Genomic DNA, 288,358 nt, shown 5'->3' with positions numbered 1-288,358 from the left:
TGTGTGGTATGTATGTATGTATGTATGTATGTATGTATGTATGTATGTGCACTCATGTCACGGTGTTTGTGTTGCCGAGACAACTTGGGAGAATCTGTTCTCTGGTTCTATCATGTGGGTCCTAGGGATCGAACTCAGGTTATCAGGCTGAGCCATCTTACCAGCCCCAACTCATTCTTCTTACTGTCCTAAAACCACCTTCTTGTCTCCATGGTACCACACTGTCTCCATATTCCTGTCTAGTCTTCATGGTACCTTGCCATCTCCATCTTCCTGTCTCGTTTCCATGGTACCATGCTGTCTCCATCTTCCTGTCTAGTATCCATGGTACCACACCATATCCATCTTCCTGTCTAGTCTTCATGGTACCACGCTGTCTCCATCTTCCTGTTTAGGCATACCACATTAAACTTAGACATGCTCAAAGCCCTTCTCTTCCTTTCTTTACTCAACTCCCCTCAACCCTGCATCCATTCTCATACTCAGTTGCCCAAGCAGGAAGGTGGATGCTTGTGTCTTTATTCACACAGCCAACTGGATCTCCAAGCCTTTTTCATTTGACTTACTAAATATCCCTGGGCATAATCAACAGTCTCTCGATTTACCCAGTCATTATTTAATTCATTTTCTTATTATTTCTTGCCAGAAATAGGATGTTACCTGGCCCTTGACTAAGAGTGTTTAAGGAAATTTTTATCACTCTTTTCCCTTGTCTTAAAGCCTTGAGTTTTGGCTTTTCCTTGGCCTTTGGGACCCCATCCCTCCTCCTACCTTTGGCCCTAACTTACACTGTTACTAAGAAGTCGTGCATCGCCATGTTCTCCCTGTGATTGGACCAGTCCTATGCTCTGCTCAATCCCTTCTTTCATCTTGGTGACCACCTGCCCACTTGAAAGCCAAGCCTAGGTTTCTTTCCTCTGAATCCTTTGTCATTATGAATTTGTCTGTGGCCCCTTTATTGTAGCAAGAAATTGTGCAGCTGGGTGGTAGTGGTGCACATCTTTAATTGTGACACTCAGGAGACAGAGGCAGAGGCAGGCGGATCTCTAAATTTGAGGCCAGCCTAGCCTACAAAGGGAGCTGCCGGGACAGCCAGGGCTGCACAGAGAAACCCTGTCTCAAAACAAACAAAAACAAAACAAACAAACAAACAAGACAAAAAAGAAAAGCAGTTGTAGTTGTTTGTTTGCAAGCCTATATTTCCTGCTGAACTGGGTATTTCTCAGAAGCGTCAGGTGAGCATGAAGGCTCTGGCTGTGAGGATTTTTATGTTTGTTTGTTTTTTGTTTTCTTTTCTCCTTTTTGTGTATTATGGTAAAAATTCTGAATTTTATGTCAATAATTGCTACATTGTTACGGTTGAAATTAAAGTAGAATATAAATTTAAAAACTCAGAAATGGCATGAGCATGGGTGGGGGTTAGAATAATTGGAGTCATAGGGTTCTAAGGGAATTAAAAAATTCCAATCTCAGGAACACTAGCGATATTCACACTTTATATTGTAATAAATCTTAACTAATTTCTTTATACATTGTAGCAGTGCATCTCCATTCTTACTCCAGCCCTTATTGAAGACAAACGTTATGTCTTCTAGATTAGAAAGTCTCCTCTCTGTCTCAGGTGTGTGAAAATCATTTACTTTTCAGAATCTGAGATCTTTTCAATTACCATGTTTCAGGTATGAACAGGGTAGGCAAACTGGTTCAAGTCAGGAGAGTCTCAGGGTGATTTCGGTTTTATTGTACTGTTCATTTACTGAATAGTTCAATTAATAACATATTTCAGTAAGTCATAGTTCCAAGTGGATAACCCAATACTATCATTCTTTTAAATGTCTACTTTTCTTGTCCCCTTTAACGTGGTAGGTAACATAGCAGGGTTCGATGTCATGGAGCAGGCCTTAGGTCCAGTCCTAAATTGGTTGGTTACTCCCACGCCCTTCATGCCACTATGAATGTACCAGTTGTCAGACTAGGTGTTGAGAACTTATTGCTACACCTGTAGATCAGAGCATATCAACCCCATTCTCACATTTCCTTTCATACATCTTCATCTTCTTGCAGGAGATGGCAATTCACACAGATTCCATCAACTGCCCAATAGGTAGAGAATTAAACAAAAAAGAAACCAACAACAGTGGAATGCTCATCCCTAAATGGGGCACAGATATCACACTTCTTCTAAGGCTCGGGGGTCTTAATGATGGAAAGATTGAAAGAGCCCAGGGTGGTGGATTGCATTAAGGAAGCCGTGTTTTCTAGACTCAACAGGGCAGCTTACGTATATGAACTTCACACGAATTGTGACAGCATTCACGAAACCCAAATGCGTTCAAGCCAGTAAAGTCCTAGTTTGGAAGGGAGAAGATGGGCACAAAATTCCAACATTAGCTCAAGAGCTATTGGCATTGGTAGCTGCTGGGAAAGGGAGGGTCAGTGTTCTTTAATGACGACCACCGGCAGGTTGACCACATGCCAGGGCATACACCACCCCAAAGACTAGGTGGGCAGGGTCAAGGGCTGGAGAGATGGCTCAGAGGTGGAGAGCACTTGCTGCTCTTCTGGAAGACCCAGCACCCATGTTGCAACTCAAAACTGTCTGTAACTCCAGTTCCAAGGGACTCAATGTCCTATTCTGACCTCAGTGGGCCCTGCATGTATGTGGCACACAGGCATACATGTGGTACACAGGCATACATGCAGGCACACAGACATACATGTGGTACACAGAAATACATGCAGGCACACAGACATACATGTAGAACACAAACATACATGCAGGCACACAGACATATATGTGGTACACAGACATACATGCAGGCACAAGACATACATGTGGTATACAGACATACATGTGGTACACGACATACATGCAGGCACACAGACATACATATAGAACACAGGCATACATGCAGGCACACAGACATACATGTGGTACACAGACATACACGCAGGCACACAGACATACATGCAGACACACAGACATACATGTGGTACACAGACATACATGCAAGCAAGTTGTGGGACATAAACGGGACTTGACTGGAAAATAAGAGGAGGAAGACCACCAGTCAGAGTTGGGTTGGAAGAGAGGGCAGACTGGAGAGGGTAGTTCTGGGAAGAATTGGGGGTGGATATATTCAAAATGCATTGCTTGGCATTCTCAAAGTCTTAATAAAAATATTTTTAAAAGAAGCAGAACATTTAACGTTTAGAAAAATAGTAGATAGCAAGAAGATGAATAGATAAACTAAGGCGAAGTAATCTGATTTAAAAGTTCTCTTTTAATAACTTGTGAGACGTACATGTTGATTCATGGATTCCTTGCTTTTGGTCTCCAGTTTAATTGTGTTATCACCTGAGGACATGCATTGTGGGACAGAAAATTGTAGAGGTGGTTGTCTGCTGGTGTGTGTGTGTGTGTGTGTGTGTGTGTGTGTGTGTGTGTACGCGTGCGTTTAGGGTACAAGTTATTACCTGTTTTGTTGAATTTTTTAACTATGAAAATAGTGCTTTTCTTTCCTGGTGTTGGCTGGAAAGTCCTGTATATTCCAACTGGTTCCAGCTGGTTATTTTGACAGTTCGCTGCTCACCTCCCTGGTTTTCTGCTTTGGTTGTAGCTGCAGACTTAGTCTTTTTTTTTTTTTACATAATTTAAACTATGTTATATTTATGTATATTTATGGTCTTTATCTTCTTGGTGACTTTTTTGATTATGTGATATTTCTACTTATCCATGGTGATTTCATTTGTTCTGAACTCTACTTTGTCTAATATCAACACAGCGATTTTAGTTTTATCTTTTACTTAAAAATAATCTTTGTAGGTCAGGACGATTGCAGATTTCACATGTAAGTGCATGGGCAATACAGGGGATCATGTGGATTCTTTACCTGTTGGTATTCAATAGCAGTTATAAAACAGAGCGTAATAGCATAACCAGGAAACAGCATGAATAAATGAACAAATCACTGGTCTTATTCACAGTTTCCCTGTTTTTAGGACTCTGTCTCTGTAGCTTTCTGCATGTATGCGTATATTTGTATGTTTTCCATGGGTATGACTTTGTCATCAGATGGACTTGTCTGTCTGCTGCCACCCATTGAGGTCAAGAGCATCCCATAGTACTCACGTCTCTCACCTTGACCTTTTATAACCGTGTCTGCCTTTCTCTCTCTTTCTGCACTGCCTGGACCCTGAAGTCCCTGGTTCCTGGTGACAACTTTTCTTGCTCTGGAACATAAGTAGTGTCACACAGCACGTGACTTCTTCATACTGACTTTCCCTCCCGTGTTGTAGACTCAACCAACTTGGATGTTTTGATAACTTGTTCAGTGTCATTGTCGAGTGCTTTCCCAGTGTTTTGCTTCATGAGAAACATCTAAACTGTTTTCCAGAGGAGCGAATCACTTTATATCCCATCTGCCGTGTACATGTGATCCAGCGTGTTGCCTAGTTTCCATGACTTTTTTGCTTTGTTTGAACTGTTTTGATAGGTGTATTGCGACACCATGTTGTGGCTTTAATTTGCATTTTGCTGATGGCTAATAATGTTTACATGTGCTTTTTCACCCCCTCCCTACATGTCTTCTCCCGAAATGTCTGTTTATGTCTTTGGCTATTTTTCTATTTGAATTATTTTCCTGTTTTGTTTATATTGTATCTTTTTATTACTTTTAATTCTTTAAAAAAATCTACGCATATAAAGATATTTGGAATGAGCTTCTATATTCTATATTTGGAATAGTCAGGTCTGTCTCTGTTCCTCCCTTCGTGTCTGTCTGTGTGTGTGTGTCTGTCTGTCTGTCTGTCTCCAGGGTTATGTGCAATGAGAGACAGACAAAAGGGGGGAAAATAGCTAAGTAGAGATTTATCTTGCTGCCACTCCACACCCAGTCACCCCTGTCCAACTTTACCACTCCCCCACCCTCACCCCTGCCCAGCACTTCCGGGTTTCCAGCTAGATTACTTTGCCCAGAGGCTTCTATTGCTAGTTTGAGAGTGATGTTCGTTCCTTGGCCTTCTGTGATTGGTTGTTCACAGAGTTTTCCAATAGCATGCAATTTTCTTCTACTCAGGCTTGCTAGTTCTCCCTAATAGAGAGTTGATCAAAGTGTGTTTATTCCATCTGATTCCAGAAACCAGAGTCCGCCCTGCCCCAAGTGAACACTGGACAGCGCTCCCTCTACTTAAGTAGTCAGTCATGGGGACCAATGCCATTTTTCTGTTGGTCATGAGCTCTCCAGGTTTTAGGAATTCTGGGTAATGAAATACAGTAGATTTCTGTATATAGGTAGAGTGACAATAGAGACCTTTGTGAGAAGGCAGGAAACTAGAAAGGCACATGGCACATGTCATAGCACAGTGACAAACTAAGCACACTTATTCAGGGCCTGGGCAATCCTCCATATATTATAGAATTGTCTTCTACGCAAGGACTGTCACTCTGTCCTTCATCTGTCATTCCTACACCTGGGGTCATCAAGGATGTGTGTGTCTCATGTGCGAGACAGAAATTTTCTTTTTTTCTGTTCCTATTTTTTACATTCTAGGCAATTAAGAGAGAGGAAAGCTACCATAGATGCTCAGGAAATAGAAACCTAGAATTTTTTTTACCTGTTTTGGCAAAGAAATCAAAACAGAGAATGAATGCTTGTGTTCTTCAGTTATGGTTCATTCAAGGGATCTGAGCCTTTTATGAACCTACAACAGACAGGGATGGAATTCAGGGAACTGGGTTACAACCCTTACAAAGACAGGAGGGGCAGATGAATGGCAGAGGCAGAGGTGTTAGCCCAGATGGTGCTCTGCCTGCCAGTGGCAGAATGCATGCTCCTGTGCCCAGCACTAGCCCATCAACAGCCACGAGGGGGCTGTGGTTTTTTTCTTTTGCTGCAGATGCCCATGTGTTAAGACTGTGGTAGCTGTCGGAGTTGAAAACCCATGTCTCACACCGTCCTTTAGTTCCACAGAAGCACCTCTTTTCAAAAGGACCTTCACTTGGAATCCTGTCAGCCAACGAGTGTGATGCACCTAGCTTCCAGGTTTCAAGCCCTTGATCAGTTAAAGTCTAGAAAAAGAGGGGTCCTGGTACTTCCTATAAATGTGTGGTTTATGGTTATCTTTTCATTTGACTTTAATTGTATCATGTGCCTGGTAAACAAGATTCTCGACTGCATAGAAATGGAAATGGGTTTATAATTCTTTTATAGCCACATAAAAGACTGTGCCATAGAGTCTTATGCTTGCGTAGTGTGCTTTCCGTGTAATTCTAACCTAAATAGCAGGCTCCGCCCCCTTTGAATGGTTACATTTGCCTCTGCTTAGTTCTGTTGTCACCAGCTGAAGAATGAGAATGTGGACTCCTTTTCTTTTTAGTTCTTAAACTAGGGAAATTTAAAACTATTCCAGGACTGGGGAGATAGCGTTGATAGGTAAGACCCATGTAAAAAAAAAAAAAAAAAAAAAAAAAAAAAAAAAAAAAACAAAAAAAAACCAAAAAAAAACAAAAACAAAAAAAAAAAAACAGGTCTAGAGACTATAATTTCATCCTTGGGGAAGTAGAAACAGAAGAATACCTGGGACTTGATGGTCAGCCACATTCTAGCCTTAAAAAAAAAAGTGGGTAGTACTTGAGGTACTTGAAGTAGACAACCTAGGGTTGTCTTGTCTCTCTCTTTCTCTCTCACACACACACATACACACACATACACACACACACGCCCATATACATACGAACACATTCCACATACCCCAAATTTAGGTTTGCTGCTCTGGGTCATCAGTATTTTCCATTTTTCTGCCTTTGATGAGCAAAGTTGGATTTTGTAAAAGATGCGAACTTGGAAGGCATAATTACATGCAGGCAGGGCAGGCAGTAGGTCACTCTCTATTCAGAAGGCTGTGGCATGTGGTCAGGTGCATTTCTTGTTAACTGAATCAGATCGAAAGTTTTCATCTCCCTTTCCCAGATGCACGGATTACAGATCAATGCCTTCTATAATAATATACAAGAGGAGGAATCACCCTATTGTCTGAATAAATTGCCTCAAAGGCCCATCTGTTGAATATCTGGTTCCCAGCGCATGGCGCCATCAGGACATGGTGGAACCTTTAAGGTGAGGACTCTATTTGGAGGAGGTTAAGTCATGGAGTGGGCATAGCTTCGATGGGCATGTTGGGAACCCCAGTCCCTTCCTCTCATTTCCTGGCTGCCATGAGGTGAGCAGCTTTCTCGACCATGTGCATCCGACTGTAGTGTTGGGGTATGCTGCCTTACCCTAGGCACCCCGCAACTCCAAGCCAGTGTGCTGAACTGATGTCTAGGAAACGGAGCCAGAAAGTACTTTGTCTCTTTTCAAATTGGCTTTATCTCAAGTATTGGTTGCACGAAAGAGAACTAAGATGCTTATATTCTCTCCCCGCCCCTCCAGCTGCGTGAATACTTGGGAAGTTTTGCTGTATTTTTCTCTGGCCTGTTGTTAGTCATTCTTTTAAGGTGATGAGTAGCCTTGTCTAGGTCCTTGGCTCTTTCCTAGTGTTCTCTTCATGCTTGGTAGTATTTCGCTAGCTAGTTGTATGCCGTGGTTCACAGTCCTCTGCCCCTGGACACTCCTGCTTCACAATTACAAATAGCTCCGCCTTGGATGCCATGCTGAATGATTGCCGTCACATCTGTAATGTGGAATTCTAGAGTTGGCTAGGGTCAAGTAATGAAGCATTATTTTCCTTTAAATTTAACATTAAAAGAGTATGTTCCGATCAATACTTAATTTTCTCATTGAGTAAGGGCTTGGATTGTTCTAAGGACTTCAGAAAGCATCCTTAAGACTTCCTTTGGGAAGACAGAATTTGAATTACATATAACAGAATATCATTGTATTAAAAAATTCTTTGCACCTGTTCTTCTTCTCCCCCTTCCTGATGGCACATCATGTTGGCCAAATTCAAGATGTTACCATTCTAATTTATTGTTAAATACTGTGATTGGAGCATGATGTCCTCCACAGGCTCCTGTACTAGAAGCTTAGATTGTGAGTTATTGGGCTCACAGGGGTTCTCACTTCACGAATGAATTAAGCTATTAATGGACTTGCAATCTGACAACATGTGGAGGCGCTCAGAATATGAGAAGGTGGGACTTAGAGAGGAGCAGGCATGGGGCGTGTCTTGGGAGAAGAGTTTCCTCGCCCTGGTCTCATCCTTGCTTCTCTGTTGTCTTGTAGTTGAGATTGTTTTTCCCGCCGCTGTATTAGTTGCCTTGTCCCAGACCCAAGCCGTGTCTCCTGCCAGTGACGGCTCAAGCCATGACCGAAAGGGAATCCTCCCTCCCTTAAAATGTGTGTATAGGCCATTTGTTACAGCCTCAGAAACATTCGGATTAACACTGCCTGAAATCCAGTGATGTGAATTCGGATACCTATTGACCACGTCAGAGGCCACCGGTTGATTTCAGGTTTTGCTGTCGCTGTGAATACTTCTGTACACGTCTTGTGGGAGGAAGGTAGGGTAGAGGGTCCTGGTAGCAGGAGCTTGTGGCTGGAGCTCCTTCTATCTCAGTGGCCCCGGAAGGAGAGAACGAACAGGAAGCCCTGGACGTGCTGTAGAACCCTATGGCCGTGCAGGAGAGATGACGTCGGGGGTGAGAGTGCTTGCCCTCTTGTCCTCTTTCAGAGGGACAGGGGATCAGTTCCCAGCACTCACCCACACCCAATGGCTCAGAACTGCCTGTAACTCTAGCTCCAGGCATCTGATGCCCTCTTTGGGCCCACAGATCCGGCATACATGTGCACATACATATACAGATAGACACACACCGAGATATGCATACACATTTAAAGGGAAAAAAACTCATTTCATAAATCCTCAAGGCTCCACTACCACCCGGTAACCGCCTTCTGCCAGCTAGGCCACACAGGTCCTGGGCCAGCAGCTGCGATCTAGTGTTAAACACATGAGCCTGCGGGGGACATTCCTGGGCACCCCATGATGTATAGCCTTGTGTTTGTCATGCTTCAATCAATGTTTCCATCTCCTATTTGGGTGACCCTTTTGATGTTTGCTTCTTTCTTTTTCACTGCTAAAGTTCTATTTGCCCTAGAAATGGGGTCTTTGTGGTTGTGTGCTTCTTCTTCTGCCCATTCCCTGCTTCTTCCCTTTTGTCTTGTAGTGGTGCCTTTTGATGAACAGGTTTCAAAATTCACTAATCAGATTTATCAGCCTTTTGTGTCAAGGTCTGTCATTTGTATTCTTTGTATGATTTTTTTTTAATCTCTAAATGATAGTGTGTCTCCTATGCTATTTTTCTGGAAGCTTTATAGTTCTTTTCTTTCACAATTAGACATTGTGTGAGCCAGGAATTGGCTTTTTATATGCTGGGAAGTAAAGGTTTTCCTTATAGATGGATATAAAAGGCAAGGTTTTGTTGTAAGTAGCATCTTAGCATTCTTTCTTAAGCACCTTTGCAAGAGTTTCCAACTTGTTGGCATTGCAGCACATCGCTGTCATTGAAACGTTGGTGCTTGAGAACCATGTCCATGAACTACCAGCTTTGAGAAAGGACAAGTATAGTTTTAAGTAGGGGTTACAATTTTGTGTTGGGCTGCTTCATGGGTATCCTGAGCACATGTGACCTGTAGGTCTCAGGTTGGATATACCTGCTAGGTCAGTCCATACCCTGAGTACCTGTGTAGCTTTAATATAAGATTTTCATAGGGACACCCATTCATACCTACCCCTCAAGCCCAAACCACACAGTAGTACCACTTTTACTAGACTTCTAATGAAGCTGACATTCAGGTCATGTCTCCATATATCAACAAATGACCAGCATGGCCAGATTCTGGAGTATTGCTCCAAAGCTCATGTGATATGATTGGCGCACTCATCAAGCATTTAAAAAAAAAAACAAAAACAAAACTTGGAAGGGATTTTTCAGCCCTCACATTCTGCGCTTGCTTATCTCTTTTTCTTTCTACATCTTTATCAGTACTGTCTGGAGGTAGCTAGTCTAGCTAAGTCAGTGTGTTCTTTCTTCTTCTACCCAGGGCTTTGGTAGAGAAAGCTTCTAATTCCTTAAAGTGAAAGGGATAGGGGAAATTCGTCAGGCGCATAAAGTTTGGATTTGAGCTGGTTGTGGGAGTTGATGCCTCCAGTATCAGTACTCAGGAAGCTGAGACCAGAGGATTGTCAAGAGTTCCAGGCCAGAATGGGCTACAAAATGAGACCCTGTTTTAAGTCACAAAGGAAAAATAAGGGCGGCAGATCAGGCTAATGCACAAAGTAGCCATTTAAAATGAGCCGGTAGCCAGCTTTGAAAGTGAACTAAGAGAGCAAGGAGGTTTTATTTCAGGAAACTAACTTTAAAACCATCCATTTCCCCTTTATATATTTGTATCCTGTAATTTTGCTTTTGAAAACTTCCAGCTCACCTCCCTCACCAATAAGCATTAGACCATCATATTTTCTCATATCCCAAGATGAACTTGCGGGAAAGAATAAAGAATCGCCCCACATTTGCTACATTAGAAAAGAATAACAGTGAACGATGAGACGGCAGACACGGCGCACAACTCCCTGAAGGGCTAAGGGCTTTTCTCTCTGCACGTGTTGGCATGTGTGAGCTCATATTCTTGCTAAAGCTTAGCTAAATTGTTTGGACACCTCTAATAGTTAGGTATCCGTCTACCATACGCAGCTGAATCATGTGCTAGATTTCCAAGGAACATTCCTTTAATTACTTAGTATGAAGCGAGAGGTGGCTAATTTTTGTGCTAAAAATTGCCGTGCGAGGTTCTCAGTAGCCCAGGGAGTTAACAAATATCAATTTCCCCAAGAAAAGTGCTCACAATTCCTTGAAATACAGTGGAACTCAGTTCTATAACTGCTCCAGCTACAGCACTGGCAATTTATGAAGCCATTTTTTCCTTTATTTTCTTCCACAACGCCACCCAGCATGTTATGAAGACAGGAATATTATGTTTTTGAAAGAAGGAGGCAAGAGGCACAGGGATTTCGAAGACTTGGGCCCAGAGGCATTCAGTGAGAAAATGGTAATAATAAAAGCCCCAGTGCATTGAGTGTACTGGGCTTCTGAGCACTTGAAGAAGTGCTTTCCACATATTAAAATTTTAAATGTTCACATTAGTCCTGGGAGGGAGGTGCTCTTATCATCACATTTTACTCCTGGGGTTGCCAAGGCACAAACACGCTAAGTAACGTATTTGAGATTGTTGTAAGTGCAGAGCCCAGATGTACTTGGGACCTAGGTTTTATGGCAATGAAGTCCTCACCCATGCCTTTAGCTTCCAGTCCAGGACCCTAGATACTTGCAACAGTGCCACACAATCATGTAGCTCATGAAGACGAGTGTGAAGTTGGGTAGCCCATCATCTCGTGGTCAGGGCCTTTAGTGTACGCTTATCTCTGTGTCTAACAGAGAGAAGGACGTGAGTAGATGTCTGTTGGTTAGACCCGAATTCAGACCTAGTTCCATTTTCCTCCCTTGTCTTTGTTCCACTTCTCACTCTGCTCCTGGGTCCATCTCACTGGGACTTTGTGGTCTTTGTGTGTCGGGCTCCCCTGCTCACTATCTCTACTTGCTCCTTGGGAATTGTGTGTGTAGGCTGTACCTGTGTCCTTCTCCCTCCACTCCCCCTGCCTTTCTGAGTGCCACAAGATTCGTTGGCCCTGTTGAACATTCCCACGCTATTCTATGGTTTCCCATATTCCCCCATATCTGCCTACGCGCATTCAGGCTGTGTTCTCAAACACTCTATTTCAGGCTGTGAGGCAACATTTTCTTTTTTTAATGCTGTCTGTCTGTCTACCTATCTGTGTGTAAGTGCCACGGTGTGCTCGTGGAGGTCAGAGGACACCTTTTGAAGGGCTGGTTCTCTTCTTCCACATTGCTTTTGAGCCAGGTTCTCTATGGCTTCTGCAGCTGTGTTTGTGAATTTTCTAGTCTCTATCTCCCATTTCACTGCAAGGGTTCCGAGACCAGGACTGCAGACCAGGACTTTACCCATGGCGCCCAGTTTGTTTTATGTGTGTTCCAGGGGTTAAACTCAGATGGTCAGAGTTGTGTGGCAAGCATGATTTACCCACTGGCCTGTTTATTCAGCCCATGGCATACTTGGATACCCTTCATTTCCATACACCCATGAGTCTATTTTATAGCCGAGGCTGGCTTCAAATGCATACTCTTGCTTTTGCCTCTTCTGAGAGGACTGTTTTCATACCTAAATGCTTATGACCCTTCTTGGAGCCTGATTCTGTTTGCATTGTGTTCTTTGGTCTCAGAGACTGTGAATACACACAAGGTGTCTCCTTCCTTGTCAGCCTTCCAGAAGGGCTGCTCTTTAGAATTTTCTTAGTTGTTCTTTTTTAGTATACCCATTTTTAATATTGATTATTATGTTATCTACATACTATAATATATATTCCTCCCTCCCTCCCTCCCTCCCTCCCTTCCTTCCTTCTTTCCTTCCATCCATCTTGTGAATGTTACATTTTTCTGTGTGAGTTTACTTGACTTACCAGTATGCAGGAGCCCATAGACTGAAGAGGGGATAGAATTCCTGGGAAATTGAATTATAGGAGATTGTGAGTCACCATACAGGACTGGGAACCAAAATCTAGTCCTGTGTAAGCCACTGAGCTCTCTCCAGTCCCCAACTCTTTAATGCATACAAGAGATACTTTTTAGGGCATATTACTGTCTGTACAATTCCTCATTGGTAAATTCTGCATTTGCAAACAATGCTAAAATTTGAATTAATCTATAAAGAAGTGCAGTAGATTTTTGAACCAGAGCTCATGCACTACAGATTTATCTTATGGTTTAAGGAAACATTCTTCAAACAAGCCTCTAAAGAGAAGATAAACTTCATATGATTTGTATACTGAATTACATACTAATCTGGTGAATCTTCATGTTCTTGCCATCCAACCAATGGCACATCTAGTTACATGTAGACACATAAGCGCTCTCCTTCTGCAAATGGATATTTACAAGCAAATTCCAGATACCATGCCATTCATCCTGAAATATTTCACCACTTACCTTAAGAATATAAAGTCTACTTTTAGAAACCTAAAAAATAGCATTATATTTTAAAAACAGAGCACTCATTCCTTAATATTAGCACAGATGTGCAGTTTCCAAATCTCTGATCCTATTGAAACGTTTTCTTGCTTCTTTCTTTTAGTAGAGTCTACTCACGCCTCATTGCAACTGGATAGTATGTCCTTTAGATTTTACTCAATCTTCAAGTCCCTTCTATCTTTCTCTCCATTTCTCTCTTTCAGTTCTTCTGTTGAAGAAGGCCTGCTGCAGATTTTCCATTTTTAAAGGTTTCCTAATGACATCATTCTCTTCTTCTTTTTATGTCCTATAAACTAGCAGATGGCTGTCAAGTTGTGCTGTCCAGTAAAATGCCCACTAGCCCTGTGTGACTCCTGTAAACTAGTTAAAGACAAATCAAGGTGCAAATTGAGTTCCTTAGTGGCCCTGGGGGCTTTTGGATGGCTGAATGGCCACATGTGGCAGCAGGGACTCTTTGTTGTTGGTCACCAGTGTGGAGCCTTGACTGGCTGGGACCTCTATTTTCTTTCCCTGATTCTCTTTCCATGGCAAAAGCAACTTATTGGTGACTTTTGCAGTCTCCCATCTGTGATAGGGAAGGAGGGCTTCTTGGTATAAGCCGGTGATCACTAAAGTCCGAAGATTCTTTGCTGCCCTTTCCAGTTCCCGGTCTTTCCCTCAGCAGAATCTCCCTGCAACCTGAGCCAGAGCTTCCACAAAGGGAGTCAGAAGGGAGGGCCTGGGAGGGGGAGCAAATAGCAGTCTCCTGTAATCAGCATTTTATTACCGTCCTCAGGAAGTAGGGATAGGAAAAAAAAGTAGGTTGGAGCAAGGAAAGTTAATTATGTGAGGTTGTTTGACAGGAAATTACTAAATACAAACAGACAGAAGAAGCACATTTGAAAGCTGGGTAGGAAATCTCAAGTCACTCCACTGGGTGCATTCAGACCCCAAAGCAAGTTCTGAAAATAGTAGATTAAACAAAAGCTATCTTATCTGGTAGAAGCATTTCAAAGGCAAAGGGGAATTTATATATTGGGCAGCCTGTCTTAAAATAAACCGATTTTGTTGATAGTACTGCAAATTTAATTGTGGGAAATCCCCTTCAGAAGTCTGAATTTGTTTTGTAAATGTTTTGAATTTATTTTGAGTTGACATTTCAGCTCTGAAAGGAGATGTGTGTGTGTGTGTGTGTGCCTTTTCTCTGTGTGTGCCTCTCTGTGTGTGTTTGTATGTGCACATTTCTCTGTGTGTCTATATATCTGTGTCCATATGTAAATCTGTCTCTCTTTCTGTATATGTGTATCTGTGTATGTATGTCTATGTTTGTCTCTCTGTGTGTATATCTATATGTATATATCAGTGTCTGTACATATTTGTTTGTATGTATAGTGTGTATCTATGTATATGTCTGTATATATGTGAGTATGTGTTTGTATGTCTGTGTGTATGTGTGTGTATGTTTGTATGTCTCTATGTGTATCTGTTTGTGTGTATGTGTGTGTGTATATATATATATATATATAAATGATTTTAGCCTGTAAAATCATGTGCATCTAAAGTAAATACAAAGTACTTATACTCATTTTCCTTTGTAACATCTCAACATTGTTGTGAGCTCGCTATTAATCAGGCAACCACGAAGAATCAAGAAAGAGTTATCTCAAATATTTATTTCCAGACTTTATATATTTAAAGTACTTTGCCTTTTCTGTAGTTATTAGCTTCATTTTACTTCATAGGACTGTGTGAAGTAATGGACAGCATTTTCACCACTCTTGAACTTAACCAAACAGTGTTTTTATTTCAAGGACTGAGTGACTAAAACATGGAAACTTCTACTCTTCTTTGCATCTGGTCTCATAGGGGTCAGCTTCTGGAATCTCAGAAAGGAGGAAGAGAAAGGGCTGTTGAATAACCTGACCCTTTTAATGAAGGCTGTCATTCTTGAAAAACTAAAAATCTATATGCATAGACACACACATATGGACATAATTATCTACGACTTTTCTAAGCAAAAGATGAAGACAGCTTATTTTCTGGGTCTTTATCGCGGGATTCTTGACGGGCATTTGAAAAGAAATAGTTGAAATGAGTTATATCATAGAAACTGAACGGCTGGAAGGTTGCACAGTCTGTGGGTAAAGTTACACATTCCATGCTCGTTCAAAGAGAAAGCAGTATTTTGAAAACATCCGTGGAGCTCAAAGTCTGCATTCCTTTTGAGGGGCCAGCACCTGTGAGAGGAAGGCAGGCTGTTCCCATTTGACCTTCAGCTGGGTAGCGTGGAGAGGTACTTCAGATGTCATCATGGTTAGGTAGGGACCTCTGTACACATCCATGTCTCCTGAATGCACCTGTCCGACCCTGTGGTCTGAGGGAAAACAAGGAGATGGGCAGAAATAGCTAAGGCTCGCTCCCTTGTGTTGCTGAGATGTTGCATTGCACATTGCCAAATCACACAAGGTGATAGGTGAGTGGGTGGAGATGATGTGGAAGAAGCCCCAAGCCCTCTGAGCCATCCGACTTGCATTGCCCAGGTCCTGGGAAATTCCAGGAAGAGATATTAGTACACTTAGCCTGAGTCCTCTGTGAGCAGTCTTCGAGGATAAAGATGTTCCAGATGGGTTCTCATCATGCATGAATAATTTCTGAGCATGGAGTTAGCTGCCTGGGGTGATAATTCCCCTTCTTTAGGCCACTCACATTAGTTCAACAGTTGCTTGTAGTTTCTGAAGAACTAAATATACAATTCAGTAGTTCTACATAAAAGATTCATCCTACTTCTATGTAACATATTTGTCCTGAATAAAGAGTGGATTTGCCCACAAAGTTGCCCCATGTGCTCATGATTCATTAAGCCTGCATTCTTCTATTCCACAGACACTTCCGGATTTTCTGAGGCAAGGCAGGGCATGAGGTTAGAGCTGGAAATGAGTAGCTGGTCTATGTGCAGATATAGAAATGCTCAAACATAACCCAGAGACTCATACACAGACCTACAATCACTGGACAGGAAGTTGAGGCTGGAAATGCACCCTTGCCCCTCTCCATGGACCTAGTTATGTATAGTCTTGTTGCCATGTGATCTTTTACGCCCTAGTTCTGTGACAACTGACAAGTGTTTTTCCTTCCCTGCAAATTAAGGTTTTCTAGATGATCCACAAAATTTTGTTCAGTGCCCATTTTATTTTGGATATATCCTTTGGTGGTTACATGGTTTTATATTTTTAACATTTATTTTGATTAGTGTGTGTGTGTGTGTGTGTGTGTGTGTGTGTATCGTGTGTGTGCAGGTGCCACTGGACCCTGGAAGAGAGTGTTGGAGCTCCTCGGTCTAGAGTTACAGGGACTTATAAGCAGTCTGACATTGGTGCTGGGCACTGAACTCAGTTTCTCTGTAGTGGCAGCAAACTGTTAACCTTCTCTCTAGCCCTGGTTAAATATTTTTATCTCTGTGACACAATTTGGTGCTCCTGCAAGTACGTGAGTATGGCTGAAGCAGCCGAGCAACTTAAGTGTTTATAAGATTAGAATCACGGCTTTGATTTTCCCCAGGCCAGTTAATTTTCCTTGGTTTCCACCGCTATGTTTCTTCAAGCTCTTTGCCTGCTCACATACGCGTGCAGTTTCCTGAGACACGGGCACGGGAAAGCATGGATTTCCACAGATGTTGGAAAGTCTTCCAGCTCTGCTGAGATGGTCTTAAACACAGAAGACCATTGTTCTGTGTGTTCCTTTACCGAGTCCCAGCCCTGGGGCAGCTATGTTGATTTTTGCTCAGCTTTGGTGCTAGCACACAGAACTGTAGTTCAGATAGGATGACTGCCGGTGAGTCCTCCACATTCAGCATTCCTGGTGATGCTGATGGAGTCAACCACTATGTCTAGTGTCTGTTTTTGTAAACGAGAGTCATAGTCAAACATAGATAGGTTCCTCTATTTATGTCTTTAGCTATGTATGGGATACAGGACACAGCTGAGTCATCAGTACTCAGACTGGCTCACAGTGCCCCAAATGCTTGCTCCCTATCTCACCCTCACAGAAATGTATACAGTTAATAGCACTCTTCCCCCCCCCCCCCCCCCCCCCCCCGCCAACATTTTAGTTTTAAGTGGCACAGTCTCAGCTGGCCTAGTGATCAACTCATGGCAATCCTCCTGCCTCCTTCTCTCAGCGGGATTACAATGGGTCCTACTCTAGATTTTAAGATATGTTAGATCATAATGGAGGTTTTTTTTTTAGAAATTGATAGTTTTGTTTCCCCTTTTGTTGCATGCATGTGCATGCGCGTTTGTGTCTGTGTGTACCAAAGGTTAACACTGAATGTCTTCCTCAGTTGCTTTGGATTTTATTTTTTGAGAGAGAGTCTCTCACAGATACTGGAGCTAGTTGATTCTTCTAGGCTGTCTGGGCAGCAGACCCAATGGAGCCTGTGGTCCCCACTTCCCCAGTCCTGGGTTTCAAACATCCATAGTGCCTGGCTTTTCTGTCCCCTATGGGTGATAGAGAGATCAAACTCAGGTTTTCATGCTTGTACAACAAAGCACTTTACCAGCTGAGTTCTCTTTCCAGCCTCTGGTCTGAGAAAGGAAAGTTGTCAATGAGTAATGTTTGTGATACCTACCCTGTAGAGAACAGGGTTTTGTAGAGATACATCTACCTTTCCCGAGCTGTGTCTGTGGGCTGGATGCACATGCAAGCACCCCACATTGCTGCTGAAGCATTTCTGTGTTACTGAGTGCCTGGTCCTGCAGAAATGAGCTCTTGTGAGGATGAAGTTGAGGCTCCACCTGTGGAATGTGAGCTCAGCTGGCATTCACTCAATGGCTCTTTGATCTTGGACTTGCCTCCAGAACTGTAAGGCATCACTTTCTTTAGAAAGTACCAAATCTAAGGTGTTTTTATTTTTATTTTATTTATAATAGTAATAGTAACAGATCCAACACTAGCAGCGTCCTTTTCCTTTGGAGGGGTGTTTGAAGCCCGTGCTGATGGTCTGTAGGTTGCAGCCCAGACAGTGGTGACTGGGGAGTCTGCCATTGCAGACTGACTTCACCCACTTCCAGATTCTCCCCTTAACTCTGGCCTATTGGGGGGAGAAATGCTTCCACCCTAAAGGCAAGGTCAATGCAGGAACCTAGGCTGTGAAGCTCAAACGTAGGCACCCAGCAGTGTTTGTACCTCACAGAGCAGATGTTCATCCTACCCCCACCCGCCTTTCTCAGGCTTTCTCAGGTTTGGGCCCTGCCTTCCTTGATAGTGTCTACCCCTTCCTGTGGCATTTTATAGCACCCCGTCTTTCTTCCCAAGGGATTTTATAATTAATAGAGATAAAGACAGGAAGTCTGTAATGAAGTACCAACTCTCATGTGTGCCAGATTCTCTCTCTCATACACACACACACACACACACACACACACACACACACACACACACACACTCACGAGATCAAAGGGCGGCCTCAGGACTGGACTACGGATGGCTCTTTTCCCAGGCAGCCCACATCCTGCCCCTCTGCAGCTGAGATAGGCAAAGGAGGAAGTGGGGCTCAGCACACTTTCCAGGGACACTGCCTTTGCCTGGGATTCCAGGACTCTGCCTGCCTGTATGGGAATGTTAGCTCACATCTGTTCATAAACAGCTCCAGGAGGCCTGGGTTAAATTACTACCAACCACTGCCAGCCCTCCCTCCTCCTCTAATCCTCTAAAGATGGCAGGTAAAGATAGACCTGGGACGGGCAGGGCCCTGCCTAACAGCCCTGTATCAAGTAGCCAGAGAGCAGCTAGAGGGTTGTCCTGCTCCAGGATACCCTAATCTTGATAGCATTGTTTCTCCTGCCCCAGAAGGGAGGGTTTACTTTGGGAGTGGGAGGGGAGTCAGCACTGGGGTTGCTGGCACCCTGTAAGGAAAAAACACAGGCTGCTGCTTCCATTTGGAGGCCTCAGCAAAAATGGCCGACAGACAGGCATGTCCCTCTTCCTAATCCTTCTTGCCACTGTGGACACCCACAGGCTGGCAAGTGCCTTAAGAGCTACAGGGGAGAGGCTGCTGTCGCCAGGGAGGGGAACTGAACTTGGGCTTTGTGGGGTTCTGGTACCTGGAGTACCGACATGACAGGTAACCACGGGGGACAGGGCTGCGTGTGACCCCTCTTTTGCTGGGCCGGCTGCACTCAGAAAGTTCACAATAGCTCAGGGATTTCTACTTCCTGTCCGGCCTCGCAGGGGCTTCTGTGGATATACTTAGCAATTACAATACTGACTTGGGAATTTCCCTAGGATGGGCCAGGACTTGTTTCCAAAATAACACCTTTCAAAGCAGTCAGAGCCTTTTAAAAATTAGATAATTGTGTGATATTTATAAAATGAATTACATTGTGTTTGCAACGTCTGTGCAGCTGGTCCCAAGGTTGCAGTAAATAACACCTTATGATTCATTAAGGGCAGCCAGAGAAAGGGCTTTCTAAAAAAGTTAGTACTGTACAGCCAAGTCTCCCCACCTCCCCGAAAAGTGCAGGCCACTCTCACAGCGGATAAGTACATTTTCAAGGTGTAAATAAGCCTGGGTGAACGGGGGCGGGGGTGGGGGTGGGTGGCAAGGTTGGATTGTCCGGATTCATTCACAAGCAGGGTGTGTTTTACCCATGCTTGGTTCTGCATGCCGAGAGTTGGGGAGATAAAGCTATGTCCGTCCCGCCTTCCGTGGGTTGGCTCTCAGGCTGGTGAGAGAGACAGACGCATACACACAGATAATTGCCTTCCAGTGAGCTAAGTGCTAACAGACATGGAGAAGAAATGTCACAATGGTATGAGGGATATCAAGTGACAGTGCACTTGGGGAGGGGACAGCAGCTCCACAGAGGATGTCACATTTGAGAAATATGTGAGGAGAGAGAGGGATTCTCTAAGCTGAGGAGACGTGCGCTTCTTTTGGGCTCTCTCATTAACCTCCTAGTACCCCCAGGGCTTTTGCATATCCTTTTGAAAATTTTCTTTGTGTGTGTGGGGGGGAAGAGGCACATGTGTGCTGCAATGGGTGTGGAAGTCAGAGGACAGTCTCTGCTGCTGGTTGTCACCTTCCATCTTGTTTGAGGCAGGTTCAGTTCTGTTTCCCCCGCTGCTGCACATGCGGCAGTAGCTGGGCCCAGCACCTCTGTCCCCCTTGTCACCACAGGGGCACGCTGAGGACAGGCTCACAGTGCCACGGCCCACCTGCTGTGGGTCCTGGGAATCAGAGCTCAGGTTCTCACCCTGAGGAGTGAGCACCGCGCTCACCGAGCCAGCTCCTGGGCTGTTCATCTCTGGCCCCATTTGTTCTCCAGTGTCCTCTCGCGCCCTTCTTCTTTCCTTTACTGCTTATCATCCAGCTGCCCGGGAAACACCTCCTGTGTTTACCTGGTTCCTCCGGCAGAAACCAGATGCTGCGTTCCTCTGTCAGGAGAACCCAACTCCTCAGGCTCAAGATCGAATCCACTGTCTCACACCTGCGCACTCACCAGGTGCTTCTCCTCACAGCAGTTACCACACAGTCTCCTATTTGCATGCTTATCTGCATAATATAGCTTTTCAATAGGCAGAGCTTGCCTCTCTTTGTCCAACTTTTTCCCCCCTCTCAATAAACATTTGTTGAATACATTGGATGAGGGGCATCGAAGTTGTGAAAACAGCACCAGAGGCTGCCTAGTGGCTGGGTTTTGTACTTTGAATCTCAAGTAATCCCAAGAGGCTGATGCCTTGGATGCCATTTCCCAGCTAATTGCATTGATTTTTGGAGACTGAGGGACTCTTAAGTGGTGGGGCCTAGTTGGCGTAAGTAAATCACTGGGGGTGGACTTTTGAAGGCTGTCTCCACCCCTATTCCAATCCCATCTGCTCCTCGTTTTGGTGTGCTGTTACATGAATAGGCACTGCAACCAATCCCACTCCCACAGGATGGGCTATATGCCCTGGTGTGAACAACCACTGCAACCAATCCTACTGCGACAAGGTTGGCTGTGTACCATGTGAACAGCCACACAACCAATCCTTTCTGCCACAAAGTGGGCTGTGTACCAAGATGTGAACAGTCATGAAAACCCACCCCCACTGCCACAGGGTGGCCTATGTGCCATGGTGTGAACAGTCATGACATCCCACCCCCACTGCCACAGGGTGGCCTATGTGCCATGGTGTGAACAGTCATGACATCCCATCCCCACTGCCACAGGGTGGCCTATGTGCCATGGTGTGAACAGTCATGACATTCCATCCCCACTGCCACAGGGTGGTCGGTGTGCCATAGTGTGAACAGTCATGATATTCCATCCCCACTGCCACAGGGTGGCCTATGTGCCATGGTGTGAACAGTCATGACATCCCATCCCCACTGCCACAGGGTGGTCGGTGTGCCATAGTGTGAACAGTCATGATATTCCATCCCCATTGCCAGAAGGTGGGTTGTGTGGCATGGTGTGAATAGTCATGACATCTCATCCCCACTGCCACAGGGTGGGTAGTGTGCCGTGGTGTGAACAGCCACTGTAACCCAATCCCACTGCCACAGGGTGGGCTGTATGCCATGCCCTTTCTCTGTGATGTACTCTTTGAAACTGTGAGCCCTAAATAAATCTTTCCTCCCTAACATTGCTGTGTCACAGCATAGTAAAAATAACTCGTGTGCTAGGCATGCTGAATCTTGAGGTATCTGGTTTACGGAAAGGTGAAGATTAACTCACTGAAGATGCTTTGAAGATCTAAGTCTCTGTTTATATATTAGCTAATTTAATATTTTTATGTATTAAGAGAAAGATCAAAGGTCTACAACTTAATTACTAAATTATCATTATCAGATAATATAAGTTGATACATGATAATGAAGTATTATCAAAATCATTTGGCATAGGCTTTCTGCCTTAGATATACTCTTTTATAATTGTGGTTTTGGCCAGTGAAATGGCTGAGCAGGTACAGGCGTTGGTTGCCACTAAGACAGACGAACTGTGTTTGCTTCCCAGGATCCACATGAAAGGAGACATCTGACTCCCACAAATTGTCCTTTGACCTCCACATACACCATGGAACATGTGTGCAAAAGCACATACTTACATACACAAATAAATGAAGGCAATAAAAACTGTGGTCTGAATGTCGGGTGATGGCTTATTTAAATGTCTGCTGTGTAAGCCCAAGGACCAGGTTTAGGTTTCCACCATCCTTGTAAAAACATGTTGGGCACAGTTACTCAGACCCAATCCTAGTACCTGACAGGTAGAAACAGGAGGGTCCCTGAAGTTCCCTTGCTCCCTAGTCTTACAGAATCCATGAACTCTAAGATCAGTGAGAAACCTTGTCTCAAACACATAAATAAATAGAGTGACTGAGGAAGTCTCAACGTTGACCCCTTGCCTCCACATGTACCTACGTGTGTTCATACCCAGAAAGGAACATGTACACATGATACACACAAACTGTGGTAATAGAGAAAATACACCACACATGATTCTATAGCAGCAAAAATTCTTATAAGGTTAGCATGATATAGATCTCAGAAGTCAAGAGGTTGGTTTATACCATTTGGCCCGTGAACATTCTTATGTGCACGGCTTTGGAAACAGAAGAGATTGAGACAGCAGATTCTGTGTGGAACGGTAGACGTTTCAGGCTGTCTGGAGAGCAGAGCCAAGGGCCCTCACACATTGTATCTCCTAAATGCTTCCCCCTTGCTCTGCCTCTGGGCCAGGTGATGGGAACTGGAGCGTGCAGGTGGGGTGGGCCCAGTTTGTAGACTGCAATGGGGCAAGACCTCCTGCCTCTGTCCTCAGTAGAGGTGTTGTTTTCTTAAGAGTTCCCACTGGCCTGCAGCCAGGAGGCTGAGCTCAGTTTTTATTAGTTCAAAATTGCAGAGAAGGAGTGGAAGACTCAAACCATTCTAGAGTGTGGCCAGGGAGAACTTGGGACTGATGGCCTGCTCTGTCACTTTTGAGCTGGGAGTCCTAGTCAACCTGAGTTAAGTTCTGAGCCTAACTTTCCTAATTTACTGTGTGAAGATGTTAGTACAAGCTGGCTTAGTTGCCAAGAGGTGACAACTTGTCCTGTTGGGGATCAAGTGTTTAAAAAAGAGGAAATCTCTCTAGTTAGGGGGAAAAAAAAAACAACCTGTTCAATTTTGCTTAAGAAAGGATAATGGGCTATGAAAGTAATGAGCAAGGATGAGACCTGAGTTGGATCTTTATCACCCACACGAAGAAAGAAGAAGCCTGCTATGGCGATGTATGCCTAGAACCCCAGTGCTGGGGAGGCGGAGACAGGCTCCATGAGCCTCACTGGTCAGCCGTCTAAATCAGTGAGCCCTCGGTTTACGGGCAGATCCTGACTCCAAGCCTAAGGTGGCGAGTAATAAACAAGGGTACTTGGTGCTGACCTCTGACATCCACGGGGATGTGCACTATGGGCATGTGTGCCTTTATACTCGCACACAACCCTGAATCCAGGTACACGCAGAGAAAGTGAGGGGGGCGATGAGTAATTTGCTAAACTGGATTCTGAGATGTAACATGACTTTCAACTGATATCCTCTTGCTCTTAAGTCAAGAAACTAGAGGACATGGTTTATCGTTTAAAAAGAGAGAAAATTTAAAATTAGTTTGGAAGCAAGAGGTAGACCTGTGGATAAGAGGAACACTGTCTCCAAGCTCGGATTGCAAGGAGAGTCAGCTTTGCCTCTAGTCTGAGTTTCGGATGCTGAAGGACCAAGAGATTTTCTGTTCAGAGCCTTATAGCTTTGGCTGGAGATGAGGCTCTCGGGGATCTAACAAGAAGATATTTGGGCTATTTCTAAACAGTATAGGCAATGGTAATTTTATGGGTAGAAAGATGGCCTCTCACGTGCCCAGTCTGTTCTGACTATCAAGAGTGATATTAAATCTACATAACATATGTCAACTGTCTCAAGATCTTATTAAATACATTGTTTTATTTCACAATACACTAGACCTCTCCAACCTAATAGTCATGAATTTTGTGTCTGGAACTTAGAAGATTTTCTGTTTCTTTTTAACCAAAGTATGTCATGTGATTTGAGATCATTGTTCTCTCCTGCAAAAGTTTAATTCTGTGAATGTTTATGCAAAGCTTTTAATGTGTGGACCCTTGAGCTACGTGGCATAAGCTAATGACACGACCTAGATATCATGGCGTCCTGATGAGGTTTAAAGATGTCCAACTAAAAGAAACGACAGTCCTGGGTACTCAGTGAGCTTTTTGTGCCAAAAGAGAGCAGAGCTCAAGTGTGTGCCACACAGAAGATAACCAGATGCAAGTATGAGATAAAGATGTTGGTTAAGATCACCTTCTGATCCTAGACATAACACACTCCCTGGGATGTCATAGGAAAACATTAGCACATAATGCATAATTACGTGAATGTTTCTTAAAGGAATTGAAAATGGGTTTTGAAGAAATACAGACTTAAAATTTTAATGCTAATTATTATTGGTGAGTTGGCGTGTGTGTGTGTCTGTATGCCTATATGAATGGATGGTGTGTGTACCGTGGTGCCCGTGACATGGTGTGCATGTAGCGGTCAGAGGAAATAGGTTCTCTCCTTCTACCCCGAGGATGCTGGAACTTGGTCTCAGGTCTTCAGGCTTGGTGGCACTTGGTGGCACAGATTTTTACCCACTAAAACCTCCCTCTGGCCTAGATTTTTGAGTTCCTTTATCTGGGGATTAACCCTTTGTAATATGCATATCTACAGTGTTTTCCTGTAGACTCTCTCTTTCTGTACAACAGGCTTTCATCTTGGCTTATTACATCTTCCCATTCACAAATTCTTAGATATTTTGATAGTAAGGGCTTTCTGATTATATTTAAAGTCTTAAATTTGCCTTTTAGTTTCAAAGGATACTTTTGGACATCCTTTCTTTTAGCTCTTTTAAAAATGCCATTTCTAATAATAACTATCTTGGTTGCTATGTGTCCTTGGAGAATCTGTTGGTCTTACTATTATTTGGAAATTTTTTTTTCCACAAATACTCCTACGTGAGCACCTTGAATATCTTGTCTTTCATTTCCCACATCCCCTCCTTCCCACCCTAAGACAAGGTTTCTCTGTCCTGGAATTTGATTAGTTCACCAGGCTGGCCTCGAACTCAGAGAACTGCCTGTCTCTGCCTTCTAAATGCTGGGATTAAAGGCTTGTGCCACTATACTGGTTTTATTGTTTCAGTTTTACGATTTTACTTAATCTTAGATTTCCAACAGTTTTGTTGTGATATTCTAGGTGAGAATTTCCTGGTTTTTACCTTTCTCAAAATGTTTAACCCTTTTGAATCTCGTTTGATTTTCTCCACTGGTTTTTGGGAAACTCCATCATGATCTCCGCAGAGATTGCTTTAATTACATTCTCTGCTCTGGGATTCCTTTTCCTCGTGATTGAAACTGTGTTTCAGGCCTGATGAGATTGCTCAGCTGCTTAAGGTGCTGGCTGCTAAGCCTAACAACCTGAGTTCAATCTCTGGTGCCCAAATAATGTACGGAGAAAACTGACTCCAGCAAGTTATGCTCTAACCTCCACACATGCACTGTTGTACTGTTGGTGTTTGCATGGTCTCTCTCTCTCTCTCTCTCTCTCTCTCTCTCTCTCTCTCTCTCTCTCTCTCTCACACACACACACACACACACACACAATGTAATAATGAAAGTAAGCAATACTCCATCAGTCATTTTTTTCTTTATTTTCTTTCCATGCTTCAATCTGGGTATTTTCTTCTACAATATCGTCTGGCTCCCTTTCATCTCATCTGTTCATGATATTCAGTGATCCTCATCTATTTGAGTATGCTCATACGATTGGTTATCTTTAAAATCACAGAATGTGCCTCTGATCCTCTTATACTACATTATTTCTAGTTTATTGTTTGATTATGAAACATACGAGTCACAGCAACTCTAAAGTTCCCCTTTATTAACTACTATGTCTCAATTCCCTATGGGTCTGTTTCTAACTTTTCTCTAGATTTTTGGCTTGCTCTTATTTTTGTAAGCATAGTTAATTCTCATGACTACTGGGAATTATTTACTAAAAACACAGAGATAATATTTAGCTGTGGCTGATGTTGCTTTCCTCTGGCGAGGGTTACTTTGATCCAGGCAGGGGTTAAACTGTCCCCAAGTTGCCCTTCAATTTTCCTGAACCCTGGTGAGTTTCTAGCTTGGGCCCTTGGGATCCAGCTGAAAATCTGGGTTGTTACCAGGGCCTCTTGCCCTTAGAAGGCCATGAACTCTTAAGGTCTGCCTGTATAGACTGGAATTTTGCTTTGTGAGACTGGAATAACCCCTATTGAGTTTTGAGTTTTTCCGCTGTCTGCGGTGGAATCATCAAGTGGGTTAAAGACAGGTCGAAGGTCAGCTCTCCAAAGTACTGACCCTAAAGTCAAGGAGCCTGACAGTCCTCTGGTGCCTGCGAGCAGGGGCTATTTTAAACAATTGTTTTCTTTCTTGGTCATTTCAGTCTCTTGTGGGAAGGCTGGTCTCATTCAATCTCGTCCGTTTGATAGGAACATAAGTTGAAGGGCTTGAAAGTTCAGTTCCGTCTGACGGGCTCCAGTTCTTCAAGCCGTATTCTAATAGTCTGAAGTGTCGCACTGTCTCTTATCCTGGCGGGCACCTAGTTTATTAGAAATCCCCGACTGAGCTCTTGGAAATCTTTTCTATAGTTATAATAGAAACACCTCCACCACGCCATGTATTTGCACCTGAGACACAGCTTACCTGTTTTACGTATATAATTGTATTTAAGCTTTAGAACAGACAGCTGATGTCAAACATTTCAGTGAAATTCTGCAGGTGACTTCTCTGCAGCTTTATTTAGTAAGTACATTGTGTCTGTATTAATTTATCTCTAGAAAGGGAGCTGAATACTCGTGAAAACATTTATGAAGAAGAGGGAGAAATTGAGAACAATTTAAAAAGTCCGAATTGTGATAGGGGCTTGGGTGACTAGCCTAATTATAGAATAAGGAAGAAGATGGTCAATTTGGGTCACACTGAGGGAAGGTGACTCACTTTTTTATATTAGAAAAAGAACTAATTGTTTTTCCAGGTCAATAAGAAATACAGAGCATGCTCAGTGAGTCCTCCTTGGAGGGAGTTAAAGGCGATCTCAACATGTTTAGATGCTTTCTAGAGATGCACAAACGAACACCTCCTCACTCCAGACAGGGCACCAGGCAGAAAGCAAAGAGATTATTCCATCTGAGTCTAACTTGGAGAACCAATGAGCTCACTTGGCTTTACAGGAGCCTAGATGAGAGGTTACTTTAGGTACTATATGGGCAACTCAAGGGCAGCACACTGCAGAAGAAAAATTTCTCTTCTTCAGCTCTCATTAGCTTCTTATATATCCTTAGCAGGAGGGACGGGGCCTTAATTGCCTCTATATCCTTGAGGAGAGGTGGGGTTTTTTGGCCCTCTTCCCCAGTAACCGTTATCTGCTTGCTTTTGAGAGGGTAGAGGCCTCATGGAGGCCCTCCATACCATGATAGACCTTAGTGGGCCCAGTCTTGTTTGAAGTACCTGCCTGTAATCTCAGCTGCAGAGGAACTGAGAGGGCAAAAGCTGCATCATACCTACAGGCCAGCATCACAACGGCGCTTTAAGGCGAAGCGGAGAGAAGACCGAGCAGTCTTGAGAAACAGACTAAATGTAGAAGTAGCCAGTACACTCTCTTCCTTCTGTTCCCCTTGTCTATGTGGATGACTGACCCAGTGCCAGCACTATACTGTGCATGTGCTTACATCCTTACTGAGGTTTTTTTTCTTTTATCCTGTGAAATAGTTCCCCTCATGGTCCTGGTTTTATAGTCATGTCCGTTGGTCAGGAAATAAAGCCTCGTCCTTAATGGAGCGAAGTGGTGAGTCATCAAGCTGACCAAGAGCAATGTCAGCCATCAGGGTGCCAGCACTGAGGTCAAGCCTGGGCTTTAGGTGTGAGCTTGAAGTAACTGGACCAGAGCAGTACTGTTTCCAGAAGCGTGTACAGAAGAACAGTCTTGAACCTACAAGACAATCGCTTTGCTATTTGAGCCGTCTCCATGTGTGGGAGAGGATGGAGCTGTCTCCCCGTAGGAGAGAATGGAACCATCTCCCCATATGGGAGAGGACAGAGCCACCTCCCTGAGTAGACTTCAAGAGAAAGGGGAAGAAAATCACTTGATCACAACAACCCATGCCAGCTGTCTCCCATTCTGTCACTTTGGGCTGCAGTCATTCACATTTCTGACACAACTCCCATGAGTTACCATTTCATTCACTCATATTCAGCATGCAATGCTCTTAACAGACGTATTGGACAGGAGCAACAGAAAACTAAAGAAATCAAAGTCTGTGTCCTGAAAGATCAATGTCATATTTAGTATGTATGTTAAAAAAAAAAACCCCAAAACCCAAAAAACAACTTTTCAATGAAGAAAGTAAAGTATGGGGGGGCGGGGGTTGAAGGCTAAAGCAGAGAAAGAAGGAACCACAATGCTGTAAGCCAACATTTACCAGGAAGCTGAAATAGAATAGAATGTGGGGTGGGTACAGGGAGATCTGGCTAAGAGCAGGAGGCGCTCATCTATTGAGTCAAGAAGGAGCGGTTAGCGCATCTGTCCCTGGCTGGCTGTGTCCTCCTTCGCTTCTCATGTCTTCACAGTCAAGCCCTGACCTTTTCCGCTCTGAAATCTCAGCTCTTCCTACCGTTTCTCTTCTTGGCGGTCCTTTTCCCGTGACTGGGTTTAGGGATTGTGTCCTACTAGGGTAGCTTCCACCCATTCCCTGTTTTCCACTCTCTGTATCCTCTGCAGTGCTGCCCTTCTAGGACTGATTGCAATTCCTGGACACGAAAGAAATGGCTGTGGTGGTGCATGACAGGGACAGGAGGGTCCCCAGGGCTCATGGGCCAGCCGGTTTAGCCCATCGTGGCAAGTTCCAGGCCTGAGAGAGACCCTCTCAAAAAGAAACCAAGGTTGATAGCACCTGAGGAAGGACAGCCTAGGCTGCCTTTTAGGCTCCATAAAAAAGAATGCGCGCAAACACACACACACACACACACACACACACACACACACACACACACAAAAACACATATTCACACACTGGATTTTAGTATATTTTAGCTCCAGGATAATGGTCAACTGTGCAGCTATATATTTTGTGATGATAACAATGGAGGAAAATATCAACAAAACATGTCACAATATTGACAATTTTTCTATTTCCCATGAGAAGTTTTCATTCCTTTTGGCAATTGATTTTAGTGCTATGTGTCCAAGTATTTGATTGATAAGGCTTCTGTTTAATAAAGGTTCTGATGAACTCTAAAATACCCCCAAACACTGTACAGTGTGTGTGTGTGTGTGGGGGGGATTTCCATTAATGGTGGGATTCATCTACTTTGTTGGGTGCGGTGTTAGAGAATCCTTGGGAATGACTACTGGTTTGGTAAAGCAGACCAGAAAAGGCTAGACTGCAACTTAGAAGTGGAGCTATGGAAGAAGCATCGGGTAGCAGAATCCATTAATTCAGTTGGAGATGGAGAAGTTTTGCACTAGGAAAGAAAGGACAATAAAAACAATTTGCTGCCTCATCTAGAATCTAACATGATGCACTTAAAAGTTATGACCATGCGGTCATTAGCCAGTAGGCAGCCCTCCTCAGAGACTCATTGTGTGGTGGGGAAGTCACAGACCCCAGAGTGGCATTTTTATCTGTTTTTGGAGGGAGATTTGTACTCCGGTCATTGTGTGTCATTTGGCTATCTCTTCTAATTCGGCAGTGTTAGTCTGCGCTTAATTTTCTTTAAGCTCCAGAGACCAGGATGGAATTGATTTTATCTGCAACTTGGTGACAAGCACACTGTTGGAGAAAAATAAATATTTACTATAGTATTTATTAGTTCTTGGCCAATCATAAATTAAAGCTATGAATGAGCTTAAGTAGCTTTCCTCAATCCCTGGGATTTATAGCTCCCACAATTATCTGTTGAATGAAGGTGGACACCAGCCGTTTTCTAGGATGGCGAGGCTTAAGGGACTTTAGCTTTTCCCGTCCATCTAGCTTTGAAATGTGATGTTGATAGGGGACTAGGGTCTCAACTTTTAGTCTAAATCCCCCCTTTTCCCTGAGGTGGACTCTGAGTTTTAGATTTCATGGATGAATAACTAAACTTAGCGCGCAATTTGGGACTATACCACATAAAAATATGTCAATAGTTCAGGATGACAGATAGCTCCCTTGTAACCAAGGCCACCTGCAATTTTTTATAGTCCCACAGCGGGAGCCATTCTGAACAGATAATCGATTCTATCACACCGCAACTTCAGCTCATCAAGGAGGCAAACACTCTCCAAGCAGTGCTAGGGAAAAAAAAATCATAGCATACGGTGCATAGGACTAGAATTTTTGAAACATCAGGCCAGCTTTGACTTCTCTGCCATGGTCACAAGAGGAGCAGGAGGCCCCGCTTCTGCAGCGGTGCTGGAGGTAGGTGAGCTCTTCCTCGGCCTGTTCCCCCTGAGTTCCCGTGACTCCTCTCTTTCTCTTGTGCACACATAGATTGTTGATAGTAGTGAATATATTGAGTATTGGTCCTTGCCAATGTTGTCAGAGTTTTGATCTTTAGCGCATTTGGAGAAAACTCACTTATTTCTTCCCAAATTACATTTCAGGTTCTGTTACAATCACAGCCTGGGGAGAGCGACAACTTGTCCTCCTGTGGCTGCTTTCTGCATTTCGGTGAATTAAAAATAGACTTTGATTTTGAAACGGGAACTTCTAAAAGGCATCAGGTTTTCACGATAACTATGATTGTGACTTAAATGGCTTCAATTAAAGCTGATTTTTACATACAGTCAGTTCATCTATTTCTTTTTTTCTCCTGTTAGAATACCATCAGAGGTTTTATATTCCCCCCCCCCTTTTTTTTCTTCAGTGTGGCACACATTCATCATGGCTGCCAGTGGAGTAGTTAGTGTGATTCATATACAAGCAAAAGTCATTCAAATAGTTCTTGAGCTTCTTCGAAAGGGTCCCCGCAGTAGACATCGTGTGTTGGCACAGGGGGCCTGGTAGTGAGCATGGCAAGGTCGCTGGCTTAGGAGCTGGCATTTGAAGATGCAGATGAACAGGTAGTATCTGTCTGTCTGTCCTAGCCCATCTCCTTCTTGCTTCTAGAACCACTGTATAACTCAGTGATTTCATATTTTGTAAATGATTGTGAATGTCATGGATGTAAGCAAATGTTTTATATGTGGGTCAAAGATTGAATGGATGCACTCGGAGACGAGTGTCTGTCAGAGTGAGGAGGAGTCTCTCCTCGTTGATGGGCACTCCAATACCTTAGAAACCACCAATTCACCCATTTTTCAGTTTTAGTATGGTACCAAACAGAGAATATCCTCAGATATCTGATAGTGCTTTTTTTTTGCCTGATTTCTCATTTTGCAACTTTGTATCACATGAGAATGGATTTTTATACACTTCTGCTGAGCAATATATAGTGCCAGATTAATAATAGCCAGTAGGAAAGTCAAGCTGTTTTCTATTAAGCAAGACACATTTTTTTCCACCAATAGAAAACAACGCCCCTCTTGTTACTAAGTGTTTTGAGAAAATCTGATTATTGTTACATTTGCAAAATATTCTAAAATATAATTTTTGTTTGTAGTGGGTGATATTTTAAAGAAAAGATCTTAAATTTTTGTTCTGTATGTTGGGTGTTTTTCCTGCAGGTATGTCTATGCACCACTTGCATGCAATACCAATGGGAACCAGAAGAGGGCATTAAATCCCAGGGAACTGGAGTTGCAGATGGTTGTGCCCTGACCCAACGGTGCTAAGAATCAAACTGTAGTTCTCTGGAAGATCAGCCAGTGCTCTTAACCACTGAGCATCTCTATAGCCCCACAGTGCATTGTTTTTTTTAAAGGAATTAAAAGTATTAGATATTTCTAAGAACTAATAATGCTTGTAATAATCTTGTGACCAATGTCTCAGTGGACTCCTCAGTAATCTTTAAGATTAGTAAAGGTATCCTGAGATGAACTGCCTAAGAACCACTTGTCTAAAGGAATCTCTCAGCAAATCTGGAGAGCCAGTGTTTGCACTGGTTAGACTTACGGGGTCTAAGAACCTTTCAGTCAGTGTGTGGAAGGTTTTAGAAGATTTCCCTTTGGTTTTCATAGTGGCTCGGTGCTGTTCAGTGTGCTGGGCCAGGGGCTGAAGGCAAATACTGAAATGGACTGGGCCATTTTCATATCCTGTCTCCATCCCAAGCTTCCAGAATCCTCTAGGTTCTTTTCTGGGTTTCTACCCTCAGCTACTAAAGATAGAACATTTTATCACAGTTACATAATGTTTATCCTTTAGGGAGGTGTAGCTCTCAGCTCCCCAACATGCTCAAAGGCAATAGTAACTACTCTTTGACGTTTCCTCACCTATCTGGACATGAAGAAGACAGTTCCCACTTTCTCCCCTACCGGAAGCCACACCAAGCCAACTTCTCAGTCTGGATGTGTTCTCGAGGTCACGTATGTCATTTCCCCCCTCCAAAACCTGAATGTCCTTCGGATTCTCAGAGATAATAGTGCTAAACCCATCAGTCATCATTTTCTTGTCCTCAATTTTCTTTTTTGGCTTCTAATCCTCAGTCCCCGCAATTCCTTCCCACGGAGGCTTAAGTGGCCTCATTTAGAACCAATTTTCAGCTAATATTTGATGCATTCTTTCAAAATAACCTAACCATTTTTGCTCTACAGGCTTTGTGCCTTTGGATTACATAAATCAGAGGCCTAGAAGTGGAGTAAAATGATGGGCTGCTTTTTGTGTGTAGGGGTGTTTTTTGGGGGGGGAGAAATGGAGACATCTTTAGAAACCAATGGATGATGTGTATTTGTGAAGAGTTAATTTAAGGATATAGTTTAATCATTAATAGAGAGAAAGGCATAGCTCTTTCTGTTTCTCACAGCACACCAAGTCTTACTTTGCAGAGTAAGGGTGGTTGATGGGGGGTGGGTGAGGTGAGGGTGGGCTGCCTCAGTCAAGAGGGCCTAGGTTTCTCTGGATGTCCCTTCCTTCTCAACTCCCTTGGGTAACTTGTCTCTGGCCCCTCCTATAAGCTGATCCAGTTCATGTGGGTAGGATACATGAACCGTGCAACCCTTTTTCTTTTTCTAAGTGATTTTAGTTCCTGCTTGACAAGCTAGACCAAAGCCCATGAGTGACAATAGCTTTGTTTTTCTTCTGTAAAGGAGACAACCACAGTGCACCTGGTATTTCAGTGAATGATAGACAGACAAACACACACACACACACACACACACACACACACACACGTGCACACACACACACATAATTGAAAAAGGGAAGAAAAATACTTTAAAAATTAAGCTTTTAAGTATATAGCTTGGTTACCAGGAGCCATGATTTTATGAAGACAGATGCACCTTTTTGATCTGCCTGAAGCCTGCTTATTCACCTAACCCATTTTAAGTCTTTCAACCTGGTGTCTTCTTTTCTACACAATTGTTTTGTTTTGTTTGTTCATTTTGTTTCTTTTCTTTATCCTTTTTTTCTTTTTGAGCTTTTACTCCAATTTCATTCTTAACTAGCTTCTGTGAGGCCAAGTGTCAAAATATGCCATTTTATATGATGGAAATTACCTCTCCTAATGTGACATTTGACTAAATTGACCGTCTTCAATATTTTGGAGGTAGAATTTGTTAAGGGTTCTAGTTGGTGGTTTGCGAGTTGGTTGGTTGCTGAGTCCGTGGGAGCTAGAAACTGGGATCCTTCTCAGTGATTACGTGAAGTGCAGCCCAAACGATCAGATGTTTAAATGATGTCTAAGCATTTCTTGCAAACATGCAGTGGGCTCCATTGTTAGAGTCAGTCAGGAAGCTGTGATGAAGTACCTGCCATAGGCTTCGGACAAGACACCTGAAGATCTGAGTCGTCTGTAGCCCAGAAGACTAAGATAAAGGTTCAACATGGTCTACGTCTGGTAGAGATGCTTCCATCACCTGTAAATGGCCAGGTTTGTGTATCCAAACATAGTTGTAAGAGAGGAGGAGGGGCCCATGGCACTGGTTCTATTCATGAGGGCCATCCTCATGACCTAATCACTCCCCAACACCCCAGATCCAGGCACATCTGTGGGGTCGAATTTCAACATGCATCCCCAGTAATGATCCCAACAGACTTCATCTATCCTCATATCTGCTTGTAAGAGTGGCTTAGAGGTTTGGAGTTAATAACAATGACCCTGAGAAGCCAGGCTTCGTGGCTCATGCCTCTGATTCCATCACTTGGAAAAGCAGAGACAAGCAGATTTCTCTGAGTTCAGGCCGACCTGGGGTGAGATGGAATTGCTTGATGTAAATTTCATTGGCATTTTCTTGGTGGCTAAGAATGTTGAACCTTTTTTTAGTTCATGTATTTATTGACAATTTGTTCATTTTTTTGCTTATTTAGTAGAGTTAGTCTAGACTTGACTTCGCCTACAGATGAAGAGCTAAGCAAGTTCTCAGTCTGTACTCAGCTTCTTCACTTCACTTATTTTACTTCCTGTACTGCACCTTTCTGATTGAATGTGATGCTGTTTATCAATTATTGCAATTATGTCCTGACTCATGGAGTTCTTTTCAAAGCTTCTTGCCTTTGGCCATATCTTGAGGTGTTTTCCTCTAGGAGTTTTGGAATTTTAAGTCATATAGTAAGGTCTTTGATGTACTTTGAATTAATTTCTTGTATGGTTCAAGAGCATTGATTCTCTCATTCTTTTGCTCACATTATCTGTGATCTTCCAGAAACATTTGCTGGAGATGCTCTCTTTTCTCCAGTGTACAGTGACTCTCTCTCTCTCTCTCTCTCTCTCTCTTTCTTTTTTTCTTTTCTTGGTATTTTAAGGCAGGGTTTCCCTGTAGCTTTGGAGCCTGTCCTAGAGCTAGCTCTTGTAGACCAGGCTGCCCTTGAGCTCACAGAGATCCGCCTCTGCCTCCCGAGTGTTAGGATTAAAGGTGTGTGCCACCACTGCCTGGCCAGGTTACAGTCTTTTTCACCTTTCTCAAAAGTTAGATGCCTATAGGTACATGGTTGTATCTCTGGGTTCTCAGTTCCACCCCACTAGTTTCTGCATCTTTTTCTGTGCCAGGATTGTTGTTGTTGCTATGTTGTGTAGTAACATTTGAAATCAGGTGTTGTGGTTCCTGGAATGCTGTTCATTTTGCTCAGGATCACTTTAATGTCTCCTGTGCTTCTATGGGGAGGAAACTCAATATTGCTTCTCCAGTTTTGTGAGGAACGGCTTGGCGATTGCATCCGTTTTCAGTAGTATTGCCGTTTTCCTAACACCACCTCTGTCAAGTCAGCTGCATGGGAGGCCATTTTTCTTCTGTCGTCTTCCTCATCCTTCCCTCCAGAGTTTTAAAGCTTACATGTAGAGATCTACATCTGCAAAAAGGTTTATTCATTCATTTTGTAGTTTTTTTTGTGGGGGGACTGCCACTCCCCCATCATGTTTCTGACTTTTCAGTCGCTTCTGTCCCCAGGGTCCTCCAGTCAAGTCAGTGACACGTCACATTTCACTTTCATAGAGCGTTAAGCATTATGCGTTTTTTTATTAATTTATTCTCTGCTCCTTTCTTAGGAAAATATGCAGGGACAAATTGAATTCTCTCTCATCCTAATAAATGCTGAGTTGTCAAGGATATATAAGCATTAACAAAGTATAAAATGAAAGGAGACACCAATTGGCAGTGGGAGGTGAGATTTCAACCACAGCCTACAAGAATGAGCCATGAAAGATTAACTAGAAAGAAGAAAAATATGGATATGTGTTTCTTTTTTCAGCAATGCGGGGTTTTGGATCCTCAGCACATTTGTGCCCGTAGTTAAGGAAACTCAGGCATTAGAAGCTCTGGTATTGTAGCTTCAGAACCATCCCAATGTGGACACAGTAACTGACTCTCTGCCTCAACATCTGCGTTTTCTCTCCAGGATTCTTCCTCCATTGACTGTATGACTCTGACTAGATAGCATTCTATACCTTGGGACGCATTTGCGTACTTTGTGAAGTGCCGTAGAATGAGAATAAAGCACTTAGGATTCTTCAGAACCCGCTGGCTTCACGATTTACACACATATTCCATGTTACAAGTGATGTCAAGATACACATGCAGAGCTCAGCCAGACTCCCTGTGTACAAACAAGCATATTCCCATTGTATCTCCCTGTGTACAGTGTATTCCCACTGTATCTCCCTGTGTATAGTGTATTCCCACTGTAGCTCCCTGTGTACAAAAGTATTCCCATTGTATCACTTACCAGGTGTTTTTATCTTATTTATTTTTTTATTTTAGATGGGAGGTCTGCCAGTGTAGCCTAGGTTGGCTTTGAACTTGCAACTCTATGCCTTCTAACTGCTGGGGTTATAAGTGTAGCATTGGAATAAGAAAGAAATGAAGTTGTGAAAGGTATTTCTTTCACACAAGCCTTGTAAATATTAGCTAATGTCTAATGTGTAGAAATCACATTTTGAAGTCTTGTACTTTTGGCTCCTCACCCATGGAGGCCTCATCCAAAATCACCTTCCTGAAAGTATAGATGGTGCTTGATAAGTCCTACACACACACACACACACACACACACACACAAAACACACACACACACACATGCATGCACCCATACATGTATAGTTAGGCACACTAAAGGTCACAACTTAATAAATCAGAACAATTACATTATGAATTCCTTCTAGAATTTTGATGCATAAAACACTAACCAAAGCTTCAGAAGGTCAGTGTATGGATGTGGGACACAACTGTGACTCAGTTGTAATTTTGAGACAGTGACACACACACACCCGCCACTCCAGGCAATAATAAAATGGCAGCTTTTCTTTACAGGTGGAGCTATCCAGGGGAGCCCCTTCCACTCTTTACTGAGCTCTAGCTATGGATGTGGCTGCTCTGGCTTCTTCAGCCTCAGACTTGCTGTCAGTATTGCCCGCTGCAGGTACAGCCTTTTCTGTCTACTTAAATGTGTATTACTAGTTTCAGAAGCATAGAAACCTATGCGTGTATGGATACATACAATCCACTGAATAGATTCATTTGGGGTGTGCATATACTGTGTGGATCAGACCCAGGCCTACCTGTTTGCTAAGCAGGTGAGCTACACCCCCAGCCAGATTTCTGGTTTCTTAATGTTGATAAAAATCATTATGAAATACAAATTTAAAAGGAGAGGGAGAAATATACATCGCAATGAATGTAGGGAACGGTTTCTCTTTAATATTGTTTTAATCTTCATAATAAGTATCTTCATATCCACTTACAATGTTTACAGTGCTTGCAATATTATATTACAGAAGAAAAACAAACTTAAGAGGCCGCCCATGCAGGACTGAAGGGGCTAGCTGATAAACTATAGGAAAACATTGAAAAATGCAAACACTGCTTTAAAAAGCAACAGGAAATGAGTCTGGATTTGCTCACCTCCTAAGAATTCAAGGATCCAAGGGACTGAATCGGGGTGGGGTCTCTTCTAAGACGCCCCTTTTCAATTTGTGCTCAACTAAATTGTTCTCTAGTGTTTGACATGGAAAACGTTTTTGTAAAGGGTGGATGAAAGAAGTTTCCAAGTGTGTTTTATTTTCTATTTTTTCTCTCCCTTTTTCCTCTGGGGTTGTTCTCAACTTCCTGCATTCAGCTCAGGCTGTCCCCCCTTCCTCGTCCGGCCCCTCAGTCAGCCAGAAGAGCCGTTGTAGCTGGCCTCTCCCTCTCGCTCCCTGCCCATGCTCCAGCAGCTGGCCAGAACTCCCACACTGCCTTTGTCAGCAGTGGCACAGCCCCATCTCAGGTCCCATCTTCCCACACTTTGGCACCCCTAACCCCCTCCTCTTTCTCTCTTTGAAGCAAAGTCATCACAATTATTTATGCATGCACTTGGTATTTATTCATGCATGCTGTAGACATGTACAGATGTACAGATGTGCGGATGTGCCTGTGCCATTGTGTGCATGTGGACGTCAGAATCCTTGAGGGATTCTGTTCTTTTCTTATACTTTGTGGGTCATGGGGTGCTGTGGGATAATGCTCCTTTATACTGTAAAGATTTGTCACTCATATTAGTTTATATGCCTCATATATATAACTCATAGTAGTTATATATAGTAGATACAGGCCAAAAGGGTTGTGGCCCAGAGGTTGAACACTACTGGGTTAGGTTAAATGGCTGGCTGGCTAAGGAGCTATAACCGCTGATTCGTTCCTGCTTCCCCAGGCCTGAGACTATACACATATGCCATTGTAGCCAGCCTTTATGTGTGTTGTGTGGATAGAATTCGGGCCCTCACACTTGCAAAGCAAGTGCTTTGCAGATTGGCTTATCTCCCCAGCTATGAAAAACCAAGGTCATACCAGTTTGTTTTCCCATCAATGATGTCGGAAGACTCAGTGTTTTCTCTGTCTACCCAGCATGTGCTGCCTTCACTGTTATGGCCACCCTAACGGACACAGAGCATGTGTGTCTTGGAGGTCACTTCCCTGGTGAGCTCTCCTGAGTGCCCTGATTCACCCTCTGCTGTGCTTCCCTCATGCCCTGTGCTTATCCTTGCGAAGTCCCTCCTAGCACTGAATTTTAATTGTCTGTTAACTTTATCTCCTCCACCAGGGTGTGAACCTGTTGGAGAGGGCCCTAAAATATTTCCTGTGGCATCTCCCACTTTAACACAATGCCTCACACAGTTATTTTGGTCTCCTTTCTTTTTTCCCTTAGATGTTAGGGGAGCTTGTAGGTCCGGCCTTCACAGACTCCATTTCACTTCCGCGCTGGAGCTGTCGAAGGACAGTGTTCTTCAGACACGCGCTTCAGCTGACGCATTCTTGTCAGGGCGTGGAAGCCGAATGGCTCGCTCCTGTGTCTGACTTCTAGAAAATCATGTTCTCATTGCTGTTATGCTAAGATAGTTCTGTTTCAAACTTTACCAGATGTTGTGAAAAAAGCCTTGGTGATCTACAAAAGAAAAATCCAGTAACCATCGTTACTTTAACTCCCCAGAGCCTTCCTTTTCTTCCTCCCACATCCTACCCCTCTCCTTCTCTTCCCCAAATAAGTCCCCTTTCTAGTTCCATGTCACATGTACTGGGGTGTGTGTGTGTGTGTGTGTGTGTGTGTGCGCGCGCATGTGGAACTCAGATTCCACATAAGAGAAGCATGGTAATGTTTGTCTTTCTGTGCCTGGCTTAGTGTCTTTAATATGATGATCTATAATTCCATTCATTTTTTTTCCTTCAAATAACATATTTTTTCTGTCTGAATTAAACTCCATTGTAGATATACAGCACCTTCTCTTCCTATGCTCATCCGATAATGAATGTCCAGGCCATCCTATTTGACTGGCGAAAGCAGGGCTGATTGAGAGCCCTGGTACGTTTCAAAAATAACGCCACTATTATATATAAATAACACTAGACTAAAAAGTTTCCAGATGTGGAGGGGAGTCAAGGTCAGTGTCATGAATGAAGTCTGTGTTCTTGAGAAATAATGCTGCGTGCAGACACTGTCCTTAAAGTGTTAGGAGGTAGATTTGTTAACATCCAAGTTGAACAGATAGGAATTGGTGCTGCAGAACAAAGCTGGATGCTGAATCAAGCATAATTAAAGACCTAAAATATAAAGTTAAATTAGAAAGTGCATCCAATGTCACATTTGACTCATACTAAATTATAATGTCCTGTGTATAAATATGGATTCAATGATGTTTTAAAATTAGCTCTTTTGGTGATTCTCCCCCCCCCCCAATATTTGACCTGATAGTCAGTATTTGGATATTTTTTTCCCTGTTATTTATGATCCTGCAAAGGTTTGTTTTAGAATTTCTCTTCCCTGAAATAAAGCTACCAGAGAGCCCTTCCTTGCTCTATGATTTTTCGGTGTCTTTCCAGGAGTTTCACCAGCTACTGCTCCCTGATTTTTACATGCTTCTAGAGCAGAGAGGAAGTGGGGGAGGGAAGAGAAGGAGGGAAGCAAGTGGGAGAGAGAGATTGGACTCAGATCAGTGAGATAGTATCAGGCGGGGCTGAGATGAACTTGGCAGATGTTCCTCTCCTGTTTCGCACTTGAGCACGCCTGCATTGCTGCCTGGAATTCCGCTCACATTTCTCTCATTCCTCTAAGATTTTTCTTCAGCTTTGGTAACAAACTCTAGCTTTAAATAGGAGCCAGGAATGAATACTGAAAGAAAAAAAAGAATGTGCAGACATGCTTACAGTGGCTGTGTTATCATTATTGTCTAACTAGGAAGGAAGGCTGTGGATGCTTTTAACATAGTGGCAAAGTGTGGCAGAATTGTCATTTTGGCAAATTAGTCCGTAAGAATCTTTCTTTCTTTATATATATAAAATAAATATATTACTTTTCCTTGTATAGTGTTTTGATATAAATAAATTTAATGACATATGGCACTGAACAAATGCTAGTGGTTTTAAAATTGTCCTAGATCAATACTTGAGAAAATAGCTCAATAACTTCATGATAAATATGAGAGTTTTCTTATGAAATATTCATTCAAATCGGCTATGTATTTTAAACTCATGTTGAGTTTAGATATGACTGGCAGCTATATATTTTTGGTTTTATATATAAATATGGTAGAAAAACTAGGAAGAAAATTTGAACATGTAGCTTTATGTAGAAGATACAGTGTGATACTCTGTGATACTGTGTCTTATTAAAAGTCTGTTGACATTGAGTGAGGATGGCAAGGAACCAGTATTAATTTACTTCTTGTGGTATTTAGACCCTGCAAGTACCTGAGAATTGTTTTTTAAATAGGTACACCATGCACATTCCTATCCAAAGAAAAAAGGTACCATAAAACCTCCCTAAAACTCCATTCCTATCATTAAAAAAAAAAACCCTCCCACTTTTAAAGTAATTTATGCTTTAAGTAGGTATAAACTTTATCCAGTTTTCATGTAACGCTCTCCTCACTCACTCAGCTTTCCCCAAAGCAGTTCTGTCTTTTTCTCTTTTTTTAGTGGTGCCCAGGCTGGCCTGAGAATTAGTGTATAGAACAGAATGACCGTATAGAACAGAATGACCTTGGACTTGCAGCGGCTCCTCCTGCCTCAGACTCCCAAATACTGGGATCGTAGGCATGAGCATCCACTTGCATCAAACATTGTGCATAAAATCCTTGTGCAATAATCAAAACCAAGACGCTGATGATGTCAGTAGGTTTACTCTTCTGAGGCCTTACCAGGTCTTTGTTTTGCATTTTATATTTTGTTTGTATTGATTGTATAGCCCAGGCTGCACTCAAACTTGAGATCCTTGTGCTGATGTCTCTTAAATGGTAATTATGAGTCTGGGCCACCATGTCTGGCTACATTAAAGGGAAAAAGGACTGGGGCTGAAGTCCAGGTCTTTGTACTTGCTACGGATGGCCTCCATCACCCCCTTTTCTAGTGGTTTTTGTTTGTTCCATTTTTGAGACACATTCTCATGTGGATGGTGCTGGCCTCCAATTGGCTACTTAGCAGAGCTGACCTTGAACTGATCTGCTTCTACCTCCCAAGTGCTGGGATTATGGCCATGTAGTTTTTCTTGGCTTGTTTGCAATCAAGTCCTTTTTTTGGGGGGAAATCAGTCAACTCACTGAAAGGCATTGTGAAGTCATATAGTCTTTGGAGTGATGGTAGCTCTGTCCCCGTGTCATCCCGAGGACCTCGCTCAGCATCTGTGGAGGCCCCTTCCTTCATCTCTGAAAGGGCTGTTATAATCGTGAGAAGTCACATGGAAAGAGCCTTTCCAGGCATGCTGTCCTCTCATGGTTTTCATCAAAATCTTAAAACTCATACGGTGTACTGTGTGGTCCCTTCTCATCTAGAAACAGGCAACTGGATTAGAAAATACTGTGAACATACCTATGGTCACCTGCCTGTCTCTGAATAGCCGCCTCTTCTCCACCCTCTTCCTACCTGGTAGGCCCAGTGCTGCTACTTTCCCTTTACAAAGTTGACTTCTCTTCTAGCTACCTTGCATGATATGGATTCTGGGGGACCTAGCATGCTTTAATTATAGTTAACTCTCTCCCCACATGTGTTATTGCCTTTGTTTATGTATCTGGTGTGTGTGCGGGCACACACATTTGCTTGTAGGAGTTGGTGCTCTCTTTCCACCACATGGATCCCCAGGATCAAACCCAGGGCACCAGGCTTGGTATTCAGCTCCTTCTCTTGCTAAGCTGACTCATCATCAGTCCCTGTTTTAAATAGTTAACAATTTGGCTTTATAGGTACAGTGTTAATTATAGGCCTGGCAGATGCCCATGGCGCACCTAGGCTCATGCTGTGGGCTGTTTCGCCTCTGCGCACAAAATCCATCCTCTGGTTTACACAGCATTGCTGCTTTCTATTGCTGTGCCACTGTCTGAAGCAATCAGTGTATACTGAGGAAAGACTTGCCTAGGCTCCCAATCTCAGAGGTCTCACCCCATGTACTATGGTCTCTGCTTTGACCCATAGCAGCAGCGTGTATCACGGTGCGAGAGGCTGGTAGAAGGGGCCCTTTCTCCCTATGATGGCCAGGAAGGGAAGAAAGATAAGATGGGTAGGTGACTATGGGTCCCCGTACCCATTCAAGGGCAGGCATTCCATTGGACTTTTTCCTTTTAGGCCTTACCTTTTAAAGGTTCTACCACCTCCCTTTGGTTTCACAGGTTGATGAGCAAACCTTTAATACAAAGGCCCGTGGAGGATACTCCAGGTCCCAACTGTAGCTACCATGCTGTGGTGGTGTTGCAATACAGTTGTCTGTTCACGGCGGGGAGACAGAACCATGCAGTGGAACTAGAAGGCCATGCCTTTGCACCTTTCAATGTGGGCGTATGTGTAACGTGGAGAGAGCTCCATGTCTTGTTGAGTAGCATCTGCCCTTTAGCCCGCAAGTATTTCATTCTGAGAAAGTTTAGGTTTAGTGTATAGCTAAATACTTTCTCTGAAGGTTCAGCCATTGGCTTAAAGACACCATAAAGGTTCCCTCATGAGGAAGGCAGTATTCAGTTATTTGGGGATAGAAATTTAGTGTGCTTTGTGTTTTGTGTATTGAATAAAAGCTGGCAAGGGCCACACTGACTCTACTGTCTCCCCTCAGGGTGCTAATCTATTGAAATCAGCCTGTCTTTTCACACGTATCTCTCCTACTTTCTAGCTTCCTGGTTTGTTAAAGAGAAAAACTGGTCTTCATGGTTCTACAACTGACTTTGCTAGGTTTAGGGTGCTGTAAGTTGTTCCTCTGTTTTCAAATATTCCTGTGTGCATTCTCAAGTGGCACATTGCTTCCTGCTTTTTTTTTTTTTGGCCTCAGACAAGTCAGGACTGAAGTTGGGGTGAAAAGTTCACTGTCCAGAAGTGTGGTCAGAAGAGCCTGCCTTGCCTGTCTGCTCTCCCCCCCCCCCCTCCGCCTCCTCCCGCAAGAGGAGTCAACAGAAGAAAGGCATCTTCTCTTGCCTGCTTGCTGTTGGCTCTGGATCCCATGTTTGTGACCCTTAGTGGGTAAGGAATGCGCGACACTCCCAACTGTCACCAGGACCCACTATAAACCTCTCCTAAGTGTCTGCCTCGGGGCTCTAGGTAGAAAGTTGTTGTCTGCAGCCTTTGTAGTTGCCAGAGATCAACACTAAAAATAAAATAGGAAGTCCAGGGTGCCTTTGGTGTGACTGAAGTGTGTTGTCTGGTAAAAATTGTGTTTGGTACTCCTTGTGTGCGTACATATGGATACTTACACTTTCATGGGGCTCCACTTGCTCGTGTCTGCGTCCTTTTTGGTATGTACACGGCTCCTGCCATCCTTGTTCAGGCTCCGGCCAAAGTGTTCACACTTGTCAGTGTGCACGTTATAAAACATGTTGTTACTTTGTTGTGATTACATTTTTAATTTATATGAGTTATGGATCCCATTTATTCCTTTGTGTCTTCTCCCCTGGGCATTATATTTTCTGTTGCTCCTTATTGTGTATACATCAATTTCATTGCATTCAACTGTTCATGCTGTGGTTGATGTTCTAGGCACGTTCTCCCCCAGGTTCAAGAGTCACATTGGCTTCATGCCATCTTGTCACAAACATGACTGCTGTAGACACATACCTTATTGGAAAATACCAAGGGAAGGTTATTTTGGATCCAAACAAGTAAATTTACTGTATCATAGGGTGCACGGACACATGCTTGCATGTTTTCAGTGGGGTTTTTGTAAACCACTTTCAGTCTCCTTCTTGTCAGTGGGAGACCCCGCCAGCATGAGCGTTCTGTACCCACTTCCCCACCAGCACGTGGCATTATTAAGCTTTCTATTTTCCCCTCTTTCTAAGGTAAATATATTTGTTTTATTTTCTTTGATTATTAATGAGTATATATGTCTTTATACTTTGCCTTTGAAAATTATTCTCTTCTATAAATTTCCCTTCACATTTATTTTATTCTTTTCCACTGAAAGATTTTATATTTTTCCTATTGATACATAGGTGCATTTTGTAGACTCTGGGAGGCCTGGTTTGATTTGTCTGAATGGCAAGCAGCTCTCCTTCTGGCTCTTCTCTGTGAACGTTGAGAACACACACATATTCTAGAAAATATCTTACAGATAATACCAGATGCCTTAACATACGTAAGAACACTAATTGTCTTGAGTTAGGTAAAATGATTCATTTAAGATTCATTTAGACTGCGAGGGAGTCTCAAATTGAAATCTGTTTTTCTAGTCCCAGTCAGTGACTTTTACCAACAAGCCGTGACCCCCCGGAACTATTTCTGTCTAATAGCTTGGCCTTTAATGTGTGGCCTTAGCCCGGTAACTAATATTAAGGTTTGCTTTTGATTTCTGTTAAATTAGATGCTTTCCTCTCTAAGAATCATACAAAGAATGACCTGTTAAAGACATAGATAGAAAGGAAAAGGACTTCTATCTAAGGTTTAGTGGTGTCTGTCTCTGTGTGTGTGTGTGTGTGTGTGTGTGTGTGTGTGTGTGTGATGTTCTGTTGTGTATGCATGTGTTTGGTTGTATGTACATATGTTTGTCGAGGCCAGACTTTAACATTGGGTTTCTCCTTTGTTACACAGTACCTTATTTTTTTGAGGCAAAAATCTCTCACTGAACGGGGGAGGGGGTGAGGGTGGGGCTGCTGATTGCTGATTAAGCTAGCCTGGCTGGCCAGCATGGTCCAAGATCCTCCTGTCTCTGAATCCTGAACCCTGGTAATAATAGGCACGAGGCCCGCCTCTCCTGCTTGCTCTATGAGTGCTGGAGATCCAGCCCCGGGTGTGAGTGTTACAGTCAGCTCCCAAGGAACAGCACAGTCATACCACCCAACACAGTCACACCACACAACACAGCAACAAAGTCACACTGTACAAGAAGCTCACACAAGAGATTGACTGGGGAACCCTAGCCTAGGGAGTTGGCTGTCTCTGCTTGGGAGAGAAGAGAAAAGAACTACTCAGCAGGAAGGCTGTATATGGATTTTCTTAGGAGTAGAGCTTTCCAGGGTGACCTGGAATTGGTGGGATTGGTAGGATTTTGTGGCCGGATCTTGGGCATTTTTTTTCCTCCTGTAGGGTGGAGCTTGGTTGCCTGGATCTGGAAGGGCTGAGGGGTCCCTATACTCTGCAGCAATTACTTTGCTGACTGGGCCATCTTCCCAGTGAGCACCCCCCGTCCCCCATTAATGGCATGAGCCAGGATTTGGAGTCATCTTTCAGCATGTCTCTACAGTCTGGCTGTGCTCACTGGAAACTTTAAACCATGTACACAGTGGGGTTTACACATCACATGTGAGCTGACTGACAGGGTTTCAGAGTGCTGAGCATGGCCAGCACACCCAGGAAGGAGAGAGGGTTTGTCCATCCTCCCTCCATCCTCTTGGTGGAGTCAACCAGCCTGGAGAGCCTGACGGGCTGCAGCTCTCAGTCACTTTAGGGTGGTTCTCCCTCACTGAGGCACATTTCCTTTCCTTCCCATGGGCTTGTGGGAACATGGGTATCGCTGTCTTTAACCCACCTAATTTCCCCCTACCCCCCCGATAAGGTAATTTGGGACAGAGAATGAGTACTCTTCCTTTTTTTAGGCAGACTGTCAAACCCATAAGGGAGTAATTATAAGACTAATTCTTCTGTTTTAATGACATCAATTGAATAACATCAGACAGTCAAAGCCTACATGATTTCACAGCGTTTTAACACTGTGCATATGAATCTAAATAACATGGCATTTTGCTTGTCATTTAGAGTATGTCTGTGTAGAAGGGCTATTAAGTTAAAGCTCAATTCTTGTGTGTGTGTGTGTGTGTGAACTCACATGTGTGTCGGCAATTCTGTGCTTTTTGTAGCAGCAGTGGCAGAAGCTTGTTGTGTTTCCTGAATGTCAGAGAGATATTGATCTGCACCAATAGCCAATACAGATATCACACTTCCTTATAGGATGACACAGAGATGTCCCCCCAGCTGACATATGGCCAAGCGAGGCCTTCCCGTCACCATAAGGCTCAGTGCCTTCTTAACTGTCTGGATTTAAGTTCACATTTCTACCTACCTGTTAGAGTTTCTCTACCCAGATGTCCCATACACTATCTCATTGGCTAGCACATCTACTATCGAAGGCTCAAAACTAGACGGCCTTTAGATTTCTGATCCTTTTACTGTTAGAAGTACATTTGTAGATTTAGAGGCTTAGTTCTCCCACAGCCTAACCCCCCAGGTATTGGTTACTAGTCTCTCTGGGTTACTTATCTCACCTCCTTCTTCTAGCCTGATACTTTTTTTTTGAGAGGAAGCCTCATGTGGCCTAGAGTGGCTTTGAACTTCCTCTGTAGCTAAGGATGACCTTGAACGTTTGATTCTCTGGCCTCTACCTTCTGAGTACTGAGATGACTGGCACACAGCATCGACCACTGTCTCTCGAAGCAGGCCTCACTCCTCATTACAGTAGCCCCTGGTCTATTGTTATCCTTCCAGGCTCTTCATCGGAGCATCCCTTGACTCTGCTGTTAACTGTGATCATTTATCTGTCCACCTTGGGTGATATCTAATTTCTTTTCCTGTTACTGTGATAAAATATGCTGACAGAGCACTTCAGGGGGAGAAGATTTATTTTGGCTTTGATTTCAAAGTACCGTCCATCATGGTGGAAAAGTCAGGACGGCCTGAGCTTGAAGCAGCCGGTCACTTGATGTCCATATTTAGAAGAGAACAATGAATGCCTATTCTGCCAGTTTCCTTTCTCCATTTACAGGTTGGCATCTCCTATCCAGGGAATGCTCTCTGCACAGTGAGAGGGTCTTCCCACATCAGCAAATGGCAATCAAGATAATCCCCCATAGGCATGCCCAGAGGGCCACCTTCCAGGTCCTCTAGATTGTATCAAATTGACAATTAACATTTAATTTTTATGAACCTACCTTTGTCTTTTCATTCATCAAGTGTAGACAGGACCAAACAACTTGAAGAAGTCCTCTGAGAGTCAAGGGGAAAACGAGTGTGTGGGGTCGATGTTGTATCTGGACAACAATGGGTGCTCAACTCAAATCTCATTTCCTTTTGAGTGTGTTGGATGTTGATGTCTTTGTTTTCTAGTAACTAGGCCATCTCCTTCTTGTTATTGGTTCTTAGAACTTCTCAAAAAAAAAATTCCATCTCAGATTTTATATTCCCCAATTACAAAATCAAACATAGTCTGCCCAGCCTTGCCTACTCATTATTCAACATTCCATCTGTCTATTTTTGCCGTTTTCATTCCTCTATCTCTTTGGCTTACCTGACTTAAAATTTGTCATTTTCCTCATGGCTGCACTAGAATGTAAGCTCTCTCTAAGTCTAATAACTGTGCTTCCAATCTTTGCTGCTCCAGTCTGAGATAAACGAAGAGGCCTCAGACACCTTCCTGAGGCTTCTGAGTTGAACTCCGTTTTTATCTACACAGGCAGTCAACTCTTGGGTCATTCAGCATCTCCTGCAGTCGCAGCGAGAAACCAGGAGAGGAATCTTGTAAGGATGAAGTTTTACCTAAGGAGACAGGAAAGCCTAGTATGATTTAAGTATGAACTGTGCCCCACAGGCTCATGTGTTGGAACACTTGCTCACTGTTTGGCAGGTTGTGGAACCCTTGGGAGCAATATCCGTGTGAGAGGAAGTGGGTTACTAGGGAGAGTTTATAGAATTTCTGGTTTATGCCTTCAACCTACTTCCTATCCTCTCTCTCCTCATGATCTTCCATATTGCATGTATGTACATACAATAGAACTTTCTTTTGTTAGACCAGGAAGGACTTCTTGTCCCCCTCCCCTTATTTTACACCTGTCCCATTTTTGTCTTTTCCTCTTCTTCAGTCAGAATCTCAGTCCCTGCTTGTGCCTCAGCCTTCACTGTTCATGGTCATGACCCAGACTCCTGTTTATCGTCTTTAGGGCACTCAGGCCTGCTTTGTGTATGCACTGACTCAGCCTTGCTGAAGGGCATCCCTGGCCCTGCATCTGTCCAGTCTGCCTTTTCTGGGCATGTTGCCTCCCTCAGCTGAGCAATACTGGAAGACCTGCTTTGTCACATGGCCAGGTTCCCCACTCAGTGAACAAAATGTAACCACTTGCTTCTGTTTCTTATTTCAAATCCAGCTTCCTAAACCATAGTGCAAGCAGCACACCGAGTCAGTCCATGTTGCAGGCCAGACTGACCTCCATGCTCCTGTGAGCTCTACTTTCACCCCGCTTTTGGGCTGCCGTCTATTGAATTCGCCACTCTGTCTGTATCTGTCTCTACCATGGTGCCCCTGAGAAAGCTCCCAGTGCTGCTCCAGCCTCTTTAGGATAAGCTGGGCAGCTCTTTGTGCAATATTTTAGACTTTTCTTAGTTGAGCCGTGATTCCCAAATGAGTCCTTTGCTCTGGCCAAGGTGTGCATGGACCAAGGTCCCATGTTTCACAGCATCTGTGGTTCTTCCGTCGACATCTCCTCTACTTCTTTCTCCATGAAGATCTAGGCTGAACCCACACTGCTGCCTTTCCTAGTTTAATTTATGGTTACTCAAGGGAGTTTCTCCACTGTTGTTCTTACATGCCATCTTTACCCTTGAGTCTTTATTGTTTTTTTAATTCATCTATTTATTTTACATTCCAGCCACAGCCTACCCCCATCCACTCCTCCCAATCTCTCTCCTCATTTCTCCTCCCGCCCCCCCCCAATCCTGTGCTTTTCTAGAGACAGTCCCTGTTCCTGCTGTGAGGAGTACCATAACAGGACCAAGCTACGCAACTGTAACACATTCGCAGAGAGTGGTGGAGGAAAAAGGTGCGCAGGAGCCGAGGGGTCAAGGACGCCACCGGAAGGCTCACACAATCAATTGGCCTGGGCTCATAGGGGCTCACAGAGACTGAACTGAGTCTTTATTTTGTGCTATGTCCCCACTTTCTATTTGGCCTCCTTTCTTCCAGAGTTATTCCTCCTTAGCGGAGTATGTTTGTCCAACCCACAAAGTTTGAGACTACCATAAAGAAAGAAATTTTGTTTACTTGTTTTAAAAACAAAATATTAAATCAGGTGAAATAATAGACACCTCTCATTCTGTATTTATTTATTCTTTCTCTCTCGTGCACGCATGCGCTCTCTCTTTCTCTTTTTCTCTGTGTTTGCATTTGAGGATAACTTGTAGCAGTCAGTTTTTTTTTTTCTTCTACCACATGAGGTTTGAGGATCAAACTCAGGTCTTCAGGTTTGGCTGCCAGTCCATTTATTTGCTGAGCTATGTCGCAGACCAATGAAACAAGTAATTCTAGCTACCTAACAGGCTGAAGTATAAGGACTGCCCACTCCGTTAGAGCTGATACGATACTATTGCCCGGTTTTTGGCTTTCATACTGTTGAAGAGAGCGTTTACCTCTATTATTTCACCCTTTTTTCCCAATCAGAAATCTTGTGGCATCAAACACTTACTTTACAGAGATAAATAGACGCCTACTGCATTCAGCTACCAGTTACAGAATTCTGATTATGAGGCTTGAGTCTTTGGGTGATCCTTATAACATCTGAAGTTCAGGGAAAGATCTCAGCAAATGAGAACAAGGTTACTGATGTAGCCTGAACACTTGGGAACCTTGTACCCAACCAAGAAGGAGTGAAAAAGAGTCAAGGCTCAGAAGTGTGCTTTACCAGTGCACACCATAATTATTCATTATGTGAACCTATTTTTAATTTTTCCCTCTGAGATAAAGGGCCAGCCAATTCAGTTGGCTGAGGTAATTGGAAGCTTTGAGAAATAGAAACTAACATATTGATAATATCTGAAATGTGTTTTAGCTAGGGGTTTTCTACATTTTTCATTACTCATATTTATATGGGAGTAAGCTGTTGCGTTTGGACAGCTTGTCTTTCTTCTGTGCTTTTTTTTTAAAGAAATCAGCCTGTGGGAGGAATATTGGCTTCAGGGCAGGTCAAATATAGTTTTAGATTTCTACTGAATGCAAGAGGAGAGGCAAGTGAATATAATTTCTCAGTAATCTGCTGAGGAAAAGGAGTAATAAAACCTCAATGTTTAAATTAATTTTTAATCCTACAGTGTATATATCTTCATACATTCATATTTCTCTCCCTCTCTCCATCTCCCCCCCAGTGTGTGTGTGTGTGTGTGTGTGTGTGTGTGTGTGTGCACGCGCGCGCGCATATGTGCACTTACTTTTCTCAAAGATTTCCATTTTTTTCTTTTATGAGTCCAAATTATTGGCCTGGACCACTTACTTACATCTTAAATAAAACCCGAATCAAAATGTCGTCGTAAGAGACTGCTTGCTATGCATTTTTGTGTGTATATCATAATTTGCTAGAATTTGATTATTTCACTCAGTATCATTTTCAGCAAGCCAGAGGGTCACAGAACTACTGAGGTCTGAGTCAATATTGATTTCGACTATTGAAGCAATGTCCTAACACGGGAATAGCTTTGGAATAGAATTCTAAGAAATTTGGGGCAGATGGTGTTGTCTCCTCAGCACTGAGACTTCAGAACACAAAAGTAAGGGTTAGACTACATTGTCCCTAAGGCCTTTGTAGCTAGTTGTGTATGTGTGTTTCTTGCTGTTGTTGGTTTTTTTTAAAGAACTTATGACTTAATTGCACTTCTTGTTTCATTAGTCTCTCTTGCAAAACAAAGCTATGTCTGACAGTGTGTGAAGAAACAGAAAGAGCCTGTTTCTAGTGACTGGAAAGACTTCTGGGGTGACTGTTCAAGACAGCCATGTTCTGGTGTCCATGAACACACAAGACCAATCAAAGACTCCCTCTTGTCTGTGTGATGAAGAAGATTTTACAGACTGGATTATAGGCTAGGACCTGCCTGTGCAGAGTCTCGGTTAGTTAAGAGTGATTGCCTCAAACTACTATTACTGGTCATTACTAAAGACAATCCTACCATAACAAGGGCAGGAACGCGCCTATTTATGGGTTGCGTTCTGTATCCAGAACACTGCTACTAGGGCTGATTCAGTGGTAGGTCAGTTTGATTGGCCCTACTTTCAGAGAAGGAGATTAAGCTTTAGCGAGACTCGACCTCATGGTGACACAAAGGAGAGCCGTGGTACCCATTCCTATTGTGCCCGTTTGTCCCTCAGTCCCGGGCTGCTTCCTCTGGGTCTGCTTCTATCAGTCCCACCCTTTCTGTCTGAGCTCCCACTTCTGGCCTCCAGCCCTCTCTCATTGACGTGCAGAGCGCCTGAACTGAAGTTCACCGCCAGATGTTTCCTAGTGTTGTGACTTAATTAAACGTTGAATAATAACGAAGGCACACATTGGTGGGAAGTGTGAAAACACTGTTTACACCTGACAGAATCATCTCACTGTTATGTCTATCAAGGTACAAGAAGGCAAATTGTGAAGTGCTAGACAGAGGTGCTTTCTGCCATCTCATTCTTAAAATGAAGGCCAGACAATGCCAACTGAGTAAAATGAATTTTTTTTAAAAGCTCTATTGAATTTATTTTGTGTGCATTGGTATGAAGATGTCAGATGCCCTGGAACTGGAGTTACAGACAGTTATGAATTGCTATGTTGATGCTGGGAATTGAACCCTGCTACTCTGGAAGAGCAGCCAGTGTTCTTAACCACTGAGCAATCTCTCCAGCCCGAAGATTTTTTTAAATTGTGTTTTTCCTCCCTAAGTAGTCTCAAAGCAACCCAATTCCTTTTTTCCCAACAATTCCTTACTTTTGCTTTTTTAGGTCCTAATGTCATCTTCAGAATACCTCAATTTATGGAAAATTAAATGATGTATATGATATTTTATAGTACAGACACCTTTGAGTTGATGTCTCACGTTACGTTTTATTGTGTTAGTAGTTATTGCTTGTCACTGTTATGAACCTGAAAGAAGCAGCTTAGGGGAAGAAGGATTTATCTGAGCTCATAGTTTGATGGGATACAGTCGCCATGATGGGAAGGCATGGATGTGTTCACAGGGGCTTGTAGATGTAATTGCCAGAAGAAGGTGAGTCTTGGTTAGGAGATGGGAAGTTCCGGCTGGCACTAGACTTGGCTCTGGCTCACTTTTTCCAGGAAGGCTGTAGGCTGGAGGAAGTGTTGAAATATGAGCTAATGGGCACATTTCATAGTCGAACGCAATATCATTGTAGCTGCCTTTATGGTGTTGAGGGCCCGCTGTGTTTGGTTGTTATAACTCTAATTCACAATTTCTTTCTTTCTTTCTTTCTTTCTTTCTTTCTTTCTTTCTTTCTTTCTTTCTTTCTTCCTTCCTTCCTTCCTTCCTTCCTTCCTTCCTTCCTTCTTTCTTCTCTCCTCTCTTCCTTTTCTTCTCTCTTTTCTTTTTTTGTTTTTTTGAGACAGGGTTTCTTTGTAGCTTTGGAGCCTCTTCTGGAACTAGCTCTTGTAGACCAGGTTGGCCTCGAGCTCACAAAGGTCAGCCTGCTTCTGCCTCCCAAGTGCTGGAATTAAAGGCATGTGCCACTACCACCTGGCCCAAAATTTCATTTTTAATCTTTGAATTTTAAATAATTTTGAACCATTAGGATCCACTGGTGATCTAATGTGGTACTTTGGATCAAATCTAGAATCCTTATATATGCTAGGCAAATACTCTGGTCTGCACCCTCAGCTTTAATGATGGTTTAGAAACAATTTTGATTTAGATTTTTAGGGCCCTTGGGCCCCAATATGATAGTTGCCAATGGTATCTGACATTTTAAATTTGAAATGAAACGTATCTGCACTAGAATAAAAATTCAGGTCCTCAGTTATCAGAGTCCCATTTCCAATGTCTAGTAGCCTCATGCTTGGGACAGCCAGGTGGAGAAGTTGAGCTATGCACCCTGTTCCCCATTACAGAAAGTAGTGAGGGACAGTGATGACCAGGTTCATTCCATTTATTTGGATAGATCTCTCACATTTGGGAGTGTAAGAGGACCCGGTATGCGTATCACACTTTGGAAGCTCTAGCGGTGTGCAACAGTGGGGAACACTACCATTGTCTCCTGCTTCTGAGCCTGCATTCTAGCCAGTTCTCATTCTGTTGCACATATTCACTGAACCCCTGTTTTGCTTTGTTGTGTCTTTGGCAAGTGAATCTGGTAAGAAGCAGCCTCGGGCTCACACTAATTTAGTACAGGGGGCACACTCAGGGCGTCGAGTTACAGAATTGCTGTATAAAGTCTCTTTGTAGTCAGGGCAAGGTCCTATAGGAAAATCACCCTTGAAAGCCATGGGGAACTCAGCTGCCTGTCTGGTGGCTGTCTGTCCAAGTTCCTTAAGGCAGAGAACGGAGACAATAGCACAGTGTTTTCTGGAAGCACTATTGAGTGTATTCAGTCCCAAGTTTAGAATAATGTGTTTGACTACAGCTTTTTTTTCCCTCAGTGATGAATACAGTTTCTTTGGTATGAAATTTAATCCTTGGAGTATCTTTAGCATAAGTTTTAAGCTTGCCAGGTTCTTTTATCTGCTCCTAAGCTCTGGGTACATGTCCAAACGCCTATGATTCCTTAAAAAAAATCCTCTGATCTGCATGCTGATTTGTTATCAGTAGTAACAAGTAGGAAGTTAGGGGATGTATGTGCTGAAACACTGTAGAAGATAATTTATGCTCTTTGAGATCTGGGTGCCTCCAAGCCCAGTTCTCTGCTCTCTCTCTCTCTCTCTCTCTCTCTCTCTCTCTCTCTCTCTCTCTCTCTCTCTCTCTCTCTCTCTCTCTCTCCTTTCCACTCTTTGCTGAACAAATGGAGATATGGTTAAAATAAACTTACAAACTCTGCTGCTAGCTCCAAGGTATTAAAAGGACATGTGTGACACTGTGAATCTGGAGGACGGTTTTTTTTTTTTCCACTCTTGCTGGTTATTTTTAAAAATGTTTTATGAAAACAGCAACAAACATTAAACTGAAGCTTGGGAGACAGCTTAGTGGGTAAAGTGCTTGCCCCACAGGTCTGATGAGCTGTAACCTCGCTGGAACCAACAACAAGCTGATTACACTGGCTCTTCCCTATAGACATTACTCTTAGAGCAATATGGGAGGGAAGCAAGAAAATCTGGAAGCTTAGCGGGTGCAAAGTGGGAGGAAGAAGACAGATCTTCCTCAAAAAGGTACAAAGGACTGAACCAACCCCCAGAAGTTGTCCTCTGACTGCCACATGTGTACCCTGGCTTTCAGGGACCTGTAATCAAACACACACACACACACACACACACACACACACACACCACAATTTAAAAAAATAAAAACAAAATCTCTTTTTGGTTACAGTTATCCTGATTTAAAATTGTGTTTATGTGTGCAGGTTGTAATATGCATCTAAGTTTGTTTTGTTAGAGACTTGTCCAGGCCAGTTTGGAGCTCAGTGTATAGTACAAGCTGGTCTCAAACTCAAAATCTTCCCACCTCAGCCCCTGGAGAACTGGGATTACAGGTCCGTTCTAGGCAAGCCTTCTTGCTCCTTAGCAGACCCTGGGCATACGATAAACATGTCACCTCCCGGAGCCTCAGCAGCCTTCCTTTGAGGTCTATTTATGGAAGAGATAAAAGCAGCAGCGGGGCGGGTGCATGCCTCCAGGGATGCCATCTGAGGTTCCTGTTTAGCATCTATCCCAAGCAACCCTGGTTGGACTAGAACTAGAAAGCTTCGGTATTCAGTCAAAGTGTTCCGAGAGGGAGTCTGGCACATGGACATCAGTGATATTTCCTAGCCTAAGAGTTTTCGCAGTTTAAATTATGACCTGACCTCCTGCAGTTGCCATGCTAGTAGTTAGTTGGCTTTTCCAAATTTGGCAAATTGTTTAGATTGTGTTTGTTTAATAGTCTAGTGTGCTTTTTAAATAGTTTGGCAACTTTAGTTAGTACAGTTCGTTCGTTCGTTCGTTAGTTAGTTAGAGAAGTTAGTACCTCTGATTTTGTGTAAATGATTCCTTAAAACTTAAATAGCCACTGAGCAACTTTTCCCAAGGGAAGGGGCAGGGAATTTATTATTTTGCAAGACAGCACTTTTTAGAGTCATTTTTTCTTCTTGTGAGACAGTTTAATGTAGACAAGTAACATCCAACTCGCTAAAAACCCAAGGATGACCCCGATCTTTGCATTCTCTTGCCTCCATCTCAAGAGTGTGAGGATGTGTGTGTGCCACCATGCTAGGTTTATGCGACACTGGGAATTGAATCCAGGGCTCATGTATGTTGGCAAGCACTCTACCAACTAAACTACATCCCAGGCCAAAGTGACACTTCAATATTTTCTGTTAACTTTGAAACTCAGAACTGAAATGAAAAACGTGAACGCCTTCGTGTTTCAAAGAAGCGGTTGACCCAGTATTAGGTAGAGATAATGTCATATTACGCTTTATTTGATTAAGCAGATGGGAAAACCAGCACATGTTGATTATCTGTTGTTAAAGTAACGCTGCTAAAGTTATAGATACTTCTAACAGTGAACACACAGGAAGGAAGTAAAATCACAAAATAAGAAGACAATGGGAAGGTTAGTTTACCAAACTGTGAAGTCTTTTGTTCTCAATCCCTGCTTGGTACTGTGGATTTGGGGAGAAAACAGTATGCACTTCTATTTCTATTTCACTTGATTTTCTAATCTTTCATATTTGGCCAGCTCCTTTCTGAGAACATATTGTACACATGTTCTGATGCTGTTGGAAGGCCCTCTGGGATGCAGGAGTTGATTGAAAGCTCTCCGTTCTCCTGAAGTGGGTGGCCAGAGAGCTGGGGCTGAACAGCTGCCATCCACTCATTGAACTTTTGTCATTTATGAATTATTTTCCATGCCATCTGGAGCAAGAACCGTGCCATGGCTCAGAGAACTCTTGGTGGGGCGTGCTGATGCTGGGTGCTTACGCGCCTGCTCATTACCACATTCGGCTGAAGCTGTAAAATCTTCATTTGAGTGTGTAACTCCGCAAGCGAGCGCCATTTCTCTAAGTGTTTTGAAAGACTCCAACTCCATCTCTCCCAACATCCCCCCGCCCCACTCTCTCCCTTCCAGTGACTACAACCTGCCCATTCTTGGTTCCGGTGGAAAAAAATACATCAATTCCAGAGTTCCTAGGAGGTTTCTTGTTTGATGACATAATCAGAAATCCTTCTCACATTGCCCCTGAGTTGCTGTCTGGATATGATGTTGTCTTGGGAGGCAAAATTAAGCTTCCACTCTTGTCCCTCATTAAAATAATAATAATAATAGATACAGTCCATAAACTCAAGATCTAAAATGAATTCATACTAAAGGGAAGAACGCTGTGGCGTGTCTGCTGCTCTGGTTGCGAGTTTCATTAATCCAAAGATTTGTGCTGGCAGCAGACGCAGTTCCTGGTGCTTCCAGTGCAGATGGCAGGGGTTGTAGCAATGCCACCAGCAGGAGGTGTTTGAACTGCCCCAGTAGCTGCTGTCAGACAGCAGCTCGTGGAAAAACACCAGAAATCCTTCACTCTCCAAATGGGTAGTATTGATTTAAGGGAGCACCTCCCCGCAGCCCCCTTCCTGGCAGCCTGTTTACCTAATGAATTCTGCTTTGGTATCCCTCACAGAGGCTGGGAACCAGAAAGCGAGTGAGAAGAGGCAGAAATCAAGAGGAGGTGATGTCTTCAATGAGAAAAGCCGAAGCCGGCATCTGACACGGAGAATGGTCCTGAAGCTGAGACGCTGTTAGGGAGAACCACAGTGGCTGTGATGTAGTTGGAGCGAAGGAGTCTGAACACAAAAGTCAAACCTAGATTATCTTGTTCAAGTGCCTGAGGGCATGCACACTTCTATAAGCTTGGATATCATTGGCACAGGAAGCAGAGCATATGCTTAAATATGGACTTCCTTTGCTATTTGGAGACCCTTTCCTGGTTTGCTGTTTGGGTGGGATGCCATTACCTTCCATTTGGTTGCCTTGGATGGAGTACAGCTCCAAGCCTGGTGGCCCCTGGTCAGGACGAGAACAAGGAGAAAACCCCTCCTGAGGATTTGCAAGTCCTGACTGTCTGGGTTCTCCATAATTCTCCCTCCTTGTGGAACACCAGACCTCGGGTTTAGCTCAGGCTTCTTAGTGGAGAAACAGGACATATAATGAATGCTAGAACTTCATCGAGATGGATGTCTTAGTTACATTTCTGTTGCTGTGACGACCAAGGCAGCTTACAAAAGAAGGGTCTTAATTTGGCTTATGGTTTCAGAGGGTTAGAGTTCATGTTGGTGCAGTGAAGATATAGCTGAGTGCTTACATCTTGATCTAAAACTGAGAGTGACAGAGAAAGAGAGGGACACAGAGAGAGACAGAGAGACAGAGACAGAGAAAGACAGAGAGAAGATGTACACCAAGACTAGTAGGAGTCTTTTGAAACCTCAGAGCCTACTCCCAGCGACGTATCTCCTCCAACAAGGCAGAATCCTCCTGATCTTTTTCAAACAGTTCCACCAATTGGAGACCAAGTATTCAAATATACGAGCCTTTATAGGCCATTCTCATAGAAATCATCGCGAGAGCTAAAGAAGGGCCCCAGTGCGTGGGAAGCGTGGGGCAGTGTCGTAATCAGTCGCAGTTCTCTGGGTCAGAAGTATCTCTGGGATCTCCATGTTGAACTCCAAACAAGGCTCCACCTTTCACAGCTGCTTCCTTTGTGCCTTGGGAGCCTGCAGTGAGTCCAGGAGGGAACCACGCAGATGGTCATTCGCTGTGACTGAGAGCTTCCTCCCAGTGCGCCAGTGACTATAGTGAACGACCTCCTGAAATCCTGCATGTCAAGAGCCGCAGATCTGTTCCAGTGGCTACATGGCTGGTTGTGGAGCATGGGCTCTCAACAGGAGCCGCCCAAACCATTTAGCCTTGTAATGTGATAATGGACCGCTGGTGTGAGAAAGGATGGCCTGTGACCAACTGAGGGGAAGGAGGGTGATCCCTCTTTTTTGTTTGTTTGTTCTAAATCTATAGCACAGCTTGGTTTGACTAGACTATCTCATAAATCATAGTGAGCTGTATGTTTCAAGACATCGGTGGGTAAAATGATTCTTTATGGGCGTGCTGGGCCCCTAACTGAGGTTACTTCACAGATAATGCCTCTTACTTCATGTCGGTTTTCTTTTACCCTGTGACCGGTGTATCTGTAGTTTTTCCTGGTCCGGGTTGTGGCTGAAGAGTCAGAAGAGTCGGGGCTTGAGGTTAAATAACAGTTCTGCTGGTTTGGGACTTTGTCACATCCAAGGAGTCTTTTGTCTGTAGCAAGGTCTCAGGCTCCTTTCTGTTTGTTTGGTTTTTGTAAGATGGGAACTAAAGGGCCAGCAAGATCACTCAGAAGGACAAGACATTTTCCTGCCAAGGTCAAACCTCTCTAAGGCCCCACAAGGTGGAAGGAAAGAAGTGACTTCCTCTGGTCTTCACAAGTGCACCATGGCACGTAGGGACTCATATGTATACACACACAAAATCAATACAAAAAGTACGTTTCATGGAAATAAAATATTCTCACATTTTTGCTTTGTCGTGAAGATTCTTGTCTGAGCAGGTATATAGGGAAGTCTGGGAATGGATTGCCATATGAATACTTGTTTTTGTTTGGCAATCTGCAATATAATAGTATTCATTCATCGAGCAGAAGGATGGAGGACAAAGCCCTGCCTCTGGGGACCTTCCGTAGGCTGCCACTGACTAGATGGTGATGGCAATCTGGTTCACCTGTTTCTTAGCCTAACACACTGCCCACATGCCTTTCCATCATGAGCTTGAAGTCGTCAGGAGGGCCATTGTCTGGCTCCCCACTTACGCCCAAACAGATCCTGTCCACTGTGGTTCCTCAATCTGCCAGGCTGTTAGCCTTGTCAAAGGAGAGGATGACGTTTGCTTTGTCCCAGTGGAGCCTCGTTCTTCTGTGTTGTCATAGCCCACTCTCTCAACTCTCTTCCAGGATCGTGTCCAGGACCAACAGTCAAAGCACTCCCGTCATGTGGGATGCTCCCGCCACTTCTGTTCTTCCATCCTATTGTTTTGAAACCAGGACTTTTATTCTCCTCATCTTTAGTCTTCTGGTACCAGATCCGCTTTTCCCACCAGGATTTACAACAAAGGACGCTCAGGAGCCACCTCTTTCAGGTCCAGGTGGCATTCACAGTGTGTTTTGATTGCTCCTCTCATTTTCGCTAAGAGTACTGTGAAAGCAGCATGGGTTGTGTTTGCCCTTGTAACATCACCATGGCTAAAGGCTTCATGTTGAAAAGACCATAGAATGTGTTCTGATACGTGATCAATGCCTCTAAAAATACAGTGTTACTTTCAGTCCCCCTAGGAAAACAAAACCAACCTTATAAAAGGACAGTATGCTATTAAATATATTGTAATACTTTGTTACGGCTAGCAAAATTATATGCTTCATTGTTGAAAAGTCTAAATTTAAAGAGATATTTGGGGAGTTGGAGATGTAACTCAGTTTGTAGAATACTTGTCTGCATGCAAAATGTCTTGTTTTTTCTTTTTCCACCAGAATCTCATAAATCAGGCATGAAGGTATACACACACACACACACACACGCACATATACATATAATCTCAGCACTTCAGATATGTGGAGGCAAGATAAGAGGTTCAAGGTCATCTTTAGCTACATAATGAGTCCAAGGTTAGCAACTATGTGAGAGCTTGGAGACAGACAGACAGAAACACACACACACACACACACACACACACACACACACACACACACGGGCTGGGAAGATGGAGGTTGAAATTGATTTGGTGTTAAAAAGCTCAAAGACCATATGAGGCCAGCCTGGCCTACATAGTGAGTTCTAGGCTACCCAGAGTTACATATTGAGATTCTGTGTAAAACAAAAGCAAACCAAATGAACAAAAACAACCAAAATAAGCTCAAAAGCCATTACATGGAGTTTTTGACTTTGTGTAGTTCCAATGTTAACATGAACAAATTTGAAATTATTTCCTAATTATAAATATAATGGTACCAATACAAATGTCTATTTAGTAAATAAGTACTGTATTTTTGTCTTATGTTGGATGTTTGACATGCTTAATCTTATATAATGTAATTATTGGGTAAGGTAGGGTTTGCAATGAGGAACTGGGTCTTGGGCAGCCTCTGAACGATGGGCAGATGAGCAGGACTTGAATTTAGATCTCTTGGTGCAGACCTAAGCTCTTGTCCTGTCCCAGCATGACTTAGAGTGATGCTTGTCTTTTAAATCTTTATTTTCTGGCATCCAGATAACTGTGCAAAGTGACCTCCGACTTACACTCTGGCGGTGGGGATCACTTTAACAATGCTGTATGATTATAAGCTGATTGCTATGGAATACTATATGCACTTCAGATTCAAGGAAATTTCCCAGGGAAACAAAGAGCTGCCTCTCTTCATTGCAAGAAGACTTTGCCATGTTTCTTACAAATGGGTTGATACATTCCCCCCTAAATACTTATCCATCAAAGCCTAGTATTTTCCACTGCTAAGGCTGGTGCACCTGACGCAAAGCCATTCTCCTCTATCATTTTGTCAGGAATTGGTCATAAAGATGGGTTAATTTCTTTAGGCAAGCTCTGAAACTTAGTTTTATGAAAATAAAAATTGTGGTAATAATATTTCATGATCTGTAAGAACAGAAGGCTTTGCCCCTCTCTCCTGTAGTAAGGATTAATTTCTGGAGGTTTGAGCATATCTAGTTCAGGGGTAGGGTGTTCGCCTGGCATGCAGTAGGCCATGTCTTCCTTCCACCAGCATCACATACAAAACAGAAAGAAAAGAGAGAAAATATCTTTCCAGGACAAAGCGCTTCAAGCTACTTTCTCCTTTCATTACAACACCGATCCCAATGCCAGATGCCATAAAATGCCTCAGATAGAGTGTGCTCTGTTTCCCAAAGCTTGGTTTGGCATTGAAACCATTTTAATAGGGAACTGTATAAGAAAATCTAATATAATGCCTAAAAAAGGTACAGTTGTAGATCTGGTGGACGAGGTTGCTTTCTGGCTTCAGTTCAGGACTTAAGTAAGAAAGTCCAAAAGAAGCCTTGGCTGCTAGAGACAGGATCTCAAATGTGTAGTTCAAGCCAGCCTTGAACTCTCAATGATCCTTCTGCTTCGGTTCCTTCAGTGCTGGGATTACAGGCATGAGCCACTAGGCCTTGCTCAAAAACATCTTTGGAAAGGGACATTTTCATTAACCCAGGTTTGTCAAAGTAGTATTTGTTCCAGTAGGAATGCAATCAAGTCAGTGTATTTATTGTCTGCTCCTATCTTGCCGTGGCCTGTTGTTAGCAGGCCGTAGACCGGGGGCTGGATCCATGGAGCCTTAGATGAAGAGGTGACTATTAGTTCCTGAATACTTGTGATGATTACAGCTAAAACTGGGAAATACAGCTTCCACAACACTTACAGAACCACACTTTAAAAGTCTAAAAGTTAGGCCTTTACTGTCCTCTCTACTGAGCTGTTTGGTGCCAAGTATTTGTGAAAATTTATGTTTCTTTGGTGCGTGTTTATCTCCGAGCTGAAAAATTTTAAACCATTTTTAGCCCCTTCCTTCAAGGATATTGCTTGGCTTTTTGATTTACACAAATTATATTATGTAGGTCAAAGCCTTGACTAGAAACTCATCTAAATAAGGTTTACCTTGGAATCCCATGTTTAAACAGCACTGGAAAGAAATTTGCTTAGCTCAATGGTTTTTGCCTAAACTAAGACAGTCAGTGCTGAGTATTTATTTTGTTTGAATTTTTCAGTACTTTTAAGGTATAGCCCATTTTAGGAATAGAAAAGTGGGTTTCTAAACGCTCGTTTCTCCTGTGATGTATTAGACAATGTTTGGGCAAAAATGTTTATATTTTTATTGTATACAACTTTTTAACATAATAAATCTTGTGTCTAGACGGTCTCTTTTGCTAGTCATTTCTTTGTCCAGATGTCCTGTACAGTTTCCCCCAGCATAAGTTTTAAACTTCTTCTTCCTTCATTTCTTTCTTTCTTTTTTTTTTTTTTTTTTTTTTGCTATCTTGTATCCCTTCATTTGCAGAGGTAAAGGAAGTCATTAGCATTTGTTTAAAAGAATGGTGTGGCTCTTAACATATGAGTGTATTTAAGTCATTGTCCGTTAGTCAACACTTGGGGTGAAAAGAATATTCAAGTCCCTAAAAATAAATAGCTGATTCATTTTCCCATGAGAAGTAATGTACCCTTCGCCTAATTAAAAACATTTTTTTTAGTTTGTCTTTCCTCACTCAGGCCTACTATAAATGACTGATATTTTGAATCAACTTCGCCACCATGAAGGTAGTTGGGCTAAATTATGCCATTATCAACTTTATTATTTTAATTCCAAGTGTAAGACCATATGCTAAGCCATTAGCCAAGTCTTTATAATTTAAAAGGAATTGAAATGACGCACAGTGTTTTCTCTGACAATAGCAGAATCAAATTAGAAGTTAATAATGGAAAGCCACGAAGAAAATCCCTAACATTTGGAAGATTAAACAACATACTTTCAGATAACCCACAGGTCAAAGAAAAAACCAAAAGGGAAATTCAAATGCATTTCGAAATAATGATAATGTACACCCAATATATAAAAATCTGTAGGAGCTAAAGCGGAGGCTCTCCTTTAAAAGAACATTTACTGTTTTGAATGATTTCTGTAAGGGATAAAGGAAGACTTTCTAAACATGCAAATATATTTGGTAACGTTATCAACTGATGTAAGATAAGCCTGGGTGAGTTGTCTGATGCTCACCCGTCACCCCAGCCTTTGAGGGGCTGAGTCAAGAAGAGTTCAAGACTAACTTGGGCCACATAGGGAGTTCTAGGCCCGCATGAGGTGCAATGTGAGACGGAGTCTCAAAACAGACAAAAAGAGAAGAGTCAGATGTGTGATGGTCCCTCAGAGAGGTGGACTGATCTGAGTGGAGCCACAGAGATACTGTGGCTGTGTATTATTCTAAATTGAGGTGTTCTATTGATGACTATTCTGGATTGAACTGTGATCTTCTAACATTCCTATATGTGAGTCTCCAATCCTAGCACATCACAATGTGAATGTGATTAAGTTACCATGGACAGGTTAAGGTAAGTAAGTTGCCCTGAAGCCCTGTTCCAACATGACCTTACCAGGAGCGAGTCAGGCTGAAGGGTGGTGCGAACAGAGCAATGACCTTGGGAAGAGGCAGAGGAGATGGCTGTGGACAGAGCAGTGAGACCTCAGAGAAACCAGCCTTGCCCATACGGTGACCCCAGATGCCCAGCCTTCTGAGCTGTGAAACCACACGTTTCTATTCTTCAAAGCCCCCCCAGGGTGGGCTTTCCTTACATCAACCTGTGTTGGTTAATATTTTTATCAATTTCACAAGCTCAAACCATTTGGAAAGAATGCTCCTTTGAGAACATGATTCTCCAGACTGGCTTATGGGCAAGCAAGTTAGGCTTGGGGGCATGTTCTTGATTAATGATTGATGTGGGCCCAGCTCACTGCGGGTGGTGCCACCACTGGGCAGGTGGTCCTGAGCTGCATAAGAAGGCAGGCTACGTGAGCCATGGGGAGGAAGTTAGTAACGCTCCTCTGTAGTCTCTGCATCAGTGCCTGCCACTAGGTTCCTGCTTTGAGTTCCTGCCCTGATTTCCTGGGAGAATGGACCATGACCTGAGATTTGTAAGATAAAATAAACCCTTTCCTTCCCATGTTGCTTTGGTACAGAAACCCAACTATAACAACCCTAACAAACTAATACAAATTTAAATCAACTACCATGAATGTAGCCATGCTAAATTATGCTGCTAGACAATTCTATTATTTTAATTCTGAAGGTTTAGACTGTATGCTGAGCCACTAAATCAGTCTCTATAATTCAATAGACATTATAGTCATATAAAACTGTATTTGTGTGTGTGTGTGTGCGCGCGCGCACACACACACATGCGCACTTGCATGCCTGTCTGTTTCCAGGTGTTTATGTGTATGTATGACTGATGGACAACCTTGGGTGTTGTCCTCAAGACAGCCGATTACCTCCTATGACACATGGCATCTCATTGACCTTCATCTCACCTGTTAGGCTACTCTGCCTTTCTCTACCTCCCCAGCATTGGGATTATAAGCATTTACCACCATATTCAGTTTTCCCTTTAACTTTTATTTTGTAATGTGGATGCCGTGGATTTAACTCAGATTTGGTGTGTTCTAAACGCCTACTATATCAACTGATCCCTTTCCCCAGCCCTGAAAAAATATTTACTTTATTGTTTTCATGTGTATGGTGTTCTTGTCTGCATGTATGTTTTTGCACTGTATGTACACCTGGTGCCTACAGATGGTTGGCAGCCTCCAGATGGATCTTCAGAATCAACCCCCTGCCTCCCACCACCCCTGTCCTCTGCAAGGGCAATCAGTGCACTTAACCTCTGAGGCAGCTCTTCAGTCCCCAACAAAGCACTAAAAAAATTCTTTTTCATTCTTAGCTGCGTCATGAGTGATGACTTTTGTGTTTAATATTTTATAAGTTAGTTGCAGATGAATAAATGGGTAATGTCATAGTGAGCCTTCCTGTGTCAAAGCATGTTGATGACTTTTTCAGGATTCCAGCTTTACTGTTTAAACACATAGGAGTGGCTGTATGTAAATATTTCAAATGTGATAGGCAATGCTATCACTTCTGGTAATAGTCTGTACCTCATTGCTGTGAAGTTTAAAGAAAAACCAGGACAAAATTTGTGTTTCCTGTACCTGGCACAGGAGTGTGAGCTGCTAACTGTTGCCAGGGCTGTCATTTATTATGATTATTTTGTTGCACTGTGGTTTCCTTGAAAGGTACAGAGTTGCAGAATCAATCTTACCCTGTAGATGTCCAGAAACAGGGGTAAGTCAAATTTATTGAGAAGATGGCTGTTTTGTGTTGGCCTGAGGTTAAAACATTTTGAGAGCAATTGTGTGTATCCTCCTAGGGCCAGACTTATCTCCGCTCTCCCTCCAGCTCCAATGCCGTTTTCTGCCTTTGGGGACTGGGCAGCGTCAGTGACAGATAATGGAAGACAAATTTGTTATTTCAGAGCACCTTCTACTTTTAATACCTCATGTGGGCTTTTCCCCAGAGGCAGATAGAAAAAGAATGGGGATGAGCTACTACTTTGGAGTTAAGCTTCTGACCTGACCTGTTTGGGGGCCTTGTATGTGGACATGTGCATGGGTGTGTGTCTGTGTACATAGACTTAGAGCATATGCAAGTATTTACTTGCTTTGAGGATGGCATTCATAACGAAATCGCTACTGTGCGAGACATGAAAACCATGTCACTCACTGAGCAGTTGGAATTAAGCAATCTCTCAGAAAACTCTGCCTCTAAATATAACCCCATTTAACCCCCCTTTCATGGCCTACCCCATTCTCCTCCTCCCCCTGCCCTGCCAAATTGCCTGGCTTCTCCTGCTTCCCTTTCTCTGCCGCCATTTTCCCATAGTACCTGGGATCTTATAATTAGAAGCTTGGTCGCTGGATAAAAGATTCTGCGGGCTTGCCCAGGAATTTCCACTTAAGTGATGACGGGTGGTGGAAGGTAAGATGTGGCTCCAGGAGAGGAATGGCTGTACTGTATGGCTTCCGCTGGTGTAGCCGGTCTAGCAGAAGGGGATGGAGGCATGTGTTTGGAGCATGGCCTGGGCATTGGTAGTCTCACTGTAGAGCATATAATCGCTTGTTTACTAAACACATCCTCCATTGTTGAAATGATAATTTCACAATAATGCTCATATCATGAAATTTCAGCCCTCATTTCCACTTATCCCCATGCTATCGTCTTTTTTTCTGGCTAATGATTGGCTTGTGAATGAGTATGTTAATCAAGCCAGAAAGATTTGTGCAGGAGCCATCATTTTCTGATATGTGTACGATCAGGTCCAGTTAACAAAGAATCCTGGCCCTGAGTCCTTGCCACCATATTTACCTGTCCCATTCGGGCAGTATTATTAAGTTGTGTCAGCCTTTATAGGATTTTTCATGTAAATTCTGGTTCTATAGTTGTATAGGCATTCCAAGCTCAAGCAATTTACTTCTAGTTATGCTTGCATGAATTTTGAAAACCTAATAAAGTTAGCTCTTCATAGTCACAGGCTTAGAATCTGCATGTTCAACCAGCTGTAGGTTAAAAAAAAATATATACAGGAAAAAAAATCATGTCTATGCTGAATTTGTGAAGATTTCTTTTCTTGTCCTTCTTCCTTAAGAATGACAGTATGACAATGGCCCACATAACTCTTACATTGTATTGCATGTTATTAGTAATCTAGAGATGAGATAAGGTGTACATGAGGGTGGACATAAATTACATACAAATGCTATTCCACTTGATGTTGTTGACAGGTTTCTGTCCCACCTGGTCCCGCAGCCATTCAGTCCTAAAGAGATACACAAAAGTCTACATTAATCAGAATCTGATTGGCCTATTAGCTCAGGCTTCTTATTAACTCTTACATCCTACATTAACTCATAATTCTTGTCTATGTCAGCCACATGACTTGGTACCATTTATCAGCTAGGCATTCTCATCTTGCTTCTTCTGCATCTGGGTGATGACCGTAGACTGAGTCATTTTTTCTTCCCCAGAATTCACATGTTCTGGTTGCCCCGCCTGTACTTTCTGCCTGGCTACTGGCCAATCAGCATTTTATTAAAGCAATACAAGTGACAAATCTTTACAGGATGAAAGACCATTGTCCCACAGCATGACATAAGGGTTTTGACTTGTTCATTTTGGTATCCTTGAGGAATTTCAGAGATATAATTTATATAATGATGTGTGTTTGTAGTTTAAGTCAATATTGTATGAATGCCTACTCCCTGTTAATATAGCAAAATGATTGATGCTGAGTTCTTTGAAAAGACAAGGTTTAATTAGTTCACATTTTTTTTTCAGGTTCAAAGATATAACATTGACTTTGGTGAGGGCTGCATGGTAGATGGTGTCATGGTGACATGGTAAATAGATTTCTTGGAGAGTCAGAAGTCAGAGCATGACAGACAGCTCTGGTTTAGTGGCCTCCCACTTGACCTCACGTATAAAGGTCTTGACACCTTTTGCTATAGGACATTGAAGACCATATTCTTGGGCATCACAACCAGTCTGTAGTAAACCAGAATGAGTAAACATTAGTATATTTTTGGAATTTAGGAAACGGTGGTCTGGTCTGTGGCACAGAATGCAAAGTCATGGTGAAGGCATTAATGGGAGGTCATGGAGGAGGAATGGATGGATAGAAGGAGACCAGGGTGAAAGAGTCAGGTGCTTAAGGATGAAGATACATGTGTCTTGTGATGGCTGGGGTAAATAAAAGGGAACTGGAAAGTGATTTCAGAAATGCCACCCTTACTCTACCTCAGTCTTGATCTACTTCACAAAGTGGCCTATATAGCTTTCTTTTAGAGTAGGTTATGACTCAATGGAAGAACCATGCAAAAATATTTAATGTCTTTCTTCTGCATTATTTTAAAACACAAATGCATTTTATAAAGTGATTCATCATGAAAATTGGGGCCTGGACAAGGCAAGATGAAGTGGGATCAGTTCCATTCACTGAGTCACTGGAGAGTCCACAAGCCACCTGTGGGGATTTTGCCAGCAAGTGGAGTGATCTGGGATTAGTATGTAGGGAAGTTAGACATGTAGACAGAGACCAATCCTTCATTCCTTAAATACTGACATGAACATGTAATTGTAGACTGCCATTTGGTTTCCTGGCCACCCAGACCTGAATAGTCACACAGAAACTTTATTAGTTACAACACTATTTGGCCGACAGCTCAGGCATATTCCTAGCTAGCTCTTACATCTTAAATTTACTCATTTCTGTCAATCTGTGTATTGCCATGAGGCTGTGGCTTACCGATAAGATTCTGACATCTTTCTCCTTTGGCAACTTTGTGGCGTCTCCTGACTCTGCTTTCTCCCCCCCCCCCCCCCCGCATTCAATATAGTTTTCCTGCCTACCTATATTCTGCCTTGCCATAGGCCAAAGCAGCTCCTTTATTAACCAATGGTAATAAGACATATTCACAGCATTCAGAGGCGAATACCACATCATGAGTACCCAAGACTAGTGTCAAACTTATATGCTTAAATGTCAAGGCAATACTGTGTGTGTGTATGTGTACAGCATAGGCCTATGTGGAGATGATAGGACAACATGTGAGAGTCACTTTTCTTTCACAGTGTGGGTATTAGGGATCTGTTGAGCTGGGCAACAAGGGCTTTCCCCTTTGAACCATCTTGCCTGTCTGCACTGTTTTTCTGTATCCAAAGAGCCAGCTTTATGTCAAATTCACATTAAGGGACTAATATCCGCAAGTATCTTCTAAGTCCAATTTACATTTTCAGAAAAAGAACTTTAACTAAATGCTCCGAAGATCCTTTTTAACGAAAGATAAAAATGCTAAGGCGTTTAAAAATAAACATAGGCTGGGCGGTGGTGATGCATGCCTTTAGTCCCAGCACTAGGGAGGCAGAGACAGGCGGATCTCTGTGAGTTTGAGACTAGCCTGGTCTACAAGAGCTAGTTACAGGACAAGCTCCAAAGCTACAGAGAAACCCTGTCTTAAAAAACCAACCAAACAAACAAACATACGTTGAAGTTGGCTTGTTGGTGATTATTCTTGTCTAGAAAAAAAAACAATGATAGCATGCAAGGAAACACATTTCAATATGCTGGGCAAAACCTTCCCTGCGCAATTCAGCCAAGTAAAAGTTGAAAATCTCATTGTCTTTACAAAATAATAGGTTCCACACTAAATTTTATTGAATATATAGTTGTTTATGTTTCTCTATGTGGCTGTATGCATGCACATTCTATTACATATATGAGAATGTTTATATTACACCTTATGCATATAGCAAGAGCCCTTTCAGGATGTGATGTGCTATAAAACCATTTATACACGCCCATTCTCTTCCCCACTGCTGTGTGGCAGAAGAACACAGAAATGGAAACTTGGTCCTGTGTCTTCACTGAGGAGGGGGCCCGGGCTCTCTTGGATAGCAGTGACTTGAGTACCCTGACTGGAAGCTGGATTAAGTTTGCAGTGCACACTCTGTCGTTCAATGTGACATTGTCATCAGCCACCAACATCTCCACCCTTCCTGAAAGACCAAGGCATATGAGGATGGGGTGGCTTGTTATTTCTCACTAGGTGATCAACAGCACTGACCATTAATATGTTCAATTAATATGTGCACATTAACTCTGCTCGGTGGAAATGATTAAAGGGGAGCTAGTTCAGAAGACACAAGACATAGATGAATCATAAAGTATGCGTGAGTATGAATCATAAAGATCAAGAAAGAGACTGGAAGGAAAGAACACATAATATTACAGAAATATTACAGAAAGTAGGGAATCCTACAGAAAGTAGGATTGAGCTTCCGACCTTTCCTTAAATGACACCTTTTGTTGAATTAATTTACATTTATTTGACAACGAAATAACTTTTGAATGTATTTATTTTAAGAGAGATTTTTAAAATGTGTAATAAGATAGAAAGTGTTTTGCGTCTTGTTTTTTTTTATATTTTTTTGTACAGCATGAACTCGGGCTTATCCTGTGTAGCTTCTTTCTTTTTTAACTTGGGAAGTAGAGAAAGACATCATGTGTTTCATGCTCAAAGTGATTGTCGGTAGAGTGACCTCTGGATCCTGTGTAAAAGTGTTAAAGCACATGCAGATTAAAGGACGGAGAACCTATGCCATTAAGTGACAATGTCGCACCTGCCCACGACGCCGCAGATATGTCAATATGAAAATCAAAAATTAGATTGTTTACTGGCTTTCCCAGCAATAGTTCTTGCTTCTCTAAAGTCGTCATTTCATTTCCCTGCAGGAGACAGATGGGATTTAGTGCCTGCTAGTATTTACTTCAAATGAACTCACCCATCAAGCCTTCTCTGTTCTCTGTTCTCTGTTATCTTTGTGGCAAGGGCCACAAAGCAGCATTAAGGAGAGAAAAGTGGAGGTCACGGCGATTCTGTATTGCAGCTACAGCATTCGGGATGAGTCTTTTCCTTAGACCACAGAGATACAACAACATTCATAAGGACCCAGGGCTTCCTGCTCTCTCAACTAGGTTGAAAGGACTTCCTGCCAGCTTTCCACCATCCTGATTGAATGGCCATTACTTTATCCTCACTTGTCAAATGGGGACCCTTAGGGAGCTTTGGGAAAGGAATTGGTTAGGAGGAAGGCACACCCCCTTGTAAGAAGCACAGCCGGCATTTGAACCTGGGAAACTTGTTCAAGTGTTTTCATTAGTTCCTTAAGTGTCTTGCAAGAACAGATCTGAATGCTCCTGTGTCACTAGATGGTAATTCTAATTGTAGAATCATGTAGCAAACTGCTTCTATTATGTCTAGGCCACTGCGCAGTGAATTCATATTGGTTGTTCTTTTACTGTGGATGTATGTAGTTTCAGACACTGATTTTTCACCAGTATTGAATACTGTTTCCTCCATAGGCAGCTATTCCATATAGTGGCTGCCATGTTTTGCTGGGCAAGTATCATTGGATGCGTCTTTTTACAAAAATTAACTTATTTTTTGTTTTATGAGCATTAGTGGTTTGTACACATGTGTGTTTATCTGTGTGAAGGTGTTGGGTCCCCTGGAGCTGGAGTTATAGGCAGTTGTGGGCTGCCTGATGTGTGTGCTGGAAATTGAACTTGGGTCCTCTGGGAAAGCAGCATGCACTCAGAATATCACTCCTAGCCCACAAATATCAATCTTTAAAATCAAATGTTCTAGCATCATTAAATCCAAAGAGATATTAGTTTGGTGCTTACTTTATATGCTGAGAAATGACAATAGGAAGATATTAAAGCCTTTTTAAAAAATGAAACATTTTATTTCTATAAGAGTAGGAAGCTTTGTATGTACAGTGAAAAACACCACAATTCATATCATGCAACTCTTTGGAACCTGGGCTGAGGCGTTTCAGGTAGCTTTTGTTGTGTGTGGCATGCAGAATGCAGAGTGAACTTTTGTGTATTCAGAGCAGAGACCGCAGTGAGGTTCTGCGCCGCACCGTATTACTAGAAACACTTGGATTCGCCATGTGTTTGATTCTGCGCTCACTTTTGGCTGCTGCATATTCAGAAAACTTTTGCTGCTCCCATACTTTTCATGACCTTCATATTAATTATGTGATCCTATCTGGGATCACAGCCCATAGGTTAAGAAGATGTTACTTACCAGACAGGCTGTGGGTGAGTCCCTGCTCCAGCATGCTTTGTATCTATCTATCTATCTATCTATCTATCTATCTATCTATCTATCTATCTATCTATCTATCTATCTATCTATCTATCTGTACTTCCTCTCAAAGCATAGGGAAGAGGGTACTCCCAGGAGTGAGGATGACCCCCAAACAGATGGATCACCACAAAGTTTCATCCCATCATCAATAGTGAGAGTCTACCTTCAGGCAACCTCCCACTTCCTATATACTGCAGCACCTCCCAGAATCACTTGCAAGTGGGGATGGGCACAGGATGGATTTCTGACTGGACCTGTGGGTGGGGTCCTGTGACCCTCCCTGCACCCTTGCTACCATGGTTTTATGTGGAGTACGTATTCAAAGGAAGGAAAAGACGACTTCCGTGGAGGTTTCGCAGGAAGGCGGAATTTCATGTCAGTTGCTGAGGGATGAAACTGAATAAAATGGTTGAGAGTAGACATTCAAGAATAAGAGAAGTCCCGCCTTTAATCCCAGCACTCGGGAGGCAGCCTAGTCTACAGAGTGAGTTCCAGGACAACCAGGATTGTTTCACAGAGAAACCCTGTCTCAAAAAACCAAAAGAAAGAAAGAAAAAAAATGAGAGAAGTGCAGGAAACAGTGGAATACATGTTGTTTATACAGAGAGGAGGTGACCTTGACTAGAGGCAAGATTTTCTGGATTAGGAAGGCTATGGTATAGAAGTCTACAGTGTACAAGAGAACTGAATGTGAGTGTATGTCTTTTTAATAACATTAAGCATAATTTGGAGTAAGATTGCTATTTTTTTTCATTCTTTGAGGTAGGGTTTCTTGTAGACTAGACTGGCCTTAAAGTCACTGTTTAACTAAAGATGACCTTGAACTTTTGATCCTCCATCTCCAGAGTGCTGTGATTACAGGCACTTACCACCATGGCCAATTATATGCTGTGCTTTGGATCAGAGCTCAGGCCTTGATAAGTGCTGGTCTAGCACTCTGCCAACTGAGCCACGTTCCCAGCCAAGGCCGTTAGGTCATTGTTTTCATTGTGATTGGTTTTTAATTTAAATGATTTCAATTTCTATGATATATGCATGGGTGTTTTGCCTGCATGTATATGCTCCACATTCATGCCTGGTGCTAGTTTGTATCCTCTCTATCGCTACAACATGGAATTTTCCCATCCCAGAATACACATGAACAGCTCCCAGGGTTCTAGCTTTCTCTGCATTGGTGACTGGAGAATCCGGCCCGACACTGTGCTGTGTAAGGAAGGGGAGGCAGGAAGCGATAGAACGAGGATGAAAGTATGGCTTAAGGGATGCTTTCCATCACTGTCAACCTCCAGCTTCGGATCCCCGCGGGTCTACATCTACAGCCTTAAAATGCAGAGGAGTCTAAAATGTTTATGTCACCTCAAAGTTGTTGATAGGAACTAGCTTAAAAGAAAAACAGAGCCAACCAAACAAACAAAACTAAACAAAGCTGCTGACCTCTGTTTTTTTTATTCACTGATATTGAGGTTGAAGGTTTTTTCCTTTTTGATCATACCTATCAAATATAGTGTATTTGTATATTCCTCAACCTGCTAAAACCACACTTTATGTTTAGCAATACATTTTATGGGTTAAATAGCACTATAGTAGGATGGTTTGATATAGTTGTAACAGAAGATCAAAGGGGAAAAAAACTGAGGCTACAGTACCATCCCCTAAAACAAAAAAACCCATTTTCTTCAAAATCACTGTTTCCATGTAGGCCTCTGTGGCAAGCATATTCAGTGGCCACTAATTCGTACTGACCATGGCGATGACATTAAAAAGCAAACCTAACTTTCATGATCATGGCCTCAAAGACCAATACGTGCTGGAAAATTTCGCAATGCAATGATTCTTGTTATTTCCGTATAAAGATAGTTAAATTCACATATCTACTACAAGGAGGAGAAGCATGAGGGGGAGGAGTAGAAGGATGAGGAGGAACAGGAGAAAAAGTAGGGGGAGGAAGAGCAGGAGGAGTAAGAGGAGGAAGAGCAGGAGGAAACCACCGACTCACAGCTATGACTTGAAATTAGAAGAGGAAAGCTTTCTCTCATCCTTCATGACTCGAGTCCTTTTGGCTCCATTCCACCCTTCTTCATTATCTATCTATGATCCTGTTTTTATTTCTTTTCTCTATTTTTAGGCTTTATCCACATTTATACCTGTGTTGTCTATCTTAATAGGGATTCTTTGGAGAATGTTACTGTCAATGATATATGGCAAGGTAGAGAATATTGCATAGCCACCCACATTCCCTGCAGCATTCTTAATCATGCCATAGTACTGAAGGAAGGGTTTACTGGGACCTAGTGTAGCCCATAAGGTCATGGGGGGACAAGGCAGGGTCCTACCACACTGGTAGATGCGGACAAGACTTTGAATTTTGTTTCTACTATCCTGCCTCTGAAAGCCCATTCTGGCAGTTTGTTTGGACAGAACCATGTGGTATGCCTGCTACTTCTACTTTATGTGCTCTGCTTTTGGGTCATCAAAGGCCACGGACATTTAGACCTAAAAATTACTTCTTCCTCTTCCCACATTTGAAAGAAATTGGGTGGAAAATCGGGCTGGTTTCAGTAGATGCTCAGTTGCGTTCACTGCTTCTCCATGTCTACATTTAAGATCACTTCCTTCTCTACATCATGAGGTGAGAGTCATAGAAATATGTCCTAGTTAAAATTAGCTAAGAGAAGAACAGACCTAGAGAATTTCTAGGAGAATCAGTAAGTCAACGAACTGATTGTTAGTTATAAATTCCTTTAGGTGTGTGTTTTCTGCTATGGAATAAGTCTTTGTTGCCTTCTTGTCAGCCCAGTGGCTGCACCTGAATCTCATTCTTTCAACTGCAGACTGTGGCTTCACAGTGCCCAGCTGCTCAGGCCAAGGCCAAAGAGAACTCCTGCATCCAGCTGGAAACACCTCTGCCTCTTCAGCCAAATGTAGTTTTTAAGTAAGTCTCTATCACACTATTTACCAATAAAGACTCGGGAGTCAGATACTGGGGTGAAAACCTGCTAGCTCAGAAAGGCCTAGAAGCAACCAGCTGACCTTCCTCCTTAGCCAGGGACCCAGCAAAAGAAGTCTCTTCATTTGTTCCAAACCAAAAAAATGTCACCATACTCATGTAAAAAGTCTAATTTAAGTTACCCTGTCTAGGTGGTTATGATCATCTCAGAAGCTGTAGGTTGTTATAAAAAGCTCAGTGCCACTGTGGGATGTCTCCCCTCGAATACTTGGTCATAGGTGTCCCAGAGAAAACCCCAAACAGTACAAACTATTGCCTTTGCTCCTGATTGTCCTCCAAAACTTGAAAGGAAGACCCTAGTGCTGAAGACATCACACACATTGGTCTTGGGACATGGAATCATCACAGGAAGCTTCCCTCCTGCTGCTTAGCTCTCTTATGACTGCAAGGGACTGCGCCAGCCACTGGAGGGAAAGCTCTGAAGCAGTCCTACTCAGTGGCTAGCCCTGTAAACTGTGAAACGTCAAAGTGTTTTAAAAAATGGTATCATACTTGCCAAGTTCATGTGCCAAACTTCTGTAATTCCTTGAAACTTTGATTCAGAACAAAATTAGGGGAAATGGGAGAAAAAAAATTAGGATGGTAAACTTCAATTTATATCCCAAGTTCCCAGAAGTTATTATGCATTTAGCCCACATTTTAAGTAGACAATCATGAGTTTCAGAAGGATCATTTAAAAACTAAGTTATTTGGGAGTGGCTTTCCCCAGTTTTTCCTTCCTTCCTTCCTTCCTTCCCTCCCTCCCTCCCTCCCTCCCTCCCTCCCTCCCTCCCTCCCTCCTTCCTTCCTTCCTTCCTTTCTTGTGCTCATTCTGTTTCCTTGGTCACCCTACATGGTCATCATTTTTTATATATCTAAATGGTATCCCTTTTTAAGCTATCCCCAGAAAGTCATGTGTGTAGCTTTTCTCTTTGGGTTTGTTTGTGTCTGGTCCTCATGGAGATTTTCAAAATAATCAAAAATCACTTATGTCATAGACAGTGTTTACTGTCTTTAACAATAGTTTACTTCTTAAGAAATAAGTGGTGTGTTAGGACATGTATTTGAGAACCAGTATGGATAGCAGCAGATTGAGTGTGAGTTACTGCCGTGATACTATTTGGATCCAGATCCTGGCCCTGCCTTGTTCTGAGAGTGTAACCCTGGATGACTTAACTTAGCCTTGCTTTATCATTTTGTAAAATAAATTCAGATGATGATACTGACTGATACACTCTGTGTGTGTGTGTGTGTGTGTGTGTGTGTGTGTGTCTGTGTGTGTGTAAATATTTAATAATTTAAAACAGGACTAGGTATTTAATGTACGGTAAACTAAAAATATCAAAGTTAATTTTACCAAACAAGTTAGTGAAAAGCATCAAACCATTATTTTCAGGTTGGATTTCTTTAAACAGTAGTTTCATATTCCCTCTTTGATGCTAATTAGTTATCTGGAGAGCTGTATAGGAAACAGTCAGGAAGACATTGTAATCTTTTACTTACAATGTAGTCACTGAGACATCTTCAGTGCCAACTGAAGGACCCAATTGTAAGTTGTTTGGAGATGTTTCCAGAATCCATGTCATTTATCGTCAATTATTGCCAAGCTCCAGTCTGACTGTGTGGTCTTAGAGACCCTTCTGGCTTCATATTATCTACTAGAAGCTCAAAGACTAGCAAGGAGATTGTTTGGTTGGTTTTCCTAGTTTCAGAATCTCTATAAGGCTCTTTGGCATACAGACATGTAGTGAGTATGTTTCTGGTCTACTATGAGCATGGATGCTGTCTTTGTTATTATGGTAGTCAGTGAGAAGCTAAAACCTTCAAATTTTATAGACCCATTGAGGCTTTATTTTTTGGACATAATGTTAAGTCATTAAAACCATCTTATTAGTTAACCATAATTTATGTATGTAGTCAGATTCTACAGAACTATTTACTGCCACGAGTGACCTTGAAATCGACAGGTGGACATTTTTAGATGGCTTTTGCTAGCTGCATATTTGTTTTTGGATTATGTTAAGAACTATTGTTCCTGTGTAAGTCTAATCTCATCTCTGAAGTATGCCCAAGTTGTTAAGTTTAGAAAATTTTCCGATAGTGTACCACTACAATCAAAAGCTATGATGTATGGCTGAGAAATCCGCAAACCTTCTTAGCTCCCAGGCCCTGAATTCTTTCTCTAAATGAGTTCTCCAGGTGTACCACCTTACTCTTTCTACTTTGTCTGGATTAATGGCTTCTAACTCACTGTTAGTCTACCTGCTCACACTTGGCCTCAGTCTTTCAGGGAATGTTTTGCCATCCATGCCCCAAGGTGAAAGGTCTTCAGGAAACTCGCTTCCCAAATTAACCTTTCTTTTTTCATTCTTTTCCTTTCCCCTTTCATTTTTCCATTTCCCCGTTGCCTCCCCTTTCTTCCCTTCCTCCCTCTTGTCCTTCGCCCTTTCTTTGCTGCTTCCTCCCTCCCTTCCTCTCTCCTTCCTCCTTCCTTCCACCTCGCCCCATTCTTCTTTATTTTATTCTAATCCTTTGGCATTGCCTTCATCTTTCCACTTAGGTATCTCTAATCCTCAGCTCAATCATCTCCGTCTGCGTCTCTCCTGCATTTCTGGCGAAAGACTCCTAATACTGTACTCTCGGCCTCTCATTCTCGCCTTGGATGACCACGTAACTCTCACCTGTGTATTTTATAGCTCCCCTAGGGCATAATCCAGACAAAACATCCTCTGCAAGGCTGAGGCCAAGTTCTGTTATCCATGCGCAGTTAAAATCTCTAGAAATGCTGTCCGAGACAAGTCCAGGGTGATTTTAAATCCAGGCAAGTCGACAGGACTGACAAGATTAACTGTCATGGGTGTGAACGATGATTAGCACATGGTGATTAGAATAAAAGGGGATGATTAGCACGTCCCCTTTCTTGGATAAATGTGACTTTATTAATTTTTCTCTGACTCCTGGATTCTAGTGATCCAGGCTCATGAACATACTCCTTTCATTGTCTCCTTTAGGGACCTGTGACCACTGCCCCGGTCCTATCTAACTTGGCGTCTTTTGTGAGACCCCACCACTGTGATGCTTTTGTCACTACCACGTCATTTCCTGGGCACAGCAATAAATGCCTTGTTACTTGTCCATTGTCCCACCCATCAGATGTCCTCAAACCTAACTGAAGAAGAAGGGACATGCTCGATGGTGCAGTGCCCCCCAACCTACCCACCCAATGAAATGTTTCTCCTTTTCTTTTTCTAAAATACACTTTTATTTCATTTTGTTTCTTTGAGAGAGGTTTTCATGCCCCCAGGCTGGTCTTTTGCTTACTAGCTGAGGATGACTGTGAACTTCTGACCTCCTCCTCCCCTCGCCCCCCCCCCCCAAAGTTGTAATTGCCGGCTTGTCCATGCACCATTGATACTGTGCTGGTGTCCAAACCCAGACCTTCGCGCCTGTTAGGGCAAGCATTCCACCCACTGAGAGTCCCTCTCAGAAATTTCTAGTGTGTCTGTTTGACAATGGAGAAGACATGGAGTTTTCCTTAGGTGTGGGTGTTTACACCTAATTTAAGGCTAGCCTAAGCATTGTGTTTGAGGCTATTAAACATTCAGGCCCCTTTCATAGTGATGTGCCAGAGGGGCGATGATGAGAGAATGCATGGCAGAGGAGTGGTTCAGCATTCAAATGTTTATGGCACTCTGTAGAATTTCAGATCCCAACGTACTGCCTGTGTCACTCCTGTCTACACACGCAGATCAGCAGAGTAAGAGCCGAACTCGTTCTCTCTGTTCTCCTGCACACTTTTCATTTGAGCTCAGCATTTCAAAGACCGTTGGTAACAGGTATCTCCTGATTCAGATCCCGTTGGTTGTTCATTCCCCATTCATAATTTGCTGTGTCCTCCAAACACTTCCTTAATCCATCTCTCTGTTTCCATTTTTCTGTTTGTTCCTCATCACGTGCCCTTTGCTGGCTTGTTCATCTCAGTCGGCTCTCTCGTCTTCTGTGATTGATACCCATTACTGCTGCCGCCCTTGGGAAATGGGTCTTACCATATTTGCTCAGTTGTTATCTAAAAGCGTATGCCAACTTTCTTAGCATTTATTTGCCCCATCTGACGTGTTTCTTGTATCTTGTATCATGTGTCTTTTGGTATCTCTGATTTGAAGATCTAGCCCAAGTGTAGATCCTGAGCTGACTCTGTGGAGATAGATCCATGTAAATATTTTCCATGTCCCATGGCACCTCTGCTCCTAGCCAATGAACACTGTAAATGAAGTGACTAGTCTATACCAGTAATTTCTGACTAGTCTACACCAGTCATCTTGTGGGCCCATGTTGACCTTTCTGTTTCTGTGTGTCTCTTTTGTCCCCAATGCTACTCAGATCCAGGTCTTTTCTGTGCTGTTTTACTGTGGCCCAAGTTCAGCGTTCTCCCATGCATCTTGTGTTAGCTTTTCTGGTTTTCACTTGAATTCTTGTTCCTCAGAATTGATTGCCTACTATGTTTAGTCTCAGCCTAAGCTTCAACATACTGACAATTGATGTATTTTCCATCTGACCAAGACTGGTGATTGTTGATGGTTGTCCCCAGCATCACTTAGGAAATGCCTCTTTGATCATTTTCGTGTTTTTTTTTTTTTTTTTTTTTTTTTTTTTTTTTCGAGACAGGGTTTCTCTGCAGCTTTTTTTAGAGCCTGTCCTGGAACTAGCTCTTGTAGACCAGGCTGGCCTCGAACTCACAGAGATCCGCCTGCCTCTGCCTCCCGAGTGCTGGGATTAAAGGCGTGTGCCACCACCGCCCGGCTCGTGTTTATATTTTTTTGTAGCTATACAATAAATTAATGTGGATTTGACTCAAGACCAAGTTTACGATGCTGAGTTCCTTACCTCCAGGTGCCCTAGACAAGAGCCCATTCCTTGTCTTTTTCAGACTCTATTGGAAGCAGGTAATGCTTAGCTTGCAGCTAAATCATTTCAAATTCTCTCTCCTCTTTGGTCATATTGTGTTCAATTTGATCACCTGATACCTTCCTCTTAAAAAGCATCCTTATGGGATAATCCAGAACCATCTCCCCATCTCAAGATGGCTACTTAAATCACATCCACAAAGTCTACACCAAAAAGTCACATTTCAGGTCTGGAGAGATGGATGCTCTGATTTGCTGAGTTAGGGCCAAAATGGTGTAAGGAGAAAATGGACTTTTGTGTGTTATCTTTTGACTTCCACATGCATGGAAAAAACTGGCAGAGGTGGCAGGATGAGGGGAGGAAGCAGTGGCCTCTGGCCTGAGACCAACATCAGTTTGGTAGGGACCACATTGCGAAGGCATTCTGTAGTCAGAGATGAGGTGGGAAGGGAGCCAGAGAAGCCAAAGGGCGTGGTCTGCTTAATTAGGATTCAGCAAACAGCCAGGAGCAAAGCATTCAAGAGGAGCAGGAAGCTCTCGTGAGAGGGCAAAACATGGTTTTATAAACGAAATAATTGTCCCAGTGTTACCAGCGACTTCTCTTTAGATTGCATTTGGTGTGTTTACACTTGTGCACGTGTGCGTGCGCATGTTCATGCCTGCATTTTTGTGTGTGCGCGAGTTTCAATTCTCCTTTTGCAAATCTCATCATGTGGTATTCCGTTTCCTACAATGACATGGCAGTGAAGGCCTCCCCAACTGACTCCATTGTTTCCTCCGACTGGGTCTGTATGTAAACGACACAGGTGATGACATGTGGAATTGCCTTTTCTTTGTGTGTTAGTGAAATACTGTTCCTTTGCGAGCTTCAGATGCTCTGATGTTTTTCTCCGCCCCACTCCCTTTCTGAGCAACGTCAAGACTAACTCCCTCTATTCACCCCCAGCTTTGTATTCATACTTGCCTCAAAAACCCTACCAGATTGTATTAATATTTTAGTTTGTCAGAGCATTTGCTAGGCTTCAAGTTTAATGAGAACAAGGACTTGGGTATTATTTAATGTTTTTATCTTAGCCCGACACATAGCTCCTAATAAATTTTTTCTGTAGTGTTAATCCATAATGTTTTTATTAATTGATAAAAATATAAGGTTTCAATAGCTCTCAATATCTTAAGAGAGATGTATATTTAACATTTTCCTTCTGATCTCTTTCTAGACCCACAGGTAAGCCGAGTACAGCAACCACAGAGTTTGTTTCCAATATAGATTGACTAAAATTAAATGTCTTCTATACTTTATGTCTTTTCACCGTGTGTGGGGGCGACTATTACCCTTCCCGTTTGTTGTGGTTTGGCTATCATATGCTTCTCCGCCCCAGGCTCATGTGTTTAAAGACTTGGCCCAAACTGATGGAGGATGTGGGACCTTTAGGAGGGGAAGCCTTTGTTGAGGGAGTGGGTGGTGGTGGAATATCTCAGGAGTGACAGGCAGGCCCTCCCTCTCCCCAGTTTTTGACTGTTTGTCTGCCTTTCTCTCCTCCCTCTTGCCCTACCAGTTCCTCAGACTGCTGGGGGAATGTGCCCACTGCCTCAGTCTTTCTCCCTCCTCCAGGGCACAGTGATGGATTGGATCCCCTGAACCTGCTCTGCTAGTCATAAACCTGCCTTTCCTAAGGTTGCTTCTCCTTAGGATTTGCCTGTAGCAAGGAGACAAAAGTAACTGGTACCACTAACCCTACAGCACCAACTTCCTTTTCTAAAAGACTTTTCTAAGCCCAAAGAGCTACCAGGGTGATGTCACTTATCTTCTGGACCATCTAGAGTTAAGCAAGAATGAGGAATTTCATCTCTGAGGATTGTTGTAGTGTGTTGAAACAGGACTGTTTTTCTTTTCTTTTCCCGTGTGTTTTGTTTTGTCTGAGTGGATGTGGATTTCTGAGTTTTCTTCCCCATATAGTCCCTAGGAGCTGGGGACAGAGTCGCCTGCCTCTCCCTGATGGCTAGTGCTGTGCCTCCAGGGGTGTACCCTGTTGCATAGCTGGCTGGCATATGTTTCCTGTTTCTGCAGCTGCAAGTCTTTCAGACTCTGGTAGAGAGAGCTGGTATTTTATTACATCGCATGTCTCCTATTTATGAGAAACTCGAAGGGCTTTGAGGATTTTCTGTCGGTATCTAATCTTCTCACGGCTCTCTGAGGTAGGTAGCAGGAAGTGTTATCTCCATTTTGCAGATGTTACAGGGGAGGCAAAGCCCAACCTGATGAAGGCTCCCCAGCAAATCAAGGCAAGAAGAGTCTTTCAGCCTCCATTCCAGAGATCTTGATGACAGATGACTTACATTTAATTTTAACACCTCCGTCCATTTTAGGGTTGCATGAATTTTTACTGCTGTGCCCAGCACTGCAGGTAGAATGCTTATTTTTCTTGAAAATGTCTTATTACATTTGATGTATTTTGTGCATGCGCACTGGCATGCATGTATGTGCCTGCCCTGGCTCCCATTTGGAACTCACAGGACATTTTGTAGGAGTCAATTCTCTCCTTACAGTTTGTAGGTCCAAGGGATTGAACTAAGGTTACCAGGGTTGGTGGTAAGCACTTAAATCTGCTGAACCATCTCTGTGGCCATACGATACTAATTTTTCTATCTCCGTGTTTCCCCTGAGATTCCTTTTCATTTGTTGCACACATGCTAATAAGTATGCCTTTTTGTGTGTGCATATATAAAAACGTATATTCTTAAAAATAGCTAATATGCCAAGTTTAATCAGTAAAAAGGTTCTGAGAACTGTATGCAAATATATGAGATTTAGCCTGATAATCCAGAGCTTGCTTATCTGTCCAGCATGCCATGTGTGTATTAACTATAGACAAGACACCCACTAAATGATGTCACCTGAAAGAACGTGAAATGAAAGAGATATTCTAAAATGCACCAGGCATGGTTATGTGCACCAGTGGTCTTCAGCGGTGGAGGGCTGGAGATCCTTGAGTTCGAAAGCAGCCTGAGCTACTCATAAAAACCCTGTCTCAGAAAAACGGAACCCCCATCCAACACCCCACCCCACCTCAATCACACAACTAAGCAAATGGAAGAAACCCAACCCCTGTTGAGTCAGTGAAGTGAGCATTTTACTTGGCCACTTCTTTGCAAAAGATGACGGCCAGAAGGAGAGTAGATACAGTCACTCACCTAGGCGGCTCCCAGCCCCTGCCATCCCATCGCTTTGATTCTTTTAAAAATACACTTACAGAGCAGTTAACAAAGTTTTACAAACTTGGGTTGCGAGTATAATTTTAATTCAGGTCTGACTGGTCTTAAACAGGGAATACTTGCAGGGCTTTTGTGTAGTGTGGGCAAGGATGCTTCCTTCTGAGTTTTGATTGCCTCCTTACCCAGTGGCAGTAATTATGCTGTTGCCCTCAGGAACCTCACCAGCCCAGGCTCTCACTACTGTGGGATGGTCAGTAGCAGGCTTGGCTCCTTTAGTGGAGTCATCCCTGAGATCTCTGGGATTTCCTAAAGCCCTGGCACGGTCACACCTAGATGGGGCTTGGGGAGGGCTGGCATGGTGCTTCCCCCCAAGTCTGTGAGCCCTTCCCTCCATTCTTTGCATTTAAGAGTACCACCCAGCAGCAGTGGCTTTAGCCCTGAAACCATTTGGAGCTGCTGGAAAAGAGGCCACCCAGGGCTTCTGTGAGCAGCTGGAGCTGCAGGTCTTCCATTGGCCACACAGAGAATGTTCCCACTTATCTGCACTGAGCATGGGTGGCCTCCCTCCGTCCCTAGGCTAATGTGATTTCTCACTGTCTGGAGGTGGAAGCTATTGTCTTTTCCAGCTTGTTGTTTGAAGTTCTTTTCTAAGGCCTGCATCTTCTGAAGACTGGGAGTGTGTGTGTGGGGGGGTGCTTTACCAGCCTGCCCCCTCTCCTTCTAATGGCTTGTGGGCCAGGGACCATGGCTTATATAGTAAGTAGAGACAACTACTTTCTCCTGATCCACCCAGCCCGTGAATGTTCCTTGTCCTTCTTCCATGTAAGCTGCATTTCCTTCCACATACTGCCTGCCTTCCCTCGGTCTGTCCTCTGGGCCGAGCCACATGCCCGAATGTGGCTCCTATCTGATGGCGACAGGCAGAGTTCGCACTTGGAGACCGCGTGGTTGAGTAAATTAGAGGATGCCGTTTTTTGTTTCTCAGCTAGAACGCTGCCTTTTCTAATGAACATTTTATGAAGAGGGCTCCTTCACTTACCTCCCTCGGCTGTGCTAAAAAGCCATTAAAACATGTGAAGAACTCGACTCATGGTGTGTGCACCTGGCCTCTTCGTGCACCTTCTGCAGCATGTCACGTGAGTGATACATTTATAAAGCGGAAAAAAATCAGGCTTATGAACATCAGCAGCTTACAGCGCTTGCTTTCCTCCCCCGACATGGATAGAAATCCTGGAGTTTTGCAGGATTTGGCAGACTGAGATTGCTTTCCTTTTTAATGGTGGTTAAACCGCGTTGGTCAGTTCTTGGTGTCAGAATGACAATAGAAGACTCAATTGTGGCAATGTATTTTCAGGTAATACAATAATGCTCTTGATTTAGCAAAAAAAAAAAAGGAGGGTTTTTATTAGTTAAGGAATAAATGAGAGTGTGTTAGGCAGCATTCCCACCTTGAATCATGTGTGAAAAATTCTTATACGTAACAGGCACTAATTTGTGCACTGGGAAAGCCCACTGATATTGAGTCCCCTATTTCGTGCAAGTCAGCACTTGCATGACTAGTGAAATTGCTTAATTGATAGCATTTGCACTTTCCTCGATGATATTCTCGACTTCGACCAAGATACACAAATAGTCCCTGTCCTCGCTCTTCATGTCGTTAGTTCATGGAAATGCAACCAAAGAGATGGAAAACAAAATTTTCTCATGTTTCACAACACGGCTCCCCTGGGCCCCTGAGCCTAATTTGTTCTTAATAATTTTCAAAAGAGACTCTGCCTTGTTGCTCCCAGCAGTCTCTGGACTCTCTGAAAGCAAACTGCAGTCTGGCACAGGAGCTCTGCCAATTTCTAGGCTGTGGAAGGTTCTGGAAAAAGAAGATTAGTTTCCTCTGCAGTTGGAATGATTTAAGTTTTCAGTATGTTGTGTGCATGTGTGTAGATGGTGTTCGTTTGACACAGACATATGTAGTTTCAAACTCCCTCGGTTTTGTCTGAGTTGGTTGCGTCTTGAATGCAGAGTCTAACCAACGAGAGGCCGTGTCTGTGGAGACGCTCAACATCCAGCTGGAGTTCCAACCCTTGTTCCAGGCCTCAGGGGATGCAGACAGACTCGTTTTCCTGCCTGCCCTGCAGCTTCACAGCCCTCGCAGACTGACACAGCTGTCTTTCTGTGTGTGTGAAGTCTTGCCTCTAGCCTCTCGCAGTGTGGGGAGAGAGCAGGAAGAAGTAGGAGTGGGGAGATGAATTATTCAGCCCCTGCTAAATGCCAGGCTCCGCACTGGGTGCCTCATGTCCGTCTCGCTGAGAAGCAAGCCATTGATCATGAGGCATGAGGCGTCCTAGACCTTCAGACCTAGACCTTGGAGCCAGACCACTGAAATTTCAATTATAAATTGTGCCACAGTTTCCCCCACTTATTAAAGTGTGCCTATTAGCAGAACCAGCCGCTATTGTTTATTGTTGGGTTAAATAAATTGCATTCAGAATTGTAGGGAGGCTAGGAGAGAGCCTGTAGTGGAGGGTTGGTTAATAAAAAAGCACTGGAAACAGAAGGGAATTCGCTTCGTCAGTTCAAGTGGCATGGAGAACAGCTGGGACAGAATTTGAACTTTGAACTTAAAAGAGAAACCCCCCACGGCTATACTTCTTTTCTTTCTTTCTGACTGTTTTCCGTTTAGTGTCTTCTATGTGTGGTGTTACCAAAGAGTAGACCAGTGTGTCCAAAGTGAGGATGATAGCCATTTCAGATGTCACACTATGCTCTCCTTGCTCAGCAAATGGTTCAAGCTGGGACTGTGGGTGAGTGGGGAGGTGACTGGATGAAACTGGGTCTCTTTCCTCTTGTGAGAACATCATAGAGTTCATGATTCAGGGCTTACAACGATAAGACTGTGTGCAGGCTAGGGGTTGGCCTGGCCATCTTCATTGTGAATTTTCTCAAGGGTTGAATAAATGATCTTTTGTTCCTCTACACAGTAGTTGTTTAACTTTTTTATGTTGCTCTGTAGCTCATTAAGGATAGAAACCCTTGGGGTTCAGAATCTATACTGTCTCTAAGTCTGTTATGCTGACCCCAGGCGTCAGACTCCTCACTGCCCAGTACGGGGTTCAGTGTGTAGGTGTTGGAACTGAGGGAAGAGAGAGACAGATTTAATTTTTTTCCCTTGTCTCTAGACAAGAAATGTTCTGGGTTGTCTCTTCTGGTGGTAGGGGCAGGAGTGTGTGGTAGGGTGTGGGGATCTTTTTTCTGCCTTTCTTATCTGACACTTTCTACTGACTTTTCTCCCCTAAGTCGCACACTGCCTCCTAGTTCCTCCCAATGTTGCGGCGTTGGCTTGTACCTAAGTGTCTGCTGCCAAACTCCGTCTCTTAAGAAGTGCTTCTGCCGCTATGGAACATGTTTGCAAAGTCCTTAGGTGTGAGAGGCATTGCATTTAGTCTCCAGTAAGGAAAATACAGAGAGGGTCCTATTACTTCAGCCTCAGCCCCACCCAATGTACCTACACGTGTCCAGTTGATTTTGGATGGGGCTTTTCAATAATATTAAGATTTGTATAAACTACAGCAGGCTCTTTGACTAAGGATGCAGGGTCTTTAGGGCAAGACAACACTATTAATAGAATGTGGATGTGTGTGGTTTATTTGTTTTCAGAATGGAAATATTTCCTTGGGGTTTTGGCTTGTTCTTTGATATGTTGAAAGATGAGAAAACATCACTTTGGAAACTCAGCACTTATACCATATTAGGAAATTTACAGTGCCTCAGATTTCACATTTAATGTTTTAATTGCCTGGTTTGGGTAATAGAAAAAAATGTCAAGCTTTTCTCTTTCATTTGAAGTTTACCACCACTTATTTTCCCCCTTTGCAGTCGTGGGCTGTTGCCAGCTTCAACTTCCTGCCCAGGTCCCAGCTTGGACTGTTTGCTGAGCGAGGAGAGTGTCACGTGACATCTGCAAGGAGTCTCATCCTGACTTCCGACACACTGGTTTACTCTTTGGTGATACCACACATGCAGTTGTTTCCTGTGGTGCTCATAAATATCCTGGACGCGCATCTGACACTGAGCCGTGCGTCTGAAATCTTGAAGTTGCCTTTGAACTGAGGATGCAGTGCTGCAAGCTGAATAAAGCAGCAGAGAAATCAAAGACGATGACGCCATGTTGGTCTGAAGGCGGTGTTTCAGAGGCAAGTCTGTGCACTGTCAAAGAAGGCAGCCAGATGCAGCTAGCTGGAGGCACAAACCACATGGAGCCTGGGGTCGGGCATGGGGAGGAAGAAGGGTACTGTATGGTCTATGGTTGTCCAGGGCCTATGGTTTAGACTCCTTCCAAAGACTGAGACTCAAAATAGGGTTGAAACTTGCTCTTTTCATCACTGCTTCCTCTGCAGAAAACAACGAAGAAAGACTTCCGGAAAGGAATTTGTGTGGAAGGAGAATTCTTTCATATTTGAATTAGCCATGCACACATATATGGGATGGTGAGAAAAAACTCAGGGCATACTGTAGGCATACTCTGCCCCTGAGCTACATCTTCTATCCCCTCTACATGGATTTTAGTATCACACCAAGTTTCGGGATATACAGGGGAGATGTGCTCTTATGGGAAATTAAAGGTTCTATCCCGGGACAGCTGAGAACATGGAGTGCTTTCATATTCCACGAATGGCTATCTTTGAATATTATTTTTGCTTGTCAACTAAAGTCATTATTCTCTGTCTTTCTGTGTCTGTCTGTCTGCCTTTCTCTGTGTATGTGTGTGTGTTACTTTTCATCTTGCTCTATAAATACCTTGCACGAGGCAGCTAAGGGAGGGAGAGGTTTCTTTTGGCTCATAGTTGGAAGGTTTTATGAATGAGGCAAGTGCTCTCATTGCATCTGCAGTTAGAGTCAGCGAGTGATGGGTGTTTGTTCTTAGCTCACTTTCTCCTTTTTATTCAGTTTGGTACCCAGCCCATGGAATGGTGCCACCCACATTTAGCATGGGTGCTCCCTCCTCAGTTAAACTCTTCTGAAGATGCTCCTAGTTGGTCCAGATATCATCCAGTTGGCAATGATAAGAAATTATTATTATTTTTTTTAGAGGAGACAAGATCTTGATATATTCCTAGTCTGCCCATGAGTACCTGTGCTCAGCTGATCTCCAGCCTCAGCCTCTAGATAGATGAGGCAGCAGGTATAAGTCACACCTGCCAATCATATGTAAGTTTTTGCTACATGACAGTTTATGCTAACTATAGGAAACTTGAAATGAGTAAAGAAACAAAAGAAAGAAAGTGTAGTCCTAAAATCTAGAGAGAATTTTGGTGTCTTTTCTCTTAGTACTTATTTCTAAGAGAGAGAGAGAATGAAAGAGAGAGAGAGATAGAGATGAGTGTGCACTGTATGTGTATACACACACACACACACACACACACACACGCACACACACACTTACTTCTGGTCTCTCCTAAACAATATAACAAATATTAAATTTAGTGTAGGCTAGTGTAGAGAGAGAGTGTATATGTGTGTGTATGTGTGTGTGTGTGTGTGTGTGTGTGTGTGAGCATGCATACACACACGCTTAGCATATGTGAGACTTTGGGTTTCATTCCCACCTCCAGAAAATGAAGGAGAAAATCAGCATTAAATCTAGTGGTTGGATTGTGATTCTTGATATGTCTGTGTCACAATTCATATTACCATTTCCAGATGGGCTTGAGGCTTTGTTTATGGTGGTGTGGCGATGTTAGTATTGGTTTAATATGTTACAGTTAAGTCATGCCGTTTGGGCAGGAATACTTTTTCTGACTTCCTAATTATTTTACCAAGTTATATTTCTATTTTGAAAACGATTCTGTCTTTTTAAAGGTCCCTGGATACCTCACAATGTTGCTTCCCAGGGAAGCTGTACTCTCTCCACACTAGTATTTTAGACAGCCACCTTGCAATCCTGACCCTCCTTTGGGGGCTTCCCTGGGGCTGTGGAGATGTCTCAATGGGTAAAAGCAATTGCTGTGGAAACGTGAGGGTCTGTCTTCAAATGCTCAGAACCCAGATAAATGCAAACCCCACCCATTCTGCAAGTGTCTGTATTCTCAACATTTCTACCAGGAGCTCTCAGGCCAGTTAGCCTGGTGGATACAGTGGGTGGAGGGAGGGAGAGAGAAATAGAGAAAGAAAGAGAGCTTCAGAGACAGAGAGAGTCTCTCTTAAGGTGGAAGGCAAGGATTGCCATTCAAGGTTGTCCTCTGACTTCCACTGGTAAGTACACATTTATACTCTACACATTGCATACATTATACACATTTATAAGTGAAACATGCAGAGGTGCACACATCTGCCTCTAATTTAACATGAAAAATACTTTCCTATTACTTTAAATTTTGTTTGTTTGTAATTCTTTTCATTTGTTTGGAACTTATACTCTTATGTCTTATTGGTCACTTGGCTATTATATTGGATACTGTAGCTTTTTTATTTATTATGTATACAATACTCTGTCTGTGTATACTCCTGCAGGCCAGAAGAGGGTACCAGAACTCATTACAGATAGTTGTGAGCCACCATGTGGTTGCTGGGAATTGAACTCAGGACCTTTGGAATAGTAGGCAATGCTCTTAATCGCTGAGCCATCTCTCCAGCCCTACTGTAGCTTTTTAAAAGTGCTTTTTAAATGTTTTTTTTTGTTGGGGCTTAAGGATGAGTTCATTGACTTGATTTGTGTGACTTTTTATTTGTTTTAACTCCTTGTTTTGTGGGCATTTAAGTGTTAAGTGTCTACTATTAAATCACTTGTAACCTCAGTTTTCTTACCTTCTCTATTTTCCCTCTGCTAACACAGCCTTCAAAGTTTCCTTTCCTTCCCTGTGCGTTCATATCTTTCGCCAGATCCACAGTTTTTCCCAGCCTACCTTTCCAAATTCATGGCTGGTACCATCAGACCTGGTCGCCCTCACTGGCTCTTCTCTGTTCTTGTAATGGACCTGGCAAACTGCTTCCAGATCTGTGTGTATTCCTCTTTCTCATGAGAGCCCTCTGAGCCCGTCTTTCATTGTATGCACAGAACTGGTTGAGATACAGTGTCCCAATGTTCCTCATTGTTACAGCCTGTAGCACTCCAATTGCAGGGAGAACTGGGCCCTCTGTAGCATGCTATCTCCTCACCTCTCTGGTGTTAATTTTTTATGTTGTATTCTTTTTCTGTTTCTTTCACCATTCTCTAAGCTGGCATGAGAATCATTTGGAGTGCTCCTACTGGGAGCCATCTTCCATACCACCCCATGTCAATACATATGATATGAGTCCTCTTTACAGGATCATATGTTCATCTGTCACAGAATATTGAAGCCGAAGCCATTTCTGTTGGTGTTTTAATGAGAGTATCAACCTCAAAGGAGGAACATTTACTTTGGTTCACAGTTGGAGAGATTTCGAACTGTCGTCATTTGGCCTCGTTACCTTGTGGCTGCGAGTCTGGGGCAGAGGAAAGCTCTGTGCATTATGGTAGCCAAGAAGCAGAGAGAGGGAGGATGGGACCTGGGTACCACTAACCCTTCCTTTTAAGATCTTACCCCAGTGATGTACTTTTTCTTTTGGCCTCACCTTCTCAAGTTCCTATCCCCTTAATAGGAGATCATCTGATAGCTGGAGACCATCAGCACCTGAGCCTTTGTGGGGTCACTTAAGATCCCAAAGAATACAACGCCACCAGAAACTGAAGAGGGAGCCAATTTTCTCACACAGTTTGGTTTTCTTGGCGGGTGTCTTGGTGTTATGTTTTGATTCTTAATATTCTTCTTGGCTTTGACCTTCTGTACCAAATCCCGTGTTTAATAACTCAGATTTGCCCCTGTTCTTGCTCTCCAGATTTGGCTCCAATGACTGTGGGGGTCCTCCCTGAGTTTAGGAATGGGGCCTCCCAGAGAAGGTAAAATATGGAGAGGGGACATTGTGGGATGATGACAGGAACATACTAGGTCAGAAGAAAAACAGTGAAGTAAATCGGAAAAGAGGCTGCTTTGCTTTAGAATGCCTTCATAGGTACAGGCATGGTCCATTAGGGATCCCAGACCATGGCAACATGTGTGGTGTGCTCGAAGCAAGAACACTGAGCTATCGGAGAGAGAAGAATCAAAATCCCAACACCGTTCTCAGTCTTCCAGATTGAGCATACTTTACCCAAACTTCTTGAAATCTCAAATACCCTGAAATCTAACTTTTCCGGTGATGCCATGCTGCCCTAGTTTTTTTTCCCCCTTTGGTAATTTCATATAGTGGAAAATCTGAAATGTTGAAATATGGCAGTCAGAACCATTCCCAGTCCTAAACACTTTTCAACTGAAGTATTCAATTTGTAGTCACATTTACTAGAGGTTATAAATGAGAAGCTGTGACCTATGATTTCTAGGTTCACAATGGACCAGAGCAAACATACGTTTTCTCTGAACAGACTCAGTCTGTGCTGGGGTATGTGAAAACCTACCCTTCTTTTACAGAACTTTTCGTGGATCCCATAACTCAGTTATTCTTTGACTCCTGCTGTCCCTGTAGCCGTGTGTGAAACCTTTTCTTTTCCCTCTTCACCTTGTAAGTACCTAATATTGGGAAGTACCTAATATGGAGATTTATTCAAATTCCCATAGATTATTTCCTTACTAGACTTCCTTTGATGGCTTTTGTGCTCCACTAATCCCAAACCAGGAATCTCAAGTTCTTGGAGTTGAAATAACTCTTGGGAAAGTATGAGACTTAGAGGCTGCCCAAGGCTCTGTTCATTCCTATGTGTTCATTCCTTCATCTCTTACTTTGTGGTTCATGTTCATGGGCTGCTATTGCATGCTAGACCCGAAGTTGAGGAATGTTGTGGGATATTTGTTTACACTGTGATGTGTCTTTGCAAAGGCTCCTTCTGATTGGTTTAATAAAGAGCTAACTGGCCAATAACTCAGCAGGAAGAGGTTAGGTAGGACTTTTGGGGACAGAGAACTCTGGGAAGAAGAAAAGTGGAGTCATCAGCCAGATGCAAAGGAAGCAGGATGGGCAGTACAGGGTAAAGGTGTCGGAGCCACATAAAAGAATGTAGATTAAAAGATGGGTTAATTTAAGTTAAAAGAACAACTTAGGAACAAGCCTAAGCTAAGGCTGAGCCTTCATAATTAATAAAAGTCTCTCTATGTTATCTGTGAACTGACAGCCTATAGAAAAATAGGCCTACAGAGGTAAATGTAGACAAGGTGCCATCTTGCTCTGGTTAGATGGGAGTCAGAAGGTAATGCAGGAAGTTTTGTCTTGGGTGATGTATTAGTTACTTTTTCATTGTTAACAAAAAGATAAAGGAAGAGGATTCATTCTCACGTTTCGAGGAATGCATCCAGTATGGTGGGTACGAAAGGCAAGACAGTAGGAGCAGCCTGGTCTGTGGTACTGACATCAATTGACTCCTTCCTTTCCCTGTTTTATCTGATCTGGGGCCCCATCTTATGGCACCGTGCTGACCACACTCAGGATGGGTCCTCTTTTGTCAGTTAACCCTCTGGAAACATCTCCCAGACACACCCAGAGAGTGCTGGATACTTCGGAAGGAAAAGCAATCTGTAAAATTTTTGCAGAGACTGAGGTTTTCTGAAAGGAGTAATGTCTGAGGTAAAATGTTAAGAAATGGTTACATTCTGTAAGCAGGAATCAGTAACTGAAAAGAGGTAGGTGAGAGAGAGTCAACTCACCTGCAGCTTAGAGCTCCGAGTTTTCCATCAGCTGTAATCAAGCACGATAAGAAAATATTATTGTGTAGCAAGGAACTAAGAGGGAGGAGGAGGGAATTAAAGCAAGGAAAAGAGAGAGAAACATTCCCATAAGTAATATTCTGAAATAAAATATAGTATTTGTTGTAGTTTCTCTATTATTGTTAATATCTTACTATGCTTACTTGCAAGTTTAGTGTTATCATAGGAATATATTTATAGGAAGAGTAGAGTGTGTGTGCAGAGTACATGTGTACTTATAGGAATAGCATGGTGTGTACAAGGTGGGTGTGTATGTATAGGAGCAGCATGGTGTGTACACAGAGTGAGTGTGTACGTATGTGAACAGCACAGTGTGTGCACAGAGTGGGTGTGTATGTATAAGAGCAGCGTGGTGTGTACACAGAGTGTTATGTATAGGAGCAGCGTGTGTGTACACAGAGTGGGTGTGTATATATAGGAGCAGCCTGGTGTGTACAGAGTTCAGTTGTTTGCATAGTTCAGTATCACCTGAAATTCTTGAATTTATTTCAACTATTCAAAAGCTGATAAGGGGTTCTCCTGCATTAAGGCAAATAAAATTCATTGAATTTGCCCGCCACGTGCAGTGCCACTGTGAACTGCCGTGGATGGCACTACACAGGGGTAGTTGGTGCAATAAACTACGGTTGGGAGTGGGTGCTTCCCAGAGTACCACAGTGTGCTGTCTGAAAGGCAGGGAGCGGCCTCTGGGTGCTGGGTCAGGACTGTGGTGAGACACATTCCGCCAGTGCATTGGGAAGGATAGGCTGCCAGCTGCGGGGCTTGTCACAGTCTGCTGAAGCAGAGTGTTAGCCGAGGCAGCAGGGGGATCTTTCATTCGGCCTGTGCAGTAATGCTATGCAGTAATGCTGTGAAGGAATTGAAACCCTTTCTAGAGGAGAGCTAAAAACAGTGCGGATAGGGGAAGTGGAATTTGCTGTCCTCCAGTTTCTAGATACAGTCAGCTGACCTCTTTAACATCTCAGAAACTTGATCAGGTCAACACAAGACTGGGTATCCATATGAGCCCAGGCAAGCCTTGATTTCATTAAAGTTGTATGCTTTTTCCCCCCCTTTCTGCCAACTCATGGTACTTAAAATCTCCTTTTTTTTTTAGACCTTTTCTCCCTAAGTTTTGAATAATTCTAAGTGTCTCTATACTAAAATTTAGTGTAAATTCTTAAATCCCTGAAAATACAAAATGTAGCTCACCTTTCCTAGTGGTCTGAGTTTACAAATCAGAAGACACTAGAAGGGAAGGGAAGGAAGCTTCCAGAAAATGGTATCACTTCTGTCAAGCAGGCACTTGTTGTGTCCGAAGGGGTCAAAGTAGCCCAGTATGCTAATGGACACGGCTGCATCTTTACTTTAAACATGGTTTTCTAGCCCCTTCCACATGTTTACTTTCAAGCAACTCCCTTGCAATTCCAAGATTTCTGCCGGCACAAAGTGGTGATGGACATAGTTGGGAGCTGATGGTCACGTATCCAGAGCTCGGGGCGTGGGAGCACGTTGTCCAGACCCAGGCCCTCCCAGTCACTGGATAACCCTGAACTTGGCTGCCTCCCTCTTTGCTGCGGTCCCTCAGGTGGCCTCATTGTTTCTATTACCTTGGTAGAAAGAGTACGTGAGGGCCCGGCCTGGCTGGCGGCCTCGTTGCCATGGAAACTTACATTCCACACACCTGATTCACACATCATGCTTGGCTAAATCCAGACAGAGGTCACAGACTGGCATTTGCCCTTTGGTTCCCCTGTCTTGTGTTTTCCAGTCACTCAGTGGAGAGAGAGAGATGGGCAGTGGGCAGCTTTGGGATAAAGCTTTGCTGTGAGGGAAGGACGTTTGTGAATTTCCAGAAAAAAAAAAAAAAACCCAAAAAACAAACAAACAAACCAAAAAACACTGGCAGCTGCGAAGGGCAGAGCAGAGGTGCTGGGGAAGGCTGGGTAGATCCGAGCTTCTCCCGGCAGGCAGCGTCAGTCCTGGGTTGCATCTGAAAGTGATTTTCTGGGTTCCCGGGTGAGCGTGGAAATGAGTCTAGCAGATTCCGGAGCTCTGGCTCCTTGGGGGGTTTTCTGTCCCATTTCACTGAGTTGCCTAATAACCTCAGCGCCAGGGCTGCTCTTCAGGATTGCAGTGTGGGCTGAGGCACACATTAGCCGCAGCTGTCTATTAAGAAGCAATGATTTGATGATCTGTCTCAGACCCTGGCTTTATTTTGCTCATGGATAATATTTCCGAAGGCAGACACAATCTGTAGGACGTTCTTTCTCAGCAAAGTTAATGTGTATGAAGAAGGCCTCTGGTTTTCCTTGAATTTTTTTTTCCTTTTGCTTATATCACAGATTTAGAGAAAAGGAGATGATAAGAAACTGATTATTAACTCTTTCGCAGGGAGAATTTCTTCTTGTTTGTTTAGGTGGCACTGGGAGTTAAAGCTTGGGCCTTTCACACACTAGGCGAATACTCAACAACTGAACCGTATCCCTGCCCTTGGTTTTTGTTTCTAGGGTTAAATTTTAAAGGTGCTTTTAAAAAGAGAATAAAAGGGTATTCATGGGACATGACATCCGCCCTCATGCACTGAGATTTCGATATCATAAATGATTTGTGGATGTGCCTGGAATGTCTTTCGGCACAATGTAGCAGGAGTTTCTGCACACCTTCATCTCCCACCTTGCATCCCCCTCTTGCTTGTTCTTTCTCCTCCATTTTCATCAGCCTCAGTCAACAAAGCACACTCCCGCCTTCAGCAGTAGTGCACCAAACCTGAGTCTAAAATATCTCCTCCTGGTATCCTGGAACAAATTATTTTAGCTTATTAAATTTAGTTTACTCATCAGTGTTTGTAGGAGAATATTGCTATAAAAATAATCATAAATTTTAGTGTCATTAAGACAATGTTGCCGCATATTCGGTGTGGTTCCTGTCCTGCTAGATCACTTCAGAAACAGCAGTGATCCGAAAAAGTATTCTTGCTATCTGAATAGTTGTGCTTCCCCCAGCTTTGCTCATGTGGGATGTGTGGAGCTTAGTAGGTAGAGCGTGGGCTGAGAGAATGAGTATTTAAAACGTAGACTGGAAACACTCTTTCTCTTGCCACTATATATTCACTTGGTCCTTTTGGGACTCTCACTTTGGGTTCATGTTGTAGAATAAGAAGGTTATTCTCTTCTCAGAAGATAAATTGTCACCCTGATACTGGTTCAGAGTGGTAGCAGCGGCCTTCCACCACATTTTCCGAAGTTGTGAAGGTATGTGTGTGAATTCTGAGAACAAGCATCCAAGGCCCATTTTGCCTTCTGGCATCTCTCTCCTTCCTCTTTTCTTTCTTGGTGCCTTTCTTCTGCCCTTCCTTCCCTTGCTTCTCCCTCTCCCCCAGGTCTTCCTTCTCTTCCTCTCACAGTTATATGGACCTTAACGCTGATCACCATTAAGATGTTTGGGGACATTATGTAGTCACACACTTTAATGTAGCCATCACTCCTATCCTCCCCAATAATTGCTTCATCTTTCCTATTGGACACCGTTATACACTCACTCCCCATTCCCACTTCCCACCGGTCCCCGAGACCAACCATTCTTTTTGTCTCTGTGAAACTGGCTACCGTAAATATAGAAGTTGTATGATGATCATGTGTATGTATATACACATATATCTTTAAATTATGTACATGTGTGTGAGTTTGTTTATGTGTAACACATGTGTGAATGAGCCCACAGAAGCCAGAAGTTGGTGTTTTATCCTGTAAGAATTACAGATCATTGTGAGCTGTCCAGTGTGGGAGCTGAGAACTGAACCCCAGTTCTAGGCAATAACAGTAAGTGCTCTAGCTGCTGACCCATCTCTTCAGCTCCTCACTTGTGTGTGTATGTGCATGCGCACATGTGTGTGGTCTTTAAAAGAAGTAACATTCCAAAGCCTTTGCCTATTTTTATTCAAATTGTTTTGTTATGTTGAATTTTAGCTGTTTTAAAACTCATACTCTGAATATTAATACTTTATCAGATACACAGTTTGTAAATGTTTCTGCTTTTTTCTGGGTTACCATTTCACGTTGTTACTATTATCGTTGGATGAAGAAAGTTTTACATTTCTCTGCACGAAGTACAATTTGTCTATATTTGTTGTCGCCTACCTATGTTTTTGGTGTCCAAAAAAACTTTGCTAAACATAGCATCATAAAGGTCATAAAGATTTGGTTAGATTTTCTCCTAAGAGTTTAAATCTGTTTTAATTTAAGTTAACTTCTGTACTTGGCATTAGATAATGGTAGACAAGATTCTTTTGCATGTTCATACCCAGTTTGTACTATTTGTTGAAAACTACACTTTCTCCATTGAAGAATTCTATGTGTCACTTCTACAAAAAACAAAAAGCAGCAGCAATAAGGAACAAAGCAAAACAGAACAACAAACATTTGGTCATACCCATAAGGGGCGCTTTGAGTGTGAAATGTGTCTCGTGGGCTCAGATGATTGCCACTTGGTCCTCACCTCGCGGCCCTGGTGGGGAGATTGTGAAACCCTGACGAGGCAGAGTGGAACTGGAGGAAGTGGCTGTCTGGGAGCAGGCCTTGAGAGCTTCATAGTCAGCCGTACTTCCTGTTCAGGCCCTGCTTCCTGATGGGGAATGCAAGGTGGTCATTCCAGCTCCTTCCTACTTCCGTGTCTTCTCCACTATAATGAAATAATCTTCTAGAAGCCTGAGGCAGCCCTTCTCTCCTTAAATTCTTTCTTGTCAGGCATTTGGTCACACAAGGAAAAATAACTAATGCAGGGACTTTTTTTCCTGCATCCTCACCTGGTTTTATCCTTCTATGTTGTGCTTTGGTTGATAGAGCTTGTTCACATTTTTTTGCATATGTATGCATGCATGATGAGTGTGTTTTTGAACATACATGTTCACATATGTTTGTGGGTGTACTTGGCTGTAAGGCCCAAGGTTGACATTGGTTGGCTTCTTTTGTCACTCTCTACTTTATTCTTTGAGGCAAGGTATCTCAGTTAGACCCAGAGCTCAGTGATCAACTGCTCTAGCTTGCCAACTCATCTCAGATACTCCTTGTTTCTGCCTTCAGAGGGCTGGGATTATAGGCACTCTGCTATGCCCTTCCAGTTTATTACATGGCATTTTAGTCAGTGCTCTATTGCTGAGAAGAGACTCCCTGATCATGGTAACTCTGATAAAAGAAAGCATTTAATTGGGACTGGTTTACAGTTTCAGAGGCTTAGTCATGACAGGGAACCTGGCAGCACGCAGGAAGATATAGTGTTGGAGAAGGCGCTGCGACTTTTTCATCTGGGTAAAAAAGCAGTAGGAAGGAGACTACCATGGGCTTTTGAAACCTCAAAGCCCACCCCCAGTGACACACTTCCTCCAACAAGAATATTCCTTCGAATCCTTCAAACAGTGCCACTTCCTAAGCATCCCGATAGATGAATTTATGAGGCTCATCCTCATTCAAACCACTCCACATGGGCTCTAAGGATCCAGGTTCTTCATGTCTTTGTGGTGAGATAGCCCGCACTCTACCCCCTGAATCACTCACTAGCTCAAGTTACAGGGATCTGACTTCATCTGGCTCTGTTCCTTTAGTCTTGACTCCTTTCTTGTTCTTCATAATTCCATGTGAATATTAAGCTGCATTTTATTTTTTTTCTATTTCTTAAAAAAATCATTTGGATTTTGACATAGATTTCATCAAATCCATATAATGTCATGTGTATAATTGACATCTCTGCATAATTAATTGTTCCAATCCATGAACATAGAATATAATTTCATTAACGTTTTACATTTCTTTGACCAATGTTGATACAAATCTTCACCTTAATAATTAGTAAGTGTTTCATTATTTTTATACTACTGTAAATAGAGCCACTTTTGTAATTTATTTTAGGAAGTGTTCGTTGCTTCTGTAGAGAAATGCAGAAATGATTTTTGCGTAGAGTGAGGATCTGAAGCCCACCTACCTGTTTTGCTGGCCTCCTTGCTTCCCTGGCAGGCTTGGCTGGCAGACTCCCAGGGAATGCCTGCTGGATTTGGGGCTGGGATAAAGAGATGAGTAGTGGAAAGGATGTTTGGAGATCTGTGTGGTCTGTTAGAGGGGAAGACGGGGAGGAAGTGGAGGCTGCAGCAGGTGGTCTGCTAAGGATCTGGGGGTGAGACTGGGGGATTGGATTTAGAAAGAAGGGCAAGATGAAGAGCTGCAGTTACGCTCCCTGCTTCTCTGGCTAGAGTGCCTGCTTTATTTCTCTGTGCATCCCCAGCACAGAAAGTGCATCAAGCAGTCGTACTTTCCTTCTTGACTTCTTGCTGATCTGAGAGTTTTTGTTTTTGTTTTTGTTTTTGTTTTTGTTTTTGTTTTTTTTTGTTGTTGTTGTTTGGTTTTGAAACAGGCTGTCAGTATGTTTCTCAGTCTAGACTCATACTTGGTGTGTATGGCAGGCTGGCTATGAACTCAGAATCTTCCTGCATGTCCTCCAGAGTGGTAGGCTTATAGGCCTGCAGCACCACCATGCTTAGCTTCTTACTGATCTGAAAAGAAGAATTTTCAATCCTTTGCCATTGACTGCAATGTTCCCCATAGGGTTTTCGTTTTCATATATAGTTTTAATTATGTTGAGGTGATTCCCTTTGCTTCCTAGTTTACTGAGTGTTTTCATCAAGAAAGGCATTGGAATTTTTGGGGGGTGGGTCTTCTTTCTTTTGTAGTACTTATGGGAATCATGTACTTTTTCTCCTGTTAATATCATCTATTATCCTGATTATCTTGAACCATCCGACTTTCCCTTTACTATGCTTCTGAACTGGCTTTGCTAACATTTCATTGGAAATTTTTGCTTTGCACCAATGTTCCTGGGAGACATTGAGTGTAGTTTTCTATTCTCCTTCTATCTATATTTCTGTCCTATTTCTATATACAGCCAGTCTGTCTGGCTCTGATACCAGGGTACTACTTAGACACCGAGTTAAGAAAGTGCTTCATCCCTCTTCTTTAAGTTTCTGGAAAAGTCTATAAAAGGTTGGTTGATTGATTTTTGAGATGCCAGTGGAAGGTTATGTATTAAAAATAATTCTAATGAACCTATTGAAAGCAATCAGAAAATGGGAATTTTATATTCAGAATGAGGAGAAGCTTGACAGAGTGTGGGATTCCTAGATTAGTTTTTTGTAACTTCTTTCTTTCCTTCCTTCTTTCTTTCTTTCTTTCTTTCTTCCTTCCTTCCTTCCTTCCTTCCTTCCTTCCTTCCTTCCTTCCTTCCTTCCTTCTTTCCTCTTCCTTCTTTCCTTCTTTCCTTACTTCCCTCCTCCCTCCCTCCCTCCCTCCCTCCTTCCTTCCTTTCTCCTTCCCCTCCTCCCTCCCTTCCTTCCTGGTAGTTTCTTTTTTTTTCTCATTTTTTTATTAAAAATTTCCATCTCCTCCCCTCCTCCTCCTCCTCCCCTCCCCTCCCTTCCACCCATACCCCCACTCCCTCCCTCTCCAAGCCAAAGAGCCATCAGGGTTCCCTTCACTATGTTAAGTCCAAGGTCCTCCCAACTCCCCCTAAGTCCAGGAAGGTGAGCAACCAAACTGACAAGGCTCACAGTGAGCCCATCCCTGGTAGTTTCTTGTAGCGCTGATTTGGTCTTCTGCTCTCCTAAATTCTTGCTGCAGGGTTGAAGGCTGAGTCTGGCCTGCATCCCGTGGCCTGGCCAGCGACTCCCACTCTCTCATCCTTTAGTTCTGGATAAGAATAGCAAGCATTTTCTCACAGCAGTGCTTCAGAGTGAAATGTAGTTCCAGATACAAAAGCTGCTTCCCAAATGCTATGCTTCATTTATTTTCACCCATTTGATCCACTTGTTCCATGTTGATGTAAAAACATTAATGCTGATCTTAGGTCAACTCTTTAAGTCTTTTTTATTTTTTTCCCTTTTATTTTCATTCATCCATCTATCTGCACTTGCAGCTCGCTTGGAACAATGCAGTCCAATGTAAACATAACACAAGCCACACAGGTGGTTTTAAAAAGAAAAGAAGCAGAGACATCCATCATAATGGTCTATTTTATGTAACCTAACTTGTAAAATGTGATTTCAATATTTAAATAAGAAAATTGTTAAAGATATGTCTTACTTTATTTTTAAGACATACTTTTTGAAATCCACTGAGTATTTTAAACTTATGATGTATCTCTGTTTGCCCTGGCCACATGTCAAGTGCTCGAAGGCCATGTATCTAGAAGCTATTATATTGGTAAACCTAGAGCTAGCTTATTTGGTCCTGAGGATGTAATGCCCAAAGGAGGGCAGTTCCTATCTGTGCCTAGTGGACAGAGTAGATCAATAAAACATTTAATAATGGTGTTGAGTACCTGGGGAGGAGCTGAGCATGAAGTGTTGGGAGCCCGGAAGACAGGCTCGAAGTCTGACCTGTGAGCCCAGGCCTCTGGCAACAGACACAGATTGTTTCACTAAAATCTCATTTCTTTGAAGTCGTCCCCTGTGGGAGGCCACTGAGCTGGAGTTTGGCACAGATCCCAGCCTGTCAAACACTGACTTTTGGCTCATGCAAGGAGAGCCATTGGCAAGTTCACATTTCCTTACAGGCTCTGCTCTGGCCACAACTCTATGGGTTGGGATTTCACCAACCCCAATGTGTCTGCTTTTCATTCTGGCCTGCCTTTTCGTCTCCAGGCAGAGCTGCTCTCCTGCTCTGATTGCTCTCCCACCAGGCATACCACCTTGTTCCTCGTTACAGCACCAAGGGAGAGACTTGGACGTGAGATGCTGAGGGAGGGAAAGAACATTTTGATTCTCTTCTTTCCAGTTTTATCTGGGAAGCTGTCCCAAGAGCTCTCTGACTGTTACTAGAAAGGTCATTGTTTGGGCTACATGCCATCTACCCTGTCCCTACCTGCTCACCATCCTTGCCCATCTTCTCTCTTGGAGTTACAAAGGCCTCTACTATAGATGGCATGGCTCAAACAGTTCAGCAAGTCTGTGCATCTCCCTGCGTGGGGTAGTACTAGGGAGATGTTTACAGACACCCAGCCAGGAAGTGCCAGGGAAGAGGAGGAGCTGTTTCCACTTATCCTCCCACCTCCTCTTGGCTTTCTTTTCTGGCATCTCCTAAAGCCCAAAGAGGGATGGGAATTTGGCAGGGTGAAAGGATCTCATTGTACTTCTTCACCCCTCTGTTTCACCTCCCTCCCAAGACTTTTGCACCGTCCAGGTCACTTACCACACAGCGTCTGCAATTTCCTTTCTTGGTGCTGATGTGCAAGAGGCTGGGAACCATGGTTCTTTCCAGGCGATGGGTGATGCCCAGGAAGATAGGGTCACATGAGGTCAGGAATCCTGAGCCAGAATCTTACCAAACCGTGTAGGCAGCAACCAGACATGCTGGTCTGATAAGGGGAAATGGCCAGGGAACTGCACAGTGCACACCTTTTTCTGTTGGTGGGTCAAGGTAGAGAGGGATACTATGTGAGTCTAGTCCCTCAGGAGTCTCTATTAGCATATGTTGACGTGGTAAGTGATCAGTTGGTGGCTGTTACCTGCCTGGGCTAAGGCTCTGATATGATGTCATCTAGTCCTTTCCAGTCATTTTTAGAGATAATATTGATATAGATTTGGGGGGTAATTCAATATACTTTCTTTTTTAAAAATATTTAATTATTATTGTATATGCAATAGTCTGTCTGTGTGTATGCCTGCAGGCCAGAAAAGGACACCAGACCACATTATAGGTGGTTGTGAGCCACCATGTGGTTGCTGGGAATTGAACTCAGGGCCTTTGGAAGAGCAGACAATGCTCTTAACCTCTGAGCCATCTCTCCAGCCCCCTCGATATACTTTCTAATTCCCAGAGGAACAAACAGGGATATAAAAATCTCACCAATCTCAATTATAACCTAAAGAAGAGAGACAAAGGTAAAACGAGTATAGAAAAATACCTAGCTATAACAACACATACTTGAAAACCTATCACTCAGAAGGAAGAGTTTGGAGGATCAGAAGTTCAAGGACATCCTCTGCTGTATATGGAGTTGGAAGACCAGTCTGGGCTATATGAGACCTTGTTTGAAAAACAAAACAAACAATGATGAAAACAGAGGGAAAGAGAACAGTTGTTCTCATTACCGCACAACTCAAAAATCTCCTAAAACTCAAAATAATGCTAGCACCATCAAGATGGCTAAGTAGGTAAAGGTATTGCAACCAAGCCCAATGATGAGTCTAACCCCCCGGGACCCACATATCACAGAGTGAATAGACTCTTTCCGGTTGTCCTCTGACCTCCACATGTACACTGTGGGAGCATGGATACACACACACACACACACACACACACACACACACACACACACGTAATAAAAGTCTGTGTTAACAAGTATTGATTACATTGAAAAGAAAGTGATAAATTTAGAGTTAAATTAAAAAAATCAGAACTAAGAACTCTGGAAAAGTTCATATACAATTTGAATATAATACACACATACTTTCTTTTTCTACTTTTTGTCACCTCCATGTGCTTATATAGTCAATTTTTACCTATTTTCATGTCCAATTCCCCTCCTTTAGCCTCATCTGCCTCCCAAGTTTCCTGCCTACTTTCATGTCTTTGTTTGTGACCCATTGTATTTCGTTAGAGTTTCTTGCCTGAGTTTGTGTGGCTGAGAGGTAACTTCCAGGAACAGGAGCAATTTATTAATGTCTAAACAATAGAATAAAATGACACCCCTTACCCAGCAACCATTAATTTGCAACTGTCCCTTGTAAAAGGGTGTGGAGTCATGGACCCCTTTCTTGTCCACTGTCTATCTTGTGTGTGTTTTATGCAGTGAGTTCATGAGCTATGGCATATCTGGAAGATGTCTTTTTGCAATCCGTCTCCCCATTCTCTGACCCTTACATTGTTTTTACTATTCTCTCCTGTGATGCTTCTTGAACCTTGGAGGAGGTGACAGCTATTCCATTTGGTGATTTCACTACGTATTCTTGTCATTCAGGCCAGTTATAGGTCTCTACATTAACCTTTGCCTGCTGTGGAAAGAAATTCCCATGACTGATGTTAAAATTAGTACTAGTCTGTGGCTAATAAAAATGATATTTAAAGGGAGCTTTGACAACAAGACCATTGACCCAAACAATGGTAATAGGTCCTATGGCCTGTGACTTCTTTAGCTGCTGGCTCCTAATCAGATTTACAGAAGCAGGTATGTAGTCCCTCCTATAAAACAGACCTCCAATCTAACGTGAAACTGGTTGGTCATCCCCCTTCCAATCATGCCACCATTGCATCAGAAAGTACATCTTACCCGACAGGTTATTTCTGTGACTATTAAGATTGAAAGCTGGGTAAAGCTGATGATGATTTCCTTCTCCCCAGCAGCCTGCATGACTTCTGTCACCAAGAAGGCTTGCTACTTGGGAAGAAGCTTCTGGTTCAGCTCCATCTTGTTTTCCCTGAGCATGGGCTGTTTTCATCAACAGAGCCTTACTATCAAGTCCTAGTTAACAACAGAGAGCAATGGATTATATTGTTTGGGGGATCTTGTTGGCCAACAGCCTGTAGGGAGGTGACCCATACCTGGCACTGGAAACTGTTTTAATAACTCACAGCTTCCAGGGAGGGCCTTATTCTTCACTCAATTTTTTTTCATTTTTGTATTATTTTCACATGCATGTGTGTATAACTGAGTATACCTGAGTGTGTATGTGTGAACCACATGTCTGAAGGAGCCTGCAGAAGTGAAAGAGAGCATGGGCGTTCCTGGACTTGGAGTTACAGACAGGTGTGAGCTACTTGATGTGAGAGCTAAGCTGGGACCTAAGTTCCTTGAAAGAGCAGTAAGTGCGCCACAACACTGAGCCATCTCTTCAGGCTTTTCTTAAGATTATATGTTTAATAGCCTTATACAATAGGTTTTTCTATATGGCATTTGTTACTCTTTCCTTTTCCCTATCCCCCTCCTGCCTCCCTGCTTGGCCCTTTCTATCCCTGTTATCCCCCCTCCCTTTCATATCTGATGGGTTTTATTACCACTCTTTTCTATAGTAGCTCCTTCCTGTCTTTCTGGCCTTCACCAGCACTCAATGCTGGGCATCTGACTCCAGAAATCTATGGCTAGGATTTGTACACAAGGGGGACCGTGGGTCATTGTCTCTGTGGACCTAGTTACCACACTGAATGTAACTGTACATATCTATCCATTTTTCCTGCAAATTTCTAACTTTCTTCTTCTTTACCACTGCATAAATTTCCATTATGTATAACACATAATTTTTCCTGGAGATGTAAAGGAAGAACGTTATGATGGACAGAGCCTCTGGCTGAATGCATTCTGACACCCAAATATTTTGTGTTTTGCTCAATTTTTCAAAATGAGTTGAGTGATACTTTTGAGTTCCTTAAACAGATCAATAACCAAAGCAGTGAGAACTGGGCTTGCCATCAGTGTGGTTAGACCGGCTGTGCAGCAAAATTTTTGCCCTGGGTTTCAGTCTTGGCTCCGTTGTTAATCAACACCATGCAAGGGACTCAACTTCCTTACCCTCCCTATATTCTGTAAAATTGCAATGACACATTTATATTCATGGATAAAATTGTTCATGGAAGACATTTAGTCCATAGAGCCTGACAAATATTAAATTCTGAGGAAACATTAATTGCTATTATTATCATTTCAGCTGAAAATGCTCTTCTGTTGGCAATAAACAGCTGTTTTATTTAGTTCTACCAGCTACAAAGCAATACATCAATACATTGATTGCTTAATGCTTGCTTAACCTCTTTGGAAAGCTCTTTATGTGTGTTTTGTCTGTGTAGCACTGTAAAGCTGCCAGCTTATGTGTTTTATCTATGTCTGTCTGTCGTCTGTCTGTCTGTCTGTCTGTCTGTCTGTCTCTCTCTCTCTCTCTCTCTCCCTCTCTCTCTCTCTCTCTCTCTCTCTCTCTCTCTCTCTCTGTGTGTGTGTGTGTGTGTGTGTGTGTAGGTCAATAATAGCCAAGAGATGGAACTGTCAGAATGTCAGAACACAGTCTCTCCCCATGGCAACCAAAGCCCCCACAAAATTAAAGCCCAAAACATGGATTATATAACTGGCTTAAGATGGATAAAAGAGTGTGAAGATATTAAGGTTCCTGTAGGTTCTGGTCTTATTTAGTTCCAGGTGTTGGGTAAAGATTCAGAGGTACTACTGAGAAGCTGAGCTGGCTGCTGCTGCTGGCTTTGAAGTAAGAAAATTGGTCAGAAGTACAAGTGGGAGAGGAGTTGAGGTTTCATGAGGGAAGGTCATTATTAATGTTTCCATGGCCTTAGCAGTTTAAAAGTTGGGAGTTTAAGTATGGTTGTTGGCTGTGGGGCCAAAAAGCCCACAAACATTCAGACGTGGTCACAGTTTCGTCTCTTGGTCTTTTTTTTTTTTTTTTTTGAATCTGAAAATAGGCAAGGCTTCTGAATTGCACAGCCAAAGGGTCACTTCCTACCAATTTCAATGGTAATTAGTACTTGTTCATAAAGACAGAAGATTTAGAAAAGTCCTTGGTCCTTCCCATATCCTGTTGATCTACAAAATTTTTTGGTATTGGTGTATGTGTGGAGGGATTGGGACAGAGTTTCTCTGTGTAGACTTGCTGTCCTAGATCTCACTCTGTAGACCAGGGTGGACTGGAACTCACAGAGATCAGCCTGCCTCTGCCTCCTGAGTGCTGGGATTAAAGGTGTGCACCACCACCGCCCAGTTACAGACTGTTTTTTTCCTTGGGAGAAGAGTGTTAGAACTTTGTATTTAAAAGCCCATCTTTCAAAAATGTTCCTTGAACTTCCAAACTAAAGCATTAGTATCAAATGCAAGCTATGCTATCCTTCCTTACGCCCATAGGATGACCCATATGTATATTCTATTTTTCTTGTATAGGGAGTGACACGGAAGGCTTTGCTAATTTCGTTGGGAGTTGGGACTGACTTTATACTGATGGGTTGTTCCTTTTGATTCTAAAACAAAGAGAGAGAAAACATTAACATCTCCACCATGGTCCCTGAAAAAGTATACCAAACCCTTAATGCTGCAGATTGAGCCTGAAGCCTAGTTCATTGTAGTTAAGCACTGAGATACATTCTTAGCCTGTCCTGTTCTTCTTCCTAACAGTTTCTTCTTCTACAGATCCAAAAGATACTATAAAGCCAGTTCTACTACAGAGGTTTAGTTTATAAAGAATCGAGATGCTAAATTATTCTAATACCAACACTCAGGCACCTTTCTGTTCTTTATAGAAATGGAAGAACTGAGGGATGATAAGAATCATAAGACTGTTTCTGAACTGAGTGCATGGGGTGTAGGACTTTTTGGCATCAGGGATGTTGGATTTGAATCTAGTTTCTTTTGTTATGTAGTACACACTGGGGAATGTTTGAAACTGGGTTTGTTTTCTTTCTTTGCCCTAGGGTGAAGGTCTGCCTGCCTTTTGAAGTGGTTGTATCAGATGTGTGACAGTTGTCATCCATGGGACACTTGCTATCACATGTCACTAAACAGACAGGAGGAGGAGGTACATTGGATTAGTGGCCCAAGTAAATATTTGACATCATTCACTCCTAAATTATTGAGAGCAGGCTGGAAACCCACAATCTTTGTTGTCTGACCTCCATCAACTATAATTGCCTCAAGGCCCCAAAATTGCTATTGGTAAAGCAAAAATCAATAAAAGCAAAATCCATAACCATATCCTTCTTGCTCAGCTTTTTTCATTCATGGTGATCAGTTGGGGAATATTAACCTCACTTTGACCTGGAAATCTCATCCGGTGAGGGATTTGGTTTATCTTTATCCTTTCTGGGAATTTTACATTCCCAGCTTCCGTCCTGAGAAACTGTGGGAGCTACAGACTTCTTCCTGCTATTAGCCTTCCTAACAGTCACACGATAGAAAACAAATGAAGAAATCTGGGGGAAGAATTGGAAGAGGGACAATCTTCTTTAACACAGAGAGCTAAGCGCCTTTGCAAGGCTCTGTTTACAGCTTCTGCCTTTCCCCCCTTGTGTCTGAAATTTAGGGAAGGACAGTCCTTCAGTTATTTCTCCTTAGTCCACCATTCTAAGTTATACTGCCTATCATTTGGGGTTTTTACAAGTTGCTTTTTGTTTCTGTGGTTGTTTTTTTCCCCAATCTCTTCATTTAAGAGTGAGCTGAGCATCCCATGTTCTATTGGTTGTTGTGTGCTCAAACCAACACTGGACAGTCACTTCCAGCCACTCCAGTAGTGTCATAGTCTTGGCTCCTCCCAACAGTGGACTCTAATAAATAGCTAATGCCTCCTTTCTCATAAACTGATTTTATGTTCTTGCCCTGAACACCACATCTGCCATATGAAGAAGATTCTTGATAAATTCTGAAGACACGTTATTAACATCTGGCCAGGAAGGATGGAATTCAAGATTTGTGTCAAAGTATAATGTATAAAAGTCCATTTGAAAACCAGGAGTAGTGATAGCACACCTGTAATACCAGCTCTGGGAGATTGAGACAGGAGGATTTGGAGTTCAAGGACAACCTGGATTACTTGGCAAGACAATGCCGGGAAACAAGAACAATCATTGTTCCTATGGCATAATGGAAATTTTAGTTATTATACTCACAGATTTAGTCTTTACTTTCTACGTGGAATTATAAATGTGGTAGAATAGCCTGAGGTTGGTGAACCTCACATCCTTATTCACAAATCAGTTTGGACTAACTCATGAAGCCCATCTCTCTATGTTACGATTCTGTGCCTAACTGTACAATACAGCAATCTATAGCTGTTTCATTAGAGGTAACAATATTTGAATCTTGGGTTGTCCAGAGAATACCATGTGTTGTTCAAGACTGGCCATGTCTCTTAGTACTGAAACACTGCTAATTTCTCACAGCTGAGTAGTCTGCCCCACCCAGTGGAGGAGAGAGGTCAAGGCCAGCTGGCTCATATAATCAGCTACAGATCTTCAGTGAGAGAGATTTGCTAGAAGATCTTTTCCTGGATCTTTAGGCTTATGTAACTGCAAGATCAACTTTGTTCACAATCAGGTATTGCTTTAAAATGATGTTTTGGAAGTTTTGGGAATGGAATCATCTGGTCAGAATGTTCTAGGTCTTCTGTAATGGAGAGTTTTAATTATTACCCTTCCTAAGTCTGTCTTACAAGTGTTAACAGGAGCTTTTGGGGAAGCTTATGAATATTTTGGGTAGAATGTAGGAAGAATACCCAGGTGCTTTGAAAGACAACCACAACTATAGTGGGAAGGTAGAAGTGTCCCTTAGACAGACTTAAGTGAAGGTCTATTCCTCAGACAAATGAACAGTGATCCAGACTCTTTGTTCTTGTTTTATGATAAACGTTTGCAGGCCAACAGTTGGTTCTAATGAACCATCAGGGGAGCCATTAAATGCACAAGCTTTTCCTAGGTAGGGAACCAGGTGAATCAAACTGTTTATCACCATGTGTACCTTTCCAATACAAACAGAAATTCTGGAATCAAGTCTTTTTTATCCTAGCTTACATATAGCATCACATGAAAGGCTTCTCTCTTTGTTTCATGTCATCCGGATCCTTAGGCATTCGTATTTCCTGGTGACAGTGAATGATCTCAGCTGTTCTTTTTCTCTGCAAATTGACATAAGCCACAGTTACTATATTTTATACCGGTCAAAGGATAGCACCAATACTAATGGCAGGGCTAGAGCTCACATACAGGGAGTGGTATTTTCAAGTTATTTCAACTTTCAGCCATAAGCCCTGCCCTGCCCCACCCCGCCCCGGGTGTTGTTGACTACAGGGTAAACTTGGGTGTCGTTCTCTGCATGCTCTCCGCCTTTTGTACTTGTTTATATTTTTTTGAGAGATACACTTTCACTGGTCTGTATTTCACCAAGTAGGCTAGGCTGGCAGGCTGGTGCTGGCATCTCTCTTCTCTGATCTTCCTATCTATGAAGAAGTGAGGAACAACCCAAACCCTTTATGCCACTATGATGGGACCCAGAAACCATGAACTCAAACTTTGGAAACTGTGAGACAAAATAAAGCCTTTGTACTTTAAATCTCTATCAGGTATTTTGATCATAGTCATTCAGAACAATACGCTCTATTATATTCCTGGGCTTACTTAGTTCTCTGGACATATCTAAGAGAGTCGTTCTCAAATTCTATATACTGTTTCCATAGTGAAAAAACAAGCACCATGCTGTGCCTTTATTTCTCTTTATGTGCTAATTCAAACATATGGGAAGAGAGGAGTGTTGCCCTTCTTGCAGCTAACTTAACACTGAGTGTCTCAGGGTGTTTTGTCTGTATAGTTTTGCAGTTAGTTAGCCTGATCTCTCTTGGCCTCATGCACTTATTGCAACAGATACTCTTGGTTTCTGGAAACAGGGAACTTGTCCACTGGGAATGTTTGATACATACTTTTTCCCCCCAGAAATAAAACATTGTTTTGGTTTCTTTCATATCTTTTTCTCTCAGCAGGGAGTAAAATAACAGAAGACTCCTGGAAACCTGAAATACATTACAACTAACTCAGGTTTTGGTAGGAGTTGAGAAGAATTCACATTTAAAGATAGCATGGTTTGTCTGTGTATTAGATATTCTCATATGAAGAAGGTTTATCAGAAGTATAGGCTGCAATGGTGATCGTGGTGTGAACACTTCTATTGGACAAATATGGAAGTAGCCAGAATGGCAGGTTGGTTGGCTCAAAGCATATGCTAATAAGTAGCATGTTATATGTTCCTGGTGCATGTACTCCAGGGCATTGCCTGGATCTATAATTGCAAGGCATAGTAAAGCTAGTAGAAACTTAGAGAATGTCACTCCCATTGTGAAGCCCATCTGTGATTTCCTGTCTTACAGGTATATAGATAGAAAAGCCACTTCAGTGATGGCTCCCCAGCGACTCTGCACATTGTGATAGTGTAAATGTGATGCACATTTTCTAGAAGCTGTGCTTTAGATTTTGCTTTTTGTTCTAAGTTAGCAATATATGTTGTAATACTCTGGTGATGTGCTGCCCAGCCAGTTGTGTCAGAACTGACAGTCAGCCATGCAGTTATGAGGGGAAACAATTAATATTCTATATGTTGGGTATATTAGGTACATTATCATCTCAGGGTCCTTCCTTTTTGTTTCAGTGAGTTTGTGTGAAAATGACCCCAAGGAACATCTATATTCTAGGGTCATGTTTTAATTTCACATCTATCTATCTATCTGTCTGTCTGTCTGTCTGTCTGTCTGTCTGTCTGTCTGTCTATGTGTCTGTTCAATGATGTGAGTACAGGTGCCCTGTAGGTTAAGTTTTCCTGTCCTGACTGCCTGCTCCCAAATAACTTGTAGCTGCTTCCCAAATTGCCACACAAAGATTGAATATTAATTGCAAATGCTCATCCCATAGCTTAGGCTTATTACTAGCTAGCTCTTACAACTTAACCCATTTGTATTAATCTACATCCTACCACATGGCTCATGGTTTTACCTATTTTCTAGCATGTCCTGTTCCCTCTGCAACTCTAGGCATCTCTCCTGACTCTGCCCTTCTTCCTTCCAGAGTCCTCTATGTCTGTCTGTCCTGCCTATACTTCCTGTCTAGTACTTGGCCTGTCAGCTTTTTATCAACCAATGAGAGTAATACATATTTACAGTGTACACAAGGATTATTCCATAGTAGTGCACATATGCCACAAAACGTATGTGAAGATCAGAGAACATTCTAGAAGTAGATCCACTTTGAATCATGGTTTTTTTACTTGTTCTTGATTCTCTAGTACATTGGGCCAACAGATGATGGACAGAGGTTTTCCTGTTTTTTGATCTCATCCCAAGAGTTCTGGGATTGCAGGCTGGCACTACCATATCTAGCTTTACATGGATTCTGGGGATTCAAACTCAGGTGGCCAGGCTTGAGTGGTAATGTTTTACCCACTAAGCCATCTGCCAACTTGGGTCATATTTTTTATTGTAAACAGAGACTGTGCTTTCTTTTCTCGACTGCCTAGACCCAAATAATCACAGAGAAACTATATTAATTACAACACTACTTGGCCAACAGCTCAGGCATACTCCTAGATAGCTCGTACATCTTAAATTAACCTATTTCTATTATTTTATATTTTACTTTACAAGGCTTGTGGTTTACCAGTAAGTTTCTGGTGTCTTTCTACTTCAGCAGCTAAATGGAATCTGCCTGACTCTGCCTTCTTTCCTCCTTTATCTCTGCTTAGATTTCATGCCATGCTATATTCTGCCTGCAGTGACTTCTGGCATAAACAAGCTGAGAGGGAAGCATTTCTCATCTGCAAGATTGCTTTACCTGGCAGCTGAAGGCTAGGCCATGTAGAGATTATTGATGTGATGGTATTTCCTGTCACCTGCAGGTACACTGTATGTACTTCCACCTGGACACTTAATATACACCGCTTAATAAAGCAGGTATCCTGGTGGCTTCATTCATGAGGAGAACCAGGTATAACTGAATACATTACTTACCAATGTTATAAACCTAGTGTGGTCTGAAGTCCAGAACCCTTGACTTCATTGCCACTTTGAAAGTTAATAGCCTATGGCTCCTTGAGAACTTTGATTTTAGTTTTGATTTTAGTAAATATTTTCATGAGTGCTTATCTATTTAACAGCTTACAGTTTTCATCAATTATAAATAGTACACATTGTTTTGAGGACTGCAGTTGTAAAATATAACTGGGGGCGTAGTGAGAGGATGGGAAAGAATTTCAGTGGTTCGGTCATTGGACATGGTCTGTTAAAGTCCTCTCAGTGTCCCTTAAGGCATCCCACATTTCATCTGGGTGTTGTAAGCTTGAATGTGCAGAGAAAGAGGGAGAATTTTGTGTCTGGGTACAGAGGTATCACAGTGTCCTTTCAGCTAAATCCACCCATGCTGTAAAGCAAATCTTGGGAAAGATGGGAGAGCTGAGTTAAAGGAAATATCAAGTCATTAGTTTACAAAGGCAAAGTTTCATACGTATAATTTATTATGGTCTTGGTCCCTGTGTTAATTTACATGACAATGTTTGTCTTTTACTGATTAGAAATAGAAACTTTATAATGTAATACTTAAAATTATTCTGTCTTTAGGGTTACTTTAAGTGTAATGGTTGGAGGGATGAATATATAAATGAGATTCTTTTCATTTGAGCCATTTTTTTTGGAACAATTTTTTTTCTGGTTTGTTTACTTGCACGTGTTTAGCAGACACTTACAGAGGAACTATCAGCCAGACCTCAAGACATTTGGGTTCTGGTTAAAGAAAGAATCTTCCTCTGCTGGTCACTGTACAGTCTAAACAGCACCATTTAATAATGGTGGTTATGATCAGTATTTGACCTTAATGTTCATGTAAAGCAATAGGAAGGTTGGATAGATGTGGGTGAATAAGAGATCCCCAAGACACAGCTAGTCTGGAGTATTTAAAAGACAGGAAGGTGATCATATCTCATAGCTAGCAAAACAGCATGATTGACAGCTCTGTTTGGCTTGCAGGAGATGCTTGTGACACTCAGAGTCCCTGCATGCCTTGTCCAAGTGTCACCTGGGATACTGGGAGGTGGTAGGTGTTGTTCTTCTTTACCTCTTTGTTGCTGTGTTTCCTCCTTCTTTGTTCTTCTTGCTCCTCATCTTCCTCCATTCCTTTTTCTCCTTCTTCTTCCATGTTTTCTGTTTGGCTTGATATAGTTGAATTTGTTCTAGCTATATTCCTACTGAAGGAACAGGCATAAACAAAACCACCTTCAGCGACCCAGTATATTATGCTTTTCCACACGGTTTTCTGATGTCATTTCTTGTTCTTTCCCAAGGAGTTCTATGCCCATGCTGTTGCATTCAAACATTTCTTATTGTTGCCTAAGGGCCCATCAATCACTGTGTCTCTCAGATTTTTTTGGTGAGCTATCCTCTGAAAACATGGCAGCCCATTGGGAAGATTTTTTTTTTTTTTTTTGGCTTAGTACCTGAAAGGTACTAATTTGGGAATTTTACTGGGACAGTAAAACACTTATATTTAAGTAACTTGTAACTCTCAGAGTTTTCGAACTTCCTGTGACATGATGTTAAATAGCTGGTATCTGTAAGAAACCCGGCAGATGGCTCTGTATGAAGGACATGGTATATGTTTTGATTTACTGCTTCTTCAATTATGTTACATAATTGAATTCTATTGAATTTTCCATGATCTTGAGGGAAATGATTTTCCCTTTGTTCATCATAGATATCATCAACTGCAGGGAGGCCCGTAACTGACAAGGCTTAATTGGATAGAGTTTACTTACCTGTTCATGTATTTTTGGTGTGTATCTATATATGAGTGTATGTGTACAGTGCATCAGAATGTGTCAGCATATCTACCTCTGCATTCACAGAGGCCAGAGGAGGATGGCAGATGTCCTGTTCCATTATTTTCTGCCTTTTTTCCCCTGAGACAGAGTCTTTCACTGAACATGGAAGTAGCGGTCAGCAAGCCATAGCGATCCTCCTGTTTCTACTCTACATAGTTCAGGATTACAGGTGTGTGTGTGTCCATGTTCCTTGTCCAATTTTTTATAAAGATGATAGGGGGATTTGAACTCAGTTCTTTGCTTGTATAGCAAATATTCTTAATTCTTCAACACTAAACCACCTTCCCTACATTAGACTTACTTATATCTTTAAGATATTCACAAATTTAGTGCACAAATATTTTCTGAGAAAAAATTAATTAGATAAAATGTTCTGGCATTGGCTATTATAATCAAGGTATTTGTTTGTTTTTTAATTTTTAATTTGTGTGTGTTGTATATATGTGTGTTTCTCCCTGTGTCTGTGTTTGTTCATGTAGGTCCAGATGCCCACTGAATCAAGTGGTGTCAGTTTCCCAAGGAGCTGGTGTTCCTGTCTTCTGTGCATTCTGGGAAACCAACTTGGGTTTTCTTGAAGCACACTTAACCACTGAGCAACCTCTTTCAACCCTAGTTAAGCAATTTAATGCTTTTTTTTTTTTTTTTTTGGTTTTTCAAGACAGGGTTTCTCTGTAGCTTTTGGAGCCTGTCCTGAACTAGCTCTTGTAGAGCAGGCTGGCTTCAAACTCACAGAGATCCACCTGCCTCTGCCTCCCAAGTGCTGGGATCAAAGGTGTTCGCCACCACTGCCCAGTTAAGCAATTTAAGTCTAATTCCTAATTTTGCTTACCAAATTAGATAGTCATACAAACATGATTATGTAAGATAAAAGACTGGTGTGAACATTATGAAAGTATGATACCATAAATAAATACTCACAGGTATGGCTGAATAAACTCTTCACAGGGTTCCAATTCTAGATGATGATTTAGTGATATTATGATTAACTCCATATTTATCCCAAGGTTATTCACCTGAGGAGAAAACACATTATTCTTGGCATGCAGGAAGAACCCACATTTGGTTCTATAATTCATTTGGTGATTTAAACTTTTATAATTTATTCACTAAACCTAAGAAGCAATGTAGTCTTATATTATGAGTGAATTTGGTGCCATGAGCAGAATTGGTGCTCAAAGGATCTGTCATACAAAATGAGCAGTAGGGGTGTGACTGTGGGTTTGGTGAGCCTCTTTTCCTTCTGCCTGCCTATTGTTTTTTAATCTCATTCATGCTTCCTTCTTCCTCTAACCCTCTTTGATCTAAGGAGAGCACTTTCAGGGAAGGAGTCTCCGGGGCTTTCAATAAATTACATTTGGGATAAGAATTCTCCTCTGTATAGCATTGCTGACGACTTTAGTAGTTTCTAGATTTCTGCCCAGACCTGCAGAGAGCCTCAGTGCCCTTCCCCAGACATTGTTGATCTCTGTGTGTTTCCTTTTGGGGATTGCACCAGGCAGGATTTGAGTATTTTAATGCATTCCTGTGGGCACAAGTGTATTGGCTTGAAGAAGTTCCCTTGATTTACCCAGTTTTAATAAAAATGATACTGTTCTCTTGCTCCTAGTTTGGCACCATTTAGAGAGCAGAAATCACCAGCCCCTTGTGGTATTCTCCTCATCAGACAGCTAAGCCACTCTCTCGATTCTGGCTTATGGAAGCAGCTTTGGGAACTCTGGAGAGTAGGGAGGTAGTTATACCCACCCCTCTTTAAACTGCATTTCAACAATTTTGTAAACTAAGTCGCCAAGTTCACAGTTTATGTTCCCGTCACCTCAGGAGGAGTATTTGGAATAAAAGTGCATGTTCAAAGTCTTGTGAGATTCCTTCTACTCTAAGGACACATCCCTGCCTATCCCGCTCTCAGAATCCGAATACTGTTAGCGTTCCACACACAGTGAATGGAGCCCTTTGTGCTCCGTGGATGATGTGGAGTAGAAATCTTCCACAGAGCAGCAGCTTCATGGAACCTGAGCTGGACTTCACAACTGTTTCTTTTGTCAGGGCAGGACATGTTCTATGCATGCTGAGGAGTGACATCTCTATCCTGGTCTAGACAGCACCTCTTTCTTCTCTCTTTGTCTCAGAAGCTCTTGAGCCCAACTGTGACTTCCGATAAAAGTCTGGAGAAACCCTAAGAGCTTGCACATGGAGCCAATCCTTTAAGCTGCCATGTGTGCACATGCACACGCACGCGCGCGCACACACACACATGCAGAGCAGAGGAACTGAGTGAAGTTCCAGGGCAGCAGGAGGCGAGCATGTGAGCAGGCACATCACTGTGCATGCGTCAGCTGCAGGAAGGGCTCTTTGGCAGCTCCATTTGTTTGGCAAGACTGGGACATGACCTGAGCCTACACTAAATTGCCTCATGGCAAATTATTTTTCACCAAGCACTGTAAATGTGATGATGACTCCGCCCCCTCTGCCCCCCCCCCCCCCCCCCCCCCGTGCAGAGGACAGATGATACATCAAAGAGCTGCTAATTAATCTCCAGGTGTGGTTTGGGCTTGGCTGGCTGTTTTTAGGAAGGAGTTAAACCTCCATCCTTCCTCTGCATCTCCCAGGTGAGTTTCTTTTATTTCAAGCCAGTGTAAGACTTACAGAGAGTCTTTTTAACTGGCGTCAATCGATTCTGACACAGCTTCCCTGGTGTTTGTATGTGGGTGTGTGCTTGTGTGGTGTGTTTCTATGACAGGCGGCCAGGATAAAGGTCTATCTTTCTTTAAAATATAAACTCCAGAGATAGAGGACGGCAGATCCCTGGAGCTCACCGGCCTGCCAACTGGTGAGCGAGCCAACTGGTAAGCTCCAGGCTCACTGAGAGACCCTGTCCCCAAATAAGACGAAACAGAAATGTGGGGACTGATTGAGCCTGACACCTAACATTGATCTATAGCCCTCACCTGTATACGTGCACATGCGTACACGCATATACACATACACACACACTCTCCCCCATGCATGCATATCAAACATTTTTTCACACACAGTCACACATATGTACACATATGCACACTTTCTAATACACTCACGCATACACGCATACCTCATACTTGACACACACTTTCTCTCACACTCACACACATACATACCACATACATACACACCAAAAATTCTCACACACACATATCACACAGAGTATGTGTGTGTATACAGAGGCACACCACATACTCTCTCACATATACACACATGCACACACATACACTCACACACAGGCATATACCACACACTCTGTTACACACACATACACTCTCTCACATACACACCACACACTCACACAGAGTATGTGTGTATACATACACACACCACATACTCTCTCACATTTATACACATATACTCACACACAAACACATACCACACACTTTCTTACACACACACCACACACTTTCACACACACTTGCACACACGAGTGTACATGTACACTCACTAATAAACTTCCATGTTCAAGTCTTTGGGTCCATATACTTCAAAGCTCCCTTTTGGTGATTAGTTAAGATTTTGTTATTTCCTTTGTGGATAGTTTTGGCAATTACATCACCCACTGAAGCCTCATTTGGAGTTTGGAGCTCAATGGGATGCTGGGTTCCAGGGTGATACCATTTTATACTTCTGTCTCTTGCTGTCCTGGACATTTATGTTAGATGTGAAGAGACAAGAGTTAATTGCAACAAGATGTTATAGTTTCAATACAAAACATGTCTCCCTTCCTCCAGCACATATGTTAAATGTTAGATCCTTAGATGACAACACTATTTGGAAAGGATCTAGAGACCTTAGGGGTGGGGGTCCTGCCAGAGGAAGGAGGTCACCTGGGCAGAGTTTTTGAGGGTATCTTGTCCTTTGCTGTCTCCATCTCTACTTCCTGTAAGCAATGCTGGTGAATAAGGTTCTTCATTATATGTTCCCACTGATGCAGTGTTCTTGTCCAGTGTGGGACTAAGCGGTTATAGGCTAAGCCCTCCGGCTCCCTGCGTCAAAATAAGATTTTTTTTCTTAATTGTGTCTGATGTTTGTTTAGTCAGGGACAAGAGAAGTACTAAGATATTTATTGGAATCCACTTCAACTGTAAAACAGTAGGGTGGGCTGAGGAGATGGCTCAGAGGACAAAGCGCTCATAACAGAAGCATTAGGACCTGAGTTCATAGCCCCCATAAACCATCTTTAACAGGGCCAGACATAGCAATGAATGCTTCTAATGTTGCTTCTGGGGAGGCAGAGACCATTGGAGCCCAGAGACTCACTGGCTAGTCAGTGAAGCTGAATATGTGGGTTCCAGGCTCAGTGAGAGATTCTGTCTCAAAAAAATAAGTGGAGGGCAGTAGGGAAAGACACATGGAGCCCACCATCTCCCCTCTGTGCAAATTTGTACACATACACGCACACTCACATGCATATGCGCAAACACACGTGTACACACATGAACCATCAGGGACGTTTTAAAAAGAGGGACTTCTACTCCTGCAGTGGTTAAATCTCTGAAGAGTTTCTCAGCCTCAGCACTGTGGATATTTGGGGTTGTATTGTGTATATTCGGTGTTGTAGGTAGACTTTTCTGTCCCATTAGTCAGTTCCCAAATAACCATACAGAGACTTACTATTATTATAAATGCTTGGTCAATAGCTCAGACTTATTACTAACTCTCACATTTTAAATTAAACCATATTTTTTTATCTATGCTCTGCCCACATGGCTTGGCACCTTCTCCTTCTTCAGTACAGTATCTGTATCTCCTCTTGTGATTCTGAGACTCCTCCCTTCTTCTCTTATGTGCTCTCTCTTGGTCTGCAAGTCCCAACTAACCTCTACCTATCTAGCTATTGTCCAGCCAACTTCTTATTAAACCAATTATGGTGACATACATTCACCCAAGGAATATTTCCCATGGGGTGGTTTCCTGTGCTTTGTAAAATGTTTCAGAGTACCTTGGCCTCTGAGATACCTGCCTTCAGGAGTACCATCTGGAATGGTCCATGAACTGATTATGCTAAGAATGAGAAGAGAGAGGGACAGTAAAAAAAAAAATGAGGGAAGAAATTTGTTTTTGTTAGTTTAAAACCTGCATGGTTTCCAGGGCAATAAAGCCTGAGGAGTTAGAATCTGCCAGGCAAATTTCCACCTATCCACCAACTCTCTGTTTATTACTGACTGGAATTTAAATTTCCTGTAGAGTTGTACATCAATCAGAGTCATATAGAACAAGTTTTGACTTTGATGTCACTGTGACTAAAGATTCCCCAGCTGTTTATATAACTGACAGGACTTTCTGTGAGGGGTGCGCTAATGGAGGGTTATTTTCACAGTTCTGGTGTTTTAGTGGAGAAAGGTTGTTTGAAAGACAAGATTTAAATGGGACTCATTTGAAGATTTAAATAGCAGAGTGCATGGCTGGAGTGAGGAACACATCACACCATAATTTAGCCCTTTTTGTGAATGAAAGGTCAGTTCCATGATTTAAACATAGGTTGCATTGAGTTCACTGTCTCTCACGGTGCTCAGAACTGTCTAGAATGTTCTGCGCCTCTCACATAGATTTGGTGTCTGTCTGCCCTGTTCCTTTTCTCCTTCCAAGTTTCCTTGTGCCTCTGCTGTGGGGTGTCTGAGCTGGCAGACAAGTAGAATCCTGTCATAACTGAGACTTCACGTGAAAGGCGGTCTTGTCTCTATTTCAAAATTTCTTTTTTGCGCTCGATTCTCTCCTCACGTGAGTGTGCACACTTGCCAGATGTGTTCTGGCTGTTGCTTTCCATCTCTTTCTCATTTTCCATTCCTCTTACCCTTGTTTCTTCTTGGCTCTCTGGCTGTAGAAACTGTCAGGTGGCCTGGCTTACAGCATCTTTCCATTTTTGAGCTGTTACCCTGGGACTCTGGAGCCTTGGGTATTCTCCCTTTAACTATGTACCCCCTCTGCCCATCTATCTCTTGCTATCTCTTTATCTACTTATCTATCTCTGATGGTAATGATCTTTGCAACAAATGAAGGTAAACAGTAGTCATATTGTTTCCATACCATCAACTCTATGGAACAGATTGGCCTGAGTTTTGAACAGCTGGGATTGGCAGAGTGAGTTCTCGGCTCATCTAGAAAGAATCCCAGCCTGCCAGGCCATCCAATTAGAAGGGGAAAGAGGGACATGAAGGGTCCCAGGGTTCGCGGTTCCGCCTCCAGCTGCTTTGTCTTTTGTGGTCTACAGTTTTGAAACAGTCGCTGGTTTGGGAGGAGACAGGATCAATTGATCTCAGGATCTGTGTGTCTATCACAGACCAGACCCTTCAGGGGCTGTACTGTTGTACTGCAGTGTCCCATTGTCCTTGTAGGCAGAGGATGAGGAACAACTATTCCATAGCTGCCCTGGGTGGATGGGGCAAAGGCTTTTCATGTTGTTTTCCCAGACAGATTCCCATAGGAGACAAATGAAGTGTTTGCCATTGGTCAGAGCCAGATCTGAGGTTAGCTTTGCTGTCAGATTTCAGATTGTTCCTTCATGTGCAGTGGGAATGTACTTGTTTACTTTATGGGATACCTGGGAGGAGTAATAGCAACTGAGATAAAACATTGAGCATTTCCAAAGCAGCAATATACTCAAGACATTTCTATGCACATTTACTCTTAGTTTTAATTGCTGTGTTTCATAGATGAATGGATGCCAATCTTTTCCTTTTTGTAAAGAAAAAGATTAAACTTGGGACTTGATACAGCCAGGCAGGCACTCTGCTGAGCGGTACCTCACCTCCACAGGTGGATTCTAGTAGTGGGCTCTACCTCTGAGCTATATCCTCAGCACCTCACTGGTGGGTAATAGGCAGGCACTCCACAGTTGAGACTCTTCCCCTAAACCCCCAACTAATGGATTCAGATAGGCAGATCTCTACTGCTGAGCAGATTATAGGCATAAACTATACTACTGAGCAATGGCCATAGTTCCTCACTACTATATTCTGAGCAAGCGCTATACCATTGATCCACATTCCTAATTTGATGCCAATCCTTTATTGTTCCACTGACTATGCAGCATTTGTGAGCACATACATTTGCCTAAGACAATGGCTTGACTTTTGTGCATTTTGGAACATTTTTGTTTTGGTCTATCCAGTAGAAACAAATGTTTTAAGTTGAGGAGAAAGAAATATTGTGGTTTCGTTCATATGAAGTATGCTCATTATTATTATTATTATTATTATTATTATTATTATTATTATTATTATTATTTAACAAAGTCAGAGCTTTGTAATTTGGGATCTAAACTTCTAAAAATCCAATTCCCTCCTGCCTAACCTCTAACATCCTGGTTACTCTTAAAATTGGTTGATGGTAATTACAGGCTTAAAGGTACTCATAACCTTATAGAAATGAGAACCCCAAATTATTGTTTCCTTAGCGGTAGAAGTTACATTCAGTTTTTGCTCATCTTATATAACTGAATGGAAGATGTATTCTATGCTCAAAAGCCTTCTAAATTTCACAGGACATTGTCTACATTGAATTCAACTGGCACATTTTCCGTAATATCTGATTTTTGTCATCTGTCAGAATCTTCTAAGAGCCACGTGGACACTGCATGAGGTGGTGACATAGAATTCCCAGGGACTATATACATGATTAAGAAATGCTTGGGCTAGGATTGTAACTCACTAGGTAGAGTGCTGGCCTACTATGCCCAAGGTCCTTGGTTCAATCCCAGCATGTTGTAAAGCAGGCATGGTGGTGTATGCTTGAACATCCAGCACATCAGTGTCAGGGCCAACAGGATCAGAAGCTCAAGGGAATTCTTGGCTATGTAGGAAGTTCAAATCCAGCCTGGCTACAGGATGCCCTGGAGAGAGGTAGGGAAAGAAGGAGGGATGTGTTTCCTGCTATTTTATAATTTTTTGAGATTTTATTTATTTTATGTTTGTGCATGTTTGCCTGAATATTTATGTGTATGCATCGTGTGTATAATGCCTGCAGAGGCTAGAAGATGCCATTGGAACCCCTGGGACTGGAGTTACAGACAGTTGTCATCTGCCATGTAGGTACTGAGGACTGAACCCTGGTCTGTTGGAGGGGCAACCAGTTCTTCCACCCAGCCTTTTCTGATGCTGTGTTTTTAGTTCGTGAAAGGATGAACTTCCTTTAGATGGACATGTTTATGTTGAATGTATTCTGTTGTTGCAAAATGGTAAAAGATGCCGGTGCTGTGTTTTATTCCCATCCTTTTGATGGTGTTTAGAAAATATGTGTGTGGTTCAGGGAAATACTCTTGAGTACAAAACAAAGTGGCCAAGACTGCAAGACCAGTGGGAGAAACCGCACATGAAGGGTAAAAGTGATTCGTGACTAACCCTGCTGCAGATCTCAAAAAAAAAAAAAAACCCTCTAAAAAAAAAAAAAAAAAGCAGGTCACTGCTGCCTGGCTTTAGTGTTTGTAAAAGCCATATTGTGTGCTCCCATAGACACTTCCTCTCTCTCTCTCTCTCTCTCTCTCTCTCTCTCTCTCTCTCTCTCTCTCTCTCTCTCTCTCTCTCTCCCTCTCTCTGGGTAAGAATAATTCCATAAATATTTCTATAGTTTGATAAAAATAGTTTAGTCAAGGAAAGATAAAAACAGCCCCCAGGCAAGACTGGAAATGGTGAAATCAGGGGCCTGTGCCCTGGTGGTAGTGGTGTGTACACATGTGTGTTTGCGTGTTTGCATGTGTCTCATGGGGTTGTTTCAGAGTGAAAGCCACAGATGCTTCCTTCGCTGGCTTCTTGTTTCCTGGTTTTCAAACCCTGTGTGTTGGGTTTTATTTTAAGGTCCAGCGTTCCTCGGTCCTTCAGCAAGAGCGGGGAGGGCTGGCAGGCACCCTGAGCTTCTCTCTCTGACTCTTCTCCACGTGATACCGAGTGGAAGTGTGAGGCACCACCAACTGCTTTGAGCAGAGCCCACTTCCCTTCACCCGCAGAGCGCAAAGCAGTTATACCAACATCAATCAAGGGAAACCCACAGGCTGAGCTCACACCGTTGAAGCAGGTGTGGGACTGAGGGAGGCAGGCACACAGGATCGAGGCATGCCCCGGCACCGTGCCCACAAATGGCAGTTACGATGACGATGGTGTGTGGGCTGTGGCTGATGCACCCCGGAGTGCCCCACTGAGTCTGCTGTTCTTCTGGGACGCAAAGAGTGGGTCCTATACTCTTGAAATAGCCTCCTCTGCCCTTTCAGCTTCCATTTAGGTTTATGAAGCAGAATTTTGAAGGAAATATTGTTTTAGTTTCCTTCTGTGGTACCTGCTGCGAGAGTGCTTTTCGGAACGATCCCTTTAAATCTGTAAATAAGAAAATACATTAGCTGATTAACTGAGACAGATGGGGGAAATAGGAGGTTTAAAAGTCTTTGTGTTTATACTTGGGAGCCTGAGGCAGTAGGACCGCACTTTTGAGGTCATCTCAAATGTCTAAGTAGCTGTCGGAGACCCTGGTTCAAAATGAAAGAAAAAAGGGGCTAGGAGTACTGTTTGGTGGTAGTGCACTTGCCAAATTTTCCTGAGACTTTGAGTTCATTCCTCACTATGACAAAACAAAAAGAAACAAACCCAAAAACTATGCCTTTCATACCTAAGCATTAATATATACCAAGTGTTTTAATACATATGTATACACATATATACACCTGTGTATGCATATTCATATATATATGCCTATGTGTAGATTATATATGACAAATGCACAGGTGTGTGTGTGCATACATACATGTAACCACAAACCTGTCTTAAAGACAAACTTCTACAGGCTATACAATAAGGGAGAATAGGCATATCTAAAACAATAACACGATGAATGTGCTTTCAAAAAAGATGGCGCAAACACATGTGTAATCCAGGTGACAGTGGCCTGTCTGATCCAGGTGACAGCTGACAGTGGCCTCGTCCAATCCAGGTGATAGCTGAGAGTGGCCTGGTTTGATCCAGCTGACAGTGGCCTGGTCTGATCCAGGTGACAGTGGCCTGGTCTCATTTAGGTGACAGTGGCCTGGTCTGATCCAGGTGATGGTGGTCTGGTCTGATCCAGCTGACAGTGGCCTGGTGTGATCCAGCTGATGGTGGCCTGGTCTGATTCAGGTGACAGTGACCTGTTTGTTCCAGCTGACAGTGTGGCCTGTCTGATCCAGGTGTCATCCTAGTGAAAAATAACAGCTGGAAATGTCAACCTCAATGCATGCTGTGCCTTTTGCAAGATTCTTAGTTCCCACAGCAGCTGCTCATGCTACCGGTCATGGTACCTGCTTTAAGCTGCTGCTTTGTGATATTCTGCATGTGATTTATATTAAAATATGTCTACAGTCAGCCTTTGAATTATCAAACTGGCTAAGTTGTGGAATAAAGAACAAACTCAGGGTCGCTATTTGTGTAGGAAGAAACACTGTTGGGGAAATATACATTATCTGGAGATAATTTTCTAATACATAAAATCAGAAGCTACTGTATATGCTTCCGCATAATCCCTGCCACTCATCTGTTTTTCTATTTTTTTATTAAAAATTTCCATCTCCTCCCCCTTCCCTCGCCTCCCTTCCACCCATACCCCCACTCCCTCCCTCTCCAGGCCAAAGAGCCATCAGGGTTCCCTTCACTACGTTAAGTCCAGTGTCCTCCCAACTCCCCTTAAGTCCAGGAAGGTGAGCAACCAAACTGACAAGGCTCACAGTGAGCCCGTCCATGCTGTAGAGTCCAAGCCCATCGCCATTGTCCTTGGTTTCTCAGTCCTCCTCCACCGTCAGCCACATTCAGAGAGTCCGGTTTGGTCCCCTGTTCCATCAGTCCCATTCCAACTGGACTTGGTGGTCTCCCGTTAGCTCTGTCCCACTGTCTCAATGGGTAAATGCACTCCTCAGGGTCATGACTTCCTTGCTCATGATCTCCCTCCTTTTGCTCCTCATCAGGACCTTGGGAGCTCAGTCCGGTGCTCCTATGTGGGGCTCTGTCATTTTCTACATCCAACGCCAGGTGAAGGTTCTATGGTGATATGCAAGATATTCATGAGTATGGCAATAGGATCTGGACATTTCTGGCTCCCTCTCCTCAGCTGCCCAAGGAACTAGCTGGGGGCATCTTCCTGGACACCTGGGAACCCCTCTAGAGTCAAGTCTCTGCCAATCCTAGAATGGCTCCCTTAATTAAGATATATAATTCCTTGTTCCCATATCCATCCTTCCTATGCTGCCACTCATCTTGAGGGCATTTTCATCCCAAGAATGTGGTACCACATGCAAGAGATTGCTACAAAATTGCTTTATCCAAAAGTTATTTATTTCTGATTTTTTGTTAGAAATGTCTGAGAAGTACCAGAACGATCACACATGTTTTAGTAATAATGTATAATGAAAGACCAAATGCAACATTGACCTGGTATAGATTTTAAATGATTCGTTTTGTTTTTTTTTTACATTTGTTCATTTGTGCATTTATTTTGTGTGTATGAATATACAAACTATACATACTTGGACTCCTTAATTGGAGACCAGAGGACCACTTATGGGAATTGGTTTTCTCTCTTCGTGTGAGGGTCCCAGGTATTGAACTTAGATTGTCAGATTTGACCACAAGGGCCTTCACCCACTGATCCATCTTGTCAGCTGCGTTGTGTTTTCCTGAGCGCAGAACATCCGGTGTGTCGTGATGTTGTGTATGTGCAGGTATTAGGGACCATGTGCGGGACTGTATATAAGCCTTTAAGTTGCTATTCCAAGGTGATCTGACTTTCTTTTCCCTACACGTTCTTAATGATGGCAGAGTAATCATTCAGTACCTGTGTACTAAATACAGAACAGGGAATTAGTCCATTATTAGTATAGTCCTTAAGTGTTACCTGGGAATTTTCACCAATACTTGAGAAAGAACCAACCACCCTTTCTCTCTTCTTCTTCTTCTTCTTCTTCTTCTTCTTCTTCTTCTTCTTCTTCTTCTTCTTCTTCTTCTTCTTCTTCTCCTTCTCCTTCTCCTCCTCCTCCTCCTCCTCCTCCTCCTCCTCCTCCTCCTCCTTCTAATAATAATAATAATAATAATAATAATAATAATAATAATAATTGCTTAAGGGAAGATTCCTTTGGCTGTTGATGGATCAATCCAGCAGATATCTACATGCCTGCTGATGCTGGGTACTGCTGAGGGTCCCATCAAATGTGCCCTTTCCGTGTGAATTAATGACTTCTTTACACATCAGTGCAGCTTTATCACAAGGGCAAACAATGCTGAGGGGAAAATAATACAGGCCTTCAGAAATGAAGGTTTGACACTACCATTTTGTTTTATCTTCTTGTGGGAACATTTTATCCTCTCTATCCTGTTTCTTGTGGTTCAACTTTATCTGTGATGTTGGTAGTTGACAACTCCAGTTGTCTGGAAAGCTAAAAGCAAATATGGAAACCATTGGGTAGACCCGACACTGTTAATGAAAACTTTGAAGAATACTTAAAAGTTGATCTGCAAGAGCTTTGAATAGCTGACCTTGCCTTATGTTGTGGGCTTTGGGCTTTGAAACTCAATCTCAATTTAATGTTCAACAGGTGTCCTTCGGGAAGTCCCTGCATGCACCGGAGGCTGGAGATTCGTGTGGTGAATACGGTGTCCGCCCATCTGGACGGGTGAGGCTGGACATAAATAGGACCCTGGGGTTCTGATTGTTTCACTGTAGGACAGGGAGGGATAAGGCTGACTTGGGGATGGTTGTGCAGCAATGTAAGTGCTTCTCTGACTTCTCACGCCTCTACCCACAGGATGCGCTTCTGATGTCCAAACCCTGTGTTCCCTAAATGGTCTTGGAAATGAACCTTCTTAATGACTTCTTAACATAACAGCCTCCTGGGCTGCATGAGATTGAAAGTCTAAAATTCCAGCCTGGATCACCCAGGGCTCTAAAATGAAGATTTTTTTCCCCCTTGAGTTCAGTTATAAAAATAGCAAAATTCTTGAAAAGAAGCATTTGCTCTGGGTCAGTTCAAGTTTGCCAAGTTCTCCCTCCCTTCCCTTTCCCTCCTCTCCCCCTCCTCTGTTTCTCTCTCTCTCTGTGTGTGATGAGTGCAGCTGCTAGAACTTGGCTTCTCTCTTTCTCATTGGTGAAGGGCGGAGACTAGATGCTGGATTGGGTTCTGTTTCCGTCGTCCAGGGAACCAGGAGAGTGAGCCCATCTCCCCCTCCTGCAGCTCTGCTATGACTTCATGGGAAAATTGGTTGTCACTTTGGCCTTTTCCTATCCCCTCTCCTGTGAACACAGATATGGTGCCATTAAGTAATTGCCTTGGGACAATCTGAGATATAAACAGGGAGGAAAGACTGCTGTTCTTGAGATGTGGCAGGAGTGGTAAAATCACTAATTCAAGCAACCGCTCGCCCTTCAAATCCAAAAAAGAAAGCTTGTGAGCCGAACAGGCTGGAGAACAATGTGTCTTCGGGCGGGCTAATCTAATCACACACAGAAGCAGCCCGCTTTCTAACTGGCTGGGCCACTTCCACCCTTATAGTCTCACGGGGAACAATGTATTAAGTACAGTATTTACAGCGATTTGTTGAATCCTACTGTCTGATTTTGGCAAGTGCCAAGGAAACACAGAATATATCTTGGACGACTTGAGCCTTCCGGGGAGGAGGCTGGAGTTTCCCCAGAGAGGCTGCTTCCCACGGTGGGAAACTGGCTCAGTAGATAGCTCTGTAAGAATGTATACTGTAGCGGGCACTTGGCATGTTAGGGTTCTGTAGTAGCCACAGCTGGTCTTCGATATCTCGGGACCTCCAGAGGACTGGCTCCTAATATCCCTTACGTTGGTGTGGTCATTGCCTCCTGAAGGGCTGCTAACTTCAAACCCATTCCTCTGTTACACAGTGGGCCAGGTTTGTGTATCAGAAGAGAACATGTGAGTCACGTGAGTGTGTGTGCCTGTGTGTCTGCACATGCATGTGTGTGCTGTCTATAAATACATGTATAAGGAGGGTTAGAGGGCTGGCCTTAAACTCACTATATAATTGAGCATGACCTTGAGCTGCTGATCTTCCTACTTCCTCCACCTGGCAGATGAGGTTACACATGTGTCGACCATGTCCAGTTCATGTGTGCTTGGCATCTAACCGGGGCATCAGCCTGTACACAGGGCCGTCACTCTATCAACTGAACTGCATCTCCAGACAGACCTCTATTAAAGCTGTGATGTGGGAGGGTCTTCTGTTTGAGTTGATTTCATTGGTTAATAAAGAAACTGCCTGGCCCATTTGATTGGCCAGCCCTTAGGTGGGCAGAGTAGACAGAACAGAATGCTGGGAAGGGAAGTTAATAAATCGCCATGCCTCTGCTCTCTGGATGAGACGCGATGAAGCTCCTGCCCAAGATGGACATATGCTAGAATCTTCCCAGTAAGGCACCACTTCGTGGGGCTACACAGATTATTAGATATGGGTTAATCAAGATGTGAGTAAGAGGCTGAAACTAATGGGCTAAGCAGTGTTTAAATGAATACAATTTGTGTGTTGTTATTTCTGGGCATAAGCTAGCAGGTGGCCGGGAACCAGGCGGGATGAAAAGCAGGCCTGCCTGCAGCACATCACTACAAAAGCTGTAATCACCACCTAAAGATATTAGCAAACCACAACCCCCTGAAATTCTCTCATGCTCCTTTGCCCTCCCTTACTAAGGGGCTTCAAAATTGCCTTCTGAAGTATTTCGTTTTTCCATATTTCAGATTTTCTTTAGTTTTCTTCATATTTATGTGTATAGTAATTGTAAAGGAGATCTCATTTTGAAATTTTCATGCATGTATATCGTATATTTTCATCCTTCTCATACCTATTTCCCTTTTTCCATCCCTCTCCCTCCCAGTGACCCTTTCCTTTTCCTAAGTAGCACCCCTTCAACTTTCAAGTCTTTTTTTTTAAGTTTGGATACCATATATGAAGAGAAAAAAAATGTAGTATTTGCTCTTCTGAATATGGCTTATTTTACCTAATGTAAAACTCTCCAGTCCCATTAATATTTTTCTACAAATGAAAAAATTCCATTACTTTTTTGTATAAATAAAACTCAACTGTGTATAGAAACATTTTCATTATTTATTCATCTGTTGATAGAATCTAGGCTGCTTCAGTAACTCAGTCCTTCGGACTACAGTTGTGATAGATGTTCATGTGCCCTGTATGTGTCTCTGTGGTGTTCACATAGGGCCCTTTGGGCACATGCCAGGAAGGTGTAGCGCTGTATCGTTGAGTGGTTCTCTTTTTAGGGTAGTGTCTTTAAGCTTGAAGGACCTGCAGACTGATTTCTATTGTAGCCCGACTGATTTCCATTCTCATCAGCAGTGGGTGAGGGCTCCCTCCCCTGACTGCCACATCCTTTCAAGTTTGTGCTATGCTACTTTTTTTAAGATTGTAGCTGTTATTAGGTATTGAAATTTGTAATGGAAGTAAAGATAAAATATTTAGAGAGTAATGTTATAGCTCTCCCTTAAAAGCATCCGTAAAGTAGCTATCATTACGAGGTGTAAAATAGGCCACTTCCTTCAACTTCATGCATCTCACATAAATAGTTTTTATTAAAACAAAACCAAAAATCTTAACAAGGAATTATCTCACAGCTTGTTCTGTGGTTCCTTAATTTGGACCAAGTTCTGCATCTGGTTTATTGCTTTAAGAAGTTAGTTATTTTTTTTATTTGTCTGTAGAATATTGATAGAGGAATCAACCTCAGAAGGATTTCTAGATTAATTTGTAGAGTAGGAGGAGGTACCCATACACCATTCATCAGGTTTCCCTTCCTAGATATGCCTGTCATACTCAGGAACCGATAGTGGTGTGTTCCCGTTAGCTAATGCTATACTTTATTTTGATTTCCCTACTTTATACATGGTGTATTTTTTTAAGCTTTCAGGATCGCCTCCCTAGTAGTTCATGGTAGTTGCTCTTGATTCAGGCTTATCCTTGAAGATTTCTCCCCTCCCTGTTTGGAATGAACTTGGTGGTTCTGAGGAGACCCCAGAGGCTATTTCACAGTGTTCCTATTGTAAATTTGTCTGATATTCTCCTCATGATTAGACTGGGTTGTAAAATTCCCAAGGATGAGTACAGAGGCCAGCGCCATTTTCTTTCTTTGTTTAAAATAATGTTTCTACTTATTCTTTAAGAATTTCATACAATATACTTTGATCTTATTCTTTCTCCTCCCCCAATTTCTCCCAAATCTTCCCCACAGTCCAACCCACCCAACTTCATGTACTCTTTCTCTTCATCTCTCTTAAAAACAAAGAAAACAAACCAACAAAACCACGAAGGCTGTTTTGTACTGGCCATTAGCCCTGAGCATGGGTCCTGCCCTAAAGTGTAGTTTAAATACCCATTGTTATTCCACTGAAAAAAATGGCATTTTGGTTAGAAGTGGGACTTTTTGCCCCCTTCCTTTCCTCTGTGCTAGGAATTTTTTTTTTGCCTGACTTGAGCTCATGTAGGTCTTGTGTGTGTGTGTGATGTCAGTCTCTAAGTTCCTATTAGAAGCAGCATTTTATAGACCTCATGCTCATCCTTATACTGTAACCTTGACATAAGCGTCTTGATGTTGGCCATCATCACCTGGTTGAAGTCCTATGGTCAGGTTTTCCGATTGTGAAGTCCCTGTTTCTGTTTTCCATACTGTAAATCTTTGGGAAGGAAATCTCTGCACTCACTCATTATGATGGTTTGTAGGTTTAAACGAGATGTTTAATCCATTGGCTTAGAACCCAATGCTTAGAAAACACGCATTAACATTAGTTATCTCTGGAGCTGCTCCTCATGCACTAATCCCTTTCAATAAGTAGATGCCGGTTTTCCTGAGCTCTGCTTCCTTACAGTTCAATGTCTCTCATCAATATTAATTAGAAAATAGAAATGAACACAGTTACCAAAACCTTCCACATGAGATGACTGTAGACAAAGGCTTTCTCGGAGGCTCTGTTCTCATCTGAGTATCAGGACCTGTGAACTGCCAGGCTGATATCATCCTCCTCTATTCTGTTCCTCGGGATGGAGTCAGTCATTGAGGACAGAGATACAGTCAGCCACTGAAGACAGAGAGATGCAGGCAGCCACTGAGGGCAAAGATTCAGGCAGCCATTGGAGGCAGAGATGCAGGCAGCCATTTGCGGGCAGAACTTCAGGCAGATGTGGAGGACAGAGCTTCAGGCACCAAGAGAAGGGGAAAGCAATTTAGGAACTGGATCTGCATTATGGTGATATATATGTATTTTGGTCAAGCTTGACAGCTTTTGGATAGAACTTAGGTTTCTTAGGCTAAACTCTCTTTAACACTCTTCTCTGCGATCTAAAAGGATTCCAACCAGTGCAGTTGTTGCCAGAGTAGCTCAGTGAGCTTGGATAATAGCACTCAGTCCTGTCCGGTGGAATAAATAAGAACAGCTGCTCTCTTCTACAAATACAGTTGGCATGAATTTTTTATTTAAGTCTCTCTGAGTATCTAGTAAACACTAAGCCATATCTAACATTACTAAAAGCCTCCCAAGTCTCCTTCCAATGAATTCCCTTCACTCCTCTCCATTTATAAGTTCAGGGTGTAGGGCAGGGTTAATGACCAGTGAAGGAATGCTAGAAAAAGTAGCTCTGAGCTAGAGAAAACAGGCTCCCTTTCTGCCTCCTCTCCCATTTGACCCTCGACTTCTCTCTAAGATAACGTGTTTTTCCAACTGTTTCTTGCAGAATGGAGATTTACAAGGACAGCCTTTCGCTATCCCGTATGTACTAAGTGGAGAGATTTATTCATGTTAAAATAATACTCTGTACCCTGAGTGCCTACTGGGAGAAAATTGCCATTCACTCTAAGGGATAGGTGACTGCTGAAAATTGTCTTGGTTCCCTTTAAATGGCAAGTAATACATTTGTTTCTATGTCCCAACAAGCTTAGTGAGAATGAGCACCCTTCGTTATGCCGTAGCAAACAAGAGACATGTCCAGAAAGCTTAGGTGATATTGTTCATTCATTATTATTTCTCTCCCTTCTTTTTCTTCTTTTTGAGGTAGGGTCATGCTATATACTCAGGTCAACTGCCAACTCTTAATCCTCCTGCCTCAACTTCAGCCCACCACAGCTTGCAACTGTGGCACTACCCTTGGTTGTTATTTTAGATAATATTACTATTTTAGATAGTAGAATGAGATTTCCTGTACCTCTGAGTGTTAGGTAGTGAGGATAACCATTGGGCAGATTGTAAGCCTCTACAGCAGAGGTGTGTGTGTGTGTGTGTGTGTGTGTGTGTGTGTGTGTGTTTGTGTGTGTAATGCAGGATCTGTAATGGCTACTCTCAGCTGTCAACTTGGAATTTTGAATCACATGGGAAACAATTTAAGAATATGAGTATGAGGCGCCATCCAAAAATGTTTAATAGAGAATGGAAGATTCACCTGAAACTGGCTATACCATTTTATAGGCTGAATAAACTAGAGAAAGTGAGCTGAGTGCTAATGTTCCTTTCTGATTCCTGTCTACGGGTGCCATGTGACCAGCTGCCTCAAGCTCCTGCCACTATTCCTGCCACCATGGACTGTGTCATCAGACTATGAATTTAAATAAACCCCTTTTCTCTATTAGGTGGCTGTTTTTCTATGTTTTGTCACAGCAATGAGTAAATTGATTAGTACAGGGCTGATGGTTAGGTTTGGTGGCTCACGCCCATAATCCTAACCTTTAGGGAGCTTGAGAAGGGTCACAAGTGACAAGCTGTATATAAGCCTGGGCTATATAGAGAGTTCTAGGCCAGCCTGGTGACAGAGTGAGACCCTTAGGAAAAAGTCCAAGACATCTTCACGCACCCTTGCAGATTTGCTCTTTCTTCAAGTCATTGTACATTCCTGGGACTGGTGAGGATGCTCACAGATGTACTGGTAGCCCTTGTTAAGGTTGCTCAATGGAGTTGCACTTTTTCCATTCAGGTGGAGCATGGCTGTGAGTGGCCGCAGCTGGTGAGATATACATGGAGGTCATGAACAGTACTTCCCAGTTGACAGTGTTGGAATATCCCTCCATTCCCAACCTTCTTTGCCTACGTTGGTGGGAACACATATGGTGGGTGGCCCGGTTGGTGAACAGTCTACTGTGGACGGATGGTCATGGAAAAACCCACTAGCACAGATTCATTGAGTCAGATAAGCAGGATATGAGCTAAGTTATTCTGTCCTAAGGTTCATGTGCCAGTTTCCAGCCTGTCCTGAGACATCTGTGATCATTTCTATTTCTGTAGAGATTCAGGATGGAAGGCCTGGAGCCCTGGGCCACAAAACAGGGATGTGTACATTTATGATGGTGGACATGGTGGAGCGTCTGTACATAGATTAAGAAGGAAATGGATACGGGCAGAGTGTATACACATACTGCACACACATGTGAACTTAGTCCCTAGGAACCATCTGACAGACTTTAATACCAAACTACTGGTTGAGTGCCAACAAGAATATCTTGAGAGCACACAATGCTTAATTTATAGTTAGGGAATTTCCGTTGCTTGTCACAGGGCTTGTAAAATTTAAACAGAAAAGAAGAGCAGGATTGGAGAAGGTGGGTGGGAAGCAGAGAGCCCAGGGATGTGGCTGACAATATTCCTTTAATGTAAAGCCACACGAAGCTTTCAGTTGAATAGTAAAGTATTTCGCACATAGTTTCCGTTCTTTCAAAGTCAGAAGCTCAGAAGCACTGTCTGCTTTAGCCTTGGCCTCTGCTTGTCTCTTTGTCAGCCCATGCTTCCTGTCTGCTTGCTGGTAGGAAGTGTAACCAAAGCACACCGCTCCTGGGGAGTTCCCAGGCTTGGCTTTCTCCTCCTAACCTGGCAGGAAGAGCCACCCCCTCCAGAGGCACTTGTTTCTCTGGGAGAGACAGTACCAGTGCTGAGATCATTCTGACAGGGGCCCCTTGCTTTCTTTCGTGTGAGCATGTCCTAGGCCCTTCTCAGTTCATCTAGTTCTTCCTTCCTCTACAGCCCTGTTTACAATAAACGTTATACCTCAGAGGAAAAATCCAGCATTTATTTGGTTTTGCTGTTTTCCCTTGAAACTTTTCAAAATGCTCAGAATCCTTAGAAGGGCAAATGCTCAGCAAACACGAAAACACCTGTGGCGTTTTCTGATGATTTGTGCTTTCCTTACTCAAATTCCACCTGGAACCCTTCCCCTTGCTTTTCATCTCTTGTAAGTAGATTCTTCTCTGTGTTGATGGAGCTCATGAAATAGGTAGAAATCAGTTCACATGTAAAATCTGTCTGTGTGCTGCTTGTTTGTATCTTCTGTCTGTACCGCGTCTTACTGTTAATGCCTTTAAAATGCTCTGAGATGACAAAACCAGCTAGATGACAAGATTCCTGGTCCTCTCCCATTGACATAGCCTGGTTGTTTAACTCTTAGAGCTGTCTGTCCGTTTTCAAAATGTGATCAACAGTGTTTACCTTTCTACTTTAGTTTTAGTTGAAAAAAAAATGATCCTCCCCCCACCACACACAAGTCACTTAGATCTTTGGAAGAAAAGTCTTACAGACGTACAAGAAGATAGACACAGAGAAAACCATTCTAACTGATCAACAAAGACTTTTAAAAGACACTGCTCTTCAGCTCTTAGAGTTGACCAGGCGAGTTGGAGAGCCCGCGCACTGTGTATGGAGGCCAGCATTCCCAGGAGGCCCTCTGGCACTATCGTCACATTGTTGAGTTTTCTTGTAACGTGAAATGAGAAGGAGCATGTGGAGAACAAAGCCGCTCTCGAAAAGAACTTGTGGCCAAAGGGCTTTCATGAACCTCAAAAATCACTTGTGGGAAACCCTATCAGGAGGAAAATTATCTTATCTGCTGGTAAACTCAAGGACTAATTTTGTCTCTCATACAATTTGTTCAAAAGTGGTGTTTTCTGTGTATTTCTAGAAGCACCCTGTCTAAGCTGCTCATTCATAGCAAGTGATTTTCCTTGATTCTTAACCACCAATTACTTATATCATGGCTTTGAGTCAAATACGAAGAAACAAATCAATTGTGATCCCAGCACCAATCCATAGAAAACTCCCTGGGTTTCAAGTCAACACCACCAATTTTTAATGATTGTATTACCTATTGAAGTTGTTGTTGTTGTTGTAGGTATGAGTGCATGGTATGTGTGTACGTAGGTGGGTGGACTATTTGTGTATGCTGTAATGTGCATGTAGATTCAGATCACAGCTTTGTGGAATTGGTTCTTTCTTTAGTCCCTATTTCTTTTGCTCCTTATTGCTCACTGGCCATTGGGTTTGGTTTGCCTAACTGGGTACCAAGCAGGAACTGTACTTTGGAAAGGTAAGAAGCATATAGTCACCTTCCTCTAGGAGTTTCTGTTCAAGTTCAATGAGCAGACAAAATAAATAACACTGTTAGACATAAATCACACCAAAATGACATGTGGTATCTCAAACTGAAGACAGCTATATCTCCCAAGTAACCGTTAAATGCCTGTTGATGGTCTGAATCCAAAGTGAAGGTATTATCTTTAGTGTAATGGTACTGTCATTTATAGCACTAGGTAGTATGAGCCACATGACATGGTCAATGGGAAGACTGGAGAAAAACTTAATTTAATTTGAATTAATAAAAGTACAATTCTTTGTTCATATATAATTGTGCAAAATAAAATATCCACCTGTCTACTTATCATCTGTCTATCTATCTATCTATCTATCTATCTATCTATCATCTATCTCTATATAATCAGATTTCCTTGATTAGATCAATAATATACTCCCAAACTTTGCATGAATATGTCCTTGAGCTCAAGATTCATAAGTCAGTGTTGCTAAGTTGCCTGATAATTCTTTTTCCTTATTGTTGACAGTACATGATGGTGAATTCTCCCCTAGCTTTCAGGCTAGCTTGAATGAAGAAGAGCATCTGAATATTTCTACAGCAAAACAAACCTTTCTTTGCCCAGAAAGCAAGTATCCACATAGAGCAGTAGGAATCGAGGAAAGACACTTGTCCTGGGAAGGTTTCTCCCAGTCAGAACTCTCAGGAGCGTTCAGTCTCATTCCCAATAGCGTCTTCTTTGTCAGTAACCCTGCTATCTCATTCTTGATCAGGCTACTGCCTCCCATGTCTACATTGCGTTTACCTTGGCTGACTTGAATATAATAATCACAAATAAAAAAGACACCAGCCAAGAGTGTAGCCAAGAATGCCTGCTTTGTCATTACAAGAGCCTACCACATCTCTGGTGTATCATGAGGCAAGTCTTGATTTTTATCAAGCCTCCTTCTCTAATTCTTTATTTTTGTCTCAATGTATGTTTAGGAACCACATGCATGACAGGTGCCCATGGAGACCAAAAGGTATTATAGCCTCTGGAACTGGAGTTACAAATGGTTGTGAGCCTCCATGTGGGTACTGGAAATTGACTGTGGTCCTCTGCAAGAACAGCCAGCGCTCTTAACCTCCGAGCCATCTCTCCAGCCCAGGTCCTCTAATTTTTATTTTCCTAAATTCTTCCATTTAAAAATAATATTTTGAAATGTAAAATGTTAAAGAAAGTGTGGTGATTTTTATTAAAAATTTGTTTTCCAAATGATGTGGGAGAGTCTTCTGTTTGAGTTGATTTCATTGGCTAATAAAGAAACTGCCTGGCCCATTTGATAGACCGCCCCTTAGGTGGGTGGAGTAGACAGAACAGGAAGAGGAAGTGAGGTAGAAGGATCAGTTAGATGCCACGCCTCTCCTAAGTTAGTCAGACTGCCGTGTCTCTCCTCAGAGAGAGGCGAGACGCAATGAAGCTCCAGCCCAAGATGGACGTAAGCTAGAAACTTCCCGGTAAGGCACCACTTCGTGGTGTTACACAGATTATTAGATATGGGTTAGTCAAGACGTGAGTAAGAGGCTGGAATTAATGGGCCCGGCAGTGTTTAAAAGAATACAATTTGTGTGTTGTTATTTTGGAGCATAAGCTAGCTGGTGGCCTGGAGCCGGGCGGTGGGAAGCCGGCCCGCAGCTCCTCACTACAGAATGGCACCCAACGTGGATAACTGAATCCATAGAAAACCTGAGAAAGCTTGGGAAAGAATAGAGTAAAGCATGTTTTCTTGGTAGCAGCAATTTCTCGGATCCGAGCAAGCGCTCTCATCTAAGAGAGGCTTCCTGACTCAGCTTTAGCTGCAAAACCCTGCAGCTCTTTTAAGAGGTCCTGCTACGAAACACTTAAATGGCGTTGATAAAAGCTGACTGCATGCTTGTTTATTTTCAGTCATAGCAGGAAAAAAGTTGTGCTGTTTTAAAATGCTGGCGTTCTGGTCTGTACTGCCAGGACAAACTCTGACTCTTTCAAGCAGGCGGTCCTGATTGTTGTTTGACACTGTTGCAGCTTGCTTGCTGGCAGGGACCTTGAAATGCCATAGAGTTGTGGCGATAAACATGGCTCTTGCGCGTACCTCCGCCATGAGGCTAGAAAGCTAAGGCATGGGCTGGATCCAGCCGCCAAAGTTACGGCTTTAGTTCTACCGATTTTGGTGGGTAAATTAAAGACTTATGTGGTCACAAAAAGAGAGATATACAGTAAAAGAAAGATTCAAAGTTGAAGAAAATGTCTAAATGGTTTACAATGTATTAAAAGTATATGCAGGCTAGTTAAAGTTCTTAAAAGTAAAAAAGAAAAAGAAAAAAGGAAGTAGTTTGTTGTGGTGGTACACACCTTTAATCCCAACACTTGGGAGGCAAGGTAGATTGACCTCTGTTACTTCAAGGTGTGGTAGCACACACCTTTAATCCGAATGCCTGGGAGGCAGAGACAGACAGATCTCTGTGAGTTCAAGGTATGGTAGTACACACCTTTAATCCCAGAACTTGGAAGGCAGAGGCTGACGGATCTCTGAGAGTTCAAGGACAGCCTGGTCTGCAGAGTTATTCCAGGACAAAGATATACAAAGAACTTGTCAAAAAATAAAAAAATAAAAGTAAAAATAAACGAAATAGAGGTTAAAATAAAGCCATACAAAGATGGAAAATATACGGAGAATCTTGATACTGTATACTATTATACTCTCTTTGAATTGTTTGAATGCTGAGGAAGAAGCAATAGCTGCTAAAAGATATTTGTTTACAAGTGCTGCTGAACTAATCCAAGATAGATATTTTGAAAATACCTTGACTTCAGAATTTAGATCTAAGGATATGATGCTTTGGAAAGGAGTTTCTTTTGTTTTTACAGAAAATGAGACCGTGTGGATTGCTTCTATCCCAATATGGTATGATAGACCACGCCCTCCTGAAAGGTTGCTGTGAACACCTTCAGAAAATTACTTCACCCAACTGATGACTGAGATGAACCTGGCACACAGGTTACACCATGAAAGACCTAATTAACAGCGTCCCCATTCAGCAGGAAGCAGTTTGGAGAGAAATAACTGTGCCCATTTTCCCAAATATTGTTTATAAATGTTCTTTTACATTTAAAGGGGGATATAATATGGAGATGAGTAATTTGCATTGATATGGATTTAGCTTTAGTGATTTAAATTTAAGGTCAATTTTGTTATATGTATATGTATTTCTGATACTGATTAATGTATTGTGATTGTGTAGTTCATTTAAAAATGTAATGTATATAGGTTGTTAATGGATAGTTATCAATATTAGTAAAACTTGTAGTTATGTTAGTTAGATTTTCTAGCTATATAGAGATTTATTTAAGTTACATAGGCATTCTTCATATCTTTCAAAGACTACAGAATATCGCATTTTAGATGTTTTAATAACTTAAGGCTTTTCATGACAATGAGACACATCAGCTCCTGGCAGCACCAATCTACTTCAAGAGGAAGATGGGCATCAAAGAGGATCCTTATGGAGTTTGATAGCCACTTGGGCAAGAAACTGCTCTTGCCTGGACTGTTGGCATAAACTGGACATGAAGAACCCACAGAGAGAGGACTAAATATGAGATGATCTTTTGGGGTTCCTGATTCAAGAAAGAGTCTGCGATACATTCTGAAGGACACAGCAGATAGTGAATGAACTGCCTTCGAAATTTCCTGCTGCATAGAAATGTCTGATGGATATTTATGGGCCTGTAGGCCGAAGATGGATGCCCCAACAGTACAAAAGAACTTTGGGTGACTGTCCAGGCAGCGAGATGTCTCTGTCATTTCTAGAGTTTGGAAGTTGCTTATTTCTTGTTTACTTAGGTAATATTATAACCTTTTGGAGTCTTTGATGGAGTTGAAGAATAGATAGATAGTTATAGTTTTCCTTAGTTATGATAAAATATAAAGTAGGTATAAATATTATAACTAATTCTTACTTGATAACTGTTTTGTTATATGTAATTTTACTATGTTAAAGTTAAAGCCTTTCTTTTATTGTTTAAACAGAAAAAGGGGAAATGATGTGGGAGAGTCTTCTGTTTGAGTTGATTTCATTGGCTAATAAAGAAACTGCCTGGCCCATTTGATAGACCGCCCCTTAGGTGGGTGGAGTAGACAGAACAGGAAGAGGAAGTGAGGTAGAAGGATCAGTTAGATGCCACGCCTCTCCTAAGTTAGTCAGACTGCCGTGTCTCTCCTCAGAGAGAGGCGAGACGCAATGAAGCTCCAGCCCAAGATGGACGTAAGCTAGAAACTTCCCGGTAAGGCACCACTTCGTGGTGTTACACAGATTATTAGATATGGATTAGTCAAGACGTGAGTAAGAGGCTGGAATTAATGGGCCCGGCAGTGTTTAAAAGAATACAATTTGTGTGTTGTTATTTTGGAGCATAAGCTAGCTGGTGGCCTGGAGCCGGGCGGCGGGAAGCCGGCCCGCAGCTCCTCACTACATCCAAATTCTGTTCTAAGGAGTCTTAGGTACAAAGATGCTTCTGGTGCACCAGAAGACAAAGGAGAGAGAAGAGAAGGGCAGATCTCTGGACTTCCAGAAAGGAAAAACTGCAGCAACAGCCCATGTCTATGCAATAAATATCTGCATGGTTTTTTTTATAAGAAACACAATCTTCTGTTTAAATCCTGTAAACCTGCACTCTATGCCATCTTGAATTCTGGATTATTTTCCTTCCTCCTGAATCCCAGTTAGATGATTGGTATTTCTCATCTTCTGTGACCCATTTTCCCAAACCACTTAAAATTGAATTATGGCCTGAGCTAATTACTTCCATTAGTCCGTCATGCCCTCCCACTATTATATATTCTTGTTACTGGGAAGCTATAAGGTTAGATTGATGGACAGGTACATAAATACAGGTAAGAAAGACGTGAGAGAGAATGAGTTGGCATATATTTGTCTTCATTTGTCTCATACTGGCATCTATTTTTAAATTATTTGAATATATACATATATATTTACCATTTACATTAGGAATCACATCTCGCTCATGATTTTCTATTTCATAAACAGTTAACAAAAGCAACGTATTTTGTAGTAACCCTTTTATAACTTTTGGAAGTCAAACTGTATTTTAGATGCTCAGAATGCACCAAGAAGCAAAAATTCAGGCTCCTCATGGGTTTTGTTTTATGCTGAAGGAAAAAAGAATAAAGAGTTAAGTGAAATATGTAGGGTGTCATTAATTATAAATATTATAATGAGTAAAGGGCCAGAAAGCAGAGGAGGTGGCCATCTTATAGATACCGTGCAAGGACAGAAGAAGATGAAGCAAGGACCTTGAGAGCCTTCTATCTAGAGGAAGCAGTAAGGTAAAGTCTTAGAAGAAACACTAACTTGCTACATTCTGAGAACAACAAGGAGTGTGGGCCACACAGTAGGAAGGTAAGCAGCGGATTGCTATGATGGTGGGATCATGGGGGGAAATCCTGGCCTTCACTTTCTTTGCTTTGAAAAGATTTTATCTTTATTTGTATTTTCTGTGGGGTGTGTGCATGCGTGCACACACATGCTCGTGAGTGCTGATGGAGGTGCAAAGATGTCAGGTCCCCTGGAGCTGGAGTTGGAGGCAGGTGTGATGGGGGTGTTGGGAACTAAACTTGCAAGAGCAGCGAGCTCGATTAACTGCTGAGCCGTCTTTCCTGCTCCTCACTTCATTTTCTTTAACTGCAAAAATCTGGGGAGCTACTGGTTAATTTTAAGTAGACAGATGTCACCGACTGACCACTCTTGATGTTGGCTACAGCGTGAGGGTAGGAAAACTTTTCCTGTACAAATCCAGATAGTGAGCATTTCATGTCTGACCATTCCTGTCAGGGCAGTGACTGTCACTCAGAACTGCTCTCTGCAACTCTGCTATTTCAGTATAAAAACAACTATAGAAAAAAAGTGTGTTAATGGCAGTAGCTGTTACAATAAATTATTACAAAAGAAGATAAGCTGGAGGCAGGGCAGGTTTGGTTCATATGCCATGATTGGTCAATCATGACCTAGGTCATTCGGTTTTCAGTTGTGGCTAGGAAGGGTATTGTTCACTTCTGATCCACTATCTATACCATACTCAATAGAGGCTGCTATCTATTCATAATTTTTATGCTTATCTTTTATCTGCATAAGTCATTTGTTATTGCCTTGAAGCAACACATAATATAATAAGTGTTTATTGGCTGCTATTCAAAGGACTTGGTATTAAAAAAAATACAGTTTTCTGCATCACTTTAGGTAATGGGTACCAGCACGAGGATACTGTTCCCTGTGATAACCACTCCAAGCCTAGGATAATCCATCCCCTTCCTTACTCTCTTCTCTGAAAGATTTCCTTTATTACTTAATTGAAATATAACATGGATCTCAACTGCCAGTCATAGCAAGAACTTTGATTTTCTGTCAGACACATGAAATCCTTTAAAAAAAAAAAGAAAAGAAGAAAGGAAGAAAGAAAGATGAAGGCGTAAGTCACAAAACAATCCCACACCAGTTTGGAATTATGATTACTAAAAGGGTTATTTATTTAAAGGGAAAAACTTACAGATCACCGTCCTAGACTACAGCCCTCTGCACGACCAGGAAAGGCGTCTAGTTGCCGGAAGCACAAATTCTGAGAATCGGGTGACGAAGATGATTGGTAAAAACTAGTAAAATCCATGTAATTATGGACTTTATAGATACACTCTATCCCATAAGGAAGGCAAGCATGGGCATATCTTTGAGGGATATTCACAAACAGATCTTGCTCAATCATTTTGAGGCACAATGAAGCATTTTAAATAGTGCCCATTGCGAAGGGGCTGCTGCTGTTCCCCTGCTCAGTCTTTGAAGATTTACAGACGACTGCCTTAGTTTCTGCATTTGTCTAGAAAGCCAACGACATCAACTTGAAGGAGGCAGCTTAGCTGATAGGCGGCACAGCTTGCTCTTATGGTGTTTCTAGAGACAGAACATTTGAATTGGGCCAAGTGGGGAAACAAATTGGTCTTCTTTCCAGTCACATACTGGAACAGCAGCAAGAAGTAATCCTTATCTATCGCCTCCTCTGGGTAGCTGCTGGTTGAAGTGCCTTATGGGAAACTCATTTCATTCTCACGATGTGTGAGGGGGATTGCTCTTTTCCTCATTAATGGCTGAGTCATTTGCCCAGGGCCATAGAGCTAATAAGGAGTGAAGCTGGGATTTCAGCTGAAGCTGCCTCACTCCATGATTTTGTCCCTTAATCTCTGCACTAAGTAACTATCCATGTGCATAAGGAATAGATGCCGGGAAAGTGTCTTAGCAACTCAATTACTACTAAACATGTTGTACATGTAAAGAATCATGAAGTCCTTTAGTGAATCCTTGTGGGAAAGTGACATATATCAAATCATTATGCACTTAAAACTTAGTTTTTAAAACCTCGATTCTTTTCTAATATTAGATTTATCTTTCATAGAGGTCATTTGTAGGGAAAACAAAACCCGAAACAAATTTTAAGTTGCTTAAGAAAGATATATGGAATAAATCAGTAAAGTAATGGAATATTATATAGCAGAAGATATCCTCTAATACACAGTCTATAATTCAGAATTAAGCCTTGGCCCCAGACAAACTGGTGTTAGAAATGAGAAATTCAAGCATATGGAGACTCTCAGAAATCCTTAAATATTCTCTTTTTGGACTGTTCTTGGCTCTCCCACCAAATTAGCTCCAAACTTTTTATTTTTGGCATTGATCCTGTCTCTGCCCCTCTGGGCTCTGATTTCCCTTTTAGGCTAAGAGTTTCCTGTATTTGTGCAGACAATGACTAGCGGATCTCTGAATCCATGCTGTCCATGTGTGAAATATTAATGTGAGTTCTGCCCAGTAAGACCCCATGCCCATCTGACTTCTTGGACATTTACAGCAAACATGCTAGGGTAGTGTCCCACTCAGAGTGCTTCTTTTTTTCTTAGTGATCTCTCTGGAGCCTTCTGTGAGCTAATGGTTCCCCACCCTCTTGAGATTTTGCCCGTCATATTATATCTTTCTTCCAAGGAACAAAAATAGAACTCGCTTTTGACAGCATGGGAGACATTCCCTTGCTGTGGCTCTCCAGGAAAAATCTTCTAATCTAAGTAGACAAACTCTTGCTGAAGAAACGAGACCAAATGGCATGTATAAACTCCAAGGAAAGCATTCTTGTTTTGTGAAGTCTTTCCATGCTGCAACTGTTGGGAACTCTGCATACACTGATAGCAGTTTATGGAAAGAATCAACAGCTATAAACAGCTGGACACACTGTCAAAACTGAGTGCTGTTGGCCTAATGTTTTCTCCAAGCCTTCTGTCCTGAGAAACTTGGAGTTTCTTAATTGACATTTTTAAGATGAGTGAGAAGCATGGGTGAAAGGAGTTGATTTCCTAAAAGACAAGCTGGATAGGGAATTTGAACTAGCAAGTTCAAAAGCAAGAAACAAATTAGCCATCGTGTGTTGGGATCACGGCCCTGTGCTTGCCATTTTCATAAAGGGCTCACATGCAACCAGATCAATACACAATCGGTTTGCCTGTAAGCCTGATAACTTCAGCGTTTGTTTTTGTTTTATTTTATCTTTGACTCATGGTCTAAACCCATTCCACAATGAAATCTCTCATCTTGAGAAATAATTATGAGCTGCCTCTTTGGGGTTACCAGGGCCCCATAAAGAAACCAAAGGTCTTTGGTGTTTGTTTTCAGCCTCAGATCAAATCAAACTAAGATATGATTTTGGCAGTTGACGAAGACAAATGTGATTTCCTTTACAGTGTTCTTTTATTTCTTAATTGACAGCACTGTCTCAATTATTATAAACAAACCCCTCAAGTCCATATATGCTAACGCATCACTAGTGAGGGAATGAGAACAGCCAATGACTTATACTTGTAAGCTCTAGGCAAATACGTTGCAAAAATACAATGTTGAAACAAAGATGAGTCAGTGTTCTTATCTGTGGTTCCTTTTAAATGCACTGTGCTGCGTTGTCTGATAGGGGCCTTTTTAAAAGAATTAAATTGATGGCATGTCTAAAACTGAGCTTACCTGGTTATGGTAGTGTACACCTTTAATCTCAATGCGTGGGAGGCAAGGCATTCATATCCCTGTGAGTTGGAAACCTTCCTTGTCTACTTAGTGAATTTTAGGCCAGCCAGGGCTACATAGTGAGAGACGCTGCCTCAAATTAATTAATCAACTTACTAACTAGAAAATTGACTTGACCCTAGTCATTTTGGAGAAATTTTAGGAAGCAATCATCTCTCCTGAATTCTTAAGGGACTCTTGTTTGTCTACCATACATGCTAGCATGGCTTTCATCGGAAATAAAAACTTGAAAGCTAAACTTGGTATTTATGCTTGATATTAGTCCTGGGTACATAGGTGATTTCTGTCAGTCTTAAATTTTGACATGTGGTGTTGTCATAACTAGGAGACATGATATAAATATTTTCAGAGTGTCTGGGACACAGTGACTAATAAAAGACAGAGATGGGTATGCACACACACACACACACACACACACACACACACACACATCCCATTTTGTTTATCCATTCATCCTTCTGTGAAAAGTTGGGTTGCTTTTCCTTTTGTCTGTTGTGAATAGCATTCTTGTTACTGTGTGGTACAAGTTTCTGCCTCCACTTGTGTAGGACATATTTCCCCCAGTCGAATCCTTGGATTCTATGATAATTCTGGGTTTTCCTTTTCCAATCTTTTTATCTGTCTTAAGATCACTTCTATTGTTTTAACATTCCTACCAGCCTGGATTGGGATTCCCATTTCTCTGTGTCCTTCCCAGTAGTTGTTACAATAGCCACTGACGTTAGTTAGATATAAGATGGTATTGCATTGAGGACTTGATTTCCATTTCATTGGTGGCCAAGACACTGAGAATATTTTATATTTTGTGCGTGATCAGCATTTATGTATTTCACAGAAACTCTGTGTTTGCTCATTCAAAGTCATTTTTGATTTGAAATTGTAGAGAATTTGTGTGTGCACATGTGTATATTCTGTGTACGCCCTTTCTAGGATATTTGATTTGCAAGAGTTTTCTCCCATTCTGCCTTTTTATTCTATTGGTGCACAAAACAGTTTAATTTTCAGATTAATTTCTTTATTTCTTAATTATTTTTAATATTGTGTCAAAATATTATAAACCCAGTTTCTTTTAAAAAAATAGTCATGTCCCTACTGGTTAGCCTGATGACTTCTATCAAAAATAGAAAAGGAGATGACATTGATCTTAGGTAAAATCTCTCAGAAAATAAAGTGAGAAGTTGTAATTTTTATATGCAATCATAACTTAGACACACAAAAAGAATGAAAACATTTCAAAAACTAGATATTCTGTGCTGGACTTATCCTTAGAACATGAAGTAAAGCACTTGAAAGTTCATCAATGTAATTATCAAGCATATATTACATTAGGAAGACTATGATTTAAACAACACATTAAAAACTATCAGCAAAACAGAAAAAACAAAAATAGTTTTTGAGGCATCTTAAGTATCAAAAAAGCTCAAGTATCTCAGCAAGCTTAAAATTCCCTATATAGGAAGGACAGCCTTGAACTAATGGCCATTTTGCAATCCCCTCATAAATGCTGTACCATATCTGTTTTTTTCTGGGCTAAGGATTGAGCCAGGGCTTTGTGCACAGTAAACAGACTCTTTACCCATTGAACTGCATAGTCATGCAGTACATGATTTTATAATAAAATATGAAACAAGTAGAAATAGCGAGACTTTTAATTTGATAAGGTGAAACTGAAAAGTCTACAGCTAGCATCATAATAAGGAAACACCCACTCTCTGTCTGAGACTGATACTGGTAAGGAAGTGGTGTAGGAGGGTCTTCTTTCATTGGTTGAATAAAGAAAACTGCCTTGGCCTTTTGATAGGGCAGCCCTTAGATGGGCATGGTAGACAGAACAGGATTCTGGGAGGAAGATGGCAGTGTGGCAGATGCCATGGCTCTCCTCTCTGAGAAGGACGTTGGTTAGACTCATGCTGGTAAGCCACAGTCAAGTGGCAATATACATTAACGGAGATGGGTTAAACTATTATGTGAGAGTTAGCCAATAAGGGGCTGGATATAATGGGCCAGGCAGTGTTTAATTAATACAATTTCTGTTTGATTATTTGATGTGGGAGAGTCTTCTGTGTGTGATAATTTCATTCGTTAATAAAGAAACTGCCTTGGCCCATTTAATAGGCCAGCCCTTAGGTGGGTGGAGTAGACAGAACAGGAAGAAGGAAGTGAGGTAGATGGCTCAGACAGATGCCTCAGGCAATAAGACAACACTCGTGGTGTTACACAGATTATTAGATATGGGTTAGTCAAGATGTGAGTAAGAGGCTGAAACTAATGGGCCAGGCAGTGTTTAAATGAATACAGTTTGTGTGTTGTTATTTCGGGGCATAAGGTAGCCAGGTGGCCAGGATCCAGGCGGCAGGAACGCAGCCCGCAGCTCATCACTACAATTATTTCTGGGGGTTAAGCTAGCCGGATTGCGGGAACCAGCCCGCCGCTCCTTTTACTACAAGGATGTCTACTCTCTGTTCCTCTAAGTACCATTTCTTTTTCTTTTTCTTTTTCTCTTCCTTTTTCTTTTTCTGGAACTAGCTCTTGTAGACCAGGCTGGTCGCAAATTCACAGAGCTCTTGTAGACCAGGCTGGCCTCAAATTCACAGAGCTCTTATAGACCAGGCTGGCCTCTAATTCATTTGTCTCATCCTCACAAGTGCTGGGATTAAAGGCGTGCACCACCTCTGCCTGGCTTTAAGTAGCATTTCTTAGAGATCATAGCTAATGCAATAAGAGAAGCACAGTAAATAAAAGTGCTGATTGAAAGGAAAAAAGTAAAACTCTTTGCAGATGATATGTTTAAAGGTATCGAGTCTCCTAAAGAGTTTATAAAACATAGGGTTTACTGTTGGTGTGTAAATAAAATGTATTTTGCATTCTGGGCCAAAGAAGTAGAAAAATGATAAATATCTATTTATAATAGCATGGTAAAACAAAAATATCTAGAGATAGTTTTAACACAATGCTTGAAAAAACTAGCACATGAAATACTACAAAACATTGCCTATAGTAATTAAAATGATCTTATTATATAGAAAGAGATGCTGTGTTTAGATTGAGTTATCAGTTATTTCTAGACTCATCTATTGAGTCAATGTAATCCAACTTGAAGCTCTACCAGGTTTTTGTTTGTTTGTTCATTCTATGGATAACTTAGGTTTCAAATTCACAAGGCACTGTAGAAAGTGCTAGAATATCACAGTAGCCTTGAATAGGAACAAAGTAGAGGGATCCTACTGTGACTTCCTAACTTCTGATGAAACTGTGCCAACCAAAACTGTGATTCTTGACCAGAGGTGAGAACCCAAAATAGAACCTTAACTGTCAAGGGAGAAGAGATAATGCTTTAAGAAGAGTTCTGGAATAATTGGAATGCCAATCCCCATCTTACACCACTCACAAAAGATAATTTGGAATATGTTACAAACCTTAAGGTGGAAAAAAAAAAAAGCTAACTTAAAGTTTTTAGAAAGGAACATGGCAGAAGACCTTGGCAGTTTTGGAGATTGTTAGGCATACTGAGCAAAATTCACAAATATCAATAAATTAGAAATAATCACATTTGAAAACTTGAACCAATCAAGACATTGTTAAGAAATCAATTGACTATCCATTTGGTAAGGATTAATGTCTGCAATATGTAAATTATTTCTACTGCCCAATAGTAGAACAACCCATTAAAAATGGGTAAAAAGCTTCGTCAAACACTCCCCAGTGGAAGATACAGAAATGGCTTGTAAGCACATGAGCAAAGTGCCCAAAGCTGTCCATCATCAAGGACGCAAATTAAACTACAGTGAGAGCCCCCACCAATCAGGCTATATTTAGAAACACAAACCCAGGAAAGTGTGGCAAAGCTGCAGGGTCTCTTACCATTTTTTGTGGGAGTGGATGTTTCCTAGCCTACTGTGGATGAAACCCCAGAAGTTTCTTCTAAAACTGATGTGTATCTCTCCCCAGCTGGCCATTTTACTTCACATTACTTTCCAAAGAGATATAAATGCCTATGGTCTGCATAAAATCTTGTTTGAATAACCCAAAGCAGAAATGGCCTTTAGTGTCCAAACTTGAGTAAACAAACTCTAGGATCATAAGAAGGAATGCGAGTTACATTATAAAATCAAAACTGTGATAGCATAGACCAATCCCAGAACACACACACACACACACACACACACACACACGAAATGGGGTCTGTTACAGAACCTGGAACTCATCAAGCAGGATAGGCTGGCTGGACCATAAGCTCCAAGCATCCCTTCTTTGTCTGCCTCCCCAGTGCTGGGATTACAGATGTGTGTTCCTGCATCCACTTTTTGTAGAGTGCTAATAACCCAAACTCAAGTCCTTAGACTTGCATAGCAGGTACTTTTACTTTTATGGACTAGTACATTTCATTTAATGTGGTTTGCATCTTCCCACCCTATACATCAGGAATTTTACCTGCAAAAATATCCACACATTTTAAAAATGTAAGCCTGAGCCTGTGTATATCATTTTCATCTTGCACATTCAAGAAGAAATGGCTGAGTTTGGTGGAGGGTGTGTATAAATCTTGTCATAAACCATCACAAGCCTGTCTTAGTGAGCTGAATCATTTGGTGAGAATGTGGGGTTTGGATATTCATGGACTGGCGCCCCATTCCATCAAAGTCAGGCCTTCACTGGTCATGTGGCTTTATACAGCTCCCTTAACTTCCAGTTGCAATATTCTGATCTTGCCTTCCTTTTTAGCAGGAGAATTAATATGAGGCAAATATCAAAACTGGAGAACAGAAGATGATCAAGTGGCCTCCTCCTTAAATTCTTGGGGGAAGCTTTGCTTAAGGTGGTAGAGCTTTATGGAGATGAAGCCAAGCCTTGCCACAAAGTTCTCTTCAATCTGCATACAAGATCAAACCTGCAGGACTCGTCTTTCTGAGCCTGGGTTTTCATCTAATGTGCTTTGCATATTCAATCCACTTTCTTTACATTTTCTTAGTCAGTTTTTCTTGATTTCTACTTTGGGATACTCAAAGTGCTATGAGCATTCTCAAAACAGTAGAACCAAATTCCATTGTGTAAATGTAAATTACTCATTTTGTCATTTGCTTGACATATAGGATTAGTTTGTTTCTTTGCTGTTGTGGGACGAAGCATGGGTAGAGGTCTAGAAACTAGCCCATGGCTCATGAGAGAATGTGATAGCTGATCTTGGTTGCTAGTTTCACTGGATTAAGAATCAATCAAGACACTATGATGCATCTGTAAGAGATTTTCTTGGAGAGATTAGCTAAGGGGGAGAGCCCTTTCCTATGGTAGGAGGCCACTTTCCCAGATACCCGGAGATCCAAGAGGAGAGCTATTATTGTTTTAAGCCTGCTCACCTTCACACCTTGCTGGTGCGTGCATCTGTCTTTTTGCCGTTGTGACTGCTGCTGCCACCATTGCTACAACTACCACTACTGCCACTGCTGACACCATCCTCCGCCTACTCTTATGAGAACCCAGACCTTGGCCCTTCCAACATGAAGACTGGTAGCTCTGTCAGAATCCTCCAGGCTTTCAATGCCAGATTTAGACTGGAATGTGGATGGAAGAATATATTCATGTTCATGTACATTAAAAATAAAATAAATATTTTTTATTAAAAAGTCTGTTGTATTGGAGAGATGAATGGCTTTTCATTCTTTCAACCCATGTTGATGGCTTACATCATCTTTCCTTGAATATTCCATCTTACTTTTATAACGTGGTTGCTCTTTGTAGATAACTACCTTCAAGTTTTTCCTGTTAACTTTATCTGCAATTGATTACTATGACTTAGTACTTTCTTCCTTCTTAATTGAGTTTAATTTGTTCATTCTTTTCACTTCTTTGATAGAATCTTAGGTCATTGATTATTATGGTATGAATGTGAAACAGCCCCCACGGGCTTATATATGCTTGAACACTTGGTCCCCAGTGGGTGATGCTATATGAGGGAGGTTGAGAACCTTCAGAGGATGTTACAAAGAAATTATGGGAAAAGAATAGAAAACAATTTTCTATTCCTGTTACTTGTCTTTCATTTCTGAAGATATGAGGTTGTCTCTGATCTCATGGTCTTGGCAAGGAAGGAACTTCCACTCAGTGTCTTCCAGACTGGGTCCCCGAATAGAATTCTGTTCAGATATTTTTCTGCTTTCTGCTTCCAAACCCTTAGGTTTCCATTCAAGCCCTTGATTATTTTGACCTACTGCTTTGTATATAATGGGCCACACACCTTTTCCACTAGTTACATCTGGTTTGTTGTTTTGTTTTGTTTTTAAACCAGTTTAACCGATAAAATTTGAGGCAAGTTCTCCAAAACTGTAGACTGCTGAGCTTTTTAGACCTGTAAAATTTATCTTTGACCAAATTTCAGAAACATGTTAGGCATTATTGGAAAATTTAATTCTCTCTCAAGTTCACTTCTCTCTCTCTCTCCCCCCCCCCACCCTCTCTCTCTCTTTCGTAATCCAGTTCCATGCCTCAGACCTTTGGGAAGTGCTCTGAAGTTTGTGAGGCTCACTCAAGTCTTTCTTTGGCTTTCGTGTTGGCCATTTTTCTTCAGCTCAGGTGATGTCCATATCTAAAATTTCTCCACTATTTTCTTATTGCTTTAGATTTAGCGACCGAGGTTTGCATTTCAACTATTATATTCTTGGTTCCCTGAAATTTCACATAGCTTGATACCTGATGAAAGCTCGTATATATTCATTTAACAGTGTTTTTCTTTATTCATGGAGCATAGCTGGTTAGAAGCCTTTGATACCTCAACCACTAGATCGTATTGTGGCTTTTTCTTAAAAATTGATATTTTCCTATATCTTTGTGTACTAAGTGACTTTAGATGTTTTTATTGATCCCATGAATATTCTGTTGTATAGTATTTTTAGGGAGATCCCTATTAGACTGTTCTGGAGAATGGCCCTGTTTTACCTGTCAAGCTACTTGACTTTAGGCTGCCAGGTTTCACCGTGGCAGGTTTAACTCTCAGTTCATGTCTCTCTAACCTTGCTATCCTGGATGGGCTCTCCTGCATATGTACAAATTCAGGACTTAGGATGAGATGTATGTAGAAGGACAGAATCTCTGCCCCACTCCGCAACTCTTTGGGTCTGATTGATGCTCAGGAATCAAACTGATATGTATGAGCCTCATTCACAGAATTAAGGCTCCCTCCGGTAATTTCTCGAAATTCTGCCCAAATCTCTGGTCATCCAGAGTTCTGCTTGGCGGCTCTGCTGTTTTTGTTGTTGTTATTGATTTGTAGTTTATTGGCATCCTCAGTTGCCTAACCACTTTGCATAAGAAAATGCAAATGAAGAAAGTGAAAGGGGATGGGGACTGGAGAGATGTCTCCATGGTTAAGAGTGCTGTTTGCTCTTTGAGAGGACCTGGATTCAGTTCCCAGCTCCCACATGGCAGTTCACAGCTGTCTGTAACTCCAGCTCCAGAGGATCTGATACCCTCACACAGATATACATGCAAGCAAAAAACCAATGCATGTTAAATAAAAACAAGTAAACAATTTAAAAGAAAGAAAGAAAGAAAGAAAGAAAGAAAGAAAGAAAGAAAGAAAGAAAGAAAGAAAAGGTGATGTGGGAAACTCATTACTATGCAGGTCTCTTTCCTAAGGTTTTATTCTTCTAGGATCTGTGTTTTTCTGTGGCATTTCGGGTGCTTTATTCACAGACAACAGGAATACACAGACTCTCCTTTTAATCCACTTATTTTTAACATCTTTTATTTATAATTTGATAATTTCATACATGAATGCAATCTATCTTGACCACGGCTCCCTTCTCCCACTCCTCTGATACCCACTAACACATTCTCCCTCAACCTTTATGTCCTCGTTTTTTAAAATTGATTTAACACAAATTAATTAATTAATAATTAAGCAGTTGTTGCTGTTTGCAGAACTGTGGAGCTATATTGTTGGTTTCATCTTGTGTAAATAACTATAACTGAGGTTTATGAGTATAACAGCCATGCCATATCTGGAAGCCAGCATTTCATAGTTCTTTCTATTTCTCTCTCTTTTCCATGACCTGTCTCTTGGTGGTCCTAGAGCCTCAGGGAGGAGGTTGAGAACAGCACTGATCTCTAGGTATAAGCATGTTTAGAGGCCAGTTTATCAACATATCTATTTAACAAAACCACTCTACTATGTTTGCTGGTAAGGCCTAGAGACATAGCCTTCTGACCAGGTTTGCAGTACCAGTCATGAATTCCCTCCTCTGGAGAAGGCTACAAATCCAATAAATTGTAGTTGCCCGCATAATGTTTGGGCCACTATTGAACCAAAGATGCTTCTTGCTGGCAGGGTGATGTTGTAGCATTTGAGGATCACTGCTAGGTAACACCATAAATGACTTTCTCCTTCTGTGACTATGAAAACACACAGAAACCTTTTCCTTAGTGCCTTCAGTGGTAATCATTGTGAGGCATGAACTTTAGGAGGCTTACTTTGCCATGATTGAGCTGTAATCATTCTGACCTACCAGCGTTTTGCCTACAGAGCAAGGTCTACAGCCTGGTTTCCAAAATGAACCAGGGCATTGCGACAGAAGGGGTTTTTCCTTCATGACCGGATTATACAGAGAAGGGCAAAAGGTATTGTAAATCATGTCCGTGTTGCACACCCACCAGACAATGTTGCTAAGGACAATATCTGCAGTGCCGTTTTACTTAGGGACTCACGTTCTAGCCCCACTCCTGACTCTTTCAAAAGCTTGACTTATGCTGGTGCCATCCTTCCCCCTCCAGATGCTGTTTGTTTTTGCAGTTCTAAGGACTGGATCTAGCGCTTTCCTAATGCTAGGCAAGCTCTCTTGCTCGCTTGCTCATCTTGGTCTACTACCCTGGTTCTCCAGTGAATAAGACAAATGAAAACTCATTCTGTAATACCAGAAGCCATCAGAATCAAGCTGTGCACGGATGAAACTGATATGGGGCTACAATGTTCAACGGGTCCTCAGATGTTGTTTGTGGTGATTTAAATATAAGTGTTAGTTGAAAACAAAACTAACTTAAAAGCTGGCATCAGTGACAATGTTGCTTTTACGAAGTATGCATTTGGTCCCTGACAACTTCCTTGTGCATTTGGGTTTGTATAATGAGAAGATAGAAAACTAAACGACAAATTACTATGTCTGAATGGCGTGAGGATTGACAGTGGTGTAGGACTTCTTTTCTTTCGGAATAACCAGGCGCTGGTGTTAAACATGCCCTGTGCATTTCTGCATTTGGGGAGAGGTAGCCAACAGTGATTCTCAAGGAAATGAAGAGCGGGGGCAGCACGGTCATTTGATGGAACAATAACGTTAAATTGTTCTTTAAGAAATGAAGGATGTATGCTGCGAGATACAGCCTCAGATTGAGAGTTCCCAGAGCCTTAAGATACCCTCTGACCCCGAGCTAGATTAAGTTGCTTAAATATGGCTTAGATAAGGAGCACATTACAGCTCTGATGAAAGAATTGCCTCATGGGTACTTTCCAAACACTGATTATTCTTCTTTGACCCTTGAAATTATGGGTACAAAAATAGCAATTTTCTGAAATCATTTGTAAAATGTCAGATATTTTGTTACGCAGTTATCGAGTTTAAAAAAAATAAGCATGATCAGTTCGGTGTGTTACCTTTTTGAAATCAGCATATAATTTATATTCAGCAAAAAGAACAATTTTGGCATACACACACACACACACACACACACACACACACACATTTTTTCACATGTCTAACCCGGTTCAAGATGTAAAAGAGTTTCCATTGTCCTTGAAAGGCTTGCTTCCTTCTTTTCTTTCACTGACCTTCGTCTTCCAGAGCTGGCTGTGCTCTGATCGGCAAGTCAAGTAGCCTGCTCTCAAAGTCCTTATGTCTGGAATCACTCTGTGTGTTCTTGCCATTGCATCTTCGGGACTCTTTATTTGCCACAGATCTTTTTTGCCCACCCCTGAGAGTGCTCAGTTGAGTCCATAGGCCTTGGTGTCTTTGTGTGCTCTTTTTTTTGGGGGGGGGGGGATTTCGTTTACCTTCATTTTGAAATCATTATGAAAAAAGGAAAACCACCCAGAACTGTTTGTACATCAGTCTTTTGGTGGAGGCATCTCTTATTTTTCATGTTGGGTAAATTAATTATAAGTTATGTCACTAACTTATCAATTCGATTTCTGTTTCATGACACCTTTGAAGATATTTTGCCACTCAAACAGTGCCCTGGGGCTGGGGAGGTGACTGAGTGGATCTTTGAAGTGTACTGGCGGTTCAGCTTAGTTGAGTTGATGTGTGGCAGGCTCTGTATGAGACCCTGTATCAGAAAAAAGGGTGGGGAGGGATTGATGAAGTCAGCCCACACTGACCTCCTGCTTGGACATGCACTTGTACACATGTTCACGTACACCAATGTGAACACAAGTATACTACATACCAAGGGCCCCGACCTGCATATTTCCACAACTGGTTCTAATGTATTTTTAAATATTAGTTTTACTTATCCATTTATATATTTGTTTATTTATTTATTCATTGGTTTATTCATTCTTTTGTTTTATGTGTGTATGTGTGCGTTTGTGTATGCCACGTGTATGTAGGTGCCTATGAAGAGGGGGGAAAGGTTTGGAGTCCCTGGAATTACAGGCGATTGTAAGCCATGCAGTGTAGGTTCTGGGAACCTAACCCAGGCTCCTGCATGAGCAGCAATCACTCTTTACAGCCAAGACAGCTCTCCAGTCACCAGTTCTAATATTTTTGAGAGATTATTCATCCTTCTTCTAAATGTAGAAAAATCTATACTTGATTGTCTCACATAAACTATAAAAAAGTTAAAACTTTATTATGTATTAAATACGTGAAAATGAAAACATAGCTCAGGGAAATGTTTGAGGGGATGATTTCAGCCCTCCAGGCTCAGGCCCAGGCTTCCAGATCTTTTCTTCTGACTATTCACATAAGTGTTCGACATGCCTGTTCTCTCGTGAAGGGAATCATTTAAAAGAGGAAGCCCATCTCTGCCTTTCTCTTCTTCCTAGCATCAGTACCACGCTTGGACCTCTGCATATAGACTCTATGTTGGATTCACCCAGTAGCTGCCTTTTTTCTTAGATATGTAACTGCCTCGTGAAAGGCTTATTTGTTGTTGTTGTTTCTTTGCTATGGCAACAAAACACATGCTTTACTTTAGCTAAAAAAAAAAAGTTTGCAGTTCCCTTTATGTTGGAAAGCTTTTGTTTAATACATGAGCTGACTTATCCCAGTTTCCTGTTTATATAGAATATGATCGTGATGAGAACGTATACTACCAGAAACTTACAAAGGATTTCGGTTTTATTAGTTTAATAACATTGTTAAAATTCACTGACGTGTCATTGAGAAAAACAACTTCAAGTGAAGATAATATCCACATGCTCATGGACTCATCTGTGTATAGATAGTGCAGGGGAGGCAAATAGCATTTATTTTTATGGGTGGCTAAAGAGCCGATATCTGTTTTATACAATTAAAAAGCTTTAGAATTGTAGATAATTTTCATTACTCTCGAGGTTTCTGCGTTGAACCAAAGGTCATTATTCTAATCATCTCAGACTGTCTTTTTTCCCCTAATAGATCTTTACAAAGCCCATCTGTCTGCAGTTCATGGTATAACCTTTCTTGGTAGGGGCAGCGCGGCAGATGGACAGCAGATGGGAGTTTTGCCCTGTTTTGTGGTTCAGAGCTTGGCCGAGGCACGAGCTGTCAGGGACTGTCAGTTTGTCCTCTCAGCTTGTGGGCTTCATCACTGTATTTGGTATCTAAATCGCCAGTCTGGATTAATGCAGAGCCAGGCCAGCTATTGGTCATCCTCGTTAATGGTGATGACTATCCATTATGTGCAGGCACCTAGGGAGTCTATAAAATAACCTGGTGGGAAATGTTCTTGCCACCTCATTGTATGCTCGATCTTCAGGACTCAAGGGTTAGTTCTTTGCCAACATCATTGCTGCATAATCAGGGAAATGTGGGTACTTTCCTCTTCCTCAAGTGTATTCTCTTTCTCCTGAGTCTTTGCACATGAAAGCACATGGGAAAGCAAAATAGCTATGCGGACAGGCAGTGGTATGGTGTGTGTTGTTGTTTAAGTTTTTGGACATTTTTATGTTCCGGAATTCTTAAATACATTGCACAATTAAATGGCCTATTGGTACCATCCTGGCTATAGCAAATGTGGTTGCTATGTGGCCATGGAGCTAAAGGGCAGTGCACGGGATTATTAGCATCTCTTGAAGGGGAAAGAATATCCTTCAAAAAATGTTATTTTGCTTCTGCTGCATGGCTTTTAAAATTTATTTATTTTATATGTGAGCTTCAATTTTCTGCTTGGCAGGTGCCACTTCATTTTCAATAGATCCAGATTGGAGCAAGCAGATGCGTCGGGGTGAATCCCTGTAATGGAGGGTAAGAGTTGGCAGTGACCGTGAACAAAAGACGATCAGGGGTCAGATCTGAAGTGAGGTTTTGTTGTTTTTGTTTGTTCATTTTCTTGCACTTTGAGTTTTGGTGGTGCTCAGTCTCAATTTTGACTAAGAACTAAGAAGAGTCTACATAAGCAATATGTAAGTACAGGTGTCTAAATGAATATCTTATAAAGATCAAATCGCTGTTACACCAGTGCCACCACGGATTTTCCGTGACATTGAAGTAAACTGAAATACTGTGTTCTGGTATTTAATAGTATTTACACTGCTTCAAAGTGTGGATTTTCTTAAGTTCCAGGGGTCAGGTTGCTTTTTAAAAAAATGTGATTAATTACAGTGCTTCCTATGATATAAATAGCACTAGGTTTTTATACTCAAAGTCATATTCACATTTCATTGCAGAGATTCCTTTAACATATATTTTTAAAGACCTTTAAAATCTAGGCTATAACAGAGTCCTTGAAGATAGTTTACTTAAATTCCGAGTAATTCCTAAACCATCAAATGAATTTCGTCCCATCCCCCACGCTTCAGCAGATCACTGTTTATGTGTGTTTCCATTTTCTTTCATAAGTTAAAAGATTCCAAATTTTAGTTTTGCTTGGATCCACAGGTGAGATACTGTGTGTACATATGTGTCTTCCTCTCTTGTTATTGTTCACTTGTTGACTGGCTTAGAAATTTGACAGGGGGCCAAAGCACCACCTGCCACCTTCTTTTCCATCTTGGTATTATACCTGTGACTTTCTTGAAGCCAACTCATCTGTTCTTTCTTTTAAAGGAATCTCAGAAACAGGAAGACTCTTGTTAATGGTGTGTGTAAAATGGCTTGAAGGACTGTGCCCCAGCCCTAGTAGCTGTAAATGTACTTTAACATGGGTCCTCCTAACATAATTACAGCCTGAGGTGTGGCCAGAATCTGGTCAGGTATAAACCTGTGATGATGGCTTGACCCGCAGAGGCTTGATGCTGTCTCCTGGTGACGGCTGGAGCACTCTGGTCCCAGGAAGCTAACTCCTATTAGCCCTGTAGAGAAGCGAGGCAATGAACTTGAGGTGTGTAGTAGTGCCTGGGATATAGCAGTGAGGCAAAAGCTCTGCTTTGCCCTGTGCTAGTTTCCTTGCTCAGTCTTGTTCTTCCTTTTGGAGACCACTCTTTAAAGAAAGATGAGAAGCAATGGGCTCTTGTATAGAAAATATAGATGATCTTGCATTGAACATTTTCCATAAACAGCTAATGTTTCGGGTTTAATCATCCTCGGGATTATAGCCTGCTTATGGATCACAAAGCACTTTATCCATGTTTTAGCTCTTAGGGTTTTTAAAATTCCGCATTAGGGAAGTGGTGAAGATGTCCAAGTCATGAGGAGATAAATCAGAGCTCAGCACATGGGGGTCTCAACCACTGCCTTTTGTTCATGGCGGTTACCACTGGACACACCAGGCAAGCTGGGAGCAGCATGGCTTGAAGAAGCTGACATTCTTTAAAAAATTGTTATTTATTCATTTTTTGTAGTTGTTGTTGTTGGTGGTGGCAGTAGTAATGGTGACTGTGAGTATGTGTGTGTGTGTGTGTGTGTGTGTGTGTGTGTGTTTGAGCTCTCACATGCTTGGAGGCCAGATGGTAATTTTCTGGAATTACTAGCTACCTTGTGGGATCTGATAATGGAACTGAAATCTTTAGGCCCACATGGCCTCTGCTGTGGCATCTCGTCAGCTGAAAAAGCTTACGTGCTAACAGACAATGCAGGTAATGTAGACAAGACAGGTAATAGGAAGCCATCAAACCTGAATGAATCCTATCAAGACTGGAGCAGAATCTTGTCAGGGGTGAAGCAGGATTCTCTTTTTATGTAGGATGATCAGAAAAAGTCTCATATGTATGCATGTGAATTCATTTTCGTGTTTAGCTTTATTCATGTGTGTATACATGTATAAATGGGTGCACATGTGTGTGTACGTAAACAGAAAAGAGGTCAACGTTGACTGTCTTCCTTAATTGATCTCATGTTGTGGAATAATCGGTTTGTACACTGTGAAGAACTGTCACTCTTATTGGTTTAATAAAAAGCTGGATAGCCAAGAGCAAGGCAGGATTTCTAGCTACAGAAGATGCTCTGAAGAAGGACAGAGTCATGAGAAGACACAGAGGAAGCATAATATGTAAGAGATGAGGTAACAAGCCATGAGTCATATGACAGCATGTAAATTAATAGAAATTAATTAAGTTATAAGAGTTAATAGAAACAAGCTTATATAAGAGTTAATAGAAACAAGCTTATACTATAGACTGAGCTTTTATAATTAATATGAAGTCTCTATGTCAGTTTTTGTGAGCTGGCATTCAAAAAAGGAAAGTCCGACTATGCTCTTCACTGTATTTTTTGAGGCAAGGTCTCTCATTGAACCTGAAATTCACTTCTTAGGCTAGACTTGTGGCCAGGAAACTTAAAGGATCCTGTCTCTGCCTCACTAGTCCTGGGATTGTAGGGGTGCAGCCCTACAGCCAGTTTTCATGTGGGTGTTAGAGATGCAAACTCAGGGCCTCATTCTTGAGTAGTAAGCACTTTTCTGACTGAACCTCCTTCCCGACTTCATATTTAGATTCTTATTAAATGTAATTTACGGATTTACAGGTGGGAAATCGTGAACATGTTATCACTTGCAGCTCCCTCGATAGATAGAACATTCTCTTACTAAAGAAGGACCCTTCAGTCCTGTTATTTTCACATGACCCCTCTCCCCCCGGGGACAACAGTGTCCCCATTCCTTCAGGAAGATTAAAACAAAGGATCTCCCCCACCACACACACTTTTTTTTTCTTTCTAATTCTTCCATGGATGGACTCAAGTACTTTTGTTCTCACTACTCTCGAGTTCCTTTATTCTCATTGTGAGTAAAGCCATTAGGAACAGATTTACACCACATTTTTTTTTTAATCCCAAATAAGTTCTTGAACCAGTGTCTCACTGTTTGTCACTTCGGTTGGCCTAGAACTCACTGCGTAGACTGGCCCGTTTCTGAACTGATAGCAATCCACCTGCCTGCATCCCCTCAGTGTCCGAATTATAGACCTGTGTTGTCTGTGTGTGAGAATATAAATATAAGAAGATAGGGTATCAATCCCAAAGAGTAAGTGCTCAACTTTAAAAGGCACTTGCGCTCGAGTTTGCAGAGAGATTGTGCTATTCCTCCCACCCACCACCAGTGTAACATCCTGTATTGTTTTGTTTTTTATTCTCAACTTCTGGTGTCAGCGCTTTATTAAGTTTAGGCCATTTGCATGGGCGCCTAACAGAGCATCCCGTGGTCCTGTACTGACTCATGATGACAAACTCTGTGTCATGTGCTATTGACCATTCATCTTGACTCCTTTGAGAGGTGCCCACTCAATTTTTAAATTAAATCATTTGTCCCTTTATTGTTGCATTGTAGGAGCTAACTAGAAGCCCCATGTTAGATTCATGGATCCTAAATATATTCTTCTAGACTGTAGCTTCATTGTTGAATTGTAGGAGCTAACTAGAAGCCCCTTGTTAGATGCTAGACTGTAGCTTCATTTACTTGTTTTTCTAATCCTATCTCAAAAATCAAAAATTTTAATTTTAATGAAGTTCATTTTTTACGCCTTTACTTTTGTTGTCTATATTGTATGTTCGTTTTTCTGATAGTATGAAGATTTTTTTAGTGTTTTCCTCTAGAAAACTTGTAATCTTATTTTTATGTTTAGATCAATAATCTTGGATATATTTATACACATGCAGAGTGGCTCATTATTCCCCTGTTTAATTAGATAATCATTCCAGCATCTCCAATTGAGGAAACATCCTTCATCCATTGAAATTCTCTGGAAACTTTGGTTGAAAAGTCAGATTTTGTGGTTGTTGAATTTTTGTTTTGCTTGTTTGTTTATTTTTGTTGTTCTTGGTTTGGTTTGTGTTTGGTTTCTATGTTGGACATAGAAAGCTAGAAAAATCTATTTTTATCCTTAAAACAATGAAATGGGCTGCAGGGGAGCTGGAGAGATCGTCCAGTGGTTAAGAACACTGTGGCTCTGGTTTTATCCCATGCTTTTTCAGTCCCAGTCCAGCTGGGCTTGGTAAGCTCCGAATAGATCAGCCCCACCATCTCAGTGGATGGGAGCACTCCTCACAGTCCAGACTTCCTTGCTCATGTTTTCCCTCCTTCTGCTCCTCATTTGGACCTTGGGCGCTCAGTCCAGTGCACCAATGTGTGGCTCTGTCTCTATCTCCATCCATCGCCAGATGAAGGTTCTATGGTGATATGCAAGGTAATCATCAGTATGGCTATAGGATCTGGCCTTTTCCGACTCCCTCTCCTCAGCTGCCCATGGAACTAGCTGGGGGCATCTCCCTGGATACCTGGGAACCCCTCTAGAGTCAAGTCTCTTAATAATCCTAAGATGGCTCTCTTAATTAGGGTATATGCTTCCCTGCTCCCATATCCACCCTTCCTATATCCCAAGCATCCCATTCCCCCAAGCTCTCCCTATCCTCCCCTACACGCTTTTCTCTCTGAACATGGCAGACAATGAGGGCTGCTGAGAAGCCAAAGACAATGACACTGGATTTGGATCCTACTACGCATACTGGCTTTGAGGGGGGGGTGGCTGGCCTGTTTGGATGCTCACCTTCCTGGACCTGGATGGAGGGGGGAGGAACTTGGACTTCCCACAGGGCAGGGAATCCTTACTGCTCTCTGGACAGTAGAGGGAGGGGGAGTGGAGGGGGGAGGGGGTAAATGGGAGGCAGGGAGGAGGCGGAAATATTTAATAAAAATGAAAAAAAATCAAAAAAGAACACTGCGGCTCTTGCAGACAACCTGGATTGTATTCCCAGAACCCACAGGGTAGCATCCAACTCCAGTTTCCCGGGATCCAACGCTTTCTCTGGCCTCCAGGGTCACTGCTCGCACGTGAAGCACACAAATACAAACAGACAAAACACTCATACCTATACAAGTTTTATTTTCTTAATCTTTTAAAAAGTGAAATGGTAGATGATTTGGGAGTAAATGACTTCTTGAGCCTGAGAGAGAGCAGAGGCTTCAAAGAGGGATCCAGAAGGCTCCATCACAGGTGCACAAGGTAAGCAAGGGCTGGCTGCTGCCTCTAGGGAGTTATGATAGACCTGCCCTGTCCTAACAAGACCACATGTAAGGAGGCTTCCACCAGATGTTTACCGAACTGGTAAAGGCCAAGTGTGGATGAACAAGAGGAAGCAGCAGGAAAACCTTATGATGCAGACAGAAGTGAGTTGGCTTCACTCAGCCTAGGCAGAATGTGCATTCAAAAGGGACACCTGTACATCACTGTTTATTGCTGCGCTGCTTGCAATAACTGTGAAGTCAAACTGGACTGGGTGTTCATCAATAGAACAGTGGGTGAAAAAAGCATGGTATGCATACACAATGGGATTATTTTACACATAAGGCAAAACAAATCCATGACTTTTGCAGAGATGAATGCAATGGGAGATCATTAGGTCACGTGAAATCAATCAGACACCGACACACCAACATTTTCACTAGTATGTGGTGGGGTGTGTGTGTGAGGTGTGTGTGCATGTGTGTGAGGTGTGTGCATGCACGTGTGTGCGTTTGTGTGTGGTGTGTGCATGTGTGAGGTGAGTGTGTGTATGTGTTTGTGTGTATGTGTGTGAGGTGTGTGTGCATGCATGTGTGCTTTTGTGTGTGGTGTTTGTGTATGTGGTGTGTGCATGTGTGTGTGTATGTGGTGTGTGCATGTGTGTATGTGTGTGTTGAGAAATAGCAATCGTAAGCATGGCGCATGGAATAGAAAGGGTAATGGAATATGTCCATCATAAAAGCAGGGAGAACTAAGGAGAACGTGAAGACCGTGGAGGAATGAGATGAAGGAACCGAGTTGTGATGGCAGAAATGGAAGCACATAACAAAAATCTAGTGCTCTGTCTGCTGGCTTAAAAATCAGTTTTTCAAAAGAGGAAGGGGAAACTAGACATGGTAATTCTATCACTGGGGAGGCTCAGGCAGGAAAATTGTGAGTTCACGGTCAGCCTGGGCTACGTGGCAAGGTCTGTGTCAAAAAAGAGTCCCCTTCCTGTGAGTGTATAGAGAAAGGAACAGCTCTGGAGGATGGGGCATGTAGTCCACTACATGAAAGAGAATAAGAAACTTTGTTTTTTCCCTCAGGGTACTGGTGCAAATTTATTACAGCTGGAGCAAGATACAAAAAAAATTCCTCTTCCATAGAAACAGGGTGGGAAGAAATCTGTGGCCAAGATGTATAAATGGAGATAAAACAGGATCCACAGCAAAGTCCAGTTTTCAAGACCTCAAACTCAGCATGTGCCAAATTAATCAGCATAGCAGAGAGTTCTGTCCTCAATTCCATTACCAAGGAAATAAGTGACCAACACTAGTGTGATTCCCAATTTTCAGACTGGAGAGACTAAGTACAGAGACATGAAATGAGTGACCCAAAGTCTCAGCCAGGAAATGGAAAACTGAGTTTTGAGCCCAGGTGGTCTATTGCCAGAATCCTCCTAACTTTGTGCAGCACTATAGGGACCAGGGAAAGGGGGGAAGGGGGGATATTAAAAGGATTGAGGCAATCAGAAGCACCCACTGCTCTTCTGATATTGGTGGAAATGCCTATGGGAGTATGTGGATTTAGGAAAAAGATCAAGCAATTGAGATCACATTTAGTAGAGTTGTTGAACCACGTCAGTTCAATGAAAGACGTCCACTGGATTCAGAAAATTCTCTGAGACTAGCAGTATGCAGTTTCACTAAAATTGTGAAGATTGAAGCCTCTGTCCATTGGATGCAGGGATTCAGAAATGTGTGTAGAGCGAAGAGGATGCTTCAGTTAAAAAAAAATCATCACCTTCCCTCAAATGTTGGAATACAAAGAGAATTGCTGCATTCTGTAGGAATGTCATGAAGCTGAGAATGTATAGGTGTATTCCTGTGTATCTGTACATGTATATGTGTGTGTCTTGAGCCAAAGGTTGATGCCAAGTGTCTTCCTTGATCACTCTCCACCCTTTCTGAAACAGAGTCTCTCACTGTATCTGAAGCTCACTCCTTCAGTCTTTCTGGCTGCAAGGTGAGCCTCAGACAGATACGTCACTGTCCTTCCCTAGTGCTGAGATGTCAGATGGGTGTGACACTGATTTTAAAATGATATGATTTTTGTATTTTTAATTATGTGTGTGTATGTCTGGTGGGATATGTACATGGCCCGTGGGAGCCAGAGATGCTGGATCCCCTAGAGCTAGAATTACAGGCACTGTGACCTGCCTGACTGGGGCTCCACATGAGAGTCCATGCTTTTAACCATTGGCTTTTAACATGGATGCTGGCAATCTGAACATAGGTTCTCATGCTTGTGCAGCAAGTGGTTTACAAGCATATGTGCTCCAGAGGTGTGTTTGAAGGCTAGAAGTAGATTGAGTTTATTTACAAGACATGATAAAGAATCCAGTAGGATGAGAAAAAGTTGTCATTATTAGAAAAACAAATAAAGAAGCTTGTCAGTGTATCTCCTATGGTCTTAATGGAAGTTTCCTGAAAATACAATACTTGCATCTTATTAGTTGCTTATGGTACTTTTAGAGATCCACAACTTAGCATATTCCTTATGTGGGTTAAAGCATACTGTACTTACAGATGCTTCTATTAATCTCACATTCTGAGTGTAGATTTTTGTGGCTGTGCCAGCTCAGAAAAAGTTGCTTCCTGTTTGCTGATGTGTGTTGATACACAAGTGTCAGAATATAGCTGCTTGGTAGCGCTGCAAGAAACAACTGTCACTCCAATGTGGAACCTGTAACAGACACAACTCCATCAGCTCATCTGAACACGACAGAACAGAAAATGGCTCAGAAAACAGTGAAGAGAAATAGGGTTGAAACTCTAGCCAGCAAGAGAATCTCTGGCTTCCTTCTGACATCTTTAGATCCAAGACATGGTCTGATGGGAAGTTAGGAGCATGGGAATGTCAGTGTCTGTGTCAACATTGTCTCAGGTAGTAGAGGCTTCCAGAAGCCAAATGTGTGGTAAGGATATACTTAATCATGTATGTAGTTTTATAAGTTTATTACTAACATCTTAGATTAGTGTGTATGTGTGTGTGTGGTGTGTGTGTGTGTGTGTGTGTGTTCGCGTGCACGCATGCCCATTGAGTCCAGAAGATGTCAGATCTTCCAGAGCTGAGGTTCCAGGTTGTTATCATCTACCCGATATCTGTCCTGGGAACTCAAGTCCTTTGGAAGAGCAGTAAGCGCTGCTAACCTCTAAGCCATCTCTCTAGCCTTTCCATAGTGAAAGCCATTGAAGCATCCTGTGCATCTTTACACTTCAGCATCCCAGAGTGTGCGAGTGAAGTTGTCTGCACAATCCCACTTCCATCCTCTCCAGCTTATGTCAGATGTCACTATCGACTGACGGACCTGTAATAGACACCCTTTGCATCTTTGTTTTACATTTATGTGTTTGTGTGTGAGCACACCATGGTTTTATGTGGTGAGGCCAAAAGATACCTCCTTGTAGGAGCTGGTTTTCTCCTTCCACCACGTTGGTCCTGGGGATCAAACCCAGATCGTTAGACTTGGTGACAAGCACCTCTGCTTGTTGAGCCACTTTGGCAGCTCTCGTGTGTTATTTTTTTTGACATGTGTTGGTTTTAATTCCAAACACATGCGTTGAATGTGTTTATACCTGTGTGTCAAATATGAATACATACTGGAAAAGTGAAGGTTTCATTTGGAAATTGAATTGTCATTTGGGACTGTGGGTTGGCTGTCACATTGGGTCACAGGAGAGAACTTGGCCATGTTCGTTGGCCATACTCGACCTTATTTTTGCCATGTGTTTGCCAGATGTAGAAGCTAGTTCATTGCCAGAGGGCACAAAAACATGGAGGAAAGACTTGGAGCCTGTGCCATTGAAGGCACTGCATGTCTTTCTTTTCCCTGATATTTTATGTAGAGATGTTTGCCTGCAAGTGTCAGGATGTTAGTGGGAGAATAGAAGCTCCTTTTGCCCTCTTTCAGGGACATAGAAGGTATGAGTGTGGGTGCACAAATGTGTTTGTATTCGAGTATAAGCACACGTACTTGTATATGCACTTGTGAAGGCCAGGGTTCACTATGAGCTCTCCTTTGGTGAGAGCTCCTTATGTTTTTGAGGTGAGGTTTTTCTGAACCTAGAGTTCATCAACTCAGCTAAGCTGGCTGGCCAGGAAGCTCCAGACCTACCTGTCTCCATCCCTCAAATTTCTCAGTTCTGGTGTTTGCGCTGTTATATCTGGGCTTTTATGTAGGTTTTGGGGCTCTGAACTCAGGTTCTCTCTTCTGTGAAAAACAGTTTTGAGTGTGAACGACTGAACCAATGAGTCGGATAACACATACCTTTGTTGAGGGCTTCTTAATTTCCTGGGGAAGTTATCACTTAAGATGGGGAGCCATGGAAGTGTCTGTATTTGTATCAAGATGGACTAATATGCGAAAGGTTCCAGAATTTTTGACAAATCAATCACATAGTTAAAGGTCACATATTTATAGCTGATCCAAACCCCAAGATGAATTGAGATGTCAAAATCTCGAGCATATTGGGTGTTTACACATGAATAAGCAAGATGGCAGACATTGTTTTCAAGCAGACTTTTTTTTTTGCATTTGCATGTTTTTGGTTCAGCTTGCAATTTCCATATAACATTTTTTTCATGTTTACATTAGCATGTAATTAGCATATATATAATTCCACGGTGGGTTATATAAATGCCTATGCTCCCCAAGAGGAAAAATATCTGTGGGTTTTTATTTCCTTTACTAAAATATTTCTAAACTATGTTGGTATTGGGGGAATAATTGTATTTTTCTTTTTAATTAGAATTAATAGTTTAAGTGATGCAGCAGCCTATGAAGTTCGACTTTTAAATTAAAGAACTTCATGTTTCAGGAAAAGTATTTAGTTTCTGGATTTGTAGGGACAGAGTTGAAATATTAATCTTAATTTCTCCCTTACTGAATTTGGTACTTGAAGTACTATAGTTACTCTTTAGCTAGAGAGTATTTGGGGAACATACTTTAATGAAGTTTACCAATTTTATTTTTTAATGCTACATATATATGAGAGAGAAAGTGTGTGTTAAAAAAAAGAAGTGTCAGTTCATGGGACACTGTCTTTCATCTAATAGGATGAAAATAGTGAATGAAGTTGTGTTTGTGTGTGTGTGTGTGTGTGTGTGTGCATGTATTTGTTTGTTCAAAGGCTATAAATCACATATACCACATGGCATTTATAGCTCATTTTGGTAATCTCATGTCAGCGGATCATTAATGCTATGAATTCATATTGGTGGGATTAACACATAATTTCTTTAAAAACTGCTGTGGGATGCGGAGTAGGACCAGCCCTGACCGCTTCGTAGGGGAGCTGTTTGTAGTGCATGGGATGGTTAGCAAATGAAATGGTGGTGGTTCTTGAACTGATAGGGGAAGAGGTAGCCCTCATGACTTTTGTATCACTGTGTACTTTCTTTCTCGAGTTGCAATTTTATTGTAATGGGGTTTTGTGTTGGTACTGTGTTCTTCATATCTCTACATATGTAATCACACTTCTCCCTAGAGAATCCTAGAAACAGTTGAATCATTAAAAAATGTGACTTGGGCACCTTGCACACCCATGACATTTAGAATCTTACACCGGGCCCGCCTAGGTATAATTGTATTTGTCTGTCATACTACTGTACTATGATTTAATTAAAATATAGACAATTATCAGTTCAAGTTCCAGTCTCTGACACGGGATTTGTTGTAACAAAATATGGAAAGTTTTCAATAAATGTTAGTGGAACAAAGGAAACATTGGATGAGAAATGTTATGCTGGGGATTCCTCTTGCTCACCTGTGTGTGTGTGTTTGTATGTGTGCATGTGCGTCATGCAAGTTAGCTCAGGTAAGGACAGGGATCGACAGACTTTGTCAGGGAGCTTGTGAGTTAACAGTGAGCAGAACTCTAAAGTAACAGTACAGATTGTTGAGTTTTAATTTTGTTGTTACCTCCAAGGTGTTGTGCCTCGCTGTGAAAAAATAATTTATCAACCTTGAGCCTGTGAGTTTTTCAGGTTCAAAATTAATCTGTCCCATATAATTGTTATGATCCAGAGCAGTGGCTCTCAGCCTGTGAGCCGTCAGCCCTTTGGCAAACTTCTATCTCCAAAAATATTTACATTATGATTCATAACAGTAGTAATATTACAGTTATAAAGTAGCAATGAAAATAATTGTATGGTTGAGGGGTCACCACAGCATGAGAAACTGTATCAAAGGGTTGCAGCCTTAGAAAGGTTGTGAGCTACTGTTCCCGAGTGATATTTCCTCCTTTATCCTAGGAGCTCTTGAAACCTTCTGTAGCCCTGTAATGTTTACCTACACAAAAAGGATAGATTTAAAATATTTCATAGTGCTTTTAAACTTCTTTCCCACAAATTTTTCTGTGTACAGCTGTACTCTTGGCGCTGGGTAAACCAGTCTCTATTGCTTAAAGAGTAAGGTGAGTGCCATCTAGATTCTACAACAAATGTGTTCTTCAATTTGGCTGAGAAGTTTTTATTAAAAAGGTCAGGAGTGGTGGCTCAGATGTAATGGTCTCTTGCTGTTCTTTCAAAGGACTAGGTTCCCAGCACCCATGTCAAGCGGCTCACAACCACCTATATAACTCGAGCTCCAGGGTGTCTTCCTGCCTCCATGGGCACTATACATTAAAAGATCCTATCGGAGAGAGAAGAGAGTAGAGAGAGAGAGTACGAGGAGAGAGAAGAAGAAAGAAATCTCTCACTCCTCCCGCCTCCCCCCCCCCCCCCCCCTCTCTCTCTCTCTCTCTCTCTCTCTCTCTCTCTCTCTCTCTCGCGCGCACACACACACACACACACACACACTTACTTAAATAAACAAACTCTAAAAATACGATTTTTGGAGCCTGGAGAGGTTCTTAGCAGTAAAAGCAGTTGCTGCTCTTCCAAAGGACCCAGGTCAAATCTCCAGCCCTCTCATGGCAGCTCACAGCCATCTGTAACTATGGCTCTATGGGATATGATACCTTCTTCTGGCCTTCAAGGGCAGTAGGCATGCATATGTTACACAGATATACATGCAAGCAAAAATATGTATACACATAAAGCAGACAAAATAGAGAAGAAAGTCTGAGGAGCTTCTAACATATAGACGTTTGGGGTGCTCTCCGGATCTAAACTAGGGTGGATTCTTTTGCTTCTGTTGGGTTGCCTTGTCCAGCACAGATATGAAAGCTTTGGCCTTGTGTTATCGAATTTTTTTCGTCATGTTTGCCTACTCCTTTCTGAAGGGAAACAGAGGGGGAGAGGGTCTGGGGGAGAGGGGAGTATAGGGGGAGGCAGGGAGGAGTGGAGGGAAGGGAAACTGAGCTCTGGATGTATTGTAGGAGAGAAGAATCTCTTTGTTTGTTTGTTTTTTTGAGACATGATTTCTTTGTGTAACCGTTGTTGTCCTAGTTCTGCCAACCAGGCTGGCCTGGAACTCACAGAGATCCGCTTGCTTCTGCCTCCCAAGTGCTGGGATTAAAGGTGTGCGCCACCACCACAGGCTGAGGAATTTATTTTCAATAAGAAAAAAAGCCCACTCTCCTCACCTTTCCCCCAGTAGCTTCACTTCTCCAAATCAACCCAGATGTAGTGTTGGAGCGAGAGAGCATCAGACGAGTGTGTAAGGAAGATCTGCACATACTGTATGTAGGGTCTCAGTAGCAAAGGCCAAAGCAAGGGGATCTGAAGCAGAGAGTACAGCGTGCCACTCTCAAACGGAGGCCTTCTTAGTATTGGTAAGAGCTGAGGGGAGGAGCGTGCTTAGCTCAGGGGACGGGCAGACGGAAGCAGTGTTCCTGTTCCCTGCTGAGTGAACTGTTGCAGACACAGATTCAGTGAAGGCACAGGCCGCAGTCAAAGGCACGATGAGCTGTGTCTTACACCAAGTGCGGCCGCCTACCCAGGATGGGGAGCGATGGCCCCAGATGCCTCTCTCTTCATCACAGTACACTGTGCACTTCCTCTTGAGATGGTGCCAGGAGGAACATCAAGGCGCAAGAGCAGGCAGAGCATGACCTCCACACAAACCTGTGCCTACAGCTGACTTGAGCTCTGCTACTATCTGTCGCACCTGAGTTGGAAGAAGCAAGCATACACTTTTTCTTTCCTTTTATATCTTTACCACCATGTGAGAACGAAGAGTTTTAAACAACATGAAGTCAATTATGTAATGGGAAAAACAATAACAAGAAAATACTTCTTGCACATCTGTGTTATAATGAGGACATTTCAAATCGACCACACTAGTCTGGCTTCCTGTTTGTTTATAACTTACATATGTATAGTGTTCTCATTTATAATTTATGTTATTTGCAATGTTACATGGTGCGCACGCGGTGCTCACTGCGCCTTCTCCACTCTCCTACTGCATCACAGCAAAGTAACACCAACACCTTCATGCTTACGTTTCAGTTTAAAAAACGGCAGCCCCGACCAAGAGCAGGTGGGGGTGGGGGGAGAAAACAGACCAGCACAAAGTTCAGATCTTCCTCCCATGCTCAGGAATGGCCACCAAGGCCACCGCATCGGGCCTCCTCTTGTTCGCTTCTGGAAACCACATGTGTAGTCTATAAGGGTTTGGCTGTGGTAGTTAGCTCCTCTTGCACATTGTTTTTTAGAACTTAAAGAAATGTTGCTTTAAAGGTTTATCAAGATGTGTTTCAAATAAAAATGTCCTCCTCACATTTAGCATGCAACGGAGTCTTGCAGTTTCGTTAGTCAAAACTCTTTTTATTGATGAATTTTACCCTGATTACTTCATATAGAGTATTTTGGTCATCCTCCCTTTCCCTCACACCCTCTTATCTCCTTCCCAGCCCTGACATCCTTCCACCTCCCTAGTTCACATAGTCATTGCTTTTTGTTTTCGGAATCATTGATTTTTAACCAGGACCATCTGTGTTACCAGGGCTTTGGAATTATCCATTGGAGCTTGGTTGGCTCAAAATAAAGATAGTGATTTTCCCTTACCCCAAATCCACCATATCCTCCTCAGTCCCCTCCCCAATCCATGATTGACTGTTGGGAAGCCCAGTCCTGTGCAAGTCAGTGCAGGTACCCGCTGTTGCTGGTAGATCATATCTAGGAGGTGGCAGCATTTTGTAACCCTTTGCTCTGTCTTCCATGTCCGCTTCTCTTACATCCTCCAAGTCCTATATGGGGTACAAATGTTCTGTCAACCTATCCGGGCAGTAGTAGATGAGTTCACTTAGATGAAACAAAGACAAAATCAATGAGGAACTTGTCCTTAGCACTGCACATGCTACAGAAAATACAGAGAATAACAATGACTTGTATAAACTCAAGGACATTTTTCTGTGGTAATGACAGTAGTGTATCTCTTCCAAAGGATTTGTGTCACTGGTAAGATCCAGTCTTATTTGCATATGGTGGATTTGGCCAAATAACTGACAAATTAATTCTTTAAAAAATCAGGATATAAAGAACATAAAAGTACTCTGTAAGACAGTTGCAAAGCACTTATGGGTATCAGTGCATAGCAAAGCAAAAGAGATCATCTAATTTCTTTGGCTACTCATTCATATGTCACATTGCAGGGGTTATGGCTTGTAGTTTCGACCCAGAATCCTTGAGGAGCTAGGATGTGTGTCTTTGCTGCTATAGCATATCCAGTTAAGTACAATTAGCAGTCAATACATGTCTGTAATTGAGGTCTTAGATAGATGGATGCTGTTATAATTGGGAAATAGATGGAATATTATGTTTCGAGGTTTCCCTTTTTATATGTTTGCATAACGATATGTTACCTTCAATGTAAGCTTTTTATCCACAATATTAAGTCTAATTGAGTTAAGCGACAAGGTATGTAGTGGGAAGAAACCTGTTAGATTGTCTTAAGTAGCATTTTCCGTTGCTGCTGTGTGCTTTAACTAGCCAGTTGTGAATAATCCAATGAGTGGTGCATAGCAGAGGAAGTTACTCTGCTTTGTTTAGGAATCCCCCCCCCCATCATGCTTCAGTGGACCATACAGAATCTCCGCCACTCACACAACTTTCTAAGAGATCTCCTTCAGGGTGTTGAGAGTAGATTGGTCTTTTATATGAAATTGATTTTCAAAGTCAGACTAAACCACTAGTAGAGTACTGTACTTTTGATTCCTAAATTGTTCTGCAGTTCTTTTTATGTTTGTATGATTGGGGTCTTGGCACTCAGCTCTTCTAGCCCATATCCACTAATTTACAATAACAAAAGGGTGAACAATGAATAAGCCCATATTTTTGTGTTCCTGCCATGGCCAGCCTTTTTATTGTGGGCTGTATATTGGTCATCATTGGACACTGACATTACATTTTTTTTGTCAAATGTTCAAATAAATTATATCCGCTGACCTGTCATGTTAGAAAAATGACTACAGCATATGTACTGAAAAAAACTGGTTAAAATGATTTCTTGAAGTACTTGGAAGATGGCTCTATTTGCTGAGGTGCTGCCTCACAATCATGAGTACCTGCGTGCAGATCATGGACTTCTACCTAAAAGTGAGGGTCCTTTGTGTGAGTCTTTAATCCAGTGCTGAATGGGTGTGTGCAGATCCTCGGAACAATTGGTGGGCCAGAGCTGAGGAATCAATCAACTCCAGGTTCAATAATACCCTGTCTAAAAAAATAGGGTGGAAAACAATCTTAGAAGACACTTGACATTGACCTCTGGCCTCTATACACATGTGCACATATCTACATATACATACATACATACGTACACACAAAACATGCAACACACACATAGGGTGGGGGGATTATTTCTTGATTATTTCTTAGAGGTGTTTGTTGTTATGTTGGGAGAACATTTCTCCTGATAAGAAGCCCATTTGATTGACGAGTTTTCCAAATTGTTTGTTCATTAACTGCATATCCTTAGCATTGACAGCTCTTTTTATTCCTACCAATAATGATGGCATGATACAACCTATATTGAAAAATATCTTTACCAGTGTTTAATAATTCATAAAGTTCCTGTAGTTCAAAAGGATTAATGTTTCTAGTTAACTTAAGATGGAAGCTCTGTACAACAACTCGTTCCTGGGACAATGAGCTAGGAGACTTGAAGACCTTGTGAAAAAGAACACAGGACAGACAGGAAGCCATGTACCTGGAGTGAATGCTTTCTGAAGGCATTGTTAGGACAATTTTCTTATTCTTTGTATTTATTGTATGTCTCACATTTGATTAATTTTTCTCTGAATCCTTTATTTCCACTTTGTTTTTGCATTGTTGACATTTTCCCTTTCTTTTTTTGATGTCAAATGGATGGTGTTAACTAGCCCTTAACTAGACATATCATTATGCTCTGAACTATTTGATTGGAGTATCCTTTAAATCGTTCTTCATTTGGATCTAAAAAAGTAATATTTACTGATAAAACTTCTCTGGTTTATACCATTTTTAAAAAGAATTGTAGACACATCAAATTTTGGCAAACTGTGTTCTCTAATGAGGAAGTGACTGTCCTTTTCTGTGTCATTTCCTAGCACTGAAACCTTGTTTACACCGAGCTCCTTTGTTAAGGATTCAAAATAAAGACCTTTGATATTGGGGAGTCTGTTCCTGACTCATTATTAGTGGACACTGTATGTCTGGCTGGCAGCTTTTCCGTAAGTGGTAAGATCAGCCTTGTACTATTTCACAACCTTCGCCAACCCTTGTACGTCAGCGAGACTCAAAGAACTCCTCAGAGTGAAAAACAAAGCTGGCCTTGGAGGAGTCAGATGAGCAATCCTGAAGCAAGTCAGGGTGACATTGGACTCGGAGTCTACCATGGTCAGTGCTCATTTGTGGCTGTTTGTGAGAAATTATCTTTTGGCAAAAATATTCTTCCAGTTTTATCTTTACTGTAGGGAATCGCTGTCTAAGATTTGATTTCTCTCCGTGCTGGAACATTTGGAAACAAGTTGGGATCAGTCTAATTTAGTAGAAATGGCACCTGGTGGCTAGGTAAAGGCCTCTGCAGCCCCCCCCCCCCCCAAAGAAGGACCGATTATCTCATCTCTGAGGTGGAAATAACTGTGTTTCGCATGGTTGATGTAAATGGTAACGCTTGGAAAACACTGTGGCAGAGAATAAACGCCAATGCCAATGAAAGGGTCTCCTGTTCTTTGGTGTTTAAAAACTATTTATTTCATTTACCGGTACGTGTTTCTATATGCCACTCTGTGTAGGTGCCTATACAGACCAGAAGAGGACAGGGCATGAAATTCCGCGGAGTTTCAGTCAGTAGTTAGCTGCTCAGAAATGGATGCTGGGAACCACAGCCAGGTTCTCCTTCCATCTCTCCTTCCTATTGGCTTCTGTTCTTAGGGGCCAGAGGAGTTTGCTTCTATTGTTTGTGAGGCTATCAAAGCGGTGATAGTATTATTTTCAACATTTACGCTATTATGATTTTAAAGGAATGATTGTGAGACTTGACCAACAAGATATTTTTCAGCATTGCTTTGTCTTTGTAAGGATGTCATGCTATATAGAAAATCTTTCTTCCTGACTGTGGAAAGAAAATGGACAGAATTTGAGTGCTCTACCCCTCCTCCAGTGTGTCCTGCTCGTTGAGCTCCGAGTGAGTTGTGTTTTCCTGCCACTCATCCTGTGTTCATTCTTCCCTTCTCTGAGTGGGAGCAGCAGTGAGTGGGCATTTCCTTAGGTTCCGCTCTGGTTTTGATGGACACACACCTTTTTCCACAAAGAAGCAAGTGTCTGTATGAGAGAAAAAGAAAAGAGGCAATCTCTATTTTAAAACCTGGAGATGGATACACCCCTGTAGAACACTATAAATAAAATGTAACATTGGAAAGAAAATGATTGTAGGACTCACGAGCACCTTCATAACAGGTGTGTTTGCCACCAGAGTTTCATTTGGTGAAAGTGAAGCAGCACCCTTGGGATGCCTTGCCAGGGCTCCATCCATCATTCTGAGTTACTTCCAAGCCAGTTTTGCTACGAGAGCATGACTTTCCAGTCCTTCTTTATGGCCTAGTGCCCTCTCAAAAATTCTGCTGGTGAACATTAAACAGCCGGAAACTCTTATGAGAAGAGATCCTTTTTTGAAAATCGCTGTCATTATGCCGGGCGGCGGAGGCGCACGGCTTTAATCCCAGCACTCGGGAGGCAGAGGCAGGCGGATCTCTGAGTTCGAGGCCAGCCTGGTCTACAAGAGCTAGTTCCAGGACAGGCTGTAGAAACTACAGGGAAACCCTGTCTCGAAAAACCAAAAAAAAAAAAAAAAAAAAAAAAAAAAAAGAAAAGAAAGAAAATCATGGTCATTAAGGTATACGCCATATGGACTCAAGGTGAGGGGGGGCAAAGATCCAAGCAATGATTTTGTTCATTAGTACAGAGATATTTATATGAGCAGCGATGGTGACCGCGTATCACGGTCTATATGGTATGAATTAGAATATAGATGTAATTCGATGGCATTGACAGCCCAATTGCAATTACGTAAATAACACCCACTTTCACTCTTCCTTCATCTCTCGTCTCCATGTGTATGAGAGGGTTCTGGAAAATAAATGACTGCTTGGCCGGAGTGTTTGGCTATTTATTTGTGGCTGGGACAGTCTCCTGAAGCTTACATTTCTCTGAGTTACGGTTTCATCCTTCATCCCATGGGTGTCACAGAGGGAACATGCAAATCTGTGCTCGTTGTCCAACCTGCGGCTCGTAGCACGAATCCCAAGGTAGCTATGAATGCGTCCCAGTGCATTAGTCGATGACAAGGACATATCTCAATGGCTCCTGGGAGAACCTTGGTGATACGGCCTGTCTAGGAGGACTGCAGCCCCCCGCCCCGGTAGTTCCTGCTTGAGCTCTTCTTCAGACCTTCGTGTTTCGGCTGTTCTTTATTAGCACCAATACTTTCTTCTTCCCTGCCAAATGACACATCATCTTACACTGTTCCAGAAGGAAGATTTCAATGTCTGTCAAGCCTCCCATCCTAACGCCAAGGCATTTGATTGGTGTGTTTAAAGTAGTAAAGATGTCAACAGAGTGTCACCTTGATTGATGCTAATTATGAGACAGTAATGGTTCCTCTGCTTTGGCCACTGCCTCGGCAGATTGTGATTTTTATGGTTAAAATAGTACCGTGCTGCTCAACAGCTTAATCATAAATTCTGGCCTATCTTTCTTTAGAGATTCTGTGTTCAGCTGTGTAATTCCAGGAACATACATTATCTTCATTAAAAGCAAGCTGTGACGTTCATAGAGGTGATTAGTGCATGTATAAGGAGCTTGGAGAGTCCTTGTGATCGCAGCACAGGCTAGGATCACTGTGCTTTCCAGGTATCGAAGCTACCTGCACTGTGAACAAGTTGTCTGGTGCTAATTGAAGATTTCCACGGAGCCCCTACTTAGCACGTTAACATTGTAAAATGAGCCTAAAGCTGCTATCTTAGAGACACAGGATTTGTAACCTGAAGATGTCATCAGTACGTGGCAGTCACACCAAGCAAATGAAAAGCTAGTTAAGTTATTTGAGGGGCTTCTTTCTTGGGAAAAGCTCGTTGGATAGATTTGAGGTCACTCGCTTTGAAATATCTGCTGATTAAAATGGAGTTTCCTGGCTGCATTTTTCACAAGGCTAATATATGCAGAGTCTTTAAGCTTTTTACTCAGGCTTGGAGACGAAAGCTTTAAATAACAGGAAATAGATCCAGCAACATACATATTTATGTGACAGTCAAGGTATGGATAATTTGCTTATGTAAATACAGTCCCATATATATGACACACAATAATACTTCTTGGAAATGGCCCATTTTACTTCAGTGTACCTAGCTACAAACTAAAAGCCTGCTCTGCGATTTTCCAAGTTTGCCTCCACACCCTCCCAGTGCATGGCATCTCATACATTGGTGTTTAAAATAAAGCTCTGAGGTTTTATAAAAACAGCACTGGATGAAGGTTCTATGGTGACATTTAAGATAGTCATCAATCTGTCTACAGGGTAAGGACAGTTCGGGCATCCTCTCCACTATTGGTTAGGATCTTAGCTGGGGTCATCCTTGTGGGTTCCTGGGAATTTCTGTAGTTCTAGATTTCGTGCTAGCCCCATAATTGCTCCCTCAATCAAGGTATCTCTTTCCTTACTCTCTGTCTCTTTCCTTCCCCATCTCAACTATTCTGTTCCCTCAAGTGCTCCTTCTTCCTCCCCTTCTCCCCTCCTCCACCCCTTTCATCCTCCCTTCTGCCCTCACCTCCATGTTCCCAATTTTGTCAGGAGATCTTGTCTATTTCCCCTTCCCAGGGGGAATCTATGTTTGTTTCTCTTAGGATTCTCCTTGTTACTTAGCTTCTCTGGGGTCGTAGACTATAGGCTCATTATCCTTTGCTTTACAGCTAGTATCCACTTACATGAGAACATACCATGCTCATCTTTCTGGGTCTGGGTCTTCATTCAACAACTGATTGAAGCAGAGGCAGAGATTCACAGTGGAGCACTGAGCTGAGCTCCCAAAGTCCAGTTGAAAAGTGGGAGGAATGAGAATAGAGCAAAGAAGTCAAGACCATGATGGAGATACCCACTGAAACAGCTTACCTGAACTAATGGAAGCTCACCAACTCTGGTTCTCAGTAGAAGACCAAACTAGGCCCTCTGAATGTAGGTGATAGTTGTGTGGCTGGGGCAGACTGCAGGGCCACTAACAGTGCAACCAAGATTTATCCCTACTGCTTTTACTGACTTTTTAGAACCCATTCTCTTTGGAGGGATACCTTGCTTAGCCTAGATATAGTAGGGAGGGCCTTGGTCCTTCTTCAAAACAATGTGTTTTGCCCTCTGAGGAGTGGATGGTGGGGTAGGGTGGGGAAGAAGGTGGAGGGAATGGGAGGGGGAGGGACAGGAAGTTGGGATTGGTATGTAAAATGAAAAAAAGAAAGATTCTTAATAAAATAAACCAGCACTGATCACTTAAAAATTTGTTTTTGAACTAACATGAATGTGCTCCTGCATATCCTGTTCACTTTACCTTATGTGGAATAAGCTAGACAGAACATCAGACATCCACAATAAAGAACCGAAGAATGTTCCTACCTTCTTGTTGGTCTGCTGTTCAGCAACACTGATAAACACACTATATTAGTTCTAACTCCTACGTAAAATTACTCTCTAATTTTATTTTTGAACCATGCTCATTTTCAAATAAGAAATGCCAGATTGCATTATCTAGAGGTGATTACTCTCCAATTCGTCCTGACTTATAAGAAGAAACCACAGGCTTCCTCCAAAGCTAAGTTCAGGAGTCTGGGTCTCTAGAAATAGCATCTACTTAACATTTCTGGGAGTACAGTTATGGCATTTTAGATTAGAAAATGCCCATGTAGTAATTTTCTTTTTGGACACTTAGAGGCCAGTGCTAAGCAGTATAATGTATTTGAGAGGACTTCTCGGTCTGCAACAGGGTAGTAGAAAACCCTTAATATGTTTTTAGGGTATTTGCAGTAACATCTCGTGCATAGTCTTTTGCTACTGTCGTAACACAGATCGAAGGGAATTGTTGGAAATGTTAATTTCCTCTGTCCTCATGTGCTAGATAGCGGTCATCACAGACGAGCCACCATATATCATAGAACCGGAATGATAATGTGGAAGCTATATATAGGGCTTACGCTGTCTCACAGGAAATGTCTTTTTTGGGGGGTTTTGTTTAAGCATCTAAGGTGTTAAGAACCTTGAGATGAGAGAGGGGGACAGGATTAACTGAACTTTTTTTGGCCTAGGATGAACACTACTTTGAGAACCTGTGGGAGTATGAGTCGTTAGGGTGACTAATAAATACCTCACGAAGACTATATGTGCCTTCACATCTCTGTGCATGCATTCCCACCATGGCAGTCTGTGGTTAGTGAACGTCAGACAAGGGGCCAGAGAGATAGCTCACTCTTTAGAGTGATTGCTTCCCAAGGTATGAGCATCTAAATTCCGCCCCCACAACCATGGAAAAATTCCAGGCTTGGTAGTTCTGGCTTGCAATCTCAGTCTGGAAAGGTGGAGATAAACAGATTGCCAAGGGCTCACTGGGTATCCAGTCTAGCCTGCTTGGTTAACTTCAGGCTAATGAGAGACACTGTCTCCAAGGACAGTGCCTGAGGAATGATACCTGAGGTTGTACTCTGACTTGTGTGTGTGTGTGTGTGTGTATGTATGTGTACAAAAGAAATGTCAGAGAGGGACTGTTCTGTGGGCACTAGAATGTCATCATGTGTGATCCCATGAAGAGGACTGTAAATTGCTTGATCAGAGGATGTGTTAGGTATGTTGTTTAGTCTCTCTTGCTATGTGATTATTTTCCTTTGTAGTTCTGATAAATTAACATTGGCTCATGTATTCAACAGGACTCTCTACCCCCGCCCCCGAGGACTCTGTTTAGAAATGCAGGTTAATTCTCCCAGGCTTTCCTAGAGCATTTCTGCCTCATGCTACTAATTAAGATAAGCTTATCACTTTACGTTATACCAGGAATGCAATTAGAGCTTCTAGTGAGAACTGTAGCAATCAATTTTATACAAATTATTCAAACCTGGTAAGGTAGAATACAGTTTTAATAGGACAAGTGAGCATACTGTGATTTATCAGATATGATGTGAATTCAAAAGCCACCTGAACACGGCATCCGTAACCCATGGTGCGGCCCAAGTCACTGGGAAGCCAGTTCTCGGCCTTTCATTGGGGGAGAGTTAATAAAACACCTTCCATTTTCCACTGTGCAGTGACCGTTATTTGTGATTTGAGAGGGATTTTTGTTTTTGGATTTGAATGGTGTCAGACCTGAGAAAGCCATCCCTAGAATACAAAGCGCAGATTAGCAAACCCCTGCATTTCTCTATTGGGGGGCATGCTGTGGTGCAGCGCAAAGGCCCTTGCCATCTTTCTGTCTTTTGTGTGGCCCTTGGAGGCCAGGTGACCAGCTGACAGCATAATTAACTAATTTTCTGCGTGGTCCATCGCTACTGAATGTATGGAGTGTTCTGTCTTATCTGCCAACCATCAGTAATTACTTATTCATTGAATGCAAACCTGCTTCCTAAGGAGGCATGAGGCCTGGGAGGCTGAATGGCTCCAGAGGAGGTTGTATATTTTCCTCCTGAGATCACCTGCAGGTCATCCTTAACTCCCCACTAGGACGTAGAAATAAACCACAACACTCCTGGGCTTTCTTTTCTTAGACATCTTTAGACCATTTTACATTTTCTGTGACAGCGGTTCCTTATTTTTATTTTTTTTTAAATGTGTGTGTGTGTATGTGTGTGTGTGTGTGCACATGCACGCCCATGTGTGTGGACATATGTGTGGTGTGCGTGTGAAGGCCAGAAATGCCATCAGCTTCTGTTGTGACAGGGACTTTCACCGGCCTGGAACTCACTAACTTCAAATGGGTGGGTACCACCAGGCCTGACATTTTTTCTGGGTTCTAGGGATTAAATTCAGGTCCTCTTCCTTGTGAGGCAAGCATGTTTCTAATGAGCCATCTCCCAGCTTCCTGATTCTTATTGTCCCTTGTGTCTCTATTCCTGCACAGATTATTATTGTTGTTGTTATTATTTTACTGGGTTAGTTTTCGTTCTCCTCCCCTTTCTTTTAATCTGATTAGTCTGTGGCTGTTCTTCCTCGAGCATTCCATGCTTCACCTCCAGCCCATCCTTTACTAATACATGTGATACCTTGGCCATCTTCTGTTGCTCACTCAAATGTCCCAGATTGTTGTTTCTTGAGGATGTGTCTTTTAGGATTCTTCCTTGTCTTATTATAATGATCTGTTTCTGATCTATCACACCTGTGAACATAAATGATCAATGTTTAGTTGAACATTTAGTTTAAATGACCATAAATAACCAATGTTTAGCTCTCGGTCCCTCTAGCATGCTCTATTTTTGGTGAGAGAGGAGGGCTTGAGACAGGATTGCGTGGCCTCAAACTTGTTATGCAGCTTAAGCTAACGTCTGCTCCTCTAGCCTCCATTTCCTCAGGGTACCACCACACTGGCCTCCTCCTAACCTCCTAATAGCATGTCACATTGCTTGAAACTTTTGAATTGATTAACTCCATGATATCACTCACTCTTGTTACTTATCCTCAGCATCCTTTGTATTCACAGCCTAATTACAGCCCCTCCGGGTTCCTCTAATACTTCTCTTCTTTATGGCAGAAGTTTCTCCTCCTCCTTCTCTTCCTCCTTCTTCTTTTTAGTTTTGAACAAATGCTATTTATTTTTATATGTATTTTTTCCTGTGTATGGAGGGCAGAAGAAAGCCCCGCATCTCCTGGAACTGGAGATCCCTCTGGCTGTGGGCCACCACATGGGTACTGGGAATAGAACCTAAGTCCCCTGTCAGAACAACAAGTATTCTTAACCTCTGGGCTGTCTTTCCAATTCCTGTTAGTCACATCATAGGAGAACAGACTTCAAAGCTGAACTAGAGATGCCTGACAATCTGTACCACATCTATGATATAGGTATGTTTGCAGTGTGTGTGTGTGTGTGTGTGTGTGTGTGTGTGTGACCCTCAAAGTTTGTCAAAGACCAAAACATAATCAAAACTTTAGAGCATGATGCCAGCTCCTTCTAGGGTCTCCCACTCTAAACACACCCTCCTTTCTGGTCTGTGTTCCCTTGTGCCAACATATTAATCCTGACTCCGCTTCTTACTGTCATCTTCTTCTGTAGCTCATTAGAGTCTACATTTTCAGTTACAATTCATGTAAGTAGCCCATCATAATTCTGCCTTCTTTACGTTTCTTTTTCACAATCCTTCTTCAATAACCTCAATATTCCAAATGTATCTTTTGATATATGCTACAATGTTAAAATCTGCTCCTATCCTGGCCTACAGTTAATATTCTTCAGCATATTCTTTTTATTTTCCTTTGCAGGTTCAATTCAACGTGAACAAACAGTTGATTTCTGTTTTCTTGTAAGGGAAAACATTTAATGGGGTGGTTTGCTGTCTCAGAGGTTTAGTCCATTATCATCATGGTGGGGTATGGTGATGGACAGGCAGACGTGGTGCCAAGAGAAGGAACTGAGAGTCCTATACTTTGCTCTGAAGGTAACAGGAAGTTGACTGAGACACTGGATTTATTTTGAGCATAGCAGACCTCAAAACCTGTCCCCAAAATGATACACTCCTCCAACAAGAACACACCTACTCCAAGAAAGCCATACCTCCTAATAATGCTACTCCCAGTGAGTTTATGGGGACAAATTACATTCACACTACCACATTCCCCTTCCTGGCCTCCATAAACTTGTAACAATATCATAATGCAAAATTCCATTAGTCCAACTGCAAAAGTCTGCATAGTTTATCACAGTCTCAACAATGTTTAAAAATCCGAATTTCAAAGTCTCTTCTGAGATTCACATAATCTCTCAACTGTAATCCCCTGTAAAAATCAAAATCAAAAAACAAATCACATACTTCCAACATATAATGGCACAAGAAATGCATTACCATTCCAAACCACAAGGAAAGAAACATAGTGAGGAAACATTGGACCAATGAAAGACCAAAAACCAGTTGGTCAAACTCCAAACTCAGTATCTCCATGTCTGATGCCAAGACACCTTTCAGATCTCTAACTCCTTTCAGCTTTATTGATGGCTAGCAGCTTTCCTAGGCAGGAGTCCCATGACTCCAACATGTTGGGGTCATCAAGGGAATCCAAATTCACCTTCACAGTTTCATGCAGTGGCTCTCTAGGCCTCTATTCAGGGACATATCCCTGCCACATGCGTGGCTTCAGTGGCTTTCCTTAGTCATGGAGGAAGGTTCTATCATGCCTTTCTTTTGTCCCTGACTCTAAAGCCAGAACCATGTGGCTGAAGCTGCCATGGTTTTCTGCTTGCTGGGGCTGAAACATGGCCCCCTCACCCAGTTACATCTTCCCCAGCTTTCTGTTTCCATGGTTTCCTTCACCGCCTAAGTCTGACTGTCCTGAAACTGGATCTGTAGTCCCTGCTGGCCTCAAACTCACAGGTCCACCAGCTTCTGCCACTGGGGTGCTGGAATTAAAGGCATGCACCATCATACCTAACTCTAACCTTTTATTTAATTCCTTTACCCAAGTTGGAAATTTAACTGGGTGAGATCTTGGCCTTAAGTGGCCAGCATTCCCTTTATTCCATTTCTTTATCTGTTTATCTCCTTGAACACAGGACTTAGCTCCATTTTACTTCCTGGTGCTAGTTATCTCCTAAAATTATACATTTTTACTTTTTCCTTCCAAGGCTTTCTCCTTCTCATTTTATAATGAGATTTATATCTTTGTTAGAGTTAACACTAATAACCACACAACAGAGTCTATACTAGGCTGTTTTGAGATTTTCTCTACCAATGGAATTAATCCAAAACTCTTCACTTTATCTCAGGTAGATTTTTCAGACAAGTACAAAAACCAGCCACATTCTTCACTAAAATATCACAGCAATTATTTGTAGGCAACATACTAAAATTCTTCTCCTCTGAAACATCTTGAGCCCCTCCCCCCACAGTTCATCAGATCACAGTCAGCACCATTGTCTTTCAGGCTCCACTAAACAACACTCAAAACATTCAACTGCTTTTCTAATCCGCAGTCAGTCCCAAGGTCCATATTGCTTCAAACAAAAGCACGGCCATGCCTACCACAGCAATATTTCCATCCCTGGTACCAACTTTCTATCGCTGTGAAGGGACACCATGACCATAGCAACTGTTATAAAGGAAAACATTTAATTGGGGCTAGCTTACAGTTTCAGAGGTTTAGTCCATTATCACCATGGTGAGACACGGTGGCCTGCAGGCAGACAAGGTACTGGGGAAGTAGCTGAGAGTTCTAGAACTTTATCTGAAGACAAGAGGAAGTGAACTTGATCAGTTGTTTGTTTTTTTTTTTTAAAAAAAAAACCAATAACAAAATTCCCCTTTGAACATTCCTCTGTAATCTATAGACAGTTTGGACCTGTTTATCTTATATCTTCAGATATAAGACTTTGCTACTTTCTCTCCATGAAATGAACCCTCCTTGTTCTCCATTAGTGATCCCTCTTTATCTTCCAGATCCATCTCACTACCACCACTGCACCCATTGTCTTTCTTGACTCTAGGAAGTGTTCCTCTCAGATTCTGTTTTGTTCTTAAACTTTGTTGATATATTGATGATGATTCTGTCTCTTAAATTTCATTCTTTTGACTCTCTCCCTATCCTCTTTTGCTTACATCTCCTATGAGGCGGGGGTGGAAGCAATTTTTTTCTTCCTTGACTTTTGATAGTCAGAATAACGCTTGAAGAGCTTTTATTGAAAAGCCATATGCTCCCAACTTCAACTGTAGAGCCTTCTGAGAGGAGCAAAAAAATGAAGTCAACCATTTCGATCTTTGAGACTGTTTGAGACCTTTTTTTGAAACTCCTGTTGGTCACAATCACAGTATTAATTATGAATTTCCCAATATGAACTATTTATTCTGCACAAATAACCATTGTGTAGCATGTGTTAGAATATATGTTATATATCAGATGAAAAATCTGACCCTAACATACGTGAGAACAAATTTTGTTGCAATTTTATGTTGTTTAAGGACTGCTCTTCTCTCCCTCACTTCCTCTCTATGGTTGTCGTTCTCTTTCTTGCCCTGGCTAAGACAACATTGGACCAGAGCAGTTGTTTTCACTGCCCTAAATTCCACATTGTCACACTTGAATAAAAATGACTGATCTCTACCTCTTTTCTGAGACCTTATTAAATTTACTATGGAATTTATTATGATGAGTAATACTCATCATACTAAATTATATTTTTGTTATTCTAATGAGAAAACTGGGTTATAGTGAAATTAAATACATTTCATGGAGATTTTATCAGAGAACCTTAAGTGAAATTATAAAAAAACTTATAGAAAATGTCTAGAAAAAAACCAAAACTATGGTGATTGATAAGGCATATAAATGCCTCATCTTCAGCCACCGTGGAAACTGTCAAGGTACTGCCAAGCCACCACAGTGTACTTAAGGTCTTCCTGTCCTTCACTGGTCTATCCTTTATATATACATATATGAAAGAAACCATGGATATTCTTATTCAGATGTTCATGGAAAATTTAGAAGGGAACAAGAAACTCTTAAGGAATTAAGAGGAATTGTGCTTTGTGTAGAGCTCTGTTACTGAGCTACAATCTTGGAATTTTCTCTCCGATAGTTGTTTCTTTATTGACAAAGTTTCTTAAAACACAAAGAGCGGGCTGTGGGGTGGCTCAGTAGGTAAGGGGGTGCTTATCACCAAATCTCATTCCCCTAACCAACATGGTAGAAGGAGAAAGCCGACTCTCGCAAGTGTTCCTATGACTTTCTCATGCACATTGTGACACATAGACACTTGTCTCTGAACAGATAAATACCTAATAAGGAAATGTAATTTTAAAACTGAACTGATTCTTGCATTCTTAGGTAGCTAATGGGGTGATAGACATTCTGGGAAATATTGAATCTGAACACTTAAGGATTTGTTTTCCTTTTCATATGTGCTATCATCTGGGTTTTCCTAGAGAACATTTAAATCCAAGTCAGGATTTAAGACTAGGCCTTTCACTGTAACCTAAGTCTGCTTCCATCTTAAGGAGACTCCTGTTAAAAATATGCAAATTAAAATTTGTCTTGGGAGTCATGCTTCATAATACCTACCTCTAATCCCAGTTTTTGATGAACTGAGACAGGAGGATCACAAGTCTGAGGGCAGCTCTAGCTTGAACTATAGAGTGAGGCCCTGCCTGGAGAAACTAAAAACTAAAGAAAAAATTATTCCTGTATCTTGTTATCACAGCTCATGACTCATGTCAAGAGTCTGTACTTTGCTTTTAGGTTCATTCAACACAGTTTAGCTTTAGCCACATCTAATGTATTTTTCTTGTAAAAGTGTAAAGCCAGGCTTTCTAAAGGCTGTTAGGCTATACGCTGCGTATTCCAGCTTCCCGGAAGGGATTTTAAGAGTTTGGATAACTATTTCCTGGAACAGTCTATGAATCTAGAGGGAGATGTCAACATCTATGAACACGTCCATGAAATACTTACATGTCCTTAATTGCCGAGTATCACGTGTTGTAGCAAGTACATCCCATTCCTAATCCTATCATTGCAAGAATTGATTTGCACTTTTAAGAGTTGTGGAGCACAAAGCACTTGGAATGTTCCTGAAACCCAGGAGGCTGGCCCTGAACTCCCAAGCACTGATCCTGCCCCAGCCTCCCAGAACTGCTGGGATTATAGGCGTAAACCACCACGCCCAGTTGGAATGTTCCTTTTAACAATATTTTATTACAAGGCAGGTGGGTCAAGGCCTCTTCTTCTCTATTAAAGGTTGGGTTTCTTCAGAATTCCAAGTACTACCCTCTCGGTTCGCTGTGATTCTTTGTGCTGTGGTGTCCCCTGGGTTTCCGCTCACCGCTGTCCTGTAGGTACTCCATATCTTATCTTCCGTCTTTACGATGCTACTGAATGAGACTGCAGGCAGAGCCCTGCACCTGCTTGCTGAGTTCCAGCAGCAGTCCCGTGTACATCAGCTATCTGTTTTCCTGTGGGAATCCAGTCTTCATCCTGCAAGGACAGTGCTGGCAGTTGGACACTTGCTTCTCTAAGCTTTATCTTTGCAAGAGTATTTTCTTTTGTATCTCATTATTAAAAATTTTCTATTTTCCAGCTTTTGTACATATATGTATTTATGTTAAACATATTCATCCCATGCCATCCTGCCCTACCTTTTGCCACCCATACTCCTTATAATATCTGCTATCTTTTCTGTTTGCATCAAACACACACACACACACACACACACACACACACACAATACCTCTTTACATTCTAGGAACCATTTATTCTAAGGAAAAAACCTGATATTTCTCATACAGATTATTTCCCACTTGCTATTTGGTTGGAGTCTCATTTGTCATAGATCAGTTCAATGTTCTGAATATCCTGGTCCAATATTAAATCGTTTAAAAATTTTAATTGTTATTTGGTAATTTCATACATATATACAGTGCATTCTCATTGACCTTACTGCCACCCTTTCCTCTTTCTTCCCACCCTCACCTACCCTCCTTTTCCTCCCCTCTAAAGTCCCTTTCCCACATTTGTGCCTTTTGATTTTGTGTTATCATTTTTAACTAAATCATTTGTGCAATCAGGGGTTTGGAACCATCCACTGAAGATCGGTAGGCTCACTGTTAGTCATGTATCTGAAACAGAACCCATCACTAATTAATATTTAAGCAAAGACAGTTTTAAAGACCTCTGCATGATGTTCTTTTCTTAGTCTGTGGGTCTGGTGAGAATGTCTACCTTGATAATCTGGGTGACATAAAGCCTCTGCAACTCACTGCATTCCCCTGCGAACTGAAGATGCTTCTCTGTGAGTAGACTCAAACATAATTTTTCTATAAATATCTGGTTGTAAGGCTAGCAGAGCTCCTAAATGCTAATCAAGATGGTCCCAGGGAAAAACGTGAGCGACAGAACTGGAAAGTAGCTATAATTTGCTAATCAGAAGCATAATCAGAGTTTACCCCATTTTTGAAAGAGACTATAAATATAAGCAGTGACTAAGAAATGAGAATCAGAGGCAAATGTTGACGCCCATGTGAAGACAGGCTGGTGGAAAGGTGTTAGCTTCCTTGCATAAAAAACTTGAACTTTACCAGCCAAAAATATTAAAATCATTGTCTGTAGCAATCTCATAGATCTTCAGAAGGATTTTTGAATGTTATTGCATACTACTTCATTAAAAATATTTTTTTATTTAGTTCATGTGTGTGAATGGCTTGCCTGCATGTATGTCTGTGTACCATATGAATAACCAATGCCTGAGGAGACCCTAGTACTGGAGTCACAGATAGTTGTAAGCCATCATATGTGAGTTCTAGGAGTCAATCCTAGGTCCTCTGCAGGAGCAGCAAGTGATCTTAACCACTGAACCTTCTCCCCAACTCCTCTTACTGCATTTTGAAGTGTCTACATTTTACAAACTGGGGAAATAAATCAGTAGATTGTTTATTACTAAGCAATTCTCCTATAGATCTGGACTTTAAAACTATGTTCTAGGGTTTTCAAGGGCATAGTCTCAGGGCCAGAGAGATGGCTTAGCAGTTAAGGGCACTGACTGCTTTTCCAGAAGACACAGGTTCGATTCCCAGCACCCACATCATGGCTTCAAACCATCTGCAACTCCAGTTCCGGGGACCCGATGTCCCCTTATGCTCTCCATGGGAAATGTGTATATATGGTTCACAAACACAGTCAGGAAAACACTCATACACATAAAACAAACAGTTTCCCTAACTATGTAGTCCGATTTTTTTTTACCGAGATCTTTTGAGTGCTCACATGACATGTAAGATCCAATTCCTTCCTTCCACTTTGCGAATAATCCTTGTATAGATTCTCACAGCCCCTGGAAGACATTGGCCTGTTTTTGTTTCCATCTACATGTTTAAGTACGACTCACCAATCTGAACTATAGTATGTAGGAAGTGAAAACATCCACTGATCAAGTAGATGAGAGTGTCTGGTTGAATTTACTGCTGCTCATCTTGCTCTAAATGAACAGATTGGCATTTCTATTACAGTTTTCTGGCTTTCTGTGCTTGCTGAGTAGGAGATTTTTAATTGGTTTGCTAAGTACGGGTTTCTGTCTGCTTCTAGATGTTCTTCTCTCTATAAAATACAGTGTATTTTCTCTCTATAAAATACAGTGTATTTTCTCTATATAAAATATATATTTTCTCTATCTAAAATACAGTATATATTCTACATAAAATACACTGTATAAAATACAGTGACATCTGTCTGTGTTTCTGCATTTGGGGGCGTGATTAATGTATACCTGGGTATGAGAATAATAAACATTACACTCAAATCTCTTTAAATATGATTCAAATGCATATTGATGCAAAGAATACATCAGTGACCAGAAGCACAAGAACACTGAAACAAATGGACGAAGTCAGATTGACTTTTAGAAGGCAATTTGGTTTTGTAAGTGTTTTGAACATAATTTGTTCGACCAGCTTGTTTGTTGGGATCTTTACCAGCTAGAGACCAGATGACGTGAGCAAGGAATTTAATGTGTAGCAGTTCCATTTTGTTTTACATTAAAATACTTGTCTCATCTAGTTCTTATAGATAAGGTACTTGAAGCCACGATGCACAGGTGTCACACCTCTTTAGTGCACGCCTGCGGTTATTTGCTTGCAGAAGAAGCCTCGATTTGTGTCTGCCATGTGTTTTGCAGTCTAAGCGCACCTCCATTATCAGCTCTAAAAGAGTCTCACCCAAAAGTTTGCAGCATCAAATGGTGTTTTGTGTCCAGAAAGAAATGAATTGGGCCTCTCTGTGGGGAGCAGATGAAGGTCGCTATGAATGTGTGTTGACATGAGCACAGCCATGTCCAGGAACCCCCAGAACCTTCCCAGGTTAGGCTCAGCCAAATGGCAAAGCTTTTCCTTGATGAGTGACAGATGTCCTCAGTGTGTGTAGAAGTATCAACGGCAGCTTTCGCCTTCTGCGTGTTTACAGCCTGAGACCGCTCCTCCGTTGAGACGACCTACTGAGATTAGCTGAAGCCACCAGCTCCTTCGGCTTGATACCCACCTCCTCAACTCACGTGTTTAAAAATCAGTCTCCCAAGTTTCCAGACAGCTGCTGGTACGCTTCCATTAGAGCACGAGGCCCACCCAATCCTTCCTGGCTATCCAGTACTATCTTACCTCAAAGCAAAAGCAACAAGTTATTTCTAAAATTTTGAAGTATTGACCCAGTCAATACCTATCACAAGGATTTTAGTAATCAGATTATGCCCTAATTTGAGTCCACAGTATATTAGGAATATAGAAAGTTTTCTGGTTACAGCCCTAAAATATCCTCTGGCAGATCCTCAGCTCTTTACCTTCAAGGTCCTGATGATATCCAAATACTTAGTCTTGCTGTCAGTCTCTCTCTTTGGCCATGAGTCAAAAAGTATCAACAGTGAAATTGAATACAGTATAAACAAAGTTCTCCTTGATGTGGCAATATTAAAACACAACCCTGAGTATGGAAGTCTGCAGTGAAATAAAAGTGACCATGTAAGTGGGTGGGAAGAGACAGTTTTTCTGTTTAGATGTGGTATTTTGCTCAAAGGAAATAAGATGGTGATTTCCTTCTTTCCTTCCCTCCTTCTCTCTTTCCCTCCCTCCCTCCCTCCCTCCCTCCCTCCCTCCCTCCCTCCCTCCGTCCCTCCCTCCGTCCCTCCCTCCGTCCCTCCCTCCCTCCTTTCGTTCCTCCCTCCCTCCCAACAACAACAAACCCAAAAACCAAATAAATGAAGAAACACGATGTTGAAAGGGCTGAGGGGAATAACAACTTGACCACAAGTGTAGTGGATACTACCAAAGCAGAAACCATTTGAAATTTTCAATTAGAGGTTTTTCTTGCATCTTGTCACTAGAGAAATTCTCAGGAATCCACAAGGATGACCCCCGTTAAGACCCTAAGCAATAGAGGACAGGGTGCCCAAACTGGCCTTGCCCATGTAGTCAGACTGATAAATATCTTAAACATCACCATAGAACCTTCATCCAGCAACTGATGGTAACAGAGGCAGAGACCCACATTGGAGCACTAGGCTGAGCTCCCAAAGTTCAGCTGAAGAGTGGAAGAGGTGAGAATATGAGCAAAGAGGTCAAGACCATGATGGGGACACCTACTGAAACAGTTTACCTGAGCTTATGGGAACTCACCAACTCTGGCTGAACAGGGAAGGAACAAGCTTAGGACCAAAGTAGACCCTCTGAATGTGGGTGATATTGTATGGCTGGGGCAGAATGTAAGCACTGGGGCAGACTAAATGGCACCAGGATTTATCCCTACTACTTGTACTGGCTTTTGAGGAACCCATTCTCTTTGGAAGAATATCTTGCTCAACTTAGGTATAATAGGGAGGGCCTTGGACCTTTCCCAAAGCAATGTGCCTTATCCTCTCTGAGAAGTGGATGGGGGGGCGGGGGGAGGGAAAAGGTGGAGGGAATGGGAGGAGGTGAGGGAGTGGGAACTAGGATTGGTATGTAAAATGAAAAAAAGATAGCTTGTTTTTTTTAAAAAAATAAAATAAAGGTTTTTATTGCATAGTAAAAAGTTTCGATTTAATCCCTGAATAATCAGAGAAATTTGATCATCAATTTCACTAATTTATGTCTGATTAAGTGTGACCCCGACTGATGGGAACAACTTAGATTTGCTAGAGCATCCGCCATAGGCTGGTTTTTCTATGACCACATAAGCCATTACATCATATTCTAATTTAAAAAAACAATAATAATTGGAAGGGTATGGAGTCTTGTGTAATTCTATCCTCTATGATCATGAGTTTCTTCAAATTCTTGAGAAAGTCAGATGCTGTAAGTCACAGTATATCTAGTTTTGAAGTAACAGGAAAAAAAAATCATTCAATTAGCTGAACAAATTGTCATAGACTAGAAACAGGGGTTTCTGAGAGCGGGAGTCCAGACTCTGTGTCTGTGAGATACACTTTACAAACTTAGTTTGATTAAGTTTTGTTTTTCTGAGGATATGATTCTTTTCTGTAATTACCATTCTGTTTTCCCTGACAGGCTATCAACCATTGGCTGCCTTAAGCTCCCTGCGAATTGAGTTATTCCCAATAATGCTCTACATTATGAAGACATTATTCGAGTGGCTGTCCACTGTGATCTGGTTATTGGGAGCTTTACATAAAGCAGGTGGTTCTTCCATCTCATCGACATCCTTATCATCCCGGGTTCACCATCTTGTTTCCTGTGGCTCAGTTCACTTAGTCCATTACTGATGGGGTGCTTTCCCATTGTTCGCTCCAGTTTACTAGGTTCCCCATTTCCTCTCTGGTCTTTCCTTAAGTCCTTCACATTCTCTTGTTTTCTGTTTTGCCCAGGCTCCTGTTTTGTGATTCTGCATGCATCCGTACCCCCAAAGGTTTTTGCCACAGATGAGTTTGTTGGTTTTGTGAGACCATCCAGGCAACTCCGAGGTTACATTCCTTCCACGCCCCACAGGTCTGATGCTCAGACCTACAAAGCAAGCAGAGCATCTCTGACCTGTGACCCCGACTCCCAGTGGTGCTCCGTGGTGATGTTTCTCATGACCCTGATGCCTACAGTTTGACCCGCTTGTCTGCTCAGACTTCACTCTTGACTGGGATGATGCTTTAGACTCAATCTTTGTGCTTTGACTGGAATCTCCAGGGCACAAACTTTAGATTGCAGGGCCGAGAAGCAGCAATCTTGCCTTCTCAGGTGTTAACCTTTGGATTTTGCTGGTCTCACCTTCCTTATCAGTAAAATAGAAAAGCATTTGCAAAGCTCCCCTAGAAAGCACAATCCCTTGTCATGGACACTCAGTGTGTACCCCCTGACATCTTGCCAAGGCAGCAGCTTATTCAAGCCATGTAGACCTGCTGGCGGGCTCCCAGACACCCCCACAATCCCAGCTCAGGCTCACAACCTGACAGGCTTGTCTAGTCACTGTCTCAGGGATACAAGTGAACAACAACAACAACAACAACTTTTGTGTTGTTTCATGGTTGCTTTTCTTTAAGACTCTAAAAGATGTCATTTAAACAGTGATTTTAGGGTAAACATGCAATTAGAAATATATGCTTTCTTTGCATTTTGTGGTTTATTTGCTTGCGTGTGTATGTGTGTGTGTGTTCAGGTGAATGTATGCAGGTGGAGGACAGAGGTCATTCATTCTCCAGTGTCATCTAGCTTGTTCTGTGTGACAGAGCCTCCACTAGTGTGGGTTTAGCCAATTAGGCTAGGCTGGCTGGCCGGCAAGCCCCAGGAGTGGTCTTGCCTCTACCTTCCTAATGCTGAGATTACAAGAATGCATCACTACATCAGGCTTACTTTCCTCTGAAGAATTTTATTTTAGGCTGGGCATAGTGCTTCACACCTATAATCACAGTCCTTGGGAGGCAGAGGCAGGTGGATCTCTGATTTCAAGATCATCTTGGTCTATGAAACAAGGTCTTGGTTCTAGGATTTCCAGGGCCACATAGAAAAATCCTGTTTAAGAAAACAAAAAAAAAATTGTTTTATCTTATGTGTGCATGTCAGTGCTCACAAAGGCCAGAAGAGAGTGTTAGATTTCCTGGGGCAGTAGTTAAAGACTGTCGGTGAGCTACCTGACGTGGGTGCTACTAACAAAACTTGGTCCTCTGCAAGCGAAGTCCTTAACCATCAAGCCATTTCTCCAGCCCCTTGCTTTTTTATGTGGGTTCTGGGGCTCATGCTTGCACAATAAGCATTTTGCTGACTGAGCTGTCTATCTCTCCAGCCCTTGTTATTCTCTCTACAATATCCTGGAGAGTGGGCAGATCCAAGAGAGGGATTTGCTTTGGTTTTGGTTAAGCAGTGTTATGGTGGGGGTAAAGGAAAAAAAGAAAGAAATGATAGAAAAACAGAGCGCTGGACTTACTAGAAGACAAGAATTCCAGAGCCCCACTGATGGAATTCACAGCCTGACTCTGCCACCTATTGGCTGTGTGACTTTTGTCAGTTACTCAACATCTCTGTTGTAGTTTCCTCAGCTGTAAAGTGGGAGAAAAAAATAGAGGCTAATGCAGGAAATTGGTCAGAACCAATGAAAATGAAGCACATGGTGCCATTCAATATTACCGGGATGATTCTTTCCCTGAATTCTTTTGGCACTGACTCTTACAGGCTATCCGCTCGCTGGTCGGCATGTCTTGTTACAACCTCAGTTACATCAGATCATGCGGGAATTTTAGTCTATTCCTAGAAATAAACACTCCTTCTCCCAAAGCAGTCATGCTAAGAGGGGCTGTGAATGTGCTGGTAAATCAAGATATTTAAGTACTTACAAGAGTTCTCTGGATCCTGCGACAAGATATTCTTTCAAGTATCTTCAGGGGCAACAAAGCTTTGCTTCTGAATACGGGGTATCTGAAATTGGAGCAAGCTAGGCCTGGGGGAATAGGCCTGTCACACGGTTGTCTGGTAGCTAAGGCAAGAGAGTCTGAAGATGGGTGCCTTGAGCTTCAGAGGAATCTCAAGGCCAGCCTGAAGAGTGAGACGCTGTCTCAAAATAGAAAGTCAAACGAGTGCTGGGTTTTTCTCAGTGGTAGAGTGTTTTACTAGGCTGTGGGAGGCTCCAGTTTCATTTCCTAGTACTACAAAAATAAAATAAAATAAATTCATGTTACAGAAAGTGATGTTGATAATCTCTTCCGTATATAATTTTATGTATATATATCACTTTATAACATTAGTCAAAATATACTTATATAGTTATCTACATGGAAATTTTGTTTGCGTGCGTATATGGGAGAGGGTGCAGCAAGAGCCACTGTTTGGGGCTGGTAAGATGGCTCAGTAATTTAGAGTGCATACATTCTGAGTTTGTAGAAGACCAGAGCCTGAATCCTAGAACCCAGGTTGGCAATTCACAAACTCCAATTCCAGGGATATCAGACACTTCTGGCCCTACCTACCTGTGGCCTGAGGAAGCTTAGCAGCTTTAGCAGTCAACTGTATAGCCATGCACATGTGACAGTCCCTGCAGGGATTTAATAGCTTCCTCTGAAGGTCTGCATCAGTACTCAAATGGACAATGCCATCACTGGTGATCACTGCCTTTTAAAGACTTTATTGCATTGATCTCAATAAACAATTGTATATAATTTTTGTTCATATCAAATACCAGTAGGCAATTACATCTGTAATAACTTGTTACCTAAGTGGATTTTGAAAATATCAAAGTTGTCAATCCACCTGTACATCTCTGCCCACATCTTGATCACGTGTTCAATGTGTAGCTGTGGCTGCTTGCTTAGATTCACTCACTGAAGCCCTTTCCTTATGACTCCCAGAGGGAGACTTGAGACTGAGTCAGTATTGTTAGCCTGTCTGTACTGCAGGGACACATCTAAAAAACGAGAGGTTTGAGAGACTGTATTACTGTGAATCTTCAGGGTCATGCATATCTTGGGTCATACATGAGTTGGGCAGGACTTCATTGTTGGAAGCTTGGTCCTCTGGCATAATGTAGAACGATAGTGGAACCATTAAAAGTTACAGCCTGGCACAAAGTAATGAGGACATTGAGGACATTGGCTTCAGTAGGGACTAAAGCTGACCTCAAGGAATGAGTTAGTTCTCATGAGAGTGGAGTATTATGAGTGATAACCTTCCACCTGTACGGAACATTCCCTTTCTACTTTCCCACCGGTATGTGATACTGCCAGTGGGCCCTTGCTGCGAGTCGGGCACAAGACTGTTCTGAACCTCTATCCATAACAATTTACGGCCCAAATAAACCTCTTTATGAAGCAACTAGCATCAGCTATTACAACAACAGAACACTGGTTAATCCAAGTAGTTTACTTTTTGAATGATCTTGAAAAGACAGTAAATTATGCCTCTTCTTGAGACTTCAGCGGAGCCTATTAGAGCCTGGACACCCAGAGACCTTATTTTTCAGAGGAGAATTAGTGCGAGGCCAGAACACTGGCGAGCTGTACACAAAAGAAAGCCTGGACCAAAACTAAGCCCTGATTTTGAGCATGAAACCTACCTTTACAGTTTTTATTTTTAGCTCTTTTGATCTAAGAAAAATGACATCATCTAATAACACACTTAGTGAAAAGATCAACCATTATACTGTCAGGTTAATGTTAGGGGGCTGGATGTGTCTTGGAAAGTCATCATGCAATTCATTTTCCTACAAGGAGGACTCTTCCAAATGAGATGGCATTCTGTTATTATGATCACAACGCCATCCCAATTCCCTTATCCCCAGCTCAGAAAATGAGGACTGTTGCTGTCCAGAGATACTGATGGACACGCGGCAGTTCTCTTGTTGTAGCTGTAGGGAAAAAGGAAAGAAAGCAAGAAAAGAAACTAGATCTTTTCAACCTAAAGGTTCTCTCTGTAGAATTAATTAAAGACATTTTTAGAAGACATTTGGATTGCAGGAACATGGCGATGATATCACATTATGACATTTATTCCTTAGCAAGAAGCTTCGTAATTGGTTCACCTATTCAAAATTGTTATTTTACCAGACAATAGGGGTTTTAGGAGCCCTAGTCAGACTTACTTAATTTACCTAATTGGCATATAAGAAAGTGAAACGATTCACTTTTGATTCGTAAGTGCAACACTTACTTGTTTGGAGACACGAGTTAATGCGGAATTTACCCAATGTTGATGAAAGTCTGTGGGAAAGTGAGCCAATGGGTTACTAGTTTATTATGTTAGAATTGAGAACATTTAAAATTTCATTAGCACCCTCCAGAAACGGCTCAAATGCTGTGTGCCTGTTGTTAAGACTCTCACTTTGAAGCCCAGGAAGAAAGGACTTTGGGAGAGATAATCGACCTTCCTAGGGCTTTGTAGTAGAGCGACACCAGTTTGTGGCGAGCAGACGCTGGAACCTTTGCCCACCAGGTGGGGCTGTTCTATGTTTTCTAGGCAGTGTGACTGTGACCGGGGAGTCAACAGAAGGTGTAGTCACTGCCCTGCCAAACACCATGCCCTCGAGGACATTGTATCTTTCTGTGGAAGATATGTGCGTTTTCAAGTTCATTTGTGGTCCCTTCAAGATAGCTCATTATATTTTCCTTTTGAACATTTTTTCATACCATAGATAATATTACTACACTATAGGTAGTAATTTTAAAAAAGTAAACACATAAAGACATTTCTTAAAGATGATAGCTGTATGACTTTGGTGGAAGGGCGGGTACAATAAGGGCCACCAATCTGATGTGTCTACTAAGAAGAAAGAGGGGGTCAGGCTTCAATAGTTTAAATAGGTTCTGTTGGAATGAGAAAAGTGATGGGACCATTGCATTGTGAGTGACAGTGCCAATGGACCACATAGCCTCTTCTATGAAATGCATCACTTAAATAGTGATGGTGCTAATTAGACTTTGGTGGCTAAAACTAGACACCCAAGAAAGCAACTTGAGGGAGGGATAATTTAGCTTATGGTTGCAGAAGCTTTAGTCCATCATGACCGAGAGGGTATGGTAGAAAAGATGTTTCCCCGGACAATCATGGCAGCCACAGGGTGGAGAGAGAACACCTCCCAGCGCTCTCCCAGCTTGTCTCCGGTCTAAGAGATGGTGCTACTGGCACTAGAGCTGATCTTTCCCCTTTAGCTAATCCTCTCTTGAAAAGTCCCCGTGGGCACACCCAGAGCTGACCTTTGCTAATCGTACAGGAGCTTCTCAGTGTAATCGGTGATGGGCAAGATTAATCATTAGAATGTATTCTTCAGCTGGAAATGGAAGGTGAAGTGGACGTGAAGTCATAGGGGAAAGATTAAAGAAACTGCCGGTAGGGAAGGGCTCCCTGGGTGGGCGAAATGTCCTATAGTAACTGGTGCCTACAATGTAGACAAGCCTTTCAGAATCTGAATTTGGAGTCCATAGACAGAAGGTGCATAGCTCCCTTTTCCATGGAACTGGGCCTTCTGGCTCAGGGCTTTTAACTGCCCTATTACTGCACTCAAAAGACAGAAGAGCTCATCTCTCTGCCAGGGCATCGTGTTTTTCAATCACTGGAGGGGTTCTTTCCAAGCCTGGGTGATTACAGGGCGGAGATATTTAAAGGGCAGTATTCACAATTTAGATTTGCGGGTGCACCAGGTGACCTTTAAGGCACTTTCCAGCACCTGGGGTTTTATGATTCTCTGTCTATTATGCATCTATGCTGGATACGTGTGACATTGTTCGAGGCAAACCCTGAGAATGAACAGGAGCGCCGTTTGGAATGTTGACGATGCTTCCATCTATTCTGTGTTTCAATTTCTGGAAGCAGTCTTTGTCTGGGAGGCAGTTTGGTCGGTGACCTTCTGTAACATTTGGAGCCCAGCCATACTGTCTTTGTTTACTGTAAAGTGCATGGAAAAACCAACTTCCTGACAGTGCTCCGTGGAGTCTAAGGTCAAACCACTCACAGGTGAACAAACACAGCCCGTGCACCTTCAACTTGGCATTTGGCCTCCGTAAAATGGAACTAGGTAGCAAGGTTGGGGACCTGAATGAGGGGAAGTCTGTCCTCTGCCAGCAGCCGGCAATTAGTCACTTTGTCAGGCAGCTCTGTGAAGCACTAATCTTAATTCAGCACCCATGCTAGGGAGGCTGGAAGACAAAGCGTAAAATTTTCAGGCCTCTAGCCATCTACTAGAGAAACCCCGGCCTTGACCGACGTTCGTATTTCTCAGGATTGTAATGACACAGCACAACGTGCCACTGAATATTCAGATCGGCCAGGCTCTGTCTTCTATGGTAGGACTTCACAGTGACTGAGGCGGGGTAGCCTCTTTTCTGGAGTGTCTATCCTTTTGTCTTTTATCAAGCGCTGCTAATTTTGATTACCATTAAATGCAAGCACTCCTCGTTGTCATAGAGAAAGAACTGTTTTTCTAGCTCAGAAGAGCTTTTAGGGCCTAGACAGCCCCACTTCATTTCCCCTCGTCTAAGTAAAATACACTGACCTAGGTCAGCAGTGTGTGTGTGTGTGTGTGTGTGTGTGTGTGTGTGTGTGTGTGTGTGTAAATTAAACAGTTACCTTCATCATAGCCTGAGCTGGTTACTCAGTTCCTTTTTTTTCCAGATCAGGTGTTCTTGTTTGTATATTTATATTATTAGAACTTACCTGAACTGGTGGAAACAAATGTAGACAAGCTTAAATTTTGCTTTCGCTGTATTTTAAAACAGTATTTCACGCTGCAATGTATTCTGAGTCTCCAATATCCTAGCTATTCCACATGGCTCTTGAAGCCTGTTTAGAGGTGATCTGCTCTGCTTTTGCTAAAATATTATCTGGGTATTAGAAGTGCAATTCTTTACTGCTGATGAAAAAGATTATTAACACTTTTTCCCCAGCAATAATATGAGGCAATAACATCCCTTTTCACTTGCAGGGCCAGAGGCAGTATGTCATACTAACCTTCATTAGCTGTCCAAGAAACAAGGTGCCTTCGTTAATTTAGTATTCAAGTGAGCGAAAACTGTGCGAGGAGGCTGATCCACTCCTGCAGCTTTTCCCTTCACTCTCTACATGCGTGTGTGAATGCTGCCTGTCCACCTATCCCCTTGAGAAACATGGCCTTCCAGTTAGGGAGGGGACAAGGACAGGGTAGGCCTGTAGCCAAAGCAGGCCACAGCAAGATCAGTAGACAGAAAGAAGTGGCTGAGGGGTACAGTTGTGGGTGAAGCAGGAAGCCCCGAGAAACTGGGCAGAACACGGAGTCTGTTCGTACTGCTTTAAGGTCATGATGGCAGCCAACCCACCGAAGCCACTCAGATATCCATGAAACTCATATCATTCTGGCTAGTGACATTACTTCTTTTTATTACTTTCCTATTACTTAGGGTTTCTATCGCTGTGATTAAGGGAGGTGGGTTTACTTTGGCTCACAGATCTACACCACCATCCATTACTGAGGGACGTCAGATCAGGAATTCAAGGTGGGAACCTAGAGGCAGGAACTGAAGCAGAAGCCCTGGAGAAGAAACATTTGCTTATTAGATTGCTCCTTGTGGGTTACTCAGCCTACTTTCTTAACACAGCTCAGGACCAGGTGGCATCTCCCAGGATAAGCTGAGCCCTTGCATATCAATTAGTAATTAGGTAAATGCACCACAGGTTTGTCTACAGGCCAATCTGATGGGGATATTTTCTCAAGGAAGGCTCTGTCTTCCCACAGTTCTGTAGCTTGTGTTAAGTCGACATAAAACTACCCAGCCCATTCATTGTCTTGAACGATGTCTCTAGAGCTGGACTTGTGGTACACATCCGCTGTTTCAGCTCAGGATACTCAGGCAGCAGAACTGTGAGCGTGAGTCCAACCTGGATTACATAGTGAGGACCAAATTAGCCAAGGCAACACAGCAAAATCTCTTCTCAAGATATTAAAGAATAACTGTACCAAGCACTCTTCTAGCAGGAAGTCGGTTTCTCTGTCTTTAGTAATCCCAGGTTTCTTCATAAAGCCTCCAGAATCCATCTCCTCTCCTTCCCCAGCCCCAGCAGAGTTCAGGGCCATTTCTTTGCCTCATGGACAGAGACAGCTTTCATAAATAGAAGCACAAAGCAGCTATAAGTGCTATCAGCCTTCCAAACTGTGCTGTTCTCAGTGCTTGCTTTCTGCACGTCACCCACATTCAGCATAGAGGCATCTTAGAAAAGGATGCACTATGAATCGTGTACTGTGTACCATGATCCTTTCTGCCAACATTGGCCTTGACTCCTGGATTCATTGACTTTTTTTGTTTTTGTTTTCTGAGACAGGCTTTCTCTGTTTTAATAGTCCTGACTGACCTGGAACTCGTTTTGTAGACCAGGCTAGCCTCAGCCTCACTGAGATCCACTTGCCTCTGCCTCCCAAATGCTGGGATTAAAGGCACATGCCATCACTGCCTGGCCAGATTCATTATCTTATAGGTGGCCCTTTATTCTTCCAGGTTAAAGGGGGGAGGGGGAGGTAAAAGCTTTAGAATGTGCCTCTCCTTGGTCTAGTACCATTTCTGTAAACTAGTTTGCTAAAACCAAGTTTGTCCTTCCAGTCACCTTTGGGCGGATTTATGCTTTGCACCTGCTTCTCTTTTGATTTCATTAAAATAACTTATTTTAAAAGTGCTTTGCTTGTAGGATTGCTACGAGTAAGTAGTAAGGTAATGGCTCTCCAGGGCTTCCTATAGACCTTGGTGAGTAACAAGTGATCACATGCAGTTACCAGTGTTGCCGTTGATAACCTAGCCACCCACCACAGCCTCTCACCTGGCCTGAAAGTTTTCACTGTGAATTGGGACCATGAGGCCCCTTTCCAGGTGTTTCTGTAGAAGCCATTTCTTGCTTTCAGCTTTTTCTATAGAACTTCTTCTCTGACCCACAGCTTTCAGGCACATGTAGACCCATTTATTATTTTCATGAGGAATAAAACTCAGGAATAGTTGCTACTGAAGGCAAGCCAAGCTTAGTGCCAATAGAAAAGGTGGTGCCGGCCCTGTGCATATATTTCCTGAGGGTGGGGCGAGGCTCATAGACCTTTGTTCTACAGTCCTTAATGAAACCAGAGAATTTTTTTTTGTTACTCACTGAAGGATGTACACAAAGTAGACCGGCTTGCTTAAATACTTATACAAGCAGAAAATACCATTTATTGGTAGCATGTGCATATGAGGAAATCATGGGCCAGCCTTGGTGATGGGCAAAGAGGTATCCTGAGCATGCAGATGGTGGTTTTGGATGACGCAAACACAGCAGTTTAGTGGGAGTGCTTGGGAGTAGACTGAGATAAGAAGCAGTGCCCTGTGATGGAAGGAAGGGAGAAGAATCTAAAATTCAAGGGCCACTTGGAAAGACGAATTCTATCAGACTTTGTAGGGGATGGAGGGTGGTGGAGAGGAACACATGGCTGCTGAATCTTCCTGGATTGACTCTGTCTTAACAAGATTGGGAGAAGGTTGTCTTTAGAGGGAAAGAAGACAGGGGCAATTGCTATACTTTGAGAATATAACCTGTCTTGCTCCACAGAATTCCCGGGTCTGGAATAACCTTTACCCAAGGACACAGAGGAAGGTTGATGTGTGCACCACTAAGGAACTGATGGCCTTTTGTCTGGGTGACTGTGGTCAAGTGATACAGGAGGTGACTTACTCACAGTTCCCCCATTCTGATCAGCCAGTGGGGTCATATTTTTTTTCTAAAATGGCATATTTCTTGCATCTTGAGAGTGTCCAAATAGGCCACCTGCTTAGTTTTGGGTTGAGTGATACAGACCCCGAGGTCATCTGTCTCCTATGTGTGTCCTTTCCAGTGAAACAGTGGTAGTCACTCAGCACCTCTGCAGAGGGGTATTCTGGGAAGCAATTGTTGCTTGTCATTTTGCTGCAAAGTAAAAATATCTAAGTGGCTCAAGGGCTTTGTCCAGGGTAAGAAAAACACCATCCCCATTTGCCAGCATGAGATGCCAGCATGTGATGCCAGCGTGCAAACCAGCGACCTGTCAATTTAAAGAAACAGAAATGCCTCCTTTGTTTTGAATGATGACTTTTGAGGGAAACTTACTATTGTATGTATGCCTTTAAATAAGAAGTCACAATTCTTTTATTATTTTGTTAACCAACAAACACCGTCTCCTCTCTTCTCCCTACAAAGGGACAAGGTTTTCTCAGTTGGGTGGATACTGCATGAGCCGCTTGCCATAGAAAGGGTGCAGTCTTGGCAAGCCTCTTATTAGTCTAAAAATAAATTATTCACAATGCAGGTTCAGATACAGATTGCAAGGAGAGATAATAGAATTGGTTTTCCAAGCCCGATCATGCTCAGAAGACATGGTATGTGCTTTTTAGGAATCCACTTCAACGGCATCAGCTTTGACGAGCACACACAAGAAATAATATTGCTGCCATCCAGCTTGTGTCTGCGGTACAGCATCCTCCGCTTGTCTTCCAAGTACTCACGGTCCCTCTCCATCAGTGTGTATATGGAAAAGTCCACGTTGCTCAAGCATTTCTTCTGAGATGCCGCCCTCCCATTGTTCTTTTAAGGAAATTTCTTCCTGGCAGCGTGAGAGGGGCACTGCCTCCTACCCCCCTTCTGCCTCGGCGGAACAGTTGACCACAGCAGCAGCCGACTCCGGCTCGTCATGTGCTTCCTCATGTGATGTAGGTCTGCGGCACTGTGGAGCAACCGCATTTGAGACTCGGCACTCGTGGACAGACGGGCGTTCAGGGACTGGGGAGTTTTTGGAGGGGGTGGGGAGGCCAATAAACCAAGAAAGCGTTAGAAATAAAAGTCGCATCAAGTATGCTGATCTCTATATTCCTATTTTTGTTTTGAAATTTGATTTTAGCTATTGCTTTTTTTTCTGGTTCTGTCTGTATTTTTTTCCCACCCCCACAGGCGCCGAGCTGCGCTGTTTTCTTTCTTTTTCTTTTTCTTTTTTTTCTTTTTTTTTATTTTTTAAAATTCTGAAGCCAGACCGTCTTCTTCACAGCTCCAGGGCTGCGTCATTGTGGACACACCAAGCTTCGCCTGCCTCACCTGCATGGTTCCTGCTGACTCCCGCCTGAGACGGTCCACCGTACACCCAGAACCCTGGAATTGCCTGCCTGCACCCTGAAGAAGAAGAAGGACCTGCTCCAAGTTCTGGCTATGGTCTCCTCACAGCTGGATGGGGGGTTTTGGAAGACAGGGTGAAGTTGCAGAAGACTGGGACGGGATGCTAGGGGCATGCACAGGATTGGGTAGGGGGACTTAGGAATACTATACATCAGTGCCCACCGATGCTATGCATATAGGGCGAGGGCAGCCGCAGCCCACGGCTCATGGGTCTGGCTGGCTCTGGCTGCTCTCTGGGATTAGTCTGAGCAGACAACTCAGGCCTGGACGTGGTGGCATTTTCCCAGAGAGTGGAACTGAAGGTGGATGGTGACCCAGGTATCTGCTGTGTCTGCCTGACAGGGCAGAGCTGGAGAAAGGCAGAGAGAAAAGAAGAGGAGATGCTGACACTAACTGTCGGGAGATTGCTGCCGGCTCTGCGGTCTTAGTCTAAGGGAGGATGGCATAATGTATATGCCAGCACAGGCATGGAGGAACTGTAAACTGCATCATGGATGTCCCCGGTACTGTCAAGGAAGACACTGATGGGCTGGGTGACTATACAGTGTCCCCAGAGAAAATAGCAGCTTTGCGGCATGGATTTAAGTGCATGTGCATGCATGTAGAGACATGAAAGGGAGTGTGTAACACACACACACACACACACACACACACACACGAGAGAGAGAGAGAGAGAGAGAGAGAGAGAGAGAGAGAGAGAGAGAGAGTCACTTTGCTGGGTTGGGCTTGATTACAGTCAGTGTTTTTAGCTCCTGCTCAACACCCATTTCCTGGCTAGCCAGAAAGCTTGGTCAGAGCAGCTGTGTGTAGACTTCTTTTTAATGGCAGCGCAAGCCCCTTTAGTTTTAACTCCTTGAAGTTCTGAGTGCTCAGCATTGAGCTAAGACTCACTGTGCGGGTTTTGTTTTCTTCTTCTCCTACAGAACCCTGTAAACACAGCTGTATTCAGGATGGCGGAAAAAATTCTGTCCCTTAAATAGAAATGTGATCGATTTAATCAAAATAAATGTATCCCAGATGACTTTGAGGCCAGCTGGATACCACAGGCTTCAGGGGGGGCTAAGCGTTCAGTGGAGATGAAGACGGTGTTAGATTTACGTGCTTTCGATGCTAGGATCAGTGAGGCTTTAGAAAGGAAATTCTTTAAGGAAGAGGGAGCATCCTCCTGGCTCTCAGCGAGATGGTGAAGTACAGGGTGCTGCTGCTGATCACGGGACTGGGGTTTGTAGCTGTCGAGTTTCCAGGGGTGTGTGACCTGAGGCGGAGCATGGCTGATGTTGGCTTGAAGAAAGCTTGCAGCCTGCTTGCTGCTGTAGGAGGCGGGTGGCCTCTCTATAGCCTCTGTCATGGCTGGGCGGGGACAAGGAGTTTGGGGACTGATAAGAGTGAGCTGGGTGGACTGAGCTCTGAGCTGGGAGCAGGCAGCTTTCCCAGTTGTCATGGGGTCTCCTCTGGGACGTCTGTCTGGCCTTGTCCACCCGCTGTTTGTTAGGAATTCCACAAAGCGGCTCTGTGTGCTGGATTATGTTTGGCCAGCTGTTGGTGCATTCCTGAGGGTGGGGCAGAGGCAAGATCTTATTACTGTACTTCCAAACTGTAGATCTATGTGGAGGGAGGGAGGGAGGGAGGGAGAGAGAAGGGGGGGGGAGGCGAGGGGAGAGAAAAGAAACCAAGCCACCAAGCCAGTCTGATAATTCCTTCTCCTTTCTCCAGGTTGTGCTAGAGGAAATTCAGAAAGGCTGTGAAGTGAGAGAGAAAAGCAAGGGTAAGGGATGGGAGCGTGCTGAAAGAGCCCATAAGACAAAGCAGAACTTCAAAGCTGCGGAGCCGAGCAGAATGTCAGCAGCTTGTAATTAGCGGTTCATGGTTGCGTCAGAGACTGTATCTCTCCAAGAATAACTGTGTGATGTGTGCCACAGCGTGCGGAAGACAGTCATAACTAAGTTATCAAGCATGGTTCACACAAGGGCAGATGCATGAAGGCATTTTCGGTTTGAAAATCCAGTGTGGATATGGGGCGCACATCTCACTGGGTGGATTCTGCCTGATTTCTGGCCGAATGATCAGCGTGTAGGAGGGAATGTGTTTGTTACATGGAACGGGGAACCTGGAAGCATGCAGATTGAGCATGCAAGCTCCATCGCTGTAAGATACTGTCCCAAACAGCCCCACACTGCACTGCTGGGCTCCTTTCTCCATAGATGCCCATTACTTTTGTTTGTGTTCGTGCATGGTAGAAAGTCAAAAGTACACGCAAGGACCAATGCCCCATTAGATTCTAAAATCTCTACCAAAGAATTAAAACCTGATGCTGGGTTCAGAGTCTTTTGGTGTCCTTATTTTATACCTTGAAGAAGCTTTTGTTGTCTTGAAGCCAAACATCTTGCTAGGGATCCTGTAGGGACAAGTCATACCACTGTCACTGAGAGTTTCTGGAGGGTACCTTCACTTCTCCACCCTGTCTCTGGCGTCTGGAGGTGCTGGCACGCTCTCCAGCCTCTGTGAAGATGGTGGGAGGAGCTGATTGGCCGGCAGGCTCAGGGTGTTTACTCTTATTTGTTTTCGGTGCTCCTCCACCGCATGCACTTAGTATGTGTATGTGTATTCATCCTGCACAATTACTCCTGTCCGGCTTTGTTTCTCTGCCCAAAGTGAAGTCAGTTTTAGTTCAGCTCTGCCGTTGGTTCTCTGGGCAATATGCACATATGTGTTACCCATGTATGCACTTCGCTGTTTAAAATGTGGATTAGGGAAAATTGTAGGCAAGGAGGGCCGTGCATATTAAATCAATAGCTTTTTGAATCACATGTAATATAATTTAAATATACTCACTTTAAGGTTGCCAGAGCCGATGTTGTCGGAGCCCCAGTCAATTCACATCTTTGCTTTAGTCAAGGAGTGGAACCTGCCAGATCAGAATGCTGTATTCTGTGCACCCAACAGGGTGGAAGACATTATTTTGTTTGTGTTAGTTCAAACAGCTGGTCATTAATGCAGTCCCCATTTCTAGAGTGAAACGCTGGTGGACATGAATGGCTGTCTGATTAATGCTGCCCCTCGGAGGGTCCTTCACCCAGCCATGCTCGTGCAGAATAATGTAGCGTGATGTGATTGCACTCTAACAGGATAGTATGTCATTGTGTCACCAAGCAATTGAGGTTATTATGGGGCAGGGCAGACAGACGGGACAGTGGGGTTACTAGACCGTAGCATTTTTAGAAATACAGGCCTGACCTACTTAGAGTTCTTCTGGCAGACAGCTGCACGGTACATAAAGTCTCCTGATAGGCTGAGGCTGTTGCTAGGGGGAATTAGCATGAATTTTTCCACACAGAGACTCAGCGACTGAATGATAAAAGCTGACTGGAATTAAAGAGATTTGGTTTAGCATTGTACAGATTGATCTGCCTGGCTTTTTTTTTTTTTTTTCCTTTTTCTCAAGTGAAGAGAGAGTGCAAAAATAGAGATTTTTGTTTCTATTTGTTCTTTGACCTTCTCCCTCTCTCACGCCTATCCTTCATCCCCAAGAGCCAGGAAGGGAGGAAAGCAGAACAACTATGAAATTTTGGTGACTCTCTTACTGTTGGGGTCATTGAAACCATGTTGCAAATGGCAAGATATTCGAGCCCGAGGGCTGCTGGGTGTGCCTTGCAGAGGGCAGATGATTTTTTTTTTTTTTTTGTCCCCTGTGTAACAAGCTGCTTTGGAGTTGGGCATGCATCTTTCATACACTGTATATTTTATCCTCCCTTTCCCTTTTGGGCTTGAACAAAACATTTACATAAATTCTTTTCTATCCAAACAGATTGAAGCTGGCAATTGCTGGCTTGTTTAAAATAAGATAGACAAGATTCCAGATTTAGACAAGGAAAAAAAAATATATATATATACCATCTTTTTATTACAAAAATATTTTTTTTCTGGGCTATTTTTGTCTTTTGAAAAGTCCAGTCTGATGTTTATGCTCAGGGGCAGAATTGAACTACTCCCGCCCTACCCCTTTGTTTCCCAGTATACAAAAAGCACTGTTTTTTTCTTTCTTTCTTCCTTTCTTCCTTTCTGCAGAAGAAAGTGTAGCTGCAGAAAACAGTCTCAAGACTGTTTTTCCATCTTGCTGACATAGGCACTGCGTGTCGAGAGAGCTCACATAATCAATTTTACAACTTGACCCATTTCCCCCTCCCCAACATCCCCAAGTGCCCGCAGTTTTAATAGATCCTTACAAGGGGAAGATTTTTTAATAGAGCACTTTAAGATAATCTGAAAGTCCATCAGGACAAAAATTAAAGCAATGTGTATTCAAGAAGACTTTGGGTTCTTCTCTTTTAGTAATGTGTTATGATGTTTGTGCTGAAAATAGTTGTTATCCTGACATTTTTATTTGAAATTAACTTTTGTAAGAAAGCACTATGAGCTCCCAAGCAAACAAGGAGCTGGGGTTCATAAGCCCTGGAGAGGAGAGAAGAGACTGTGGTCAGAGTGTTCCACTGCATTGCTTGGCAATGATATTTAGCTGTGGATTTTATTTTCCTTTAGATTTTTTTTAGGTATTCAGAACTATGTAGATACAGACACTATAATGAAAACAAGGCCCAAATAATTGAGTGGTATCTAATCAAGAAAGCCATTGATTGTCCTCTTAAAGAGAAAATCCATTGAATGTTGTTACCATTTTAGCATGTAAATACTGTTTAGCAGGCTGAGGTGGAGAATGTTGCCTGATGTAGGGAGGAATTGTGCCCTTGCTAGCTAGGCGAGTCCCCACAATGGCATTAATCATGAGGGCTTCAACCATACAACAGTCTTTCATAATTGAATAAAAGGTCAATTTATTCTTGCTGAATATAAACTATCCTTGTGTGCTCTTCCTTCTAAAATGATGCCATTTTTTCTTACAAAATTATTTTAATGATTGAACATTTTGACCTTTCTCCTACCATATTCACATTGCTTAAGTCTAAGTAAAAGTATTTAAATATTTAACCAAAGGATATAGAAATAAGAAATCAATTTCAAAACCACTAACGTAAGTACATATTTTGCATTAACATTCTTTAATTCACAGATGTGTAATTTATAGAGCTGATAGCCCATGTCCAGGTACAGAGTCACAGTGAATGTTTGTTGTTTAATGAAAACATGAATTGGCCACCTTGAATTGTTCAGTATAATCTTTCTTGGATGTTTAGGTTGTTAAAAAAATTTTTCTTACTTTGGTTTTCAACCATTACTAAAGAGGTAAGCATTCTGTGCCAGCAAAAATAAGAGAGCATATTTTAAAATGTAATTTATGCTTACTTAACTTCAGTTAAACTTAACTTCTAGACACTCGCTTAGTGTGTGTCGATAGTATTTGCTTCATCCACTGCCATTGATCAGACAGCCAAAGGAACAAGCACACTCACTCACTGCATGGATTATTTATTAGGTGAGCATTTCTTTTCTGCTCTCCTGTGAAACTGGCTTTTCAAGTTATATGGCCCAACCTAGAGCAGTGAACTTAGGGGAAATCAGACAGGTGGTGGTTGGGGTCACTGAGTCCAGTTAGATGCCAAGTAAAATACCTCCCTCAAATATTCTGTCCAAACTCTGATGTCACCTAATCCCTGGAGCTTGGGAAAAAGACTAATGGCTTTACTCCCTAGTGCTTGGAGGTGATCAACCCTTCTGATCTCACCAATAAGCTGCAGCTCTTTCAGACTATCTCAACACTTGATGTTGAAGATCTAACAGTAAGTCAGGCTGGGTCTTTGTGAAGTCATGTTAGTATACTCTAGCCCCGAGATTTTCTACATCACTATTTAAATAGCAAGTAGTGCTTCAAAAATCTTAAGTGTCCAGACTGCGTGTTAGCTGTCTTCCCCCCTCATCTGTCCTGTCTTCCTTTTTCCTGCTTTCTTTTCTTAGAAGGTCATTGCATGCCTTTCTGTTAACCTATTTCTCCCAAATCCCAAATCCCTCATCCCTATTTTTGTCCATGTGCTAGGTGCAGAGAATTTGGTTGGTTGATGGATGAATGAATGAGCAGATTAATGGTTAGCCAGTTGCTTAAAAATGAGAAAATTAATGGTTGTTCGGAAGGAAAAATTCATAGATGTGTAGTGTTGTTGGCTATTTGTGAACATACTTAGTGATAAAGGTCCAAGTAGTCAGGTTTTCTCAACCTGCCTGATGTAGCTAAAAGGCAGCAATTGACAGTGTGTAAATGAATGATCCAGACCACCTTTCAATAAAACTTTATTTTCAGAAATAGGCTATGGGCCGGATTTGGCCTATGAACTATAGACACAGGTATATTGTTACCTATAGTATCTTGAATATATGACTTAGACATGACAAAAATACTCAATATATTTTAAAGAGTGTGAAAATTTGAAAAGTTCACAAAAATTAATGAAAGAAGAAAGATCAGTATGATTTATGATCTGAACTTATTGCAACAGGAATGAGGTAGAACAGTTTATTTTGAAACTCAAGGATTAAAGTAAACCTGATTAGTCTTTCTTTAGATGATATTGTTCAAGATGCAAAAAGAAATAGATTTTTTTTAACCTTGCAAAATTACCCTTCTGGTGTTGGCTGCCAGAGGGCAAGAGGGAGCACATACTCTGTATTTGGAGAACTGACGGGAAATCTAAAACCTAACAAGGAATGACTCTGCAGGGGTCTGGAGAGGCGGCTCAGGGGTTTAGAGAGTGTACTATTTTTGTACAGGACTCGAGTTCAGTGCCCAGCACCCCTGCAGGATAGCGCATAACCACCTGCAGTTCCCTCTCCAGAGATCTGACAGCCTCTTTCTGGACACAATGGGCAACTGCTTAACATGTACACGTATCCACACACAGACACACATATACATAATTAAAAATAAAAGGAACAACAGGAAGTGCCTGCACACAGCCACAACATGGCGCTGCTCTCTGTGTACTGTTGTTTAAGAAGTGTACATACTGTATTGGACTGGTTGACCCTTATCCCTGGAGGGGACTTGATGCCTGAAATCACAGGCTACGCAGACGTTGATCTGCAGTGTACTTTCCCCTCCAGTTTCGTATCTGTATATACATGCGCTAAAGCTTCATTTATCAACCCGGCATAGAAAGAAATCAGCGGCAAAGACACCTGATGAGAGACGGTAATTTGAGTAATGAACTATAATAGAAATTGCTTCGAATGTGATGTCTGTGAGTGTGTCTGGTGTATGTGGCTGACGTGCGCGCATGTGTATGTGGCTGACGTGCGCGCATGTGTATGTGGCTGACATGCGCGCATGTGTATGTGAAGGCCAGAGGTTGAGGTTAGGGGTTTTCCTCTATGGCTCTTCACTTGATTTCACGAAGACAGTCTCTCTCCCTGAACGTGGAGCGCACCAGCTGGGCCAGGCGAGAGCTAATACAGAGGGGCTCACTATACTTGAAGGGATAGCAAGCTTATTCCCTCTGAACCTTTTTTTTTTTTTGGTTTTTCGAGACAGGGTTTCTCTGCAGCTTTTTTAGAGCCTGTCCTGGAACTAGCTCTTGTAGACCAGGCTGGCCTCGAACTCACAGAGATCCGCCTGCCTCTGCGGTGGCGCACGCCTTTAATCCCTCTGAACTTTTAAAAGTTGGCTTGTATTTTAGGTAATTCTCTTCAGAGAATGCCCCCCTCCCATGTGTTTGTAAGGCCAAAGACAGAAACAAAAAAGGGGCGGAGTGGGGGCGGGGGTGGGGGTGGGGACAGTGCTCTTCTATTACCCTAAGGCTATACTTGCATTTTTTAAATTATGCATTAGGCTTATCTCCTCCAAAACAAAACAACAACAACAACCCCCCCCCCAAAAACAAACAAACAAAAAACTTATCCTGGTCCAGTGGCTTTGGAGGAACGCGCGGGTCTGATAGCATTCTTCAGTCTTGAACTGATTTTGTGTCTTGTGACTTATTTTTTTTGGGGGGGGTCACAGTGTGTTTTATTTTTTTTCATGGTTTATTTTTTTATATTTAAAAATTTCCATCTCCTCCCCTCCTCCTCCCCCTCCCCTCCCCTCCACCCATACCCCCACTCCCTCCCTCTCCAGGCTAAGGAGCCATCAGGGTTCCCTACTCTATGTTAAGACCAAGGTCCTCCCAACTCCCCCCAGGTCTAGGAAGGTGATCGACCAAACTGAGAAGGCTCCCACAGAGCCCGTCCATGCAGAAGAATCAGAGCCCAGCGCCATTGTCCTTGGCTTCTCAGTCAGCCCCCACTGTCGGCCACATTCAGAGAGTCCGGTTTGGTCGCATGTTCCATCAGTCCCATTCCAACTGGAGTTGATGATCTCCCGTTAGTTCTGTCCCACCGTCTCCATGGGTGAACGCACCCCTCACGGTCCTGACTTTCTTTCTCATGTTCTCCCTCCTTCTGCTCCTCATCAGGACCTTGGGAACTCAGTCCAGTGCTCCAATGTGGGGCTCAGTCATTTTCTTCATCTATCGCCAGGTGGAGGTTCTATGGTGATATGCAAGAAATTCATTAGTATGGCTATAGGAACTGGCCTTTTCGGGCTCCCTCTCCTCATCTGCCCAAGGAACTAGCTGGGGGCATCTCCCTGGAAACCCGGGAACCCCTCTAGAGTCAAGTCTCTTGACAACCCTCAGATGGCTCCCTTAATTAAGATATATGCTTCCCTGCTCCCATATCCACCCTTCCTGTATCCCAAGCATCCCATTCCTCCGAGCTCCCCGCATTCTCCCCTTCACACTTTTCTCTCTCCATCTTCCCTTGGCCCCGTCTCGCCCCACCCTCAAGTTCCCAATTTTTGCCCTGCGATCGTGTCTACTTCCAATATCCAGGAGGATTACTATATGTTTTTCTTTGGGTTCACCTTCTTATTATCTGTGACTTCTTTTTAAAAAAATGCATTTGCTGGTCATCAACCAGCTGATTTCTCTGTTCCTCTCAAGCCTGCTTTCTTTACATCCTTTCCAGCACCCAAATTTGGCTTAGACTATTCTAGACTAAAGAATTCCTGATAAAGCTTTAGTCACCTCTGTGGGATTGCACAGACCCCAGGCTGGAAAACTGTGCCTTTCTCTAATACCCACTGGAACCATCTGTGTGTTCTTAATGCTCAAATAGTTGTGGAATTAATGGCTGCCATAAATTTGCCCATTCTGCATGTATATCCTAAGCATTCATGTTACACATGTCACTTGGACTTTTGCTAAACTATTAATAGTGAATATAAATTAATGATGAGGTTGAATCTATCCCAGCAGTCATGGAAAATGACTTAAAGAGACAGGGGCTTATCCTTCGTCACAGGACCAGGTAAGTGAAAAAGACACGTTTCTTTGCCTTTTTCCAGAGATCAAAAACCACTCATTCCACACTTTAGATAAGAGAGCTGCATGGAGATGAAGGGAGAAAACCAATTTTTAAAAAGCAACAAAAACAGGTATTGTTCTAAAAGCAAGATTAATCATTATTGTTTCGTGGGAATTTCATATAATGTATGTCTTATTCTGAGGGAGGTGTTCTCCACTGAGAAGCTTATTAAATGAGAAATGTTCTGAAAACATCAGTTGAATTTGATACTTGGTATTTTAGCTTGTCTTTATATTTTTTTCTTAATAAAAAGAAATCCATTGGTTGTCTAACAGAAATGTTAGAAAAACGTTGCTTTGATGCTTTTGAGGACTCTTTCTTCCCAGCAAGACTAAGGGCATTCATAGCAGAGGTGTGGCAGCAGGAGGGGTGGGGTGCGGCTGAATGTCTCTGCTCTCCCTGGGGCTTTTCTTCTTGCTATTGCCAGTGGCTACAAATGGCCACCAACCCCAGGGAAGTGAATGGAACAGCATGGGAGCCAACGCCTCTTTGTCCTCATTGCCAATTGCTAGGTGTGATGGAATATTTTGAAAGAAGCTGATACGTAAAAAAAAAAAAAAAAAAAAAAAAAAAAAAAAATGGGCATTTAGCTAGAGCCTTTTAGAAATGATCCATTTTCTTCGTTTTCTTTTCAAATATATTTGATGCCATGGCTTTGGACTCTGCCTACCCCTCTTATTATCTGAGCTATTCATCCATCTTACAAAAGACACATGGTAAGGACCAGATAGATGACATAGAGCTTAGCATGTTTTTCCTCCTCTGACTGCTATAGATGCCTGTGTTTTGTCCTTGTTCTGTTACCAGGAGTCCCTGCTTCATCTGATTTTTCCAGGCCATCGTCATTAAAGTTCACAGCACAGAGGCTCCTTGGTTTCAGGGTCCAGTTACAAGCATAAAGAATGCCCGCATTGTTTTTTAAGAAAGACGGCTAGCACCTTGAATGTTACTATGTGCTCAGAGCAAAAGATATGAGGTATTTGGAATGTTTTAATTTTAAAGACTCTTTTTTTTTTTTTTTACACTGGGTTATTAGAAGAACACTCCACAGAGCTCTGTATGTCAATTCAGCAGAAAACACAAAAATATCAGGAGTGGTGTTGGGTGATCATCAATCTTTACTAGAGTCAATAGACCCTTGCAGAGGCATAGAAACTGTTTTGGTTGGTCTGTTTTGTCTTTTTTAAATAACAGACACAAATCTTAAAACAGCGGAGGCTCATAGTAAAAGATGATAATTTAAAACCAAGTCTAATGAGGGGGAGTAAGCAGTTTCGAGAGAGCATGCCTTCTCTTCTTCTATTCTCCACCGTGGCAGGATTTCGGACTGGAAGTTGGTGGTCCTAGATAGTTGTGAGTACGCATTGAGGCGAACAGGGCCCACTGTGTTTCCAGGCATCCCTTTAGGATTGCTCTCAAGCGCCCATACAGACAGGATGGTAGGTGCAGTAGAGGGCTGTGTTTTCATAGCAATGCTTATTTTAAATCAGTGTTTCAACTGGAAACTTGACATGCTGTAGCGTATACCCAAGCCATAAAGGTGAACTAATCCTATCTTCTTTAAATATGTCCGTAATACTGTAAGAACCTTTAAAAATTAGTATTTTATAGGCACCGTAGCCAGGTATGACTGTTAGTTGCCCCTCTTCTTTGGAAGCTTGCATGATAACTTCTGATACCATAAAAGCTAGTTTATAGAGAGACATTTAGGTCAATTCCAGCTCAGACATTATAGGCTCTGTTTTCTGAAGTGCATAGTGTCGTCAGCCACAAGGTTTTACTTTCCACCTCTTGGAGGTAACCAAGGGCAGGAGCAATAGGTTGTACATTTTGGGAGTCTCTTCCACTGCCCTGGCTAACAACTCAAGTGAGGGTTTCCCATGTTTGATATTGGGGATTTTTTTAGTTGGTCTTTGGTGCTTGGAGACAGGGCTATCAGCGAGATGAGAAAAGTTTATTCAAACTATATAGGTATATTTATGGACATGCCAAAATAGACAGAGAAAAGTCCATGAGGCCTCAACCCTACATAAAGAACTATAGACAGTTCAGAAAGCTGGAACAGAAGTGTGGCCTTTTTCAAGGAGAAGGTGTCAGTTGGTTGTTCAGTGCCCGGAAAACATACACACAAGAAAACTTATGTGGACCAAAGAGTTTATATTTAGGAATACATATAAACAAGGGGTAACAATTAGTGTGTAACGAGGCCACAAATTTGAAGGAGAGTGTAAAGGAGTATTTGGGAGGCTTTGGAGGAAGGAGACGGAAGGAATAAATGTAATTATAATTTCAAAAGTAGAAAAAACTTGAAAAAAATGATGAGTATTTTCTCAGTAGAGCTTAGCTGTGCAAGGAAAGGTCCAGAGTAGATGGAATCTGTGTCCACATTTGTCTCTTTCCCCCTTCCTTCCTTCCTTCCTTCCTTCCTTCCTTCCTTCCTTCCTTCCTTCCTTCCTTCCTTCCTTCCTTCCTTCCTTCCCTTCCTCCCTCCCTCCCTCCCTTTCTCCCTCCCTCCCTCCCTCCCTTTCTCCCTCCCTCCTTCCTTCCTTCTTTCCTTCCTTTCTGTATTTTAAGTCTGGTACTGAGCTCTAATGACTTATAGAGAGAAAATGTCTTAAAATGTCCGCGTTACATCTGCTTTCTAGCCATTCCACACCTGTGTAGACAGCATGGACAGCCAACTGAAATCTTCCCTGTGGAAGATCACCTCTCCCATCCCCAGCTCTCCTCCGCTGGCTATACTTCTTTTGGGTTTCTTGGATTTCCCTCATGAACTACTTGAAAGGAGGTTTCTCATACATGGAACTGTGGGTTTGGCTATTAATGGATATATATATATATATATATATATATATATATATATATATATATCTCATATGTGATGTTAGGTAAATATAAAGTAATATTCTTTATGGCCTTTTCAAACTTATTTAATGTTATTTACCCCTCCTCCATCCTTTTTCTTCTGTATTGTCTCTCTTTCTCCCATTAAAGACCCACCTTGCTTTTTCCATTCCCCTCCTCCCCTGGATCCTGCATTCCCCCTCTCTAGAGCTCCTTCAAACATCCATGGTCCCTGTTTACTTTCTTAGTTTCTGCAGTTACTCACATCTGAGAATCTGGAACTAGGAATGATAGACGTGAGATTACGGGCAACATTTATCTTTCTGGGTCTGTTATCTCACTCAGTACACTTTTGTCCACATCTATCCATTCACCTGCAAATGTAGTGATTTCATTTTTTTTTTTTTACAGTTGAATGGTACTCCATTTTGTACCTGGACCATATTTTGGCTATTTGTCTATTAGCTCAAAGACATTTAGGTTGTTTCCTTTTCCTTGCTATTGTAAATAGAGTGGTGACGAACATGACATCCTATAGTTTTGGAGATTATGTATTTTTGAAGCTGTGACCCAAAGACTCTCTTTGCTCAGTCATGGTGTATGGAGTGTCATGAACTTAGAAAGGGTTTCCAAATGGACGAATGACATCACAGTTGAAGTGGCCTTGAACTCACGATGTAGTCAATGGTAACCTTGAACTTCCAATCCTTTCCTTCCTTTTGCCATCTGAGTGCTGGGATTATGTGTGCATGCAGATACAGACACACCTAGTTTCATGTTGAGGCTGGAACCCAGGGCTTCATGGGTGCCGGACAAACACTGTATCAATGAGCTGTATCCATGACTCCTTTTTTTTTGCTTTTGCTATAAAATGTGACTTGTAGATAGTTTGATATGATACATGTGGCTTATATTGCACTTCTATTGGACATTGCTCCTTGATAATAAGATGTTATCATTCTTTTTGTGGAAGTTGTGTCTCAGGAGCCTCATGGGTACCAATGTGGATGAGAACACTGAGGGAATATGATGAGCAGGGGAAGGACAGGGTTCTCTGAAACCACTGTTAGGATTGACTGTGCACAAGTCTCTTCTGGATGCTGTTAGGTTTGTGCATGCACGCACGTGCACACATACACACACACACAGAGCGAGAAAGAGAGAGAAAGACAGAGAGAGAGAGAGAGAGAGAGAGAGAGAGAGAGAGAGAGAGAGAGAGAGAGAGAGAGAGAAACCATTCAAGGAACTGACCCAGAATGCTTGCAAGTAATCAAGAGGGGATGCAGTAGGCTACCATTTACAGTGAAGAAAAGAATTGAAATCCATTTCTAAGAACCTACTCATCTCATTCTTGGTGCTGCTGACATGTGGGGTCAGAAAATTCTCTGTTGAAGCAGATGTCCAATGTGTCATGGGCTTTTCAGCATTGTCCCCAATGGCTATACTTCGGTGAGAAACACCACTACCTAGTATATAAATGGCCAAGGATAAGAGGATATGGGAATTGTATGCCAATACAGTTGATGAACAAGTTGAAATGAAAAAACCGATGAAAAGACCAGATGTCAAAATTATTCAAAGGGAAAATAGAAACTTCGAATCCACTGGTGTCAATAAAAGACGTTGTATATAATTACTTTCAGGTCATGTGTATATGAAATATGAGTTGTGTACACAGATTTGATTCTTATTCCCAAGATACTTCATGCTAGACCTGCACGCATTACAGTCTAAAAACAAATCCCAAAGATGAAAGCCTTCTTGTCCGTCCCAAGTCTTTCACGCTGCCTGCACACAGATGCAACTGCTGTAATTCATGCACGGGTAACTCATCCATGTCATATGTTTAAATTATATTAGAAATACATCCTATAAAGCCCTTATATACATACTACAAAAACATATTTGTAATATATTCACAGTGCCATAACAGGTTATATCATTTTTAAATGCTACGTTTATAATGTGCTATATAATAAGTGTAGGTTGCCTGGGTTTTAAAACACTAAGGTGTAGTAATAGATAATAAAATTTGCTGTCAAAATGTAAACCTTTGTTTCAGAATACACAATATAATCTTACAACCAGCCATAAATCATAAATATCAATTTTGACCACATTAGGAAATCTCAGAATTGTTGGGAAAAAAAATATTTCTGGTTGATGGAAGACCACACATCCCGGCTTTTATTATAATTTGTTCTGCAGGCCGAAGTCAGCATTGTCAAAACACTGCAGGCAACATTACAGCTTCTGAAGCTCTGGAGTCGTTCTCTCCCCCCCCCCCCCCCCGGTATTAAAGGGAAGGCACACACAGAAAACTCTCTCTCAGTCATTTTGTCTCGTCTTTTGGATGATAAAGGAACAGATCTACTTGAGAAATGATTATCCTGACTGTGTAGTTCAGATTTTCTTCTGCGCTGTAAACTGGAGCGAGGTGGTCACCCGTGAGTCCAGACAGAGAACTGACGTGTGCCATCTACCACATATGTACTGCACAGGAGTAGAAAGTGGTGTGGTGCTAGGGAGCTACTGCCTCAGTGAGGCATGTATCCCATATTCACTGTAACTATTAATCCGAAATAACAATTGCTGGTGAGTCGCAGGAAATACACACACACACACACACACACACACCACACACACACACATACACACCACACACACACATACACACACACACACCACACACACACACACATACACACCACACACACACACACACCACACACACACCACATACACACCACACACACACACATACACACCACACACACACACCACATACACACCACACACACACACACACACACACACACACACACCACACACACACACACACATACACACACACACACACGCATATTGCACATTTTTGCCTTACAAAGACTTGGTGTTTTCTTTGTCCTGGTTGTGGCTTAGTCTGATTGCTTCTCTCCAAATGCATGCCAAATTGTCAAAGGCTGTCAGACTGGAAGAGAGGGCCCCGATCTGGAGTTGAAGGCTGTGGCCTCCGGTTTCTCACCTGTCTTTTACGTCTCAGAAGCACAAGTTGATAAACAGGGTGGAAATTGAACGCAGCAAATGTGCAATCAAATATCCTGTGTAGTTCAAGGCTACCTAACAAAAGAGGCCCAGAAGCTGGGCTCTACTCTGGCATTCCAGGGTGGTTTACCTGAAGAAACTCCTGACACCAGAGATGTGAAGAAAAACAGACAACATTTCACAGATAAACTTTAGGAAGTTCATTTAACATAGTTTTCTCTGTATTTCAGCCAATGCTCAATGCTTTCCGAAAATATTCTGTTGTAAAAAATAAATGAGACAAGAGTGATCCTTGTGTTTCTTCTTCTCCCCTCCTTCCAGGCCTTTCAGCATGGCCTTTTAATAACCTCCGACTTGTAGAGCACTTTAATTAAGGACTCACTGTGAGGGGTCATAAGGTAAACCTAAGATCTCCCTGTGATAAGCATGCTTTGTTTATGACGCTCTAACAGCCCTGTGCCTATTCTGTTGGAACAGTCATTGTTTCTCAATTTCTTCTGAATATGCCAGAAAACTCCCAGGAGCTCAAGATGTCTACACTGTTGAGGCCCTGTCTTTGCGGTTCTGGGACTGGCTCCCAGGGCCTCAGGCATTCTGGGGAACCACTGCAATCTAACTCTCTCTTTTGCCTGATAATGTTTTTTTTTCCTCCCTCAAGAACTCCCTTCTGGTCAGTACATGGGACCCAGTAAATTTACTGTTTTTAAATGTCATATTTACTTAGATCAAATGAAAAGTCACTATACTGAAAATAAGACAGATAACAGTTTCTAAAGAGAATTTCTATCTTTTCCTGCCAAGAAAAAAGCACTATATGTATTTTTTTCACATCAGAAAATAGGGATGAATTTTTTTTAAAATCTAACAAAGCATTAATGCTTTTGCCTTGTAAGAAAGGTAAAAAGAATAAAGCTGCATTAACTTTTCATGGCCAGAATTAATTTACATTAATATCATGTTGTACAGCTGATCTCCTACCTCTCAAATCAAGTCCTTAACCATAAAAATACAATGCAGGTGTCTTCAGCAGGGTGAAGGGGCGGAGCCATGGTGCCACAAAGCTCTAAATTAGAAGGTACCTATTGCAAGGAAGCCAGCTTAGAGAAGGCTGGGCCTGGATACTGAAAGGCATGCTCACATGGGGAGACAGTCCAGCATGGGGCTTTTGCAGTTCAAGCTGGGTGAAAAGGGAGTTGAATTATAAACTGTCAAAAGAGAAACCTAATGAAGTGGGACCAGGCTCTATTCCTGGTGCATGAGCTGGCTTTTTGGAGCCCATTCCCTATGAAGGTTACCTTGCTCAGTCTTGATGCTGGGGGAGGGTCTTGGTCCTGCCTCAACTTAATGTGCCAGACTTTGCTGACTCCACATGGTGAGGAGTGGGTGGGAGGTGAATTTGGGGAAGCAGGAGGAGGGGAGGGAAGGGAAACTCTGGTTGGTATGTAAAATGAATAAAAAACTGAAAATAAAGAAAAGATAAGCCTAATGAAAGAGATATCTCGATAAAGGAGACAATTATGGGGTTAGGGAGTAAACCTGGTTGCCAGGGAAACTCCCAGGAATCCACAAGGATGACCCCAGCTAAGACTCCTAGTAACAGTAGAGAAAATACCTGAACTTGTCTTCTCCTGAAATCAGATTGTAACTACCCTAATTGTCATCGTAGAACCTTCACCCAGTAACGGTTAAGCAGATGCAGAGATCCACATCTAAACACTGCACTGAGCTCCGGGAGTCTAGATGAAGAGAGTAGGGGATGGATTATGTGAACAAGGGGAGGGAGATCAAGGTCATGATGGGGAAACCCACAGAGACAGCTGATCTGAGCTCATGGAAGGGCATGGACTCCAGGCAGACAGCTAGGGAACTTGCATGGAACCGAACTAGGCCTTCTGCATGTGAGTGACAGTTCCGTAGCTTGGCCTGTTTGTAGGGCCCCTAGCAGTGTGACCAGGATCTGTCCCTGACATATGAGCTGGCTTTTTGAAACCTATTCCCTATGGTGGGATGTCTTGCTCAGCGTTGATGCCATGGGGAATAGCTTGGTCCTGCCTCAACTTGATATGGCGTCTTTGTTTACTCCCCATGGGCCTTATCTTTTCTGAGGAGTGGATGTGGGTGGGAGTAAAAAAGAGGAGAGGGAAACACGGGGGAAGAGGAGAGAGGGGAAACTGTGGTCGGTATGTAAAATAAATTTAAAATATTAAAAAAAATTGTATGTCTAAGATGGAGCATTGGCACCAAACTTTTTTCTCAGGCTCCTATACTGTGTTTCACCAAATTAAGCCACTTAGCTGAACAGAAATATATTTTTGACAATTCTGGAAGCCAGAATCAACATACGGACAAGGTTGGTTGCTTTGGGAGCCGGTGAAGAAGAAATTTATCACACCTTTCCTCTGGTACCTAGTGTGTGCCAGCAGTTGTCTATGTCTTTACATGGTGCTTGCTTTGTGTTGTTTCCTTTTCTGATTCTTACAAAGAAATGTGTCATTGCACTTAGGGACCTCCCTGATCTAATGCCATGAATACTTACCTTAGTAAAGACCCTGTTTCAAACAGTATCACACCCTACGGTTTTGTGAGGACACGTGTTTCAGTGGACTAGTGCCATTCATTGCTGGTGCGATACAAGACTGGAATTCTTGGTAGAGGAGTATTTCTATGTGTGTGGTGGGGAGGAGGGTGTCCAGGTCCACGGAAGGTGAGGAGGGAACGCACATAGGAAGTGGCCTAGCACAGGGTGTCAGGCTCCAGCTCGGGTGAGAAGGGCTGATGGAAGGCTGGTCATACAGGGGAGAATGCTCACACAGTTCAGGGGCTTGAGGGTGGAGAAGCTCAGCTCTTGCTGCCAGGGTAGGAAGTTAGTATTTGATACCTGGGTGGAAAAGTGGTGGAGGGTTCCAGAGTACCACCCTAGAGATACTGATAGGTGACTTTATAGCAGGAAACAAAATGTAAATGTGAGTGTGTATTGCATAGTCCTGACCTAGAGTAGCCCGGGTGGGCACAAGGCCACTGCAACAGTCACGAGAGGACTGCGCTTCTCTAACTTTCTTGGGAAAATTACTGATAACACCACTCAAAGTATAATGGGGATTTTGTTCAGACCTCCAAGCTATGAAGTAGTTTCACTCGTATTTAGGAAACTGTAAACCCAAATTAATCCTCCCTGGAAATGCCCCCATAGATAGAAATAGAAGTGTACTTTACTAACCTCTTAGATGTAGCACAATTAATAAAAACCCAGAGACAGAAATTGGCATTCAACCCAAAGACCAGAAAAGCAAAGCAGTCGGCCATTGGCTCTTACCTCTACCTCAGTCCGAAATGGCGATTCTGCCTCCAGGAATCCTCAGAATGAGACTGTGCCTGAGAACTGTCTCCTCTAATTTTATATTCCTCTCTAGTGCTGAGATTAAAGGCATGCACCACTACCGCTCAGTTTCTATGGCAAACTAGTGTGGCTACTGGGATTAAAGGCATATGTCACCACTGCCTGGTCTGTAAGGCTGATCAGTGTGGCTGTTTTACTCTCTGATCTTCAGGCAAGCTTTATTTATTAAAATACCAATGAAATATCACTGCACTTAGGTGTCTCTAAAGCCAAAAAAGCTGACAAGGTCAGTCATGGACTAGTAAATAATATCAGAGAAGCAAGTCAGGGCTGAATAAACCTAACGAACAGAAAGGAATGGATTAAAAAGGCATCTATAAAGGCAAAGAAGCTAGCTTCAGTGTGTGACTCTAAACTGCACCCAGAATTTAAACAATTGAATATGGTTTGAAAATAGGAGTTACATTGCTTAGGAAATGCCTGGAGCAGAGATGCTTGTTGCTTTTAGTTGGTAAAAATGGAGGAAGAGGAGGAAGAAGAGGAGGAGGAGGAGGAAGAGGAGGAGGAGGAAGAGGAGGAGGAGGAGGAAGAGGAGGAGGAGGAAGAGGAGGAGGAAGAGGAGGAGGAGGAGGAAGAGGAGGAGGAGGAGGAGGAAGAGAAATCTATGACAAGAATGAAAATGGAAGGAAGACTGGAGGGACCTTGAAATATCTACATAGCTTCTGTACATCCAGTATTTTAGACTTCTGGAATAAACATTGCCTGAATTAATATGCAAAAGCCACCTGTTCAATCAAGTTAACTTAAAATGTAAGTTACATTCTTTTCAGTCATTAGAAAAGCTGAAATGTACTTTGTTAGCAAGCCCAAAACTGAGAACCCACAAATTATGAAATTAAAGTCTTTTCAAGAAATTGAATAATCCAAGCCCTTCCAACAGCCAAGGAAAATGGATGAGTGTGAGGTCACAGGGTTGGATTACCCCAGCAGGGAGAACTGGGAGCTATTCACTGAGCTGCAGAGCTGGAGATCATGGAAAGCATGCCAAAACCCTTTTAAAAAAAAGATTACTTATTTATGTATATGAGTTGTCTATCTGCCTGTATGTCTTTATGCCAGAAGAGGGCATCAGATCCCACTATAGGTGGCTGTGAGCCACCATGTGGATGCTGAGAATTGAATCGAGGATCTCTGGAAGAGCAGCCATCTCTCTCCAGTTCCCCCAAAATTTTAACTGGAGGTTTCTCATCCCACCTGGTCCTGTAGCCACCTTTATAATAACCACTCAAAGGCTTAATATTAATTACATACTGCTTGGCCTCTCAGCTCAGGCTTATTTAGTTTTATAGCTTATAGTACATCATCAAGGGAAACCTGGAGACAGAAACTGAAGCAGAGGCCATGGAGGAGTGCTGTTCCATGGACTGTTCCTTATGGCTTGCTCCACCTGCTTTCTAATAGTACCCAGGACCAAAGGCTGGGGATGGCACAGGGAACTGGGCCCACCTACATCAGTTTTCAATCAAGAAAATACACCACAGGCTTGACTATAGGCCAGTGGAGTGGAGGCATTTTCTCAATTGAGGTTTTCTTTTTAAAAATGACTCTCGCTTATGTCTAATTGACCTAAAGCATAAATAAAATTTCATTTAGCTGATTGTTTAGGATTTTGCTTGTGAAAGAGACTTGACTAAAGGTTAGGTAAATATACACCTAAAAAACTAACTTTATGGTGGGGCTCAGAGTTCAGAAATAAGAAAATGTTGTAAGATGAAATAAGCCTTTTCTTTCCACGTTGGTTTTTGTCCTGGTGTTTTATCACAGAACTAGAAATCCTAAGTAAGGCATCCACTTTTTAAAAATTTACCTTAGGATGTTTGGGGGGAAAAACCCGTAAGCAATCACTTTGGGTATACCGGAAGAATTGCATCTTCTCTGTATAGTTTGGGATGACTACGATGCTCATCTGGGATGTGGAATAGCACTCTACGGTGCAGGGGTTCATACAGTGTGGCTGGAAGGCTGCATCTGCCTTTCAGTGTGGCTCTTGCAAGTGATGGTTTCTAGGAACCCAGCTCCAGCTGTTCATTACACAGGCTGTGCTGTGTTGTGGCTAACGTGGGGGAGCTGGGTGCTGCAAAAGAGATAACAGGACCACAGCATCTAGAAGACCCATGAGCTTGGCCTTTACAGAAAGAGCTTTACAGAAAGAGGAGTGTTTCCAGGCTCAACCACAAACTCCTTGGAAAGGTTTTCTCATGCTCACAATAGTGTTCACAGGCTATGGGATCCTCAGGTCTTACATATCACATGTGTTAGGATCTTTTGTTTTTTCCCATAAAGCTACTGGATATTCACTTTAATGTGCTGAAAATTTCTTCCATTTTCTGTTAAACCCATGTCTCCTCAGATATTTAAAATCCTGTTGTCTTGGTATCTGAAAGCACATTCTCCAGTTGAGAAGGGCTAGATTCAAAGTTACACGTTATATCATTCACAATATAGTTAGAATAAGATTTTTTTAATGTATCGTATTGAAATTTGGACATTCAGTCACCTTCACTTTTCGGGTGGCAAAAGAAGTGTCTTTCATAATATATGCAGTTGTCCTTTGATATCTGAGGGGTTATTTCCAGGACCCATGTGGATAACAATGTCTATGCTTAACCCTTTTTATATAAAATAACCCAATAATTTCATATAACCTGTACACACCTTTTTGAGTGTTTTAACTGTTCCCTAGATGACTTCAAGTACCTAGTTCAATAAAAATGCTATGTGAATATTTGTTACCCTGAATCGTGTAGGGAATTGCAAGAAAAAAATCTGCATATGTTCAGTATTGACACATTTTTCTTCCTCACTAGGAATCTGGTTGGTTCAGTCATCAATTACTGAACCTGACTGTGTTATGCATTTGTGAATCAGAGCCCTCCTTTACCATGGAGGAGGAGGAAATGAAGACATGGGATTAACTAGGGGTGGAAGACATAGTACAGCATCATGGGAGGAGAACATTGGAAGAGGACTCTGAGATGCTGTTGTGTCTTTGGCTCTGAAAACAGTATGCCCCGGTTCGGTTTTTACCTCCTTGCGACATACTGGGCACGCTCTGATGTTTGGAATTCAAAGTCCCAAACAACAGCCTTTTTAAAATTTCAGGTAATGAAGTTTATGAAGTTTACTTTTCTAAGATCTTAAAATAAATTAAATCAAGACAAAATTCCAGAGTCAAGTTCCCGTTGGTCCTTCCCTGTTCTATTTGATGCTGGTTCTGATGTCTTTCTCTTATTAAGTGGTCCCCTGCTTCTGTTCCTTGCTTCCTGGTAGATTTTGTGTTCATTGCCAAAGTCAGGGAACTGTGTACATGTTTATGGCTGTATTGGATATCTAATTATTTTGTAGAAGGATAATGGTGTCTTCTAAGAGGATAATCCTGACTGTGAATATTTTACCTTGCAGGATTGGTAAGTGGCTTAGGTTGCTTAGCAAACAATCTTAACTGCTACTTTTGGGAGAAGGCTATGTATTATATGTTATGATGTCAAAATTTCTTGCTGGGGATATACCTGTATATCCAGTCCTGGGGAAACTGAGGCAAGAGGATCACAAATTTCAGACTAGCTTGGACTACATAACAAAACTTGACCCAAATAAGTACAAAATAAGGTTTGGGGAGATGGCTCAGTGTGTCAAGCACTTGCCACACAAACAAGAGAAACAGTGTTAGGATCTTCAGAACCTCTGTAAAAAGCTGGGCAGGGCTAGTGGCCTACCGGTGACCCCAGCTCACAAGAGTCACACACAGCGGGAGCTAAGACAAGCTCTTTCTATAGCTAGATTAGTCAATGGATTGACTTCAGTTTACACAAGAGATCCTACTTCAACATATTAATTAGCAAATGATTGAGGAAGACACTCTAGGGCCTCAACAAGAATGTGTACACACATGCAAACATATATTCACACATGCATGCATGATACACACACCTGTGGAAAACATAAATGAAAGAAGAAGGAAAAGAAAGACAGTAGTTACATTTCAGTGACGTGCTGGTCAAATGTGCACATAATTTTTTTCATTTTGCGTGATGCAGACAGAATTAATTGTTAAATCTGAGAGCTTGAAAGTCGGCACTTTAGGTCAGCTCAGGTATTCCTAGCCTTTAATGCATTTGTACCTAGCTATCCTCAATAACCTGAGAACAAAAAGAAACATTTTAACAAGCAAAACGTGTTCCATGAAAACCCGTGATTTAATAAAGAAGGACAGGAAATGGTCTCTAAAGACCAAGAGAAAATTCAGCCTCAGTTGTATTTGAGCTGAAGGAACACCATGAATGTCAAAAACAGCCTGACCAGAAAACCCCTTAAAGTCCATGTTATTGCAAGGCCAGTGTTTCTCAGTGAAAGGAAGCATAAATTGATTTTACTTATTTCCATTTAACATGTATTAACTTTGTTTTTATAATTCCAACTCCTGAAGGATTTAACTTCAGGAATGATATGGCGGCTGTGATAGATTTAAAGAGGGGGCAAATGAGAAAACCAGAAGTAAGTTTTCAAAGAAAGAGAGAGAGAGAAATGCCTAAAAGTCAAAAATCCAAGTATATTACCTTAACTGCGGGAGAAATGTAGGTTTCATAAATTGCTAATGTACCGAGAAATAGTTTCAGATAAGTTTCTTGAGGCTTTGGTAACTGTAAGATAATTGCAGTTAAGGTTCTAATTACCATGTACAATTGTATGTGCAGGAGGTATGAAGGGATTTAAGCTGTCAGTGAGAACAGCTATGAGAAAGGCACATTTTGCTTTATTAAAAATAATTTTAATTAGATTCAAATTTTTGTGAAAGGTGTTTCCAAATGTAAATTATCTAAAGTATTTTCTAAGTTCAAATTTTAGTACATGGCTATAAATCTAGAACTTGATTCTCTGTCTCCAAGGCAACAGGCTTTCTTTTTACAATGTTATTTGACTATTAGGAAGCTTACAGGACAATATTTTTTGGTTTTATAAATATATAATTCCTTGGTTTTTGCTGGTTCTTTCCAGACTCTTTGACTACTTAGAAAACTGAGTCTATTCAAGAATATGTTTATATGAAAATCATTTAAATAAAATCATTTAAATAACAGGTAACTCTAATATTTAATGTTCAAGTGTCCTTGGCTAGAAGCACTTAAAGCTGCATATGTAACTTCATTCACATGCAATGTAAAAGTTTTCAGAGCTAAAGGCATGCAAGGTTGCTACGTGCAAAGGAATGGAAAATGTTCTCGCTTATACCTCAGGCTTTGCATTCAGACATATACTAAAACAGCCAAATTAGGTTCGGTTATTTTTGCTATTTGTTATCAGTGCTGTTCAGATGAAACGAAAATCCCACCTTCTGGGAACCTGTGCTCTTAACAATGTGGCCTATCTCTGCTTGCCTTGCATCAACAAGCGTTTTGCTATGGTGCATGTAAGACGCACTTACACATCAGACAATGCATCAGCTTGTGATGGTCACTTGGCACGGTTACCCAAAGTTGGGAGAGGCCTGCAGTTTTGGTTTCTGTTAGGTTTATAGCCCTCCCTTAAAACCAAACCAGAGACTAACTTTTGCATCAAAAGTAGAAGCTGAACTGCTACGGACAGCCCTTCCATGCGGTCATGATGCAAATGTCTGTGGGCCCCTTCCTATGTAGAATGTATTTATGTTCTTTATGTATATAAGCCTTCTAAAATCCAAAGCTTAGGATAACGCTATTCCAAATTATCGTATTCCACGCTTAAAGTGTGAAGTAGGCTAGACTTTTCTAGATTTGTGTTCATGTGTTTCCAGTTATATAAATTAGTTTTAAACAAAGATGATTATACAAATCCAAACACTGAGCATTCCAAGTAGTATCTCTCTAGTTATTAGAAACACTGGACATCGGTCACCTAAGAAGGCTACTTACAAAGGCTACACCTTTATTTTGAAAGGTTTTTGTTGGCTTATATAGTAAGATAGCCTGCTTTTTTTTTGTTGTTGTTGTTGTTTTTTCAAGGCAAGGTTTCTCTATGTAGCCCTTACTGTCATGGAACTCATTCTGTAGACCAGGCTGGCCTTAAACGCAGAGATCCTCCTGCCTCTGCCTCCCGAGAGCATCAGCCATCATCATTGCCCAGCTAAGAGAGCCTGTTTTTGACAGAATACTTCATTTGTTAAACCGAAACAAAAACTGTAATGAACTCCTTGAAAAAAAAAATTAAATCAGACAACTTGATGATTCTGGCCTAATGCTGTCACTCATAATTATCATCCTAAAGTGCTTTATGTAAAAGAAATAATGTAACTGTTTTTGCCTCTTGCTAAATTTTCTTCAAAATGGCTCTTCTAAGTCTTTTGTCAACTACAATTCTGACCCTTCTCTAAGCCACTTACAACCACACCTACTGAAAATAACTGCACAAATGTTTAGTTTCAAACTAATCTCTTCTTTCGCTATTGCTCTTGTTGGTTGCATCTTGTTTTTCCCTTGTAAAATGGCGAGTGTGGTCTGTTGCTATTTTGCTGAAGCACAGCCTGTAGCAAATAGCCTGAATGGTGTCTTGAAAATACTGGGGTATCCCCCCCAGGGCAGACACACTAACGTAAAATTGACAGTGGACTCTACTTACTCTTTTGATACCTCTTAGTTGCTTGGATTTGACAAAAGGGAAAGGAATATTTGTCACTGACTTTTTGCTATCTTTTCCACCCCTTCCCACAATGTGAGATCAGATCGTATCAACTGGGACATATCTCATGCCGGAGACTGAAACCAAAGGATGGGATGGTTGACCAATGATATCTTTACAGGAAATTGTTCAGAGTCAAGGGGAGATACTGCTAGAATCAAAATTAAGTCATTTTGGAAATGATAGATCATGCGTGTAATCCCAGTACTTGGGAGACTGAAACGGGGGGGGGGGGGGGGGACTGTGATTCTGAATACAACCTGGGCTACAGAGCAAGATACTATCCCAAAGATAATAGCAAAAACAGAGACAACTGTGCCAGTCCTTCAGTTATGAAAAAGAGTTTTTATACATGGCTATCTGGCACTAAATACCTTCCACTGGTGCTAATTATTATTAGTCCACATGCACAGCTATTAGCAGGAAGGATAACTTCCTATACTGTTTATATTCACTGTCTTCTGACTTTGAACCTTCTGTACTCTGCTTCCAGAGTTAAGCTTATGCATCTGTGCTTCATCCACCCCAACAACCCATGCCCATCTCAGTTACCAGTTGTCACTGGGCCAGAAACTTACAAGCTAGATTCTGTAAGGGTCTGAGAATCACTGAAGAAAGACCCCAGACTCACACAGTATGCAAACACAAAGAACGTTTATTCTGAAGAAATGGCACACAGGGGTCGATCTTCCACACAAAAATGACAACGACTACCCAGGACAAAGGCACGCAGGCCCTTTTAACAAGGAATTGGGGGATTCTAAGCAAGGTGAGCTAATCTTTGTTCTAATTGGTCAGTCAAGGAGCAGTTACATGGGGTGCAAGTTGATTGGATGGAGCTGGTGACAGTACCACTCCTTGCAGGCTTTTTAGTCACATATGGTTAGTAACTGTTATATCCTGTAACCTCGGGCCCCCAAGCCTTATAAGACCAGGTTTGAAACTGTTTAGCTGATTGGCTAAACTTGACTGGGGTACTTCCTGAACAATGAAGTCGCTGTGTGTCTAAGACGGAGTCACATTCCGGCCCTCCTCAGTTCCTTCAAGATTGAGGAATGTTCAAATGTACACATCAGGTCTGGAAGGAGACATTCAGAAGCTGCTTTTGCGATAAAGGCACCGATTCTTCACGTGGTTCCACAGCCACGAAAAGCAGAGGGCATTTGGCATCTCCACCCTCACCTTCCGTCTGTGACCTGCTTGTCTCTGCAGCTCGCCGTGTGACTCTCTCCAGGAGTGTCTGCCTTCCTGTCTCATCCCCTTCAAGGGTGAAGGGACAGAGATGAGTTTTGTCCTAAAAATCATCCTGGAGCCCAGTACGAGCAGAAACTTCTAAGGACAGCTTATTCCCCTCCAGATACCCACGGGTGGTGAGGCCTCATCCTGAACAGAAGTAATTATCTGAGAGCCACCTTGTCTCTTCAGCCACAAGGATAAGACAATGCTCAACCAGGCCATGTGCCCAGGACCGCTTTGTTCCAATTCTCTCTCTAAACCTAAAGTTCGCATCGGTGTCCCAGAGATGGACAGGGTCACTGGACCCCTTTATCTTCTCTTCTTTCCAGTGTGGCCAGGTTGGATAAATCTACACCTTTCTCATCTTTCTCAGTTTTTGTATTTTTTTTTCCATTACTCATTTAATAGGTATCCTGGGAAAAGGTGGCCAAGTCTACCATATTGGGGCTGCCAGAGCTAAGGCTAACCTAAACACTCCTGTGACAAACTCATTAGTTCATCAAGCTGGACTTGGAATCATTTCTGGGGGTGACTGTACATTTCCATGTCTCCTCAGGATGGCTCAGCATGGCTATGCAACAGTTCTGAAAATGCATAGGCCTTAAGAGGATTCACCTTCCCCAGCTCATCAAATGTCCCCAAGGACATTAGAGCATGGTCCTCCCATTTCTGATACTTAATGTCTATCTACTTAAACATCAAACCTAGCATCAAACAAACATTCAAATTTTTATACCACAGGGACTTTATTTCCATATGAAGGCCCCATGTGTTAAAAAACTCATAAATAAATGTGTCTACTTTTTTTTTCAATCTGCTTTTGTTTATAGAATCCTCCTCCAGGAACCAAGTAAAGAGAAAATAAAATTCACTCTTAGGGATGGGGAGGAATTCTGGAACTGAATATAATCGTTGGAGTTTAAGAACAATTTAAAGTGTCACACTCTTAGGCATACTTATTAGTTTGAATGAACGACATTAGGATGCCATAGAAGCTAATTAGAGTCCAGTTATCTGCAGCCTTGCCTTCCCTCCACCCCACCAAACCCCACCGCTAGCTGCACACACAGAGAAAAACTTGCTCTGAAGTTCCTGGATAGGACTGAAAGATGTGCTTCCAAAAGCAGAACAAGTACATGAGAATCGACCCCTAAAACTCATTAGCCAGGAGAGCTGAACTCACAGAAAAGACTGAAGCATCTCCACGTGTGTATGCTAAGCAAACCATCTGTTCTTGTGGGACTTGCACATTGGAGACTGCATGTGCACAGTGAGAGAATTTCCCTTCCCAGGGTAATTCTTCCCCTCTCCTTCCTGTGTTTGCTACCTCTGTCTACCGGAGTCCAGAGAGACTTTCCCTGGCCTGGCATCTGAACAATTTGTTCCTCCTAGAAGTCAATCACTCCCTGAAAAATCCACTTAGGGAAGAAAAGGGTTAATTTGGTTTAGAGATTGAGGGTGCTGCTCACTGTGGTGGTCAATCGTGGCATCAAGAGCACAAGTCTACCAGAGGAACTGCATCCAGTCATGAACAGGGAGTGGTGATTGCCAGAGCTGAGCTGGCTTTTCCTGTGTCCTTGTTTTCCAGGCTAAGGTCCCAGCTCATGGGTCAATGCTCCCCTTGTCCAGGCGAGTCTCTCCTCCTCAGATACTCTCTAGGCACAACCTCACAGATATATATGCCTGGAGGTGTGTCTCCTGGATGTCACAGCTATGGGTCAGTGCTGTCTTTGTCCGGGGCAGGTCTCTTCTCCTCAGTTACTCTTTGAGCACAATCTCACAGGCTTGCCTACAGGTGTGTCTCCTGGGTGATTTTATATCCAGTTCAGTTGACAACCATAACTGGCTATCACATTATCCTTTTAAAATAATCTACAGCTGACTCCCTCACCCCACCCCATCTTTCCCCAACCTTGAAAAGATGAATATTTAAGCTCCAGCTATCTGGTCCTCCTGTGAATTTCCTGTTTTGCACAGTTCCTGTCCGCAGGTAATACTTTTTGTGTCTATTCTTCTGTTTTCTGTCTCTTGTGAGTTGACTTCAGTAGGAAAGTTCAGATGGAAAGTTTGGGTTTTATTACAAAATTAAGATCCAAAGATCAGGAGCTCAAAAGAAAAATTAGGTTTTAATGAAACAAATGTGTACTTCTCTTTTATCTTAAGTTAGCCAAATAGCCAAATCTAGCCAACTCACAGAATCTAAGAACTCCTGCTTCTTTTGCAGTGTTCCTCCTGTGTGTGTGTGGAGACTTAGTTTAGTTTGGAATAAACTAGATGTCCTGGCTTTCATTATTAAGTGTACACTTGGGACTATTGTTTATTATTTTTTTGCTCATTCCTCCTGGAAAACCAGGCATTTTCAACAAGAATTGATTCCATTTATCTTTTTCATTTAGCCTGGTGCCAGGTTATATCTTTCCTAGAGCAACGAATAAAAACGTGTAAGATGAATAAATGGGGCCAGGACCAAGGAATACAAGCTAATATTTCAAAATATTATCCTGCCAGAATTGAAGTGTGGTTTGGATGTCAATGAAGAGTTATAGGAATTGAAATCCCATCTTAGTCTCTACTGTCAACTGTCTTACTTTCTAGATGTCAGAACATAAGTAGGCACAGCGGTGGGAAAATGAGCCAAGATTATGATCTGGCTGGAGAGATGGCTCAGAGCTTGAGAGCACTGACTGTTCCTCCAGAGGACCTGGGTTCAATTCCCGGCAGCAACATGGCCTCTTAACCACTGTCTGTAACTCCAAGATCTGACACCCTCACACGAACATACATGCAGGCAAAACATCAATGCACATGAAATAAAAATAAATATAATATTTTTAAAAAGATTATAATCAAAGTGGGTTTAAACAGCCCGGGTGTTGTGTGCCCCAGCTATTGTGATCTCGAAGTCCTAAATTAGGATCAATTCTTTGGTATACTAATTGTTTCATTTTAAAGATCAGTATAAAATGCAGATTATATTGTCTTAGTTTATTGTCAGTCCAGATGGAGTGATGGAATACTAACCAGGAACTCAAAGTCCCGTGGTCCTGTGTCACTAATTATGTCTATATTTAGCAATTGTCATCTTCACTTCTCACTTAAAATTTGAAAGAGTAGGCATAGTGACCCACGCCTTTAGTCTCAGCACTTGGGAAGCAGAGGCAGGTAGAGCTCTATGAGTTCAAGGCCAGCCTGGTCTACACAGTAAGTTCCAGGACAACCAGAGCTACATAGTGAGATCCCATCTAAGAAAAATTAAATAATAAAGTGGGTTGATATTTAAAGACATACATTGCAATACACATATTGGGCCATTTGGGAATATAAGAAAACAGTAAGAGTTGGATTATGGGAATGTAGGTAGTTCATATTGCAGTGATCAATGGAATCCACTTCAAGGAATGGGATATCAGATGAGATGCACTTCTGTAAAGAAAGATTCCTTCCTTAGTATTTTCTTCGAAGAGTCATCCTAGAGGCTGATGAGCACCCTTAACTATACCCTAGACCTCTCTTCACATTTTAATTTTTGAGGCAGTATCTCACTAAGTTATCCAGGCTTCCCTTGAACTTGTGATCGTTTTGCTTCAGCCTCCCAAATAACTGGATGACAGGCATGTGCTGCCAAGCCCTTCTTCCCTTAAGTTGCTTTTGGTCAGGTATTTGTGGTCACAATAAGGAGAAAAGTAATTAATTCTCTCAGCCAGCATTCTTCTTCAAGCAGATCATGATCACATAACCCCCTGGGTCCTCAGCCAAATTATTTTTTTACTCATTATGTACTTAAGTGGTGCCTGCCACCCAAAGCCCCGTGCAATTGGGAGTTATCCTAACCTAAAAGAGTGCATTTTTTTTTCTAATTCATCAATTTATTTTACATTTGGGTTGCAGTGCAGCCTGCTCCAACCCACTCCTCCCCTCCCAGTCCCTCTCCCCAAAAGAGTTCATTCTCAAACTTTAGGAACCAATTCAAATGAAATAAAACTAAATTCCTCTACAACTTTGATTTCTTCTGGACCCCTGAGAGAATCAGCCAGAATAGTTGGATTCAGTTCAATTTTCTGATATATTACTTTCACCTCCAGGAGTCGCAGATTTGCTGTTTATGCCAGTTTGATAAAACCCTCCACATTGATTTATAGAAAATTCATAACGGAGTCTACTTCCAAAGGTGGTGTATTGGTATTATAGAAAAACTTTTAACGGGTTTGTTTAATAAGAATTGTTTAGGGCTCACATTATTACTTAACTTCTCTAGGATCATAAACTTTAGGCTCAATATTCTTAGTTTATAGCTACTATTGACTTGGGAGTGAGTACATACCATGTTCATCTTTTTGTGTCTGTGTTACCTCATTCAGAATGGTGTTTTCTAGTTCCATCTATTTGCATGTGAAAAATATATAAATTAACCTGGAAAGTTGACATAGGCATGATCGCCTGACAAAATTGGGAACATAGAGGTGTTGGGGGGAAGAGGAGGGTGGAAGGGGAAGAGGAGGGTGGAAGGGGAAGAAGAGGGGATAAGGGGAGGAATGGGATATTTGAGATGAAGGAAGGAGAGAGATGAGAGATGAGAGAAGAGGAAGGAAAGAAATATCTCGATTGAGGGAGCCATTATAGGGCTAGCAAGAAACTCGTGTCTAGAGAAATTGCCAGGAAACCACAAGGATGATCCCAGCTAAGACCCTAAGCAATAGTGTAGAGGGTGCCTGTACTGGCCTTGCCCTGTAGTCAGACTGATGAATTTCTTAAATATCATCATAGAACCTTCATCCAGAAATGGATGGAAACAGAGGCAGAGACCAGCAGTGGAGCACTGGACTGAGCTCCCGAAGTCCAGTTGAAGAGTGGGAGGAATGAGAATATGAGTAAAGAGGTCAAGACCATGTTGGTTACACCCACTGAAACAGTCTATCTGAGCTAATGGGAGCTCACCAACTTCAGCTGGACTGGGAAGGAACAAGCATAGGACCAAACTAGTTCCTCTGAATGTGGTTGACAGTTGCATGGCTGGGGCAAACTGCGGGGCCACTGGCAGTGGCACCAGAATTTATCCCTACTGCATGTACTGGCTTTTTGGGAACCTATTCTCTTTAGAGGGATACCTTGCTCAGCCTAGATATAGTAGGGAGGGCCTTGGACCTTTCCCAAAGCAATGTGCCTTACCCTCTCTGAGGAGTGGATGGGGAAGTGGGGGTGGATAACTGGAGGGAATTGGAGGAAGAGAGGAAATGGGAACTTGGATTGCTATGTATAATGAAAAAAGTTTGTTTCTTTTTAAAAAAAGAAAAAGAAAAAATGGTTTAAATATTTTAATGATAGCTTTCAAGTGTGGGGATAGAGATGGGCAGGATGCTTGACTACTTTCCATAAAATTGAGTAACCTTTTAGGCTTAATATTTGGATAGGAAAGTGGACAAGGGAGAATGAGTAAAAGACTGAAGGAGGAGAAAGAAGAGGAAGAGGAAGAGAAGAGGGAAGAGGAGAAGGTGAAAGAAGAGGAGGAGAAAGAAAAAAGAAGAAGAGGCGAATGAAGTGGATGAGGAGGATGATGAGGAAGAGGAGGAGAAGGAAGAAGAGGAGGAGGAAGAGAGGAGAGAAAGATCCTCGTTTGGTAACTAGTAGTCCTTAAAATGATAGTGTTTTATTTCCTAGTGCTTGTTCACATTCCTCTTGCTTTAATAATTTGTGAGGTATCCAGAGCTCTCTGGATAAAAACAGATAGTTTTGATAGTGTTTTAAGAGACATTAACAATGTCCATTGTCTTAAGTGGTGAGACCTTAGTAGCTTCAGTTCAATACTGCAGCATTCGGAGTAGCAGCAACTGTCTGGTTCTGTTCATCATGCCAGTATGGCTAGAAGGGGCAAGAGCTGGGGAAGCTTAGAGATGAAAAGATACTAGAGCAGGTGTGTCCTGTCTGCCAAGGACTTTCACCACCAAAATTCCCTTTTGTTATTCTTTCTCCTAGGCATTCCATTAAAGTAGATGGGTTATTAAATCAAATTCCTTAGTGGGATATTGCTTTATATCAAGGAGTGGTTCTGCCCATGGGCCCTCTGGTCAGAAACATACAGAAAACAAGTTTCCATTCAATGAGCTGATTTCTATCAAAAGCAAAGGCATCTTGCCATGCCTCTGCTGTGGGGTCTTCCTTGGAAGTCAAGGTAACTCCTTCCCCCTCTGTGAATAAAACCCGGGGGATGAGGAAACACAGGGACGAGATGGGATCTGCAAGTCTGAAACAAGATGAAGCTCTGAAGGAACCAACTTGATACCCTGACTTGAATTCCCAGCCCCCAGAACTACGAGAAGTGAACTTCTATCCTACAAACCACGGTTTCATGGCAGTTTGTTATACTGAATTAGCATAGCCTAACTTTGTTTCATTTGGTTGGTTTGCATTTTTGCACACCACTCTTTCCATGGGCAGTGTTTGAAGGCCAAAGAGCCCATGTGAATCTGCCTTAGGGGGGTTCTAAACTCAGAGCATAAGTTGAATCACACCTATGGGAAATAAAGTACAACAATGCCAAGAGTCTCTAGGAACTTTTGATTTCAGGTTTCCCCCTTAGCGGCTTCTGCTCATCTTAGTTTCTTCACTTGATATAGTAAACAGATAGCCTCCAGCTTCATCCTCTGGGACAAAAGAGCAGGACAGATGCAGTTAAACAATCAGGTAAGAGCCAGAGGTGGTGGATGCCAAGGAAACAGCCTTTCTCAGACGTGACAAGACTGATACACATATCAACTCCCAAAATCTGTGACAGCACACATGAGACCTGGATAGGTCCTAACCAGACAACATTCCAGCAGTGAGATGGGAAGTGAACATGAAGTCAGACTTCTCGGAAAGAAACGATTGATACCTGCAGGAAAAGGGAAAATCAGTCTGTTTGTTTGTTTGTTTGTTTTTTAAAGAGAGAGAAAGAATGTGAAGTTGGATGGGTAGGAGGGGAAGGATCTATGAGAAACAGGAGAAAGGAAAGATTAGATCAAAATATTTCATATGAAAAAATTGAATAAGAAAATTTAAAATAATATACTTTAAAATATACATTTTAATAATATATTTTTAAAAAGAACCAGTCAAGGTATTAGAGATATATTTGTTGGAAGTTTGGTCACATATTACTTATTACTATTTCTTTTTCTCAGGCTAGAAAACTTAGGTCAGCTCAGGTGCTGGACTTGTCTGAAGCTAAGTCCTGAATCCTTTCTGTTGGAGAAGAGGCTTTTGTTTGAACTCTCATTTTGTGTGCAGGATATCTAGCATCCAAGAGCCATACAAGGACGCCCAGTGCATCTGAGGATCCATACAATGGAAGGAAAGAGAATTTAAAGTGACCTTGACAATCTGTGTGTCTGAACTAGTTCACTCTATATGAGTAGTCCCGGTGACCTATAGCCTGACCTTGCTGGAAAAACATGATCTCAAGGGTGTGAAGGTCGGAGACTCTCCTGTCCCAGTGTCGGTTCCGAGCCATTTCTTGATGCGCAGAAGGAAAAGAGGGGCCCATAGTTTCAAGTACTTTGTGTGACAATAAAATGCCAGTCCTTAGTTTTTCAATCTTTTATAAACTGACCCTTTACTCTCTCTCTCCCCTCCCTCCTTCCTTCCCTCCCTCCCTTCCTCCTTCTCTCTTTCTTCCTCCTTCCCTCCCTCCCTCCCTCCCCCCTCCCTCCCTCCTTCCCTCCCTCTCTCTTCCTTCCTCCTTCCCTCTCTTCTTTTCTCCCTCCCTCCCTCCTTCCCTCCCTCTCTCTCTTCCTTCCTCCTTCCCTCTCTTCTTTTCTCCCTCCCTCCCCCTCCCTCCCTTTTTCCTTCCTTCCTTCCTTCCTTCCTTCCTTCCTTCCTTCCTTCCTTCTTTTTTCCCTTCCTTCCTCCCTTCTCTCACCCCTTCCTTTCTTATTCTTTTGCAAGGCAGCACTTCTGTGGAAAGTGTAGATTCTGGGTACCATTGTTACCTCTTCTTTTCTCCTTTTCTCTTTTATATTCTCATTTTGGTCTTCAAACTCATCAAGTGCTAACTGCATTTTCTCTTTCCGTGGTGCCTTTCTACCAAGTTGAGACAAGCTCTGCCAGCATCCTAACTTACAGTCTGCCTCCATTCATCAGAATCCCTGGCAAAGACTTAAGCAACTTGTCCCTATGAATGGTCTGCCTTAACCTGTTCCTCTGTTTACTGTCTGACACTGGACAGCCCTTGGGTTTCTGAATCCACAATTTGTACGTGCCTGTCTAATACCACACAGACTTTTTCTCTGTCTCAGAAGCCATCCCATTCTGAAATTTCTTGGTCTTTCAAGAAACCTCTCGGTTGGGCTTTCATGGGGATAATGTTTGTAACTGTTCGAAAACAGTGTCTTTTATTTAGCACAATGAGTAAAATTCTATGATGTATTTTTAAGCTCTGTGTATGTGTGGTAAATACAAAAAATCTCACGTTTTTCTTCAGTTTCCCTTAGAACTTCAAGATGCAGGAAGTATTGAGATTGATAACCAATCATGAAGGGGAGGGCAGGTGGCTCAGGGGTAGAGCACTTGCTCTGCAAACCTGAGGCTATGAGAAGCTAAAGACATGAGCTTTCTCCCCGGAACTTGCATAAAAAGCCAGTCATGGCTGCATCTGTCTATAGCTCTAGCTTTGGATGGCAGAGACAGGCAGACACACCCAGGCCAGGCAGTGGAGGCAAAACATGTTTCCAGTTCCAGGAAAGATCCTGTCTTAAGGGAGTCAGAAGGAAGTGACAGAAGAAAGCACAGGAGTCTGGCTCTGGCTTCCTGATGAATTCTTTCACACCCTCACACATAACTCTGTGTGTGTGTCTGTCTGTCTGTCTCTTTCTCTCTCTCCCTCTCTAATAGGTATCCCATTCTCAAGATTTCTCTATCCTTTCTGCCTACTCCATTTCCTGCCCCATGCTCCTCAGGGAAGTTACCAGATCAGTTTTCCTATCTTGAACTTTGGGTGGTGGAGGCTCCTTCCATTTTCCTCCTAGTATGCCCACATCCACCCCCCCCCCCCATTGGCTTAGTGCTACACCTGAGTCTACTTACATTTTAACCACCATCTGTGGCTTTGTGGTTCTATTGTCAGTACCGTGCAGCTCAGTCCACAGCCTGGTGAGATTTCTGGTTCTTCTAGGCACAGGCTCTGCTGTTGCCTGCAAATGTAGTTTTTAACTAAGTCTTTATCATTCTGTTTACCAATAAAGACTTGGGAGTCAGATGTTGGGGTGTAAACCTGATAGCTCAGAGAGGCTGAGATGCAACTAACTGACCTTCCTTTTTGGCCAGTCTTTCCAGCTGTCTTAAATCAAAAAGTCCGTGAAACTCCAAGTCTCTCCAGAGTCCTTCCTGTGTGTCTTCATGACTCCCTCATGCTCTCTATGGCTAATTCCGGTCAGCTAGTTGCTGGCTCCTCCACTGACCCAACGTTGATTTTATTAACACAGTCTCAAGTTTCACAGTGCAATCAAATATCCTGTAACACTATTATAATGCAGAACTAATTTCAATATATACTTATTTCTGGATAACAACAGAATAAAGCAAATAAAGGTTAGAGCGATGTGTCACTTCTACAAATGTCACAGCTCACCAGGCCCTGAAATATGGTCAGTCAAATGAGGAGGAATGTTAAGAGCTTATTCACGGGCATGCATGAGTTGGCAGTTGTGAAATTAGAAGACAAAGCTACATTTCACATCCATAAAAAGAACAAAGGTTATGAATATTCAGAGGAGGAGTTTCTAAGCTGCTTTCCCTCTTTTCCTTGGGGTAGACTGACTTTTATATTGCCAAACTGAAAGAGGGGTCTCACCAATTGAGATCTCATTCGTCTCTATAAACAGAATTGTTGGGTTGGCTTTATAATTGAGGGGTCTGCAGAGTGCTCACTTCCTTTTCATATTTGAGGCTTGGCAGAAGGCAAATACAGGACACTGGTTCAACCCATCGGCTTCTTTCTATCTATGTTCACATTAAAGATTCCTATTGATGTTTTAAAATCATTATATATTTCCAGTGTTATTTTGAAACAATTAGGTGTAGAAACAGTAGATTTTTTTTTGTTGAAATGGTCAAACTTCCTACTTTATTAATACACACATTTTTGTGTGTGTCCATGAGATGTTTTCTGAACAGGTTCAGCCCCATCAAAGAAGACCAATTCTGAATGCGGGTAACACCAATTGATGGCCTGTAGAAAGTTAGCTTGCTGCTTTCTGGTCTACCCAGATGTGAGCCAGCAGTCTCATGTTTCTGCCATGGTATCCTCCCCACAATGATGGCCTGGACTCTCAAACTGGGAATCTCCATAAACTCCTCCTTGCTGTAGTTGTTCAGCTCAGATGTCTGGTCTCAATAATGAGAAAAGTAGAGACTATATGGAATGGTTGGGCCTGGGAAGGTCCTCGGAGAGCAATTTCAAGCAGCGTCTTTAAGAGGCTGACTACAGTGTTCAAAAATTTGGCTGATGACGGTAGCAAAGTTCTGTAAACATACCAAAATTCATCGACTTATTTAGCTAAATATGTGTGAAATGTGTCAGAGTCATAATATACCTCGGGAACACTGTTTAAGAAATGAGCATTGCTTTGCATGGGATAAAACGACTAAGTGAAACAGCTTGGCATCCAGGGTTCGGAGTCTATTCCGGTCGGCAGGTCTGTGGTGAGGCAGCTATGTGCCAGGGCTCATGCTAGCTCTGATGTCCATGTTAGAGGACACCCAGAACAGGTACCTATTTATCAGCTAGCTGTCAAGCGTTCAGGTGGGGCAGCATGTGGCAGATGACGTGATTCCCTGATGCTGTTAAGATTATATTGACTGGAGGTTTTAATTTTCTTTCTGGCTGTGTTCTCCCCCTTCACTTTTTTAGTCACTAAAGCGTCGAACATCTGTGTTTTTCTGTTGCCTTTGCAGAAGGCAATGAGGAAGGTTTTGTTCAATTCCCGACTCGTGGATCTTTGGATTATCCGCACTTTCCAACATCTGAACTAAATGGAACCCTAAAACAACAGAGGGATCTAAAGCAGTGTGGTGACATGGGCTAAGCTGTGTCCCTAAGCACAAAGATTGAAGCGTGTGACTACAATTGCAGCCGGGTGGGATTGTCAGGAGGCAATGAGGATGACATGGCTTTATAAAGGTGGGACTTTGAAGATGAAGGAGGGGGAGGAAGAAGAAGAGGAGGTGGGAGAGAGCGTTGGTTGGGGAGAGGGAGAGGAGAAAATCTGCATTCCCAATACTGGTGTCTACACCAGAAGACAGACGGTGCACACCAGGAGACTTGTGGGATAACTCTACCCTTTGCTTAGACCTCCAGCTCTCAAGGGCAGGAGAAATAAATGGCCAGTATTTAGTCCATCCAGTCTCTGTTTTGTTAGAGATGTGGAAGTGTCTGTTCTCACAAAAAGAACTATGCCTTTGTGTTGAAGGTGTCCATTTCTCTCATACTAGGTGTTCTGAATATATATGCCGAAATTGTCACTCTGCATTTTCTCCCCAACCACCTTTGTCTTTTCTTTTACCTTTTTTTTTGTTTCTTTGTTTTCTTCAAGACAGGGATTCTCTGTTTCCTAGCTATTGTTCTGAAGCTCTCTCTATGGACTAGGGTGGCCTCAAACTTGGAGATCCACCTCCCTCTACCTCCCAAGTGTTGGGATTAAAGGTGTGCACCACCACTGCCTGATATCCTTTCTTATTCATATAACAACAGCAGAAAGCATGTATAAATTTTCTTTTTCTGAGGTCTGGGGAGATGGCTTAGTTGGAAAGGCGCTAGCGGTGCAAGCACACTCTTGAATCCAGATCTCCAGCATCTACTTCTAAGCCTGGGCACAGCAGAAGACATCAGTGATGCCGGTTCAGGGAAGGCAAAGACAGAAGGATCCTCATGCTCTGTGATCAGCAAGTCTGGCCTAGTCAGTGAGCTCCCAGAAAACACTTGACATCCAACTCTGGCTTACACACACACACAGACACAGATACACACACATGCCTGCAAGCATGCACAATTGTTTTATTGTTGTTGTTTGAGACAGGGTTTTTCTGTGTAGCCCTGGCTATCCTGGAACTCACTATGTAGATCAGGCTGCACAACTTTTTTTTTTTCCAGTAAAATGTCTTAGAAACATTTGTTCAAAATTTGAGCTAGATTGTGTGGTATCATCCTTGGCTCCCTCGAAGTCACCAGGCACTAAACATGGTTAGAATGTACGTCAACTTTACTCTCCCGAACCTATTTCTTTTCTCTTCCCGGCATCTTTAGGTATACCATTGTTATCTTACCTTTGGATTATTATATCTTCCCAAACCTTCTCCAGCTCAGTCAAATAATTTTTGCTCACCTACATTTATAAAACTCTCTGTCTTCAGAACCCTTTCTCTATATTGCTCTACAAAATCTCTCATTGCCACCCTAGGTGTAGGAATGAGCACAGCAGGCTGCTTCATCCCTTCCTGTGTCTTTGTTTTACAGTAGGGCGTTCTCTCTCTCTCTCTCTCTCTCTCTCTCTCTCTCTCTCTCTCTCTTTCTTTCTTTCTTGTCTTTGACATGCCTCCCCTCTGGTAAGACATCATCCATTTCCCTGTCTTGCTTACCTAGTATTTATTATCAGGATGAACTTACAATTTGTATTTTAAATTGAGAAGCTTTTGAGAGTGAATATAGGTACTTATTAATTATTCCTCAAGAGCCACAGGCACGGACTAAAATTATCTTAGGTAAATCATGATGAATGGCTGTGGTTTTCCAAACATGACTTTGTACTCTCTCTCCTTTAGCAATTCGTCAACAACAAGACTTAATTACCCTCCAGTTTCCACCCCACACTGTTCATATCTTAGCTATAATGTACAAAATGATTATTATATAGTCTGCCTCTTTGGCTTGATTTGTAAGTGGAGAAAAATGGAAAAAGTAGATCTTTCTTTTTCTTCTTTCTTTCTTTTTGTTTGTTTGCTTGTTTTCGAGACAACACAGGCTTCTCTGTGTAGCTTTTTAGCCTATCCTGGAACTCGCTCTGTAGAACAGGCTGGCCTTGAATTTAAAGAGATCTACCTGTCTCTATCTCCCAAGTGCTGGGATTAAAGGTAGTGCCACCACTTCCTGGCAAATTAGCTGTTTTTTGTCTTTTTGGGATTAGTCTGAGAGCCAGAGTAGCTGTATTTGGAGATGCTTTTTCTATTGACTAAAAATTTTAAAGCTCACGGGACTGCACCTGCGCAAGAGGAAGAGGGTGTGCCAGATCCGTGGGCATGAGACCCAAAGTAATGAGGTGCTGGGGTCTCCAGTGTGCAGGATCATCTTGCACAGGGAGGAAAAAGGAGAGAATCCTTAACAACCTAGACCTGGATTGAAATCAGCAAAGTTCTCTGCCAAGCACAGGTGACCTGACCAGACTACTAGAAGGAAAATCAAACACAGACATAGGAAAAGAGAATACAGGGCCTCAGAGGATCTGCCCAAGGTTTTTTTTATTGACAATGTTTGATATATAGAAAAAAAAGTCATACATGCTAAAGAAACACATAATATGTCAAAAATGAAGAGAAACAACATGAGAATCTTATGTTAGTCAAACATGGGTGCTTTGGCTCTCAAGCTAAGTGATGATTCTAAAAACAATAGGAAAGATCCAATTTGTCCATTTTTCTCTACTTTCCAGTCAGGCTAAGGAACCATAATGATCATTTATATATATTAGAGCTAAAAATCTCTAAGAATCCCTGATTAATATATTCAAATACCAATGTAAGTAAGGATACCAAAAGCATGAAAAAAACGAAAAATAAAATTACTGGCATTAAGGCATGCCTATGTGGATTTGATATCATATTTAGAGAGAGTCTTATTTCTTTTCATATTTATCAAAGAAAAAAATTATTAAGATAAAAAACATTAACATACAGAAACAGAGAAATATGCACACAGCAGTGAATTAGCCTAGTACACATGGACAACCAAAATCATGGATGGAAGAAAAAAAGTCGTGCTAGAAACAGGGGGAGTGAGGAGGTGAGTCTGGCTGAAGTAATAGCTGCATGAGCATGTCATATGACACCCGTCACGAAGAGCAATGATCACGTGCCAGCAAGTCTGAGAATTAGTGATAAAACCAGGAAACCCACCAAGCAACAAATTAAAAAGCCCCTTGTGAGCCCAATGTAAAGCAATGGAAAAGGCAGCCAAGCCGACATGCATTGTGACAATGACAGACAGAAAAAGAAGTCTTCAAAAGACTCAGAGACGGTTTGTTTCTAGCCACGAAGAGTCCCCTGGATAACATGAAGACATTCTCCAGATACAACTGCAAGCTGGGCAAATGCATTTCAAAGAACAGTTCATAGTCGTTGGAGTACAGCCCACACATGCAGGAAGTGGGCACTATGATATTAAGAAGAAAGAAGTTGAGGATTCCAACAGAGATCTGAAATGCCCAAGAGACTAGCTGAATTTTGGCATTGATAGCTTCACTATCTGAGACTGAGAATTCAGTAGAGGGGCCAGGACAGATGGCTCACTGGGTAAAACTACTCCCTGCACCGCATGAAGACCTGAGTTCAAATCCCAAGCATCCACTTAAGAAGCTGGGTGTGGCTCCGTTGGGCAAAGTATTTACTTTAATGGTGTTGGTCTGGAGCTATTCCGGCTGAGGTAAGCTTGTAATACAACATGTACTTAATGTATATAAACAAGTGGTTAGATTTAACTAAATGCCTAGCAATTTAAATGTAAATGGATTAAATTCCCCAGGTGAGGCAAAGCGAGGCTAAAATAAGAAAACCCGATTAATATAGTCTTCGAAAGTAATGGTGTTTGTGGTCTTCTGTTTACTTAGGCCAATTAAGTCTTCCTTTAGTGAGATATTTTATTTGAAAGTTTTCGCAGCATTAAATTTGCTTGATTTTCTGCAATAAATTTTCTATAAACACATCAGCAAATTTAATAGTTGTATGTTGAATAAATACCATTCTTATACTAAAAGACTTCTATTTCTAGTGAAGTTTATATATAATTAAGATCTGTTTAAGTTAATGCCTTTTGGTAGATCTTGAGAGATAATTATTAGACACGAATACATGTTTCATAGCTCTATACATATTTCCTACTAAATAGAGCAAGTGGGGTTTCCTACAGTAACAGAAGTCCAAATTACCTGACCACTCAGTTCTGGCCTCTGAGTGCTCTGAGCTCAGCTTCGGTGGCTCCCAATTTCTACCCTTCTTTTCACCACTCCTGGGATAGCCGAAGAGAAGCTAAGGGTGTGCGTTCTCTGGAGGTGCCAAGTAGACTCATCATCAAAGCACCATCCTGGCAAAATCCTGGCACTCAAAAACACTTTTAATAGTTTTGGGCTGCCCAGATCTTTCTTTCTCTTGGCTGACAACTCTTTGCTAGTACAATCTATGAAACTTGTTGGTGGCCAAATAATGTCATGTGCCGGTAGATGTTTGTAAAATTCTTTCTAAGCCATGCTTTTCCCCCTAAGAGAACTTTTGAACCCACTGGCTCCATGAATGGGCTGTACACATATGATCTTCGTCTTGAACAAAGAGAACTGGTAGCCTTACAACTACACCATGTCATGTAGGTACTTTTAAAGCACCAGACAGTAAGTGGGGAGTTCTGAATCATGCTTAAGATTTCGTCCTGACATTGAGATCAAGTCTAACTTTTATTCCTCGAGAATTGCTCAATACTTCCCACTTGGTTTGAAGTGCTAAGGCCTGAACCCTGGGCTTTGTGTGTGCCAGGAAAGGACTGTACCAATGAGCTTCATGCACAGCCCCTGACACGATGACACAGAGTCGCTATGTAGACCAAGCTTGCTTCACTTGGGGTCCTCTTGCCTCGGCCTCCCAAATTCTGTGATTATAGGAGGGCACCACCATATTCATCTTGTAATTATGTCTTTCAGCCCTGCCCTGCCAGGAGGGCTAGAAATAGATGTTTATATCTGCTACTTTTTTAAAACCACAATTTTATTTCAGTTTACTCTTACAGTACATTATGAAAGAGAGATTTAAAAACAAATCCAGCCAGATATCCTAGCAATGTCCTTGCTTTGAAATCTCTTTCCTAAATCCTAGATTAATTAGATTAAAGAGTTGACTTCTGTGCCATCATATATGATATTCTGATGAAATATCACATAAATACATAACACAGGCCATAATTTTTCTCAGCCTCCAATAACTTTTTCTTATCACCTATTATGTGCCTTTTCAACCAATGACTCAATGTAGCCAAGTCATAATCCTCACACTTCAATGCTCTGATATGATGCAGACCAAGACCCTTGCTAACCCAGTAACCTAATCTTGAAATTCCACATCCACAACACAGGCTATAAATATCTAACCAGGATAAATTACCTAGTCTTGGGCCTTCTGTCATCACAATAGAGAATAGACTCTGTGACAGTTACCTATATAATATACCCCAAACAATAATAAAAGCCAACTATTTCTAGGAAGCCTGATTAATTTCACAGTACCCATACTCCCTTGTCTTCCAAAAGGACTGTGTGTGTTAGTTTGCGACTTAACAAGATATAGAACTACCTGAGGCAAGCCTCTGGGAGCACCTGTGAGGAATTATCGTGGTTAGGTTGACTGCTGTGGGAAGACTCCCCTTGACTGAGGGTGAGATTATTCCTAAGCAGGAATCCTGGACTGTATTAGGTGGAGAAAGTGAACCGGACGCTAGTATTTATCTTCCTCTGCTTGCTGACGGGATGCAATGAGGCCAGCCGCCTGAAGTGCCTGATGCCATCATCTCCCCTTCATGCCTACATACTGAGATGGTGAGCAAAGAGAAGCCCTTTCTCCCTTAAGTTGTTTTTGTCAGAAAGTTTTAATACCATCACAGAAAGGTAACTGAATGGAAAATCACCATAATCGTAGTTAAGATTAAGACTGTCACAGAGATCCCTCCGCTAACAAAGCAGCTGGTTATAGAGCGGGTGTTGCAATGTTCATTCCCATGTGTGTGGCTATCTTTCTGGGAGTTGGATTTCTTTTTAATTCATTGGGCTCTTGCATGCAGGAAAGATGGCTCAGACTGTGTCATAACTAATATCTTGAGATGTAACTATCTCTTCCTGATTTATGCATTAGAATATTAAAAAGGACAACAATACGTTTCCTCAGAGTCATTTATCTCTTTTCTTCTACACCTGATTTTCTTTCTCCATGTTTCTTTTGCACATAATGAAGAAACTCTATGAATTTCGTCACCCACCCTCTGTTTGAATGTTGCGTCAATGGTGACTTCCTCCTCCATGAGCTAGTTTACCTTAACTTAAGAGAGTTCAAATTATTAGAGAAAATATTTATTAGCTCATTAAACTGTTTCCCCTATATTTCTCTACTTAGCTGCAGCTTATGAAACTACAAGCATGAAAAGGAGTTCAGTGATTTTTTTTCTCAAATAGTAGGAAGAGATTTATCTTTTCTAACTCAAAATTAAAGCACTGATCCAATGATTCCGAGACTATCATGAATTACAGATTTTCATCAACTTGGTGACCTGTCCCTTAGATTGCCAGAATCTTTGATGTGTGAAAGAAGAACTGACTGGAATATAACCTAGAATAATTTTTATACTACATATGCAAGCATTGGAAGCTTCTTTTCAACTGATGTATGTCAAACTGTAAAAGAGAACTTACTATTTCAGAAAAATCTTACTCCTGCCTCTTTCTTGGGACCGAATTTTTGCATTAATGAATCCACTATATTCTGCTGAAAAACTGATTTTCTAATTTTTACTGAGACACCAGGGTCCATTCTGAATACTTTTGTGAACTGTGTCCTGGAGTCTCCCCTTTCATCTTAGAGATGAAAAAGAGATTAAAGGTGAACTGTGGGCATCTGTGGCTCATTGTGATAAATTTATTCATTCAGAGAGCACAATGATTGCTTCAGATTAAGTCAAGACGAATATCTGTCGGTTTATGTTTCCGAGTGTGTTTGTGAAATCTCCAAACTGATCTGAACCCCAGATAAACTAAGTTCTTGGCATCTCTTGTAGATATATGGACAGCAAACAAGCTAACTTCAACTGTTCTTTGGAACATCAGCTCAGATGTTCTTTTACTCACAGAGATAAAAATAACAACAAATAAAGTCTTTTTACTTGAAAACCCTAAAATTGGAAATGAATCCTAAACTCCCCACTCTCCCTTCAGTAGACATATTTCTAGTGATCAATGTTAGATGATTTTGCTATTTAAAAGCCTATTTGTTTTCCTTGTTCCCTATGGCAAGTAGGTCAGAGTGGAGACGTTCTAACATGATTATACTGATAAAGAAAGCTCTGTGTAAATGCATAACCATGTTAGGCAAATGAAAGTCATTATCATATTTCCCAGCATTTTTGGAAGACTCTACAACAATGTTTATCTCAGACTTGAAGGTTTTAGCATAAGGGGAAGAAGTAATATTTTATGCTATTTGATCCTAGGTTTCTGGGGATTCTGTCATTGGACTTGGAAGACCACTCTAAAACATGTTAGAAGAATCGGAGTCCTTAAGGAATCAGGTACATTGGCCACTGAGCCTGCTCAGAGGGTAAAAGAACTTGCTGTGTGAGTCTGACAGCCTATTTGACGCCCCTTCTCCCACAACCCAGGTAAGAGTAGAGAAAGAACAGAGTGTGTGAACGTTGTCCTCTCAACTCCATACATGGTCCATGTGCACATGCACATATATCAAACTTAAGACAATAGTATAACAGTTTTTCAAAAGATTCCTTTGGGAATTACATTAAAGCATAGCTCTCTGGACCCTCAGCATGCCCGAGAAAGCAGATCTGGAAAGGGCTGAATAAAGAGAATTTCCAATAAGTTCTCATGTGATGTAGATGCTTCTAGAAAGGTGACTCTGGCTGACTAGTCATCTACAAAGCTCAGACTTGAGAGCACACCATCACTCAAAAATGTCCCATACATTTAAATATTTTGAACAGTCCCATAATATTACAATGTTGTGCTGTCAAATTTCTCTGATTCGGGGATAGAGGGAGTCTTTCCCAAACCTCAACCTTGGGTAATTAAGACTAATTAACTGTGATGAGAAAATACAATGGCACTGTTAATTGGCAGCAGGCTATAGAGGTAACCCAGATGGTTCCAATTATTAGAGATTTCCCCTTTTAGCCAGTATTTGCCTCTTTTGGACATTTTTGAACCCCCAAAAGCATTTTACATCAAGGAAAAATTGTGCTTGAAATTTATGTTATTTTTATTTCAATTTGTAATATATTTCCCTCTTTAGCTGTTTATCATAGGATCCATTTTCAAGTTTCTGTTCTCGATGGAGGCACAGTGGGAAGGGTTGTTTTTTAAAGGTATTATTCAGGTAGTAGACTGGTGCTGAGCCCCATACTCCTGTGTTTGGGTCCACAGGATCTTGTTCCCTTCTGATGTTCACTACACTCTGACCAGCTAGATGCAGTTAAGACAGGCCTTACTTATGGCCACCAAGTACTATTTATGTGATGGTCATACCTGCTTTATTTTTTTAAAAAGAGTTTAATCATTTCATTATTATTGTGTGAATTATGTATGTGTACATGCACACATATGCACTGTGGCAAACGTTTAGAAGTCAAAAGACAACTTTGCGTAATTGGTTCTTCCCTTTAACCTTTGTTTGGGTTCTGAGAATCAAACTTAGTTGTGAGGCAGGCTCAGAAGCACCTTTACCCACTGAGCTATCTCATTGGTCCCTTTTCTTTTTAACCTTATAGCCTTTACCACTTCATTTCCAGTTCCAGATGGAAAGCTATACAGACTCACAGTGACCATGGCACTTTCTGGAAGAGTGTGATTGTAGTCTTAGAGTGGAATTTTTGTCACAAATCCAGGTAGTAACTTCTAGCCAATGAGAAATACATTTTTCTCTCCCTAACCTGCTCACCTATCACCCACACCACCCACCATACCGTATATCTGGAATTGTTTAGAAACTGAATCTGGAGTCCTAATCAGAACTTCAGCTTAGAATCCAAAGCCAAGTTCCAACCAGAAATTCAGAAAAGAAATCTTAAGAGTGAGTCCATTAGGTGACCTGCCTTTGAACCATCCACACCCATTGCTGGTCCTTGGGATGTTACAGAACACAACCTGGATCCCCAGTTAGAGATGCCCAAAGCCAGTATCCTCCCTATCTGTTTCAATGCCTATCAATCACCCTATCTTCCAGGCTGGTCCCCAGTTGGAGTCTGAATCCTACAATTCAGAGTGGCCCCAATACTGATAATCCATCATCATTCACCTTGTCTACAGCCTGACATACTGGGGTAATCATAAACAAAGACCTGAATATCCACCAAATAAAAGTGAGACCAGATATAAACACCAAGAAACACGACAAACCTTGAGAGATACATGTTTTTCTAATTTTTTTTTTCTATTAGGCCAGATAGGATCTTTGGGGTAGGCCAGACATTTCTTTCCCTAGCATCCCTAGATTAATTTTACTTTACTGTGCTTCGGTAGTTCTTTCTGGTTGGAAAACTTCCATATGAGACTGGAAAATGTGTGTGACTGGAAAGAAAGGAAGGGGAAGATGGATTGAGAAACTGACGGACTAGGTGACCTTGCCTCCTATACTAGCTTAGAAGCCCAAGGAAGCAGTCCTTCCTCCTTCCTGTTCTCTTTGATATCACATCTTTAGATTGTGGTACTTTGTTTCTGGTGTGGCAAGAGATAAGTCACTAAATTCCCAATGGATTCTCTTGTTGCCTAAGCTCTGACTCAATGTTTTTTGTTTGTTTGTGTTTTGGTTTTTTTGAGACAGGGTTTCTCTGCAGTTTTTTAGAGCCTGTTCTGGAACTAGCTCTTGTAGACCAGGCTGGTCTCGAACTCACAGAGATCCGCCTGCCTCTGCCTCCCGAGTGCTGGGATTAAAGGCGTGCGCCACCACCGCCCGGCTGCTCTGACTCAATGTTGAATAAGAAGGATCTAAGTAGAATCTGAGAAATCTGTCCTTTGATTCTGATTTCATATATTCAGTTGATTTAGAGACGTGTGTGTGTGTGTGTGTGTGTGTGTGTTCTTGTTCTTGTTGAAATGCATACCAATAAATTTGCAATCAGTGTCGGAATGCTTAGGAGAATTTTCAATTTGTTACATTTGTAAGTTTAATTTATTTAAACTTCAAAGATTTGTTCATAATTTGGAAACATTTCAGTTGTTAAGATGAAAAATGCATCCAATCAAGCATATGAAGTGGCGTACTTCAATTTGTAAATGAAGTTTCAAATTTTTAAAGGGATTTAATTAAGTTTTTTAATCAGTCTGGTTGTTTTAAGGGGAGTTTGCTTTGTGTTACTTGAGTTGATCAAACACTAATCCAAGCTCCCTGCAAAACCTTCTTTATTTTATATAATGTTTGATAGATGTACCAACAGGAGAGAAAATTTGCGAATTGAACTTAATGATTTAAGGCAAATTATGTGTCTATTTTGTCTTACTTTAGTAAACAAAAATTTAAAACACAAACAACCCTAGCTCTTTCCATGTATAAAACAGCCCGTGGGTAAAATATACCTTGACACTACTAAAGATTCATCTGTCTCCAACAGGTGTGTTTGATAATGTCCTATTTTCTCTGCATAGCCAGACCATTGACATGTCTTGGGAAGACTGCTCAGAGTACATACTGGAATCTGGGCACCCATCTATTCCACAGTGGAGGGGCTTTACAAATGATTCCTAGGGCCTTCCACACAGATGCCTACCGATCTGGACTCTTCCCCAGGTGGGGTCTTCTATAACCTCTTCACTCTCTACCTCCTCTCTTCTCTGCCTCGTTCTCATGGTTGCCTCAAAGTCTTCTCAGTTCAGTACATGTGGTACATTTCCTCCTTGCTCCGGCCGTATTTCCTGAGTAGACTGTTTTCTCTTATCTCCAGCTATCTCGTCCAAGTGCATTCTCCCCTGGTTCTGCACTGTGGTGCTAACAGAAGATTCATGTCCACGGGCATAGGGATGCAATGAAGGAAGGTAAGACAGTGAATAATTGAAGTTAACTCTGTTAGACTAAAACTGGTCTTTGACGTATTTCTTTGAGTTGAGTTTCATTACAAACAACCTGTTCCTTTTGTCCTTGTTTGAATAGTGGTTCAGTTATTAAAAAGGGGATCATACCAGCTTCAGAATGTCTTCCGCCATGTGGTGAAGCATATATCTCATGAAGCGCTGCTAGCTAGGGTTCCCACAGAGTAAATTGTAACTTCTGTTGCTTTTCATTTCATCATGTCAGATTCTTTCTTCTCTAATCTGATCCTCTCTCCCAGGTAGATGATCTCTTGCCTAACTCACATCCACAGCCAACAGGACCATGTTCCCTTTCTCCTCTTTTTGTATTGGTAGGTACCCCAGTGCATTCCTGGTGGCCACACTCTGAACTCAAATACACCGGATAGCTCAGAAGCTTGTTAAGTTGGAGCTGTAGACGGAGGTTTCTCTGTCCCATCCTGTCCCGTAGCCACTTCTAACTCAGAGGCTTAATATTAATTACAGAATGTTTGGCTTATAGTTCAGGCTTGTTGCTAACTAGCTCCTACTTTTAAATTAAGCCATTTTTATTAATCTATGTCTTGCTACACGGCTGTGGCTTTTACTGGTGTGCTGGCATCTTGTTCTTGGGAAGCTTGTTTGCTTCTCCCTGGACTCTGCCCTGTATTTTGTTTATATTTTATATTTTATATTTATATTTATATAAAATTTGTTATATTTCTCCCTGTATTCTGTTTGGCTTTCCCACCTAACTATATTCTGCCTTGCTATAGGCCAAAGCAGGTTTTATTATCAACCAATCAGAGCAACATATATTCACAGTGTACAGAATGGTTATCCCTCAGCATGGAGCTTTTTCTTATTCCTGTCTATGTTTAACGGTAGTTTCCTGATTTGCCTTTCCTGCTGGAGCCACACCTTTACCCCGAGCCTTACAGTGATCAGCAGTTTATTTGGTCCTATAAAATCCCTATCAATAAAACTACACTATAAAATATCTACATCAATAAACCATGACTTCCAAAGAAATCTTACCAGTTGGACACACTAAACCTGCTGCTAACCAATTAACCTACCAGAGTAGAGACATATGATCTGTCTGCATGATAAGTGTAGTAATATTTCTGGCTTTGTGTTTGTAGCACCTGGATGGTACCTCCTGGGTATGTCAACCCTGATTGAAACACAAGGTCCCTTAACTACTTGAATGTCATTATTCAAATGCTGGGTTTACCCTTGAGAACTGGTCCTGCCACCTGGTTACTTTCCCCATCTCAAGATCCTTTCACTTCCTGCTGTCATTTCTCTTCCTGCTGCCCTGCTTGAGCTCTCAGCATGCAAAAAAACCAGATGAGTTATTGCCTTGCACATCCGTAGTTCAGTTTTAATTGATGTTCACAGACATGTTTCTAACTCACTATGGGAGGTGAAGGTGTCTTCTAAATCATCAAGGAAAGGATAAATTATGTTCAGTAAAATTTTATTATTCCCATATTTTCATTCTTTAGGACCTAGTTATCCACATAGGAACATAGTTAACCCTGTATCAATCAAATCCATCAGCAGTCCAATTCCAAAAAAGCTTAAAATTTTCTACCTTAGAAAAGACCTAGATGACTGACTATTTAATTCTATATTCAGATATTTGCCATCAAGTGCATAGATTTCTGTTAGAGTCTAGTGTAACAGGAAGGAAATTTCTAGCACATGAGCCATTCATATCTTGACTGATCGTACCAACTCTCAACTATCTGCTGATTCTTTGATTGTAGGCATGTCTACAGTCTCCCTGGGGCATGCTAATCACTCAGATGTACAGTGTTAATAATTATCAGTGAGGGAATGTCCACATGGTGGTAGCCAGCAAGACTCACTGGGAGTTCTATAAATTGTCATATACTTGGTGCAGGGAGTGGGGCTGTCTGCATGGTTCTTGGACGATGGAATAAAGAGTTGAAGCCATTATGAGATGATATACCATTTCCACGCTTTTGGTTTCCATTTAACAGTGACTACAGATGATGCACATTGAGATGCAGAACCCTAAAATAGTTCCTTGCCATGAAACACAACTGTGCACGGGTTAGATGTGGAAAAGTTTCTTTGCTACCCCTGGAACACTGAGATTGTGGCTCAAAGATTGTAGCATTAATTGTAACTTACACATTTGTATTATTGATCTGTTCAGTACCACCTCTCAGTCCCTTTGCCTCTTTCCGACAATCTTTTTATTGTTTTAGCTCAGTTAACCCTCTCCTTTAGTTGCACGTTGATTGCTCTCATGGTGTTTCCTCAGTTAACTGTCTCTCTTTAGTTGCACGTTGATTGCTGTCAATCACAGAATCCTTTGGATCCCCTCTCAATTAAGTCCTCCATGGCTTCACACCATCCTCCATATTTCAAAATTACTTCTGTCCCTTTAATTTAAATCCAGCAAATCTGTAAACCCGAACTTTAGTTCTTCCTTGATACAAACATTCTAATTTCTCTTTGAATCCTGGTGCGATCTCATAGTTTTTATTACAATAGCCACTTCTGGGCATAGAACCACAATTGCTTTGTCCTTTCTTCTTGGCAAAACTCCCAACACATGAAATCCAACTATTTTAAAATTTACTCACATTTTGTCCACAGGAAAGTGGATACACCTGGAGGAAAAGATAAGGACTTATGAGTGGACCACAGTCCATGCCTCCAAGTTCTTTCACTCCTGGTGTCTTTGATGAATATTAAAGCACAAACTTTATATTTATGTATATGAATCAAAGTTGGACATGACCACCCTACAGGAGAAAGTGTCCCAAGAGCAGGAACAAGGTTCAGAGACCCATCTGTTCTCACAGTCAAGAGTCCCACAAGAATGCTAAGCTAATAGATATAATATATGCAGAATACCTCGTTTAGACCCATGTAGGCCCTGTGCTTGCTGCTTCAATCTCTGTGTACTCATATGAACTTTTCTTAGTTGATTCAGAGGATCTTGTTCTCCTGGTGTCTTCCATCACCCCTGACTATTATATTCTTTGTGCTTCCTCTTTTAACACAATGTCTAGCTGTGTCCCTATCTGCTGCTAGAGAAATCGTCTCTGATGATGACTGGATGAAGCACTGATCTATGAGTATAGCAGACTATCACTAGTCTCTGGTTCTTGGTTACCCAAGCAGTGTTGGGTATGGGTTCCTTCCTGTGGAGTGGACCTTACATTAAATCAGACATTGGTTGGCTACTTCCACAAGTTCTGTGCCACTATTGCCCTAGCATATTGTGCAGGCAGGATAGATTGTAGGGCAAAGGTTTTGGGACTGACTTGGTGTCGAAATTTCACTTTCAGTTACCTGCAGACCACCTTCGAGTATCAAAGAGAATGGAACATACAGGTGAGGGCTCCATGTAGGCACCTGCTTATCTTTCCTATGCTCAAGCTCAGTGAGTTGTCTGGGTGTTGTCATCAACAACGGGGCTCTGGTGTCAGTTTTAGGAGAACAACTTATTTTCTTAGCAACAGCCTGGATTATTTGGGGCTTTTCATGGGAATCTCTTGGCCTCTAGAAAACAGAGCCTGCTGGAGAAAAGACAGTTAGCAAGAAGCTGTGCTTGACTCTGTTTTTGTCCATCTAGAATCCTTTTTTCTTTAAGCTTTCTCAGGCTTTATATAGAAAATTTTGCCAAACGTTTGGGTTTGGGTGGCATTTGTGGATAGAAGTGTCCTACCCAGCCCTGCAGTCATTCAGTCCCAAAGAAACACACAGAGGTTTATATTATTTATAAACTGTTTGGCCTGTTATCTCAGGCTTATTATTATCTAGCTCTTATAACTTAAATTAACCCATAATTCCTGTTTATGTTTAGCCATGTGGCTTGGTACCTTTCTTCAGTGAGGCATTCTTATCTTGCTTCCTCTCCATCTGGCTGGTGACTATGTCTCTGATTTCCTCCTCCCAGAATTCTCTTAGTCTCATTGCCCTACCTATACTTTCTGCCTGGCTACTTGCCAATCAGTGTTTTATTAAACCAATAAGAATAACAAATCTTTACAATGTACAAAAGCATCATCTCACAGCACTGCATTGTCCTGGTGAGTTCACCCCTTCCAAAGATGAGCAAGGGGTATGGCCAGTTTTCTGCTTTCATGTCTTCAGGGTCGGATCTTCCACACCTACACCTTTAGGGTACTTCCACTTGAAATCTTGTGCAAGATAAAGCATTAATTCAAAGGTGCAGCAGTACTGAAAGACAGAGTATGGCCAATAGTTTTGTGTAGACCTTTTCAGGGAGTTAATGTGGTTTGGACAGGGCTTTACAATGAACTGAAAGAAGAGAGTTACCAGCACCTGCCAGGAACAGTAGTTTTGAATAAGTCACTTTTCTGTAGGTATTAGCTGCCTGATTTAAATAATAATGAGATCAAACCTAAAGTTCCTAAGGGCCCTCTAAGGTATGAACACCACATCGTCTGTTTTTTCCTCTCATCTTTACAGTGAACGACAGTGAATAAACCATTAGGTCTCCTTTGCTTCGCTTTATCTTATGGGCTTGGCAGGTCTATGCTTGTGCCTTCTCTGCTCCATAAAGAAAACAAACCCTGCCTTCCACTTTGTTCTCCGAAAAGGAGCCCATGCTGTCTCCTAATCTGGATTTACTGGCACATGCCACACCCTCTTTTGGAGACTCTTCTTTCTGGCTCGCATTCTTGTGAAGCCCCTGGTTCTCTGATGCTCTTAAATAATCCCTCCCCTTTTGTTCATGAGGATGAAGATGCAGAGCTCTGGTCCAGAGCCCAGGCACTTCTCTCTAGAGCATGTGTGAATGGTGCCAGAGTCAGACATGTGAACCAACTCAGCCATCAAAATTATTCCTGCAGTTAGGCAGGCATGGTGGGGCATTCCTTTAATCCCAGCACTCTGGAGGCTGAGTTTGATGTTGAGTTTCTGACTATTGCAAACAGGATTAATTACAAACTTTGCTTTGCATACCCATCACATATGGACATTGGTAGTAGAAATTATGGCTGTTTTGTTTCCTTTTGTTTTCCTCTTCCTCTTTTTCTCAAATGTGTGTGCTTTCATCTATATATGGAGGTTGGAGGACAGCCTTGGGTGTCATCCCTCCCCAAGCACAATTCACTTTTTAATGTTTGTTTGCTTGTTTATTTTGTTAGGCTAAACTGGTGGGTCAGAGAGCCCCCAGGTGTTCACCTGTCTCCTTCTCCCCAACTCTGGGCTTATAAGCATGTGTCACCTTGCCTGGCTTGTTCCATTGCTTCAACTTAGGTTCTGGAAATCAAACTGCGACTTCACACTTGAGTGGCAGGCACTTTACCCACTGAACTGTCTCCCCAGCCCACCCCTCATTTTAAAGCTAACATAAAAATCTGGCGAGATATGGAAGGACTCTGTCACATATTCTGGCATTTCAATCATACTCAAAACTGCTGCCCTACCTGTCCATACACACCTTATCCTGACCCACTCTTTTTTTTACAATAGTCTTTGGCTCATTGGCTGCAGAAATGAGAACTTACCTAGGGTGCTGTTTATGGATCTGGATGTAGTTTCTCATGCAAGATATGAATATACATTCCAAGACAGATCCATGAAGAATTTTCCTGGATTCCTTCAAGTTGAATTATAGCTGCTTTTATATTCTCATGCCACAGACTCATTAATGTACAAACGTGCTGTGTCTGCACGTTCATGCATCTATGCATCACTGGTAGAAGAGTACAAGGCTAACACATGGGAGGCCCAGAGTTTCAGAAAGACAGTGTGTGTGCTATGCAGCAACGGTCCTGGATGTCTCACATGGGGTCTCTCTAGAGAAGGCTGAGTCCTTAGAAGCAGCTGCTGAAATGAGATTTGGCACTTTTGGGGAACAGTGTCAATGATCCTTCAGTGGTGTGAGCACAGATATCTTAAAGTGGAAGGCCTCTTCATTGGCTTTAATCAACTAAGGCATCCCAACTCTTAATAGAGAAGTTAGGTCTTCTATATAGACTTCAAAGGTGGGGGCATTCTGTGGTTCATGATTTTGATGGACCTTTGTCCTACTTGCCCCTTCCCAAAGGAAAGACACAACTGTCCCAACCAGGTCCTGGTCTTTCGCAGCCTACCTAGGTTGGGTAGTTTGGCATCTTTGTGATTTGGTCACTCTGGACCAGTTTCCCCCTGCTGTTAGCAGAAGGTGGAGTCTCTGTTAGAGATCACAGAGGCTTTTATATTTCTTTGTTTTCATTGGCTCTCAGTCAGATGCATATCTCTTCATTAGTTTTACTAGGAAAGGATGTTTCCACAGGGACACCCCATCAGCATTGCCTTATAATTACCCAAAAGTCAGAATTATTGGACTCCACCTTTGAACTTCTTAATCAGAAAAACTAGACTGGAGCCCAGAAACCTATGCTATTCATCAGTTGTCCAAGTGGTTTTTATGTGTGTGTTTTAAATTTGAAAGCCTTGCTTCTAGAATATCAGTATCCCGTAGCAATTGCCACCAGACAGCATTGTCCTGTTGGTTACAACATCCCAGCATTTCTGAAATGCCTGAGACCTCATTATAGCTACTGCATGCCCTTATACTGATGTGCTATTCCATCTTGATCCCCGCTGTGCCTTTCAGACATTGGCCTTGCACTGAATGCTACGCTGGTTTGTTAGGGTGCTACTGCTTGCTGCTAACTGATTTCTGATGAATATATCTAAAAGATTTGGTGTGTATCTGTGAGCAGTATATTCTTATTAATATTATTAGAAGTAATCTTTTCGCACCATCTAATAATATCCTGCTTTGCTGCTTTCGATGAGTGTAATGAGAAGGCCGTGAGAGGAAAGGCGAGGCAGATCCTTCTGAGGTGCCTATGGCTTTCTGTCCTTGAACAGCTTCCCTTTTTCTTTTGTGATGATATGAAGCATGATACTGTGAAATAAGACAGAAAGTCCTTGCTTCCAGCGCCGTGAGATGCTCTCATTCTTCCATTGTCTTTAATTGAAACTTGCTGCTGTGGTCTCAGGAGAGCTACAGAGATAAAGACCTGTCCTCTGCCTTCCTCAGAGACCTCTTCCGTGGGATATGCTGTCACTGGGATGACACAATCTATCCACAAAGCATATGACAGTGTTCAATGACAATATGCTTCGCATTCTCTCTGGGTGTACACGCAGTTTCCCGGTGACACACTCGATCCTATCATTTTGGCAGTCCTCGGGTTCAGTACCGATCGCTGCTCTCAACTAACTGTGACTTCTATCAGCTGTTGAGACAGATGAATGCATTCCTGCATTGCGGCTTCTGGGCTTTTTATTTTTCAACTACGCTCATAGTCTCCTTGTCTTTTAAACTGAAATTACTAGTCTTTGTTCCTGTAGCCAGTTTGACTTTAGCTATTCCAACTGCTCAACCAGGAAATAAATGACAGTTGACCCCTAAATGCTACTACCTGCTGAGGGAAATCCTTAGACTGGAGTTCCTAGATTAGGGTTACTGAGGAATTGCTTCATTAACGGTGTTTATTGAAGAATCCTGAGATGTGAGGGAAACTTGGAAGGAAAATAAAACAGTGAAGTTGTGGCTTCAGAAATTATCGAGCTTCTGATTGTTGTTATCACACAATCTTACAGAGTGAATCATACACGAATTTGCTCAACATAGAGAGGAGGGCTGGGCTCTTTCCGCCATTTCCGTGAGTCAGCTCTTGGCTATAATTGGCCTTAAAGAGGGGAGGGCACAGCACTCCAAATATCTAAGTGGAACTCATTCCTGTCTGCTGAAGTGGCAATCCTCTGGCTGAGGCTGTAGACATAAGCCTGTGCCAGCTGGCATCTGCTCTAGCTGGGTGATGGGATATGAGCCTGGCAAGGGGGAATTGGGGCAACACCAGCGATGTGTACATGAAAAGTAATTATTTGAATTTCTAACAATAATAATAATGATAATAATAGGACTTCTGTGGGCTGAGCCAGGCAAATACACCTACATTCTCCCCTCCCTTGATAGAGCTGTGCTCACAAACTACAAAGAGACAGAAGGAAGAAACTGAAGGAAGAGCAGAGGCAGTGCTGCGCAGAGACCTGGAAGTGATGGTGTGATAGAGATGGAAGAACAGTCGCTTCTGTGCTGGGATTTGCTCTTGGTCCTCAGCTCCACCCCCTATACTTCCCCTGTACTGATATCTGTCGCTAACCTTTAGTTCCATTAAGCTGAAGCCATTAGGAAATCTGACCTCAGAAAAAGGAACACACTTGGGAATATCTCCTTTTCTTCCCCTCTCAGTGGGTATTCCTAACAGGGGTTGCATTACTGACTTGATTCAAGGTCCTGCTGTAAGTGCTTCTGTTGATGGGTTCACCTCTCACCAGGCAGGCTTGCCATGGTCCCTGCTGCTTCCCAGAGGTCATGCTTGCTAGATTGTGGTGGCCAGTACGTTATTGCTATTTTTAATGGAACTTGTCATTCTTCTTTGGGCTTTCCAAAATCTCTATCAAAAGAAAATCAATCCCTTCACTAAGTTGTTTTAGGTGATATATCTAGAATAAATTTATTATCTCACTATGCCATAATGCCATCCTTTGATAAGGGAGAGAGTTCTAGGAATTTTCATTATGTAGCACCTGGTACCTGTGGTACCCTGGAAAGATGCATAGATTCCTTTCAATCTCTGAATTAATGGTAATTTTTAGAATTTCTTTTCTTTTCTTTTCTTCTTCTTCTTCTTCTTCTTCTTCTTCTTCTTCTTCTTCTTTTTTTTCTTTTTTTTTGCATGAGCTTAAGACCTGTGCCTTATTTGAGATGGCTTGAACGTTATGTCTGATTCTGGAAGCTGAGTGAGCTCAGTTTAATTCAAGAAATGATTTATAAAGCAACAGCACTCATACAAAAATCTATCACAGGAATCTTTAGGACCACCAGATCCTAATCACAATCTCTATTCATATCTGTTTCATTTTTTTTCTATTTATCAACTGGAATTTGTGGTTTCTTTGTTTGTTTTGAAATAAGACCTCAATCAGTAGCCCCAGGTAGGCCAGGGATTCATTGTGTAGCCTCCTGCCTCTGCCTCCCCTGTACTGGGTTTTACAGTCTGATCCGCCAGGCTTACGCAGCAGTGGGGATTCTTAGCCTAGCAACAAGTGGGAGGGGCATTCTCTGCTTGCAGTATGGAGCTGACCAAGATTACTCTTTGCCGATTTCTTTGTAAGAGACTCAGAATTAACCTCACTGACACTCTATATCAAAACAAAGGGACCTATTGAATGGTAGTCTTATCTTTTGAAGGGGGATCACAAGTCATCCAGAGACAAGGCACCTGTAGCAAGATCCTCTGGGTGACTGTGTCACCCAGCCTGAGCTGCAGTGTTGAGGAAGGCTTGTATAGATTAATGGAGTTGTAGATTGTTATGAGCCAGCTGACATGATGCTAGGAACTGAACCAGGGTCCTCTACAAGACCAACGAGAGCTACTAACTGCCAATCCATTTGTCTAGGTCCTTGTACTTTTTTTTTTCTTATTCTAACTTGATACATGATATTAAAAGAATATTTGGATGGCTGGGCAGTGGTGTCACGTGCCTTTAATCCCAGCATCTGAGATTCAGAAGTGGGTAAGTTTTTGTTAGTTAAATGCTAGCCTGGTCTACAGGACAGCCAGGGCTAAATGGAGAAACTCTGGCTCGAAAACAAAACAAAAACAAACAAACAAACAACAACCAACAACCAAAAAGAAAAAACCCACCATCACTAACAACAAAAAGATTATTTGGAAGAATGAAAAAAATTATTAAAAAAGCTACGGCACATTCTATGAGATGCTGGTGGCTCTACCATGTAAGTCAAAGCCCTGACCAGAGTCAAATTCAGAGAATGCTGCTGGAATGACCGTCTCTGTGTCTATGGCAGTGATATCATTCTTAAGCCTTCCAGGAAATTATTGCAGGACCACTTAGGAAACATCCTCATTAAATCACATGGTAGGAGCTCCCAAGTGATCGCCAGGAGGACTGCTAGCTGACAGGCATTAAAGCCAAGTTTATTGCAGTATAATTCTTCTGGACAGGTGTAGGGACAACCCAAGCCATCTGTGGTACATCACGGTGAGTGGGTGACCAAATGCCATTTCAACAAGAAATAACTGACAGGCAGCCGAGGCTGGGTGGCAGTTTGAGACGAGTGAGTAAGAGCAGCAATCATCTCTCTAGGCTCAGGGTGGATGGGCAGAGCGATGTCTCACTGCAGTTTGGTTGTGCACGCTCGGGTAAGGCAGGTTTGTGCTAATTTATTCTTAGACACAGAAAGGTAGTGAGCCTGGGTAGGAGCCAGAGTGAAGGTCCTCGTTAGGAGTTTGCTTGCACGGGGGACTCCATAATGGTCTCAGGAAGGTTTTGACATTACCAGGCCAGTGGTGTCTATTAAAAAGAAGCAGCAGAGTGATGGGATGACTGAAGTTTCCAAGGGGGGAAGGATGGCAACTGAGCTCTCGTGAAGGCTCGGAGGTTGCCTGTATTCCTTGTGTTGTCAGTGTTTCCAACTGGTGCTTCTTCCTCGGACAAAGAAAAATGCAAATTTTGTACGTCAGCATATTTAACTTCAAAGATAATAGATTCAAATGACCCAGGTGACGCTGCTCACTCCGACATTAATGGCATCCTAGCAATTCGATAAACAACACTAACTTACTTGGAATAGTTATTTGGAATTGTTTGTACAGTTACTTGATTAACATTTTTTATTTATGATTTAAAGCACAGTGTGAGGAAGATAAATCATCGCATGTTGTTGAAGAAAAATAAGGGAAGGCTGTGTAGTGGCCCCTCCCCTCCAGCCCTTTGGGCTTTAATGCTTTCAAGGAAAAGACCTAAAGGCATATGCTTCTTTGAGATAAAATGCTTTTTGCATCCTGGTCTTTCTACTCACATCCTGAGCCTGTGCCTTCATCCCCTCCCCAGCATTGGCTCTGAGGCAAGTCTTATCTCTTCCCAACATGCATCCTGGAATTTTATATTTCTTAAATGAATGGAAACCTTGTTTAGGAAGGGAAGACATAATGATCACCTCACCTGTTTAAATGGCCATGCGAGTATGCTTTGGTCATCATCATTAAAAATATGTTTACTGGGCAAGTTCTACTGCTGTACGAATTTCTCTACAAGAATTCCTTCATGATAGCTATTAGGGCATGGAAACACAGTGGAGTGACTATTTTCATGTGCATCTTAAAATTCAAGGCCACTGTTTAATGAGATGAAAGGGGGCCAGAGTCAGAGCCGTGTGCTCTTTCTGGCTTTTCCATTTACTATTCACGTGACCTTGTCACAAAGGTCATACTCTTTTTCACCAATATGCTTCAGATATGTAATTGCAGTGGTTGAAATGAAGCAAAACTTAAGAAACCGAGGAGGTTTGGAAAAGCCTGGAAGAAATGCTTTTGAGCGGCTGTGAAATACTGGACACCTGGCAGAGCCTAGAGGCTTCAAAGTATTTTCGGCTGCTTCTAACCTTTAAGCTTTCGTGTTTCTAGTGCTTGCCCTTGAGAACGGCTGGTGATATTCTATTGGACATGATAGGAGTTTTGCTAGCATATTCCCAGAGTGAGTCAGATATCTGTTTTCTTCAGATAACAGATAACATAGAACTTCATGCGCACGAAGTCGGGAGCAGAAGACTTGCAGCAAGTCAGCATGGCCCTGGCAATCTCTCCTGCCTTCTTGACCAGGTGGCATCATCCCTCTACTTCAGATAAAAATCAAAGCAACAAAAGACAAAACCAAAGCTCCAGTGTTTGCAAAATGAGCATATGTCTGCTATTGGGAAACAGTTTAGACTTTAGATTCTAGACACATTGGAAATTTAATGCAAAGAAGAAAGGAGCCAAGGTAATGTTTTGTTATTGTTGTTTCTTGTTTTGTTTGTTTGTTTGCTAGTTTTTAGATTATGGCTAGGACATGGCTCAGGCTACAGTAGTATTTGCTGTTCAACTACAGGGATCCACATTCAAATTCCCAGCACTTACATTGCAAAAAGATGGACGTGGGGGCTGGAGAGATGGCTCAGCGGTTAAGAGCACTGACTGCTCTTCCAGAGGACCCAGGTTCAATTCCCAGAACCCACATGGCAGCTCACAACTGTCTGAAAATGCAGTTCCATGATATATGACACCTTCACACCAATGCACATAAAATAAAGTTAAACAATATTAAAAAAAAAAAAAAGATGGACATGGCCGTATGTTCTTCTAATCCCAGTGCTGGGAGTCAGAAACCGGAAGATCCCAGAGTCTCACTAGCCAGTAATTCTCACAGGGAAATGACAAGTCAAGCTTCAGGTTCTGCGAGTGACACTTTGTCCAGCAAGCAAGGCAAAGAACAATATATTGAGCAGGACTCTTTTTTATGTTTTTATTATTTTTTTAATTAAAAATTTCTGCCTCCTCCCCTCCTCCCACTTACCTCCACTCCCCCTCCCACTCCTGTCCGAAGAGCAGTAAGGGTTCCCTGCCATGTAGGAAGTCCAAGTTCCTCCCCTCTCCATCCGGGTCTAGGAAGGTGAGCATCCAAACAGGCTAGCCCCCCCCCCCCCAAAGCCAGTATGTGTAGTAGGATCCAAATTCAGTGCCATTGTCCTTGGCTTCTCAGCAGCCCTCATTGTCTGCCATGTACAGGGAGTCCGGTTTTATCCTGTGCTTTTTCAGTTCCAGTCCAGCTGGCCTTGGTGAGCTCCCATTAGATCAGCCCCATCATCTTGGTGGGTGGGAGCACCCCTCGCAGTCCTGACTTCCTTGCTCATGTTCTCCCTTCTTCTGCTCCTCATTTGAATCTTGGGAGCTCAGTCCAGTGCACCAATGTGTGGCTCTGTCTCTATCTCCATCCATCGCCAGATGAAGGTTCTATGGTGATATGCAAGATATTCATCAGTATGACTATAGGATCTGGCCTTTTCCGGCTCCCTCTCCTCAGCTTCCCAAGGAAGTAGCTGGGGGCATCTCCCTGGATACCTGGGAACCCCTCTAGTGTCAAGTCTCTTGCCAACCCTAAAATGACTCCCTTAATTAATATATATACTTCCCTGCTCCCATATCCACCCTTTCTATATCCCAACCATCCCGTTCACCCAATGAGCAGGACTCTTGATGTTCTCTGCCAGATGTTTGTGCAGGTATGTACCACTGTCCTGACACATGCACATATACCCACACGCAGGAAAGAAGCTACAAGTTCAAATTCAATCTGCTTGCTTTTTCTCCCCCTGCCCCAGAGTAATTTAACTTATAGTTGTAAAACTCCACATGAAGGGATTTTGTGGCACAGGGTAATATAATATAGGGTAATAACAGTATGATGTCACCATCTCTGGAAGATCAGCTGGGAAATGTGTTGGGTTTTGGTTCCTTTCAAACCTGGGTACAATCCATATTTTAGACAGAATACTTACCATTTCCCACATAAAAAAAAACCATCTGGGTTTAGAAGGAGTGTATTGTGGAAAAACAACAACAACAACAAAACTACATGAGTTTGGGAGTTGGGTATTCTCCTCTTGGTCCTCAGCTGTGGCCACAGAGGGCTGGGCAGATTTGAAGACCTTTACCCAGCTAGTCCTCTGTGTCTGCAGAGGACACCATGCGACTGGGCTCACTGTCTGGTTGTGAGACATCATGGAGAACGATGATGTAAAAGTTCTTGGGAAAGACTTGATTGTCACAAAGGTCACTGGTTTTCAATTAATAATCGTCACATATGGAATTGTCATGGTTCAAACGCACCAAACCAAAGAAGCCGAGGAGGCTTGGAAAACTCCGGAAGACACATTTTAGGACTTCTGTGAACTAATATCATGACCATATGGAGTAGATTTCCCAATGTGAGCACACTGCAGCCTTGGGATTAAGATGAAAATCATTGACTTTTCCCCACCCTGGAAAGTCTGACAGGAGTTCAATACATTTGACCCTTCACAAACCCCACTGAGTTTGCCAGCACCGAGGAGCCAGGAAACATTAGATACAGAAATATATCTGCCTCCGAGCCCTCAGACCCAGCTGACCGAAAGCTCAGGGTTACCCGTACAGCCGGGCTCTTTTGAGATTGACCAGGAACATTCCTTAACACTGCAGCCTTTCTTCCACTCTCTCCATCCAACCTCCAGTGGCGCTTTTTGGAGATCAAATCACCAGCTCATGCTTGGCATTTTTTTCAGCACTGCTTTTTAGCTCCTTCCCCAAATTATGCTGCAGCTGGACGAGGTTCAGGTGCTTCAGAGAGACTGTTGTTTGATGGCCGGATTCCATTCACCTGACTTTCGCCTTCATTACTCATAGGTCATTCATAATAAATGCTGTCAAGAGTATGCTGTATGAAAACTAATATTAAGGGGCAGGACTTCTAAATCCATCCCTATTAGGCTCTAGCATGGCATCCAGGTTCTATGGAAACTCACTGCCTCTCTACGTTATGCTCCCCTGTCTTGTTCTCAATATTTCACGTGAGGCTTCTAGTCTCCCAGCTTTTGTATGATAAAATCACAGATCAGAAGATGTCCGAAGTGAGAGTTCATTAGTCCTACCTTCTAGCTCTTGCTGGGAAGATCACTGATGAAAATACTTTCTTCGAAAGGGGATTTTTCAAAACTCGTATGTTGCATGGAAGATAACTAGACATTGCTAGGATATAAAAGGGTATTTGAGTTTCTCAGTTCTGAGTTTGCTCTTGACTCAAATACAGTGAGTGCTGTGACTGACTTCATGAACTACATCTCGGCCTTGAACAAGTTAAGAAAGAGTTTTCACGTTTACTAGCTGTCTGACTTGACTACTTCACTTTACATGATAGTCAGGATGTTACACTGTGGGGATGCTATAGTAATTATGCCAAGAATCTTAGGCAAGTCTCACATTAGTATAAATACCTTCAATAAGTGATAACACTGTGATAAAAAACATTGTAAAAATAAGTCACTGTGGTACATAAAACAAGGGCTTTGAGAGATAGAAAATGACCATTCTAATGCCACTCCCAGCACCGAAGAGTAACAGACCAACCATGGAAGATTTAAATGAATGAAGGGCTTAGTTTGTTGGTGTAGCCAGATGCCATTGGGTAAGACTGAACAGTACAGATTATGGAGTGTCAGAATATAGTCTGGAACAGCATGAGATCTCCCGCTAGACAGTCCGAATACACAGCCAGGGACAGCCACGAGCAAATAATTTACTCACTCCGCATTAGCTTCCATTTACACACCTCTAAAATGGCAACAGCAGCAGCTGTGGTAGGAATCTCCTTCCACATTGTTCTGAAGTAAAATTCTTGGCCCCGTGAGTACTTCCTAAGAACCACTATCCTTCTCCCTTCCCCTCCCTTCTTCTGTCCTCCTTTCCTTCCCGTTTTGTCCGAGCTCAGCTCAGTGAGGTTAAGCTGGTGCTGTCTCACCATCACCCATTGTTTGCAAAGCTGACACTCTGCAGTTAACAGCTCTTCCTATTTCTCCTCCCTCCAGCGCCTGTAGCCATCATTCCATTTTCTATCCTTTGGAAGGATACCATGAGAGCTGCCTTACGTAAGTGGAGTTATGCAGTATTTGTCCTCTGGTGCTTGGCTTAGTTCTTATTTTTCATTAATGATTTATCTCCTGATTTTATGTATATAAGTGCTCTATCTGCACATATACCTTTATGCCAGAAGAGGGCATCAAATTCCACTGTAGATGATTGTGAGCCACCATGTGGTTGCCAGGACTTGAACTGAGGGCCTCTGAAAGAGGAGCCGGTACTCTTAACTGCTGAGCCATCTCTCCAGCCTGGAGGCTTGGCTTTATTTTACATAGTGTAGTGTCTTTAAAATTCACCCACACGAGCAGGATTTAGGATTTCCTTCCTTTTTTTTTTTAAGGCCAAGTCATATATCACCTTGTTTCTGCTTCTTATTTGCTTTTCCATTCATTTGTCTGTGGCAACTTAGTCTGAATCCGCCTCTTGATTGTTGGGACTGATGCGCTGACCATAGGAGTGCAGATCATTCTTTGAGTCCTGCTTGAGCTTTTAATTCTTTTTGGTAGCTTGATGACTACTCTCATGGGAGCTCCACCACACTGTTTCCACACTTGCACCATTTCATGTTCCTTCCAGCAATGAGCAAGTCTTGCAGCTTCTTGACCTCTTCACAAAGGACTGCTGTTTTTTAGTTTGTTTTGCTTTATTTTTATGAACTATCCTCATGAGTAACTATACTCATGGATACGAGGTGGGCAAATACATTGTGAACGCCACTTGACCTTGTTTTATTATGTGTATGATTGTCTTTGTCCACCATTACTTCTATTTTCAAATGTCTCCATGCTGGGAAAGAAAAATCTCTTGATATCATACAAAATAGTCTTAAGAACACAGGATGTAGGGCTTCTTCCATAGGTGTCTCTATAGAGGGAATAACGTTCGAAAACTCAAGAATGCGGACACTGGGACGGGCTCTGTGGGAACCTTCTCAGCTTGGTTGATCACCTTCCTGGACCTGGGGGGAGTTGGGAGGACCTTGGTCTTAACATAGAGTAGGGAACCCTGATGGCTCCTTGGCCTGGAGAGGGAGGGAGGGGGGTATGGGTGGAGGGGAGGGGAGGGAAGGGGAAGGAGGAGGGGAGGAGATGGAAATTTTTAAATATAAAAAAAATAAACCATGAAAAAAAAAGAATGGGGACACTGGCTATAGTGACAGGTGGACCGTCCCTAGCAGATAAATGTAATTAGATAACAAACACGCAGTGCAGTAGTGCATGGAGAGGAAGGTGAATTTTATTGGCGCATGTTGTATGACTGTGTTAAATACTGCACCCGTGGTATGTTCAGCCAATACATGTAAATCAAAACTAAATTCCCGGTCCCATTTTTAAAAACTGTAGATAGGAAAGCATTTCCTTTCTAGAAAATACAACAAGTCTGGGTCCACAGTGAGCGCCTGAGAGGTCCATGCTGGTCATGCAGGTTTTTGTAGTTTGCTATAACATCCAGCCGGAGACAGTCAAGGCCACAAGCTACTTTTTAGAGATCCACAGGCTCTGGCCTTGTTGTTCTTGAGAGGCACCTCTCAACCTGCATCAATTGGCAGGGACAAGAAACATGTCTTCCAAGAGGATCACTGTTGGTGAACCTGGGACTCCTTAAATTCTGGGAGGAAACCAAACCAAGGAAAAGCAACCTTCAGGCTTCCTTGGACAAGATTGACCTCAGAAACTAAGAATTGGTTGTGTGTGTGTGTGTGTGTGTGTGTGTGTGTGTGTGTGTGTGTGTGTGTGTGTGTCTCAGAAACTAAGAATTGGTTGTTTGTGTGTGTGTATGTGTGATGTGTTTGTATGCAGGCACGTGGTACATGTGACACCAGACGTCAGAGTCTGGTATCTTCCTCAGTCCTACTCTACCTTAGTTTTGAAACAAGGTTTTTCACAGAATCCAAAGCTTGCTAATTCTCTCTTACTGGCTCAAGGGAACTCCTGTCTCTGCCACCTCCTCTTGCCACATCAAGGATTACAATGGGATATAACCCATTCAATCTCATCTCTTTCTAAGTGGGTACTAGGGATTGAAGTCGGGTCCTCATGCTCTCCCAGCAACTGCTAGAGCCAGCTCCCAAGCCCTCTCAGACTCACCAGGGCTTTGACTGCTGAGTAGTGCTGGCCTTCCTTACCGTGCCCCCTCCCCCATGGATGCAGACCCAAGCAGGAGTAGAGGGAGGCCCTTGGAATGCCACGGAACTGGAAGTACCAGAGCCTGATCTCTCCTTGATTTACTTTGACCTCTGCCACAACCCGGTGGAAGCTGGGGTACTAATCTCAAAAGGTACAGGCCAGAATTTATGGGAACAAAGTGGAAACAGAAATCATCTGGCCAGAGTGTATCATTACGCAGAGAAGTCTGCAAGTGCTTGTGGCTTTAGCTGTAGCCTAGTTGATTTGTATTTGCTTGCAACTTTCGTTGTAATTTAGTTGATTTGTATTTTGTGTGTTGTTTCATTTTCTTCAAGCTTCACTCCCTAAATTTAATGTCAGATTCAATTAAAGATGGGTAGAAGATAGGCATTACGTTTCAGATGTTGAAAAGTGGGTTTAGACTTTCAGACAATGTCACATAGTTGGTTTGTACATACTGCAGAAACTTGAGTTCCAGCCTGGCCTCCAGAATTTACTATCTGCCAAGCTTTCCACAAAGCGTATTTCTCCGTTTTCATTACAGCATAATGATACTCATTGAAAAGCATGGTGGGGACTGAATGGACAGGGTTTATAAAATATATATATCCTTCTCTTTTTAGTATCCCTGCTTCTTTTTTGTAGGTGGATACACACATACATATTAGCATCCAATGGAATATATTATGAATTGTACCTATGTGTATACAGCATACACAATATAGATCTGCAAATATATAACTACTGAATACAGAGTGATGGTTGATATTGATTGTATTGAAAAGTGCCCAGAAGATTAGTAAAGCATATCTCTGGGTTTGTCTCTGAAGATGTTTCCAGAGAGGACTAATAGAGAAGCCCCCCCTTTGAATGATGGTTATACCGTCCTGTACGGAATGAAAAGGGGGAAAAAGAAGAAAGTCAGAAAACAGGGTATCATCCTGGCTACTCTGCTCTGCAATCCCCTCCCTTCCAGATGGACTGAAATCCCTGAAACTGTGAGCCAAAACAAATAACTTACCTCCTTAAATTATTCTCACTTGTATTTTTGCCACTGCTATGCAAATCTAACTAAGTATAGTGTGGAGATAAAAACTGCTATGGTCTCTGAGTTCCTCAACTTGTAAGTTAATACTATGTGTTCTCTGCGTTTGCTACTGTTCGTGGAAAATGCCACTGAGGAACCGAGTTTTGTTTTTGTTTCTAAAGATTTCTTTTTAATTTTTGTTTTATGTATGTGAGGATTTTACCCTTATGTATGTACCTGCATCCTATGGATGTGTGGTACCTATGGAGGCCGGAATAGCAGGTGAGATACACTGGACTGGAAGTCATAGATGGTTGTGAGCTGCTATGCAGGTCCTGGAAACTGAACCCACATCCTCTACAAGAGTGGAAGTGCTATTCACTACTGGAACCATTTCTCTAGTCGCAGGAACGAGTTTTAAATCCCAGTGAACATCAATGAATTTCAGCTCAATACCCTATGACTAGCAAGCAGCACCAAACTCAGAGAAGGCGGCACAGGGCATCGAGGAGACATGCGTTTGACATGCTTGTTTTTGCTTTTTGTAAGACAGTAGAGATTTCTTCAACTAGACCCGCTTGTGAGCTTAAGGTAGAGAGCACAGCATTTGCCCTTGCAGGGTAATGGCTGGCAGATAGTGGAGTGGGTTCCAGAGAGACAGGACCAGGAAAGGCAGTCTGGTTCTAAAGCCTTGTGCTTTTAGAGCATAGGGAAACACAGTTCTGTGGGTGGGAAGGAGTGCTATGGGTTTAGATTCTGGGACCACTGGAGGCTAGTGGCAGGAAGTAAGTGGGTTTTCAGCTGATGGAGTCCATTTTCTCTGCTGGGTGGGAATTGAGGTCATCGCTTAAGGGGGGGGGGGAACATTAGGAAGCTGGGGAATTGAGAAAATTGAAAGCAGCTTTAGGGAGAAGATAAGATGCTGACCGCAGACATATATTAAGTCTTTTAAGTAGATCTTATTTTTCTTAGATGAGGCAACTAATAAATGGGAGGTTAGACAGGAGGCACAATATCTCAAATCTAAGGAACGACCCATCAGCACCGAGTTCTCACAGTTCCCCGTGCTGAACATCAATTGCTCCATGCACAGCTGCTTTCTATGTCTGACTCTCATGCAAACGCTATGTATGTAGTGCTCAGTAAATTCTTGGTGTGCAGGATCTGCTGTTCGCTTCATCCTTGTGTTCCCCAGGGTGCCTGGCACAGCTTCGTGCAGGAAGAGGAGGCGCAACAAATATTTGCTGAGAGAGTGAGGGGGATGAGTAGAGGAAGGGAAAATGCACAAAGTATGCATGATGAGCTCAGACAGAGCTGAAGCCTTTCTCCAAGATAAGGGTGGATGGGGAGCAATGACCTAAAACCACGTGTAATGATGCACCATGGAAAAGGACTGCCTTGTGTGAGCTTTCAAAATTATTATTATTATTATTATTATTATTATTATTATTATTATTATTAGGAGGCCTGGTATAGCCTATGAGCTGACACATGGGAGGGTCCCTTTCACTAGTATGACTGACATCACAGAGTTCATGTCCTTATCTTTCGCTCTCAATGAAATAAACAAATATTGAGATTGGCTGATGCTCTGACCTTGGGGATGAGTAAGACTTCCCAAAGTTAAACTTTGACGAAGATTTTCCCCCTGGGTCTCAAATTCTATCATTTTCTGCTATATTTACTGATGATGTTACACTTTATCTGCTCAGCAAATACGTAATTTAAACTGAGAGAAAACATGTCAGGAATGCATTGCATATAACTCTCTATGTTCCCAAAGATTCCTGCAAGTGACAGAAACAGAATTTCTTAGGTCATCTGAAGTCAGCCAAGGCAAAGCCAAGTGCAAACTTTAGTTCTGACTTCGGAGGCAAAGAGATATCTGTATGGTAGGTGACAAACAACAATAAAGGGTCTGACACAGGGACTTAGCTCCTCCAGAGGTTGGTTCTGCCCAGCTTTGAAGTTAAGATATGTATCATTTAAGAATCAAAAACATGGGCCCACAAGGTAAAGTCATAGGATCTGAGTTTGATCCCTGGAATTCACTATGTAGAGAACAGACTGTTGAAACTTGTCCTTAGACACTCTCCCCCCACTCCCCCTCCCCCGTGCGCACAGCGCCACACGTACGCCTGCCACACGTGTGTGCGTGTGTGCGTGCATGCGCACACACACCCCACACTTATAAAAAATGGAGAGCATGTGTTGAAATAGATCACCTGTTTTGGTTTCTGAATTCTCTCTCCACTCTGTTCAGTTAAATTTATAGCTGATGATGGAAGAAGCCATGGACAGAGGTTTTGTAGCACATACCGTCACATGCTTTGGTGCCGATATCAGAGCTCCTGAGCTGAAACTCCCTAGAGAAAACAAAACGCTTCTTGACATTGATGGTTTTGAGTCAACTGTGACATCCAGTATTCTAGAAAGCCAAAATGGGCTATTTACAGAAGAGGTTGCATGGCTAAGCACCCGTAAGAACTCATTATGTGCACTGGAAGCTGAAATCTGACCAGAGAAGCAATGCTTTTGATTTCCCAAATGGTTTCATAAAGGGTTTGAGCGAACTATAATTCCAAAATCCAAGGAAAATAAATTTTATCCAGATGTTGAGCCTGAAGACTCACGGTGCATGGCAAACAGAACTGGTATTTGTTTGGGGAAATATTCCTACTGACTGCATCTACCTTTGCAATAACGGTTACGGCTTTTTCATTCTTGCTGTGGCCCCATGTTCAGCCTCGGAATACCACTTCCCCGCTTCTGAGTCTCCAGCATTTCTGTGTTTGTCGACAATGCGCATGATTAAAATGATATTTTCATATTTCAGTGTAGTTGGAGCTCCTTAAAGCAGAGAGTGGTAAGTGCAGAAAAGGAGACGTGCAGTTCCCTAATGGCTCATTAGCATCACATTTGCAATTCAGATCGGCTCTAAATTGACTGAAATTTTTAAACACATAGCAGGCAGTTTAAACTAATGATTGTCTGGAGGTTCACCACTGACATGAACTAAGCTTCTGTTCAAAACAAATTGCAAATAATTCCTCCCTTAGAGTCAAAATGTCACTTTTAAAACTCCATGTTATTGCTAGATTTTTGTCAGCTATGTACAGAAAAAAAAATTCATGTATAGTGTGTGCTGTATCTTTGAAAGGACACAGAGTGACACCCTATTAAAAAGAAATAACATAACAACATGCATAAATATATATGAACCTACATTAGTTTCACTAGGAACCCCCACCCCCCTCCTCCCTCTTCCCCTTCAAAAATCCTAATTGTAAAGTAAAACACCCTTGGGGCAGTGGTAGGCCCAAGTTGCTTAGCAACCCTCAGCAGGTAGCCAGGCTTCAGCTGCAGCTGTCCTGATTCTTTCCTAAGAACCTTCTTATTACTGTTTGTGTTAATCTTTAACCAGGCTTTTAAACCATAGCCTTTTTCCCGGGTCTCTTGTCGTTAGATTGCAGGGACCCGCTCAAATGTTGTCCCAGAGGTAATGGTATTAAGGATGGCTATTGAATGTTGGAAGTGTGATAAGCCTTGAAAGGGGTTAGAATTGCCATGTACTAGCTAACCTGATTTTGCATTCTTAAAAAAAAAAATCATGAAAATTGTATCCCAGTAGGAACAATGTTGGGTGTTGGCACACAGCTTTAAATCTACCTTTTCCTCCCAGGCCATAAACTGCTTCAGGCCTCTTCCTCTGCAGCAGCTGCTTCTCTTAAGAGACCTTCAACCTTGCATTCTTCCACAAAAGCCCACTTCAGGAATGCATTGAGAATCGCAGCCTTCAGCTGATTACAGTCTCTTTATGTAATTATGGGAGAGCCAGGTAGGGAGGTACAGAAGGGCAGAGAGATGTGAACACAGATGTAACGAGGGGGTGAGACAAAAAAAAAAAAATCTCATTTTTGGAAGAAGTGTTTCTGCTCGAGGGGAGGTTTCTGTCAATCTAAAAGGTCTGTGATTGGATAAGAAATCGACCAATTCTTTAAGGATGAAAAGTGTTATGTGGCCAAAAATAAAAGTGCTTCTGCTTTTAATAGCGTCCAGATCTCTTTTCTGCCATGAGGTTTGCATAAATTTCAGAGACCGCCCAAACTGTTAGGAACCGATGGTGATGAGCTCATAAAACATTTAAAAATGAGGGTATTTCTACATGCCTATCACACAGCAAGGGCATAAGGAGGAAGACAGCTGCCTGGAGGTTTATCACTCAATCCCCTTCAGTAGATTAAGAAAAAAAATATTTATACATAGACATGTATATATGTATGTATATACACATACATATATGTATTCAGATATGATTGACATTTTGAACCCTCAGTCTCTGACATTTAAAAAAGAATTTAGGCTTTTCCCCATCATAACATTTGGTTACAGACCTGTTCTTATCAAGCAACATAATATGTGCCTAATAACACCGACTAACAAGGTAGAAATCCGGAGAAAGATCAGAGAATATGAGAGGGACAACTTTATGCTTTCTGAGCCTCACTGAAGTTCCTCTATATAGATAAAATCTTCAGACTTACGTTTAAACATAGTCAAAAAAGGCCCACTTTAAAATCTTGATTTTGGAATGTCATTAATTTCCTTTCTGCTTGAAGACATACAGTTAAAAGACCTCTTGATTGTCACTATGTATGCCTAGTTAGCTGGGCCATTAACTTCTGTAGATTCTCCAGTCTTTTTCTGTCTCACTGAAGGAGCTCTGGAATTATAGATGCATGCTACCACATCCTGTATTACATGACTCCATGGGACTCCAATTTAGGTGCTCATGTGCAAAAGTGCTTTACCCATGGAGGTATCCACTCAATCCCAACCATCATATTTCTTTTCCTTCCTCCATATTTCTTTTCCTTCCTTTTTTCCTTCCTTCTTTCCTTCCTTCTTTCCTTCCTTCTTTCCTTCCTTCCTTCCTTCCTTCCTTCCTTCCTTCCTTCCTTCCTTCCTTCCTTCCTTTCTCCCTTCCTTCCTTTTCTTTTTTCCTTTCTCCCCCCTCTTTCTCTCTCTCTTTTTCTTTCTTTCTGAAAGAATAACTTTACCAATAAGTAGGCAGTCAAGTAACCATTGTCCAGGAGAGTGCAGCTAATATCATTATTTTTTTATTCTGTTCTGATCACATATGAGGACATTTGCGTTATATTTCAGTTAAGGGAGCTGAGGTGGGGAGCTTGTTAGAGGGTTTAAGATAGCCATATTTAGATGCTCCAAAGTCCCTGATATCACCCAAAGAAGGTTCCCGATGTGAGGTGGCACTTGCAAGTGGTTTTTCATTTAGATGATGGATTTTTTACTCCTAAGAAATTTTATACATATCATTTAGAACAAAACTCATGTTGTGGAATATTTAACTGTGTAAATATGTGTTACATTTGTTTATGCTTTGGAATATTATCTTAACTGTGTAAGGAATTGTTACATAGTTTATGCTGCATTTGTTTAACCATGTAAAAATGTATTGCTATTTCACCTTGCCTGCCTAAGGCACCTGATTGCTCTAATTAAGAGCTGAATGGCCAGTAGCTAGACAGAGACAGGAGAGGCAAGACTGCTGGGCAGAGAGAGTAAGTAGGAAGAGAAATCTAGGCAAGAGAGATAAGAATGAGAGAAGAGAATAAGGGAGAAAGAAAGAGACATTTCCCGGGCAAAGAGCCAGGTAACTTCCAGCCAGTCAAACAAGAGAAGCAGTGAAAGTAAGATATACAGAATGAAAGAAAGGTAAAACAACAACAACAACAACAAATGTAAAATTTTTTAAAAGGTAAAAATGCAGATAAAGAAACTAAGCTAAGGCAGGGTATTCATAACTAACAATAAGTCTCCATGTCATGATTTGGGAGCAGCTTGGTGGCCCGAAAGAAAGCCGGATACAAACTGTAATGTTAATATACTTCTTGTTTAAAGGCTAACCCCTGTCTTCCGGGCAAGGATGATTTGTCTCTTGTTCTCTTGATTTTCCCCAGCTGATTACACATAGTGCTTGTAGTGTGCACGGTGAACTCTGATTAGGTAGTACAAGGGTCTGCTGCAGAGACACAAAGGGCAGGGAAACTACATGTGACATTTACATACTTTAATCAGAAGCTAGTACTTCTCGGATGATTTCTTTCACTGGAGAGCCCTCTGCCTTTGTTCCTATCCCTTTCTTGGCTGCATCTCTTCTATAGCGGATACAACCTATGTGCCATCAGACGGTAGTTTCAGCTTGTTTTTTATCACACTGACTCCAAGTGTATATACCTTTATTAAAAACGTATCTTCATTAGACTTTCTAAGAACTAGTCTTTTAGACCATGACATTTTTTTTTTTTTCAGTTTCAAATCCACTGTAACATCCAAGTACTGGGAATTTGAATGCAAGCATTCTTTCTGTGATTACTATACGGGGAAATGGAGCCAAAGGTTTAAAATTAGATTGCTGCTCTTTTTGCTAGATGCCCAGGCATGGAAAGAGATAGTTAATATGCATTCCAGTCTTGCTTCCCAAGAGTAATTGTCACAGGATTTTTCTTAAAAAGGAATTTTGTTTAAATTTTGATTCACTTCACTATTCTTGGTAAACATTAAGTTCTTAAACTTAATTTTGCCATACTTGGTACATATTATGTATTATAAATGCTAACAAACATTGAAATGCATGTAATTGTCTTCAATCTGTTTATAATAAATATGTCAAAGGAATGCATATGCTCAACCGTGGTAGAAGGATAATTGTTGAGGAACGCTTACCTTTAGGCATGACACAATCTTTGTCTTCTTCAATTCTCAGCAGCAACAATGAGATCCACTCAAGACTGGGGCCATTAACTTTTTCTCAGAAAGGTGGGAAGGTCTTATGGTTTCTAACCCTTTTTGAGGATATATAATCAATTAATAATTACTGGGAAAAGGACGTATTTTCTTCAGTGGTATAGGTGCTCATAAGTTTCTTTTTTGCCTGTAAATACCCCTCCTCACCCATGGTCCTGTAAGTACCCTAGGGTAAAATCATTGGATCAACAAGCTATATTTTAGTGGAATTGTTTCTTTGGTCTATTGTTGATGTATCATATCTAGGGTGCATAGTTTGGTTCTGTGTGAGATATTCACACAGTGCTGGGTACCTGAATGTGGGGAAAGACAGAACCAAAGTTGAATTTGGGAGGAGCACTGCTACTGATGATAAGATTTGTAGCAGAAGCTTAGCTGCCTGTGGGTTGGACATTCAAGGAGGAAATCCCAATATAGTCACCCTTTCCCCTGTGGTCTGGAATGACATGTGTTGTGGAAATTCACTCAGCCAATAGCCTTTGAGACACCAGCCCATTAGGGTGTGGTCTGAGGTACTATGAGTACAGACAGGCAGCATGCTCACTCTCTTTTTTCCTTTCGCTTGGTTGGTGGTCTGAGTTATTTAGGATCGCAGCCTCAACATCCAGTGAGCGGAGGAACCCGGTGGCTTTCTATTGTGAGTGATTCCCAATAAACTTTTGTTAGCTTTTATTATGGGCACTTGTGGACCTCTTTTAATTGCACAACAGATAATTTCTTACTGGTGTTTCTATTAGGTCAGCCCTCCTCTAAGAAAAAAAGATGTGCCTATAAAGTTGTTACATATAAATGGGGATTGACTATGGGTAGAATCCTAAGGTGGTTATCAGCTTTGGAGTGGCAAGTATCCGTGATGAATGGGCGTGCCCTGTGAGAAAGAGGAGCCATCAAAAACAGTTGAAGGAGAATATATGAAAGTCCTTGAAAGTAGCATTCAGGGGATAGCACTACAAGGCCGACATCAATTTTGTGGCCCTTACTCCGGGCAGTAAGACATGCAACTAAAGTTCAGCTTGTGCAAGGGAAGAAGTACAATTAAAAAAAAAAAAGACGTGTCAATGTTATTCTCTGCATTAGTCTCTGACTTGGCAGGAAGAGAAAGAGTAAGAGAGTGAGAGAGAGAGAGAGAGAGAGAGAGAGAGAGAGAGAGAGAGAGAGAGAGAGAGAGAGAGAGGATTGTCATTGTTGACTTGCCATTTCTTATATTTGGGGATGCACAAGGGAAAAGAGTTCATCTTAGAGCTGTGCTAAATAGTGCATCCTGTGATCCCAAACCTGGAAACCTGGGAAACCATGGAAAGACTTAGGCCATGAGGAAAGAGAGAGAGAGGTAGAAATGATAGAAAATATTTTTCAGATTCAATCTTTAATACAGAGAAAGAGAAAGTCCGTAGTAGAACAAACAGATCAAGACCTTAATAATGACCCAGGACAGGAAACTAATAGTTTACCTTTGAACATTTTGAATTGGAAAGGACTTTTAAACAAGAAGTAAGAAAGCTTCACATAGTTTTGCTCATGAGGCTGTGGGGCCGGAGGACAGATGAGATCAATATGAATGTCGTAAAGGAAGATAAACTGGGTGGCATAAATGCCCGTCTCTCCTCCTTAAGTCAAAAGTTCCATGTTCTGACGTAATATGAAGGAAGTCAGTCCCTGTTGGACTGCCTATGTGAGCCATTAGGAGATTTGGTTTTCACTAGCTGGAGTCCTTGTGGCTATCAGGAACTAACAGGGTGGTGGGGAGTATAGAAGAAGGACAGTCATTACAGTCATTGTTGACAGAACTAGGCAGGAGGAAAGTGTGTTTAGTTTCCAGGGTAGGAGGCCAGATGGAACTTTGTTAACAAGAGAGTTAACGAAAAGATTAGGGCTGGCAAGATGTCATAGTGAGCAAGGATGCTTAGTGCCAAGTCTTAGGACCTGAGTTCAATCCCTAGAGCCCCCTGGTTGAAGGAGAGCTGTAGCACAAATAATAAAAATCCAGAGACAGATATCGGGGTTTAAACTGAAGATCAGAAAAGCAAAGCAAGCCACTTTAAAAGTCTCACCTCTACCAAGGCTAGGCAACTGCAGACTGAGCCCTGAGCCTCGAGCCTTGGTCTCATCCTGTTTTATATTCCACTCTAGTGCTGGGATTAAATATGTGTGACTCCCTAGTACTGGGATTAAAGGTGTGAGCTGCCACCACCTGGATCTATTTCTGCATTGATCTTGTGTACCCCAGGGTAGCCTTGAACTCACGGAGATCCACCTGCCTCTGTCTTCCAGATTCTCAGACCAAAGGTATGTGACACCACTGCCTGGCCTCTAGCGGCTTAGCTTTACCCTCTGATCTTCAGGCAAGCTTTATTTATTAAAACATAAATGACATATCACTATAGAGAACACTGAGTACGCAAGTTGTTTTCCGACTTCCACACATATCCCATAGCATATATACACCCACACAAAACCTACATACACAAAATAAGTAAACATAGCTATAATTTTAGAACAAAAGAAAGAGGTTGATTCAAGAACCTGAGATAGCTAAAGAAATTCAGAGGGGATAAGCAGAAGAAAAAACAAGGGGCCAAAGAAAAAAAGAAAAAGGCCTGTCTGAGTCACTTGAAAAGAAATGGAGATTTGCCTTGAGTTTGTGATATCTGTGCTCTGATGCTAGGCAAGCATGGAGGTCATGAGAGCCTGAGAGGTGGAAGAGATTTTGAGGAACACAGTAGATAAGAGAGATATTTTATTTACTCGAGATGGAGGCTGTAGGCAGGCAGCCACCAATGGACACCAGGGCTAACACCAGCAAACATGACCCACCGACAGGTAGATAGTACATTGGTTGCATGGTGTTAGGTACACAGGCCTCCAGACAAATATTGAGATGCATACTGGTGAAAGTCAAGGCTCCAGCCTCTGACCTCAGGGCCATGTTTATACAGGAGTAGCATTCTGTCAACAAAAGTTATGTAACCAATTGCATCAGTGTTTATTTTGGGGTGTCTATGAATATCCAGTGTCAGTCATTTTGTGCTGACTCATAGACCTCCCATGTCCAATGTCAGCCATATTTTAACTGACTCATACTGGATTTCTCTCTCTGCATAGATAAACTAGCCCTGGTGGCCTTCTGTTCCCTACACTGGATCATTTGCAAACGAATGGGAAAGATTTATCTTCAACCAGATATTTTAATAAAAAGCTTGACCAAAAGCCAGATTCAGTTCTGTGAGCCTCAGTACTGCTTCAAAGTTAGAACAAAAGGTTAGTGACGATATTAAATGATAGAGAAGTGCAGGTAAGGAAGACTAAACTTGGCCCAGGCATGGCCACTTATCCTTCCAGAGAAAGCTGTGTGCATTTTGCTCCTGCAAGAAAGTTTACTGAAGGTGGAAATTGCTCATCCAGCCCCAGGCTGCTCAGCTGTCAGGTGTGGCCAATGGAGATCAACAGCAAGCTGAGGCTCAGAGATACAGCTGGCCAGATGCCAGCCTCCTGTGTGGGCACAGCAGATGAGAGTATGGTTGTTCTCCCTCATGGCCCAAGGCTAGTCAAAGGAGGAGAGCTAACCTTGGCCTTACTGACCCTGTGGGGGGAGATGATGCCTGCAGCCTTGTGGCAGCTCTCCAGGAGAAAGAAGAGGCATGGATCATAGACAATGACTGGATTGTGGATGGCTAAGGTAGGCTATACTCAATATTAACGAAATTTTTTCCTGCTGTATTTGGATCCTGCGATCATTTTCCTTTAATATCTCTGAGGTCAATAGAATTTTCTCAGAATGGAGAGGCTTGGATGTTCAGTAACCCTGTTGAGCTTTTCCAACAAAGATTTCATGTCATAAATAATATAATGGTAACTTTGGGGGTATTTTACAGGTGTAGAAAAGCATCTGAAAACCATACAAACTCAAATAAGGGAGCAGGCATGGGAAAGCAGTTCCTATAGGGTACAAGGGCTAGACACAGTTCTGCAATTATTGGGAGCCTTTTGGTATGGTGCGGCACACCAGCCACATAACAAGGCAAATAAGAAAGTCCCTTCAACATCTTATATCTATAAACATTAAACAGAGTTTGAAAGAAAGTAGTATGTGTATGTGTGTGTGTGTGTTTGTGTAAAAAGATACGCTCAAAAGCTATAATTCATTAAATGAAGATCCCATTGCAATTGGTAGTCTATCTTCTGACAAATTGTTGACCATGGAGACTCATGACATCTCAAACAGTATAGGCTATTGCCATTGCTGTTGGGTACCCAAGAAAACAAGATAAGACCCAAAGTGCTTTGGTTGTAGGATGTGAGAAATCAAGCCAGAAGCTTCTCTGCTGGTTACTATTCACGGTGCCAGAGTTGTTGAGAACTGTCAACACTCCTACTTGACTGTGGACTGTACATGCTATGCTCACGACATGTCAGGCTAATGTGCCTGCTGGACCAGCCAAAGAACATAAACAGTCTACAAATACCTGCTTTCTGAAGAGATGTAAGACTTGCTCCATAGGAGGAATTCCATTAGATACCAAAAACGCTGTCAAAAGACCGTGGGTGGGCAGACCATAGGTCCTAGTAGGTTGGCCATTACCATTGTTTTCTAAGAGGATATGGCATACCTGTCAAATTGCCTTCTGAACATTAGTGTTTACTTTTGGATTACTACTGTTGTCACACTTGGTCAGGAAAACTTTGTGCAGTGGGAAGTGAAACTATTAAGAAGAGCATCATCTTGTTGAGAGCTAAGTGTCTGTTGAATGCTCATTCCTAAATGGGACAATGGTACCACCTCTGCAAGACTCGGAGACTATAACAGAAAAGCTGGGGATAAGATGGGATGTTTTGGAACACTGTTGGGGGAGGACATAGCATGAATATTGTCCTCTTGAGCTCTCTGAAACTATGGTTAATAACCAGTCTTTCATATTAACTCTTTATCATGGAGTTGGTAAAGGGCTCATTGGACCCCGTCCCTCCTGAGGTTATGAAGGTGGCAGAGGGGTGCCAGGAGAGAGAGAAGGACATTGTCTTCAATGATGTGGTTGCTCCTGCTAGGAATCCTAACTAAATTTTTTGGTTCAATAAGCTGGACTTGGGTATAAGGAGTTCTTTGTTTTTGTCTTAGGTACCATATCCGGGATTAAAGAAACAAATGTTTATTTGTGTTCCCAGGAAAAGGTCACAAAAGAGAAATATGGTTGAATAACTTGGATCTTTTTAGGAATCATACTGCAAAGAATTTTAATAATTGAAAAAAATATATACATTCTTTAGTTGAAAAGAGATTCAAAATGAATTTTAGTAAATTGTTATAAAACAGTAGACTTTTTAGTTTTCTCTATAGTTCATTGGTTAGTATATTTAGCTATAGGTATATCAACTTATTTAATTGAAAACTATTAATATTCATTGTGGCTCCATTTGTTTTTGTGGCTTGATGAGTGATTTAAATGCTTTTAAAGCTTGCTTCTATTTTCTATAGTATCTTGAGAGAGCATAAAAACGCTTTGCAATCAGAAAGAAAATAAATGGATATTTAAATATGAAATTAAACTAATTTAATTCTTTTTGGATTATAGCAATATAATTAAGAGGTTCCTGAGAGATTTTGCATAATTTTTCCTTGTCTTTAAAAAGGCTATTGTTATAGAAACTACTCTTAGCCTGGTGCTGTTGTTTCAAAAGAGGGTTTTAAACAATTATTCTAGATGAAGGACAGAGGCTATTGTCTTTACCCCAGATAATGAAAAATGAGTTATAAGAAGATAGGCACAAAATCAAGGGACATTGTCCCAAGTGTGTATAAATTAAATAGCTAATTTTCAAAAAGGTCAAATCTAGGGTCTGCAGATGGGTTTGACAAAAGGAAAAATTGCAGGGATATTTTTCATTATGGTTAAACAAAGATGCACTTAAATGATGCAGAACGCAAGAAGGAACTGCCTGACTGCCTGAATGCTTTCATCTAAGGGAATGATTAATGGGTGCTTTGGAGAGAAATACACAAGGAGTGATTCTGGGATCAGAAAGTTCCAAAAGAAGCGGGGAAGGAATTTGATCCCCAGACCCATGGGGTCTAGATCTATTACCAAGGCTTGAACAAGTTATGTGATCTCTCTTGGTTTTGATTTCTTTGCATATAATCTCTAAAACTTTACATTCAAGGCTACTTATTTTTTATATAAATTTTTTTTTTGTATTTTCCCCATTTCCCATTATACCGTAGCATAGATCAAGCAATCAAGGTTATAATTCTGTGTCTTGTTACAAGATGTTGGTTCATTTTGTGGCTATCTGAGCATCTGCGGCAATCATTAGAATTCTTTGGTGGCTGAGAAGACATTCTCTCCAACTAGGGAAGCCAAGTACCATGGAAAATAGGCCAAATGCTTATACAATCCCTCTTGATTTCTAACCAGCAGCGTTTAATCCTTAAGACCACTGTCTCTGCATGTGGAAATGGTTCATCTTTCATAAAGAGCCAGAGTGCATGTGTGATGGGAAGGAGCATGTGCTGCTGCTGATAGTTACTCTGTTTTGCGAATCAAGCATCTGTCAAATATATCTGATGTGTATTTGTTTATGGGCATGTATACGTGGAAAGGTCCTTAGATGATAGATTTAGAAGCATGGATACCTTAGCTTCTAAAATAACTTCCTCAGAGCATCATTGGCCTGAAACAAGTTGTACATATTTTAATTGCATAATTTATTTTAAAACAGGTATATATATATATATATGCATAAACCTCACCTAAGCCAAGTTAATAAATACAGTTCCAAATGTTTTCTGCTTTCTCTTTGTAATTCCTCTGCAAACTCATGTGGTTCAAGAGTGACCAAAGCTCCTTCTCCTTTTTGCTTCATGGCTAACCAATTATTTTAATCACCGTCATTTGAAAATCTGTTCCTTTTCTTGAAGCTGTCAAAATTCAGTTGCCCGGACTGTTTAGAGTTATTTCTGGAATGACTTTCCTGTTTCAAGGATGTGATTATCTCTATTTAGGTGGGCACCCTATCTTGATTGCTGCAGCTTTAGAACAAGCCTTGGAGTTAGAAGAGTGCTCTGAATTTATTCCCCTCCCACCAAGTAGTTTGGTCTTGTTTATTTTCCCATGAATTTTAGAATCTGTCAATTTTATGAGAAAACCTGCTGAGATTTATATTGGAGTTGCATTCAATATCTTGATCAGTTTGGGGAGAATTGCCATCTTAATGATACTGAATTTTCTGGTTCATGAACACAGTATATTTTTCCATTTATTTAGGTTTTCTATAAAGTTTTCTGATTTTCAGTTTTTAAATCTTACATGTCTTTTTTTGAAGTTATCCATGAATATTTCATATTGTTGATGCTTGTATTATTAATAACGTTTATTTTAATTAACTTTAGTTAGCTTTAATTTTAATTTAATACGGTCATGTTAGATAACCCAAGCTAGTTGGAACTCACCATACAGTTAAGACTGGCTTTGAACTAGAGGTTCTCTTGTGCCAGTGAGCTAGTGCTATAGGTGTGCACCACCATTCCTAGCTTTAACGAATTTAAATTTCTGATTGTCCTTTGCTAATTTGTAAAAGGTACAATTAATTCTTTAGTATTGATTTTGGATTTGGTAATAGTATGAAATTTTATTTCTGTTTATTCTACTGTTTTCAGGATATGCTTCATAGTGTTATCATTTGTGAGTAAAAAGAGTTTAACTTTTTGCCTCCGAATACTGGTGGATATTTGATTGTTTTCTGGTCTCACTGCATTCTCTGGATCTGTCAGTAAACTGTCATATAGAAGTGTTGACAGTGGGTCATCGTTTCCTGTGAATGATGCAGAAGTCACAGTTCCCATTCTGCTCTGTTGTTCAGCAGTCACCCAATACTCTGACTTCTGCACCGTCAGCAACCAGCTCTGGTCCAAATATGATCAGTTTCAGCTTCACTAGGTAGTTCTCCATAGCCTTTCTGTATAGACACAACAGATTCTGGGCTGTCCATCCTGCCTACCAAAGAATGAACTTGCCTGTGCTCTCATTTTCCAGCCTTGATCTACTTGTGATATGGAAAGCATATTCTATTTGCATTTTCTACTTGTCCCACACATGTGAGTGAGCTCTGGCTCAGATCATCTAATGCCTTAGAGTGTATTGGAAGCACAACTTTTCAAAAGAGTATTGATTTACTCTCAGGATGATACCTCTGTCCTAGACAGTTTTAACTGCTAACTTACTCCAGAGTCACCTGAGAAGGGAGTCTCAAGTTAGACATTGTCTAGTGAAACTGACCTCAGGGCATGTCTGTAGACAACTGTCTTGATATTTACTGGTGTAGAAGATCCCAGCATTATGGTTGGGTAGCCCTAGGATGTATAAGGAAGCTAATTAAGCATGAGCTTGTGAAGAAGCTACCAACTCGCACCCCTCAATAGTTTTGTCTTCAAGTTCTTCTTTGAATTCTTGATCTGACTTCCCTTAATGATTGACTGTGCTCTAAAAGTATAAGCCAAATAAACCCCTCCTGTCCCTAAGATGCTTTTGGTAGTCACAGCAACAGAGGTGACTTAGAACAATATCCTTCTCTATCTGTCCCTTCTTGATTAGTTGCCCTCAGACTGAGAGTTCTATTAACATCAATGCCCTTATTCCTTATGGATGATTATTCATTTTATCAAAGCTTCTCTGCTCAGTTTACTGTGTGTTTTATGTTTCCTAAGTAGACTTTCACCAGTACAATACTCATGAATCAAAAATTTATTGACATCTAATGCACATAAAATAAATAAAAAACATACAATTTAATGTTATGGCGTATGACTATAACTGTAAAACAGAATAAAATTAATCAGTATTTTTTGTTTTCTCTCCAAATTTTTTTGTTTTCTATTATTTTGGGGATCATGTAAAGAAAGTAGGTCAGGCATAGTGATACCTACTTGTAATAACAACAGTTTGGAGGCGGGGCAGGAAAATGGTGAGTTTTAGAGTAGCTTGGAATTGAGTTCCAGATTAAGATGAGCTAGGAATATGTTTATCTGGGCTCATCAGGTTAGGCGCATGTGACTCCCAGTTCCACTTTTCTCTTTGTGACTGTCATGCTGATTGACTTTTGGAATTAATGCACTCTTCAGTATCTGGAAATGACATGTCAGCATGATTTACACATGCCTTGTGGCAATGAACAAGGTGAATCATGAAGAAAAAAAAGGTTGCATATATAATTATGTAGGGTAGGACCTAGGTATGAGAAATTGTCCTATATCTTAACTGCATGTGGTAGATGCTTTCCAAATTTAGTGCCACAGGATTTGGCAAAATTATAAGTCATGCAGAATTTAGCAAGAAGTCAAAAGAGTCATTCTTAACTATCAACAAAAGTAAACTTTGATTAACTATGCTTGAAAAGAGATTCTATTGTTATTATTATCTAGTCTCTTTTGAAAAAAAATATAATGGTTTGTCCTATTAAATACCAAAGAGATTAAAGCCAAAAAATGTAGGGCAAGATGCATTACAGAGGTGGATCTAAGGAGTTATTTTTTAAAAAAATCTTATTTTTATTGACCATATAATGTTTACAGCTTACATTAGAATTTGCAAATTGAAGTCTGTTTTAATTATTTTTTTTCATTTTAAATACTCATTTTAATACCTATTTTTTATATCCGTAATTTTACATTTTCCTTAAAGTAAGACTTCAAACATGTATAAATGTTGAGTCCCATAAAAAAAACTGGGTATGAATAGTTTTAAATTTACTTTTCATATTTACAGTGACTACCTCAGGATGAGGTATAGTTTATGCTCACTGTCTAAAGTAGAACTCTGTGAACACTAACAAGGATTGTGATTATCAAGGTTGCCTTTCTTATTAAAAAAACTGCATAAATTGAGAACATATGTCACATACATACAAAGATATAAAACTCATACTGTAAAACTGAGGGCAATGTTATTGTTATTTGTCTAATTTTCAATAACATTTTCATAAATGTTTTCTCACTTAACTTAGCATTGCAATTGACAGTTACAATTGGCAGGTTACAAATGCTCTTATTCTTTATAGAAGATAGTATATGCCAAGCATTACAAAGCACAGATTAAATCATACAAACATATTTATTACATTTTGTTTACTTATTCTGAAAGCTTATTGCTTTAAAAGGGTTTACTTTGCTTTTCTTCTTATGCATCTTTCTAGTTTGCAGAGATCCAGTAGCTTCTCTTTTCTTTTCATTTTCCTCTCATTTTTTTTAATAATACAGCTGCTCAGTCTCAAGACAAAGAGCTCTTTTGTCAGGAAAGAGTTAAAGAATCGACTAGAATAGATTCAAAGACTCTAATTCCCAATTGGAGGAGGCCACAGCCACGGCATCAGAGGGGGCATGGGAGGCTGAGTAGGAAATTGTGAGTCTTGCCTTGTGATTGGGCATCATTATCCTTCTGTTGTCTAGGAAGATGATTGGTATAATTAGCAGCAAATGTCATGGGCAACTGTAATTTACCATTCACTGTAACAAGCGGCACTTCACTGTTTTCAATGCTTTCTCCCACCTCTCACCTGCCCACCAAGTTCTTCTGTCCACTCTGTCGAAACAATCAAATACAGAATAAAACCTCTTTGTTTCCAGCCATTTATGTATCATCATATATTTAGAGTAGTAACGTGACTGTTATTTTTTTAAGGCATTAAATTGCCACTCTCTGAAATTTCAGATGTTCTTTTTTTTTTCTAAATTAAAGTCCCTTTAAAATAAAAGAAAAAGGATCCACAGAGTTTTATAATAAGAGTTCTAGAGGGGTCCTTTACAGTTATTTGATGACTATTTCTTATCAACTCTATTTCTAAATGGTGTTCAAAGAAATGGTTTACTAAGTAGCACCTTGATTTTTTTTAAAACATCTTTTGCATCCTTTTAGGGTTTATTTGTATTGTAGTTTTTCAGTTCTATATTCAATTTATTATATCAATTCTATA

Source organism: Arvicola amphibius, chromosome 6 (assembly GCF_903992535.2).
Source record: "Arvicola amphibius chromosome 6, mArvAmp1.2, whole genome shotgun sequence".
Lineage (NCBI taxonomy): Eukaryota > Metazoa > Chordata > Mammalia > Rodentia > Cricetidae > Arvicola > Arvicola amphibius.
Note: the sequence above shows the minus strand (reverse complement) of the source record.